This window comes from Chiloscyllium plagiosum, unplaced genomic scaffold (assembly GCF_037043375.1).
Source record: "Chiloscyllium plagiosum isolate Xiang-an unplaced genomic scaffold, Cpla_swu_hap1 HiC_scaffold_7, whole genome shotgun sequence".
Lineage (NCBI taxonomy): Eukaryota > Metazoa > Chordata > Chondrichthyes > Orectolobiformes > Hemiscylliidae > Chiloscyllium > Chiloscyllium plagiosum.
Window position 1 is genome coordinate 9,592,787 of NW_028270145.1, and position 259,852 is coordinate 9,852,638.

Below are 259,852 nucleotides of genomic sequence, written 5' to 3' on the forward strand. Positions count from 1 at the left end.
TAAACAAGTCATGTTGGATTCAAAGTGTTAACTCTGTTTCTCTCTGCACAGATGTTGCCAGACAGGCTGAGTTTTTACAGCACTTTCAGTTTTTATTTATGTCTATTTTGTTACCTTAGTTTCGTCTGTCTTCCATCCACTTTCAACTTTTCTTCTCTCATTTCTGAATCGATGCTCAAGTTTCTATCCCCCCTCACAACAGCAACTTCAAAAAAGCTCCAACTTACTTGTAGAGTCATTAAAATGTTTGTCAAAGAAATGGGCCATTGAGCCTGTGGTGTTATGCTGTTGACCTTGACCTGTTGAACTCTAAATTGTCCAGGGGGATCTTTGCTATGGGGGCAGGAAGGAGGCTGGCAAGGTGTCAGTCATTTTTATCAAGTGGCTCTTTGGAATACGCAGTACCCATGAGCTTCACACAGCCACAACCCTCTCACCAGATTTCAGAGACTGAGACTACTTTTCATTTCCATATTTTTAAATTGAACTTTAAATGTCACAGCTGCCTTGGCAGGATTTGAACCCACTTCCCCATTAGCCTAGTCCTTGGATTGCTCGTCCCGCGACATTACCACTACCTCACTGCCATGATCATGTTTTGGCACACCTGTGTTTAAAAAATACAGGATTTACACAAACAAATATTACAGCCAAGATGACTCACTGCTAGGATGCTAACAGCTTCACATGCATATTTAGATGGAGTGAACACTGACTCTGTGGTGGTATTCCATCTTGGAGTTAAAAGTATTTGGTTCCAACTGCACCCCAGATAGCACAGGGAGAGAAGGCTGAAGCATTGAGTCTCAATCTGAGTTGACATTCAGAAATGACACTTGCACATAATAGATACATGACCCATGCGCTGACCTCCCATCACCATAGGAAATATTTAGTTGTGATCTTTTCCTGTGTTCCTGCCAGGAGGCTAAATGAGTGGCCTGACTATCTGGGAGCAGTAGGATGAATTAATTTGTAACAAGCTTTCAGTCAATTCAAAAACTGTCTTTATTACTCTTGTTCAGTGTCAAATTCAAATCCCAAGCGAAGGGCAGTTAAAGGTTTTGCTCGGTAGAAGATTCTGCAAATGTGCAATTTGCTTTTGATAACAGCATAATTTACAATCCTTAGAAGGGACCATTTTCTTTGAACTGTACTGCAGCAACCACCTTTCATGATGATAATTAAGAAATCAACGGAAACACATTAAGATTGCACTTTTTTTTGGGTGGATCTGGTTTTCTTCAACTTTATACATTTAGCTGCTTGTTATCAACTAACAAAATAATTCAAATGCTCGATGTTTCACTATTTTCATTATATCCATTCAAAAGATAAATAGTTATTCCATTCAGTTTATTGATGAGTTGGGAACTATCTTTGATTTAAATGAAATGTCACTTTATCCATATTTAACATGACCACCTTCGGCTGCTCATGATTACTCTGCCAAGGAAAGAGACTATCAATTATAAAAATGGCAATAAATAACATTACTTCAGTGGTTTGTGATCATACTACTATTTGTATATTTTATGGTTGCTGTAATGTTGAAAGATGAGAATAGTGAAAAACCCTAGACCTGAGGAAGACATACCTTAGTTAGTAAAGTGTGTAACCTGGTGATCTTACATGTTGCACCATCAAAACAACAATGAGTAAAAAGAATAAGTGCAAAATCCTGCAGAGGTCTAAAATAAAAACAGAAAGTGCTGGAGGAACTCAGCAAGTCTTCCAAAGAACTCATATTGGACTTGAAAAGTTAACACTGTTTTTCTCTCTCCACAGACGCTGCCAGATACGCTGCATTTCTCCAGCATTTACTGGTTTTGGTTAATAAAATGAAGTTGCTTTGAGTCACAGACTGGATTTTTAATTACTGCAAAAACTTAACAAATTTCTTGCCATTATTCACTGAGTTAAGGAGAGTTTTGGTCCATCACACAATACCATACCTGTATCAATAATTTGACTTAGTTTTAAAACTGCTACAAACAGATCTTAGTTTCATCGGACAAAAGCTTCTTAATGGAAAACATTAAGGAATTTCATTAGTTAGGGCGTGTGTTTAGGTCCCTGATTTAATAAGCTATGTAATAAGCTATGATAAAAGAAAGCAAGAGGTGTTGATTGATTCAATGACACAGGATAGTTTCAAGTTACATGCTTTCAATGCTGAAAATTATGGTCTAAGTGCATTTGGGTTTTGTTGTTTATTTTAATTAAAACAATAATTTCTCAAGAGTCCTGGTACTTGACTTTGATGTGTTCTTTTGCTCTGAATGTTATATCAGGGAATACAAGGTGCAGGTTTTACCAGAGTCCCATTATGATGATTCCCTTATGTGGACTGTGTTATGAAGTACAAATGATGCTTACTCCCTCTGGGCTGGTGATTTAAATTTTCAGAGGCTGCTCTCATATTACTTCTTGCTGATGAGTATCAGTCACAGATTCCTGCTTCCCAGCCTCTTACCTAAAGAGTGTGTTTAGGGAAGGGAGTTTGGAGAAAATGGAACCTCTCATATACTTGTATGAGGAGGTATTTTCTACTGAGAGAAACAGAAAAGCTTTTACAGAAAGTTTTGGATGTGTGTGATACCAACAAATACTGTCAATTCACCTTTTTTATGGAATTGCTTTCAATAATTAGATGTTGTGGATTGTATCAGTGTTCTTCATTGGTCAACTGGATCACTGGTTGCGAGATAAACATCACTTATTCCCAAATGCTAAAGACGAAACTAGGAGCAAACCTCCCACCAACACTCTCACTAATGTTGGCAATGTAAGGAAAATGTAAACCACTGTACCACCGACAATAATTTTGGGGAAAAATAATTATTCACACTTTTAAACTTAAATGTAGCAAAAGTTCTAAATAAAATCCAACTAACAGAATTTAAATTAAACCAGCTTGCCTGAACAACTTAAAGGAATATTAACACAGGCAGCAGGTTCTGATTATTCCCAGCAAGACTAATATACATTTCAGTCAACAACAGTCATATCAAATGCTAATGCTGCATTGCAGGTAGCTGTCCTCCCCAGTTATCACCCTTCCCTTTTCCTACTTTCCCTGAAGGTGCAGTCTCTCATGGGGACTTAGATCTATCCAAGTCCACAACATCTAGCCTGTGGACTGAGTTGACTGTAATAGAGATTAGCCTAATTAGGGCCCTAACTCTATTTTTATTCCTAAAAATATACTTTGTCCATAAAATTTATAAAAGTACATTACATAAAAGTGCCACTGTTTAAGAAGAGCGGTAAAGACAAGCCAGGGAACTATAGACCAGTGAGCTTGACCTCGGTGGTGGGCAAGTTATTGGAGGGAATCCTGAGGGACAGGATGCACATGTATTTGGAAAGGCAAGGACTGATTCAGGATAGTCAACTTGGCTTTGTGCGTGGGAAATCATGTCTCACAAACTTGATTGAGTTTTTTGAAGAAGTAACAAAGAAAATTGATGAGGGCAGAGCAGTAGATGTGATCTATATAGACTTCAGTAAGGCGTTCGACAAGGTTCCCCATGGGACACTGATTAGCAAGGTTAGATCTCATGGAATACAGGGAGAACGAGCCATTTGGATACAGAACTGGCTCAAAGGTAGAAGACAGAGGGTGGTGGTGGAGGGTTGTTTTTCAGACTGGAGGCCTGTGACCAGTGGAGTGCCACAAGGATCGGTGCTGGGCCCTCTACTTTTTGTCATTTACATAAATGATTTGGATGCGAGCATAAGAGGTACAGTTAGTAAGTTTGCAGATGACACCAAAATTGGAGGTGTAGTGGACAACGAAGAGGGTTACCTCAGATTATAACAGGATCTGGACCAGGTGGGCCAATGGGCTGAGAAGTGGCAGATGGAGTTTAATTCGGATAAATGCGAGGTGCTGCATTTTGGGAAAGCAAATCTTAGTAGGATTTATACACTTAATGGTAAGGTCCTAGGGAGTGTTGCTGAACAAAGAGACCTTGGAGTGCAGGTTTATAGCTCCTTGAAAGTGGAGTCGCAGGTCGATAGGATAGTGAAGAAAGCATTTGGTATGCTTTCCTTTATTGGTCAGAGTATTGAGTACAGGAGTTGGGAGGTCATGTTGCGGCTGTTCAGGACATTGGTTAGGCCACTGTTGGAATATTGCATGCAATTCTGGTCTCCTTCCTATCGGAACGATGTTGTGAAACTTGAAAGGGTTCAGAAAAGATTTACAAGGATAATGCCAGGGTTGGAGGTTCTGAGCTACAGAGAGAGGCTGAACAGGCTGGGGCTGTTTTCCCTGGAGCGTCGGAGGCTGAGGGGTGACCTTAAATAGGTTTACAAAATTATGAGGGGCATAGATAGGGTAAATAGACAAAGTCTTTTCCCTGGGGTCGGGGAGTCCAGAACTAGAGGGCATAGGTTTAGGGTGAGAGGGGAAAGATATAAAAGAGACCTAAGCGGCAACATTTTCACACAGAGGGTGGTACGTGTATGGAATGAGCTGCCAGAGGATGTGGTGGAGGCTGGTACAATTGTAACATTTAAGAGGCATTTGGATGGGTATATGAATAGGAAGGGTTTGGAGGGATATGGACTGGGCGCTGGCAGGTGGGACTAGATTGGGTTGGGATATCTGGTCAGCATGGATGGGTTGGACCGCAGGGTCTGTTTCCATGCTGTACCTCTCTATGACTCTATGACATTACAAAGCATTTGACTTGACAATTACAAAATGCAATAAAATTTAACTTGTTTCCAGGCAGCATGATCCACAATGAGGTGTCTCAATTTGATCTCAATACTCTTCACATTCACTCTGTACACTCAATGTACACTCTATATGAATTGCAGCCCCACTGTGTTTACCTATGCCCACACTCAGCTTTTTCCAAGAGGAGCAACCGAGTGTGGGATCCCAAACTTAGGCAATTTCAACAACTTTACTGCCAAACTGACTGAGATTCCCTAACTCAGCACATGGTACAGGATTCAGACCTGAGAGCTTCCTGGTTTATGTGGCTCCGTAAGCCAACAAAGCATCAGAGTTGAAATTGTAATTTTCTAAGATTTATGATTACATTAACTATTATTTTTAAAGAGGTGAATCGCACAAACAAACAGATGAATAAGAGCTTGAGTGAAACATAGATGCCAACATTGACTAGTTTACCCAAATGGCTTGCTTCTGCCCTGTATAGGATTCTGTAAGTACCCATCTAATAGTCAAATTATGTGGATCAACTTTTCTTATTCATTCTGGATTCAGCTTCTTAATGTTAAATCAAGAATGGTGAGGAAACATTGGACTTTATTGTTGGTTAGGAAATCATTTTGCTGGCACCATGCACAGTTTACAGATGAAAGGCCATTGTTGGGCCAATAAATGTTGGATGATAGCTTGAACATGAGTGTAATTATGTCTGGGAGAAAGTGAGGACTGCAGATGCTGGAGATCAGAGCTGAAAAATGTGTGGCTGGAAAAACGCAGCAGGTAAGGCAGCATCTGGGAATGCTAATATTTCTGATTGCCTTTTGTACTATCTGAGATTTCTCCCTTTTCTAAGTTATAAGGGAATATCAATAATTTATTTACTCAAAGGAACAACTGTTTATCTTTACATGTTTTAAATGTTCTTCAGTCATGATCATGATAGATTTACATGGCTTTACCTTACTACTATGCAACTGTGCTACAAACCATAGTTTCTGCCATGGTTCTATGTGAAGTTCATTTCCCTTTTATTTTACAGTCAACTTAAGTGCCAAGGAAATTAACCATATGAGATCTTTTAAACTTTTTTTAACAGAAAAAAAATGGGCTGAACATGATTCCATAAATGGGAAATGTAACTTCTATTTGTTGACTGGCACACACCTGTGTTAACTTTTCTAAAAGTTAATATCCCACCTCACGCACTACTTTTTGTCATATGGTTGATGTAACATCTGAGTTTGGGTTTGAATCAGACTAGTTGTGGAGAAGGAGAAGTCAAGGACTGTCTTCAGGTTTGAATCTAAAATTAGCAGCACTTAGTATATTTCCATATTAACTACTGTTATCCATGATATCATATTTCAGACTTTCACTTATAGTTGCATCAAGAAATAACTATTTGCTTTGAATGCTCAAGTCCTTCAAGTCCATGTGCTCTCAGCGTATGTTCCAGTAAGTCACATATTCTACTGTCTTGTACTGAGTTTCTTCCAGAGTGTTTTAAGTCCACCCACTCTGTAATATGCATACCAAGTGATGTGCAGTTCTGCAACTTTACCATAAGGTTGATCCAGGCTCCAAATTCCCTTATGTAACATAACATGTTAGATCTTTTAGTGAATAAGATCTATCAGGTGAGTTACACCTGATTAAATGACTTTTGAGTTGAATGGAACAATTATTAACCTCTTTAAACCATTGTGTATCTCGTGTAAGCATTGGACTGTGCCACATACAACTCCTTCATTTCTTTCTTTTTCCCCTTTTTGCTCTGTTTCTTTCTCTTCTTTGTTCTGAGATTTTATTTCATAATTATATAGTTTTGCCTCTCTCTACTTTTTGTTTCTACAATCATAGGTAGGAAAAAGACCCCAACACCATGACATATGTGAGTAGCCAAGTTAGAACTTGATAACTCAATTGGATATGCAACTTAAAGGTTGCAGCATTGGTGACGAATGAATTCAAATCATTTATATAAATTGAGATGAGCTGTGGACCAAGCACTGATGCTTGTGGTACCCTAATAGTAAACAGGCTGCCATTGTGAGAAACATTCTTTATTCCTTTATTCTCTATTTTCTTTCTGTTAAACAAATCTCAATTCATACTAGCATGTTATCCCAAACCTCACACATTCTAATTTTATTTGCTAACCTCCTACATTGGACCTTACCAAAAGCCTTATGAAAATCTAAGTACACCATAACTGATTGTTCTCTTTTGTCTAGACTAGAAGTGACATCCTCAAAAAAACTCCAACAGGTTTATCATGTACGATTTCCTTTCAATAAATCCATGTTGATTCTACCTAATTTCACAATTGTTGGCTAAATGTCCAGTTATCATATGCTTTAGAATAGATTCAAACATTTTCCTGCAACTGACGTCAAATTAACAGGTGTGAAACCTCCGTTCTCCCTTTTCTCCATTATTAAATAGTGCAGTGACATTTCTTATTTTTCAGTCTGCAGGAACCTTTCCAGAATCTATAGAATTTTGAATGATAATCTCCATAACATTTACTATCTCTCTAGCCACTTCCTTCAATATGTTGGGATGAAGTTATTTTGAATTTATCAATCTTCAATCCAGTTTAATTTTCAAGAACAACCTCTGTATTAATACTAATGTGTTTTCATTCCTTGATTTCACAAGTCCCTTCATCCCCAAGTACTTCCTTGAGGTTTTTCTGTATCTTCTTAGTGAAGATAGACATAAAGTAATTGTAAAGAACATCGGAGCAAGAATAGGCTATTCAGCCCTTGATTCTGGATCAGTGGTGCTGGAAGAGCACAGCAATTCAGGCAGCATCCGACGAGCAGCAAAATTGACGTTTCGGGCAAAAGCCCTTCATCAGGAATAAAGGCAGAGAGCCTGAAGCATGGAGAGATAAGCTAGAGGAGGGTGGGGGTGGGGAGAAAGTAGCATAGAGTACAATAGGTGAGTGGGGGAGGAGATGAAGGTGATAGGTCAGGGAGGAGAGGGTGGAGTGGATAGGTGGAAAAGGAGCTAGGCAGGTCAGACAAGTCCGGAGAGGTCAAGGGACAGTGTGGAGCTGGAAGTTTGAAACTAGGGTGAGGTGGGGGAAGGGGAAATGAGGAAGCTGTTGAAGTCCACATTGATGCCCTGGGGTTGAAGTGTTCCGAGGCAGAAGATGAGGCGTTCTTCCTCCAGGCGTCTGGTGGTGGGGGAGCGGCGGTGAAGGAGGCCCAGGACCTCCATGTCCTTGGCAGATTGGGAGGGGGAGTTGAAATGTTGGGCCACGGGGCGGTTTGGTTGATTGGTGCGGGTGTCTCGGAGATGTTCCCTAAAGCGCTCTGCTAGGAGGCGCCCAGTCTCCCCAATGTAGAGGAGACGGCATCGGGAGCAACGGATACAATAAATGATATTAGTGGATGTGCAGATAAAACTTTGATGGATGTGGAAGGCTCCTTTAGGGCCTTGGATAGAGGTGAGGGAGGAGGTGTGGGCACAGGTTATACAGTTCCTGTGGTGGCAGGGGAAAGTGCCAGGATGGGAGGGTGGGTGATAGGGGGGCGTGGACCTGACCAGGTAGTCATGGTCTTTGCGGAAGGCGGAAAGGGGTGGGAAGGGAAATATATCCCTGGTGGTGAGGTCTTTTTGGAGGTGGCGGAAATGTCGGCAGATGATTTGGTTTATGCGGAGGTTTGTAGGGTGGAAGGTGAGCACCAGGGGCGCTCTGTCCTTGTTACGGATGGAGGGGTGGGGTGGGGTCTGAGGGCGGAGGTGCGGGATGTGGACGAGATGCGTTGGAGGGCATCTTTAACCATGTGGGAAGGGAAATTGCAGTCTCTAAAAAAGGAGGCCATCTGGTGTGTTCTATGGTGGAACGGTCCTCCTGGGAGCAGATACGGCGGAGGCGGAGGAATTGGGAATACGGGATGGCATTTTTGCAAGAGATAGGGTGGGAAGAGGTGTAATCCAGGTAGCTGTGGGAGTCGGTGAGTTTGTAAAAAATGTCAGTGTCAAGTCGGTTGTCACTAATAGAGATGGAGAGGTCCAGGAAGGGGAGGGTGGTGTCAGGGATGGTCCAGGTAAATTTAAGGTCAGGGTGGAATGTGTTGGTGAAGTTGATGAATTGCTCAACCTCCTCGCGGGAGCACGAGGTGGCGCCAATGCAGTCATCAATGTAGCGGAGGAAATATGATCCTTCTTTAGGCATCGGGACCAGAAGTGCATGCAATTCTCCAGGTATAGTCTCAACGGTGTTTTATACATTCAGGGCAAGACATCTTTGTTTCTGTGCTCAAACACATTATTTGCCATCCATATCACCTGCTGTATTTGTATGCTAGTTTGAGATTATCAGCAAGGAAATCAATGTCCCTTTAGGCATCAACACTTGTGCACCATTTATGAAATACTCTGCAACTCCAGCCTACCAAAATGATAAAAATCAAACTTATTCACGTTGTATTCCATCTGCTATGACCTCGAGCAACATTCAGCCTGTCCAAATCTGTACAAAGCCTCTTAGCATCATTTTCATCGCTCACATTTCCACCAACCCTTGGGTCATCTGCTAACTTGGAAAAATTGGCTCCTGTCAAGCCATTGATTTGGACTGTGAACTGTTCGGGCTCAAGCACTGTTTGCTGTGGCAACTCACCTTCTCAAGGGTAACTAGGGATGGGCAATAAATGCTGCCCTAGCCAGTGATGCCCATATCTCACAAATGAATTTTTTAAAAATTATGAAAAATCAACTATTCTTGTCTTCTTGACAGCATCATGTAACTGTTGAGAGGAAGTACTGTTGCCATTCTATTGGCTGGTCCATTGTATAGATAGAGAATTCCAGTTTTCCAGGCTGAGAGCTACTGTTAAAGTAGGGGGTAAGGCTGAAGGATTAAATTCTCCAAGCAATATTTTGTAACCCACAGTTTACCTTGTGCACCACCATGCCAAGGCCATGAAGAGATTGATCAATAAAAAAGAATTGATTTATTGGGTACGGCGACCATTCACTTGTCACTAGATGGTGCCCTATGAGAATGGCTCTCCCTTTGGAGTAATTTCAGCAAAGTTTGGTGGAAACGTCATTTAGTGCCTGAACAAGGTGGTCAGCAAACAGCAGTGGAAAAGGAGAAAGACTGAGAAAATCTGTCCAAAACTTTCAACAATTGTTTTTCTATCTCAGAGATAGTAATTTCTATATCTTAGTTACACAAAAAAGAGTAGTTTTATAACTTGTTCCAGATTAAAATTCAAATAGTGAACACAGCTAAATTGCAGAGATCTTTTTCTATTTTCTAATATACTCAAGTTTGTAATTATTACTTTGCTACAAAGCATTGCATAATCAACAAACTTTAATATATGCTTGAGATTTAGGTATATTAACCGCAACATTCAAAACTTAAATCTACATTAGGCCAAAGCAGACTTTACCACCTTTATGTTTTTGCTAAATGTTTTCAGGGTTTTTTCCAGAAAAGTACAGTTGTGTTGACAGTAAACAATGGTAATGAGGTCAACAATTTGGTTAGCCCACAATGGCATTTTGCCAATGGTAAAGGCAGTCTGCAAGTAATACATATTTACTAGGATGATCTTGGGTCAAATGATCTCAGGCAGAGCAGAAATTGAAATGTAAAAGTTGAATTCAGAGCCTCAGAGGAAGTGGAATTCTCCTCCCGATTGCTAGTTACTGACCTCCAATTTAAAAAAACAGCTTTTATTGGATCTCAGGTGAAGGCAAAATGTGGCTTAGCTGGTCGGCTGAGATGCCATTGATAGCAATGCCCAGCTTCATATTTTAAGGATGATGTACTTTAACTCCTGACTGAGCCAGTGAGTCGGGAATTGCTGTGATAGAGATGGCCTACTCTTGTCATTTGTCTGGCAAGGCTGGGTCAAGATCCTGCCTCTTACAAAATTTGTGCGAGAATCCCAGAAACAGCAGAAGACCAGTACAATACTGTCACCACGATTGCCACCACCACTGTCAACACAAGCAACACTGTCACCAAATAATGTCATTACTGTCAACAATGCCATTACAACCCAGCACCACCTTCACCACAGCTGGCACTCACTACCCTAGCCAACATTTCATCAGACACCTGTGGGACTTTTGTGAATTTTCAGAATACTTTAATCTTGGGATGGAAGCAACACTGGAAATTTGGACGTAAGAGTCTAATGTTGACCATGAATCCACTGCCAATTGTCGGAAAAGCCCATTAGGTTCACTCATGTCCTTTAGCGAAGGACATTGCTGTCCTTACTTGGTCTGGTTGATATGTGGCTCCAGACTCACAACAACGTGGTTGATTCTTAATTGCCTACAGGGCAATTAGGGATAGGCAATAAATGCTGGCCGAGCCCTCATCCCATGAATGAATAATAACAAAACTTTTACCTTTATGTAGTCTTCATCATATCAAATACAAAGTGTACAGTGTCAAGGCAATATGCTTGGAGGAAACTCCTAAATGGTTTCAGTGTAATTACTTCAAATATACAGTCCTTCCTGTTAATGTTAATCCAGTGCTTTGCAGATCAATACAAAGAAGCATCTGATATATCCAGGACAGGAGGGAAGCACTGCCAGACTTTTGGAATGTGACTCTTTTAACACCAGGAAAGGATGGTCTCACATTGTGGTCAGCCCTAACATCTATTCCTCTGTGGTCAATGCCAGGAGCTCCTTATGTTTCAAATCAAAACTGACAATGTTGATATTGACACCATGCAGAGACAAAATGAAATTTCTTCAAGTGGGAATCAACCGTAATGCAATATCTTGACTGCAGTTATAATGTTCTGAGTTTGTTGGATAAAGAAGGAATTTAAGGTTTCTTTAACTAATTGATTCCTATTGAAGCACATTTTACTTTGTTTTATTATCATGTTTAAATACTGCTGCTTTTGTGTGACTTGAAACCTGCTGGTTTAACATAATCAACAAAGCATTTTGCAGTTTACTTGTAAAGGCCCCATTGTTTAATGTGAAATAGTGCTGGGAATAAGACAGTCACCAATTTGACTCTTGGTCAATTAAATGTCATGGAAACGTAGAACACAGAAACAGACACTCTGGTCCAACACGCCCATGCCGACAAAATATTCTAACTCAATCTAGTGCCATTTTCCTGCACTTGGCCCATAACCCTCTAAACCCTTCCTATTCATATGCCCATTTGGATGCCTTTTAAATGCTGTAGTTGTACAAACCTCCACCACTTCCTCTGGCAATTCATTTCATACATGCACTACCATCTGTGTGAAAAAGTTGCCCCTTAGGTCCCTTTTATATCTTTCCAGTCTCACCCTAAATCTATGCCCTCGAGTTCTGAACTCCCCCACCCCAGGGAAAACACCTTGTCTATTTATCCTATCCATGCCCCTCATGATTTTATAAACCTCTATAAGGTCACCCCTCAGTCTCCGATGCTCCAGGGAAAACAGTCCCAGCCTATTCAGCCTCATCCTATAATCTTCCAACCCTGGCAACATCCTTGTAATTTTTTTCTGAAACCTTCTTGAACAGAATTGCATGCAATATTCCAAAGGTGGACCAACCAATAGCAGCAACATGACCTCCTGTACTCAATACTCTGACCAATAAAGGAAAGCATACAAAATGCCTTCTTCACTATCCTATCTACCTGTGACTCCATTTTCAAGGAACTATGAACCTGCACTTCAAGGTCTCTTTGTTCAGCAACACTCCCCAGGACCTTACCATGAAGTGTATAAGTCCTGCTCTGATTTGCCTTTCCAAAATGCAGCACCTCACATTTATCTAAATTACACTCCATCTGCCACTCCTCAGCCGATTGGCCAATCTGATCAAGATCCTGTTGTACTCTGAGGTAGCCTTCTTTGCTGTCAACTACACCTCCAATTTTGTTGTCATCTGCAAACTTGCTAACTATACCTCCTATGTTCACATTCAAATCATTTTTATAAAGATGAAATATAGTGGACCCAGCATCGATCCTTGTGGCACACCACAGATCACAGGCCTCCAGTCTGAAAAGCAATCCTCCACCATCACCCTCTGTCTTCTACCTTCGAGCCAGTTCTGTATTCCATGAGATCTAACCTTGCTAACCAGTCTCCCATGGGGAACCTTGGCGAACGCTTTACTGAAGTTTATATAGATCATGTTTACTGCTCTGCCCACATTAATCCTCTGTTACTTCTTCAAAAAACCTCAACCAAGTTTGTGAGACATGATTTTCCATGACCAAAGCCAAGCTGACTATCTCTAATCAGTCCTTGCCTTTCCAAATACATGTAAATCCTGTCCTTCAGGACTCCCCACAACAAATTGTTCACCACCAATGTCAGGCTCACTGGTCTATAGTTCCATAGTTTTTCCTTACCACTTTTCTTAATTAGTGATATCACGTTTGCCAACCTCTGGTCTTCCAGCACTTCACCAGTGACATCGATGATACAATTATCTCAGCAAGGGGCCCAGCAATCACATCCCTAGCTTCCCACAGAGTTCTAGGGTACATCTGATCAGGTCCTGGGGATTTATCCACCTTTATGCATTTCAAGACGTCCAGCACTTCCTCCTCTGTAATATGGACATTTTTCAAGATGTCACTGCCTATTTCCCCACATTCTATATCTTCCATGTCCTTCTCCACAGTAAGCACTAATGCAAAATACTTGTTTCGTATTATCCCCATCTCCTGCAGCTCCACACATAGGCTGCCTTGCTGAACTTTGAGGGGTCCTATTCTCTCCCTAGTTACCCTTTTGTCCTTAATGTATTTATAAAAACCCAATGGATTCTCTTTAACCCTATTTGCCAAAGCTATCTCATGACCCCTATTTGCCCTCCTAATTTCCCTCTTAAGTATACTCCTACTGCCTTTATACTCTTCTAAGGATTCACTCAATTTATCCTGTCTATACCTGATATATACTTCCCTCTTCTTCTTAACCAAAACTTCAATTTCTGTAGTCATCCAGCATTCCCTATACCTACCAGCTTTTCCTTTCACCCTGACAGAAATATACTGTCTCTGGACTCTCGTTATCGCATTTCTGAAGGCTTCCCATTTACCAGCTGTCCCTTTATCAGTGAACATCTGCCCCCAATCAGCTTTTGAAAGTTCTTGCCTCATTCCGTCAAAATTAGCCTTCCTCCAATTTAGAACTTCACCTTTTAGATCTGGTCTATCCTTTTCCATCACTATTTTAAAACTAATAGAATTATGGTCGCTGGCCCCAAAGTGCTCCCCACTGACACCTCAGTCACCTGGGAGAAAGTGAGGACTGCAGATGCTGGAGATTAGAGTCAAAAGTGTGGTGCTGGAAAAGTACAGCAGGTCAGGCAGCATCCGAGGAGCAGGAAAATCGATGTTTCGGGCAAAAACCTTTCATCAGTCACCTGCCCTGCCTTATTTCCCAAGAGTAGGCCGAGTTTTGCACCTTCTCTAGGTAGGTACATTCACATACTGAATCAGAAAATTTTCTTGTACACACTTAACAAATTCCTCTCCATCTAAACCTTTAACAATATGGCAGTCCCAGTCTATGTTTGGAAAGTTAAAATCCCCTACCATAACCACCCTATTATTCTTACAGATAGCTGAGATTCCTTACAAATTTGTTTTTCAATTTCCTGCGGAGTATAAGGGGGTCTAGAATACAATCCCAATAAAGTGATCATCCCTTTCTTATTTCTCAGTTCCACCTAAATAACTTCCCAGGATGTATTCCCAAGAATATCCTCCCTCAGCACAGCTGTAATGCTATCCCTTATCAAAAATGCCACTCCTCCTCCTCTCTTGCCTCCCTTTCTATCCTTCCTGTAGTATTTGTATCCTGGAACATTAAGCTGCTAGTCCTGTCCATCCCTGAGCCATGTTTCTGTAATTGCTGTGATATCCCAGTCCCATATTCATAACCAAGCCCTGAGTTCATCCGTCTCCCCATTAGGCCTCTCACATTGAAATAAATGCAGATTAATTTATCAGTCCTACCTTGTTCTCTGTTTTGTTCCTGCCTGCCCTGGCCATTTGACTTGCTCCCTTTCCCAACTGTACCAGTCTCAGATTGATCTCTTTCCTTACTATTTCCTCCTCACCCCCCCCCCCCTCACCCCCCCCCCCACTCCAACCTTGCTAGGTTAAATCCTCCTGAGCAGCTCTAGCAAATCTCCCTGCCAGTTCGTGAGTTCCCCTCCAATTCAGGTGCAATCTGTCCTTCTTTTACAGGCCTCTTCTACCCCAGAAGAGATTTCAATGATCCAAAAATGTGAACCCTTCTCCCCTGCACCAGCTCCTCAGCCATGCATTCATCTACTCTATTCTCCTATTCCTACCCTCACTAGCTCGTGACACTGGGAGTAATCCAGATATTACTATCCTTGAGAACCTTGATTTTAAATTCCTGCCTAACTTTCTGTATTCTCCCTTCAGAATCTCATCTTTTTTCCCTTCCTATTCCATTATTATCCAATGTATACAATGATTTCCTGCTGGCCCCTCTCCCCCTTGAATACATTCTGCACCCTCCTTGATCCTGGACCCAGGGAGGCAACACACCCTTTTGAGTTTTTGCTGCTGGCCGCAAAAATGTCTGTCTGTGCCTCTGACTCGAGAGTCCCCATCACAATCGATCGTTTAGAATCCAACATACCCCTCATTACATTCAAGCCAGTCTTGATATCAGAACCTTGGCTGTTTGTGCTACATTCCTCTGAGAATCTATCACCTCCTACATTTTCCAAAACAGCATACTTGTTTGAAATGGGGAGAGCCACACAAGACTACCTGCCTAACTTTCCTGGAGTTAACCCATCTACCTGACTGTATCTCCGGCTTTTCTCCCTTGCTATAACTACCATCCATCACACCGCCTAGCTCTTGTAAATTTCTCATTGCCTCTAACTGCCACTCCAACCGATCCATGTGATCTGATAGGATTTGTAACCAAACACACTTCCTGAAGGCATAGTCATCAGTAATGTGGAAACTGTTAGGTGTTTAAATAGTCTTGGTACTGAACCAAATATGGAGGAGAAAATCACCCGAGATTCCTATCTCCTAATTCCCTTGGGAAATACATAGAACATAGATCAGTGCAGCACAGTACAGGCCCTTCGGCTCTTGATATTGTGCTGACCTTTTCTCGTATTCTAAGATCAAACTAACCTACATACTCTTCATTTTACTATCATATGTATCACGTACAGATATCCAGTGAGGAGCATACCAGGATTGGCTGTGATGTTTCCATGGTTGAATAGCCTAGCAATAATCTCTATGTACAAATATGACGAATGGCCACTTGATTGAGACTCCAGGGACTGAGTGGCTTCTGTAAAATTGTGGCAAATGAATGTGTCATTACCTAAAGAAAGAAAGCTTACTGTACCAGGAAATTATAAAGACATCAACAACACCTCCCAATCCTTGGCAGGTCACCACCTAGATTGCAAAGGGCAGGACACGCATGGGAACATAACCCAAGACACCTACAATTTCAACAAGAACATATCTCACATTTGTATTGTCTCTTGGTCAATATCCTTGAACTCCTTCTTAAACAGCGATGGGGGAGATTCACATGGCTGCAGTTTAAGAAGATAGCTGAGCACCTCTTTCTCAGAACAATTGATAAGACAGCAAATACTGTTTCTTCCTAAATCCCTTACTCTTTTCTTAAAACTTGTGGTTTTAAAAGGGGGAAAGAAATATATCTTTACTCAAAATAGGTTTGCGATGCACTTGTATATTGCTGCAGTTTCACTCTTGTTTGCAATTTTCCCAATACATTTGCGTCTGTTCTCATTACATCAGGTCCAAAATAAAACTGGAGAAACAGTAACAAAAGTCCTGAAATGTTAATTTGTTGTAATTGTTACTTCTCAATATATGCAAATCTGTCTTATCAAACACCTAGCAAAATACAACAGATGATGATCCAGGAATTAAGTTATATTTAGGAACTGGTGAGACACAAAAATGGTCAACTCCATACAACACAACCCCATTCCAGCAATCCACATCAACACCACATCTTGCTGACCCTTCTGTTATTGACAGTTTTTGTGCTTTGCATACTGTCGGTCAGGGTAACAGACTGAGACCTGTATTGGATCTGCCATGTGTACTTTTCTTATGTACAGACTTGCGACATTATGTTTGAACAGTTTGTTTCCTGTACCTCTTTACGGCAGACAAGAAAAGCCTATTCAAATACTTCTGGCTTTTCACTGGCATGGTATATGCTGAGTCATTGGTAGTCAGAGACATTCCTGTGAGTCAAAGAAATCCATCAAGTTATTCCACAAGCAATTCCAGAGCAATTCATTGCATGGGAGAGAATAGACACAGAGTCAACTATCCACAAAACATACCCTTTCATTTTTATCAAGGCAGCAGACTTGACAATTTGATTTATTTAATGTAAGTTTAGTTTTGCTGACTGGCTTTTACCGACCTGAAGGAATAGTTTGTCTGGTTCAGATGGAATTCCTGGGTTAGTTCAGTACTGTGCAGATGAATAGTAAATGCTCTACATATTCACTGCACACCATCTTAGGAGGACATAAGCAGTTTCATCATATATTAGACATGTGGATTTTTGATGGAATTTAATGCAGAGAAATGTGAACTGATGCATTTAGAAAATTACAGCAGACACCTAGAAGACCAGAGGGTTCAAGTAAGTGAATGGAAGGGCAATTTTCTAAAGCTGTTAAAAAGAATTATCGAACCTGTGAGTTTTCAAGTAAAAACATGGATTTTATGGATCATGGTAGGATCAGGATGTAAAAGTGGAGAGCTTACCCTCTCCTGCCCAGCTCTGTGTTCCCAGTACAATTTAGCAATGGCTGGCTATTTCACAGCTAACCAGAGGGACTCCTGGTTAGCTGGTGTTCTCAGCTGGGACTGCCTGTGGTGGCACAATTAACTGTATGCTGAAAGAAGACTTCAGTGTTGGATTGAAAGAGACACAATCAGTGCCAAAGGCAACATCGGAGGAACTTTTGGCAATCAGCTGCCTTATAGCTCTGATCAAAGATATGGAAGGAGGTGAGCAAGAGATGGAAGATGCAAGTTGGCATTGGATGCAAAATCTGCAAGGTGTGGCACCCTAGATAAGGTAGAAATAATAATTGTTACTGCAGAGCTCTCACATCTCCTTCCCCAGCATTTCTGAGTGACCCACTCCCATAACACCAGTTGCCAAACTGCAATGGTGAAGGTGAAAAGCTGACCACCAACATGATTGGATGATGACTCCATGCTCCTTCTTCAAGTTGGAACTGCATGATAAGAGATTTTGATATTCCAGGATTGGAAGATAACAGACCCCCTCTCCAGACTGGCAAGCCTGAATGGAGAGCACAGAGGAGATCAGTAGCTATGGGGCCTCCAGAGGACCTCCATGTACCAGGAAGGTGATGGGTCAGAGGAATGGACATACAAGTACATTTAATACAGAGTTGCCAATAGTGACACTTTTTAGCAGAAGTGATAGGGAGTGGCAATGTGAACTTAATGAAATGATTCTAAAGAGTGCACTGAATTCAAGATGATATAAGAATGTCTGAGGGAATTGAAAAAGCAGCAGATCAGAAGCAGATCAGTCCCCTTTAAGGTAAGACAGGGGTGATCATTATTGAACCTAGCAAGCAGATGGAAGATGCAGGAAGATTAGATTAGATTAGATTAGATTACTTACAGTGTGGAAACAGGCCCTTCGGCCCAACAAGTCCACACCGCCCCGCCGAAGCGCAACCCACCCATACCCCTACATTTACCCCTTACCTAACACTACGGGCAATTTAGCATGGCCAATTCACCTGACCTGCACATCTTTGGACTGTGGGAGGAAATCGGAGCACCCAGAGGAAACCCACACAGACACGGGGAGAACGTGCAAACTCCACACAGTCAGTCGCCTGAGGCGGGAATTGAACCCGGGTCTCTGGCGCTGTGAGGCAGCAGTGCTAACCACTGTGCCACCGTGCCGCCCACAAGCGTTTCCTAAAAATGGACACCTCAAGGAGTTCTCATCAGCACTGCAGACACCCCTGTTATGGGATAGATGGACCATGAACTGTTAATAGTAGAGTACAACCAGACTATTGACTATGTCACCAGTAGTAAAGCCCCTGGGCATTTCATCTGAAATCATCAAAGTGGAAAACAGACGCTGCTACAGAAGCTTCATGAATTACTGTCTCCCCATAGGAAGGAAAGATTTGTGCTTGAGGAAACACATAATTCAGGAAAATAATTCTGAAAATAATTCAGGAGTGTGTTCCTGAATTCAAGACCTAATAGGAATCTAGAGATGGGAACAGAATGGAGTGAGATGATGGCAGGCACTATGGCTATATCTTGATGCTTTTTAAATTCATTCACAGGATGAGAGCATCTCTGGCTAGGCCAGCATTTATTGTCATTTCCTAATTGCCCAGAGGGTGGTTGATACACAACCACATTGCTGTAGGTCTGGAGTCACCTGTAGGCCACACCATTTGCATGTCAGATTTCTTTCCCTAAAGGACGTTAGTCAACCAAATGAGTTTTAAATGTGATGGTTAAGTTTGGTCAACTATAACATTAGATGCACTTTGGGTATTGCTTTTGTGTTTCATGATATCATTATTTGTTAGTAGCCATTATAACCAAACATCTGATGCAACTTTCTAGGACTTACTGAAAAAGAGGCAAAGATTTGGAGATATTTTGAAGGGAAAATAGAAAAACAATATCATTGAAAATTGGGATTAAAAATATGGAACACATCTTTGTAAGTTTGGTCATTTCCAGGGAAATAACTGGAACCTATGATGAAGCCAGTTTATGATAAGATTTATCAAGCTTTTCAGACTGTATCTCCTCCAAATAAAGAGCTACCACATTATTATTTATATGATCAAGGTAATCAGTATGAGTGCTAGTCATGTCTGAAAAACTCTAATCTGTATTTAGGTATTTTCACTAGATTAAATCAAAGTCATCGTTTTGTTCATTCAGACATATCTAGAGTTGGGTAGCTAAACAACAATGCTGTAGTAATATTCTGCGGGTCTGGCAGCATCTGTGGAGAAAGAAACAGAGTTAAGGTTTTGCACCCAGTCTGAAGAAGAGTAATCGGACTCACAATGTTAACTGTGTTTCTCTCTCCACATATGCTGCAAGACCTGCTGAGTTTCTCCAACAATTCCTGACTTTGTTTAAGATTTCCAGCAAACACAGTTCTTTTGTTTCATTTCGCTGTCATAATATTGTTTATTAGTGGATTTTAGTTTACTCTCTCATGAAGGCAATAAATGCTCCCAAATCATTGTTTGTGTAACTGTTGATTATTGCTATTCAATTACAGTGTAAGGTGATTTCCTGGAGATTCTCTGTGCTACATGAGAATAAATTGAAATAAACATTTTGTTCAAAATTGTTCTTTTGCTGCATGTTGGCCAGGAACTATGCATATTTTCAAACTATTTCAAAGGTTTTTAAAAAGTGTGGGAAATGTAATGTTCAAACGGTTTTTAATGATCATAGGTCAAAGTATAAGGAAGGTTTGTGTTGTTTTATAATCATATGCCCTGGAAAAGGTGAGAGGAGGCCTGTGCAGGTACCCATTGTCAGACAATTGAAGGCATTTCGAGTAAATAATGGAGTAAAGAAAACCCCCTCAATACAGTTAATGGTGAAGTGAGTTCAAAAATTACAAGCCAAAGTAACAATCTGATCATTTGAACATAGCCAGTTAATGAAAAAAGGAGCTTAAGACACAGGAATGGGCGTTTCACAGATTGCTTATAGTCATGACCTTCAATAAAGAACTTTCACCTGAACCCTGTTTATCTTATGCTTTTTTTTAATAACATTTTTAAACATTTCTCTAGCGGGGCCATTTATTTTCCCTGCGGTTACTGGCAACAAATTTCATTGCATTTTGTTCTGAAAGGAAAACAAAGCGACCCAAAAATAGGACAGCGCTTAGCAACAGTTTAAACAATGTGGGATCCTCTGGAAACACTGCAGTTCACAGTGTTGGACAACGATATTACCCATTTAGTAATGGCATATGTTATCTTTCAAAATTTTATGAAATGGGAAAGAAAATCAGAGCTGGCCAAGCAGAGGCTGAATTCCTGGCTACACTCACAGACATTAAACAGAGAACAATACAGCACAGGAACAGGTCCTTCGGCCTTCCAAGCTGACACCAACACATTGTGTCCTTCCATACTAAACCTGTCTTCATTTACAGCATCCGTATCCCTCTATTCCCTTCTTGAATTATTCTTGAATTATTCCAGGTACTTCTTGAATACTGCAATTGTCTGCTTCCACCACTTCATCTGACAGTGCATTCCAGGCACTCACCACCTTTTGTGTGAAAACCTTACCTTGCACATCTCTTTTAAGCTGTTCCCACCCCCAACACTGCACCTTGAACCTGTGTCCCCTAGTGATTGACTCCTCCCCCCTGGGAAAAGGCCTCATACTTTTCATTCTATCAATGCCATTAACAATCTTCTACCAGATTGCCCCTCAACCTCCTGCGTTCCAGTGAAAACAAACACAGTCTATCCAAACTTTCTTCATAGCCAAAATTCCCCATAGCATGCAACATCTTGGTAAACCTCTCCAAAGCATCCATGTCCCCTGGTGACCAGACTGTATACAATATTCCAAGTGTAGCCTAACTAAAGTTCTATAAAGCTGCAGCATAAATTTGCCTATTCTGAAGAAACAGGGCTAGTTTCTACCAGGCTCTACATCTTTTGGCAGTTGCAAACATATCTCCAATTCTGTTTGAGACTTCTTCTTTTCGTGCAACCCATTCCTGGCCCTGAACCATGGAAGCCAGTTGCCTGGTTTGAGAACAGATCTTTATAAAAAATCTGTCTTGACTATTTCACCCCAGAAGAGAAGTACAGTCCTCCTTAATGATGGCAAAGATTTCCAATGTGTTGATTCCCTTTTCTCATTTTATATCCTTGAATAATATTCTATCTTTCACAAGAATCAACAGCTGAATGAGAAGTCCCTCCCAATCCCTGGATTCATTTTGACAGACCTTCATCTTTTTGGAGGTCTGGTGCCCAAACATCTTTAGCCTGAAGTCCTGAATGGATCATCAACCTCAGCCTCCTCTTGAATGACAGATACCAGTGTTCAACCAGTTTGGTTCTCTCCACATGACATGAAGAAACAGCTGAATGCATTGGATAGTGCAAGGGCTACGAGCCCTGACAAAATTCCAGTGGCTCAGTGGTTAGCACTGCTGCCTCACAGCACCAGGGACTCAGGTTTGATTCCAGCCTCGGGCGACTGTCTGTGTGGAGTTCGCACATTCTTCCTGTGTCTGTATGGGTTTCCTCCAGGTGCTCAGGTTTCCTCTCACAATCCAAAGATGTGCAGGTTAGGTGGATTGGCCATGCTAAATTGCCCATTGTATCCAGGGATGTGCAAATTAGGTGCATTAGTCAGGGGAAATGTAGGGTAACAGGGAAAGGGAGTGGATCTGGGTAGCTTACTCTTCAGAGGGTCGGTGTGTTTCCACAATGTAGGGATTTTATGAAAATTTACCACATTTTGAGCTAAGGTGCTGCAGTATAGACATGGACCTCTGCCCAGTAACACAGAAAAATGCCCAGGTATATCTGATTCACAGAAAATCAATTCTTAATCATCAGCAAAGAGATATAAAGAGTCATTGAATGTGCCACCAGCAATAACCTGGTCACCGGCATTCAGTTTGGGTTGTATTAGGTATACACAGCTCCTGATCACATTACAGTTTTCACCCAAACACTGATGGAAGAGTTGAACTCTGGAGGGCAGCTGAGTCTGACTGCTCTTGACATTTGGGCCACATTTGAGAATGTGGCATCAAAACATCTCGCAAATGAAACTCAAGGGGAGAGGTCTCTGCAGGTTGGAGTCCGAGCTGGCACAAACGAAATAGCTGTGATTGTTTGGAGGTTAATCATTTCAGTCCCAGGATGATTGTAGGAGCTCTTCAGGAGCATGTTCTATTCTAACTAATTTCAGCTACTTCACCAGTCACTTCCACTCTGTCGTAAGATTAGCAGTAGGAATATTCATCAATAAATGCAGAAACATTCAGCACCATTTGCAATTCCTCAGACACCAAAGCCATCTGAGACCACAGGCTATAGGACCTGGAGGACATTTGAGCTTGGACTGAGGAGTAACAGGTGACATTCATACTTCACAACTGCCATGAAATGACATTGTCAACAAAAAATAATCTAACCACCATCTCTTCAGGTCCAGTGGCATCACAATCACTGAATCCCACCTGGGGTTCACAGTTGAGCAGAAACTGAACTGGACTAGCCACATAAATATTGTGACTACAACAGCGGTTCAGTGGCTGGGAATTCTGAGGCAAGCAACTGACCCCCAGTCTCCCAAAAATCTGGATGCGTGCAGGTTTAACAACATCAATGAAAACATATAGGTTCACCTAATAAGCACCCTCTTTCACTAGAATCCATATCTGTCCGGTGAAGTGCTGTGGCTATAGTTACTTACCATCCAAAAATTGTATTAATTGTCCTCTGTCCTCTGTAACCATTCTGTCCTGAACAACATTACTCCTTCATTTTTGCTGGCTCACTATCCTGGAATCGCCTAATGCGGTGACTGAGAGAACTGTTGGGCTGCAGGAGCTCGAGGACTCGTCTCAAAATGGTCTAACGTTGGCAAGTAGGATGTATAATAAATACAGCCTCGCCAATGTCAACCACCTCCTGAGAACACAGAACAGCAAAAAAGCATGATTTATAAACTACTTGCGGAATGGCTAGATGTTACATGAACGTTTCACAAGGAGGACTTTAAAGGAACCAACACCTCATTATTTACCGGTTTCTAAAATTTATGACTCCCCCAATACCCTTTCGGAGCACTGGAAATTTCCTTTCTCTCTGAAGTAATTTCTGCAGCCAGTGAGTAGGCCTTTTGAAATGTCCTCCCAGGTATTCAATCTGACCCCAACAAAAGATTAACTTTACCACTGCCTGTTGAAGCAACTAGAATCAGAATTCCCAGGGCTGCTTGTTCTGCATAGCATGGAGCTGAACCTTATCATTTATTTTAAGGTAAGTCAAGTTCGTCAAGTTTTTGAGCACTTTTTGCCACAAGTTGGAAAATGGAGTGGCACAATGGCTCAGTGGTTAGCACTACAGCCTCAGAACACCAGGGACCCAGGTTCCATTCCAACCTCGAGTGACTGTGTGGAGTTTACATGTTCTCCCCATGTCTGCGTGGGGCTGCTCCAGTTTCTTCCCATAGTCCAAAGATGTGCAGATTATGTGGATTGGCCATGCTAAATTGCCCTGTAGTATTTGGGGATGTGCAGACTAGCTAGGTTAGCTATGGTACATGCAAGAGACTGGAAGAACACAGCAAGCCAAGCAGCATCAGGACGCAGAGAAGACAACATTTTGGGTGTAACCCTTCTTGCAGGCTGCAACGGGGAAATGCATAAAGAATGCAGAATGTTGTTCCCAAATTTGAGAGTAGGCCCCATCAGACAATCGTGTTATAAATCTTGTCATAGTTCACGTCACTCAGGTTCCAATACAATTGCCCCATGGAGCCTGATAAATCCCTAGACTGCACTCATTCACTATGCTAGTACTGAAGAAGGGTTACAACTGAAACATCGACCTGTCCACCGCCAGATGTTGCCTGGCTTGTAGTGTTCTCCCAGCCTCCTGCTTGTCCACCTTGGATTCCAGCATCTGCACTTTGTTTTTTGTCTCTAACCATGGTAAATACAGGGGACAGGTTTTAGGTGGGATGCTGTTTGGAGGGTCAATGCAGACTCAATGGGCCAAATGACTTCTATCTCCATTGCAGAGATTCTATGAAACCTTAATGGGATATCTTTCTGTATCTTACAAAACTTATCTTATTAACTATCACCTGTGCCCATATGGCATCCCTCACACCCAATTGCATCCCCATTTTACCACAGACCATTTCCAGAACAATGACCACTCAACAGATGCTCACCAAAAGACCAGCATCCCTGATGTCCGGACTATACTTAAAAGGCCCATTGAGCACCCAGATAAGTATTAGAATTCTGAAGCTGTCCTGCTTGGTGACAGTCCGAGGATGAGGGACAAAGGGAAGGATGAATCCAGGTTCTCCAAAAGGGACCTGGAGGTCCCAGTGAACCGGGTGGTGCAAAGAAAGGGTGTTGTCTTTTTGGAGGACCAGCAGAGGAGGACTCAGCACCAGACTCTGGCAGCCTGGTCTGAGGATACCATTCTGCATAAAGAATGCAGAATGTTGTTCCCAAAGTTGAGAATAGGTCTCACCAGACTTCTTGCCCGATCGTGATACAAATCTTACCATAGTCTATGTCATTCAGGTTCAGCTGCCATTGCCCCATGGATGTCTGATAAATTCCCATACTGCACTCATTCACTGGGCTACATTTCAATTCCAGTTCTATTTGGCAACTCAATATTCCTGTTGACAGACAGTTCAGAATTCAGAGATGAATGCTCAAGTTTTATTTTTAGTTTTTGTAACAAACCAAGCCTGGTGAATTCAAGTTGAGCTCAGAAATGTTACACATTGAACCACCAAAGGTGAGAAATGTATGTAATTTTCTTTGGTATTGAGTTATGCTATGTCACAGACATCCTCTCAATGTTCAAAGAGCTAGTAGCAACAGTAGCCTCATTCACTTTGGTCCCCTTCGCAATATCTGAATGGAATTTTCACCAGAACCTTGCACTTCATTATTCCAGATGCATATTTTCCTCTTTTATCCTAATGACTTTTCTTCCACTATCATTGGTTTTCCAATAAAATTTCTGTCCTTATTCAGGAAAAGTCATGGAAAGGACAAAGAGAGATATTTATCGTCCCCCTCTCCTTTTGCAGAGCAACGTTATTTTAAATGCAACACGGCAAGTTGGCACTTTTGATTTTTAGTCATTCTTAGAATGTTTCGTTTCAAGGGCCTACTTCTTATAAAGAGTGTTGCTGAGACCTAGAATCGCCATGGAAGAAGTGAGGATGTGCCACTTTGTTACTTTGCCCTGTGAGGTGGTTTAACCTTTATACAGGGCTGCAGTCTGGTGCTGAGAGTTTTGTCACAGCATCAATGCCACCTGCTTCCTCAGGGTGCCTGAGTGGCATGTTGGGACTGTGCCTTTACCATGGCCACATGATATTGTGTGCTTCTTGATCTCAGGTTCCTCAAGGAGTACCACAAGGTTCAACACTGTGGACCCTGCCCTCCCACCTTTGTCAGGTTGCCTGTGCGAATGAGACTTCCTGCAGAGATTCTTGCAAATTATCAGGAAAAGAGTGAGTAGGCTTGCAGTGAAGTTACCCTTCGGTTATATGTGAGCGCCTTCCTTGTCCAATCGATCCACTGCCCCAGCACTGGATTTTAAAGGCTACCCTCTCATTTAATGCACTTTAATACATGAATCCATTTTGCACAGTGTTTACATCAATCACTGCTCCAAAGGACAAGCAAATAACTTGACTCCCTCATATAAATATGTCTCTTAACTACAAATCACTGCAAGAAAATTGACTTCTGTTGTCTATAGTAATAGGCTTTAGAAGTGAGATCAATGTTTCTCCCAGTGCTTAACATTGTTTTACAAATTATGAGATTTATGCACATTGCTTATGTGGTGCTTGACTGATGTCTGTCTACAGGCTTTCTGTAGGTTCTTAATTTTTGCCCACACAGTAAAGGAACAGTACCATCAGACATAGATGCATTGTTGTACACATTGTTAGACAACGATGCTCTGGACATTTTCATCCAGAAACATTGTTCCTTGGATTCAAAGTGTCAGATTGGAAGGTGCAGTCACGTGTTGCAGGTTTCCATTCCTTTTATGTTTCTGGACATTTTCCAAGGGCCAAACTAGTCTCAGTATTCAGACTGTGCTGAGGCATAGGGTCCAAGCTATGGATTCACATCATTTCTTCCTATTTTGGATCACTAGCTCCAGACTGGTTTAATCTGGGATACTCTTATCAAAGAAGCATGTCAAATTGCGCTGAAAGATCCACATTTGTAACATCCATTGTTTCTCTTCCACTGCCCTCTGCTGTCACATCTTACATCGTTAGGACATGACCCACCTTTATAAAACTTCATTGATTCACCCTAATTACTTTGTACTTTTCCATGTGTTCGCTTTCTCTCCCTCACAGAACATTCTTGTAGTTTTCCATTACTGACTCAATCAGCGATGTGGCTGTTCTGGAGATTAAAGCAGTAGGAGGAAATGCCAGAAAGCTGAGGGTTACAGATCAACTTTCCAGTAGACACTAAATTATAATTTCACTCTCCCTGTTCATTCAGCACAACCTTCCTTCTTCCTTAAAATATCACTCCCAATTTGCTTGACTTGGAAGTTATAGCTGGAGATTGGAAGCACCCTGCAGAATCTCTCCCTCTATTGTGAACAGAAAACAGGTCACTTTAGGAAACGTAGTAGAAATCCAACTATAAACAACTTCCAGGATGATTTATGGTTCAAGCACTTCTTTTTTTACCTCTCAGTTTGGACAGTGTTCAGAGCTATTGAAACACAGTTATACGCTGAAGCTTTCTGGGACATCTGCTAATCTCACTGGCTTCATCACATAATGTTTCGCAGATGTGATATTTGATTGAAATAAGATCCATGAAATTCATTGTTTTTAACTGCTAATGGTACCAACCAAGTGAACTGCTTCCAATGTCAGTATATATTTCCTTAGATAAGGAACCCAGAACTGCTCACAGCATTCCAGCTGTAGTCTGACCAGTCTCTTGTGTAGTTTTAGAAAGACCTCCCAGCTTTGAACTCTGTTCAAATGATTGTTTTTTTTTTATCTCTGAACAGATTTCTTAATAAAAATCCCTTTAGTTTGATATTCTGAGAAGAAAAGATAAATATGGGAAAGACCAAGTTGGGTACTTTTAATGAAGACTCAGGAGAGGGGATACATTCAGTGATGATCACAGCCGATTCCCCTGTGGAACATGGGTTCCTTAAGGGACTGGTACCCTGTCAGTCTAGAGGGTCCAAAGTAGCCAGTTAGGAGCCTAGATCATTCCTGTTGGCAGGCATGCACTCAATGATGGCTGTTGTTCTGAATCATTCCCCAGCTGGAGATATCAGATTCCATAGACCTTTCCTTCTTTCTTGAGATGGAATTTGTACTGTTCTGTTAGACCTGGCTGGAGGTCACATGGGTGCAAGGTGAGGTAAACAGAAAAGACTAGTGTCTCACCTCAACCCTACAACAGACTTGGTGGGCCAAAGGGCTTGCTCCTGTGTTGCACTGTTCTATATGCTGGAAATCCCTTCCTGGCCTCAATGGTGTGTGCATCCTGAGTAGTTCCAACCTCCCATCCAGACCTCTTCACTGTTCCCATCTCCCAAGAGCCACCCATCTCTGAATCCTACTTCTCAACATGACACCTCCTTTCTACCCTGACACCCTCCCTTTTTATGGTGTATCAAGGCTGCTGCTTCCTTCCTCATCCCACCTCAGGCAAAACTTCTCAAATTGACCTCTCAGTTGTGTCCTTTTATACCTCCAGGACCCACTTCCAAACTCGACCATCTCCTTTCCTATCCTTTAGATGGTATCTCACACAGGTAATTGATGGTAACTTCTCCAATCCGATCCAGCCCAAGGCTTGCACCCCAACCCGATATCTTCTCCCTCAATGGAGTGGTGAGTGAGAGTAAGAGAGAGTGTGCGAGTGACTGAGATGCAGGAAATGAGACAGAGAGTGAAAGAATGAGTGAGCGAGCCTTCGGATTGGAATGCAATTATGTACAAACATGGATATAAGTTTGCTCACTGAGCTGGAAGGTTCATTTTCAGACATTTCGTCACCATACTAGGTAACATCTTCAGTGAGCCTCTGGATGAAGTACTGCTGATAATTCCTGCTTTCTATACAGACAACAAGCAAAACTAATGTCATTTACAAAATACCATGCACGGACTGTAACAAACATTGGACATACAGGCAGAAGACTAGCCACCAGGATACATGAACAACAGCTAGCTACAAAATAACATGAGCCTCTCTCATTAGTATCCTTACATACAGATAAGGAAGGACACCACTTCGACTAGGACAACACATCCATCCTAGGACAAGCCAAACAGAGTAAAAACAATGACTGCAGATGCTGGAAACCAGATTCTGGATCAATGGTGCTGGAAGAGCACAGCAGTTCAGGCAGCATCCGACGAGCAGCAAAATCGACGTTTCGGGCAAAAGCCCTTCATCAGGAATAAAGGCAGAGAGCCTGAAGTGTGGAGAGATAAGCTAGGGGAGGGTGGGGGTGGGGAGAGAGTAGCATAGAGTACAATGGGTGAGTGGGGGAGGAGATGAAGGTGCTAGGTCAGGGAGGAGAGGGTAGAGTGGATAGGTGGAAAAGTAGCTAGGCAGGTCGGACAAGTCCGGACAAGTCAAGGGGACTGGAAGTTTGAAACTAGGATGAGGTGGGGGAAGGAGAAATGAGGAAGCTGTTGAAGTCCACATTGATGCCCTGGGGTTGAAGTGTTCCGAGGCAGAAGATGAGGGGTTCTTCCTCCAGGCGTCTGGTGGTGAGGGAGCAGCAGTGAAGGAGGCCCAGGACCTCCATGTCCTCGGCAGAGTGGGAGGGGGAGTTGAAATGTTGGGCCACGGGGCGGTTTGGTTGATTGGTGCGGATGTCTCGGAGATGTTCCCTAAAGCCAAACAGAGACATGCACAAGAATTCCTAGAAGCATGGCATTCCAACACGAACTCTATCAACAAACACATTGACTTGGACCTGATTTACCACCCTCTGAGAAAAAGAACAGGAAATGACATCAACATAGGAAATGACATCACCACAGGAAATGACATCACCAACCCAAAGAAATCCAAACATATAAATAGAAAGCAGGAATCATTAGCAGTGCTTTGTCCGGAGGCTCACTGAAGATGCTACCTAGTATGGTGACAAAATGTCTGAAAATGAAACTTACAGCTCAGCGATCAAACCTACATCCAGAACCTCAACCTGAGCTACAAATCTTCTCAAAACATCCCTCCAAGATTAATGATAGCCATGAGAACTCTACTTTTGGGACAAATGCCCTGCAGTTAGACATCATGAACTCACGACAATTAAGACATCACATTGAGCACAGCATTGCATTGTACAGAGCATGAGCCTGGCCTTCTGGAATTCCAGTGACTTTACCACTATGCCAACATCATCTTGACACCCCAGCGATTCCCAGAAACCATTAGAATTTCTCCCAAAAGGATCCTTGCACTTCTCCAGTGCTTCCAGCAGAGTTCAGGTTATTGTCCAGTGGGAAACCAAGCAGGGGCATCACACCAGAGTGTACTGGAAGGAAAGAATAATTATCACATTCCTCGAAACATATTCATCTTTACTAAGGCTGCTGAAATAATAACGATGCAAGGACTACTGTATTATTTATCTGAAAGTATAGCTTGAGAACTGACTTTATAAATAATGGTGCTAATGTCAGATTAGAATTAGAATTAGAATCCCTACAGTGTGGAAACAGGTCCTTTGGCTCAACAAGTCCACACCAAATCTTCCAGATATGTTTTGATTCCATTTGAAAATTTAATCTGAGAATAAGTTGATGGAAAAAATGCAGTCTCAGTCTATTAGCAGTTAAAAACAATGAATTTCATGGATCTTATTTCAATCAAATATCACATCTGTGAAACATTATGCAATGAAGCCAGCGAGATTAGCAAATGTCCCAGGAAGCTTCAGCGTATAACTGTGTTTCAATAGCTCTGAACACTGTCCAAACTGAGAGGTAATAAAAAAGTGCTTGAACCATAAATCATCCTGGAAGTTGTTTATAGTTGAATTTCTACTACATTTCCTAAAGTGACCTGTTTTCTGTTCACAATAGAGGGAGAGATTCTGCAGGGTGTTTCCAATCTCCAGCTATAACTTCCACGGCATACAGTTATGGTGCCACCCAGAATAACTTGAAGTCCTCAGAAATTCCAGTCAGCTCTTGGCTCCAGCACGGGCACCTATTCTGCTGCTGGTATGACATTCATTCACATTCCTATGAAGTCAAGCAAAGGGGGAGCTGTAGGGACTGTCTTATGAGGTTGAGTAGATTGGACCGGTACTCATTGGTGTCAAGACGAATTAGAGGTGACGTTACTGAAAGATACAAAATTCTTAGGTGGCTTGACAGTGTAGATGCAGGGAAGTTGTTTCCCCTTTGTCTATAACCAGAGCATATAATCTTAGAATAAAGGGTCACCTATTTAAGGCACAGATGAGGAGGAATTTGTTCTCTCAGAGGGCAGTGAATGTGTGGAATCCTTTACCAGAGAGTTCTATCAAGGCTGGGTCTGTAAGTAAATTCAAAGCTGAGATAGACTGGAACCGGATGGAAAATGGAGTTGAAGGTTATCAGATCAGCCATTATTTCACTGAATGGTATCGCAGACTTGATGGGCTGAACAGACTACTTCTGCTCCCACATCTTACGGTCTTATAGACCAACAAAGTACTAAAAGTATCACTGAAAAAATACCAAACTCTTAACAGCAGCCCTCAAACGCACTTTTAACAGAGATATATAGGTTCTTGTTTGCAAGGGGATCAAAGGTTATGGGGAAGAAGCATGAAAATGGGGTTGAAAAGCCCATCAGCCATGATTGAATGGCAGAGCAGACTCGATGGGCCGAATAGCCTAATTTCTGCTCCTATGGTCTTATAGTCTTAAAATGACCTCCTCATTGTGGTATGTTTGCTTGGCTGCAATCGGTTATAAAGGTAGTGTCATTGAGGGAGTTTGGGGTAAAGATGGAACAGAATGGGGTGAGAGATTTGTCATGTCTACTCAATTTAATTTATATCCTTAGTGCTATTTTAATGCAACAAGCGTTTGTCAAGTCTAAAGAGAGCTGGCAGATTTTCCGGAAGGAACTGTAAGTGAGGTTTCTTTATGGCAGATTTGAAGTGATCATGTTTAAGTACACACTCTACTCTGCTATTTCCCCTAGAACCAGGCCCAAAAGGGATGGTATTTCAGACGAAAATCCAGGCCCAAACAATACTCATTTCTGTGGAGTTCGTGAGTTCAGTTGGAGCTTTATTTAAGAAATAAATATGCTCCAAAACATTTAATCATTTTGAAACTTTTACATCATAAACAATAGAAAAATTATTGCTGTGATTTAAAAAATATGTGGAACAGACATTGGAGACAAGAGGAAGCCCCAGCGAAAAACCTCAGAGGTTAGAAATGACAAGAGATTGGGACAACTGCTTGGGAAATCCAGCCCAGAACCTAGAAATGTGTAAAAATTAAGATGTTTCAGCTCCTGAGGGTTAAGCAATGAAAGCCAAAAGTCATTGTTGCTTTTCCACGTCCTAAGATTATAACAATAGATTTGACACAGCAACATTGGAATTGCATATGGGATATGACCATCTGAATGCTTATACCACTTAGTCTTATTTACCTTTTCAGATTGCTCCACTTATGAAACTTCCAACATTCAACTGTTCTGGTGAAAATGTTAAAATATCTCAACTGAAGTCTCTGCTATAAAATAGAAGGAGAAACATCAGATGAATACATTGCATACTCGCTGTTAGTGTTTCATTGCTTATTTTCAGGTCCTGTCTGTTCTGATCATGGGTGGTCTGTTGAAATGGGTTTTTCATGCAACAATGTCTGTGCAGGAATTTTTTGATAATCAGTTATATCTCACAACTGCAGGCAATTCTTTTCTTGGATGCCTTTAGAAGACCTCAACACTGTATATCAGATCCCCACCGCAAGTCTCCAGGATTCCCACTGAGGAGTGGCACTTCACATGGCACCGTGGTCCCTGACTGTTGTGGATGACCGATTTACAACGCACAGTGATGACAACAACCACAGGTTCAAATCCCACGTCAGCAGGAGTTACCATGAAGGTTTTGCATTCTCAACCTCTCTCTCTCTCCACACCTGATCTGTAACCCTCACCAGTTGTGTCTTTTTAATGAGATAGCAAACCCTATCATCTTCTGGGACTATAGTGGCTTAACCTAATGTTCACCTCTTTGTCCTGCACAGACGAGGACAGATTATCATTGATTATGTAACAAGAGGTGGGATTTTATCAATCGTCTGTCATTTCAGATATTGTAACTGGAAGTGAATACCTCTTCTGCTTTCTCTCTGTTAGCTTTTTTACCACCCAATTATAATTAACTTTCTAAGGGTCAGGAGAGAGTTTCCAAAACAAGTTGTGATTTGCATTGGGGAAACCCACTGTCAGCTGACAATGCTGCCTCTACAGGCTGCCTGTAGAGTCTCATAGTTAAACAGGGAGGCTCTCGATCACAGCCACAACATTCTGCCCAGATCCATTCCCATTAACATAAGACTTCAGAGCACAATGAGCTAATGTTCTTCACATCTTAAATTTCACTTATAAATATTGCACATTATATTGGTTTCACTTTATTCATGTTAACGGTATTTGTTGAATTTAACTTGGTCAGAAGGCTGAATGTATGGGCATGCTCTCTTGGTTGACACGCATTGATGGTTACAGGAGAATGAGGACTTTGTTCCTTTCTGTGCTTATTCTTTGTTGAATGTCCCTGTTAGTCCCCAGTGTTGTACTCCCTATCTGTAGGACATGGGTATGCATACGAGCTCAGCCAACTGTCCCTTCTGTGCATTGTGAAGGACATTGCCTAATAGCACTCTCGACAGGGATAATTGAAACATTGTAGGTGAACCCAAAGCCCTGTAAGCACACAGTCAACAGCATCCTAACAATGACCCACCCTTTAGGTCCCTTATTTTTAAGTATAATAAGTATATTTACCACACTCCCATCCAGGACATAGACTCTTCCCTCTTCACCGTTCCATGACACTGACCACACTCTCTATCCTCTCTTAGATCACTCAATCTTTCATGTCCCTGAGCTCACTCCATCATCTCCCCTCATCTCTACGTGCTGGTCCTGAGCCTCCATGCAAGAATCCATTCTCTGGCATGTTGACTTGATCTCAACAATAAGTCTTTATTGAAAGCTCTTTCAGGCTAAGGAGCAATCACAGCATGCAAATGTGTTACAAGTTCGAACCTGCCAGACCATTGTGAGGCTCTACACTATTGACTGTAATTACTGCATTTCAAACCATTGCTGGGAAATTGAAATTGTCGCTGTCATCTTATTAATGCGCCACATGTTTCAAGCCACTATGGTCTTCATAAAGAAAAACAGAAATTGCTGGAAAGCATAGCAGGTCTGGCAGCATCTGTGGAGAGAAATCAGAGTTAGCATTTCAGGTTAAGTGACCCTTCCTCAGTACTGGAGTACTATAGTCTCTGTAAATTTCTCCTTAGCTTTGAGAGTGATGTATCTGCTCCAACTGATGGGCTGGAGGTATAAGGGGGCAGCAAGAGGAAGGTGTGATAGCAATGGTAGATGTATGGGGTTGAGATGGGAGAGCAGTTGGACATTATGCATGAGTTCCAAGTGTCAGGGACTGTTGTTGGGTGAGTGAATGTGCATTGAACAATGTTAGGTTAGTGGTGCAATGAGTAAGAGATGTCATGTCAGCAAGCTGTTGACTGACCTTTACCACTTGTGGGAGATCATTAAACTTAGTGTGGTGCCATTGCCAGATCTTCTGGTTGAGATGCCCAGGAATTGACCTCCCAGGTCAGCTGTTCCAATCCCTTCACAGGATGATCCTGGAGGTTTGACTGCCTTTCCCTCCTCCCTTCAGAACTCTCCTCTTGCCCAATTTCAATACACCCAGCACTATATTCATCACCCTGGATCAAAGGGAGCAAAATGTTTTATTACTCTTATTTTGAAAAAGACAAGACAGACTTGTTTTGTACAGAACCATTCAAAACTTCAAGATATTACAAAGCAGGTTACAAACAGGGAAGTGTTTTTCAAATGTACTCACAGTTGTAATTGTGAAAAGATGACAGCTAATTTGCACTCAGCAAGCTCCTACAAGCAGCAATGTGTTAAGGACTAGATAACCTGTTCTGTGATGATGATTGAATGCTGAAAGTCCTAAAAGAACTCTCTTAATCTTGTTTGAACTCATGCCTGAGATTCTTCTCACTCATTCACAACCTCAGTTTAACCATTAATCTTTCATATGAAATCTGGGAAAGCAGTCTTAATGATTGCTGAAAAAACCTGAATGTGAAACCAGAGAAGCAAGAAGGCAACTCCTGACACCACTGTAATGGTCTGTCCTTATTACTGATGCTCACATTCTGCCTCACCGCACTCCCATTACTTCCAGCATCCATGTAATGGTTCCCCTCACCCTCAATCACTCTCCTGAATCACCACACCTCCAGGCTTGGTGACTAGCCCCCAGCCCCAGATTTCATGTTTTGCCGATAATTGATGCCAGACCTTCCAGCCATTCATTACTCCTCCCAGTGTATCTCCCAACTGTCTGTGATCATGCCCCACTCTCTATCCCCACATGGGTGAGGCCACATAGCTATCTGAAACATGAATGAATGCATTAATCATTTGGCAGCATCTCAGAAAAAGTGGGGAGATTTCTGTGATAGGGAGCTCAAAACAGACAGGAGGAGACTTGGCACAAGAATTTCTGGATGGTTTTACAACTCTCCCATCAAGTGAGAATAACCTTACAGGAAGTCTCAGCGTCCTTGGGTCCTAATTGTTTCTTGAAGATTCCTGTTTGCCTCCTAAGGGACAGATCCTTATTAGTAAAGAGACAGTAATGGCACAGGGATCTGTGGCAAAAGCACCATACACTGGGACCATTCATTTAGGACCATGGAAGGCTGCACATTTATGAAACCCACCATTGGAATGCTGGGACAGCAGTGTGGACTCCATGAGAAAAAGAATTGAAAACAAAATTAATTGGTAGACAGACATTTTAGCAAGAAGCCTGGATACACCTACTTTAAGGGTGAGTGCACATCAACATTTCTGAGTGTTTTAGGCAGGTCAGAGTTGTTCACAATTTGATGCTTATCTTGAGTTAATTTGTTACTCGTGATCCCACAAGCCCCAGTGCAGGGGTGTCATCCCAACATAACTGAGAGATTTCAGTCTCACAACTGCTGAAGGTGATGAAAATATATTTCAATACCTCAGTTCAGAATTCTGTATAAAACGCACAATGTTCCGTTATTTTACAATGCAAATTTGGGAGAGGACAGACCACTGAATATGCTAAGCCTATTTAAACAAAAATTGCAATCCTGCTCCTCACACTTCAGTTGCTGTGTGTTTTTTTTTAAAATTCCCTTTTTTGTGCTGCAGTGAATGGAAAGATTGAGCGAGACAGGAAGGAGAATATTGGCAGAGCCTGGGGAAGGGCTGCATTTGGCAGCTGTGTGTTCTGTTTGCACACACACACTGATAAATGTAGGGAAATTCTTTCAAGAGGGCAGAGTCAGTGCCTGTCTTAACTATTTTACCGGTTGATTTGAGGGCTTCATTCACTACAGCCGTTGGATATTTTAGACTGTGGCTCTACCAGCCAATCCAGGTGATCTTTATTATCTACTACAACAAGCGTACCAAAAGGCCTTCCCTTGAGGTAAAGTAAGCATAACTATTAGCACAGACTCACACAGTCTTTTTCATTTGCAAATGTACTTTCAACTAACCTACTCTGAATTTCCACGCAGTCGAACTGTGGACAGGAATTGATTTTAATCTGTGTGCTTTCCCTCGAGTGCCTCTTGTTTGCTGAAGCATCTTCCTTTTTACATGTTTCTGATTCCTGTGCGTACTCTTTGACTTAGAGCTGTTGTCCTTTCCTGTTGTCCAGGGAATAATTTTCTGCGGAGTTGATAGGTAAACCCAGATGTCTAGACTGGCTGGAAATCTGGAAGCAGAGGTTGCTTTAAGCAAGGGTTTGTGCAGGGTTAGCTATAGAAGGGAGAATGATGCAGACTGCAGACAGCTTGCTATTTTACAGCATGATTTGGCATAAACGGTCAGTGAATTTCGATTAATCTCCTTGCTGCTGCTCCAGGTAGAGAACTAAATCCAATCATTATGCTACGTTGCCATTGGTTTTGAATGCTGCACTGGAATTAGAGCACAGTAATACAATCTTTTCAGTATAGTTTGTACAAAATTAATGGGCTGCCAACAGTGATTGGGCTAAAGACCTTTAACAATTCATCAGGCAGTAAATCAAATCCGGATTTTTTTATTTACATAAGAATTGATGCATGTCCTGTTATTAAAAAGTGCTCACTTTGTGTACTTTCATTAAATGTTTTCCAGAACAGCCTTTTGTACTATGTGGTGATTTTGGTCTGTTTGTACAGCTGACCTGATATAAACTGTCCAGACTGAGAAGAGCTGTTCTTGTCGTTCTTAATGGAGCTTGATGTAGGGGTTGAATAAGCATAACTATGAAATGTTCTGGTCTTCAAGTTCAATTTAGCCAAATTCATGTTTAAAATAGGTTTTCTTGTATTACAATTTTTATGATCAGTTTGCCTAACATTACTGAAATATACTTAGAGTAGAACTCTCTTTATCAATGTAACAGTGTATTTCATGAAGTAGAAGACTTGATAGAAGTGATCAAATACTGGTCAAGTATGCAAAATGTCATTATACATCATAACAGAGGTCATGTCAGTTAGGAAAAAATGAAGGAGGAGCAGAGGGAAGACAGTTAATAACTTCAAACTGATTTCAGATGCTGCATTAAGATGAAAACTGTTGGGATACTTCCAGATGTTCCATTATATTATGTGTCCTTAATTCGTAAGCTTGCTTTTCATAGATTCAGATGACATGGATGTTTAGCTTGGCTTTTAACATTTTAAACATGGATTACATTTATAACAGGAATATGCAACTTCATGAGCCAGTATTGCAGCTTTTCTAATTCTGCTTCAAAGACAATGTCAGACAATTCTAAGCACCCGTAATAAAGTAATGTCATTTTGTTTCTCTTGGCACTGATTCTAACGTTGGGAAAGGTTATATTGTTTGCACTCTAATCGTGATGATGGAGCCAAGATGGTAACCACTAATGTGGTCAGGATGTGATTATGAATGAGCCACATATGCAAAGCCTCTGGAACACAAGGATCCACGGACTGAGAGGTGATAAATGACTGCATTGCATCTTGGTGACATTCTGTTATGCCATACAGAGCATAGAGAAAAAAAGATAGATATCCAATTATAACATGTTCATCACAATATCGGGGCACCCCTAGTGCTTAGAAACCAATTAAGCACTTTTCAATTGCGATTAATGTTTTTTATATGTAAAGCAAAGCAAGCTCCCAGAAACAAGAATATCAGATAAATTACTTTTAAGGGCTTTTTGATGGACATCAGAAAGAACTCACTACTTTTCTTTGGAACTTTGGATCTAACATGAACATCTGACAGGGCAGATAGATCCTAAAGCATAGGAACTAGGAACAGGAGTAGGTAAAAACAATGACTGCAGATGCTGGAAACCAGATTCTGGATTAGTGGTGCTGGAAGAGCACAGCAGTTCAGCGCTGCTCCTTGGATGCTGCCTGAACTGCTGTGCTCTTCCAGCACCACTAATCTAGGAACAGGAGTAGAACATTCAGTCCTTTGAGACTGCTCTGCCACTCAGTAGGCTTGGGGCTGATCCCCTACCTCAGTGACATATTCCCGCTTTCTCACCATACCTTTGATGCCTTTATTAACTAAAATATTTATCTATCTCTTTCATGAATAAATTCAGCGACTTGGTCTCCACAGTCTTGTGTGGTAGAGAACTTCACAGGTTCACTACTCATTTAGTGAGGAAATCTTTCATCATCCAAGTCCAAAATAGTCTATTCCATAACCAAAGACTGTATCCCCTAGTTCTAGAATCTCCAACCAGGGAAAACATGCTCCCTGAATCTAGTCTGTCCAGCCCTGTTGGAATTTTATACATTTCAGTCAGATCCGCTTTCAACTTCTAATCTCTAGTGAATACAGGCCGAGTCAACCCAATCTCTCCACATGTATCAGCCCAACCATCTCCAATACCTGCCTCGTAAACCTCCACTGTGCTTCCTCAATGGCAAGGAAATCCTTTTTTATGTAGAGAGATCAAAACTAGACACATTACTCAGATGCAGTCTCACCAATGCCCTGTATAACTGCAGCAAGACATCCTTACTTCTGAACTAAACTCCTCTTACAATGAAGACCAACATGCCATTTGCCTTCCTGATTGCTTGCTGCACTGGCTATTTTCATTGACTGGTATACAAGAACATCCAGATCTATTTGTATATCCACTCTTCCCAATTTATCACCATTTCAATAATGCTGCTCCTTTCTGTTTTTTACACTGAAGCATCTAACTTCACAGTTGACCACATTGTACTGCATCTGTCACATGCTTGTCCACTCACCCAACTGGTCAAGTGGTAAGCACCAAATATTAGAGAAGGGACTGAAAGGAAGCGCAACACTTTTCAAAAGGGAAGGAGGGAAAATAGGATGATTTTTGTAGCTGATAATACAGCAGCATTGGCAGAGTTTTGGGAACAAAACATATGTTTCTTTAATAGATTTGGTGAAAGAAAGAGAAGACAAAAATAATAACATGGAGGCAAAACATATATATATATTTTTTATAAAAGCTAATGAGGCAAAAAGGGCTGGATTATCCTTTTGTGTAGTGACTGTTTTGGATGCAAAACCTACCCCCATGGAAATCTGTCACGCATTAGGAATTTGACAGGATATACTCCGTTAAGCAGAATGAAGACAGATTCTCTGTTCTATTAAGGATGTGGGCACACTTTCAAAATTGAAAGGCTAATAAGAGGCTTTCAGCTTGAAAGGAGCAGTAGGCTGTAAGGGAAACTAATTGTGAGATATATCAGGACAGAAGAGGGAGTCATTATCTGACAGCAGATAGATGCTGTACTGTAAGTTAGATATGTTTTTACAAAAATGAGAACTTATTGTTTTCAATCCTGCAAAGGTAAATTGACAATTACCTTGATCAACATTGTATCTGTGTTGAGGTGCATAAAAACAGTTCTCCCATTGGAAGAAATGCTCTAACGTATTCAAAACAGAGGAAGACATTGCTTATGATTCATGCTGATATGGTCTGAAGTGATTAAAGTGTCCATGGTCCCTACAAAAAAGAACTTGCTCTTGTCACAGTGAGAAAAAAAACCAAATTGCTAGACTGGTGTGATTCACAGGACATCTGGTATAGCTTAGACAAGATAGCTGGAGATTTTTTTTAGTTTTAATAGACTCCATTGTTATAAGGGAGCCCATTGAGCGCTTTGTTCAGTTTCAATCAAACCTACTTATATTAATTCGAGTCTTTGTTCACATCTTGAATGACAGTTTATAAAGTCTAATAAAAGATATCAGTCTTTGCTGGGTTAGTGAAATAAATGTTTGTCTTTACAAGGAATTGGCCACTTGAGAGGATTTAATTTCTGTGGATGGGTTTTATGAATAATAGCTTTTTTCAGGACCAACCATGTTTGAGTAGGAGGTCTATTAGATTGTTATATTTTTTCATCTCCATGGTAAAACTTGGGGCAGAAACTTATAGGGGTCTGAGTAGAATGGACTACACTGAGATTTGTGGCAGAATCAGGCAAGAAGTCCAGCAAGGCCTATCTCAGTTTCTGGAGCATCTCACTGCCTCTTTAAGTATTTTTCAGGTGGCAAGGCACATTTCCTGTTCAGGAAGGGCTTATGCCCGAAACATCGATTCTCCTGTTCCTTGGATGCTGCCTGACCTGCTGCGCTTTTCCAGCAACACATTTTTCAGCTCTGATCTCCAGCATCTGCAGTCCTCACTTTCTCCTATTAAATGCCTCATTCATGCACAACTCATCTCATTAATATGCAACTTCCTATTTTGCCAAACAAACTCGACACTGAGAATTGTCAACATAGAAGTCAGAGTGAGTACCTGGTGGTTTCAACTCGCTGCTGGCTTTGAGGAATCTCCGTGTTGTTCAGCACCAACAGTATCTCTGGGCACTACCCGTGGGTTGCTTGTTGTCATTGGTCAGAAGTCTGAAGCAAAAACCATCCTTGGGGGGTGGGGGTGGTGGTGGCGGTGGGGGTTGTTCTGGATGTTGATTGTTGATGAAATCAAAAGGGGCAGTGGGTGTTCATTACCAAGAAAAGGATGGGGGATTCAAAACTGAGGGCACTGCAGGGACATATTTAGAGGCAGGGAGAAGATAGTAATGAGGGAATCTCAAGGTACCTGGGGTGGTAAGTGGAATGGCATTGGAAGGTAAGGGGAAAAGGAAGGCAGTGGGGTTATTGGCAGTGACCACCACTATGGCAAGGGAACTGAGAGGTGCAGCATGGGAATCATTCAGATGTAATGTCGGGATTCAGGGGCAGGGAGGAGGAGAGTAGGTTCAATGCATTGGGTCACCCCATTGGGTAGAATGGGTGGAAATAGGCTGTCAGGGTGGTGCAAGGGAAAGGGGGCGGGGGTTGTGGAGAGGAGAGTACTGGTGACCAGACTGGGTCTGCTGCTGATGGTGGCTACCGTGACCTGTGTTCCCTGCTAGATGTGGATTGCAACTGGAAAATGGCTAGGCCAATGGCCAGGGTGGGCAAAATCAGTGTCAGTTTGATGGGCAAAAGTGTGGACTCTATGTCTGCTGGACACTAGGGCATTGAAGGGGTAAATACATGAAACAAGTGTTAGCAAAGTACAGCTACGTTTTATTTGCAATTTTTTTTTCCCCATTTGCAATGTAAATGGAGTGAATGTGCTCAAGTTCAAATTCTGGTCATCGGTGAAATGCACCATGTGATTGGTGCTTGCAAATCTGATAGCATTCAATGATGCAGAAGTTAGTGCAACAACTTCAAAAGAGGCAAAATCTGGCCAAGGGCAACCCATCACTTATGAATCATCCAAAGGAGCTATGGCATAAGTGGGACAGCATTGGACGACACGGTAAGCTGCAAGGAATGGGTTATTGGCAGTGACCACCACTGTGGATCCCCAAGGCGAGTATAGAGAATCATTGCCACTTCATTTTGTTTACTTATATGTGGGACATATGCATCACTGGCTGGCCACCATTAAGATTAGATTCCCTACAGTGTGGAAACATGCCATTTGGCCCATCATGTCCCACTGACTCACCCAGACACATTCTTTTGAATTATGCACCTAACACTAGGGGCAATTTAGCATGGCCAATTCACCTGACCTGCACATCTTTGGATCGTGGGAGGAAACTGGAGAACCCAGAGGGTGGCTCATGCAGACACAGGAAGAATGGGCAAACTCCACACAGACAATCGCCCAAGTCGGGAATCAAACATGGGTCCCTGGCACTGTGAGGCAGCAGTGCTAACCACTGAAACACTGTGCCGTGGTGGTGGCAGTGGTGGGTTGGTGGTGGTGAACATTCTTCTTGGACAACTGCAGTCCATGTAAGTATGACAAAGGACTCTACTGAATGGAAATGAAAAGTAGAATTATTCATGGAACTGGGATGGAAAAGGGAGGGTTGAAACGCAGCATTATTGATATAATGTGTTAGTCACTCAGCCAATGCAGCAACATTATCAGATCAATGCACATATTGCATCCAGAGCTGTGGTGGAACAGGCAAGTGGGCTTCTGAAGCTGTGGTTCTCTTGCTGGAATTGATGCTAATGTACCACAGCATCTTGGCTTGTCAACTCAAAAGGCCGCAGTACAACTAAAGTCAGTGGGAGCCCAGGCAACATACTGCACTGTTTAGAGTCACATCTAACACAGAGAAAAATGTTTTTGGTTGTTCGAGGTCAATAATTTCAGTCATAGCATATCACTGAAGGAGTTACTCAGGTTGGATATTTTCTAATCAACCTGTTCAGAGATGTTATCACAAAAACTTAGAGCAGTAGGACTTAGACCTGGGCCTCTTTGTCCAGTGGTAAGGGCGCTACCACTATATCACATCCCTCAGGATCGTGTCTTCAGCTGCTTTATTAATGACCTACTCTCCATCATAAAGTTGGAAGGGGGATGTTTGCTGATGATTGTACAATGTTCAATGGCATTCATGACCTTTCAGATATTGGACCAGTTCATGTTCATATGCAGCAAGATGTGGGCAACATTCAGGCTTGAGCTGTTACATGACACAATATTTGTGCGAAACAAATGCTATGCAATAACTATTTCCAACAGAAACAAATCTAACCATCTCTTCTTAGCATTCAATGTAATTATGAATACTCAATTTTCCAAAATCAACATCCTGGTGGTTTCCAATGACCAGAAAAGCCCTGACAGCATGCCTCTCTTTTCAGCATATTCACATTTAGCACCTCCAAGTGACAAGTTACACCTCCTTGACTCTCCACTTCTTTGTACCTGACCACCCAAGGTTGACAAACCTTGAAGTACTTCCTAAAGACTTGAAAAAAGTTAACCCTGTGTGTGACTATTTACTTTTGAGGTTCCGTACCCCTTCAAATTGTCTCAGCAGTCTCTCCGGAGAGCCCACTCATGCATGTGCTCTGCACAGCAAAGACAATGTGTAAAGGCAGCAAATTCAATTTCATTTAACAAGACGACCTTACAGGTTCAATCTGTCATCCTTATTCATAGAACATTGCTGACGCAGTTGATGTTGCTCTGTGATTGGAATTGTTTGGTTCTTATCTTTGCACTTGATTCGTTCAAGTAAAAGCAGTATACTGTTTCTATTATGATAAGAATACTTAATTACATTATATTAACGTCACAGAAATAAGTCACAGCCCAATTCTTCCCATCTCATTCTCACCTAATCTCGGTACATACTTGAATGAACCCAAGAACATATCAGCAAGGAACAAGAGTAGACCACCTGTCCCTTTGAGCCTGTCTATCAATCAGTAAGATCTTGGCTGATCTGACACTAACCTCAACTTTACATTCCCGCATATCCCCAATAACCTTTCACCCCTTTGTAATCAAGAATCGATCTACCTCTACCTTGAAGATATTTTGTTTCTACATTCATTGCTTTTTGAGGAAGGGGATTCCAAAGAATCTTAACCCATTGTGTTGTTTCCTCCCCACGTGCTAATCTAGCTTTTCTTAAATTCACCTATGTTATTACTTGAAATAATCCAAAAACTACCAAATTCCATATTCTAACTACTAACTGCATCAAGAACTTTCTCCTGAGTTACTCAATTGCCTATTCATCAGTTCCTTTCCCTTCCAGGAAAACTCTGCCAAACCACACACCAATCAGGCAGAGGTGAGGCCACTCACAACACTCAATCGAAACCCCCAGGACAGAGGTTCTGCCCAGCAAGCATTTCTGTTTGGTCAGTGACTACTGTCTCTGCTGCTGAACAGATCCACTGCGGAGGCTGTGGCTGATGGTAGAAGAGCACACTCAAAGTCCAACCATCATTGAGAACCAAGGATAATGGTAAGCCATGTGAAAGGCATGGGCAGGTTCTTGGAGTTAGGGAAAGGGTGAGATGGGGGATCCAGAGGACAACCCCTGCCTAAATGTCCAATGTTTCAATCAGCTTTAGATCAACCCTTAGATCAAGGATTCCCCTGCTCCCTTCCCCATCCCCACCAAATCCTGAGATGACAAGCTGCCTGCAGGGTAACCAGTGTCATAATTATCACATGACAACAGGCTGGAGTTGGGTTGATCCCAGTGGAGCTAGAATGAAGCCCTTAACAGGTCCTTAATTGACCACTTAAGGGTTTCAGTTTGGGGGCAGGACTCAGTGGGAGGGTAACTGTGGACCTTCCCGCTCAGAATTTAATTTCGCCGAAGGTGTGAAGACAGATTTAGATTCACCACCACCCCCCCAATTAATGTGTTTCCTGCCCCCAGGCTCGCCAACATCGGGGGGCAGAATATTCCAACTATCGTGCGTGTCTCACACTGCATCTCACATCAGTCCTGGACCCGGGGGCCTGTGGTCTGCAGGAGCTGCGTGCAGAGTTGTCATTATTCAATGGCGTCTCTGTCTTTCCTCACTGAAAATCACCATCTTGCTGAGACTTGTAGGAATAGCTACACAAAACTCCCTTGCCAGCATTTAACTAATTCAGGATGTGAACTCAGGAGACACCATGTGGATGTTTCTATTTTTAGACTCTAGTTCCCTGCCTGGAGTTGTAATAATTAGCCGTTGTAGAGTTGTGGACAAAGGTTTTGCTATATATTCAAAGTGGCACTTATTTCAACGTTATGTATTAAAATAGATGCTTTGGGTATCCTAATTGATTGTATGAATGAAAATGATTTATTAAAATTCCTTGTCAGACAGACGTTTTTTAATGAGCCTGGTCTATATAACTCTAATAGAGAGGATGCCATAAACAATGAGCGAAATTCAAGCTCCACACTGAAAACTGTCAAGTCAGCTGAAGAAAGAACAAGCATTTGTAGTACATGGGAGAAACCAACTCATTAGAAAGGGATAAACATTGTCCTGCATCAAAGGAAAATGGAACAGCCTGGTTGAAAGCAACTGGATTCTGATTTATTAATTTATTGCAGATAGTGCTGGCTGACTGGAGACTGTAACTGAAAGCAGATGTTGCTGGAAGAAAGTTAGGCCACCTCACATTAATGAGAAAATAAAGAGGCTCCTGCAGTAGAGCTGGGGCAGAAGAAATCCCCTTGCGGTACCATTGGTTAACAATAATATGCCAAGGTTCAGAAAGCAGATACTGTGCCCTTTAATAACAGATGTGGGAGAGCTGTGCTTTATAAACTGTAAGTACTAAGTGAATGATCAAAGTCCAGGCATGGGACACCATTAAACCTGATCAGAAGTATGAGGGCTCATTCTGATGTGCTGCAATACTTGAGAAGATAGCAACATTTGTCACGTGCTGATCAGAGCAGGACTACTGAACATTCTTGGTGGCCGGGTTTCATTATGGTATGAATTGGTGAGATGTGTGTTCACAATGAGCATCAGGGGAACTTGTCTGTTGGGGAGTGTGAAGAATTGGCTGTCTGCTCCAGGAGGTAGCTGAAAGGGTGGAACAGGATTTGGGGGGCAAGGGAGTAACTGTAAGGGGACCAGTGGCGAGCCACAGCATTGTAACAGAATGTGGAACAGCACCCCTATTTCCCCCCAAAAAATTAGGTACTTTCAGTGGTTTCTTTAAGGACCCTTGGTTGGGTGTTCCACACTGGAGCAATGACAGGCTGACCTGCAGGCAAAATCCCTAGTGGGTGAGTTTGTACCCTAAGGTTACTCCTAATTGTTTCTGATGTGGGACCCATTACTTCAGGATACAAACATTGTTTGATTATAATTCTAGTTACAGCCTAAGTTTCATAGTACTATTACTTGTGTCAGTGTGGATGCAGGTTAGGGGACGCAATCTGGGGAGGTGACATCTTAGTGGTAGTATCAGTGGACTGTTAATCCAGGGATTCAGGTGACATTCTGGGGACTTGGGTTCAAATCCCACCTTGGCAGTTGGTGGAATTGGAATTCAACGTTTTTTTAAAACTTGGATTTAAGAGTTTAATGATGACCAGGAATCCATTGTTGGGAAAACTCATCTGGTTCACTAATGCCCTTTAGGGAACACAACTGCCATCTTTACCTGGTCTGGCCTATATGTGACTCCAGACCCACAGCAACTTAGTTAACACTTAACTGCCCTCTGACAATTATGGATGGGTAATAAATGTTGGCCTCGCTGGCAACATCCCATGAATGAATTAGGAAAAAAAAGGTATTTCTCGTCACAAATACTCTCCTGGGAATCAATTTTACTCTCTTCATATCACTTCAACCAATGGTGACAAAACTGAAGGCAACAGTAGATTTAGGAAAGCAGGCATGATATTGCACAATGAGGTACAGGAGGCTGATGCCCTGTGATAAAGAAAATTTCTTTGCATCATGTAGGCACTAAAGTTTGAAGTAGCAATGGGTGGAGTTGATGATCTTACTGGTTAAATGGGAACCATCAGTTCTACCCTTTGTCTTCCAGCTCTGAGTCCACGGTGATTGTCATGGAAACCATTGATCCACTGAATCAGGTTCTATTTCTTCATTGATGCATAGCACTGGACTAAAAGGAACTCCAAACAGATAAAAATTGAGGAACACAATGACCTTGACATCAGTTGGCAAGTTGTGTGAATGTGTCCTAGGATGAGGCACTATAACTCTGTTGCTTCTCAGCTACATTTCATTCACAGGGCACAGTCACCAACAGGTAGCAATGACTTTTAATACGTGTTCTAGAACTGTGAGTTTGAAAGTCATTCCATCTCAAAAAATGCAAAAGAGAATAAAATACCAAACGTAAGCATGACTTTCATTTCTTGGTATTCCTTGTAAAATTACTCAAGGTCCATGTATGAACAGTCTAGTTGCTTAAAGTAAGGGTAAAGTTACCATAGCCCCAGCAGACCACAGACTGCTCTCTCATCAGACAGAGGTGACTGGTGGTGAGTTTAACCTGAGGGTCACCACATCTTGGGCAAGAGGTGAGGTTGAGAAAGCAGGCAACTCTGCCTCACAAACCAACCATGCAGCCAACCAAACTAACTGACCCCCTCTGAAGACTATCCAGTCAGGGAGTGCATGAATATTTTACTTCTTGCCATGAGAAATGGGTAACCTTTGGCTTCATAATGGCTTCCTCCTTGTTAACCTGCAACCCAGTAGTGTCAAGATTGACCTCTTCAAAAAGTGCAGCAGTGTATCTAGTGATTGCTCATTATACCTGCCTTCCCTTTGCTTGACAACGCTTGCATTCCAGCTATGAACAGCTGACCAGCCCTTTCCAGTATAATTGTAGTGCTTTAAATGAATAGTTAGCACAATTCCTCATTATCAATCATGCTGCATTTTTGGATTGTGCACATGACATAGGCCTTACATATAAAGCAACAGAACCGAATTGTTATATCTTAAAACAATGCTTCTCAAACCTTTTCTCTGTATTGACACAATTTTGAGGCTTGAAACTTGAGACCTGGGAAGTGGGGACTTGTGAAAGTGGGGTCCCACTTTCACGAGTGAGGGGCTGGATATTATAACTCAGTCAGATCTCCACAGTGGCTACAGCTGCCTTGGAGCTTGTGAACCCAAAATTTCAACTTGAAATTCCACTTGGTGTCCCAGTCCCACTTTGGGAATATCTATTTTAAAGTCAGGATGATGCATACTGGAATAATAATGGCGATGGAAATCTGGAAGAGTATCTCAAATGCAGGAGAGACAAAGGCTGGAATAAGGAAGCCAGGAGGAAACGTGAAGAAAGGATGGCAGGCTGCGATGAAACAAAGGCAGAGCTACGAAATGAATATTTTGTTTCTGTCTTTACTAAATTAGAAGGTGGCGATAATTGCTAAGATGAAAACATGGGTGTTGAGCAATTGAGCAGTATAGTGGTAGCTAAAGGTGAAGTGACAAAAAGGCTGGCAGAACTCCAGATAGAGAAGTCTCCAGGCCCAGATGGGATGGATCCTAGATTGCTGAGAAAGGTAAGGGAGCAAATCATGAAGCAGTTGAAAGTTGGTTTCCAGGCCTCCCTGAAGTCAGGATTAGTTCCAGGGGACTGGATGATTGAAAATGTGACATTGCTGTTTAGGGACAAAGGTTGACATCAGAAAGCTTGACCCAGAAAGCTTGACATCAATAGTGGGAAAACTGATGGAGGCCATTAAATGGAATAAGATAAATATACACTTAAGAGAAAAATAAATTAATACCAGATCGTCAACATGGCTTTGTCAAAGGCACGTAATGTCTGACAAATTAAATTGATTTCTTTGATATAGACAATGGATGAAGCTAGTACATTGGATATTGTATGTTTGGATTATCAGAAAGCGTTTGATACTGGTTTTGATGGTCCGTGGTGGAATGGATTAGAAGTTGGCTAAAAGATAAGAAATAGAGGGTAGGTATAGATGGGCATTTTCTCAGATCGAAGACATGCTCAAAGTGTTGTTCTCAGGGATCAGTGTTGGGACCCTAGCCTTTTCTGATTTATACAAACAATTTGGACTTGGGTGTTGATGGCAATAGCTCAATGTTTACCATGATACTAGGCTGGGAAGAATACTGAATTGTGACGATGATGCTGAGCAATTTCATAGGGATATCAGCAAGTAGACAAAGGGGCAAACACCTGGCAGATGAATATCAAAGCATAGAAGTGTGAGGTAATGTGAGGTCTTTTTGCATTTTGGCGAAAGAAACATGGAAAGAGAGTACAGGCTCAATGGAAGAGTACAGGAGCTGAGGGACCTTGGAGTTCATGTGCATGATTCTCTGAAGGTGGCCAGGCAGTTTGAAACATTTGTTAAAAAGGCTTATTATAGGACCCTTGAGTTTATAAATAGTGGCATAGAGTATAAAAATCATTGACAAATAGTTCACATGAGCACATCTGGAGTATTGTACTCAGTTCTGGGCACCTTTATTTAAGGAAGGATGTTAAAGTCTTGGAAAGAGTTCAAAGCAGATTTTTTTTAATTGATTCCAGGCCTGAGGGAGTTTAGATACAAGGGAAGATTAGAGAAAGTAGGCTTATTCTCCTTGAAGCAGAGAAGATTAAGAGGTGACCTTTTTGAAGTGTTCAAAATTATGAATGGTTTTGCCATGGTAAGGAAGGATATTTTGTTTCCACCCGCTGGTATGGCAGTAACTAGGGCTCACAACTTCAAGATTATCAGGAAGAGAGCCAGGAATGAGATGGGGAGAAACTTCTTTACTCAGAGAGCTGTTAGGATTTGGAATGCACTGCTGTGAGAGTGGCAGATGCAGATTCCACAGTGGGTTTCAGAAGAGAGCCTGATTATATATTTGAAAGGGATGAATTCAGAGGGCTGCGGAAAAAAGGCTGGAGAATGGGACTAGTTGTGTAGATCTTTTGGGAACTGCTACAGATTCGATGGTCGAATGGCGTCCTACTGTACAATAAAATTTAATGACTATAAGTTATTCATAGATTATTATGCCTGCAGGCATTGTTTGTTACACTTATGTTGTTGGATTGATACATTGGAAGGTAAGGTTACACAAGGAAATATCCTCTTCACTCTTAAAAAATAGAGTATTTGGACAGAATAATTTTGTCTGACATGAATAATTTAACCCAAACACTCCGGTTCAACCATTTAAATCAGTAAACGTAGACAGGTCAAGTCCACGCAAAATGATGTTAGCTTGTAGCAGACTATTCTGTCCATTGATGGGTTAATGACTGAACATCCACAATGTTTTTGTGACATCCTTCTGACAAACCACATAATCATCATTATCACTGTGCCCACTGTCCCAAAGCAATAATAACATTCTTTGAGAGCTGTCCCGCACCCATGGGAGATTCAGTAGTTGAGCAGCATTTTTATGAGGGTAATGAAAATGCCCCATTGTCAGAAGCAGTGGGACGCAACCCCAGGTCTGTTCAGGAAGAATGCCAATTGATGCTAAAATTCATTCCCAGCTGCAGGAACTGCTGTTGAAATTTGCCAGGCACTGTAGTTTCTCGCAGCCACCCCTCTGAGTCAATACCGGCAGAAGCTGTGCTTTCTCATCCTTTAAACCAACCTATCCTGAGGGTATTGTAAGTGGATAAAATCGAACTCCGAACAATGTCATGGCTCACTTGGGATTGACAGAAAGGGCAGAGAATCTCCAAGGAAAGCAATGAGATTCATTTTGGAATGGAAAATTAGCAGAAACAGCTTATCTCCAATTTTACTTCTGAAGTATGTTACTTACCCTGATAATACACTGAAATCCTGTCAAAACTTCATTGAGGTCAACTAATAATAAAACATAGACAGCGAAACCTAAATATAAATAAACATTAGAGACATAGGAAATGGGAGCAGGTGGAGGTCATTTAGCCCATCAAGCCAACTCCATCATTCAACATAATCATGTTTGATCCTCTAACTCAACTCCAGACACCTTCTGGCTCCTTATACCTCTTGACACTGTTAGCTTCCAGAAATCTACTTATTTCTATCTTTGACATATTCAATGATTTCACCTCCTCTTCTGTGGTGGAAGATTCCATATGTTCACTACCTCTCATGGGAAGACATTCTCCTTATCTTGGTCCGAAATTGCCTACTGCATATCCTGAGACCATGACCTTTTCTCCCAGAACCCTTTGGCCATGGGAAACATCATAACTGTGTGTTTAGCCCTGTAAGAGCTTTAGACATTGCAATGAGATCTGCTCTTCCTCTTCTAAACTCCAGTGAATTAAATCTTTCTGTTTCTCCCCAAAATTGTCTTGCCATTGAACAGGAACAAATATCTACTAGTAATTATAATTACATTTTCACAATCCACTCAAAAGATTAAGCCTGAGGAGACTAATCTGCTGACATTTCATTGAGCAATGGAGAAAGTGAGGACTGCAGATGCTGGAGATCAGAGTCAAAAGGTGTGGTGCTGGAAAAGCACAGCTGGTCAGGCAGGAGACTCAACGTTTCGGGCATAGCTCCTTCAACAGGAGTGTGGGGGGAGCAAAGGGCCTGAGAGATAGTGACATACCATATCCTATATTGGTAATAATAGCCTATAGTTAGTCAGAATGCTGAGCTGAAACTGATACATAGTGATCAATTTTCTCAGCCATTTGTAGCCAAACTGGTGATCCTTAAAGGGACTGTCTGCTGGAGGCTCCAACCCGAAGGCAGTGTTTTCAGTTCCTTTCACATTTCTTAATGAGGAGATGGAGAGAGAGTTTGTGGAAGACTGCTCCTTTTGGCTCCATGTCAGACCTGTGGTCCTTTGCCAATTCAACTCCACCTTCTCCCATTTACCACTCTTCTGGCCTATGTATCCAGCAATCCTTGTGCTGAACAAACTGACTCTGACCCCGTCCATGTGCAGTGATCTGGATCGGGCAGTGTGACCGATGGCTGCAGCTCCTTGGATCGAATATTGCGAGCTGGTTCTTTAATTCTTACATACGAATCTTATTACAAATGTGGTGGAAAGATCGCTGTCACCAAATAATTAGCAGGTCTTGAACTTCAACAGAGTAAAGGGGCAGGACTAAAAATGGTTAGCGATGGATTTGCACTCCCTTTGCTTCTTCAATGAGTTTGTGGCATTCTGAAAACAGATGGGAAATTACTTCAGTTTATAATTTCAAGTAAACTTAAAGAATCTACTTACAATATGAGTTCAAGCACAGAAAAGAGTAAACTTATATTGGATGGAGTGGCGTGCTGCACCAAGAAGTGCTGGTGCAGAACTTAATAGAGCCAGAGCCCACCGTATACAGTAGCGGGTGGTGATGGTGGGATGAAAGTTCTTGGATCATAAAAGAAGGATCTCAGTGACAAGTATCAGGAAGCTATTTTGCATTTATTTGCAATCCCAGCATGCTCATTAAGTGGCAAGCTTGCCAAAGTTAGGATCCCCAGAATTACATTCTTCAGGAATGAGCAATAATGATCTTTCAGTTCCCAACTGCAGACAAAAGGCATGCACCAGGACAGCTAATATATTTTCTGAACTTTGGAGTGACTGCTTTGGGCACATCCACCAATGTAATGCGCATGGGTCAAGATGGATGGCCAATGGCAGGGGTCTATCTGGCCAAGAGAGGTCTTTTTGGGGGAAGAATGGAAGGCCTGGAATGTTTAGATGCATTGTCTGACTTTCATGGCTTCCAGATACTGGCTGCCTGTCTGTTACCTCAGTAGGGTAGAGGTGAGGGGGTTGAATTCCTGCCCAGTCACAAGATTCACCAAGTTAGTCATGCTAATGAGCAAAGACCTGGGTAATTGTACAAGAGCAACCGACACACCCTCAAGCACAAAGTGGTGTTCACTTTCACAGGCTGGCATGCTTCACACAGATTTCAGCAGGACCCACTTCTCTGAGGACCTAAACTCAGGGAAATTCAGAATCGAGGCAGGAATTTAAAAGGCTGAACTTGAAGCCATTTTTGAGTGTTTGTTGGTTAGTTGACCACTCCATCGCATATGCCAGTCAAAATGGCAGCCAATGGGAATCAACTGTAAAATTGGAGTTTATGGTCCCTCTATTTCCAGGCACCCTAGGTGAATTTACCCAGCAAAGGAATGGCAAAATCTGACGCTTTGAGTCTGAATACCAAAATAAATTAAAATTCAGAGGAATAACTCAGATATATATATATATATATATATATATTTAATGCCTGAAACGTTGACTGTCCTGCTCCTCCGATGCTGCCTGTTGTGCTTTTCCAGCACCACACTTTTCGACTCTGACTTCTCCAGTAACTGCAGTTCTCACTTTCTCCTTTGTGGACAGAGCCACAAATAACTCCCATTTAAGCTCTGAAATCCTTTTTGTAGATCTTCCAATTTGTAGTCTCTGTGCTTTCTCTCAGCCTTATCATTCTCAGTAATTTACAAGACATTAGTCATGATGTTTGCAGGTGTGAGCTCCAGCAGTAAACTAATCCCCTTCCTATCAAGATTGTGAGGGGGGAGTTAATGACAACACTTTGTGTACTTTCATACTTTGACATCAATCCAAGGAGTAAGGAATTTAATTAACTTTCAACAGCTCTCCTCAGTCAAATCAAATCAGAAAGCAAACAGCTTATATTGAACCTGCAAAGTGGCAATGCTAGATTTCTGCTTGACTTGCAATTTGATTACAATGCAGAATCTAATGAGGAATAAATCGGTGACTGCTATAACAGAATCAATTATTGCTGTCAATTTGTTGACTCCACTGTGTCTCATCTACCCATATTCCTCCTTGCCTGAGATTTTGCTTATGTTTCCAGTTAAATTCTATCGATATTATCCCTTTCAGGGCTACTTGAATTGTGGGTCAGCCAGAAACCAGTATAGATTTGTATAGATGGTATGGATTTGTTCACAAACTGCACCCTGACCCTTCCAAATGTTCAGGAAGAGGTGTGGTATGAGCAAAGCAGTCTAATTAAATCAGATGATCCACATATGGGACAGAGTTGACATACCTGCTGCCTATCAATTCGATATCTTCATATGGGTTAGCAGTGAAATAGTAAATTAAGTCAAAGTGAGTGTGTGAGAAGCAACCCTCAAAAATTGACCAGTTGGTTCTTGAACGTCCTTCTGTTGTACAATTCATTGCTGATCTGCATCAGCATTAATGATAAAATGTTGAAAAGAAACTTCACTTCATTGGAATGCACTTCTCAAGAGGTTTACTTCACAGTTCATGGAAAAATGAATGTTGCAAGAACACAATAAGCAGCTTGTTTTTATTTTACCCAAAAAGTCATCAAGATATTTAGAACAGAACAGTAGTCCAACATTTGGTTATGGAAAACAGAAGATGAACTCCAATACCCAGCCGCTGGAAAATGTCAGGTGTGCTTTGCTTTAATAGAGACAACAACTTTGCTTTAAGGCAAGCGCGTGGTTCGTTGTTTGCTGATGTTTCATCCTTGGTGGTTTTTGACTATTTTTGGCTGATTCCTATTACCCTCCACTCTCAGAGCAGGGTACGAAGTTAGGTCCCAAATATATACCACAGGTAGGATGGGAACTGAACCTTTGCCATTATTTTGAACCATATGCTAACCATCTAACCAAGTGGGCTAATCACTCATCCTCATTCAGAAATACTGTGAGAATGAAATGTTCAGGCAGTGTTCCTTCTTTGGAGAAACTGAAAAGGTCTACCTTTATACAGCCTTGAATATGCACAGCAAGAAAGATAATGAGGAGTGTTTGAAATACCAATTAAGAATTACAGACAATTGTTTTCAGTTCAGACAACAGGATAATCAAGTTGACAGTTGTCAAATATTCAGTCACTGACTTTTTGAGATGTCTTCCTTTGGCAGGGAGCTTATACAAGCTGTTCTTGAACAGTGTAAAATGTTCAGTCATTCGGTCGGTTCTTTGAAGTTCACAGTAAGCTGAATGTTCAGTAATGATGTGAAATGATGCACTTACTGTTCCCCTATGAACACAAACTCAGTTTGAAGTTAAACCAAGACTCTGTCTGCCCTCTCAGGTGTACACTAATAAAGTTTCAAAGCACTATTTGTCAAAGGGAAGGGAAGTTATCTGGCTTTTGGGACAATTCTTACCTTTTAGAGAACATTGTCATTAAAACATCTGGGCATTTACCTCATTGCTGTCTTTGAGACTTCACTATGTCTAAACTGACTGCAGCATTTTCCTACATTACAGTAGTGAATGCACTTCAAAACATCTTGATTTCACTATTTAAGGTAACCCACAGTTGTGAAAGATGCTATATAAATGTAGCTTTTTTCTTTTTTTCAAGTCAGCCTGTCAAATTAAAAGTGAGCATAACTGTTTTTAGCTAAGAATCCTCCCATGCAGGGAATCTCCTGGACAATCTCCTCTCTTCAATCAAAAGTCTTACTTGGTTGATAGATTTGAACTATAGGGAGAGGTTGAATAGGCTGGGGCTGTTTTCCCTGGAGCATCGGAGGCTGAGGGGTGACTTTATAGAGGTTTACAAAATCATGAGATGTATGGATAGGATAAATAGACAAAGTCTTTTCTCTGGGATGATGGAGTCCAGAACTAGAAGGCATAGGTTTGGGTGAGAGGGGAAAGATATAAAAGTGACCTAAGGGGCAACTTTTTCACTCAGAGGATGGTACATGTATAGAATGAGCTGCCAGAGGAAGTGGTGGAGGCTGGTACATTTGCAACATTTAAGAGGCATTTGGATGGGTATATGAATAGGAAGGGTTTGGAGGGATATGGACAGGTGCTGGCAGGTGGGACTTGATTGGGTTGGGATATCTGGTCGGCATGGACGAGTCGGACTGAAGGGTCTGTTTCCGTGCTGTACATCTCTTGACTCTAACATTCCCTGGAATTGTGTAGCATCTTGGATCTTTTGTTTTTGCCCCTACCTTTCTTGCCATTAATTACAGTTTGGAAATAGGTTAATTAAAATGTTTTGGTACAAATAATGCAAGCTGCTGTTATTCAGAGCATCCACTCACTGCTCAATTTTATTGTTTGATATTTGCTCTGGCATCTCTTGATTTAAATCATTTTGCAGCACCGCATTTAAGTATTTCTGAAAAAAATACACTTTCTACAATATGAAAAGAGAGTACTGGTTGATTGATAAGCAAACTTTAACTGGTAGAGGGATTTTCATAAAGAATGCATCAGTTATTGATGACTGAAAGTTTACTGTCAATTTCTGTTAATATTTCAAATTAGGCAATATGACTTTGACTGTTAATATCAACAGAAGAAAGTAAGGACTGCAGATGCTGGAAATCAAAGTCAAGAGTGTGTTGCTGGAAAAGCACAGCAGGTCAGGCAGCATCCAAGGAGCAGGAGAATTGATGTTTTGCCCGAAATGTTAATTCTCTTGCTCCTCAGATGCTCCCTGAACAGCTCTGCTTTTCCAGCACCACACTCTCGACTCTGACTGTTAATGCCTTGCCATGAGAAATGAACCAGAAAATGACTGCCACCTATTTCCTTGAGTTGAAATTGGTACATTGCATGTGCATCTTCTCTCTGTCTGCAAAGAGGGCTCTGTGCGTTGAAATATATTACCTCCAGGAGGTATAAATGTGCCACACTGCAGGCATGACTGACAATCCTAAATTGGCTGTGATCTAACAGATACATTCTTCATGGCAACAACTCTACCAATCAGAGCCCACTCACAAATTAATCAGCACTGTTTTCCCATTCAATATCAAATATCTCTGTCCCTTTCCATTTTCATGATGAGCGCAAGATGAAAAGCTTCAACAAAATGTGTCTTTTTACAGCAATACTCTGTTAATACTATTTAACTGCTTCAGTCACAGGGCATTGTTTAGTAAAAGTTTTAACAACTGCTACCCCTCAGTTTGTTGTTACTTTCTGATAATGACATTGATCTGACGTCAACACAAAACCAGAGTATTTGGTTCTAGTCATTTAACCTTTAATTAGTTTTCTTTTCATTCATCTGGGATAAAACTACTGTTTATATTTATATATCTAACATCTTTGAATGTTTACTTTGTTATTTCCTCTTTGTTAATCTGTTTGCTTGTACAGTACATTACCTTCCTTGCATTCATTTCAACATATCTGTTCTTCCTTTTTGGATACAGCTTATAGCCTTGATAATTGTTTTTCTTCAGTGTTTATTTGTCTTTCAAGTATAATATTAAGTGTGCGAACTGTTTAATTAATATATAATTATGAGGTGGATGGTTGAATTTCTTAAATAACTTGATGAACTGTTGCCTTGTCTTATTGATTAACAGGCTAATGTATTGATAGCCATGTACAGCACTGACTGATTTAACAAACTTGTGTAAATTTGAGGAATGGCCTTAAAAAATTGCATAATTTATCAATGACCTATTGACAGCATTGGGGTAAAGAATGCAATAATTATCTGGTTTTCTTGAATAGTTATTCTTCTACTAACCCATGTATTATTGCTCTTCTATTCTTGATCTTCCTCTCCCATAGATTAAATGTGGTGCCACTGTTCTAGATGTGATCGTGGCTTCTCTCTGGCAATCATTGCTCAACTCCAATTCATTTTCTGGTTTTTGCACCCACCACTCTCTATGACGGGCACTGTCCCCAACTCTTTCCTCTGATTCTGTTTACTCCAATTCTGATATTGGCATTGTCTTTTCCAAAGATATACTATAGTCACTGGAAACTTTGTGGGTCAGATCTCTCCCGCAAGGAATATGTCTGACCCTGTTGGTGAAGACATTAACTGAGTTAAATCTCGAATGGAAAGATATTGGTGTGTTGATAACACACAAGTATTAACATCCAATTCAGACAGCACATTCAGGAGAGCAAGTGATTTACTTTAAGAACTTTGTTCATGATTTGCTACAGACAAACTATACCTCATCATTAGCCTCCCTGCTAGTTTTAAGAATTTGCTGGCTTTACATACTAATTGACCTCTCACCTCATCATGGAAAATTAAGGCTGGACCGTAACAATGTAATTACATTTTCAGAAGATGACAGTTGAGTATCGCTGAAAAATGACACATTTTTCCAAAGCTTTTTGTCTTGCACGCTAAATAACTTTTTTTCTTTCGAAGAGAAAAATTCTAATTGGTTGGCAAGCAAATTCTGATTGGTAGGGGTATTGGCATAGATAATGCATCAGTTAGATGATGACTACCAGTTAACTGTCAAGCTTGTTTTAAGGAAAATCAAGCCAGGTAGGTTGATTCTGACTAGTCAAGACATTGACTGAGGAATGAACTGAGTAACAAATGCTTTGGGTATACAGAGGAACCTCGATCATCCGACAAACACAGCCGGGGAATATTTCATTTGGTTAATCGAATAATTAATGCCGGATAACATAGTTAACCACGCATTGGGATTTTGCGATCTTGTTCGAATAATCCAGAAATTTGCTTACTTGAATGCCAGATAATCGAGGTTCCTCTTACGAGGGCCCTGTTTTTTTTACTGGCAGAAAGAACACATAAACACAACTGTTTCAACTCAAAACAGGTGACTGCCATTCTCGGATCATTTTTCAGGGCAATGCCTTGAGCAATCAGAGTCAACCTTTGACAAAGCCTCAAGTTCAGGACAACCACATGACTATTTAACATGATAATAGTTAATACGATGCCAAACAATCTGGCCTATAAAGACAATAAATTAAAATAATCATTCTTATCCCTGGATACAGTAAACTTTTTATAGAGATTTTGAATGTGTAATATAACTTTCCTTTTCTCATCTTGTCATCCTTTCTTTCTCTCTTTATTCATCTAATTCATCTTTCTTCTCCTTCATTCTGTTTCATTAACAATCCTTAAGCCTCTTCAGCTTAGGAAGAAAACAATTAGTCCTATTTTTAATAGAGGCCCTGTTTGCCATTGGCATGCTCACAAATCCAAGAAATTATAGTGAAAATGTTTTTCAAGCTGAACAAAACAGAAACAATGAGTCAAGATTAGAGTGGTGCTGAAGAGGCACAGCAGGTCAGGCAGCATCCGCAGAGCAGGAAAATCAACGTTTTGGGCAAAAGCCCTTCATCAGGAATGACTGATGAAGGGCTTTTGCCCGAAACATCGATTTTTTCTGCTCCTCGGATGCTGCCTGACCTGCTGTGCTTCTCCAACACCACTCTAATCTTGACTCTGATCCCTAGCATCTGCAATACACACTTCCGTCTACTCAAAACAGAAATAATGGTAAACACAGTGAAACGTGTCATTCCAACAAGACGTAGCCCACTGTTCAGACACTAGAGAGTAAAAATATTAAGAGCTCGTAAGACATTTGATGTCAACCTTGTTAGCACAGGTCTTTGTTTGTTAACATCTCTACTGAAGTAGAAACTAAGTAATGTCCTATGAATCTGTTAACTATTTGTCCCTTGAGGCTATGAGAAATATTAAATAGAAATGGAAAATTTCTAGTTTAGGGGAAAATGTCTTCATTATTCCCTTAGAGAAAATAAATCAGTGAAATAGTTCTGAAGAAGAATTCTGAAGAAATGTCACACTAGATTCCAAACACTTACTCTGTTTCTCTCTCTACAGAAGCTGCCAGATCTGCTAAGTTTCTCCAGTACTTTTTTTTATTACAGCTCTCTAGCATTCACAGTACTTTGCTTTAATTTTACTGAAATTACATCCCTTTCTTAAGTAGTTTGGGGATTTAACAAAAGCAGAAATTGCTGAAAAAGCTCAGTAGGTCTGGTGGCAGCTGTGCAGAGTTACGTTTTGGGTTGAGCGGTCCTTCCTCAGAACTTGAGCCAAATCATTAACTCTGATCTCTCTCCACAGTTGCTGCCAGACCTGCTGAACTTTTCAGCAATTTCTGCTATTGTTTCTGATTTACAGCATCCACAGTTCTTTGCATTTTTAGAGAGGATTTAACAGTTGCTGCGTCATTACAGGTGTTGCCTTAATTTATACTTGGATGATAAGGATTGTAAAACTGTTGAATTTTTATTTTGGAGTTCTTGCATGTAGAATTTCGACTTTCAGTTATTTATTCTATTGCATTAACAAGGATATGGTAGGTTCTGTCTGGTAATGGGGTTAAAGAGACAAAAAAAAATCCAATCTTACCAAACAAAAATGGGTGAGGATATCTGAGTAAATCTCCTCAACAGCAGCCTGGCTTGTCAGTGGTGAGAATGGGGGATGTACTCAGTAAGTTGGTCAAGTAACTGCTTGTGGCTAAAGTGTCTTGATTCCCATTGATTTTACTCCCTTGACAGCCCTCCTTCACGAACATGAAGTGGTACTGAGGTGCAGCAGGTTGCCTCCTCTTGTAAAGTTACATTATCTCCCTTTAGTCAATGTGATGCAGGCATACATCGTTGCTAAATCAGTTATCTCTAATTATGAGCTGATGATGTCACAATGTACTTTGCATCATTCATGAGATGTTATGATAAATTGGCAGCTAATTTGCACATGGATAGATCTTACAAACAACAGCGGTACGGTGGAGGGGTAGCATGGTGGCTCAATGGTTAGCACTGCTGCCTCACAGCACCACGGATCCTGGTTCAATTCCTGCCTCAGGCAACTGTCTGTGTGGAGTTTGCACGCTCTCCCTGTGTTTGCGTGGGTTCCCTCCAGGTGCGCCAGTTTCCTCCCACAGTCCAAAGATGTGCAGTTCAGGTGAATTGGCCATGCTAAATTGCCCATAGTGTTAGATGCATTAGTCAGAGGGAAATGGGTCTGGGTGGGTTACTCTTCGGAGGGTCAGTGTGGACTTGTTTGGCCAAAGGGGCTGTTTCCGCACTGTAGGGAATCTAATCTAAACATGATGATGTTTAGGTCATCCACTGTACAGTTGTTGGAGGGATAATACATATATGTTTTTCTTCAAAACAGTGCCTGAGTGTTTTGCACATCTACTGGTGAGGTCAAACACAGTCGTGGTTTAACATCATCCCTCAAGAAAACACCTACGACAGTGCAGCACTCAGATGTCAGCCTAGATTTTCATGTTGATGTTTTAGGCCAAGGATTTTGGTTTCCATCTTCCTCACATAGAAATAGAGAGGCCTCTTTGAGCCACAGCTGATACTGAGTTATTGACCTGTAAAAACGACAATGCAATGCATTTCTTTTCCAGTGTGCGGATCATTGATTTTTGGATAGTGCTTCAACCTGACCGGGATATGGTACAGCTTATCTAAGCACTTAAGAAGTCTAGTTTATATAGGCATAAAGCACTCAAGTGTTTTGACTCTAAGGTGTTTCCTTTTGTCAAAGTAATAGGTAACATTCAATGATGATAGTCCATAATGAAGTAGGCTTTAAAAGCAAAAGCACAACTTACCGGAAAGTTTGTTGCAAGTGTCTGTAATGAGGTTGCAATTGCGTTAAAGATTAAGCCTCAGAATTACACTATATGAATAAGAATAAGCAAACGCTTAATATTTGCAAAGCAATTCAATTTTTCCATAATATTAAAATAAAGCGATTAATACTTCAGTGGTCAAAAATATATAAAGTAATGGGCATTTTTATGCTAATATTCATAATTTAAAAGGTAAGAGAATTATAAAGACAATTCTGACTCGAAGGATCATATTGCTCTTCTTTTCAACTCTGGAACCCTTGGTTATATTGTACAAGGGAGAGGAGAAAGGGCCCAGAGACTCATGATGCTCAGTTTTCACTCCCTTTAGGTTGGCCAATGGGTTTCTGTGAAGCAGCCTGGAGTGCCTTCATCTATAATAGATACACATGTCACAATATCATGAACAGTGCTTCCTTTATGATAATTCTCAGGAAATGCTGATTACATATCCACTTTGTAGGCTTTCTGAAGAAGGTGCATCTGCCCTACAAATGTCTACAAAGCTAACAGTCATTTTCTCTCCAGAGGGTCACCATAGAGATGAGGTCCCCAGGAAATTACAATTATTGCTACTTCAGGTCACTGTGGAGATTAGATCTTTGGTTTCATTGTCCCTGAAGAGTGCTCCAGCACACAATATTGGAGGAGGTTGGTGGTGCATGTAGTTAACAGGGCTGGCATATTTTAGGCATAAGGAATGGAAAGGTTTGATTCTACATGTAATGTTTGCTGAGTTAACTGATCTCATTTACACTGGACATGAAGCTGTTACAATACAGAAGTGAAGAATTATTTGGAACATCCACATATTGTGGAGCATAGGGTTGTGTTTAATCATAATTCTCCACTCTGTTACCCGAAGGAAATGGCTTGCTAATGCTTACTGTCTGAATTTGTGGAAAATGGCACTTAGGAGGTAAAGGTATCAAAGGGCAATCAGAAGCCTTGGAATCAGAGTTTACTCATGAGCCTTTGAAGAAAAGTAAGAAAAAAGGGAGTCAGAATGGATTATTTTGCAATTGTATTTTAATGGGTAAATAGACTAAAAGCTAAAGTTGTAAATAAACAGTAGGAAACATTTCAAGAAACAATTCAAAATACTTAACAAAAATGCATTCTGTCGGAAACAAAAACATAGCAAGAAGGATCCATCTGGGGCTTAGTCATGGAGTCAAGGCAAATGTTAATTTAAAAGAAGAGAGACATAATGTTGCAAAGGAAAGTAAGGAGTTTGATTATGAGGGACAGAAACTAGCAAAGGTCCACGGGCAACTTGATAAAAAGGATAAAATGTTGAAGATGAGAGCCTACTGGCCTGGAATATTTAAAAAAATTATAAGGTTTTAGAACTATATAACAAGGACTAGAGGAGCAAAAGTAAAATTTGATCCATTTGAAGCAGAGACAGAGGAAATTATTATGGGGAATGAGAAAATGACAGTCATTCAACAAATATTTTATGTCGGTCTTTACAAGAAGACATTGGCTGTGTGCTAGAATCAGAGCAAACTCAAAGTGAAAAAGAGTGAGGAAATTAAGGTGATTAATGTCAGCAGAGGAACTAAAGTCCAACAAATTCCCTTGATCTGATGACTTACATCTTAGGGTACTTGAAGAGTTTGCTGCAGAGGTTGTGGATGCACTGTCTATGATTTTCCAAAACTCAATAGATTCTCGGATGATCCCAGGAATTTGAAAATTAGCAAATGTAATGCTGCTATTTAAAAAGAGGAGTGAGATTAAAAATATAAGAGAAACTATCTATTTAAGCCTGACATCTTGCATCAAGAAAGTGCTGGAGTCTATTATTAAGGAAGTCTTAGAAAATTTGATCAAAGTTAACATTGTTTTATAAAAGGGAAATTGTTTGATAATTTTTTCAAAGGTTTATGAGGATGTGACCACTGTTGTACATAAAGGTGAACCAGTTATGTTGTATACCTGGATTTTCAAAAGAGATTTAATAAGTTGCCACACAAAACGTTAGCAGGAAGATAAAGGCTCCTGAAATTGGAGGTAGGTTTTTTTTGGCATGTATAGATGATTAGTTAATAGTTGGCAGCTAGAAGTAAGCATAAGTGTGGCATTCTTTAAGTTGGTAAGATATAATGAGTGGAATTTCACAAGAATCAGTATTGGGGCTTACCCATTTATAGGAGAAAGTGAGGACTGCAGATGCTGTGCAGCAGGTCAGGCAGCATACAAGGAACAGGAGAATCGACGTTTTGGGCATAAGCCCTTCTTCAGGAATGAGGAAAGTGTGTCCAGCAGGCTAAGATAAAAGGTAGGGAGGAGGGACTTGGGGGAGGGGCTTTGGAAATGCGATAGGTGGAGGGAGGTCAAGGTGAGGGTGATAGGCCGGAGTGGGGTGGGGGCGGAGAGGTCAGGAAGAAGATTGCAGGTTAGGAAGGCGGTGCTGAGTTCGAGGGATTTGACTGAGACAAGGTGAGGGGAGGGGAAATGAGGAAACTGGAGAAATCTGAGTTCATCCCTTGTGGTTGGAGGGTTCCTAGGTGGAAGATGAGGCGCTCTTCCTCCAGCCGTCATGTTGCTATGGTCTGGCAATGGAGGAGTCCAAGGACCTGCATGTCCTTGGTGGAGTGGGAGGGGGAGTTGAAGTGTTGAGCCACGGATGGTTGGGTTGGTTGGGGGTGTGGATCTGACGAGGGAGTCACGGAGGGAGTGGTCTTTCCGGAACACTGATAGGGGTGGGGAGGGAAATATATCCTTGGTGGTTGGGTCTGTTTGGAGGTGGCAGAAATGACGATGGATGATACAATGTATATGGAGGTTGGTGCAGTGGTAGGACATCGTATCATCCGTCGTCATTTCCGCCACCTCAAACGGACCCCACCACCAGAGATATATTTCCCTCCCCTCCCCTATCAGCGTTCCGAAAAGACCACTCCCTCCGTGACTCCCTCGTCAGGTCCACACCCCCCCACCAACCCAACCTCCACTCCCGGCACCTTCCCTGGAACAGCAAGAAATGCAAACACCTCCCCCCTTACTTCCCTCCAAGGCCCCAAGGGATCCTTCCATATCCACCACAAATTCACCTGCACCTCCACACACATCATTTACTGCATCCGCTGCACCTGATGTGGCCTCCTCTATATTGGGGAGACAGGCCGCCTACTTGCGGAACGTTTCAGAGAACACCTCTGGGACACCCGGACCAACCAACCCAACCACCCCATTGCTCAACACTTCAACTCCCCCTCCCACTCCACCAAGGACATGCAGGTCCTTGGACTCCTCCATCGCCAGACCATAGCAACACGACGGCTGGAGGAAGAACACCTCATTGTCCGCCTAGGAACCCTCCAACCACAAGAGATGAACTCAGATTTCTCCAGTTTCCTCATTTCCCCTCCCCCCACCTTGTCTCAGTCAAATCCCTCGAACTCAGCACCGCCTTCCTAACCTGCAATCTTCTTCCTGACCTCTCCGCCCCCACCCCACTCTGGCCTATCACTCTCACCTTGACCTCCTTCCACCTATCGTATTTCCAACCCCCCTCCCCCAAGTCCCTCCTCCCTACCTTTTATCTTAGCCTGCTGGACACACTTTCCTCATTCCTGAAGAAGGGCTTATGCCCGAAACGTCGATTCCCCTGTTCCTTGGATGCTGCCTGACCTGCTGCGCTTTTCCAGCAACACATTTTCAGCTCTTACCCATTTATAATCAATATGAATGAATTTGACAATGTGGCTGAGAGTAAGGTATCTATGTTTGCTGAGACAAAGCTAGAAGGAATTGTAAAGTTGTGAGAAAGAGATAGATGAGTGAGTGGACAACAAGATCATATTGTGCGGGGAAGGTGTGAGGCTTTGGTCATAAGAACAGGTATTTTTTAAAAGGTGCAAAAACATGTTAATATTGATGATCACAGAGACTTCTATATGGAGCTCAGAAAGATGGCATGTAGGCACATCAAATAAATGAATTGTTTCTTTTAACTGCAAGGAGATTGGAGAACAGAAATAAAGACGTCTTTCTGTATATGTATAGGGCTTTTGTGAGACCACGCCTGGAAATTTGGGTATAGTTTTGGTCTCCACGTTTAGGCAAATCTATTCTTGAATATGAAGTAGTGCCATGAAGGTTCAGTAGCTTGGTCCCATGGAACAGGCAGTGTCCCATGATGAATAGTTCAGTAAATTAAGCCTTTATTGTCTGGAGTTTACAAAAATGAGAGGCAATTTCATTGAAATATTCAAGAATAGGGAAAGGCTTTACAGGCTAGATACTGTGAGATTGTTTCCCCTGGCTGAGGATTTAGAGACAGGGAAGACAGTTTCAGAATAAAGGTTAATCATTAAGGACTGAAGTGAGGAGAAATATTTTCACTTGGAGGAATGTGAATTTGTGGAATTCTTATCCTAGCACATTATGGATAATCCATCTATGCATTAAACTATGTTTCAGGTTAGGAAAGGGAAATGTTTGATTCTCAGGGAGTCAAAGGATATTGAGAGAAGGTGGGAAGAGTGGAGTTGAACTTAAGATCAGCCATGTTCATATTGAATGATAGATGCACTCCTGTCTCTATCTGTTTTGTGTTCTGTTAATGACAAGTTAAATCAAGTTCAGTGGCACTAAGAACTCATTGACACCACAGTATTGCTGAAAAGGCTGGGTTTTTAAAAACTATCTATGAAGTTTGAAATTGAAAAGGAATTTATAATTATATTCTGCATAAAGGAACACCAAAAATATTAATTGATAGAAGGTGTCATCAACAGTGCTATGAGGCATCACCTGCTCAGCAATAACTTGCTCAATGATATCCAGTTTGTGTTCCACCAGGGCCACTCAGCTCCTGACCTCATTACAGCTTTGGTTCAAACATGGACAAAAGAGCTGAATTCCAGAGGTGAGGTGAGAGTGACAGCCCTATACACCAAGGTAGATTTAACCAAGTGTGGCATCAAGGTGGCCAAACAAAACTAGAATCAATGGGTATCAAGGGGCAAACTCTGCTGGTTGGAGTCATTCTGGTATATAGGGTGACTGTTGTGTTTGATGGAGGTCAGTCATCTCAGCTCTAGGGTAGTTCTGCAGGAGTTCCTCAGGGTGGTGGCCTGATGGTGTTGTTGGCCCAACCTTCTTCAGTTGCTTCATCAAAGACATTCCCTTCTTCATAAGGTCAGAAATAGGGATGTTCACAGATGATCACACACAATATTCAGCACTCTTAATGACTATTCAGCTACTGAAGCACTCTGTGTCCAAATGTAACAAAACCTGGATGATATCGAGGCTTGGACTGACAAGTGGCAAGTAACATTCATGCCACACTTTCATGCCAATGGCAACAGGAACATAGGAACACAGTCATCTGCAGTTCTCCTCCAAGCCACTCGCCATCCTGACTCGGAAATACATTGCTGTTCCTTCAGCGTTGCTGGGTCAAAATCCTGGAACTCCTTTCCTAACCGTATAGTGGGTCTACCTACACCAGTGGTTCAGGAAAGCAGCCCACCATCACCTTCACCAGGACAAATAGCAATGGGCAATAAATGTTTGCCCAGCCAGCGAATCCCTCCACCCATGCACGAATAAAATAACTTAATTAATAGAAAATACACTTGAATTGCTTGGTCTGCATAATTTATCTAATTTTTGGCTGCATCCCTCACTATATATTCCTCATTGCCATTGGTAATATCCTGATAGAATTTTTATTTAGGAAATCATGAATATGCTCATTTGCTTCAACAATCCGAATTGTCTGTAGTTCCATGTGTTGTCTTTTTGAGGAATTTCATTCAAAGCAATTTTTAAAATGTGAAATAACCATATATTCTGCTCAAGAAGCTAGATGCTGTCAAAAAGAGCACGTCTGACTGTTCAGCAGGTTGTCCTGCCCCTGTGACTCGGCTAAAGCAATGTCAGCAGCAATTAGACATGAGTCATGAGCTATTGTAAACATACCAGCTCTTACCCAGCCACTTCATTCTTTCTATCAGCTATGCATTTCCAAATCTGAGCAATCTTTACTGTCTGTAAGTTGAAATGGTGGATTTAGTAAAGCTGGAAATTAAGTTGTAAATGGAGAGTTCATTTTTAAAGTATGAAGCTGCAGATGCTGTAAGATCTTGATTGTTACTGTGTCAGCCTTCACTGACACACCTTGCCGCCCTAATTCAAACAGAATAGATATGAGTGACAATATGGTAATTAAGCAAATATTCTCCAAACAATACTAGGCCTGTGAACCTGTGAAACCTTGGGGTCCAAAGTAGCCTGCCATGCCTTTGCTCAAAATACTTCATGATCTGGGGGATTTTGAGCTGTTCCTCTAATCAGAGGCTACTTCTGTCCTGCATTAGTTGCCGATTGGTCCACTTGTGAACCTATCAGCAGCAAGTGCAAGGGTGAGGCACTCTGTCATTGGAGTATCAGCAAGCAGAGCAATATAAGTCATTTCATTCAGTCGGAGGCCCAAAGTCAGTCTGGCGAGTCTCTGACTGAATGGGTGTGGAGGTGGGTGTTTGAATGAGTCTTAGCTGGACCCATAATCACTTTTCCTATTCTTCCTGACTGTTCAAAACATGAAGGGAGAGGAGAAGGACTCAGGCTGAAAGATGATCCATATATATGTTTATTTCCACTGAGGTCAGCTTGGACTGTGACCTGCTTGATGCGAACCAAGGCCAGTGCTAGTTTAGTCCAAGACACTAGCTTCACCCCTGTCCCCATTCCCTTCTAGTCATCGGAACTTTTGGGTTTAATGTTTATCTCTCTCTAACTCTGCTTCTTAACCAAAAAGGACAAAAAATGATTTCATTAATTCATTTTGTTACTTGGTCATTTTTATAAATTCATTTTAAATGATCACGATATTATTTTGGCATTTTTTTTTCTGAACTTCCTTCTTGGCCCATTTGGTCCATTGTGCAAGGCATTTGGATGGGTGAATGAATAGGAAGGGCTTGGAGGGATATGGGCCGGGTGTTGGCAGGTGGGACTAAACTGGGTTGGGATATCTGGTCAGCATGGACAGGTTGGACCGAAGGGTCTGTTTCCGTGCTGTACATCTCTATGACTCAATGACTCTATGACTCTACTGTCATGCTAAAGCTTATCTTTCTCATATTTGGCTGCCAGGCCCCTGAATGAAAGGAAATTTGAAGAGCACCCCTTTATCCCATGTCTCACATGATCTAAACCAACATGCAATTCTATTTTGTCCTGTATTAGGTTTGCAAACTATAGTGGAGATTTCAGCATTATTTAACAGATTCAATCAACACAATAGGAAATTAAAGAGATCCATTTAGAGTTGAATTTAATCTAGCTGCTAACATATTGTGCTTGAAGATGCATTATCCCATTGGAGTGATAGGATTTGCATATATAAAATCTGATTAAATAGTAATCTACCAGGTTTATATCACTCAGTCAACAGGTAGGTGTAATTGGATGGTGCAAAATTTGATTTGCCTGATTGATGAAATATAATTTAAATACAGGGTTATGTTTCTGACGGGTCAGCTGCTCAATATTTCATTTGCCAGCCCAATCTTGCAATGTCAATTTTAACACCCATTTATGCAAATTTATGACTAGTTTATGTGGGACCATTATGACAAATTACTAAATCTTGAAATTAAAAAGTAAAATTATTATATCTCAATGGGTCATAAAAACTATGAAATAAGATGTGCTGTGTACACTCTGACATCTTGGCAGTACTTGTCAGGAAATGTACTGCTTACCATAGCAACAGTTCTAATTGCCCGTGACTGAAAGAAAACTGGATAACGATCTTGGTAAATATGTTATATATAATATAAATCTTAGGTTGCGAGGTGGAACATGCCCCAAGATCACAGTAACCATTTTTTTTTGGTGAGCAGAACATTTTGTAATAAACTGGATAATCTTTTGTCCAAAAGCACACATTGTAACTCAAAATATTATCTGCGGCAAAGTCAGACATTCTGTTGTCGTCTGTGCTTTGGACACTTTGACAACTTTATGTGTTAAAAAATCTTGTGGGCGGCATGGTAGCTCAGTGGTTAGCACTGCTGCCTCACTGCGCTAGGGACCTGGGTTTGATTCCAGCCTTGGGTGACTATCTGTGTGATTTTGCACATTCTTCCTGTGTCTGTGTGGGTTTCCTCCAGGTGCTCTGGTTTCCTCCCACAATCCAAAGATGTGCAGGTCAGGTGAATTAGCTATGCTAAGTTACCCATAGTGTTCAGGGATGTGTAGGTTAGGTGCATTAGTCAGGGGTAAACGTAGAGTATTAGGGTAGGGGAATGCGTTTGGGTGGGATACTGTTCAGAGGGGCGGTATGAACTTGTTGGGCTGAAGGGCCTGTTTCCACATTGTAGGGATTCTGTGACCACTTTACCCAAGTTCTTTTGCTGGTGAGGCAGACAAAGGATTATAGAATTTGGTTTGTGGTTCAACTCGATTTGCTTAACAAAATATTCCTTATTTAGATCACGATGTGAGCATTTCCCAAATTCCCACATTCTCTATCTCTATCTCTATCCATCTGAGAAACAATATTATCCACAATGATCATGTGTTTGAGCTGAGCCATTAGAATCTCCTTCCTCTGTGATGTAGAGCTGGCTCTCTTCCACAAAGGTGGGTCTTGCAGGTCAGGATTTTCTCCTTGGTCTTCTTGGGTTGATGCATGGTCTTCGGCTTTGAGTGTTGCTGCGTGTTTTCACTGAGGGGGTGGCTTCCAGGTGTGTGTTTTTCTCCCCCCTTTCCACCAACTTTCCAGAATGTTTTGTGGCCTTTTGCCAATGGGGTCATGAGCAGAGTTCAAAGCATCCAATGGCGTCGCACCAATGCCCTTCATTATTGCCATGCTGTTGAGAGGTAAAAAGTGTTTGTCCTCAGGCACTGGCTGGAAATCAAAATGCCAGGAAATCTGATTGATATGTCGCCAATACACAATCCTCGAGCTGGTTGTAACTGGTTCCCTGAATCTTTGTAGCTTCTTTGACCTTGGTTTCTACTGCTCTCTGTAGCCGATAGCTGCTGGTTGCTGTTTAATTTAGTTCGGCCAATTTTCTGTCAGGTTCGATTTCTTTGGCTGTGGGTCAATGTAGAATGCCAATTTTTGGACCCATGGTCACTTGACCACGTTGTCAACTTGGAAAGTAGACAATTTCATAAATCATTTACTGTATTAGAATGATACTCCCTTGCTTGCCATTGTAGATGAGGCATGCATATAAAGTAATTGAAATGATTATCAATCGCATTGAGGGAGAGACAGAAAGTCTATGCCAACATATTGACCCTGTGCTAAACATAGCACCAAGAACTGCATGTATAAATTGTGAAATGATAAGTAGAAACAAATAAAAGGTAAACCATTTTAATCAAAAATTCAAGTGTTCAAACTATTTTAAAAAACCTGAAATTTTTCTTAATAATATTTACTCAGGCTGTCAATAAATTGCCAGTAAAATCTTATGATGTGACTGTAAAGGTTCAATGTAGCAGTACAGAGTTGTCTTTTGACATACAATCTTCCTTTAGACCACTATGTTTGAACTGTTTTGGAGCACTATACTAAATAAATTGGGACAGTGACACCCTGTCAAATTCACTTGCAAAAGACAATCGAATTGCCCTCTCAATGCCATTCCATTTTAAATTCTAATGGGGCCTTATGCCAATGCATTCAAAAAGATGAGGCAAATTCCCCACCTTTCTCTAATCTCAAGCCTACCTAATGGTCTCATTATTGAAATGCTTCTGCAGTATTGTGAGGAGCACAACTGTGTCATGAAATGAACACAGGATTTGAGGAAGCTATTTGCAGTCCTGGAGTTGTACGTGGGCTGACTTGTTCCAATTTTTATTAGTTTTCTGCTGTAAGGATTGCATTAAGACATGTTGGCTTGTTTACTCAGCTCTGCAGAGAGGACAGTTATCGGTCAGTATCCTGGTTTTCCTAATGGGTAAACAGGCAGACAAGGAGATGGAAGATGTTATTTGAGCCTCTGAAATGATCACAGGCATCAGAGCAGAATCTATACCTGGACACTGAAGCAAAGATGAGAAATCTACAATTCTCCTGAAGGCAATTGGAGAAATGTAATAGCAGTTGGCTGAACAGCAGCAGTCCACTTTCAACAAGAGAATTGAATTATCCGTTCTAGTCAAATGAATCTCTTTCTTTAATAACTTACGTAATTGGAGGTTTCCAAGCAGCATGTATTGACGTTTGCGACATTTGTTACTCAGCGGCTAACCACTGCATAAAGAAGATACTGATGTTATGTTTTGGTGGGTCATGAACTTCATATTGTTCCTTACAGAAATCAAAACAGAGTGCTACATAATTCCAGAAACTGGCATAGTTCCTGCTGTTACAAGGGGGAATTAGCAGGGGAAGGGAAAGTACCTCACAAAGTTCCATTTAAATGGAGCTCCTAGTTAAATGAAGTGATATACTTGATATTTTGATTCTTATGTTCCAAAATTCCCTAAATAAAGGGAAAATTCGATTTGATTGCAAGTTGACAAATATCACTCCTTTATTCAAAAACATAGCAGAATAAGGCAGGAAACTAGACTAACATCCGTCATAGGAGGACATTAGAAGTTAATATCAAAGATCTTTAGAAGGACACGGGCCAAGTGCTGGCAAATATGTCTAGATTAGATTACGGCTGAAAATGTGTTGCTGGAAAAGCGCAGCAGGTCAGGCAGCATCCAAGGAACAGGAGAATCGACGTTTCGGGCATAAGCCCTTCTTCAGGAATCGGCTTGTGCCGATTAGGTTACGATATGGTTGGCATGGATGAGTTGGACTGAAGGGTCTGTTCTGTGCTGTACATCTCTATGACTCTATGTTAGGAGCAGGAACCTGAGACTAAGCTTAGGGGAAATTTAATTTTCTCGTAGGTGGCTGAGAGTCTTTGGAACTCTCTACTCCCAAAAGGTGGTGGAAGAAGATTTTGATTATTTTTTCTGTCAGGGTAGATTGATTGTAGATGAGTAAGAGGGTGAAACGTTACCACGTTGGGTAGAAATGTTGAGTAATCAGATTAGTCATGATTATGTTAAATGGTACATCAGACTCGAGGGGCCAAATGATTTATTCCTGCTGCTTTTTTGCATTGTTGAGGATATTCATGATCTGGTTTTATGACTGTTTGTCTCTTGTTGTAAGTCCTTGGTCCTCAGGCTGGTAGAGGGTATAGTGATTGCAATGAAGTCAGCCAGGAGAACCTCATCGAGCTCCCTGATTGGACCAGCCCCAATCAGGGAGCCTTGGCTCTGAGGAATCTGGATCAGCTGTCCATGTATAAATAAAGCGTGACTTGGTGACTGGATATGGAAAAATATATGGATAAGGGTGAGCCATTGGCAATGTTGTTCTTGCCTTGCTATGCAGCTGTTGATTCAATTAGTAAGGTGGCATGGCTTAGTATCCACTTACTTGGTGAAAGGTAGGCACCTCACACATTGCTCTTCACTGAGGTGGAGGCTGGAGAAGTGCTTCCTGAATATCATTGATAGGTACTGCCCTGTACACAGCCAATTCTCTCTGCACTCTTTGCACTGAGTCCTTGCCATGTTGTGAACCAAGGTTTGGAGCCCATCACTCAGGCAGAGTTTCTATGAACAGAAAATGTACCGATTTCCCTTCAAGATCAAGTGTGCTAGAAAAACTCCCCCAACATCACTGTACATCCACAAATTTTGCAACAGCAAAAGTAACCACTAAGCACCTTGTCTCTAACTTGGGTAGATCACCCTTTAAATTAAGTTTGTAAGAGGAGTCCAATGTGCAAAATGAGAGAATGAACTGGACCTACGTGCTCCAAAATGGAAGGGCATACATCAACATACCATTTAAGGATTTTTAACATCATTTTGCAGGTTTCTGGTACCCCCAGGCTATGGCATGCTAAGCTTTAATCCTGTCAGTCAGAGCACAACACACGGCCACAAATATTTGGGCTTTGTATGGTGCCTGCATCAGCAGCATTACAGAACTCAGCTTCACAATCTAAGTGCGATTTTTAAAAAAACTGATGGGGGAGAAAAAGTGATTGTGGATTTCAATAGGAAAATAAATGATTGTTGAAGGATTACTGCACTCTATAAAAGTAAGTAACCAAATACTCTTTGTAAGAACTAGTTACACAGCTGCTTGTTCAAGAGGTCATGGAAGGTGAGTTCAAAGACAAGCTGGAGCCGGGGGGTGGGGGGTGAAATGGGGTGGTGTGTGTGTGTGTGTGGAGCTTTGGCTGACAACAAGTAGCTGGACACCTGTTTAGTCAGATGGGAAAGGTCTTCTGCCTACCAACAACTCGATGAGTAGCTCCCAGGTAGGTGAACAGCTTGTGGAGATTAATGTCAATTCAGTTAGAAGCCATTGGATCTCTGAAGACGAAGCTGCTTTCACTCTGCAGTGAAAAGCATCTCCCATCTGAAGATAGCCAGTTTATCACCCCTTTCTAGTTGCTGTAAGCTGTGACTTTTAATTGATAAATCAAAGTGGGAACCAGTCACACTGCCTCCTGTAAACAGATAAAAGTATCTGGAGAAAGAAAATTGAGGAACAGCATTGTGATTGGCACAAGGATCATCATTGCAAACCCTATGGAGAGGAACCACTGAACTGCCTTCCCATTCTGTCCCCCCTATCCATAACACCCATGTTTTCTTTTTTCCTGCTTGTGTCTGTATAGGTTTTGAGGTTGGGGGGGGATGGGGGTTAGTCTGTTAAGGGCGGTTAGAGTTTCAACCGATAAGTGTTATATGCTGATGGTTTTTAATTGTCAGTCTGCAGCTAGGATCAGTTTATTTATACTGACATTCTTATTCAGTACAGAATCTGGGTTTGTGCTTCTGTCAACTGGATCTAAAGGAGAGGTAAATTGGGGAATTCCATTTACTTATCAAAATCTGTAACTTATGTGATGACTGTGAAGATAGTTGGTCTTGATTTTCAAAGTGCTCCCCCAGTGAGTGGCAACTGTGATTAGAAGATTGTACAATTGTCAGTGTTTCCCTGATAGCTGTATTTGTTAACCCCATTTCTCGCCTCAATGGCAGGGTCTTTGTTCTGGAAAGGCAGATGCATGCTGGACTTGGGTCAGTTACTCCAGAGGACAGATTGCCAGTGGCGTTTGGAGCAGACATGTGGAAAGATTATTATTTAAAAGGCCTGCCATGGCTCTCTGGGATTTCACCCCAGTTGTTAAATATTCACACATGTAGGCCTCACCCCTCACAACCCATCACTGTTCCCACACTCTCCATGCCCATCTACGCTCTCATACCCCCCATGCCAACCTATGCCATTCCAATGCCACTATGTTAATTCATGTGCCTCACCTGTTCCATTGGCTCTTCATACTCTCCATTCCAACATGTGCCCTTTCACCATCTCATCTTATGGCCCATGGCAACCTAGTGCCAACTCATAACACCCAATCATCCCCATGGTCCCTTATGACCCTGATGCCAATGCATTACCAATGTATATATCCCACTCACCAACCTTTGACCTTACACCCTCCATGGAGAAAGTGAGGACTGCAGATGCTGGAGACCAGAGTTGAAAAATGTAATGCTGGAAAAACACAGCAGGCCAGGCAGCATCTGAGGAGCAGGAGAATCGATGTTTCGGGCATAAGCCCTTCTTCAGGAATGACGTAGGTATGCCAAGCAGGCTAAGATAAAAGGTAGGAGGGAGGGACTTGGGGGAGGGGCGTTGGGAATGCGATAGGTGGAAGGAGGTTAAGGTGAGGGTGATAGGCCAGAGAGGGGGCGGAGAGGTCGGGAAGAAGATTGCAGGTCAAGAGGGCGATGCTGAATCCGGGGGTTGGGACTGAGATAAGGTGGGGGGAGGGGAAATGAGGAAGCTGGAGAAATCGACATTCATCCCGTGTGGTTGGAGGGTTCCTAGGCGGAAGATGAGCACCTCATCTTCCTCCTAAGAACCCTCCAACCACATGGGATGAATGTAGATTTCTCCAGTTTCCTCATTTTTCCAGCATCACATTGTTCAAGTTACACCCTCCATGTCAACTCACCCAGTATCCATTTTGGACAGACCTCAGTAGCCATGCTGACATGAACTATGATCATGTTCTCAGTATCTATTACAGACTTCAATGTATAAAAAAAAAACTTTAATTCATAAAATCTGCTTTTCATACAGTTACATTCTCTTGAGTGCTGAATTTTGTTTTCAAATGCAAAGCATTTTCATTTATACCCCACATCAAAGATAACTAATCCTTTAATAATCTCCTTGAGCTATCAATAAACTGAGAATTTACAGCTCCTCACTATGATGATGGTAGGTTTTAGAAAACAGTAAAGTAGTAATCATGTTATAAATTTAATATTTAGGATTATATCAACAAACATCTATTGAAGTTGCAGGCATGAATTTTATTTCAATTTACAGCCACTAGGCAGTGGCTTTTTCAAAGTGTAAAGGTGAGGAGACTTAAATAATCTGACAGTTTGATAGTTCCACAGAACCCACTTGTGCACATTTATGTCTATTTTAAAATTTGAACTTCATAGGTTGCAGGATAAAGTATTTGGTTCAGCAAAATGGGTTCAAACAACCCTGCTGAGTTCAGGTTTCCCCCTTATGAGAGTCCTGTTATTTTCCCGTACTTGTGAAAGTAAATCTGTTGGAAATGGAGACAAGTCTTTTGGGATTTCTATTCCCAGTGCCATTCTGGGTAAACTGTGGAGTCTCCAAGCCTCTGTGAAATCTTGGAATTTGGCTCACTTGCATATCATTGCTGTTATTTGAAAAACTGGAGCAAGTGAACAATTATAACTGAAAGAGGGCAAAAGGGGAATAATAATTTAATTTTAATCCAATACCTTTGGTTTCAATGCTTAATTTTTAATTTCCCACCGAGCTTTCATGCAAATACGTGACAATTTCCTGGCTTCTGCAAAGAGTCTGCCTAGTGTATATGTCCATCTGTTTCTGGCTTCAGTCTCACTGACAATGTCACCCTGACTGCTCATATTGACCATGAGCCAAAATAACAGCTGGAGGGAAGGATCACTTCGGGTGAGCTGTTAACAGCTGTAGATCATGTTATAAACACTTCAGAAAAATGTTAAAATAGAATCAATTGTAATCAAGAAAGCGCTAACGTTTGATGACTTAAAAAATGAAACTAAATTGGAATAATGCCGCATGCAGAGATTTTGTTTTCCCAGTGTATACAAGGCAAGCTTCAGAAAATGGGGAAGTACTTTGATTAACTTATTCTATGACTTGGTTACTTCTTATCTTCATAGCTTGTGCTATGTGTGCAACTCATTTATCTTGAAGGCCTGCAAAGGATTTCCCCTGTAGTCCCATTGATTTTCGACAATATTGCAGCCTTTATACAGCCAGCCAGATTTTGCTTTCTAATGTCTTCAGGCTGGAGGATACTTGCAGTGACCCTGAAGCTTGTTTTCATGTCATTCCAGCTGATGAATGTTTGAATTGAAAGTTCAACTTTATCTGTATAACGGCATTGTCTAAGTCTTCTGAATTTATTATTCGAAAGGGTGCAGATGATAATCTTCCCTTAAATGAATTGGAATATATTTTCTCATTTCTTAGTTTTTGTCTGAACAGTTTGACTCAACTACAAACAATCTTCCCTCAGAATCAAAAGGCTGTGGAGTTTGCTTAAACATTTGATTATATGGACTGATGCAGCATTCTGGCTATATTATGAGAAGTTACACTTGTCAGACACAAAGTCAAACTGAGGTCTCACCTCGCAGCTGAAGTAAATGTACAATCATGTGGCTCGGTGTCATATTTCATTTTATTATACTGCTGAAGCATCTCAAGACATTTTATTTTAAAGGGGCTGTCTCCATTGAAGTTGCTGTTAGAAAAAAGTGTGTAGTCCAACATTACCCTGACCAATGTTTATGTCTCAAATCTCCTCAATTCCACCATCCAAAGAGTTTAACTGGCAATTCATCTAATTTACTGTTTGTGTGATATTGCTATGCAAAATTAACAATGGTGATGACACTTTAAAAGTCATTTGCTGCCTGTCATATGAAGTTTGGTGTGATAAGGTGCCATATAAATGCAATGGTGTTACAATTGGAGTGTAGTACACTTGGAGACCATTTTATATGGCAGTAACCTGATAGATTTTTCAACTCCAGTATTTCAACAACATACAAAATCATATTGTAAGCACTGAGTGGCTACAAAACACAAATTGCATGATAAGAAAGAGACACTTAGTTGTATGAACTGTAACTTGCTTTAAAATTTGGTTTAATTTGAGGCTTTTTTTTTTGGTGACCACACCTCCATACCTCATCTTAATGTTGCTTAACTTATGAAGCAGCAAAATCCAGAACCATGGGTAAACAGTCATTGATGGGGCAATGCTAAAAGTGTCTTTCTCTGTTTTGCTTAAAAATTGAAAATGCAGCAATTGATGACTGGCAGACACTACAATGTTATCTGATAGCTTGCCATTTCCATTTCAGTCAAGAGAAATAAATTATAAAAATGAATAAAGTTATCATCCCTCAGTCATATTATTAATCTTTCAAACAATTTTTCTCTTAATTTCTTCCTACGTTGAAATAGAACAAAAGGATTCCTTCTTACAGAATCTCTGCTGCCTCTGCTATTAATTAAATTTAAAAACACTTTGGCCTGTTTTATTGTATTCAGGAAACCTAGCAAAGGCAATACACGTGGTACTGTGGACAGAAGATTGCTCTGCACCTTTCCAAGTATTCCTGGGAGTTAAGAAGGTTAATTGGATGCTATCCTTCATTGAAAGAATGAGCTGAACATGAAAGTAAGGATGTTATGCTTCAGTCAAACAGGCATTGATGAGACCACATCTTGAATATTGTTTGCAGTTTTGGTCTCCTTATTTAAAGAAGGATGTGAATACATTGGAAGCAGTTCAAAGGAGGTTTACTAGATTGATACCTGGAATGGACAGCTTATCTTATAAGGATCGGTTTGACAAGCTGGGCTTGTTTCCGCTGGAGATTAGAAGACCAAAGGAGTGACTTGGTTGAAGTGCATAAGATCCTGAATGGGCTTGACAAAGTGGACTGGTAGTCCAGTGAAGAACTGGGAGGCATTGTTCTAAATTTAGGCATCACTCTTTTAGAACAGAGGTGAGAGTTGTGCAACTCTGGAATGTTCTGTTTCCGAAGGCAGTGAAAATGGAGTTATTAAATTGTTTTGAGATCTAGGCATTAGATTCTTGGAGTGATGATTTGCATCAATTGTATGTATTTTGCAAGGAGGATTAAAGGAAAATATTATACATTGCGAGTTATTAATGCATTTTATTCACTTTGTAACGCTAGTACATAATGAGCAATCTCATCAGAACTGTTTTAATTTTAATAACGCTATTTTTTAACAAGAATGCATTTTGACATGTTCTTTGCTTCTTTGTAATTGATTTCCTAGTCCAGACAAAGAAATTGGACAATAAACTGCATTGATAAAAGAGATTAAACACTGAGAATCAGTTCAATACCAGGCAACCTTCAAATTCTAGGTCAAGTAAAATTTGGTAAAGGACCAGAATTAAGCAATGCAGCTGGTAGTTACCAAATATATTGAAGAGATTAGCTACAAACCTCTGAGAAACACTATTAGCATTTCAAATGCATCTAAGCCAACAATTCCTTTCACTGTTAATTGCTGAAATACTTGCATGGCTAAACATTTTCCCCTCACCAAAAATAACCTCTGGTATGAATGACTGTTAACATCAACTGCTATTCTGGATGAATGTTGTGTATAGGCCAAAGGGGCCTTTGTTTTATCAGGTAACGAGCAGCATTGAAATGGTGTCAAAGCCCTTTCAGGTCAGGGTGGCCATGACTTTATCATTAACTATCTGCCCTAAAAAGCAGAGTCAGATTAGATTGCTGTAGTTACAAATTCAAAGGTTAATGTACTGTCAAAAATATTGTTTATTTGTATGTACTGTTTGTTTTGAATTTGTTTGCGTTATAATAAAGCATTTTGAAAATCTTCTGCTTTTGAGCATTACCAATTGATTTGAAAACTGCAAATGTTTTGGTCTTCTTGTTGAATTTCTTTGTCTTATCATTTTCCTATTGTATTTTTAGAATTTGATTAGTATTAAAGAAGAGAAAACCGTATATGTATGTGTCTTTTTTGACATTAGAATTTCTCAAAACAATTTACAACCAATAAATAGATTTGGAATAATGTAAGAAACAGCATCAAATGTACACACAACAAGTTCTTGCAAAAAAATCAATAAGTCAAAACAATGTTGGATTAGGGATAAAAGTTCTTCAGAAAATCAGCAAACTCTCCTACTCTTTAGCTTCCCCCTTCGGTATTTCTAAATTGTCAGATAGCCTGTCTGCATCCTTTACTGAATGAGCAAATATTTCCTCAAACTAAACATTGACCAAGCCGTTGTCTTTAGTATCGGTTAAAAACTCCACTTGCTGGCCACCAAACCTGTTCTTTTCTCTAGAGATTGCCTGAAGTTGAACCAGACTATTTGTAACAGTAGTGTTATATTAACTCTGAGGTCACCATCTGAACACCAATTCTCTCTGTCACTGAGACAACTACAACTCTGTCTTCTAGCTTTATAATATCATCTGAATCTATCCCACCTCAGTTCATCTGTGCCTGAAATCCTCATCCATGATTTTGTTACCTCTAGAATTGATTGCTCTGATGCTTTCCCATTCAGTCTCCCATCTTTCATCCTCCATAATTTTGAGCTCGTCCACAAAGTTCCGGCCAATCCTGAATCCACTGAGACTCTTTTCCCCATATGCCCCTGTGCTGTCTGATCTGTGTTCATTCTTTAGTTAGCAGTACCATGATCTTAAAAGTTTCATTCTCATTTTCACCTCCCTGTGGCCTTGTCCATCATTATCCCTGTAACCTGCTTCAACCCCATAACCATCCAAGAACACTTTGCTCGCCAGTATCCCCACTGAAGTATTGAAGACTTGTGATGTAAAACAAGCCATGCCTCAAGAGATGCTGTTTTATCCAGCTGCTGGTATTCATCTGATGAGTTAAAGAATTGCTGAGGTAAGTCCTCTCTGTAAAAATAAACAGATGTAATCTAATCCAAAAGGTCATTACACTTCCATTAATGATTAGATTAGATTTGATTAGATTACATTACATTACATTACAGTGTGGAAACAAGTCCTTCAGCCCAACAAGTCCACACCGACCCGCCGAAGCGCAACCCACCCATACCCCTACATTTACCCCTTACCTAACACTACGGGCAATTTAGCATGGCCAATTCACCTGGCCTGCACATCTTTGGACTGTGGGAGGAAACCGGAGCACCCAGAGGAAACCCACACAGATACAGGGAGAATGTGCAAACTCCACACAGTCAGTCGCCTGAGGCGGGAATTGAACCCAAGTCTCTGGCGCTATGAGGCAGCAGTGCTAACCACTGTGCCACCGTGCCACCCACAAATGTACTGTTATTATCAGCAAAAAATGAAGATGTCATAGACAATGCAGTTTGCCAGCAACTACTTACCAATCCTGCTCACACACGATTGGTTTAGATACCACTGAAAATATTTGACCCCACATTTCACTGTGGGATTCACTGAATTTCTCGACTGAATTCCAGAGGTCAGATGGGATTGACTGCCTTTGATCTCAAGGCAGCATTTGACCGAATGTGGTATCGAGGAGCCCTCATAAAATTGAAGCCAATTTGAATTTGGTGAAATCTCTCCACTTGTTGGAGTCATATCTTACATAAGTGAAGATATTTGATTGTTCCTTTGATCTCTAACAATCAAACCAGCCAAGTGTACGGTCAGGTTCATGTCAGAAGACATCCCTTTGTTTTGCCTGAAATTTAGATACACCAGTCCAAAACATAACCATTTTTTAAACTTTATTTGCAACAACTTGGAAAACATTCAGGCTTCAAGCTGATTAGTGACAATACCTTTTAATTCCACAAAGGTGACAGATAATGAACATTTCCAACAAAAGTGAATGTAAGAAACCACGACCACCACCCCCATCCCCGACTATTCAATAGCATTAACATCTCTGACTCCCTCACCAACAACAATTGACCAGGAACTGAACTGGACCCGTCACACCCATTTTGTGGCTACAAGAGGCCAGATACTGGGGATCCAGTAACTTACTTCCCAACTCCCTAAAACCTGTTCACCATCTTCATTGCACAACTCAGGATTGCAATGTTATATTCTTCACTTACCTGCATTAGTGCAAATTATTAACTCCCATCACTCAGGATTTCAAGAAGACAATTCATCAACACTTTACCACTTTTTCAAAGACTTTAGGGGGTCCGTCAGCTCACTTGGCTGGATGGGTAGTTTGTGATGCAGAATGATGCCGAGAGGGTGGATTAAATTTCTGCACCAGCTGAGGTTAACATGAAGGACCCTCCTTCTCAATCCTTCACCTTGCACAGTGACACCCCCCCCACCCCTGCCCCCCACCAGGTTAAGTCACCACCAGTCGTCTCTCTCTAATGAGAAAGCAATCGTATTGTCCTCTGCAACTTCTGCAACTTTACCTTATCATGGCTGAGTAAGGACAGATAATGGGACTCGGCAAGATGGCGGCGATTCTGTAGAACTGCTGTCTACAACTCTGCCTAACAGCCAAGGCATACTGGTGTTTTTTGCCATTCCTGGCCAACTTATGTGGAGGAATTATTAGTTTAAAACCTTACAGAACACATATTTATTAATATTTGGGAGTGGGAAGGATGCCAAAGGGAAGAGGAGCGAGCAAACAGTGGCAGGGAGGAGCGAGCAAACAGTGGCACCACAGCATCTAGCACACCAGAGACCACAACAGCAGCAGCCTCTTCTGAACCCCTAGGGAACCTGCCAGACTCACAGGAATTGGCTGCGGCGATGGAGAGACTTACCTCGAAAGTTGGGGCTGCGATTGAGGAGATCTGTGGGGAGATTCGTGCCCAGGTCCAACCTATCGCATCCATGCTGCAGAAGCATGACCAGGAGATCCAAGGCCTCGGGGAGCAGCTGGAGGAGGTGGAGGGTCAAACTAAGGCCTCGGAAGCTGCAATGGAGTCCTCATCAAGTCAGATCCAGGTGCTGGAGCGAGAGATGAGGGCCTTGCGAGACCATATCGACGACCTCAAAAATCGAGATCAGAGGATAAATCTCCGAATTGTCAGGCTCCCTGAAGGTGAGGAAGGTGAGCAGCCAGTCAGCTCCTTTGAAAGCTGGCTGACGAGGTTTTTGGGCCTTCACATCGAGTCCAGCAGGCTGCAGATTGAAGGGGTTTATCAGGTTACAGTGCACAGGTCAGGGCCGGTGGAGCACCCTGCTCGGTTCTAGTGCACTTCCACTCATATAAGGACAAGCAAAAAGTCATTGAAGCTTCCAGATTACTGGGAAATGATCCACAGGCACTGCTGTACAGGAGGTCAAAAATCATGTTTTTCCAGGATTTCTCAGCAGCTTTAATTTGAAAAAGGAAGTCCTTTGATGAAATTAAAGAGAGGCTGAGGAACCTGGGCATCCAGTACGCCATGAGATATCCCGCAGTGCTCCATTTCAGCCACGAGGACTCAGCTTATAGATTTGACTCAGCGGATAAAGCTAAAAACTTTGTAGACACTTTAAAATAGACAGACTGGCCTGAAGAATACGGTTAATGTTTGTTCTCTTTTCCTTCTTTCCCCATGTTTTCCCTTCATTTTTTTTCCCTTTCTTTCTCCCTAATAATTTATTTTTTGGAAAGTGGGGAGAAAACCTTGGAATACGTCGTCCCTTTTTTTTATAACTGGATTTTCTGATGGGAAATTTTGTGGATGTTCTTTGTTGTCTCCCCTTTTTTTTGTTTCCTCTCTTTCTCTTTTAGTCACAAGTAGGGGTGACATGAAGCCAGGGACGGGTGGAGTGTCTTTTTTCTGTTGATTTAAGGATCATCTCCTTGTTTTTTTTTGCCTAACCATGGGGCACAGTCTGGGTTTGAAGGAGCTGTGAAGGTGGGGATGGGTAGGGTGAGTGCCCCCTCTGGGCAAGGGGGAGAGTCTCCTGTTCAAGGTTTTATAGTTGGTTTTCTTTGTAGTTTTTTGGTTGTAATAGTTGTTTGCAGTTATGATAGAGTCGTTATTGTATATATAATTCTTCGACTCTATGAGTCTTTATTTACTTGTGCTCGGTGCTTTGTAAGCAGGGTTCTCCTTCCCAGGGGTTCAAGGGTCTCTGAAAGGGGATACGGCTAAGTGTCTTGTTAAATGGCGCACCTAGACCATCAATGAAAAATGCGCTTTCTAGCCTTAAGAAGGAAAGAGTTGATATCAATTTGTTGCAGGAAACCCATCTTGATGATGGGGAACAGGCTGAAGCTACAATGGTGGGGTTATGACCAGGTATTTTTTTCATCCTTTACTACTAAAAGTAGGGGAGTGGCAATACTTACCCAGAAAAATCTTCCATTCACATTATTAGAGCAGGTGAAAGATGAGCAGGGTTGGTTTGTGATACTTAAAGCCCTGATACATGGGGAAGAATCTGGCATTTTAAATGTCTACTGTCCTCCGGCACACTCCCTCAAGTTTTTGATTCGTGCTTTTTCTAAGCTGAGTGCCTTTAAAACGTGGCACATTATTATTGAGAGGGGATTTTAATTGTCTTTTGGGTCCGACAGTGGACAGGATGCCTTGTGGGCCCCCAACTATTTCTTTGCAGGCCAAGCAGATGGTTGACTTATATGAGGAGTTGGGGCTGGTGGACATTTGGAGATGACTTCACCCTACAGGCAGGGACTTCACCGTTTTTTTCAACTCACATAAATGTCACACGAGGATTGATCTCTTTATAGCTCCCTTGGCCCTTTTGGATTCAATTATGGGTTGTAAAATTGGAAATATTGCTATCTCTGATCACACGGCGATATAGTTGGAGGTTAAGGCCAAGAGTGAGAGGCTAGGTTTCTGGCACTGGCATTTGGACCCTTTTCCCCTTAAGGATTCCAAATTTGTGGAATATTTTTTGAAGGAGTTTCAGGAATTCTTGACTATCAACTCAGGCATGGCTAGTAGTCCGTCTATGCTATGGGAGACTGCTAAGGCCTTTGTCAGGGGGTTAGCTATTTCTTATTCTGCTAGCTTGAGACGCAGTTGAAATCCACCGAGGCGGCACATTTTGCGCGGTCTTCGGTGACTAAGCTACAGCGGATCACGGCCCTCCGGGCTGCCTTGAATTCAATACTGACACAAAACGCAAAGAAAGAACTTGCTTTTGTTCAACAAAGACTGTTCGAGTGTGGGGATAGGCCAGGGAAGTATTTAGCAGATCTGACTAGGAAAGAGTGTGCTCCCCAATCGATTACTGTAACCAGAGACAGCGCCGGGGTCCTTACATATGATGCCAAAAGATTAATGAGGCTTTTCGGAGTTTTTACTCTGAATTGTATCTGTCTGAAGGTTGTGAGGACCGGAGGGCTAAAATGGAGGCCTTTTTTAAGAACCTGGACCTCCCAGGGGTAGCCTTGGAGCAGGCCTCTCTCCTTAATGCCCCCTTGACAGTTCAGGAAATACAGGAGGCAGCTAGGCAACTTCAGAGTGGGAAAGTGCCTGGCCCTGGTGGTCTTCCAGGTGAGTTTAATAAGGAGTTTATAGGGATTCTGTCAGGGCCATGTTTGGAGATGTACAATCACTCCTATATGCAAGAATGCTTCCCACCATCTTTGAGAGAAGCTAATATTTCCTTAATTCTTAAGAAGGGGAAGTTCCTGAGGATTGTGTGTCATTCAGGCCCACCTCTCTATTTAATTCAGATTTCAACATTCTGTCTGAGATTGGAAAAAGTGTTGCCCCATATCATTAAAGAGGACCAGGCAGGCTTTATAAGGGACAGTACATCCTCCAATAATATTAGAAGGTTGTTAAATATGGTCCAAGTTTGTCAGCAACGATAGGTTCAGAAGTTGGTGATTTCCTTAGATGAAGAGAAAGCACTTGACTGGGTGGAGTGGCCATATCATTTTTATGTCTTAGAGCGGTTTGGGTTGGGTGGTGCCTTTGCCAGGTGGGCAGAGGTTTTATATCTGGTCGCGGTCATCACCAATGAGGTGAAGTCTGGGAATTTTTAGGATTGGGAGGGGTAATCGACAAGGCTGCCCCCTCTCACCGTTGTTGTTTTTGTTGATGATAGAAAGTTGGCAGAGGCCATTCGTCAGTACGTCCACGTAACCGCTCCAGAAGCGGGATCGAGGACACACAAGATTACACTGTATGTGGATGATGTCCTTCTGTTTTTATCGAACCTGATGACGCCTGTACCCCATTTGATACAATGTATCAATTCATTTGGGGCTATTTCAGGATATAAGATTAATTTTGCAAAATCGGAGGCTATGCCTTTGGGGAACCTTAAGGATGTGCCAGAAGTTGAAGGAGGCCCCAAGTTCCCTTTTAAATGGTCACAGCCAGGGTTCCGATACCTAGACATTTTTATTACCCCCCCCAAGTTTGATCAGTTATTTCGGACTAACCTTGCTCACACTTACTCGACAAAATTAGGCGGGATCTCCAGAGATGGGAGGCCCTTGCAATTTCATGGTTGGGCCGAATATCTCTCATTGAGATGAATGTTCTTCCTTGTTTGCTTTGTCCCATGCGTATGCTCCCTATAATATTTCCCAGGTCAATGCTGCGGAAGCTTATGGGATGGTTTGGTTCCTTTGTCTGGCATCGTGGGTGGCCCCTCATCAAACTTACTAAATTGCAACTGCCTCAAGGAGGGGGAGGAGTTGATTTCCCAGACATCAAGAGGTATCAATTGAGTTTCCTGCTGTCCTTTGTCTGTGATTGGGTAAGTAACGATCCAAACTCAATATGGCTGGATATCGAGGCCTCCCAGGCAAAGTGCCCTCTTATTAACCTGTTGTTCATGGATAAAGATGAGGACAGTTATGGACACTGCCAGAACCCCGTTGTCATTAGTCCAGGCAAGGCATGGAGTGCGATGCATCAGAGTGAGGGTTGCTTATCCAAGACCTTGTCATTTACGCCTATTGTTGGCATGCCAGGGTTCCGACTAGGGATGATGGACTCAAGGTTCAAACTATGGGCAGCGAGAGGAGTTTCTAGTTTGGGAGACTTGTTTGAGGGGGAGGTTATGATGTCTTTTGAGCACCTGAGCCACAAATATGGGTTGCCCAGCAGAGATCCTTTCCGCTTTTTTCAGGTTAGGGATTTCATCCAGAAGAAAACTATGCTTCTCACTAAGCCCTATAAGCCCGATACAGAGAGGATGTTGCTATGCTCCACAAGCACCCTTTCAGTTAGCTGCTGGGTGGCAGAGCCTGGCAGGATATTAACCAGTTATGTGAGGTCTGGGAGCAAGAGCTAGGAGTGGAGATCTCTTCTGAAACATGGGAAAACATATGGGAGAATGCTTGAAAGATTTCAATCTGTAATAGAACATGCGCTATGCAGTTAAAAGTTCTGCACAGGGTTCTTGTGGCAAAGTTTTAAAAAGGGACATCTTCAGTGTGCCCCAAATGTAAAATAAGTGTAGGTACTCTTACCCATTGCTTCTGGACATGCCAGAGGCTCCATGTTTATTGGAGCGCTGTGGTGGGAGAGATAGAGAGGGAATTGAGGACTGAAGTTAAACTAGACCCGATATCTATCTCTCCTCTTAGGTTTACCGAATTTACCATCTTTAGACGGGCATGGGAAGAAACTATTTAAAATTCTTGCACACTGTGCACGGAAGAATATTCTGATGAACTGGGTGTCTGAGAACCCGTCGGGCTTGCTGGGATGGCAGAAATTAATTATGGAGCACACTCCGTTGGAATTTTTTACAAACATGGTGCACCACACAACAGACAATTTTTATAAGACATGGCAGCCCTACTTGAGTTATTTGGGTATAGATTTGTTGGTTATCTTAAATGGGACGTTTGTTTACCCAGAATGGTTAGGTTTGTCGAGCCCTGGGCCTTGGAGGAGGGGCCTCCTGAGTTAATACAAGTATAAATACAATGCTCCCGTTCTTTTGTTTGGGAGCTTTGCACCGAGCATAGCTGTTTAGTATTTTGTGGGGTTTTTTTGTTTCCTTTTGCTTTTCTTTCTTTTTTTGGAACCATTAGTTATTTACTTATTATTGGTGTTGCTTTATATAGTGTTAGAGTTTGTTTCTGGGTAGGTTAGTAGTGAGTAGACAATAATTGTATTGTAATTTATGTTTCTTTTTTCTCTTTATTATACTGGTATTTGTTACTGATTGTATTTTTCAATAATTTTATATGTTTGTAAAGTTAAAAAAAATTTGCTAATAAATATATTTACAGAAAAAAAGGATGGATAATAAATGCTGGTGTTGACTTATTGGAATATTTACTGATACTACTGATTTGATGATGTATGCAAGTGCTCATCTCTGATTTTATTTCAGTCTGTGCAATAAAAGGGTAATTTATAAAAGTTAAAAAATGAACATTACTGAAACTTTTTTTCTCTAATCTGATATGTACTTCAAATCAATTCTTTTTCCTTTTTATGTTTTTGTTAATTATTTCTCACCTGATTTAAATATTTGTGATATTTAAAATATTTCTTGTTGCCAGTGCCCAGGCGGTATATGCAGGGTGTCAGAAGGTGCAGCCACGATTTATTCACTTCTTTAGTGTCACTCTTATTTTTAAAATAGTTGACCTATGATTTTCCTCTCTGTCACTGGTGCCATTGTTGAAATGAGCTGAGCTCTTCCTGGGTTTGTGAATAGATATGAGCAAAGAGTGGAAATGGGATGTGATGAGAAGATGACAAATGGGCAGATCCAAAAGCTGTGCAAACCACATTAAAACTGACGGAAGGTGGAAAGCAACCGGGATCTCCAGGGCACAGGGATGTCAATGTTTGCACAAAAATTGCTAGCAATGCGAAAGTGTGACTGCATCGCTTGCACTTCTGCACAGCGTTTTCTTTTTGAAAAAATTGGCAATGTTGTTGTCAAGGAAAGATTGACAAATCCTGCTGTAATTTGTTTGCAAAGATAGTGGGCGGTACGGTGGCACAGTGGTTAGCACTGCTGCCTCACAGTGCCAGAGACCCGGGTTCAATTCCCGCCTCAGGCGATTGACTGTGTGGAGTTTGCACGTTCTCCCCGTGTCTGCGTGGGTTTCCTCCGGTTGCTACGGTTTCCTCCCACAGTCCAAAGATGTGCAGGGTCAGGTGAATTGGCCATATTAAATTGCCTGTAGTGTTAGGTAAGGGGTAAATGTAGGGGTATGGGTGGGTTGTGCTTTGGCGGGTCGGTGTGGACTAGTTGGGCCGAAGGGCCTGTTTCCACACTGTAATGTAATGTAAAAAAAAATGTAAATGTAATAGTCAGCAAATGCATCAAAATACCTCATGTCAAATATGTACAAAGTCATTGTAACTCATCATTTCCTAGATAAATGGTTGGCAAATAATTATTTGTGAGAACCGCACTCTTTCTAATATTATTACAACCAGATGATCATTCTCTGTTACTCTTTACTTTTGTTTCTTTACTTTTCTAATCTGCTGCGGTGAGTTGTCATCATTTTTTTTTCTCAGTTTTCCTCCTTACTTTCTCACTTGGTGCTGTCACCCATGTATTACTCAGAGAATGGTCAGGCTCATGTTCTGAGTATACCCTGTGCAAGCTGATGTTAGACAGTGGGGATAGAACCTTCTTTGCAGGTTCCCTCTGGGTCCCTCCGAGCAGACCTCCTACTAAGGTCTCCCACCCCTCCAACGCTTCTCCTGTCCTTGTAAACCAATTTATTCCTCAAGCCAGGACTTGCCTGGCACTTCGGGAGTCTTTTTCAAGGGAAAACAAATTAGAGGGAATGCTGTTCACAGCCCACAGTGCTTTCCTCGAATCCCTGTAACTTTTTCTCCATCAGATGTTTATTGTCCAAAGCTGCTATTGAATCTACCCCATCATGCAATGCATTCCAATTCCAAACACTCAAAATATTTTTAAAAAAGTTTCACCAGTGGTATCCTTGGTACTCAGCCTGTCGCCCCTTGTCAGTGACCTTTCAGGCATTAGAAATAGCTTTTCTAAAACCTTTATTCACTCTTTAAACCATTCATGAGGTAAAGGATTCTATCAAATCTCCTATTAGTTTTCTGTGCACTCAATACTAGCTTTTCCACACTATCTACATAATAATGCTTATTTATCTCTTAAATCAACATCATAAATCTTTTCTGTTGCTCTCTACTAAACATTTTTATCCTTCCTGAAATGTGGTGCCCAGAACTGTACACAATGCTCCAACTGGAGTCCAACTAATATTTTGTAAGGTTTAGCATAACATTTTACATTTTAAATCTGTGGTTTTGTTGATCAAAGCCAGGATTTCTTTATGTTTTATGAATTGCTTTGGTAATCTGTCATGTCACCTGCACAAATTTGACACAAGTTCTCCGAGGTCTTTATGGTATTGACCCTTTTGAAACTGTATCCTAAGAGGTTGAAGTGTTTCTCTTTGTGCTTTTGACCAAAAAAAGTATCACCTCAGAATTTTCTGCCTGTCTCTCTTAATGAATTTAATTGTGAGCAATCAAAGGATTATCTATGAACATTTTTATTAAAAATTAACATTAGAACTGGAGTGGAAGGACAACAAAGGGGATTGTCTTGCATACAACAAGATCTGGACAATGTTTAGTCTTAGGCTGATAAGCAGCAAATAAACACTAATGCCGCATAAAGTATAGGCAATGACCAACCACAATGAGAGAATCTAATCACTTCCCTTTACCATTCAATGAACTTACCATCACACCCTGCCTCACAGCACTGACGTATCCACACTCCATAGACTACATCGTTAAAAGATAATCACTGCCAACTTCTCAAAAACAATTCAGCATTGGTCTTCCCATCAGTGCCCACTTCCAAAGAAATAAAGAAAAGTACAAAATTTCTCCTGTGTTATGCTGGGGCATTATTGTGTTGGGCTGCTCTGAGCTAGCAGTATAGATCTTCTCATGTTGCTTTCAATGAAAACACCAGATCTCGAGGCTGCTGACTATGCAATGAGTTCCCAGCAGCTACATTACAGCTCTTTACAGTTTAGAAATACATTAAGGCCATAAACTGTTGTCAATAAGTCTCTCTGCTTCTCATAATGAAAACTGCATACTCTGAATTGCTTCAGTTAGTCATGAACTGTCTAAGGTTTTATTGATTTGAATGCAGTATTCCAGTTTTTTAAAGCAGATCATAGCAACCTTGATCCTATGCGCTTTGTGTCATTGAACACAGCATAAGCAGGTTTCGCTATTGTGAGAAAGCTGTGTGATTTAGATATATATATAATATGTATTATATGTATTTTGTTATACATTTTCTGCAAGTTGAGCATCTTGGAATTTGAAGTTAAACATATGGGTTTGCCTGTGGGTATGGAGTTAACAATTAGCGTTAAAATAACTATAATAACTACAATTCCAAATGAGATTAGGTTAGCCAGAATTCTCAGCGGACTACCCAGAGGAGTTAAGAGAGAATTTTGCAGACTCTGACTTTCATTTTGTCTCTGTGCATTCAATGGCGAAGCATATAATCAGGTTCTGAAGTGCTGAGAAGTTTTTCAATAAGCTAATGTAAGCCAAGCAGTGTTGTTAAAATAATGAGTTGAAAGTAATGAAATGATCTTAAAATAAGATGCTGACATTGCTGGCAGCTAGAGAGTTGGGCTGCTGTTGGTGGAAGAGAAGTGAAGTTACACTTTTGAAGCTTTTTAAAAGAAGAAGAAAAAGAATTGAAGCTGAACTAGAGGCAGCATATGGAAGGAAGCCAAGTCAAGAGTAGAAGAGTAGTATTTAAGGGAGAGTCATCTCCAGTTTCAATGGATGAAATGTCAATTACTCCAAACCCATCAGCGTTTTTTTAAACGTGTGTTGTCCTTGGGAGTGAGTTGGACTGGGTCATGCCAGAATTACAGCATTAAATGATCTTAGATTTACAACAGTGTCTGTAAGCCTCACCAGGATGTACTAATTCAATACAAAGCTGTTGTTTCTGTGCAATCTATAAATGTGCTTGGGTTATTGCAACTGTGTGTTTACAAATCTTTGAATCAGTGTTATAAGGGAATATAGAGCACTTTTCCCTTGTTTATCTTCATTTCTGTTGTTATCAAACTTTTAATTTGTTTTACTGTTAAAATTAAATTTTATCTATAATGGCCCTGACATCCCTAACCACTGGACCTCAGAACCCCCACATCTATGCCTGAAATCTCACTGCTGGGACCTGACCTCTCCCGATTTCCCACTGTCCCGAGGTACATTCTGTTTGTATCCTCCACTTTATTCTTGTCTTCTTGTCATGATCTAGCCTCTCCTGATGTTTCTTATATGAGTATAGCCTGGCTGACTGCCCCTCACTGTGCAGGGTGTTAAGCAAGCTTTGACACAAGTGTGTAGATGTGCGGCCACAGGCATTTTATGGCCTCAAAACATGATGTTTAAAGCTGGGGCCTTTGTCCAACCCTGGTGAAGGTGGCACATCTCTCTCCTCTTGGTGATCCTTCAGAATGAGGAGGTTACTTGCACTGAGTCCCAGGAAAGAAAGAGTATCTGTAAAAGATAGCAGTGCAATCAGGGAAAAGGAGGCAGAAAAGGGCAAGTGAAAAGATACAGCTTTAAAATAAAACCCAGAGTCCAGCAGCAGTTAGTCAGTCAATCAGTGTGTGGCAGATGAGGGGCTGAGTATTGAATTGCTCTTGGATCTTCAGTCCTTCATCATTCCCCATGGTAGGTGACCAGTGCACTCTCTTCGCAGCTGTCCAGGTCAAAACAAATCTTCTTCAAGTAGTCTCGCAATTGTTATTATATGTCAGTACTTCACAGAAAGATTTAAACAGTGTTAATTGAACATAGACAGCTTCTCACTGCCCTTTTGTTAATGTTTTCTTTATTGTGAAAACAATAGTAATTTATAAAAAAAACTTCAACTTTCAGTAGAAAAAGGGAATTTTGGAGTCTCATTGGCTGGCAGTGCCCAGTGGGGTAGGACATCAACATCGAGGCCTGTGATTCAGTTAGGAGCTTAGCAAACTGATTGATTAAAGATCAAGTGTGGCGTGTTTTCCTATTTGTGGGGCCAGAGGATCAGTTGAAAATGTCTGCCTCATTCTTTGGCTACAAATTGGGAAGTCTCAGCTGGAGTTTCATGACTAATGGTCTGGTATAAAACAGTTGGAGGCTCAAAATGAAATGCAGCGGAGGCTGAGGCAATCATTTGCCTTTGGCTTTGCAATTGCTTGCTGTTCTTGGCTCTCTTTCCACATGTAATCAAGACAAGTAGCTTTCTTTGGCAGCAAAATATAGAAAAAAAAATCATTTAGACTTGCTTTCTGTTCAAAATCAATGGATAGGAAAATTGGTAGGGTGTATGATTGGCCACTTTTGTGCCTGAGGCCAAAGTGAAAATTACTATCATTTTTGTTGACAGAAGGGAACGCAACAGCAACACTATAGCATTAATGGACGAAGCTACTGAATGTTTCATTTGGACCAAACCATGATCTGGTTTTCGGAGGATGCACATTATGTGTTTTTTGGATGTTACTGAAATTGTGGAAGGTGCTGTTAAAAATTTAAAAGAAAAGTATTCTGCTGTGAATTTACTGCACAGAATTGTCCTTTTATAGAGGGCAGACAAATTGGTTATGCTAAATACATCTAACTGAATGAAAAGTCTTATCACAAATCAAAGGAGGAACCAGACCATAACTCTGACTCATGGGTAATATATATTTAGTTACAGGAATCATATTAAAAGAGGCCCAATTCATGTTCATTTTGATAAATGGTCAATGAAAGTGATGAATTTAGGAATAAGGTTCCTTTTCGACATTACCAAAATATAAAAGTGAGATGCCTTGATGATTTGGACATAGATTTAAGAAGTTCTCTTATCATACACTTAAAAACAAAATTGTTTTTGTTGAGTTATAGGAGACGCCTGAATGAAAATTAACAAAAGAATAACGCAGAAAGAAAAAGCACAAGTAGACATTCTGTACTGGTATTAATTATTTGAGATCAATATTTAGAATTGCTGACAATTCAAAAAAGACGTGGGAAGACAAACTTGCAGAAATGGTATTAAAAGGTTGTGTGAGAAATTTCCAACTGAACCAATGATAGTCTTTACCATTGATAAATGTGCAGCTGACTGTAGATAATTACCAGTGACAGTATTGAATTTGGATCCCGCAATTCTTCATGAATATAGCATTCCAGTTGAAAGACATCTCTCAGCCCTCACAACATTTCTCAGACTAACATATGGTGTGACTTTCGCATCAAACTCAAAATATTGAATAGTGGATAGTGCATTCAGTTGACATGGAACTTAAAACGATTGGTTTGTGCTATAGTAATGAAAAGGTTGATTAAATGCAGAATTTTCAGGTAGACAATGAGTCAGATTGTCAGGAAGAGGATGAAACCAGAGATGAAAGTAATAGCTGGTTGACGAATAAATGCTAATTGGACAATATGAGATTCTATCGACACTGGAGTACTATATAAGTGGAAACCCGGAGGTCTGTAAGGAGGTGCTGTCTGATGGCCTAATGCTCAGTTTCTACCTCATACACGATTAACTTAAAATGTCACCCTGTGGCTTTCTTCCAAATACAAGTTGGCTAATGGATTGGCTCCAGCGATGGGCCTCCAGCTCCTGGACCACCATCTGTAGTAGAATGAGAATGGCTATCTCTGGTCTTGGCCCATTCCCTGTCATTGCAAGGAAATGAAAAAGAACACAATGATGTGTTGTAATCAATGCTTTCAAATGTATGGCCAACCCACACTTTGCCAGGGCCAATGTTTCTCAATGCTTCTTGCCATTGCGGCTGTTGCAGTTCAATTCCCTCCTGTCTCCACCTCCCCAAACCCCGTTTGTCATGCAGAGTGGCTCATCTGCATCATGATCTTCTCTGCACTTGGGCAATACAATAGACAGTCCGTGAGCTACATCCCAGCCTTCCATCTAGGTCCATCTACAGAACAGTGAGACATTCGCTCTGCTCGATCTCAGGAGATCATTCAAACTCTTCTAGCACTACTTTCAGGTTCTTTGAATGACCCCATCACTGCTGACAGCCACTGCAACTCTACTGAGACTGGGTTTATCTGGATGGTTTATCTCTTCCATTTCCTTTAATTAATGACTCTCATCTAGGACACACAGTCTACATCCAAAAGAGGGACTGATTGTCAAACCAAGTCTGGACTGGTCAGCAGTCAATACATCAATTCAGATCTCCACCTGTGGAGAGTGACAAAGAGTTACATTTGAATTTTTTCCAGACACTTGATGTTTGCGAGCAGAATGGGTCAGGAGTATTCAAATGTCCTTTCCTCTGTGGCAAGGGTCCTGAATGATTCGCTACAAAAACCATCCACTTGTAAAGCCAAGCTCTCACTAGTTGCAGATCTTCAAAGAATTTTAATGTATTCCGACAAAAAGTGTCAGCCTCCAAGTTATGGTTTTGTGGTCCAGGTGCCATAGTTCTAAATAGGCGGCTATGACCAGGTTCTGGTTCACCACCTGCACCTCGTGCCCCCAGACTTGCTTTGCCAATTAGGCGGCTGTCTACCATTGCTCACTCCTGTCGGTTGCTGTGCCATGATGTGGTGGTTAGTTTGGATGAAAGACACAATATTGAGCATTTTTCAAAGGGGGGGGGGGGAGGGGGGTTGGAGTCAACAATCCATTCATTTGAGGATGGGACTCCCACCCAGCACCAAGCCATCTATAACTCACTTCAAAGGCAGACAGCCTCATGATAATATTTAAATGATTTGCACACATCCTGCAGGTGAATTAGTTGCTCATTCTCCATTCCTCAAGAGCAAAACTCATAAGATTGTCACAGTGTAGAAGAAAGCCATTGCTTCTCCCCTGAATCGGAGAATTTTAATCTCGAGCCACCCACTTCCCTTTTCTCCAAATCCTGCACATTGCTTTTATTTAAAGATTCATTGATACCCTTTTGAATAACTCACATGAGTAGGCCTTCTCCATATTTTGAGTCTGTGCATTGCATTCCCAATCTACTTGCTGTTTTTTCTCACCATGTCCTTGCTTCTTGTACAAAACATTTTAAAATTATGCAGTATATTCCTCAATCTGTTTATTATCTATCCCAACAGACCTCACGTGATTTTTAAACTTCTACCAAATCTCCTCCTAGTCTTCTCCACTCAAAGGAAAACAGTCTCAACTTCTTCGATCATTCTCTGCCTTCATTTGTTGTGGGATCAGGATTAGCTACATATCTGATCAGGCTGCAAACTCAGTGAGGGGAGCGAAAGGAAGTGAAGCAAGGAGACTCCAGAACTTGGCTGAATGAATATCCATCTCTCCTTCCTTTTCTCTGTGAAGTTGCTCCATCAAATTTTCTGTCAAGTGAGAGGGAAAACCACATTTGCTGACACTGACTGGAATAATGCTAAAATCCCCCTCCTCCAAAAAAAATGAGATCCAATTAAACAACATCTGAACTATAGACCGATTGTCGCAGTGCAAGTAACAAAGAAACATGATCAAAGTTTCAAAATGAAAGTGAAACCAAACCATTCAGTTTTGTTATGTGAACTGGAGATACAGAAGTGTTCTTCTGAATGTTATTCCTTTACACTTCCAATCATGGAATTTGTGTTTTGACTTTTTTTTTCTTTTGCATATATGTGGAAATTTAAATGGAGTAAAGTTTAAGATGTATGAATTCTGTTCTTTTGTAAGAGTGTTATCATAATTTTTTTAATTGTTACTGAAGAAACTGGTGTCGTTTTCTTTTGCAGTTAATCAAAGATAAATTGGGATTTGTTGTAGTTTCATTCAATCTTCAGATTTGTGGCCATTTTGCCAATAGTAGAACTTGATTTCCAGCGCACATTGAATCATGACAGTACCGATGTATACGAGTCTCTCTGTTTCCTGTACGCCCTTTAAAATTCTGCACTATCCTCCTCACAATTTACATTTCTTCCAAGTATTGTGCTGTTGACAACCTTTGAAATTGTCCTCTGCACACCAAGGTCTAGATAATTGTATTCATCAGGAAAATCAAGTGTCCCTATATCAGCCCCTGGAGAACTCTGCTACAAATGCTCCACTGAGCTGGCCTGACACACTTTAATTTTAAACTTCTAAATTATTTTAGTTACTTCTACTTATTTTAACTTATCCTAATCTTACTCTTGTGCTATTAACTATAAAGTGAAGACGATTAGAAAGTAAAAGTTCTTCACTTTATTCACCAATCAGTTCCCTTTCCTGTGCTTATAAATTCTCACTTTCCCTGTGCTCATTTGGAATGGAGTTGAAACACAGTCCCTAATAGCAGCAGCTTAGCAATCAATGAATTTGCAACTTTCATCTAATGTCACTCTTGGTCTCTTTGACTAAGTGGCTGGATTCGACACAGGTTGTGTTGCTATTTTAGATTGTATGAATTCCGACCTGAGTCCAACACTGCTGTTCTTGGCAGCTGAGATTCAGCCCAATGATTTTTGCCACAAACTGCAATTCTATTTAATTTTTGTGGCCTACAATGTAACACTTGTGGCCCGAGGAAAATACCTGAGTGATATTTGTTATATAATGAAAGATGACTTGAAGGATGGGCGTAATTAAGGTGCAATGGGAATGATCTTGATAAATAGCAGAGTGGATATTTATGTGAAGCACTGAAATGATTTAGAGGATATGTGCATTGAATAAACAATGTATTTTTCAAGCATTGATACTGCCTGCTTCTCTATGTTGCCTGACTTTCTTTACACAGATAATTTGTATTTTGACAGAATTAAATAACTGCACTTAAAATTAAATAATCACTATTATTGAGAGACTGAAAAAATTTTTGCATGGCATGGTGGCTCAGTGGTTAGCACTGCTACCTCACAGCACCAGGAAACTGGGTTCGATTCTACCCTCAGGTAACTGTCTGTGTGGAGTTTGTGGGTTTTCCCCATGTGTGCGTGGGTGTCCTCTGGGTGCTCCAGATTCCCCCCCCCCCCCCCACCACAGTCCACAGATGCGCAGATTAGGTAGATTGGCCACGTTAAATTGTCCATAGTGTCGAGAGATGTGCAGTTTAGGTGGACTGGCCATGTTGAATTGCCCATAGTGTCCAGGGATGTGCACACTAGATGGATTAGCCATGGGAAATGCAGGGCTACAGGGATGGTGTGGGTGTAGGTGGGATGCTCTTCAAGGGGTTGGTGTGGACTAGATGGACTGAATGACCTGCTTCCACACTGTAGGGATTCTATGATACAGCCCTGATAACCAACAGTAAATTAATTTATTAGATATGGAGTGAAGCAGCAACTATACCAATGTTTGCCTCATAATTCAATCTTAAATATGCTCTAAAAACTGTTCCAATCTTGCAGATTGGTTATTTAAGGCACACAGTTTATTCTTCTTTGTGCTTGGTATGTCCGATAGGTTCGATTGTGTTGGATTTCAGCTCAGCACCAAGGCAGAAATGTCGGAAACCAATATTCAGGAAAAGTTCAAAGAAAAGGTAAGAGTTCAGCACAATATTTATATTTATATTTTTGTGGTCAAAAGAAATGAAAGGGAAAACTAGTTTGGTTATATTTTATTCCTGGAATGAAACATCATACATAAAAACATAAGATTTAGGAACAGGATAAGGTAATTCAATTCATTATTAGATAAGATCTTGGCTGACCTGAAAGTGGTCTCGGCTCCCTACCTGTCTCCATCCCATAATCTGTGATTCCCTTGTCTATCAAATATTGACTCAACTCACTCTTGAATAAAGTTAAAGACACAACATCTAGTAACATCTGAGGAAGAGAATTCCACAATCTAACAACCTCTTGTAAGAAAAACATTCTCCTAATCTCTGTAAAAGGGATTAGTTCATTCTTAATCTGTGTCCCCTAGTTTCAGGCGATTCCTTTAACTTTGCGATCGACTACATTTAGCCCGATGACACTCATTGCAGAAGTGACATTCCAAAGGTCCACGTGAACGTGAGAAGCAATATTTTCCATAGATTACAGGCAGAAATTACAAGACTTTGATACAGGGTCAATAGCGATCTTTATAAACTTCATTTTCATAACTTGATACTTACATATCTCCATTTTAGAATAAGTTAATTAATAGAAATGACAGGTTGAAATGCTTCCACAAGTTAAGGTGTCCCACCACTGAATCCGAAGGTGGGAGCTGACCCCCTCCCCCAGATGGCAGGCAGTGGAACTTACTGGCATTTTATCAGCACCAGTCATTTGAGGAGCCACAGCTTCTAATGTTGTCCAATTGTGGATGCTGGAGCTGTCTGCCTGATCAATGGTGCCTTAGCCATAATGCCACAATGAGTCCTGAAGCAGTCACAAAGAAGGACCCCCTCATTGCAGGTATCTGCGTGATGGCAGTCTAACACAATACCAGTAAAATACTGGCAGAGGTAGGAGGTGTCTGTCAATTGTCCTAACTGGGCAGCCATTTAGCTCCTGCTACTGGGAATTCACCAAAGCAACACAGGGATGTCAAATTCTGCCCCGAGACAGAAATCGCCGGAGAGACTCAGCAGGTCTGGCAGCATCTGTGGCGAGAGAAACAGAGTTAACATTTCGAGTCTGGTCACTGCATCTGAAACGTTAACTCCATTTTCTCTCCAAAGATGCGACCAGAGATGCCGGCTTTCTCAAACAATGTCTGCTCTTATTTCAGACTTCCAGCAGCCGATGTCCTTTCTGGTTTACTTCAATTTACCAGTCCCTGTCTCTACCAGTCAGTCTGAAAAACTCCAGTCCCACACTTTTCTACAACTCCAGTTCCACTTGGGTTGGTGCTGTGTTGCTAGGGCAACAATGTACACTTGAATCTCCAGAGTTACTTAACACTTGTCAGTTCTGTCCTGAAGTCTAGCAGATGTATATCCAGAAGGAAAAACAGTTTACCCAGAATTGTTGAAGCAGTTGCCAAACATGAGGCCAGTTAGAAACAGCTGATTATGGTTCCTGAGCACTTACTCTCCTGTGAGCAGCCAGCTATTGTTCATTGGAAACAGTTGACAGTGGTTGGCTTTGTCCACTCAACAAAGTGAGCAGCCACGCTGTAAGTGGTTAGCTCCTTTCGGGCTGAGATACATACTACCTGCCCTTGCTGAATGCCATTTGCAAAAGTCAATCAGCTCTTCAGGCTCACTGAATGCTGGCCAGTCAGTGTCCAGCAGAGGTGGCACCTCCAGTTTAGAATAGAGGGGCAAAGAACCAGCAGTCATTCAGAATCCCAGATCCAATACCAAGGTAAGGGAATAAATCTCTGTGGCTGGCACCTTCATTAACTTGTCAGCAGCTATCAGTGTCCGAATCCAATATAAAAACAGAACAACTTTAACATGCTTTGCTTTATGGCCCCCTTTCTCTCTCCTTCCCTTGTGCCTCTGTTTTCTTCCCTCTGCTACAGCCCATGGCCTTGCACCCTGTTCCTTTCCAGCCCTGCTCACCTGGATTCACCACTCCCCAGGTACTTTGGGCCTGCTGCCCAGTCTATTTCTGGTCCACTCACCAGCAGTCGATTACAGTTACTATCGTTGAATAGAAATGTGTGCAGATTGATTTCTGATTGGATTTCCCAGCTAATAGTAGTTATTTTAGTTTGAGGCAAGATGTATATCACTGTAGTTTTTAACTAGTCGTACAGTCATAGAGTCATAGAGATGTACAGCATGGAAACAGTCTCGAATGATTTTTTTCCTTCAGGAAGTTAACTGGCCTATAATTTTTTTTGCCTTCTGCCTCCAACCCCTCTTGCTATTATTCAATTTGCTGGAACCCAGCAGATTCTAATGTATTTAGGGAGATTACGAACACTGCTTCTACTGTCTGTACTGTCACTTCTTTTAAGTCCCTGGGGTGCAAATCGTCTGGTTCTGGGAACTTCAGGTCCAACAGTTTTCTTAGACTGTTTTACTGGTGATGGTGATTATCTTACGTTCATTTGCCCTCTCACGTCTTTATTTTCAGTTAACTTTTGAACATTTTCTAAAGCATCCACTGTGAAAACAATCACAAATACCTGTTCAAAGTTCTACTATCAATTTACCTAAGTATGCTGTCTCGCGGCTCAACATTGGCTTTAGTTAATATTTTCCTATTCAAACTCTTTCTAACTACTTTTATATGGGCGGCACGGTGGCACAGTGGTTAGCACTGCTGCCTCACAGCGCCAGAGACCTGGGTTCAATTCCCACCTCAGGCGACTGACTGTGTGGAGTTTGCACGTTCTCCCCATGTCTGCGTGGGTTTCCTCCGGGTGCTCTGGTTTCCTCCCACAGTCCAAAGATGTGCAGGTTAGGTGAATTGTCCATGCTAAATTGCCCGTAGTGTTAGGTAAGGGGTAAATATAGGGGTATGGGTGGCTTGCGCTTCGGCGGGTCGGTGTGGACTTGTTGGGCCGAAGGGCCTGTTTCCACACTGTAATGTAATGTAATCTAATCTAATCTAACAGCTAGCTTTGCTCATATTCTGATTTCTTCCTTCTTTTAATCTGAAAAGTTTTTTTATTTTTTTGACATTTCTTAAAGTCTGCCTAATCCTCTGATTTACTACTAATCTGTGCAGATTCGTACATTTGCGTTGTTCAGTTTAATACTCTCCTACATAATGGAGCTTCCAGCAACAGGTGGCGTGGGTGAAGGAGGGAGAGCATGGGAGCTCAAGTAGTTGTGTCTGGACCTGCTAACAGCAGGTGGCAACAGTGAGTCCATCATGTCTACACCAGTTTTCTGAATGAGCAATTCACTTAGAACCTTTCTCCTGCCTTGTCCCCACTAACTTTGCCCATAACTCCTTTTCAAATACTGCGTCATTCTCTTCTGAATGTCTTGATGGAACCCGCCTCCATAACACTCAGTTCAGAAGGCTGTAAAGAGCCTAACTGAAGAATGAGGTGCTACACTTGAATTTCATTGGAACACTACAGTAGCCATGGACACAGCCATCCATATGACAACAAGGTAGACAATTAAGATGGCAAGGAACTGGAAGTTCAGTGTCATTATTGTGGACTGATCAGTGTGGTCAGCAAATGGTCCACTTACTCTACATTTCATCTCCCTAGAGTAGAAAAAAATCAATCACATCGTTAGCAGTGAATACAGTTTACTAAATTGTAAAAGTACACATAAAGCACTGACACTTGGAGGGGGGTGGGGGGTTTGGAATCTTGGATGGTGAGTAAAGAGGAAATAAAAGGGCAAGTGATAGATTTCCCATGCTGACATGGAGATATATATCCAGAAGGGATTTGGATGCCAGGGGTGATTGTGTACATGTCACAGAGGGAACAGTCAGAAGTGCTTGGCATCAGGCAAAGGAGGTGGAAATGATGAAGGAAGATCTGTTGAAAGGGTGGGGGGGGGGGCATGATTAAAAAGTTTGCAGATTATCTTGAGTCTTCCTTGTCCCAGGCAATGTGAAAATCCAGCGAGTCCTATTAGGGAGGTTAAGTGTGAAGTGATATTTGTCCAATGCAAGTTAACCAACAAACTTTTGAGATTCTAAACTTAGTCCATTTCTCTTATTCTCCTCAACTTGCTGGCTGATTTTTGCCTTCGTAATGCTATTTGTCCACATATTTGCTGTTATTTTCTCAGGAAGATTTACTCATCATATCTTGCAATGGCAAGAACCTATGAAAAGGTGTCAGCAGAGATACAAGCTCCATACACCACTTTGTAGGCCACGTTAAATCTTGCATTCCTGGTAACTGTTGTATAAACATGCCAGCTCATTGCACTGCTGCTCATGCTGAAGGCTGCTACCACCATCTTCTATAGAAACTATACGGTCTAATGTGATGGAGGAAAACCACTTCCTGAGTTGGCTAGATGAATCTATTGTAGTTAACAAAATGTGGTTTCTTGCACTGGCATCTAGTTACAGGTTTACTCTGGTATGATAGGTACTTTAATAAAAACTTTGAGGAGGATCAGATCATGGGTCTCACTCCTTCCAGATCCAAAACTGCTCTGCCCAATAGCCCATTTGACATCACCATAGTAGTTACAGCTGCTTGTATCTCCCCTCACCCAAAGTTTTCTTTCCCATTATTAATATTGTACATTTGTCAATAGAATTGCATCTAATATTACCTCAACTTCCCTCAAGTCTTTGGTTTCATAAATTCAGATGATTCTCCCAGAAGGCATTTCCTTTGAACGTGCAATCCTGGTAGTTTGCTGGGTGGTAGTCAGTTGATTTTGGTTCTTTTTCTGACAGTCTGACATCTATGGGTTTCTTTCATTTTCAAGTTTCCTTTATGGAGTATTCCCATTTCCCATTGCCAAAATGGAGGAGGCGCTCACTTCATGGGTAAAGTGGAGGATTCTGTATTTTTTCGCAGCTTCACTGTATATATCCTGCTGTTCGTGGATTTAATAACAATTCCCACTTTAATCATGATTTCACTGACTGACCGATTCCTCTCCTCATTATTGAAATAAATGATTTCCTATCTTTATCACAGCTCTTATGATGGATCTCCTCTGTTTCTTGCCAGGCTGAGGCTTTACATTTACACAATACTATCGTTTCACTCACTGGCTTTGTAACGTGGATCTGCTCTGTCAGCTGGGATTAATGTTTCTTTCATGATCTGGAGTTTTCCACATCTTAATTCATTTTCCCTATTGTATTTTGTTGTGTGATATTATATTCTCTCTCTGATGATCCTTCCATGGAGAATGGAAGCTGGATCAGGAACTAATCAAAGATTTACAACATGCCAGCATCTCCGTCGAAGGGATGAAAAAGGACAATAAAATCAAATGTGAGCATTATAAAGGAAGAGTAATATCAATCTAATAATGATTCTATTCCATATTCCAGATCACTGCTGTTCGAACTGTGGTTCCAAACAGAAGTAACAATGAAATTATCCTGGTGCTGCAACACTTTGACAACAATGTGAACAAGGCAGTGCAAGCTTTCATGGATGGTAATAGGACTGTTTTTCCCCTTGATGTCATTGTAAATAAGTTTGACAATTCCCTGAAACATTTAGCTCTGTCTCACCATAAAACCCGACCTAAAATACATTGCATAATGATCATATCCACTGCTTCATTCATGGAATAATTTGAGAATATAAAGTTTGCCTGTATCAGCCCAGTAATAACATGTTGCAGATGATTTCAAACCACGTGGCAGATGATTTCAAGCCAGCTTTTCCCTCATATCAAAGGGAATGAAAGTCCGCTTTTTAATAGGCATGTCAGGAATATCACTGTTTCTCTGTTGTTAATCTCCCACTAACAAAACTGATTATTAACAATCACTAACATGCCATTAGTTACAGAGATGAAGAGAATTACTGGAGGCATTTCAGGATCACACAAATCCCATTAACAATGGTGGTTAAAAGGGAAAAGAGTTTTTATCATAGAATTAGTCTCAGTATGACCCCATCAATCAACAAAGAGTTGGTATTCAAACATGTATGAATGACGCGCAGATTTACTTCTCCATTAGTACTCTTGATTCCAAACCTTTCACCATGTTGTCATGATACCTGTCCAACAGACTTTGGATGAGTCACAAGTTATTCACAGTTCAGTGTTAGCAACCTTGAAACTGTTCCATTTGACCCTGAACAGAAACTTGTGCTTTATTCAGACCTCTTCCTCGTGTCCACTCAAGTTCAATCCGATAGAGCTTCTCTTTGCTGTTTAGTGACCCTGATGCCAGAGACCTCACTGAAACTATTGTCTTCTCTCTCTCTCTCTCTTTCTCTCTCACACCATGGAATTGCACCATGAAACACTCCATTAAGTATAAAATGCAATCTTGAACAAATAGCATCAGATCTAGCCAGATTAAATAAAGCAACATTGGGCTGAACTGCTCTTGTCTGTTAAAACTGTTCGTGATTCCTGGATTACCCTAGAATGCAAAGGTTTACCGTGGCATCTTTTCTCAATTGCAAACAATCTTCTTAAAGTCCTCTCCCAAAATTTACTCACTCCTACTTCCAAATATCAGTGCACAAAGCTCAAGACTTACTCATTTTTAAGATTGAGATCACCTGTGTCTGGTATTTCCTTCCTTTTTCCTGACCCATTAGACTAAACCTAATCTGAAGCTTCCGCCCTAGTGATAAACCTAAGTCTAGTTTCTCTCCCATCTCTCACCTTGTCTCCAAGTTCATGTTTTTTTTCCCATTGTGACCAGGTTTTGTTCTCTTGATCCTATTCCCACTGAATTGCTCACCACTCAGCTTCCTTTCATGGTCCCCATCTTAACCTGATGTTAACGGTTATCTCCTTTCAGAGACTGCGCCTCTCCTTTTAAATCCATTATCATCATCATTCTCCTCAAAACAAAAATCAATCTTTTGACTTCATTGTCCTTGTAGACTACTGCCACACCTCTAACCTCCCTTTCCTCACCACAGGCTTTGAACGTGTTGTCATCAATTCCTACCTTTCCCAAGACTTGATGTTTGAATTCTTCCAATTGGGTTTCTGCCCAGTCACAGTGCAGGAACAGCTCCCATTAGTCACAGAAACCATCTTTGTCACTGTGACAAACAAAACTTAATCCCTCCTCAACCTGTCTCCAGGCTTTGGTACAATTGACCAAACTATCCTTCTACAGTACCTCCCACTGTTGTCCAACTATATGTGACTTCACACTTTGCTAACTCTGTGATCTTCTCTTGTACTACATTTGTATACATCTAATTGTTGTAGCTTGGTTGCTCTTCCACCACTAATAGTAATGGCAGAAATGCAGTACAGTAGAGACTCCATTGAGATGTATAAGCAGAATTTCCACTCAACACAGTTATAATAGTGGAGTGGGAATAGCTCCGTGGAAATTCTGGGTCAATACGTTAGAGTGAATACTGCTGAGTAAACACAGACTGTAACACTGTAAAAGCAATGGTTTTTTTCCCCTTAATTTTATTCAATCCTATTCCCCCCACATTCCATTTCTAGAGGAAGTACAATTGTTGATGTTTTCTTCCTGTTCTTTGACAGGCAGTGCAGTGGAAGTTTTGAAAGAGTGGAATGTGCCAGGTAAAAAGAAGGTAAGACTGAGAAGCACAAAAGTGTTGGCTAGATTGTATTTTAATTTTGGTTGACAATCTGAATAATCTAACAATCTGAATCATCTAACACCTAGCACAATAAGAAAAGGAAACGAAAACCAAAACAGCCAAGTGGCCAGGTGAAGGAAGAGCGCAAGAGGCCTGGCGGACTGGAAGACAACGTCGATCTCCCCCTGTCCAAAGCTGGACTGAATGGTTACCATGCCAATGGCTCAGCCAATGATGATTCCTCAGTGGATTCTCTCAGTGAAAGGATGGAGGTTGTTTCCAACGATGAGAAGGCAGCAATGAGCCTGAAGTTGCATCAGCTGCAAGCACCAGAAAAACCAGGTCAGCCCTCAATATTGTACTGTTTGTTCAAGTTATCAAGAGAATACAAGACAAAAATAGAAAGAAGTTGTACAGCATCTGAGAACAAGATTTGTAACAGTTTAAAAACAATGTTAAAAAGAAAACACTTGAGAATGTGTAGTCCATTCAATAAACCAATGGCATACTCTACTATTGTAGTCATGTTTCTAATTCAGTTTGTACATAGTGAGTGTCGGATTGGCTGAACATGTGGGATATCATCAGGGCAAATTTGCATCAAAATCTCCAACAAAGAGACTGAGTAATTTATTTAATTTTTCACACACTGCTCTGGACAGGAAAGTCTGGGGGCAAATTGGTCTTGGTCAGTAGTTTAAAATAAGTGATTATGAATCAGTAGCTGGGTTCGCAGTCTGCCAGACTTTCTTTCTCATTTGAAGTCAGTTCAGAAATGAGTGACATGGCCTGCTATTGTAATATATTTTACCTGTATTTGACACTATTGTCCAAAACTAATTTCATTCCTAGTGCCACTGGCCTGCTTGACCCTGCAAATCTCACTTGTCATAAATTCAATGGTCCCTTACCTCCAATTGTAAATAAGACCTACATGCCAGAAATGTGGAACCCAAGATTCCATGGGATAGACAAATGGAGTTCTGGTAAACTAGACCATTTCGCTAGATTCTGTCATGACTATACAGGAATGGGGTTTTTGTAAACAGGAATTAAAATTCCGCATTTACCTTGGACATGTATAGCACAAATGTCATGGGTTTGATTTGTGGTGATTTCACAAGCCTGGTCCTGAACATCCCAGAATTTGGTCATATCTGGGACAATTAGAGATTATCAAAGGTCCAGACAAGGGCAAGATGTGAGTGGGAAAAGGGGCAGGAAACCTGCAGGCTACCAAGTAACAGCTCTCTAAGCTCTTTCAGAAGCTTTAGGGCCTACCAAGTGTAAAGTGGAAATGTTAATCTTCGGGTCAGTAATTGTGAACAATTTTGTGCACATTAGCACATGTACATCATGGTCACCATTACTGAAATTCACTCACAATTCAAGATTTACTCATCAAACTCAAATTCCATCAGCTACTAGAATCTCAGGCCATGTCCTCAAGCACATTAGCCTGGGCCTCTGGATTACCAGTCCATTTCCACTGCATCACTGTAGTAGGAGGGTGCAAGGATCTGGAAGGGTTCAAGCTGAGACATGTATTCCGCATCCACCCAAGATGATAATGTTTAAGGATATGGTCAGGGGAGCAGCTTTATACCTTGAAAGAGTGAGACCTAACATTCAACTCTCCCTCATAACCTCAGCAACACTGTCTATTGTACCAATTAAAGTGTCTTCATGTTGAAATGGGTTTCTCATTGTTGTACTTAAGCCCAAAGCGAGCATTGGGCTTTCATTTTGCCTGTGTGCTGCCTCATTGCTGTTCAGGTCACTGGGCCTGTAAGGTGTTACCTACTCTCTTGGATAAGGCAGCAGCATCTGCATTTGCTGCTGGTGCTAAGAGGGCAGCTCCAAGTGCTCAACACCTTTAATGGGGTGCTGAACTTGCCTCCTGCCCCAACTTGGACTCATAATTAAAAACAGTGCGGTGAGAACATTGTGACTGCGTTTGCAACCCAGAATGCATCCTGCTTTGAAAATATGTCCTCACATTGTCAAATGTCTGAGTGCATGATGTGTATAGGTAATAGAGTCTGAAACCTTTTCTGGATCTCCAACCTGAAGTAAACTAGTGATCAACCTGAAGTAAACTAGTGATCAACCTCAAATGATCATTTCTCTCACTGTAAAAAAAACACAGAATATGGTGAAATTAAACTTTTCCATCATAGATGGTCAGTTAACAGATTTCAACCAATGAAAGTATTTTGTTTGATTTATTATAAATTAAACTAGATTTTTATAATAATAAGTAGCTTAATGTGTAGTAGCGGTTGCTGTAACCTATGATGCATACTCTAGTATAATCTGCCTGTATTTAGGGAACCAGCACTAAACTTATAACTTTCAATATTTTTCTAGTTGGCCTGACACCCGAAGAGGAAAAGCTGCCTTCAGAGCCAATATCGCAGCCTCTTCATGATGCTCAAAAATGTTTGACCAACAGACCAACTACAACTAAGGCAAAACCAAAAGCTTTGTCTGGTTCCCATTCCACTGCTCCACCATCTCCAACAGTACCAGGAGACCTGGTATCAAACAAGAAGAGAGGTAAAAGGACAAATTCTTGCAATGTGGAGTAGTTACTGCAAGCCAGCACAGATTTGTTTAAAGGGGAAGTGTTTCACATCTTCCCTTGTGGGGAATTGTGATGCAGCACACTTGTGTTGCTGCTGTCCGTCAGAATCCTGTGGAAGCTCTGATACAGGTGCAAGTATGTAATTACCTGGGAAACTTCAACTTCCAAAGAGCAGACACTGTGTGAATATCTCTTACGGTGATTGATCTAAGTGCCAGAGACATGGGCTGGTTGCACATTACTGGAAATTTACCTTAGTCATTTGCATGTTTAATTTCTGATGTTACTCCGTGATTAACAGGGTAACTTACCCCACCACATCTTTCTCAAGCTCCCTGATCCGACTACCCACTCTCCAAACCGGGCCAGAGATCACCCAACTTGGCTACACAATCCCTGAACCAGATACCAAGTTCCTTGCCTGACATGCTAACCCACCCTGCCAACCATACTATTTCCCCATCTCTGTTCCTCTTACCCACTTCCAATGCCCACTTGTTCCCTCATTCACTAAAAGACTCAAGATGTTTAAATCTAGCTGCTGATGCTGTAAAAAAATAAAGAGGGGACTGTCTTCTGTGCTGCTTTACCTTGTCAGCCTTCTTTGTGAATGGATTTGCTGTTCTTTTCTTATTCCAGTTGGGATAGAAAGTCCCAGCTGAGAGCGTGCATGATGGTAAACATGCAATCCTTATTGCAATCTGCTGATCAGAAAATCAGGCCCAGCAACTCTAGCTAACTTGATTGAGTTTTTTTTTGTTTCACGGAAGTAGCAGAGAGGATTAGTAAGGGTAATGTTGATGTGGTGAACACGCTATCATTCCAAAATGTATTTGATAAAGTGCCACATATTAAGCTTGCCTTCAAAGATGAAATCAATGAAAGAAAAAGGGACAGCAGCAGAATTGATATGAGGTTGGCTGAATGAGAGGAATTGGAGGCTTTGATGTTGCCAATTGGTAGATAACTTGGTATTGGCATGAAGTATGTATACCAGCACACATGGGTGGTCAGGGGACTTTCCTCTCCTTTCACTGGAGGCAACCAATTAACTAGGCCTTTGGTTAGCTCACAAATCTGAGCAGGAGATGCATATTCACTGGGTCTGGGATTAATACTCTTGAAATTCATTGTTCTAACCCTGCTGCTACTGTTATCATGCATTTGATGTGGTACAGGCCCATTCAGTAATGCATTCCTGACAGCATTTGTCTAGATGTTCTAGCAATACAGCAACTGACCAGAGTACACTGACCTTTGTTCAAGTATTGCATATTGTTGAGGATGTAATTTGAATGTTTACTCTGATCGGTCTACATTGTGTGCAACCCAATTGTGTATGACCCAACTCTATTTGCATCACAAACATCTACCTGCATTTATAATATTTTATACTTTTGTGGGAGGTGGGCTTTGCTGGCAAGGCCAATATTTGTTGTCCATCCATAACTGACCATGAAAAGGTGATGGTGAAGAGGCCAACTCTTCAAATTGGTGAAAATATACTCACAGTGATATTAAGAAGGGATTTCCCGGAAGTTGATCTGGCTATAATGGGGGAACAATGATATAGTTGGTCAAGATGGTAAAGTTTGCATAAGTCTCTTTTTCTTATTGGCAAGATGGAACAAGAGGAGTCTTGCAAGGAAATGTACAGGGGCCTCAATGTTTTACAATTCATATCAATGACATAACTGAGGAGAGTGAAGGAATGGTAGACAAAACAATGGTACTTAGAAAGTAAAGAAGACACAGAAGGTTTACAGACCAATATAGAATGATTAGTGGGCAAAAATCTGGCAGACGGAGCACAATATATGAAAATGTGAAGTAGTTTGCTTTAGCAGGAAGATATTACTTGAATGAAAATGACTGTAGAATTCTGAGGTGTTGAGGGATCTAGGTGTTTTGGTAAAACAAACAAAATGTTAGTACACAGGTACATCAATATTATATATGATCCCAATATTTTTAGGGCAACGGTAACTGGATTTGTGTCAGAAAAAGGAATCAAAGATTGTTGGGAGATGGGAGATTGGAGTTTGAAATAAATCAGCAATGATCCCTATTGAATGGCAGAACAGGCTTCAGCAGCTAAATGTTTTACTTCTGTTCCTAACTCATTTGTTCCAATATCTGCGTGTGGGAGGCAGGTTTGGAGGATGACATACAGGTAGTGATGTTCCCATGCTTCTGCTGTTGATCCTTCCAGATAGTAGAGCTTGCAAGTTTAGAAAGTGCTGTTGAAGGAGTCTTTGTGACTTGCAACAGCATATCTTTTATAATGTACACACTACTTCCACTGTGCATTGATGTTGGAGTAACAATGGAGGACTATTGAAATGAGGGAATGGGGTGCCAATATGAAGGCTGCTTTATTCTTGATGATGAGCTTCTTGGGTGTCACTGGAGCTGCACCTCTCTAAACTGGTCGTGAATACTCCAACTTATTCCTATACTGTGCCTGGTAGACGGTGAAAATGCTTTGTGAAACCAGGAGCCACATAATTCCCAGACTTTGACCAGTCATTGCAGCCATAGTATACAGGCAATCTGACTCCGTTATTGGCCAATAGTTACACTCAGGACGTTGATAGTGGGGGGGGGGGGGGGGGGGGGGAGGTTCAGTGATGGTAATGACATTGAATGTCAAGAGGAGACATTCTGTATAGTTAGAGGTGATGTTTTCTGGTACTTCTGCAAGATTCTGGCTAATTATTTTTTCTGCTGCCTGCAACTCCATGTGTGGTATGCTTCCAAAACCAGGAGTCAATGCTGGAAATGACATTGGCTCACCAATTGGCACGTGTGGAACCTCAGCACAGCTTGTAGGGAACAGTGCATTTGAATGGCACCTGGCCAGCACAGTGGCTCGGTGGTTAGCACTGCTGCCTCACAGCACCAGTGACCCGCGTTCGATTCCAGCCTCAGGCGACTGTCTGTGTGGAGTCAGGTAAATTGGCCATGTGTCAGGTAAATTGGCTATGCCAAATTGCCCATAGTGAACAAGGATGCATAGGTTAGGTGCATTAGTCAGGTGTGAGTGTGAGGGAATGGATCTGGGTGGGTCACTCTTCAGAGGGTCGGGGTGGACTTGTTGAACTGGAGGGCCTGTTTCCACGCTGTAAGGATTCTATCATATAATTCTCGATCATATCTATCATATGAGTTGTGAGAATTAGCAAGATTTAGGATGCATAGAATGGGGAAGGAAACTGCAAAGGATGAGCTTTATTGAAATGTGGAGCTTATTCAATGAACAACTCCTGAATGTCCTTGATAAGTATGTACCTGTCAGGCAGGGAGAAAGTAGTCAAGTGAGCGAGCCATGGTTTACTAAGGAAGTTGAATCTCTTGTCAACAGGAAGAAGAAGGCTTATGTTAGGATGAGACGTGAAGGCTCAGTTAGGGCGCTTTAGTTACAAACTAGCCAGGAAAGACCAAAAGAAAGAACTAAGAAAAGCCAGGAGGAGACATGAGAAGTCATTGGCAGATACAATCAAGGAAAACCCTAAGGTTTTCTATAGATATATCAAGAATAAAAGAATGACTAGAGAAAGATTAGGGCCAATCAAGGATAATCATGGGAAGTTGTGCGTGGAGTCTGAGGAGATAGGAGAAGCACTAATTGAATATTTTTCCCCAGTATTCCCACTGGAAAAAGACAACATTGTTAAGGAGAATACTGAGATAGAGGCTACTAGACTAGACGGGATTGAAGTTCACAAGGAGGAGGTGTTAACAATTCTGGAAAGTGTGAAAATAGATAAGTTCCCTGAGCCAGCTGGGATTTATCCTAAGATTCTAGGTGAAGCCAGAGAGGAGATTGCAGAAATTTTGTTTTTGACCTTTATGTCGTCATTGTCTACAGGAATAGTGCCAGAAGACTGGGGGATAGCAAATGTTGCCCTCTTGTTAAAGAAGGGGAGTAGGGATACCAGTGAGCCTTACTTCAGTTGTGGGTAAAGTGTTGGAAAAGGTTATAAGAGATAGGATTTATAATCGTCTACTAAGGAATAAGTTGATTAGGGATAGTCAACACGGTTTTGTGAAGGGTAGGTTGTGCCACCAAACCTGATTGAGTTCTTTGAGACGGTGACCAAACAGGTGGATGAGGGTAAAGTGGCTGATGTGGTATAAGGTTCCCCATGGTACATTATTGCAGAAAACACAAAGGCATGGGATTGAGGGTAATTTAGCTGTTTGGATCAGAAATTTACGAGCTGGAAGAAGACAGAGGGTGGTGGTTGATGAGAAATGTTCATCCTGGAATTCAGTTACTAGTGGTGTACCGCAAGGATCTGTTTTGGGTCCATTGCTTTTGTCATTTTTATAAATGACCTGGATGAAGGCGTAGAAGGATGGGTTAGTAAATTTGCAGATGATATTAAGATTGATGGAGTTGTGGACAGTGCCAAAGGATGTTGCAGGTTACAGAGGAACATAGATAAGCTGCAGAGCTGGGCTGAGAAGTGGCAAATGGAGTTTAATGCAGAAAATTGTGAGGTGATTCACTTTGGAAGGAGCAACAGGAATAAAGAGCACTGGACTAATGGTAAGATCTTTGGCAGTGTAGGTGAGCAGAGAGATCTTGGTGTCCATGTACACAGATCACTGAAAGTTGCCACCCAGGTTGATAGGGTTAGTGAAAAAGCATACAGTGTGTTAGCTTTTATTGGTAGAGGGCTTGAGTATCAGAGCCATGAGGTCAAGCTGCAGCTGTACAAAACTCTGGTGCGGCTGCACTTGGAGTCTGTACAGTTCTGGTGGCCACATTATAGGAAGGATGTGGAAGCTTTTGGAAAAGTTCAGAGGCGATTTACTAGGATGTTCCCTGGTATGGAGGGAAGGTCTTATGAAGAAGGCTGAGGGACTTGAGGCTGCTTTCATGAGAGAGAAGAAGGTTGAGAGGTGACTTAATAGTGACATATAAGATAATCAGAGGGTTAGAATAGGGTGGATGATGGGAACCTTTTTCCTCAGATCGTGATGGCTAGCATGAGGGGGCATAGCATTAAATTGAGGGATGATTGATATAGGACAGATGTCAGAGGTAGTTTCCTTACTCAGAGAGTAGTAAGGGTGTGGAACACCCTGCCTGCAACAGTAGTAGACTTGCTAATTTTAAGGGCATTTAAATGGTGATTGGATAAATATATGGACGAAAATGGAATAGTGTAGGATAGATAGGCTTCGGATTGATTCCACAGGTTGGCGCAACATCGAGGGCCGAAGGGCCTGTACTTTGCTGTAATGTTCTGTGTTCTATGTTCTATGAATGTTATTTGCCCCTTTGCCAACCCACGCCTGGATGTTGTCCTGGATGTTGTCTTGCGAGATATTGATAATATCTACTTCAGCATCTGAGGAGTTGCCAATGATACTGAACATTTTGCAAACACCAGTGAGCATCCCACTTCAATCACAAATATATTTCTTTGTGGGAATTATAATTTTAACCAGTGGTGAGTATTTCTGTAATCTCATTGACTCCAGTTTTGACTGCTCTCATTGATGCCACACTTGGTTGAATGCTGGCTTGACCTAAACATTAGTGTCTCTCACCTCATCACTGGAGTTCAGCTCGCCTATCTATATTTGAATCAAAGCTATAATAAGGTCAGAAGCAAAGTGGCCAAGGAAGAGACCAAATGGAATATAAGGGAGCAGCTCATTGCTGAATTTGATATGACTGTTGATGAACTTCCCATTACTTTGCTGATTAGACTGATGGGGCAGTAATTGCTTGAATTGGATTTGGCGTCCTTTTTGTGGATAGCACGTGCCTGAGCAATTTCCTACAATGTCGGGTAGATGCCAGTCTTGTGGCTGTATTGGAAATGTTTGGGTAGGAGCGCTACTAATTCTGGAGCAGCAATCTTCAACAGTCTTTGCATGATTTATTATCTTCAGCCATTTCTTGATGTCATGTGGTACATATCACAGTGGCATAAAAGTGATATCTGTGATGTTTGGCTTCTCAGGAGAAGGCCAAGATGGATCACCCATCTGACACTTCTGGCTGAAAATGTTTGCAACCGTTTCAGCTTTGTCTTTCACACAGTTGTGCTCGGCTCCCCAGTCATTGAGATTGGGGTACTATATGTGAATGCTCCTCCTCCTGTTAGCTGTTTAGTTGTCAGCCACCATTCCGGGCTGGATGTGGCAGGACTGCAGATCTTAGATTTGATCCATTGGTTGTGGGATCCGTTAGCTGTGTATGTTTCCTTTTGCTGTTTGGCATGCAAGTCATCCTGGGTTGTAGCTTCACCAGGCTGACAACTTTCATTTATGGTTTCCAAATAAAAATAACTCTTTATAGGAGGATGGAGAGAAACGAAGGGAATAAATGGATACAGCGACAGGTTTTGCCTTATTAAAATCCAAGTGAACTGTGTTTACCTATTTGTCAGTTATCAATGTAGTAGAGGGAAATCCCTGTTTAAATCACTAAAAAATACTGGAAGTATTGTTTGACTGAACATCTGGTTAACAAATTAATAATTTTAATTGTTTCCAAAAAAGATGTGGAGTTCCTTTGGGAAGTATAAAATCACATTATACATCCTGAGAGCAATAAGAGGTGCTCCAGCTTGCACTGAGCAGCTGTTAACTTTTGGAAGTTGTTGTCTTTCCTTCAAACTTTGCATGATTTGTAATGCACATCTACTGCATTTTGAAGATGCATTTATTTCCAGTTCAGCTCTTCTTCTGCTTCATTGTCTCACCAAGACGTACCTAAACTGAATAAGAATTTTCATATGTACTAAAATTAACAAACTTACTGCAGGGATCTTGAGGTAAAACAGCCAACTCTTTGTAACCATTTAAAAGTAATGGTGAAAAGTTGGGAAGCTGTCAATTAAACCTCCAGGGTACATTTAACATTTTTCACTTCACACCCTGCTGAAGACTTAGCTGTGCTCCCCTGGGAGGGACCAGATTTTTAACTGCACTGAGCTCTGTACTGTCAGCCAGGGTAGGAAGCAAAGCCAGAAATGTCTTCACTGGTGCTGTATTGAGGTATATAAAGTTGGCAAATGTTCCCACTCATTATTGACTGACGCCCAGCATAAGTCTTGGTGTGTGAATGGTAGGGGAACACAGCATCCGGCTGTGATGTTTTCTAAGATTGAGTAGCGTGTCAACTCTCAAATAGATTTGGATAACGTGTTCAGTGTCAGATTGTAAAGTTATTCTGGCTTTGCAGCTGGCGCTACACTTGTGGAGAATAAATTGGGTGCCTATTTGTTGAAGTGAAAGTGGACAGAACCTGCCCTCCCCAAGAATTGTGTGTGAGGCTCACAGATCCAGAAGAAAGGGAGAGACTGAGGCAAGGAGTCCCACGAGAGGGAGCATTTAGGTACAAAAAGTGTGGAGACTGGGGAAAAGGTGGCTCAGGGAAGATGGAGTCTCATGAGTGAGGGAGTCAGGAGAATGGGAAACTTGAAGATAAATGTTACTATTCCTGATTGAACTTGTACCCAGGAAGTTGGTTGGAAATATTGATGCTGGGGAAGTTTATAATAGTTAAGCCTCTGATGATGTTCCCAAGAACTGAGTCCATGTATGATTTCTTGGTTCGGTTCAGGTTGACCTGTATTCCCCAGATTTCATGCATAATGAATAACTACTGGTCAACTCTGAGATTGCCACATTTGCACAAAACATGAGCTCAAACCAGAATCAATGCAGATCGAGAGACAGAGAGATGCATCCTGCTAAAAGTGGCACAGACTTGGAAACTTGATTATACTTTGAGCAGTGCATTGAGATTCTGATTATGAATTTAAGGTAAATATCAGCATATCGTAAAATTACTACTGGTTATTGTTTGGTTAAGTGTCTGAAGAAAGTGTGCTTGTAGTATTACAAGGACAGAATGAAGAACTATGATTAGTTGAGTTATTCAAACGAAGCCAAATCGCTCCCCTCTATGCTGTAACCACTCTATGATTCTATACTGGGACAGCATGACTATGGCACCCCATTACCTATGCACAATGAGTGCACTTTTGTCTTATTGTAAGTTCTGAAGAAAATCTGTTGTCAAGCAATGACAACCTCCAACAAAAGGGAATCTAACCTTGCCTTGATGTTCAAAGGCTTTATTTTTCAACCAAATCTGCTCACATCCTGGGGTTTACCAATGACTAGAAGCAGAACTGGACCAACTATAGAAATATTGTAGAGTAGGTCAGAGGCTGGGATTTCTGTGGTGTACAAGTGAATCTCCTAACTCCCCAAAGCCTGGCCAGCATCTACAAGGCACAAATCAGGAGTGCAGTGGAATATTCCCTAACTATTTGGATAAGTCCAGCTCTAAGAAATTCAACACATCCAGAGCAAAGCCAGTGAACTGCAACCATCCATCATCTGAACCATTTACTCTCTCCATCACTCTGGCTGCAGTGTGTGCCATCTGCAAGGTGCACCTCAAAAACTCAACAAGCTTCCTCAGAATAAAAGTGAATTATTGTAGATATTTGATCTCTGAAATAAAAACAGAACATGTTGGAGAAACTCTGCAGTTCTGGTAGTAGCTGTGGAGAAAGATTCAGAGTTAGCAGAAGGAGAGTTATGTCAGAATCAAAATGTTAACTCTGTTTCTCTCTCCACAGATGCTGCCAGATTTGCTGATTTTCCATAGCACTTTAATAATGGATGAAATGTAAGAGCTAAAAGCCCAAAGGACACAGGATGTCTTGAAATATTCAGGACTCGTTATAAAGGGAAAAGAGATGTGTACGACAAGTACAAAGGGAGCAAATCAATAGACGTGCCAGGGAAATAAACAAAATGCAGGAGGGAACATAAGAAAACAATAAGGAGAGCAAAGAAAGGGGCATGAAAAACACTGGTGGGTGAGATTAAGAAGAATCCCAAGATACGCTACAAGTACTTCAAGGGGAAGAGGATAGCCAAGGAAAGAGTGGTGCCCAGTAGTGTCCAAGGCTTTGAAGGGGAAATCTGTGTGTGGAGCCAGAGGACTTGTGTAGGTTGTCAATCAAGTATTTTACATTTGGTCTTTAATTAGGAGGACAGTGTTCGGACAGAATTCAGGAAGAAAGACTGTGAGGTTCTTGAGCAGTTTGGCACCGGGAGTAAGGAGTGAGGAAATTTGGAGGTCTTGGCTGAAAAAAGTGAACCGATCCCCAGATCTGGATGAGCTGTATTCCAGGCTGTTGTGGGAGAGGAGGGAGGAAGTTACAGAGACTTGGATCCAAATTCCTCAATTCTCTCTGGCCACAGGGGAGGTAGCAGAGGACAGCTACCGTGGTTCCACTTTTTTAGAAAGATGGTAGAGATAAAGCAGGGAATTATAGAACAGTGAATCTCACATCAGAGGTAGGGAAAGAAGTGGAGATAGTTCTGAAAGAGAGAATAAACCTCCACTTGGAGAGGCGAGGTTTGATCGGGGAAAGTCAGCATAGCTCTGTCAGAGGGAGGTCATGCCGAACAAATTTAATTGAATTTTACAAGGAGTTGTTCAGGTGTATAGATAGGGTATCACAGTTTGTGCAATTTATATGGATTTCAGCAAAGTACATGGGAGATTAACATAGAAGATAAAATCATATGGGATCCAGGGTCACTTGGCAAGTCGGATCCAAAAGTGAGAGGAGAGTGGTTGGAGAAGGCTGTTTGTGTGACTGGAGGCTGGGGTCCAGTGAGGTACCACAAGAATCAATGCTGGGTCCCTTATTGTTTGATGTGTGTATATATATATATATAAATGATAGAGAAAAAAGAATGTGTGGGAGTGGTGGGGAATGATAGAGTCATAGAGTCATAGAGATGTACAGCATGGAGACAGACCCTTCGGTCCAACCCGTCCATGCTGACCAGATATCCCAATCTAGTCCCACCTGCCAGCACCTGGCCCATATCCTTCCAAACCCTTCCTATTCATATACCCATCCAAATGCCTCTTAAATGTTGCAATTGTACCAGCTTCCACCACATCCTCTGGCAGCTCATTCCATACACGTACCACCCTCTGCGTGAAAAAGTTGCCCCTTAGATCACTTTTATATCTTTCCCCTCTCACCCTAAACCTATGCACTCTAGTTCTGGACTCCCCAACGCCAGGGAAAAGTCTTTGTCTATTTATCCTATCCATGCCCCTCATAATTTTGTAAACCTCAATAAGGTCACCCCTCAGCCTCCGACACTCCAGGGAAAACAGCCCCAGCCTGTTCAGCCTCGCCCTGTAGCTCAGATCCTCCAACCCTGGCAACATCCTTGTAAATCTCTTCTGAACCCTTTCAAGTTTCACAACATCTTTCCGATAGGAAGGAGACCAGAATTGCACGCAATATTCCAACAGTGGCCAAACCAATGTCCTGTACAGCCACAACATGACCTCCCAACTCCTGTACTCAATACTCTGACCAATAAAGGAAAGCATACCAAACGCCTTCTTCACTATCCTATCTACCTGCGACTCCACTTTCAAGGAGCTATGAACCTGCACTCCAAGGTCTCTTTGTTCAGCAACACTCCCTAGGACCTTACCATTAAGTGTATAAATCCTGCTAAGATTTATTTTCCCAAAATGCAGCTCCTCGCATTTGTCTGAATTAAACTCCATCTGCCACTTCTCAGCCCATTGGCCCATCTGATCATGATCCTGTTGTAATCTGAGATAACCCTCTTCGCTATCCACTACACCTCCAATTTTGGTGTCATCTGCAAACTTACTAACTGTACCTCTTATGCTTGCATCCAAATCATTTATGTAAATGACAAAAAGTAGAGGACCCAGCACCGATCCCAGTGGCACTCCACTGGTCACAGGCCTCCAGTCTGAAAAACAACCCTCCACCACCACCCTCTCTCTTCTACCTTTGAGTCAGTTCTGTATCCAAATGGCTAGTTCTCCCTGTATTCCATGAGATCTAACCCTGCTAATCAGTGTCCCATGGGGAACCTTGTCGAACGACTTACTGAAGTCCATATAGATCACATCTACTGCTCTGCCCTCATCAATCTTCTTTGTTACTTCTTCAAAAAATTCAATCAAGTTTGTGAGACATGATTTCCCACCCACAAAGCCATGTTGACTATCCTGAATCAGCCCTTGCCTTTCCAAATACATATACAACCTGTCCCTCAGGATTCCCTCCAACAACTTGCCCACCACCGAGGTCAGGCTCATCGGTCTATAGTTCCCTGGCTTGTCTTTACTGCCCTTCTTAAACAGTGCCACCACGTTTGCCAACTTCCAGTCTTCTGGCACCTCACCTATGACTATCGATGATACAAATATCTCAGCAAGAGGCCCAGCAATCACTTCTCTAGCTTTCCACAGAGTTCTTGGGTACACCTGAACAGGTCCTGGGGATTTATCCACTTTTAACCGTTTCAAGACATCCAGCACTTCATCCTCTGTAATCTGGACATGTTGCAAGATGTCACCATCTATTTCCCTACAGTCTATATCTTCCATATCCTTTTCCACCGTAAAAACTGATGCAAAATATTCATTTAGTATCTCCCCCATTTTCTGTGGCTCCACACAAAGGCCGCCTTGCTGACCTTTGAGGGTCCCTATTCTCTCTCTAGTTACACTTTTGTCCTTAATATATTTGTAAAAACCCTTTGGATTCTCCTTAATTCTATTTGCCAAAGCTATCTCATGTCCCCGTTTTGCCCTCCAGATTTCCCTCTTAAGTATACTCCTACTTCCTTTATACTCTTCTAAGAATTCACTCGATCTATCCTGTCTATACCTGACATATGCTTCCTTCTTTTTCTTAACCAAACCCTCAATTTCTTTAGTCATCCAGCATTCCCTATACCAACCAGCCTTCCCTTTCATCCTGACAGGAATATACTTTCTCTGGATTCTTGTTATCTCATTTCTGAAGGCTTCCCATTTCCCAGCTGTCCCTTTACCTGCGAACATCTGCCTCCAATCAGCTTCCGAAAGTTCTTGCCTAATACCATCAAAATTGGCCTTTCTCCAATTTAGGACTTCAACTTTTAGATCTGGTCTATCCTTTTCCATCGCTATTTTAAAATGAATAGAATTATGTTCGCTGGCCCCAAAGGGCTCCCCCACTGACACCTCAGTCACCTGCCCTGCCTTATTTCCCAAGAGTAGGTCAAGTTTTGTACCATCTCTAGTAGGTACATCCACATACTGAATCAGAAAATTGTCTTGTGCACACTTAAGAAATTCCTCTCCATCTAAACCTGTAACACTATGGCAGTCCCAGTCAATGTTTGTAAAGTTAAAATCCCCTACCATAACTACCCTATTATTCTCACAGATAGCTGAGATCTCTTTACAAGTTTGTTTCTCAATTTCCCTCTGACTATTGGGGGTCTATAATACAATCCCAATAAGGTGATCATCCCTTTCTTATTTCTCAGTTCCACCCAAATAACTTCCCTGGATGTATTTCCGGGAATATCGTCCCTCAGCACAGCTGTAATGCTATCCCTTATCAAAGCTGCCACTCCCCCTCCTCTCTTGCCTCCCTTTCTATCCGTCCTGTAGCATTTGTATCCTGGAACATTAAGCTGCCAGTCCCACCCAGCCCTGAGCCAAGTTTCCGTAATTGCTATGATATCCCAGTCCCATGTTCCTAACCATGCCCTGAGTTCATCTGCCTTCCCTGTTAGGCCCCTTGCATTGAAATAAGTGCAGTTTAATTTATTAATCCTACCTTGTCCCTGCCTGCCCTGACTGTTTGACTCACTTCTGTTCTCAGCTGTACCTGTCTCAGATCGATCTCTTTCCTCACTATCTCCCTGGGTCCCAACCCCCCACCTTACTAGTTTAAATCCTCCCAAGCAGTTCTAGCAAATTTCCCTGCCAGTATATTAGTCCCCTTCCAATTTAGGTGCAATCCGTCCTTTTTGTACAGGTCACTTCTCCCCCAAAAGACTTTCCAATGATCCAAAAGTGTGAATCCTTCTCCCATACACCAGCTCCTCAGCCATGCATTCCTCTGTTTTATCCTCCTATTCCTGCCCTCACTGGCTTATAGCACTGGGAGTAATCCAGATATTACTACCCTTGAGGACCTCCTTTTTAAATTTCTGCCAACTCTCTGTGATCTCCCTTCAGAGTCTCTTGCAGATAGAGTGAAGATTTGCCAGGTGATTGACAATGAGGAAGAAGGTCTTAGGTTACAGGAAGGTATAAACAGAATGCTCAGATGGGTAGATCAGTGGCAGATGAAATTTAACCCAGATAAACTTTGGAAGAAGTAACAGGCAAAGGAGTACTCAATGAAGGCAGGACACTAGAAAGCTCCGAGGAGCAGAGTGGATAGAAAGTCACTGTTTCCCTTAGTTGAAGGGTCAATAACAAGGTGGCCTAATTTTAAGATGAGGACAGGAGGTTTGGAGGGTTTGAGGAAAATTGTTTTCACACAAAGAATGCTGGGAATCTGAAATTCACTGTCTGGGAGGATAGGTGAAGCGGGATACCTCACAACTTTTACAGGCACTTGAATGAGCACTTAAAATGTCATAACATCCAAGGCTATGGGTCAAGTGTAGAGGAAGAGTAGTTTTTGTGGGTACAAACATGATGGGCTGAAGGCTTTTTCTTTATTGTGTGATTCTATTACTCTAAATGAAGACAAAGGAGCCTTCCAAATCTCCTTTCAGAAACACAAGGGCAGCAGTTACATGGGAATGCTGCTCCCTCTGTGTTCCCCTCACCATCTTGACTTGGAAATGCATCATTGTTCCTTCAGTGACACTGGCTCCAAATCCTGGAACTTTCTTCTTAACTGTGGGCGTACCTATCACCCATCGGCTGCAGCTGTTCAGGTGTGCAGCTCACCACCACTTAATAAAGGCCAAAGAAAGAGAGAAGTAAGTTCTGGCCCGGCTCGTGACACACTCATTCCATGAAAAAAGTTTTTAAAATTGCTAATCATCACATTTGTTTCGGGTGGAATGAAAGTTTTCCCTTTAGTGAACTGCTCCCTGACCTGTGGATTCTCTGTCTTTGGTTTTCTCATTTCTCTGATCAGCCCATTTCCCTTCTGTCTCAGCCAACCCTTGAGTCCCTTCTTCCTTGCTTTAAAGTTTCAGGCTTAAAATTTCCCATCTTGGTATGTTCTCTGTGGCTGCTAGCATGAAACCACAGGCATAAATAGGTAGCCTTAACATTATAAGTGTCATGAGCTGGACCAGAACTTGATTCTCTCTCTCCTTGGTCTATATTAGGTGGTGGCGAGCTATGTACCTGCACAGCTGCAGTTCATGTGTAATAGGTATACCCGCACTTAGGTAACATTATAACTTATTTTGCAAGTCATGTCATTAGGCATTGCTCGATAAGAGGTCATATGATCAGAATGTCATGCAGTCAACCGTCCAGGAGATACCCCCAGCCAGTTGGACAATGCCAGTTATTTCCTTTACTAATGTCCTTTAGGGAAGGAAACTGCCATACTTACTTGGTCTGGCCTACATGTGACTCCAGTTCCAAAGCAGTGTGGAACCCTCTGGGCAATAAATGCTGGCTTAGTCATCGATGCCCACATCCCATGAACGAATGAAAAGAATAGAGGCTTATGTGGGGCAATACCATTGAAGTGAGCGAGTTGAACAAAATGGGGTGTTCCTGTACTGCACACTCTTTGCGATTCTACGTCAGTGGTTGAGTGGGGAAGAAAGGGTTGTTGAGGAAAAAAAATAACGCGTGAATGGGATTTTGTGTGGACCTGTTGGGCAGAAGGGTCTGTTTCCACCCTGTAGGGATTTTATTCACTGGTGCTCAGTGGCAATGGTTATATACTATCTTTGTAGTGAGAATAAAACTTTGTACTTATTGGGGAGTAATAGCGCTGTCCCAGCCTGGCCCCAACAGTCGATGACTGCTGGAAAAATGAACCCAATGAACTCCGTACCGATTGCCAACATTTTACAGCGCAATCACTTCCAGGCGGCTTTCAGTTTTTATGGAGCCAATTAGACAAAGCTGTTCACAACACAAGGTCCTCATAAGGGATCACTGTCATAAATAACATGAAATGTGGAGTGCAGCTGCAGGATCTGGAAACAAGTATTCTGTGAAATACGAAAAGGGCAACAAAACCAGGAGATTGTCTGCTAGTTTTCTATCCCAGCATGCAGCCTAGATATATCCTTCTGTGCCCACTTTCCTTTACCTTTGTCTAAAGGAACATTATGGAGGGAAATGTTGAGCCTAAGTCTAGAATACAAATGGAGTCTAATTTGGACAAGGTGCCAAAGTGCTTTTTGGGGTAAAAAGAACAAAGAAAAGCAAACCAAAATAGAGTGGAATTGCATAGTGGGTACAGGATTGAAGGGGTCTAGGGGTATATTGTGCACATCATTGAAGGCAGTAGGGGAGGTACATAAAGCATGCAGGATCCTGAGCTTTGTAAAAAGGGCAAGCGCAAGGGATTTTTATGATAAATCTATATTACACATTGGATGGAAAGCAACTGGATTACCTTTCTCACTAGCTGGGTCAAAATACAAGAACTCCCTCCCTAACAGCATTGTGGATCCACCTACACCAAATGGACTGCCGCTGTTCTGAAGACAGCTCACCATCACTTCTCAAGAGCAACTCAGGATGGAAAAAACGATTTGGATCTGAACATAGGAGATACAGTTAATAAGTTTGCAGATGATACCAAAATTGGAGATGTCAAGGGACATCAGATTACAAGGGATCTTGATCAGATGGGTTAATGGGCTGAGGACTGGCAGATGGAGTTTAATTTAAATAAATATGAGATGTTACATTTTGGAAAAGCACATCAGAGCAGGACTTATACACTTAATGGTAAGGTCCTAGGGAGTGTTGCTGAACAAAGAGACCTTGGAGTGCAGGTTCATAGCTCCTTGAAAGTGGAGTCACAGGTAGATAGGATAGTGAAGAAGGCATTTGGTATTCTTTCCTTTATTGGTCAGAGTATTGAGTGCAGGAGTTGGGAGCTAATGTTGCGGCTGTACAAGACATTGGTTAGGCCACCTTTGGAATATTGCATGCACTTGTGGTCTCTTCTTATCAGAAGGATGTTGTGAAACTTGAAAGGATTCAGAAAAGATTTACAAGACTGTGCCAGAGTTGGAGGATTTAAGCTATAGGGAGAGGTTGAACAGGCTGGGGCTGTTTTCCCTGGAGCGTCGGAGGCTGAGGGGTGACTTAAAATCATGAGGGACATAGATAGGATAAATAGAGCAAATATTTTCCCTGGGGTTGGGGAGTCTAGAACTAGAAAGCATAGATTTAGGTGAGAAGGGAAAGATATAATAGAGACCTAAGGGGCAATGTTTTCATGCAGAAGGTGGTGCGTGTATGATATGAGCTGCCAGAAGAAGTGGTAGGAGGCTGGTACTTAAAAGGCATCTGGATGGGCATATGGATAGGAAAGGATTAGTGGGATATGGGCCAAGTGCTGGTAAATGGGACGAGAGTAGAATATCTGGTTAGTATGAATGAGTTGGACTGAAGGGTCTGTTTCTGTGCTGTCCATCTCTATGACTCTATGACTGTATAAATGCCGGCATCATACATATTCTATCAATGTTGAAATCTGGCAGTTGCTATGAGTTGGTGGGCTCCTCATTGATGGTCCAATGTGCTTATTCTTAAAATTCGGTATCCGTTACTTCAAAACTTTGCTGGTTTGTCCTCAACTTCGAGACTTCTCTGTGTAAAGTTGATGATGATCACAGGCATTACTCAAGAAGTCCGCCCTCTACTCGCTTATTTCCTCATCCACAAAATCAACAAATGGTTACTAATTGTGAATAATGTTTTTGATATTTCCTCTCATACCTTTGGCTTTTCTAGCCTGTTGCTGCCCTGGCTTCAGTCCTGCCTCCCTTTCCCACTTCAGACTCCCAGGGTGAGATTGGAGTTGTTGTAAAGAGACAAGCTGTGCTTTCATGAATGTCATGTGGATCATTTGCTTCAAAGTGGATATCTAACAAAGGGAGAGCAGGCGAAAGTTCTTGCAGATCCAATCCCTTCTACGTACCGGAGTGAAAGTCAGAAAGAAAGTGAAGGTTGTTAACAAACTGAAAGTTTGGGATCGCAAAGTGGCTCGGGGTCTTTGATTGAGACAAAACACTCCCTGTTCTCAGTCCCAACCATTAATTAGAGTTGGTAGTCATAGTTAAAGTTTCAATGTGACACACAGCAATGTTGAGAGAGTAGCATAAAAATTGAAGGAAATAGCAAGACAGAAAGAGGAAGAAACCAAATTGTTGAATTACAATTCTTAAAAGAAGCAAGAAAATACATTTCTATTTTTTTTACTTCTGTCAAATGACTTTTAAAAAAAACATATTGGTATTAAGGGAAAACATTTTCTCCACACAAATTACTTTGCCAGATCTGTTATATACAGTTAGGTTGTGGGTACAGTAAAAGTTAGTGTGCAACCCAAATTGTTAGAAGTTTAGGTTTTATGTTGATTTAGTTGTGGGTTTCCTCTGGGTGCTGCAGTTTCCTCCCACAGTCCAAAGGCATGCAAGTTAGGTGGATTGGCCATGTGAAATTGCCCATAGTGTCCAGGGATGTGGAAGCTAGGTGGGAAATACAGGGTTATATAAGGTAGGAGAGGTGGGTCTGGATGGGATGGTCTTAAGAGGGGCAATGTGGACTTGATGGGCCAAATGGCCTGCTTCCACACTATAGGGATTCTATGAGAGTCATATTGTATTGAAGCAATTTACACACAAGTACTATTTCACATTTTAGTGTACAAATATTTTTGAGTAGGGAGGACATGTTGCAAATTGCAAGATCTGAACAATCTATGTTTTTTTTATTTCAAAAATATACTTTATTCATAAAATAATTTGATGGTCTGTACGTTGGTCATGCCATACATATGTAAACATGTACATACAGAGATCAGAATTTATCATTTTTATACAGGTCAATACATTTTTCAATCATATGCCCATATAATTAGCTGAGGCGTCAGCGGAGCCCAAATGACTGTGCGGGCCCCCTGTTCTTCTTTAGGCAGGCAGACTTTACACAGTGGTCTTTCCCCACCGCGCCTTGGCGGCAGCTGCCCCAAGCTTCAGCGCATCCCTCAACACGTAGTCCTGGACCTTGGAATGTGCCAGTCTGCAACACTCAGTCGGGGTCAACTCCTTCAGCTGGAAGATCAACAGGTTTCGGACCACCCAGAGAGCGTCCTTCACCGAGTTGATGATCCTCCAGGACAGTTGATGTTCGTCTCGGTGTGCGTCCCGGGGAACAGGCCGTAGAGCACGGAGTCCCGCGTCACGGCGCTGCTCGGGACGAACCTCGACAAACACCACTGCATTCCTCTCCAGACTTCTTCTGCGTAGGCACATTCCAGAAGGAGGTGTGTGACAGTCTCGTCCCCACCCGCAGCCACTTCGAGGGCAGCGTGCGGTGCGGCTGAGAGTCCGGGCGTGCATAAAAGATCTCACAAGCAGAGACCTTCTCACCACCAGCCAAGCCATGTCTTGGTGCTTGTTGGAAAGTTCTGGCGATGAGGCATTCTGCCAAATGGCTTTGACAGTCTGCTCAGGGAACCACTCAATAGGATCCACCCTCTCCTTTTTCCGGGTCTCAAGGACACCACGTGCTGACCACTTCCTGATGGACTTGTGGGTCAAAGGTGTTTTTCTTCATAAACTTCTCCACGAAGGACAGGTGATATGGAACGGTCCAACTACTCGGAGCGTTCCGCGGCAGCGAGGCCGGGCCCATCCTTCGCAACACCGGGGACAGGTAGAACCTCAGTACATAGTGACACTTGGTGTTTGCGTACCGGGAATCCATGCACAGCTTGATGCAGCCACACACAAAGGTGGCCATCAGGGTGAGGGTGGCATTGGGTGTATTTTTTCCCCCGTTGCCCAGATCTTTGTACACCAATCCCTTCGGACCCGGTCCATCTTTGACCTCCATATAAACTGGAAGATGGCCCGGGTGACTGCAGCGGCACAGGTTCTGGGAATAGGCCAGACCTGTGCCACGTATAATAGCAATGACAGTGCCTCACACCTGATGACCAGGTTTTTTCCCGCGATGGAGAGCAACCGTAGCTTCAATCTGCCCAGTTTCTGCCTCACTTTGCTGATACGCTTCTCCCAAGACTTGGCGCACTCCCCAGCCCCTCCGAACCAAATACCCAGCACCTTCAGGTGGTCGGTCCTGACGGTGAAGGGGATCGAGGATTGGTCGGTCCAGTTCCCGAAGAGCATGGCCTCGCTCTTGCCTCGGTTTACCTTGGCCCCTGAGGCCCGTTCGAACTGGTCACATATGCACATGAGTCTGCGCACGGACAGCGGATCCGAGCAGAAAATGGCGACGTCATCCATGTACAGGGAGGCCTTAACCTGCAGGCCCCCGCTGCCAGGAATAGTCACCCCTCTCAGGCTCGCATCCTTCCTGATGGACTCGGCAAATGGCTCTATGCAGCACACAAACAAGGCAGGAGAGAGGGGGCAGCCCTGCCTGACTCCAGATCTGACTGGGAAGCTATCTGATTCCCACCCATTGATTGAGACTGCACTGACAATGTTGGTGTAGAGCAGTCTGATCCAATTGCAGATTCCCTCCCCAAAGCCCATTTTGGAGAGAACATCTCTCATATACCTGTGTGATATCCTGTCAAAGGCTTTCTCCTGGTCCAGGCTGATCAGGCAGGTGTCCAACCCTCTGTCCTGCACGTAGGCGATCGTATCCCTGAGGAGTGCGAGACTCTCAGCGATCTTCCTGCCCGGCACAGCACAGGTTTGGTCAGGGTGAATCACCGACCCCAGAGCAGACCTGACCCGGTTGGCGATTACCTTTGACAGAATTTTGTAATCCGTGTTCAACAGTGAGATTGGTCTCCAATTTTTGAGTTCCTCCCTCTCCCCCTTCCGCTTGTAGATGAGGGTGATGATGCCTTTCCTCATGGATTCACTCATGGTACCTGCCCGAAGCATACTGACATACACCTCCAGCAGGTCCTGGCCAATCAAGTCCCACAGAGTGGAATAGAGCTCGACCGGTAAGACATCGCTTCCGGGAGTTTTATTCTTTTTGAAGGACTCGAGGGCCTTGGTCAGCTCGTCCAGAGATAGCGGCTGGTCCAACCTCTCTCGTGTTCTGTCGTCTAGGACCTCCGTGATAGAGGACAGGAACGACTGGGAGGCCGTGCTGTTGGTCGGCTTCACGTCATACAGACTGGCATAGAAGGATTTACTGATCCTCATGACGTCAGCCTGAGATGACGTTATCGAGCCATCTTCTTCCTTCAGGCTGCTGAGCACGGAGCTCTCTTTGTGCACCTTCTGGAAGAAGAAATGTGAGCACGTCTCGTCCTGCTCCACCGAGCGGACCCTGGACCGGATGATTATCGGAGGCCTCCAAAGCAAAGAGCTAGGCTTGCTGGCCCTTCTGAACAATCTATGTTATTATCCTCTCTGCTACACTCTCTGGGGTTATGTTGGTTCAGTGATCGCTGCCTGCAATGGAACATATCTTATTCAATGCAATACCCAGCTTGGTCAGTGGTGAAAGTGCAGCTTCACTGCTCTGAAGAAAATCCAGACTAATGCATCTCATCTGAGCAGACTTTGGGAAGGAAGCAAATAGAGAGGGCGCAGAAAAGATTCATGTGAATGGTTTCAAAGTTAAGATCAGTTGCAGACAGGAAAAGTTGGGCTGTTCTGCTTAGCCAATAGGAGGTTGAGAGAAATTGTATAGAGGAATTCTACATCAGGAGGAGGCTGAATTAAAAACAGATAGGGAAAAAATACCCCATTGGTGGAAGGTTCAAACTTGAAAGGCACTATTTTTAGGGTGATGTTTCAATTATTTGTTCATGGGATGTGGGTTACACCGTCTGGGCCTCATGTGTTGCCAATCCCTAATAGCCCTTGAGAAGGTAGTGGTGAGCTGCCTTCTGAAAATGCTACATTCAAGTGGTGTATGTCAACCCACAGTGCTATTAGGAAATGAATCTCAGGTTTTTGACACAGGGACACTAAAGGAATGGTGTCCTTTAGTCCGGATGGTGTGTGGCTTGGAGGGGAACGTAAAGGCATTCTCACATATCAGCTCTTCTGTCTGTCTAGGTGGTAGAAGTAGTGGGTTTGGAAGGTGTTGTTGAAAGAGCTCGGTTAGTTATGGCAGTGTGTCTTATAGATAGTATATAACTATTGCCACTGAGCACCAGTGAATAGAATCCCTACAGGGCGGAAATAGGCCCTTCTGCCCAACAGGTCAACACTGACCCTCCGAAGACTAACATATCCAGACCCAATCCCCTATACCTACCCCTGACTAATGTACCTAACCTAGGCATCTCTGAACATTATGGCCAATTTATGGCCAATTTACCTAATCTGTGGGAGGAAACCAGAGCATCCAAAGGAAACCCATACAGACACGAGGTGAATGTGCGAACACCACACAGACAGCCGCCCGAGTCTGGAATCGAACGCGGATGCCTGCCGCTGTGAGGCAGCCGTGCTAACCACTGAGTCACCTTGCCACCCTAAGCCTCCGGGCCGTCCTATGTGAATGTTGAAGGTATTAGATAAGATGCCAATAACCGGGCGGCTTTGTCCTGGATAGTGTCAAGCTTCTTGAGCAGTGTTGAAATATTCAAGCAGTGGAAAATACTCCACCATACTTGTCTATCGTAATTAGGAGACTTTGAGGAGTCAGGAAAATGATTTCTCACCCAGAATTCCTAGCCTCTGACATTCTCCTGTAACTACTGTGTGTTAAATGTTCAGTGTGTGTTGAATGTTAAACATGAAGGATGTTGATGGGGATTTCAGGGATGGTGCTACTATTGATTGGCAAAAGAATTAACAGCTGCATGAATAAAAGTGGGTTTTTTAAACAGTGATTGCTATGATCTGGAATGCACTGCCTAAAAATATAATAAAGGAATATTCATTTAAGGCCTTCAAAAGAGAATAGAGTCATAATTCGGAGAGAAACATTTAAAGGAACATGGGCAAAGGTGAGAGGGTAGAAATTTTTGACCATTTTTGCAGAGAGCCAACATGGATTCAGTGGACCCCATGGCTGTCTTCTGTATGGTAATCATTCAATGAGTACATGTGGGGTCTGTTAAATAATTCCCATTATTGTCTTTTTGAACAGCGTTGTTCATAATTGCAGAAATGTTTTGCTTTAAAAAGTCTCTGGCAGCAATGTCTGTTTGTAGAGCATATTCAATGGGCTATGGTACTGTTCTTAGGATTTAACTCCTACATTGGGTTTGGAGCACTAAGAGACCTATACAGTGGAGTCGTGTATTTAAGGTATCTTGCATGGTACCCTAAAAGAGAAGTCTAGCTTTCTACATAAGACAACTGTCTACTTTTGTGAACCCGCTCCCAGTAGATAGTAGAATGATGCTGGTAAAGGAAAGCCCTTGGATATCACAAAGATGAGGGAGTGAAACAATGAATTAATTTAAACTAATCAGAGATTCAGTGAAGACTGGGTTTGTTTTTAAATTTTGAAGACCTGTTGAAGCTAGGGAAAGCTGCTGAGGTAGCTCTGTCTTTTAAGGATAACATTGGTATTGTTGCGAGAGGTGACCTTTGTTCAGAAAAACATATGCAGAACCATTCGGGTAGTAAAGGTAGGAAATCACTTGTGGGAGTAGTTTACAGGCCTGCTAACAGAGGCTGCACTGTAGGACACACTATACAGGAAGAATGTTTGCAGTTGACATCAAAATTGGAGGTGTAGTGGACAGCGAAGAAGGTTACCTCTGTACAACAGGATCCTGATCAAATGGGCCAATGGACTAAGGAGTAGCAGATGGAGTTTAATTTAGGCAAATGTGAGGTGCTGCAATTTGGAACGGCAAATCAGGACAGGACTTATACACTTAATGGTAAGGTCCTGGGAGTGTTGCTGAACAAAGAAACTTGGAGTGCAGGTTCATAGCTCCTTGAAAGTGGGGTCACAGGTTGATAGGATGGTGAAGAAGGTGTTTGGTATGCTTTCCTTTATTGGTCAGAGTATTGAGTACAGAAGTTGGGAGTTCATGTTGCTGCTACAGGACATAGGTTAGGCCAATTTTAGAATATGGCATTCAATTCTGGTGTCCATGCTATAGGGTATCTGGATGGGCATATGAATAGGAAGGATTTAAAGGGATATGGGCCAAGTGCTGACAAATAGGATTAGATTTGGTTGGGATATCTGGTCGGCATGGGGGAGTTGGACCGAAGCTGTACATCTCTTTAACTCTAAATAGTGGAGGATTATAAAAATGATACAGCAATACCATTGATGATTTTAGTCTGCATTGGATGAACCAAATTGGAAAAGATAGCATGGAAGATGAGTTCATAGAATATGTTAAGATTAACTTCTTAAAGCAATCCTTTCTAATGATAACTAGAACAGACCTTTTTAGACTTAGTAATGTGCCTTAAGACAGGAAAATATCTGTGACTGGTAGTGTCGTTTTTTTTCAAAATGTTCCTCCCGTCACAGTTGTAAGAATTTTGTTTAGAAGTATAGAAAAAAAAACATTATATGAATGGAATGAGATTGCAGAACTCTCTGGGATAAAGGGATTCGGGTGTTCTAGTACTTCAATCACACATAAATAAACTACAGATGTAGCAAGCAATTAGGAGGAGAAATCAAATTTTTTTTATTGCACTGAGAGTTGAATGTAAATTTGCAGAATTTGTGTTACAATTGTACAGGCTGTTAGTGAAATTACTTCTGAAGTACAGTGTTCAGTTTTAGTCTCCTTGCTAATGAAAGAATGTAGCTATGTGAAGAACAGTTCAGAGAAGGATCACTTGACTGATCCCTGAGACGAGGAGGTTATCTTCTGAGATAGAGTTGAGTGAGTTGGGCCTTTCCTATTGGAGTTTAGAAAAATGAGAGGTGAACTCATTGAAACATATTTAATCCAGATGGCACTTGACAGTCTGCATGTGAAAGGATTTTTCCTTTTGTTAGGGGGATCTAGAACTAAGGGACAGAGTTGAAGAATAAGTCTCCTTATAATATAGAGATGGGGAGAATGTCTTCTGTCAGATGATCTTCGGTCTGTTGAATTCTTGTTGCATTTTTACTCGGCCCCTATACAGGACAGACTCTGATGTCCTTATTAACCAAATTTCATCCTATTAACAAAATGGGACAAACTTTGGTCAATAAGACCTAGGCAAACTGATTTATTTATTTTTTTTAAAAAGTAGTCCATCTATAGAAATACTCAACTTGCAAAAAATTTCTTCACTTTATCGGAAGGTCATCAATACATTTAATTTCAGGGAGGCCATAACTTGGACATTTGAGAAAGTTGGTTGATAAATGGTCTGAGAAAACTATTCCCTCACCTCTGAAACCAGGCCAAACTTGTAATATAAATCTCTTGTTAATGGTAGTTAGAAAGACAGTTGTTGAAAATTGTTCAGTTTTATAAAAAAAATTCATTTGCATCTATGTACTTTCCCTGTATTGTTAAAGGACAGTCTGTGTCGGCTTCGAATGATAGTTAATGATAGTGTGGAGAGTAATGTTCACTGTATTCTGACAGACATATTGGCTGATTATGAATACAATGAATACTTAGCCTACAGAAAAGGGAAGATATTATTAACGTATCTAATGATGACAGAGTTCTGTGTCTCTCATACTAGGTACAAGCATTGAAAAATCAGTGAAAGACTTGCAGCGATGCACTGTCTCATTGGCCAGATACCAGCTTCTGATCAAAGAGGAAATGGATGCTTCTGTGAAGAAAGTCAAGGCAACGTTTGCGGAGTTGCAGGCCTGGTAAGTGTATCTAAAGTTAATAAATGGAAAAGGAAAAACATTTTAATATAATTTTTAAAAAGAACTTTTGTCAAAAATTTGCTTAATTAAATGCTACAATATTCTGCCATTACTGCAATATTGTAGCCAGAAATTTAGAATTTGGTGAACATTAAATATATATCTTAGTCACATTAGACCATCGATTTAGGGGTTGCAGTACCTAATCATGTTATTGTATTCTATGAGCTTGCACTGAAATCCCGCAATGGCTCAGCAAATTGATCCAGTTAAATTGTTGAGAGTATGCAGTACCCTAACTGAACGTAACAGAAGTACAACAGCTTTGCTGTTCCTGTTGATTTAAAAGGAGGCATTTTGATATGGATGGCTACTGTTGATTTTTCAATGAGCTGTAGTGTGTGCTCACATTAGGATTGGACAAGCTGGTGTTTGGTCTTCTCTAGTGCTGAATAACCCATTGACATTCACTGCCAAGGCCATTTGAGAATCACTGGCAACTGTAGAGTGGCATCCATGCCAGAAGTTACATGCTCATGAGAGGAGGGTAAGGAAGAAAACCAAGCAATTAACAAAACATTAGTTGGGTTGTTATTTGCACCTCAGGATGTAATAAATATTATCTTACTACAGGGAGCTGTTCTATAACATGATGGTTATGTTCTTGGGCGACACGGTCCTGTCCCCATTAGTCCAAGAACTCCCCACCTACGTTCGTGACACCACCCACGCCCTCCACCTCCTCCAGGATTTCCGCTTCCCCGGTCCCCAACGCCTCATCTTCACCATGGACATCCAGTCCCTGTACACCTCCATCCCCCATCACGAAGGACTCAAAGCACTCCGCTTCTTCCTTTCCCGCCGTACCACCCAGTACCCTTCCACCGACACCCTCCTTCGACTGACCGAACTGGTCCTCACCCTGAACAACTTTTCTTTCCAATCCTCCCACTTTCTCCAAACAAAAGGAGTAGCCATGGGCACCCGCATGGGCCCCAGCTATGCCTGCCTCTTCGTAGGGTATGTGGAACAATCCATCTTCGGCAACTACACCGGCCCCACCCCCCATCTTTTCCTTCGCTACATTGATGACTGTATCGGCGCTACCTCGTGCTCCCACGAGGAGGTTGAACAGTTCATCCACTACACTAACACCTTCCACCCCAACCTCAAATTCACCTGGACAGTCTCGGACTCCTCCCTCCCCTTCCTAGACCTTTCTGTTTCTATGTCAGGTGACCGAATCAACACGGACATCTACTACAAACCAACCGACTCCCACAGCTACCTGGACTACACCTCCTCCCATCCTGCCCCCTGTAAAAACGCCATCCCATTCTCCCAATTCCTTCGTCTCCGCCGCATCTGCTCCCAGGAGGACCAGTTCAAAATACGTACAACACAGATGGCCTCCTTCTTCAAGGACCGCAATTTCCCCCCCGACGTGGTCGACGGTGCCCTCCACCGCATCTCCTCCACTTCCCGCTCCTCCGCCCTTGAGCCCCGCCCCTCCAACCGCCACCAGGACAGAACCCCACTGGTCCTCACCTACCACCCCACCAATCTCCATGTACAGCGCATCATCCGCCGTCACTTCCGCCACCTCCAAACAGACCCCAGCACCAAGGATATATTTCCCTCCCCTCCCCTATCAGCTTTCCGTAGAGACCACTCCCTCCGCGACTCCCTTGTCAGATCCACACCCCCCAGCGACCCAACCTCCACTCCCGGCACCTTCCCTTGCAACCGCAGGAGGTGCAACACTTGCGCCCACACCTCCCCCCTCACTTCTCTCCAAGGCCCCAAAGGAAACTTCCATATCCGCCACAGATTCACCTGCACCTCCACCCACATCATCTACTGCATCCGCTGCAGCCGGTGTGGCCTCCTCTATATTGGGGAGACAGGCCGCCTACTTGCGGAGCGATTCAGAGAGCACCTCTGGGCCACCCGGACGAACCAACCCAACCAACCTGTAGCACAGCATTTCAACTCCCCCTCCCACTCCACCGAGGATATGCAGGTCATTGGACTCATCCACCGCCAAACCACAACAACCCGACGGTCGGAGGAGGAGCGTCTTATCTTCCGACTGGGAACCCTCCAACCGCAGGGGATGAACTTGGACTTCACCTGTTTCTTCATCCCCCCTCCCCCCACCTTGTCTCAGCCGGATCCCTCCAGCCCGGCACCGCCTTCCTGACCTGCAGTCTTCTTCTTGACCTCTCCGCCTCCATCCTACTCCGACCTATCACCCTCACCTTGACCTCTTTCCACCTATCACATTTCCAACGCCCCTCCTCCAAGTCCCTCCTCCCTACCTTTTATCTTCTCCTGCTGAATACTCTCTGCTCATTCCTGAAGAAGGGCCTGTGCCCGAAACGTCGAATCTCCTGTTCCCTGGATGCTGCCTGACCTGCTGTGCTGTTCCAGCAATAAAGTTTCAACTATGTTCTTGGGCAACCCTGTGTTCTAGAAAAATTGTGCTTTAGAAACAGCTTAAGGTGTTGGCGATGTAATTGCGTTACAGCCAACACACGTTTTAAATGTTCATGCTTTAGAAACAGAGTCCCCAATTTGTCAATCTCGTTACAGAGAATTTGTGTTAACGAAACATATGTTAAAAGCAGAATGATCTGTACAATGTGTGACATTGAATTAATCAATAATCTAAGATATTGACCCAGATTGGACCTGAGGAAGACAAATTAGAATATTTGCTTAGTGCTGTTTTATGAGCCAAGACCAGACCACAAATCTTTTGTTACAATCTGACCAGAGATGAGTAACTCTCTTTTTAAAAAGCAGACAACATCAGACTAAGAAAATAAAGCATAAAAATTCCATGGTTTTGAACAAACGGCGATAACCTAATTGTACAATGTCAGAACAGTAACACAATCTACAATGTATGTACAACTATATTATAAGTACATGGAATTAACATGGCGAGTAGATAATAGTCTATGAATGAACACCCCACAATGCACATCAAATAACAAATGCACCCAAGACAGATCCCACAGATTTCTGCTACAAGACATTAATGGCTGGTTGTTGTGTGGAGTTTGCATGTTCTCCCCATGAATGTATGGGTTTTTCATTGGGTGTTCTGGTTTCCTTCCACAGTCCAAAGATGTGTGGGTTAGATGGATTGGCCATGTTAAGTTGCCCCATTGATGTCCAGGGATATGCAGGCTAGATTGATTGGCCATGTACTTGTGAGGCTATAGTGATTTGGGGTAGGGGGGGTGCTGGCTCTGCGTGAGATGTTGTTTGGATGTTCGATGTAGACTTGATGGGCAGAATCCCTGCTGTGCAGATTTAGACCATTCTATGATTCTATGATTAATGACACAGCAGGTCCTTAAATGTTACTAAACTTCACAAGGCAGTATATATCTCTACCTTAACTGATCTGGCAATGTATTTCCTCTCAAGAGTCGTTCACTTGCTTGGCCTGCCTCAACAACTGCTCCCATTCCTAGGTCTCCAGTCCCCTGGGTTCTCAAGCTGCACTCCAGTACTTACACTCTCAGGTGAGCTGACAGCTCAGTGGTATTATCGCTATACTGTTAATCCAGATACTCATGCAATGTTCTGGGGACTCAGGTTCAAATCTTATCACAGCAGATGGTGAAATCTGGAATTGAGGATCTAATGATGACCATGAATCTGAGTTTTCGTCATTGCCAGAACTCGTTTCCTCAGCCCCGTCTCATTCCTCAGTGAACTGCCTCTGGGCTCAGACTCACCCCTCATGGATTCAGACTGAAATTTCTCCTTCATGTTTTGAATTCACCCAGGAACACAGGCATCTTCGCAAAGTACAATACTCCATGGACACATCCTGAGATCCACACTCAGTGTTCTGTGCTGCCATGTACACATTCTTGACCTCTCTCTCCATCAGCATCACTTCACGCAGTCTTAAAGCTGTACTGCCTCCCAAGTTCCACTTCATTCTGGCTCATTAACATATCGCCTTATTTACCTACCCCCTTCACATCTCTTACTCTCTGGGCTCTGTCTCTTTCTAATCGCTCACCTCTACCCCTCCTCAACTTCAGCTTTAGCAGAAATACCAGCTTTACCTGGTTACTAACAGTTCTGATGAAGAGTCACTAGATTTGAAATGTTAAGTCTGCTTTCTTCCCACGAATAGAGTCTTAGAGTCATAGAGGTCTACAGCATGGAAATAGGCCCTTCGGCCCAACTTGTCCATGCGCCCCACCCAGTTTTCACAATTTAAATTGGTCCCATCTGCCTCTGTTTGGTCCATATCCCTCCATACCTATCCCATCCATGTACCTGGCTAAATGTTTCTTAAATGATGAAATTGTACTCGTTACCTCTGAGAGCCGTTTCCAGACACTTGCCACCCTCTGTGTGAAAAAGTTGCCCCTCAGGACCCTTCTGTATGTCCCACACCATCCCCCCCCCCCCCCACCAACCTTAAACCTATGCTCTTCGGTTTTAAACTCCCCCACCATGGGAATAGCTGTCAGCTATCTCCCTAATCTATGCCTCTCATGATTTTAAAGACCTGCATAAGGTTACCTATGCTCCAGGGAAACAAGTCCCAGCCTATTCTCCTTCTAACTCACCTTCCAGTCCAGGTAGCATCCTAGTAAATATTTTCTACACTCTTTCTGGTTTAATCAAATCCTTTCTGTAATCAGGTGACCAGAACTGCATGTAGTACTCCAAATGTGGCTTCAGCAACATCTTGTCCAGCTGTAACAGGACATCCCATATCCTATACTCAATGCTCTGACTGATGAAAGCAAGCATGCTGAAAGCCTTCTTCTCCACTCGGTCTACCTGCTACTGTATTTTCAAGGAGCCCTGGATCTCTTTGTTCTATAACACTCCCCAGGGTCCTACCATTGACAGTGTAAGTCTTGCCCTGGTTTGCCTTGCCAAAATGAACACCTTGCATTTATCTAAATTAAATTCCATCTGCCATTCCTCAGCGTTGATCAAGATCTTGCTGTATTTCCCCCGATAAACTTCCTCACTGTCCATTATACCACCAATCTTGGTGTTATGCACAAACTTACTAAATTCCTAAATTCTCAAACAAATTCCTAAATTCTCAAACAAATCATTTTGGAATGATGAATGACAGTGAACCCAGCACCGATCCCTGTGGCACACTGCTGATCACAGGTCTCCAGCTTGAAAAACAATCATCTACCACTACCTTCTGTCTTCTACCTTCCAGTCAATTTTGTATCCAGTTGGCCAGTTCTTGCTGGATCCTGTGAGATATAACCATACTCAACAATCCACCATGCAGTACCTATTCAAAGGTACTAAAATCCACGTGGACAATGTCTACCACACTGCCCTTATCTACTTTCTTGGTCACACCTTCCTAAAAACTCAATCAAATTCATGAGACATGATTTCCCAAGTGCAAAGCCATGCTGACTATCCCAAATGCCTGTAGATCCTGTCTCTCAGAATCCCCTCAAGCAACGGACCCACCACTGACGTTAGGCTCACTGGTCTGTAGTTCCCAGGCATTTCCCTGCAGCCTTTCTTCACTAATAGTATATTAGCCACCCTGTAATCTTCAATGTTGCCAGACCTGTTGAGTTTCTCTGGCAATTTGATTTTGTTCCATGAATTGTTGTCGATTGTTAGAAAATTCCATCTGGTTTACTAATGTCCTTTAGGGAACACCATGTGGGAGAGATTCTGGAGGCTGGAGCAGTGAGGGGAGTACTGATCAGGGTAGGCTAGGGAGAAAGCAGGTTCTGGCTAGTTGACTGGGGGCGGAGGTGGTGGTGTGGAGGTTCCTGACAACAGTATCCTAGAGTCAGCCTAGAAATGGGGAGCAGAGTGCTAGGTCTGAGGTTTGGCTCTTATAGGTCCTGCACTCTTTTACACACTATGTAATTCCATCCATCACTGACCAAGTTTATTGGACATTATAATCATCAATATCCAAAGATGCCAATTGAAGAGGACAGGAAACAGTACACTTTTTATGATGCACACAAGAAAACCCTCTGTAAAGAGACGTAATAAGGCTAGCTGATGCCTTAAATAGCTTTTAGGCATTGAGACAAAGAGTGCAAGCAGTTGGATAATCTATGAATTGTTCACCTAGATAATAGTCAGCAGCTTGCATTCCAATTTAATGAAGCTGTTCAAGACGCTATTTACAAACTGTTGTTTCCTTAGTTTACAGAAATAATTCCTGGAAAATCAACATATATTGCTTCATTTTTACAGAATGTTTACATTTAATTATATTTAATTTGGTGAATGCAGTAAAAAGACCATGGGAGATTTTACATACAGTAAATTAACAAAAACAAATCCTAGACTAAATGCTTTTTGGAATCTATAAATATGCGACTGTACAATGAAAAGATCAGGAATGCTGAATTCTACCAAATAGCACATAGTTACCCCAGAGCCAAGCATCAGTATATAGGGTGACAGGTCAAAGTGGTTGATCTGCTGGTGATTAGCAGCTCCAATGCTACTACAGCCATTTTGGATTTTCGGTTTAGTAGAATATTTTGCAACATCTCTTTTCAGCAGGACGTAAGAAATAAGGCGCAGAAGTGGGCCATTTGTCCTCTCAAGCCTGCCCTGCTATTTGACAAGAGTATGATTGATTTGCCCCAGCCCTAACTCCACTTGTGTGCCAGCTCATCGGACCCTCAAATCTCCAGTATTTTAAAAATCTACCCACCTCTTCTTTAAATACTTTCAGTCATCTAGCATTCGCATCTCTCTGGGGCGCAGAATTCCAGACATTCTGTGAGAAGAAATTCCTCCATGTCTCAGTTTTAAATGAATATTCCCTTATTCTGGAACTCTCTCCCTTGGTTCAATATTCCTCCACTCAGGGAAATACTTTGTCAACAACTACCCTATCAAGCCCCCTCAGTATCTTGAATGCTTCAACAAGAGTGCCCACCATGCTTCTAAACTCTAATGAATAAAGTCAAACTCACTTAGACAGTCTTAACAAGTCAACCTCTTCATCCCAGGAAATAGTCGAGTGAATCTCTTTTTGAATTGCCTTCAATGCCAGTAAACCTTTTCTTAAATACGGGAATCTAAGCTGTATTCAGCACTCCAGGTGAGGCCTCACAGCACCCTGCATAGTTGTAAGAAGACTGCACTATTTTTAAACTCCTACCCCCGAGGAAAAAAAAAAGGACATGATTTAGAAAAGCAGAAAACTGGATGCATTTCACAGTTATATCACGTGGAAAAACACTTAATATTCCAAAATCCATGGAGCTCGGTATAGGGTTTCAGAGCTTCTTTCATGCAGTTTGGTCACAGTACAGTCCATTTAATAGATCTGCGTGGCTTCTGCTATTCAATGTGTTTGCACACAAATCTCAGGAGACAGTGCCTGAACTGACCTCTTACGCTGGAGTAGTATTGGTTTTTAAAATTCATTCACAGATTGTGAATGTCGATGACTGGGCCAGCATTCGTTACCATGCCCAGTTGCCCTTCAGATGGGAATACTAAGCCATCTTCCTGAACTTCTACAGTTTATGTTATGTAGGTACATACACCTACAATGTTGTCACTTTGGGCTTAGAAGGGGCAACTTCTGTACCAGCGGCAGCAGCGCTGTAAAGGGACTTGTGCCTAGTCACCGGGCCCATGGCCCGTGGTGGAGCACTTAACAAGAAGGACTGTAATGTTGATCACTTTTTCATTTTTTTAAATTTCTGCCTTTATGTTCAATGTATTAGTTTATTTTTCTGTACTTTAAGGTGGCACTGGAGAGTGGCAACACTGTACAACACTTTTCACTGTATTTTGTAACAAAATGCATGTGACAATAAATAAATCAAATCAATTACAATTACTGGTTTATAGACTGTGGTTACAGTGAATAGTTTGTCACTTGACAAGACCTATGTTGTCATTGTGTGTTTTCAACTTAGTGGTAGGACTCCAGCTGCAAGTCTAATAGTTGTGGATTTAAATTTCAATCCAGGGCCCAAAATATATTAAGGACTGGTCGATGAATGGAGTCTCCTTTATTGGAGGAACCATCTTTCATATGGGGATTAAACCATTCAGGTACATTTAAAAGGTTCCACACTGATAGTTGAAGAGGATAAGGAGTTTTTATCAAGTATTCCAGTCAACATCTATTCCTCAGCCATCTGAATAAATCTGGTTGTTCTTGGTCCTCTGTGAGCCCTTGCAGAATGCAAATTGACTGTCTGTGTTCATATCAAAAATTATTTTTGAAATATAGTCACTAATATTACCTACGAAGCACTTTTGGATATCCTAAATTTGCACTGTGATGCTACGAAGAAAAATGTATGCATATCTGCTGAAAACACTATTAGTATCAGTAAAGTGTGAATATATTTAAATACAGGTTGTTGTAGCCACAGTCTCAAAATACACAAAAGGGCTAAAGTTGCAACGTGCCCAGAAGGTCAAGTTGACCCAGCCCCAAATAAATCTTTTAAAACCTGGTCTGTCACCATTCGGGGGTCAGACTGTAGGTGGCAACAAATTGAGGAAATATGAGGAATGTCTCTCTGAGGTTCTCGAACACCCCTTACATCCCAGAATGAGACTGGGAACTGATTTTAAAATTGTATTCTCACTCATTATTATTCTTCACCTATTTGATAATATTTCATCTGGCCACTTCTTAAAGTTTTAATATTTCTACAAAAGCTGTTTCCGAGCTAATTCTAGCATACGTTGCTCCATTTTAACAGTGCTGCCTTCAGTCAAGCAGCTATATAGGGACTTTTTATACTATGAAAGCTTCTTGCAGGAATGTGATTCACACTCAATCCCACAAGCGAGCAATGTTTGTTCTTTGAACAAATTCAGGTCAGTCACTTGCAATAGATTTGTATTGTCTCTTGTACGTGCACTCAGTGACTTTCAGAAACCAACACTAGCCAACAAGTTCAGAATCTGAGACACTCAATTGCCTGCCTTTGAAATATCTGCAATCAAGGTCAGCATAAGCAGGATACCACAGTATAGAATACTTCACACATTTTTGCGCTGGTCATTTTTCAACACTACCAAGTTATTTTATTAGATCCACAGAATGAGTGGTGTTTTGACTTGCAATTCAATTCATTGATCTCGGCTGTCTTTAGTGACTGATGTTAAGGGAAATGCTGAATCTACTGAATATCAGAAACTATCTGCAAAAACTGAACTCATTGTCATTCTTTAGAAATGGGTACAAAATTATTTGACCAGAAGCAGAAACAGGGAAAAAAAAAACCCATCCAGCCTGGCCCATCATTCAATTAGATTATGATTGAGTTGTACTTCAATTCCCTTTACTAACTTTGGTTCCATATTCTTTAAGACCCCTACTGAACAACAACGTATCAATCTCAGTTGTGAAATCTTTAAATGACCTAATATCAATTTTTTTTCGTGTGTGATGCTACTCCTAAACCCCCTACTTCTAAATCTAAACTTATCCTCCAGCCTGCTAACAACTTGTTCTGGACCAATCAGGAAAAGCACACCCTCATACCTGGGTCAGACAAAACCTGTGAGGGGATGCTATGTCAACCAGAGATTCTGTCTCTCTCATGTTGCAACTCCAGCTCATCCAATCATAGGTTCACTCTCTCCTGCTCAAGCTGCTTTTCCAGGGACATGAACAGTGATTGGAGAAGCAGCAAGGGCAAGCAAGAGGGAATTTTTGATTGGATGAGCCTGAGAAGCTCTGACTGGTTACTGGGTAACCTTTGTGAGTGTTTCAGGAGGGTGGAGTAGTGGGGGATTTCCCCATTAGGCCTGGGCCTGAGTAGGCACCAGCAGAGTCCAAGTGTAGGCTGGGAAAGAACAGAAGCTCAGTGTTGGCTGGAGGTGAGGTTGGAGTGTTGTCCCCACGTTGCTGCGTGAGCAGAGCCCAAGTTAACCTGGGGAAGGGGAGTTGAGGCTGAATGTCAGCACGGGGGAGGCGTTGTTGGTCTAGTTGACCCACATATCCTGCAGTTGCTTGTTGCTCCTCCAATCACACTTGATTTCTACTCTTCTAGAGCCTGAAACAACAGTAGAGAGAGAACCTGTGACAGGATGAACTGGAGCAACAGCATGACAGAAATAGAATCTCTGATTTGAGGACCAGCTCCTCAAAGGATCTAGGCTGATTCTTAGATTTTATTGGCTAATTTGTAGTTGTGTTGCATTTCTTGGAGGCCTAGCAAATTCTCTCACCATATGTTACCAAACACACTTAATATTTTAGTAACCCACCCCCAATGGCATCTCTCACATCTGGTTTCCACTTCACCTTAATGACATATCATTCTTGGAATGACTTACCACTGCTGTGATATCCCAGAATTCACTGGCATCCCTTGCACTACTCAGTCTGCAGTGCAGGCCATGACACCACACCATGTTTATAGACAAAAAAATTGCAGATGCTGGAATCCAAAGTAGACAAGCAGGAAACTGGTAGTACACAGCAAGCCAAAGCAGCATTAGATTAGATTAAATTACAGTGTGGAAACAGGCCCTTCGGCCCAACAAGTCCACACCGACCCGCCGAAGCGAAACCCACCCATACCCCTACATTTACCCCTTACCTAACACTAGGGACAATTTAGTATGGCCAATTCACCTGACCCTGCACATCTTTGGACTGTGGGAGGAAACCGGAGCACCCGGAGGAAACCCACGCAGACATTAGGAGGTGGAGAAGTCAATGTTTTGAGTGTAACCCTTCTTCAAGACCCTGGACACCTGACCATGTCAACCTGATTTAAGGTTAAAGCAGTCTCAGCCACCTGTAGAAATGTCTAGAAATGTAGGAAGCAGGTCTGCAACCTTCATCATTCCACCAGTGTTATGCACCACCATTTTCTCTCCAATATGTCTAACTAGCTCTATTTCTGCCTTTGTGCACGCCTTCCACCAAGGTTCATGCTCCTCCATTCTCACTAACGCCTGCAATATCTAACTCACTGTCACCCAACGTGGTCATTTTCTTACTAACTTTGGACACCTCCCCACCTGCACCAACAGTAATAACTGTGGCAATCTTTTTCAACTTGCGTAATTTTTTCATTCTTCAAGGACAGGGTCAGGACAGATGGTCTGTTGCCTGTCATTTAGCTCTATATTTCTTATGAAGAAATGATTCTGACTCTGACCACTCTAGGCAGGTCCTGGGCTAGTATTGGGGGTTGCCTTTGACTTACAGTGCAGGGGCACCCCAAGTGAAGGCTATTCTCCTTGACTTGACTGATGCTGGCTGGCACCCTGGCAAGCTTCCTGCCTTTATTTCTTCAATGAATGGCACAACAAGATAATAGGAACTTGAGCCTGGTATCTCTGGCTGAGGAGGCAAACTGCAGAAGGGGAAGGCAGTGCAAGACGAGGATGCTGCAAGAATCCAGGTGAGCTCAGTATGAATGAACACGATGACAGCAGACGTAGCCTGATCTGGTCCGTGAGCTAGGTGCGTGCTCCTAAGCGCAGAATGTCCTTGCTGTAGCATCACAACAATAGTTGCTGTTGCAGCCCATGGTGTGGTATTGAAGTGCAGAAACAGCAGGAGATGTGTTATGAGGGTTCTTGGAGTCCGACCCACGTTGTGTGCAAATGTTAATGAATGTGTGGTGTGTGCCCATGGAGCAAGGCCTGAGGCGTTGGCGCCTTGTTTCCAACATGGGCAGAGCAAGTGATGAGCTGAATCTGCCAGGGCCCTCACTTTGGTTTCCTAACCTCCAGCTCATTTAGTGAGTTGGAGAAGATGGGACTCTGAAATGTTGACGAGGCGAGTTGTGACATTGACAAGGCATTTCCTAATCAAAAATGACAATTATTGGCATTTTACCACTGCAAGAAATTTGAACGTTGATGCATGGGTGAATTTCCTGAGTTGTCCTCTAGCACCAGTTGGAAAATCCGAAGTACTTTCTGACATGTTCTGCTTGGGACTCATTCCTTATCCAATCTTGCTTGGAGTGAGTACGTACAAGATTCAGTAAAACCTGTGCAAAATGCAGACCCAGACATTATATATTGGAATAACCATGGGAAAAATGTGTTGTGACATTTTCCATGGATTACTTCCAATGAAAGATATTTCTTCTCCACGTTAACTCTGTATTGCCATGTATTTTAAGGAATCCCTTCAGTATTGCAAAAGGCATGAATTTTACATGGCTCCCTTTCCACCTTTGCTTTTTGAAAAGCAGGCAATTAATCTTGGTGTACATACAGAGTAGTTTGCGAAGAGAAAGGGCACAGGCTTTGTGATAATGAGTACTTTGGGAGGGGGAGGCACCTAAACTTTTATTTTCCTGCAGTTGGTGAATTCTTTGAGAAAAAAGGAATACAGAGACATTTCCGCCTGTCTCTGATTTTCCAACTGACGTTCCAACTAACACATTCACAGTGACTTAAAAACCTTTTTCTTGGTCTTCGACAATGAAAAAGTTTGCCATCTTCAAAATATCTTTTCATTCAATCATAACAAGCAGTGCGGGATCTCACTTGTTAGAGCCAATCCCCAGGTGAGGATCCCCAGTTTAAAATTCCAGAAAGGATGGATCGAATAGTTTAGCTCCTGCAGGGAAACAAAATAGAGGGCATGCTCTGAAGTTGTTGAAATCAATGTTGAGTCTGGAAGGCTGTAATATGCCAAAACAGAAAAAGGAGGTGCTATTCTCCAGCTTGCATTGAGTTTCACTGGAGCCTTGCAGCAGCCCTTGGACAGAGTTGATAGCATTAGAGCCAGACAATGGATTGAAATGACAAACATTTGGTAAGTTGGGATCATGCTAGTCGACTGAGAGGAGGGTTGCTGCAAAGCATTTGCTCGGCCCATGTTGAGGAGACTGCATTTTGGGTGAACAATGCAGTAGACCAAGTTGAAAGAAATACAAGTAAAACGCTGCTGGAAGGAGTGTTTGAGGCCTCGGACAGTGAGGAGTAAGGAGGTAACATGACAAGTGTTACACTTCTTGCAATTGCATGAGAAGGTGCTATGGGAGGGGCAGTGAAATGTTGCAGACGATAGAGGAGTGGGATTGGTTTTCACAAAGGGAATGGTCCCTTTGGTGTCCTAAATGGAGTGGGAGGGAGCGGGGTCGATGTTGATATCACGTTGAGGGACTCAAATAGGATTGAATAAGTAATATTCCACGAACAACTTTTTTAAAAAATGGGCACATTTACATGATGGAAATGAGATAAATGAAAGGAACATTAATTCAAAGTTAATAAAAGCTCAATCAACTGGAGGAGGTTATTTGTGGATTGATTATTGAAGCATTGATGAAATACACAGGATACTTAGTTCTTAATTGGAGTTGCATTTGTTCCAAAGTTGAGATCTTTCATACAAATAAACATGTTATCAGTGTCCCTTTCTAATTGGCCCACTCTGATATTATACAGCACTGCTGAGAAAAGGCCATCAGTCTCCCAACTCATTTGCTTGTCTCAAACAAAAACAGGTTTCTGTTCCAAACACCAAGTCAAATTTCCCCACACTGTCGGTTATGGTTTCTGTACGTACTGACACTGCAGCTCTGTTCTTCAGGAGTGAATAACTCAAAAGCTGATCCTTCTTTAATAACACATTGGACTCCTTTCACTAACACACACATTGCAAACTGTATCATCCCATTGAATAAAATTGAATCAAAATTCAGAACTTATCCCCTCCCAAGGATGAACCTGGTGGTTTGAAGCCAAAATCCTCTTGCTTTCTCCATCCTATTCCCTTTCTCTCTATTGAAACTAAGATTAAAACTTTCATTAAATTTCCTATTTGAATTTCCGATTCCTAATCTTAACTATTTGCAAATGCAGTATTTTGTGTAATTCTCAAATGATGCTAAACTGAAGTTTGGTCATGCACATTGTGCCTATGATATTAAAAAAATGTACTTCAAGTATTCAGTTCAAGTATTCAGTTTAAAAATCTTTTAAATTCTTAAGTGTTTTAATTTTTGAATTTATGTGTATCTTGTCCTGCTTCTTTCACCCCAAAAGGCCAGTTGAACAGTGAGATTAATTTTAAAGTGTTCTTTGTATCACTTTCCTATATTTTAATTGGACTTGTTAACCAACTGTTTGCCATATAGACTGCAAAGTTCCCAAAGGTTATGATTTCATGTCTGTCTGAGATGGTACACTTATACAAGAATGAGATAATTAGCTTCAGCTACTTTGAATAAAAGAGGGGAGAATTGTTCCTTGTTTTTGCCTGGAACATAATCCAAGAGCTCTTGTTCAGTTCGTCAGCATTCATGTATCTCATTTTACTGAATTTCTGACCATCACATTGACATTAGGGACCGGAGGTGTTGGTGCAATATTGGTCGAACTGCCAAACAAAAATTGAATGAGAATGATATCAGGTTTTGACATGATGCACCATAGAAATCAGATACAGTCGGTTCTGCAATAATGCGTGATTCTTTCACGTGAATTGGCTTTAATGTGATTGAAGAATTTGGAATGTTATTTGTGGACCATGAACTTTCCTTACCTGTATTGGCTATAACGCGATTTCGACCCCATTATTTTAAATGGCGTGACTATTGCGTGATTTTCTTATAACGTGAGATTGCACAAGAAGGGAACTATCATGTTCTATCAGAATTGACTGTATTGTGGCTGCACTCATTGCTGTTCCCAATATGAAAATATTGACATCTTTACTGTGTTAGGGCCACATGGGTATAGGTTCAGAGAGCACTTGGCTGCAGGAAACAGAAAATCCCCACAGCAAACCTAGGTAGAGAAAAAGTCAGAGGAGAAGAATCGACTAGCAAATTTGTCAGTTATATCCTTGACTGAGTAATTAGAAGTTTTGGTCATATCTTCCATTTTCATTTGCCATTTTTGATCTCTTGATGTGCTCTGTGGTGTTTTAGAAACAACCAAACCAAGTTTAAAGCAGTTTGCTGATGCGAACTGATAATTTGTGGAATGATTTCATTTACTGATTGACTTGCTGTGCATTTCCAGTTTGTCTTTTTTGTTTTTGTGGTTGATTTTAGAATTTGCACATTTTGGGTGTCTGAAAGCTTTTCCTTCAGTATTTTTCAAATTAGCTGGTGTCCACATTATAAACAATTGTTGTACAAAAGCTCAATTGATTTTGCGAGTGGCTATATGTGGATTCCAGCGACAGCAATCTCTGGTATCTGCAGAATGCAAAGGACTTATTCAGGGCAGCCAAGGTTTAGAAAAATCAACAGCAGAGATAATGTTTACATAGCTTCTCGAACATCGAAGTATAGTTAATCTGTTTCTCCAGCCTTCCCTCTCTCTCCTTCTGTCTGTATTACTCTCTCTCTTGCATCTCTCTTTGCCCTCCAATGCTCAATATTCATTTGGACCATAAGTGTAGAATCCCTATAATGCGGGAGCAGGTCACTTTACCCATCGAGTCTGCACCAACTCTCTGAAGAACCTCCCACCCACACCCACCCCGATCTTATCCCCATAACCCTACCATTCCCATGGTCAATCCACCTAGCCTGCATATCCATGGACATTATGGGCAGTTTAGCATGACTAATCCATCTAAACCTGCACATCTCTGGACTGTGGGAGGTAACCAGAGCATCCGGAGGAAACTCCACACAGACAGATGCCTGAGGCTGGAATTGAACCAAAGTCCCTAGCACTGTGAGGCAGCAGTGCTAACCACTGAGCCACCGTGCTGCCCTGTGACTAGCTTGATATCCTGAGTTTTAAATTTGACTCTGAATGCTATCAAAATCTCATGCTGTGAAGTCCCATAACTAGGACGAGGAGTAGAATTGAAGGAGTAGAGTCCTAGAGAAGTGAAATTGTAATATCGGTGTGGTAAAGAGTTTCATCTGAAGCTGGGCTTGAGATCAAGAGGGCCACACTGCACCATATATCATATTTAAATTTGTACATAAGTCCTAACTCTCTTGGGGAGGTAAATGTTGAGATCCACTGCCTGGTGATGCCTGTCTGTTGAAAGACTGCCAACTCTCCAGGTTTGTTTGCCCTCTGTGGAGATGAAATTTCCAACAATATGTCCGGCTCCAGTGGGTCCCCCTATTCCAATGTGATGCTGAACCACACAGACAAATAAATTCTGAATCTTTGGGTTGCACTGAGCCAAATGATTGGGGGCTTGCAGTGTCATTGGGTCAGTTCGCTGATTCCTTACCACTAAGGAGTTTTCCCAAGGATCAGTAGAGACCTGGATTGGTTCCTGCTGAACAGAGGTGAGCAGCCAATTTAAGGCCCCAAATAGGGGCAATCTTAAAGGGCCCCCAAAGGCTATCACCTTGACTGGGAGCCGAGGAAACCAGAAGAACCATGTCCAGTACAGCAAACCACTGTCAGAAAGGGCAGCCCTGAGATGCAAAAGTTGCCACCAGAGTTCCCCTCTACTCTGAGCACCTGCGACTGAGCACCACCCCAATTAAATTAAATTTAACTGTGTGCTCTCTGTGTGTGCCCTTCCATGTTGGAGTTGTCCACACATGCTCAGAGCTGCCTCAGCAGTGTCCATCCTTATGTGTAGGATTACCGAGATTCGAGAGATACTGGCCCTCTGTTTGGACAAGGGACAATAGGAGCAGGTCCAATTGGATGGAGTGAACAAAGACAGCCAGTAAAGAGATTACCTCCAGGAAACAGTGGAACCTGGCAACTAGTGGTTTGCATTTGGTCTCAACATTGGAGTTCATGGCAAACTCCTGCTCAATGCTGATTTAATTGTCAACTGAGCACTTATCTGGGCAATGGTGCAAATTTCACAGGGGCAAAGATGCTGGGAGCAGGTATTCTACCTGTGGGAGCTGCCAGCCAATCCAAGGACAATAGGAGTACATTGCCTGACAGCGTCACCAGGAAGGGACCAACTGCTGCTTCTTTCATGGGATGAGAGTAATCGAGGGCAAGGGCAGCCCTTTATTTTCCATCCCTGATTGCCTTCGATTAAATGTAGCCACCCAAGGGTATAGGTAAGTAACGGCAGGGAGGGGGATCAAGGGTGAGTCAGACACAGGGACACATGTGCCACTCAGTGACCCTTCTTCCCAATATTCAGCCCTTTGGTCACATGCTGACCAACTGTGTCAGATTTTACAGGAGTGTCCCATATTTGTTTGTCCTCTATTCCAAGCCTCCTTGTTGCTGGGATAGGCCATCTCCCTGTAATGATGGACCTCTGATTCTAGCCATGCCGAAAATGCACATGCACATTTGCAAACTGTGCTTTGCTTCTTGAGGCCAGCTTCTGCAATTTTTCCAGCAACCCCTGATCTTTCAACACCCGCTATTCTCTCTCAGATTCGTTAGTAACTTCCCTTCCCCTTCCACTCCTGCAGATGTCTCATGCCAAAGAGTCCCTTACTGTTTTTTGGACCCGGAGAGTTGGTTACCCTGCTTGATCAGGCACCTATTGCAATAGGTGCCCACGATAGGACCTCATTCCACGATCCTCCCTGGCAGGTGTGCTTAGGAGGCAGAATCCCCAGCCTCCATCTTTCCATCTGATTAAAAACCCTCTGACATCAAATTCACCTCTCTGGAGGATATTAAACTTCACCTTCACTTCTATTTATAGACCCTAGGTCTGTCCCTGTGACTGGGGGAAACATTTTCTCTGTGTTTTCCCTAACAAACTCTGTTAATAATCTGCAAAATATTATACCAGGGCATCCCTTATTCTTTCCTTTATTTGAGGTAAAACAATTCCAGACTTTTAAATCTTACTTGTTCGTTACAAATGATGAGTTATGTTATCAGTCTGGTAAATCTATGTTGCAGTTTTTTCCCCAGTGCTCCTGTAATCTTTTTATAACATGAAGATGAAGAAGGTTCACAATACTCCCAAGTGTGGTAAAAAAAAAAATGGTGCTATGCAGATTTAACACTATTCTTTTTATCCACAGGAGCTTACTCCAGCAGTTTTTTTGGGATTGGTTTGACCAATTATCTTGCAGTTTTTTTTCAGTGAGACCGCTGCACTGCAGGAGAGACAGTGGTGTTTATTGGGTTGGAAGGCTGGTTATTACCTGGTAAGAGACCAACACAAAGTGGTTCTTTTATGTGACAAAGTCTGTCCTAGCATTACAAATAATGAAAGTGTAGTTGGTGCCTGAGGTAAAATTGGTCTGGATTTTTGGAAGAACCATGAAGAGAATCCATCTGGATTTGAACTAAAAATTACACTTGCTGAGCAAGTTATTAAACTGTGGCCTCAATAAATCATTATTTGGGGCCAAAGAATTATCTTGAACAATAGATTCATTCCAGGAGAGAGTCTGAAGCTATTAGTTAAAGGTTGAGACAAAAACAGAAATTGCTGAAAAGGTTCAGCAGGTCTGGCAGCATCTGTGGAGAGAAATCAGAGTTAACGTTTTGGGTCAGGTGACCCTTCTTCAGAACAATTTCAATTTCTACTTTTGTCTCTGATTGACAGCCTCCACAATTTTTTTTTTGTAGTTAAGTGTTGAAGTTTTGATGTTTAGGCTGTGCCGGAACTGGAGTCAACAGCAGATGGAAGCTCAAAACAGTACCGCCAGTTCCCAGATTCATGCAGAACTTGGCCATTTCTACAGAGATGGAGGAGTGGGGTGCTGTGGCAAGGGGCCACCTACTTGTATTTGTACCTACCAGTATAATCTGAGATGCCTTAGATTCACTGCCACTAATCCTTCTTATTCGTAATTGTCAGGATTACTGATACTAAATGGGGAAGGATGCCCAAACATGCATTTGGCAGAAAAGAACATCAATATTTTTAATAGAGTAGGTTTATCACACAGCATTTAACAGCTCATTACATCACATCTGAGTTACAGGATATTGTCTTACGAGACCAGAGGCTAGACCAATGAATCAGCACACGTTAATGTATAGCTACATAGGGCTTAGCAAAAACAACTGGTTAGTTTATCCCAGGAATATATCCACATGGGAGGCGATGATCTCATGATATCTGTTTGCACTTTGAGATACTGACTGTCTCATACGATAGATAGATAACACAGCAGCCAGATGAAACAGCTCATTGAGAACCACTTAGTGCCAATGAGTTGAGGCTGACTGGGAATTGTGAGGCATAAAAGATGGCTACAGGAGCAGCCACAGAGCCTGTTATAATGGGGTATCCTGGACATGGGATTCATGTGCCCTGCCCCTTGGATGATGTCGCTGCAATGCAAATGTCTTGGTTTAAACCTTAAAGAGCATTGTCTCCATTTTGAAGTTTCCTTTCATTTCTTAGTTTCCACCACAACTTGCTGATCCTTTCCAGCTGTAAGGCCATGAGTTGATCCTCCAGATCCCTCATTGTTCACAGGCTTAGGTGCAGAAGTAAGCAATTCAGCACCTCAGATCTGCTCTGCCACTCAGAGATCATGGCTGATCTGATAATCTTCAACTCCACTCTCTTGTCTTTTCCCACTAACTCTTGACTCACTTAGTGATTAAAAATCTGTTCTATCTCCACCTTGAATATACTGAAAGACCCAGTCTCAACAACCTGATTGGTAAAGTATTCCACACACTCACTACCCTCTGAGAGAAGAAATTTCTCTTCATCTCTCTCTTAAATGAGTGATCCCTTATTCTGAAGTTATGCCCTCTGGTCCTCCCACAAAGGGAAGCAACCTCTTCACACCCACGCTGTCAAGTCCCTGAAGAATCTTGTACATTTCAATGAAGTCACGGGATGGAGAGGATGCCCTTTGGCTATTAATTCATAACCACAGGGAAGATCTCAATGAGTGACTGCTTGCCCAGACAGTGCAGCTTTTTGTTCCACATTTGAGCCCAATCTTTTAGGATTTAGAATTCCGCAGGGATAATCCTACGGATTCCGGGTGACAGCGACTCCTTCCTTGCCTTGTTTTCCTTTTGTCTGGCTGCTAGCAAGGATATAGAGTCTTTGGGGGTTTTACAATCCTCGGGAAATGAGGGAATAGTTCTTTGATTTTAACCTTCACAATCAGGGAACACTTTAATCTATCTTAAGACTCATGAAAGAGTTAATTCCCACTAGTATGATCCACTGGAGTTTAAAATGAATGTTTAATCTCTCTCCTTGTATTTTCTTCAAAGGGAGAAACACAAAATGTGTCTGTAGTTTGGGACATAATTCACAGGAGGTAATTGGCTATCGAGCAGGCTGTTACTATGCATTGTTGTCTTTGTAATCAATGAAAATCCAGTCTAGTCTGCTTTGAATTGCTTCTTCTTTCCTTATGAAAGATCTGAAATTTGAAGTTCCTTTGCATCCATTACCGTACCATTTTGTGAGTGTCTCTCTCTCTCTCGGCAGCTTCTTCCTTTGCATCTACAGCCTTTCTTTTGGCTGTAGCAGCCCTCTTCTAAAAACATATTTTCCGATGACAACTTATAAATACCCATTGTACTTTGGGGTTCTGACCCATGGTCATAAGACAGTGCCTGTTAGCTTCCATTATTGTGCTTGTCTCCCACCTGTAGAGCTAAACCAGATTAAGTGAAAGACCAAAATATCAATAACATTAAATATTCATCCATTACCATTTCTGCTCAGGGAGATTCCCTGTTATGGCAGGATGTTCTACTGAGTGTCATCACCAGTGAGTTATATCCAATTCCATCAAATGTTTGTTTCCATGTTTTCAACTATTCCTGTAAAGTTTGAATGTGTTCTAAGCATCAATACAGTCCAACTGCCAGACTCTTGCTGTTGAGTAGAATATAACATTTATTCTGTTTGGAGAATTTGATTTGTAAGCTAATAAATCATGGAATTATAAATATTTACAACCGAGAATGAAACACATCAGAAAGTGTAAACATTGTACTCCTTGGGACATTTAACTGTATTAACAGCCCTATATAACTACAAGTTGTTCTTGTTATTGTGTGCAGACAGAGTTTGGGACGTGCGGCAGAAGTTGGTTCTTTTGCCTTCAGCATTTTCGAACCATAAATGTTGACAGACCAGAGGGAGGCCATTCAGACATCATGTCTGTGTTGGTGCTTTACAAGAGCAATGCAAAATTAGTTTTCTGACTCCATTCCTTCTTTCCTTCATATCTTCTTGAGACTTTACATTCTGTGTATCTGTTACTGCTATTTAGTTCTTTACTACAGTGATGCAACCAAGTGTTCATTTATTTTTGCTTGTTCTGTTTCTTCATACAATCTTAGCAACTTCAGGACTTCCACCCAATTTTATTCCTGTATTTTCTGATACTATCATAATGAAAATCCTCTGGTGAAAAATTCTAGCACTCCATTAACAATAAGATGTGTTTTGCCAAAATGTACTGCCTTATCCAGCTAGCAAGTATTCTTTGATCCATGAAATATCCTGTTCGCATTCCTCACAGAGAAAAAAAATCAACAGAAAAGGCAATGTAATGCCATAAAGTTCAGAAATCTTATACAAAAAGCAAATTAAATATTCTGATGAAGAGAGACTTAGGTAATAGTCTGCTATATTTCTGGCTCTAAAACTAATTTCTGAAAAATAAGGCCTACGGTAAGTTTAAGCACCACTGAGGATTATTGCGTGCATTTTTACAACGTGTGACCAAGAAACTTCGGTGTCATTGACATATTTTAGGAAACTTAGTCTGTAATTGGAATTGGACTAACTCCCAGGATTTGTAACAACCGTAATCTGTAAGGGTAGTCCTGCAGCCTACAACATACTACTTAACATTTCTCAATGATGTGGGACACTGATAGAAATCCTGGCCTATTGACACATAATTGAAAAGTCTCACAATCACTCACATTACACATTGTGGATTTGGTTAAAAATCACACAACACCAGGTTATAGTCCAACAAGTTTATTTGGAAGCAGTGGCTTTCAGAGCACTTTCATTAAGACTTAACAATAATCTAGATTTGTTCAATATATCAATTCAGTTGCATGACACTAATCTTTTTGCGATAAATCATGTGTCTTACGGTCCTGCTCCACAACTATCTGATGAAGGAACAGTGCTCCGAAAGCTAGTGCTTCCAAATAAACATGGGCTATAACCTGGTATTGTGTGATTTTTCACTTTGTCCACTCCAGTCCAACACTGGCTCCTCCAAATTATGGATCCCGATTAAGGAACTGAGGGCATTGTTGCTACATTTGCAGATGACACAAAGATAGATGGAGGGACAGGTAATGTTGAGGAAGCAGAGGTGCTGCAGAATGACTTGGACAGGCTAGGCAAAGAAGTGGCAGATGGAAAACAATGTGGGAGAGTCTGAGGTTATGCATTTTGTTAGGAAGAATACAGGACTAGACTATTTGCTGAATGGGGAAGGTTTCAGAAATCTGAAAAAACAAAGGGACATGGCAGTTTTAGTTCAGGATTCTCTGAAGATTAACATGCAAGTTCAGTTGGCAGTTAGGAAGGCAAATGTAATGTGAACATTCATTTCAAGAGGGCTAGAATATGTGAGCAAAGTTGTACTGCTGAGGCTGTATAAGGCTCTAGTCAGACTACATTTGAAGTATTCAGAGCAGATTTAAGCCCTGTATTTAATGAAGGATGTGCTGAATTGGAGGAGGTCCAGAGGAGGTTTACAAGAATGATCCCAGAGATGGAGGGCTTGTCATATGAGGTATGATTGAGGACTCTGGGTCTGCACTCAGTGGAGTTTAGAATGATTGGGTGGGGAGAGTATCTGATTGAAACTTACAGAATACTGAGAGACCTGAATAGAATGGACATGGTGAAGATGTTTTCAGTGTTAGGACCCAAGGGTAGACTTAGAGTGAAGGGATGACCCTTTAGAAGTGAGATGAGAAGTAATTTCTTCATCAGCAAGTGGTTAATCTGTGGAACTCAATGCCACAGAGAGCTGTGGAGGCCAAGTCACTGAGGGTATTTAAGACAGAGATAAATAGGTTTTTGATTGGAAGAGCTATAGCTCAAGTTCGTTAGATGGGTCAGTGTTTGTTCAATGTGTGCAGGAGAGTTTCCTGACACAATATGTAGACAGGCCAACAAGAGGTGAGGCCATACTGGATTTGGTTCTGGGTAACGAACCAGGCCAGGTGTTAGAATTAGAGGTAGGTGAGCACTTTGGGGATAGTGACCATAATTCGGTGATTTTTACTCTCGTGATGGAGAGGGATAAGTGTGTACTACAGGGCAAGAGTTATAGCTGGGGTCAGGGAAATTATGATGCGGTGAGGCATGACTTAGGATGTGTGGCTTGGAAAAGTAGACTCCAAGGCAAGAGTGTAAATGATATGTGGAGCTTGTTCAAGGAGCAACTATTGAGTGTCCTTGATAATTATGTACCTGTCAGGCAGGGAGGAAAGGGTCGTGCGAGGGAGCCGTGGTTTAATAAGGAATTGGAATCCCTTGTTAAATGGAAGAGGGCGGCCTATCTCAAGATGAGACGTGAAGGTTCAATTGGGGCGATTGAGAGTTATAGGGTAGCCAGGAAGGACCTGAAGAGAGAGCTAAGAGCAGCAAGGAGGGGACATGAAAGGTCCTTAGTCGGTAGGATTAGGGAAAACCCTAAGGCTTTCTATAGGTATGTTAGGAATAAAAGAATGACTAGGGTAGGAATAGGTCCAGTCAAGGATAGTAGTGGGAAGTTGCGTGTGGAGGCGGAAGAGATTGGGGAGACACTGAATGAATACTTTTCTTCAGTATTTACTCAGGAACAGGGCATTGTCGTCGATGTGAATACTGAGTCACAAATAAGTAGAATGGATGGCTTTGAGGTATGTAGAGAAGAGGTGTTGGAAATCCTGGAAAAGGTGAAAATAGATAAGTCCCCTGGGCCTGATGGCATTTATCCTAGGATCCTCTGGGAAGCAAGGGAGGAGATTGCAGAGCCATTGGCCTTGATTTTTATGTCCTCTTTGTCTACTGGAGTAGTGCCAGAAGACTGGAGGATAGCAAATGTGGTTCCCTTGTTCAAAAAGGGGAGTAGGGATAACCCTAGTAACTATAGGCCGGTGAATCTCACTTCTGTTGTGGGCAAAGTCTTAGAGAGAATTGTAAGGGATAGGATTTATGCACATCTGGATAGGAATAATGTGATCAAGGATAGTCAGCATGGTTTTGTGAAGGGCAGGTCGTGCCTCACAAACCTTATTGAATTCTTTGAAAAGGTGACGAAGGAGGTTGATGAGGGGAAAGCGGTAGATGTGGTATATATGGATTTTAGTAAGGCGTTTGATAAGGTTCCCCATGGTAGGCTACTGCAGAAAATACGGAGATATGGCATTGAGGGTGAGTTGGAGGTTTGGATTAGGAATTGGCTGGATGGAAGAAGACAGAGGGTAGTAGTTGATGGCAGAGTTTCTTCATGGAGTGCCGTCACTAGCGGTGTTCCGCAAGGATCTGTTTTGGGACCATTGCTGTTTGTCATTTTTATAAATGACCTGGAAGAGGGGTTAGAAGGTTGGGTGAGCAAGTTTGCGGATGATACGAAAGTCGGAGGAGTTGTTGACAGTGAGGAAGGATGTGGCAGGTTACAGCAGGATATAGAGAAACTGCAGAGCTGGGCAGAAAGGTGGCAAATGGAATTCAATGTAGCTAAGTGTGAGGTGATTCACTTTGGGAAGAATAACAAAAAGATGGGGTACTGGGCTAATGGTCGGATACTTGGTAGTGTGGATGAGCAGAGGGATCTTGGTGTCCATGTACACAGATCTCTGAAAGTTGCCACCCAGGTAAATAGTGCGGTGAGGAAGGCATATGGCGTACTGGCTTTTATTGGTAGAGGAATTGAGTTCCAGAATCCTGAGGTCATGATGCAGTTGTATAAGACTCTGGTGCGGCCGCATCTGGAATATTGTGTGCAGTTTTGGTCGCCATACTATAGGAAGGATGTGGAGGCACTGGAACGGGTGCAGAGGAGGTTTACCAGGATGTTGCCTGGTATGGAAGGAAGATCGTATGAGGAAAGACTGAGACACTTGGGGCTGTTTTCATTAGAGAAAAGAAGGTTTAGGGGTGACTTGATTGAGGTGTACAAGATGATTAGGGGGTTAGATAGGGTTGACAGTGTGAACCTTTTCCTGCGTATGGAGTCGGGTATTACAAGGGGGCATAGCTTTAAATTAAGGGGGGTAGATATAGGACTGAAGTTAGGGGTAGGTTCTTCACTCAGCGAGTCGTAAGTTCATGGAATGCCCTGCCAGTAGCAGTGGTGGACTCTCCCTCTTTATGGGCATTTAAGCGGGCATTGGATAGGTATATGGAGGATAGTGGGTTAGTATAGGTTAGGTGGGCTTGGATCGGCGCAACATCGAGGGCCAAAGGGCCTGTACTGCGCTGTATTCTTCTATGTTCTATGTTCTATGTTCTATAATAGGATCAAGGGTTAAAGAGAGAACACAGGAGAATGGGGTTGAGAGACATATCAGCCATGATACATTGAATGGTTTGACAGACACTTGAATGGATCAATTGGCCTAATTCTGCTTCCATATCTTACGGTGTCCAGCAGTAATCCCCCTTTTTTTCCATCCATGTCTTGAATGAATTTTGTTAAGTGCACCAATATCAAGCCAATGAGTGGATATACATCATCAGTAGAAATAAAAACAAAATACAGAATATGTATTTTTAAAAGGTTACTGTAGACATGAAATAAGTCCCTGTTTTAATATTTAGTTGCAAAAATGAAAATAAATGCTGATAAGTGTGTGAGACTCTCTCTTGACTTACTTATTGAATTCTTTAGTTTTGTTTTTCTGTTACTATACAATCAATGTTAGTATCTCTCAGCAGGTCATATTCGAGGTTAATTTCATGTATCTTAAATGTTAAAATGATCTGTATTTCATGGTGGAAAAATGGCCTCATCACTCACCATCTCGTATGCTATCTATTTCACTTTAGTGCTGGCTAGCAGTGCTGTTGGCAAAGAGCTCTCACTATTTTACTCTGCAAATTTTTAACAATAAAGGAAATATTTTCCCTTTCTAAGCAGGAGGATGACGATGTGTGTTTACGGTGGCATGAAAACGGAGCACTTGTGGAGATAACAAGTTACAGCTACAATAATATTGAATCATTTTGTTGATTAGTTTAGAAATTAAATGAAGATGAAGAGCAAAGCTAGCAAATAGAAACCAATCACATAAAACATTTCCAGGCAGACAAATTGCACATCTAGGTGTACAGTAAGCAAATACTCTCAATCCAATGGGACAAGCTGAAGCAGTTCCTACCACATACATATAGAATATTAAAACAGAGAATTTTCACTAGGTCTGTGCAGAGAGAAGCTGAATTACCATTTCAAATTTTTAACCTTTCATTAAAATTCAATACTATTGTATCCATCACACATGTACAACTTTACCCTATGCATATGCTGATCTAATGAACAGAACTTTGATTCCTTAAAAGTAGTAGTATACTTATTTCACACATTTCTTTAGGAATGAATAACGCTTTTGAGATATATTTTGGCAGCTTGCGTTCATTACTACAAAAAAATGATTGTAAAGAGGATGTTTTTATGTGAACTCTGCCACATTTGCAAAGTCCAAAATCAGATGGGGTACCGTTAGGGATGGAGAGCAAGTGAAAATTCAGCTCTAGTACTGTCATATGCTTCAAAATAATGTTGATTTATTTACAAAACATAGTATTGTCTTATCAGAAGTAATGGGTGTTCTGTTTGAAAAAAGGTTCATCTTTGGGATTTTCAGTATTTTTAGAAATAGACAATGTTTCAATTCTACATTGAGCAGCACATATACACCAAATGCTGTTTGCAGACAATTCTAATTGCCTTCATTTTAACATTCCAGCATCATGGATCGAGAAGTTGCTTTAATGTCAGAAATGGATAAAGTCAAAAAGGAAGCAAGTAAGTAATAAGCAGTTTTCTTTGATAGAGCTAGAGGATCATGTCAAAAGATTCTATTTTCCCTGTGCTCGTTCTATAATTTCAATATTCACATTTCATGATATTCAGCATGTATTAAGAAGATGGTTTTCACACCATTATAACAATCCAAAGCACTCTCCAGCTCATGACATCTAATGAAGACAATACTTTAATAGTAAGATATGAAATAAACACTATTTAAATGTGACTTGCCATTTCCAATTCAGTATCAGCTTGACAGTTTCAATATTCAAATGTTGGTCTGAGTAATAGCTGAATTATTCCAATATGTATTCAATGCATAATGTGTACCAGAATTTTGAAGTGACTGAAACCTCACCTGTTCATGTTGGTGAAACCTTCAGCCTAATCCTTCAATTTGCATCAGACATTAAAATGCTGGCCAGTGTATAGATCACTGGTAAGAGACAGCGAATGGAATGTTACTTACAAAGCAAAAATAGAAGATCCTTTTCCATAGCTAATTGGTATAAATTTACAAAGCTGGAATCAATAAACAACTACTCAAAATACTGTGGTGCTGAAAATCTGAAATACAGCAGAAAATGCTGGAAACCACTCTAGTGCAGTCAGTATCTATGGAGAGAGAAATGGTTAACATTTCGGGTAAGTGATATTTCATCAGAAATGCTTGATAGTTTATAAACCTTATAAAGAGAAGGTATGGTTTTGTTCAAAGGCTTCCTTTGAATCAATCAGTTCTGTGAAATAAATACTGTTAAAGATATTGCATTCTGCAAGTACAGGTAAACTAATGCGGTTTACCTCATTTGTAACAAAAGCTTTGGGTTCTGTAAGATGTCAAAGCTTTCTCATCTCTCACTGGCTGCCACAGACTGCCAGTAATGTGTCACAATAAGAGAATCACAAAATTGTTATGGTGCAGAAAGCACTACAAATGAGCATTATGATTTAATGTCATTCTTCTGCCTTTTCCCCTGTAACCTTGAACATCTTTTCTATTCAAATAATAATCCAATACCATTTGAATGCATCAATTGAATCTACCTCTGCCACACTGTCAGGTTTTACATCCCAGGCCCTAACAACTCAGTGTGTGGAAATTATTTTGTGTCGCATTTGATTTGCTTCTTTTGCTAATAAATTTGATTCATTTTACAAGTGGGAACAGATTCTCCATATCGAATCTATCCAGACCCCAAATTATTTTGAAAATTTCAATCAAATATTTTTTAGTCATTTCCACTCCAAGAAGAGGAACCCCAACATCTCCAAACAATCTTCATAATTGGTTCCAGGGATAAGAAACTTTATTCTTGTAAGCATCTTCTGCACTCTTTTCAGTGTGTTCAGACCTTTCCTGAGGTGTGGTTCCCTGAACGTATGTTAGATAAGGTCTAACTAGTGTCTAATACAAATTCAGCATAAGCTCCTTGTTCTTTTACTCCTTTTACTCCTTTCCTTTTAATAAAGCTGAAGATGTTGTGTTAACTACTCTCATCATTTATCCTATACCTGCAGTGACTTACACACGTGCATCCTTAGGTCACTCTCTGAAGTACACTTCATTTTGTACAGTCTCTCCATGTTTTTTCTACTAAACATAATCAACTCACATTCCTCTGCATTGAATTTCAACAGTCACCTCTCTGGTCATTCCAGCAACTTGTAAATGTCATTTTGAAGTTCAACACTGTCCTCTTTATAGTTTACAGTTATTCAAAGGTTTGTATCATCTGCAAAATTTGAAATTCCCATTTACCCCAAACATATGTCATTGGAAATGTCAGGAAGTGCAAGGGTGCCCAATACTACCATTGGGAAACTCCACTACAGATGTTCTTCCAGTCCAAAAACACCTAGTAATCACACATTCTGTTTCTTGTCACACAGGCAATTTTATTCAATCACCTTCAAAGTTGCTCACAAGTCTGTTATTGGCATGGTATCAACAACTTTCCAGAGCAACAATTTTCCTGATCAATTCTCTCTGCTTCTTTCTCAAAAACCCAGCACTTTGGTCAAACATGATTTCTCCCTTAAGAAATCCAAGCTGGTTCTGCTTCACTCACCCACATTTGCTCATGTTGGCAGATCAAGTTATTGATTCTAGAAATTTTCCCACCACCAAAGTTCAAGCTGGTCTGTCATTGCTGGACCTATCCTTACACCATTTATTGAACCAAGATGTAATGTTTGCAATTCTCCAGGCCTCTGGCACCACTCTGGAATCTAAGGGAGAGTGAAAATTTATGGCCATTGCCTCCACAATGTCTACACTCACTTCCTTCAGCATTCTTGGAAATATTCCATACAGTTCCAGTGCCTTGTCGGTACCAACAGTCTATCCAATATTGCCTAATTATTAATTTTGAGCCCTTTTAGTGATTGAATTTCATTGTCTGTCACTATGATCTAGGTCATGATGTGGACGAGCTGGTGTTTGGGTGGACAAAGTTAAAAATCACACAACACCAGGTTATAGTCCAACAGGTTTATTTAGAAACACTAGCTTTCAGAGTGCCGCTCCATCATCAGTTACCTGAACAGGTACCTGATGAAGGAGCAGTACACCGAAAGCTAGTGATTTTTATTTATGCCCTAGGTCATACTGCATCCTTTATAAAGACAGAGGCAAAGTATTTATTTAATACCGTCTGTGTCACTGTTTCCATGTGAAAATCCCATTTTGGACCTAATCAGACATATTTCTCCTTGCACTCCCCTTTCACTATGTCTGAGCATACAGAAGATTTTAGGATTCCCTTTTCTGTTCGCTGCCAGCATCTTCTCATCATCCCATTTTGTGACTCTTGTTTGCCTTACAACTCCTTTCTGAACTTTCTACTTTCTAGCTTGATTCTTGATTTCATTTTCTACCTGATACCTGTCAAAAACAAAACCTTTTTCTTCTTTGCCTTAAAGTCTGACTCTATGTTTTTCATCCAGGGAGGTCTGGATTTACTTGTCTTACCTTTCTATTTTGAGGGAATATATATTCACCGCACCTGACCTATCTTCTTTGAAGGTAACCTATTGTTCAGTTACAGTTTCTCCCAACTAACTGTTGGCTCCAGTTTAACTGGCCCAGCTCTAGTCTCACCCATTGAAATAGTCTCTCCCCCAGTTAATTACTTTTACTCTGGATTCTTTGTTGTAAATTTCCACCATCATTCTAAACCTTGTGATACAATAATCACTGTCTCCCAAATGTGGCGCCATTATCACTTGGTCTACTTGGCCCACCTCATTCCCAAGACTCAACTGGACCGAACACTTTCCTGTTGGACTCGAAGCATACTGCTTGTCTACATGCTTCCACTCGTTGGTTGTCTATAGACTGAACTATGTAATTGCACTTTTTTATTCCTCAGTTCTAGCTAAATTGATTCTATTAAACTGTCTAGAATCTTTTCTCCTGCACAGATCTTAATCAGCACTGTCATCCCTCCACCTTTTTCTACCTTTCTTATTTTTACTGAGTACCTTGCATCCAGGAATGTTTAACACCCATTCCTGCCCTTCCATGAGCCATGTCTCTGTTATAGCCATCACATCATAATTCCACATGGCAGCCTGCACTGTAACTCACCCATCTGTTTACTGTCCTCCATGCATGCACAAACATGCACTGTACCTCTGATTTAGAATATTTTAATTTCACCATTATGTTTGTTTCTATGTATTAGCCAATTATTCTAGCACTGTCTCTCCCTGTATTTTACATGTTCTGTCATTCCTTTCTGATATTCTCTCCCAGATCCCAAGAAGGAGAAAAAACTGTTTTTTTTTCAATATTACATACACCACCCCTGTATGAAAAGAAAACAGAAAATTTAAAAATACCTGTTCATGCTAAAGTAAACTGCAGCGAAAACTGAAAACAATATGAGTAAGCCAACATTTCCAGTCTAAGTTAATCTGCCTCCAACACCGGTCCAGGAGCCATTATTCAATTATTCAATTTCAACAGCAGTTGCCCCATTAATAGATGCCTGCTCAATAATGCATACTCTAACATATGGTCTAACTTACTATCTTTTGATGCTTTACCGAAAGGGATAGTTAAATTCCCATTCATTTGAGTACATCAATTCAAAGCAATTGGGCAGAATCAGTTAAAGCAGCAAATCAATAAAGTACAGTTAAAAGCACTTGCTTTTGTGGTTTGTTTTCCCCGACTTAAAATTCAGCTTTGCCTGAACTGGGCCCCTTACCTTCCCCTCCACAAAACCATCTGTGCAATCGAGTCAACATTGCAAAATTCCACTGATGGCACTGATTCTGGAAGGTTGTCAAACTGGGTTTATTTTCTTGGTTGCACGGGTTTTATATATTTAAAGTAATTTTCTCCTCCAGTATCAGTCGTGGTAAAATTACAGGGCAAAGTTGTCAGCACCAAAATTCACTCCCACTGGAAGAAGCATAGGTTTACATAGGGCACCCAGCACTCAACTGAGCTGGATTAACCTAATTCAGTTCTTTGACAAAATAATTAAGGATTGTTAGAGGTTATGGTTAGGTGTTGAGGATGAGCATTTTTAAAAAGATGTTGGAGAAAGAATCACTTGCCTGTTTTCATGGGAGAATAGTAGTACATGGTATTGATTGAATTGTGATGAATTGAGTAAGTACTAGCTAAGGAATACGAGGCACAGGGTAGAGGTGAATGGATGTTTTTCTGACTGGACAGAAGTACACAATGGAGTCTCCCAGGAACATCTCATTATGTTTGTGCCTTGGACTTGGTATGGGGAGTACAGTTTCAAAGTTTACAGATGGTATGAGATTTGGCAATGCAGTAAATAGTGGGCATGATTATAGCAAAACTCAGGAGGGGATCGATAGATAGACTGAGGTAGTGCATAGACACATGAGAGTTGCTATTTAATTTGAATAAGTATGAAGTCATGCAACAACGTAAGTGTTAAAGAGTCATAGAGCTGTACAGCATGGAAACCGACCCTTCGGTCCAACTCGTCTATGCTGACCAGATATCCTAAATTAATCTAGTCCCATTTGTAGCACTTGGCCCATTTCCCTCCAAACCCTTCCTATTCATCTCCCCATCCAGAAGCTGTTTAAATGTTGTAATTATACCAGCCTCCACTTCTTTCTCTGGCAGCTCACCCTCTGCATGAAAAAGTTGCCCCTTAAGTCACTTTTAAATTTTTCCCTCTCACCTTAAACCTATGCCCTCTAGTTCTGGACTCCCCTACTCTGGGGAAAAGATCTCGGCTATTCATCCTATCCATGCCCTCATGATTTGTTAAGCCTCCGACGCTCCATAGAAAATAGTCCCAGACAATTCAGCCTGTCCCTATAACTCAAACCCTCCTACCCTGGTAACATCCTTATAAATCTTTTCTGAACCCTTTCAAGTTTCACAGCATCCTTCCAATAGCAGTTAAACATAGTATTCCAACAGGAGCCTAACCAATGTCCTGTAGCCACAACATGACCTCCCAACTCCTATACTCAATGCTCTGACCAATAAAATCAAGCATACCAAACACCTTCTTTGCTATCCTGTATACCTGTGACTCCACTTTCAAGTAATTATGAACCTGCACTCCAAGATCTCTTTGTTCAGCAACACGCCCCAGGTCCTTACCATTACGTGTATAAGTCCTGCCCTGATTTGCCTTTCCAAAATGTACCCTACATTTATCTAGATTAAAATCCATCTACCACTCCTTGGCCCACCAAGGTTCTGTTGCACTCTGAGGTAATCTTCTTCACTGTTCACTACACCACCAACTTTGATGTCATCTGCAAACTTACTGACCATGCTCCTATGTTCACATCCAAATCATTTATGATGAAAACCAGTGGACGCAGCACTAATCCTTGTGGCACACCACTGGTCACCGGCCTCCAGCCTGAAAAGCAACCCTCCACCGCCACCCTCTGTCTCCTACTTTTGAGCCAGTTCTATATCCTGGTATTTCATGTGACCTAACCTTGCTAACCAGTCTACCACATGGAACCTTGATGAAGGCCTTATTGATGTACATATAGATTAATGTCCACTGCTCAATTTTCATCAATCCTTAATGACAGTGTAAAGTCAAGGGAGTATATTTCTCACTGGCTCACTAATTAAGTTCTGGACAAGAAATCCATTGGGACTTCCTAGAACCACCATCCAATGAAAGCCTTTAGATTGTTAAATCATGGCCACTTAAAGGGCCTGAACCACCAAGTCTCTAATTACTTGTTTTCCCAGCATGTGGAAAACATGGCAGTTTTCCCATCTAAAAAACCAGAGTGACCTACCTGCTAAGTTTGGAGGGGTAGTACAATCTGAGGCCACCATGGATGAGGGACAAATGGGGGGAGGGTGGGTGGAGGGAGGTTCCCTCTGAAAGTCACATCCCTGTCCCTGCCTCTGGCTCCCCAATACCCCTTCATAGAAGATCGAGAGTGTTTATCTTCTTGCTGCTGGATCTTTCAAGACGCAGGTTTGGATCAAAGGGTTTTAGAATCCAGGAACTGCTATATTCTGATTGGCTGGTGGCTTCTGGTGATTTTCCAAATCAGCTGATTAACAATCATTGGACAAAGCTACCTCCATGATAAGGGTGGCATATTAGTTGCCACCAAATATGTCTGCTTCTACGCTTAGAATAAATAGGGGAAAATTGCACCTTGCAATTCTACTGTGAGTGCCATCAGTTGTTTTATAGGTGGAAGACCTGTTAAAGATATGTATTTCTGTTGAGAATCACATTCTTAGATGTATTAATAAACCTATACCAGGTTATCATTCTGAAATACAATAGTGTTTAATGGAACAAGCAAAAAGGAACAATTACTTACCTATCTTCTGCCCAATTGCACTAGTTCATTATGTTAGTCGTTATGCACATGAATTTTCACAGAAACTAAAACCTAACCAGTACAATTCTAACCCCATTTCCCAGCTGCACATAAATAAAAAACTGTACTCCTTTTATGCAAATGCATTTGATACAAGTTCGTCAATGCCAGATTTTCAGGAATCCTAAGACTGGCTTATACTTGGCCCTCAGTCTTAATTTATATTGGCCATTATTCATTGATGAACTGTCCTGCCTCCACAGAATCTTGATGACAAGTCCTGGGACAGAGCTTGTGGACCTGCTGCACAATTCAATATGCTGTTTGCAGAGACAATTCTGCTCTCCCTGCGACACAACACTGAACGTCTTTGTCTTTATTTAAAAAAAACAATTGGAGAGTCATAAAGATGTACAGCATGGAAACAGACCCTTTGGTCCAACTCATCTATGCCGACCAGGTATCCCAACCCAATGTGGTCCCACCTGCCAGCACGTGGCCCATATCCCTCCAAACCCTTCCTATTCATATACCCATCCAGATGCCTTTTAAATGTTGCAATCATACTCGCCAATTCCTCTGGCAGCTCATTCCATACAGACATCACCCTCTGCATGAAAACAGTTGCCCCTTAGGTCTCTTTTATATCTTTCCCCTCTCACCCTAAATCTGCGCCCTCTAGTTCTGGTCTTCCTAATCCCAGGGAAAATACTTTGTCTATTTATCCTATCCATGCCTCTCATGATTTTATAAAAATTATAAGGTCACCCATCAGCCTTTGACCTTCCAGGGAAAACAGCCTATTGAACCTCTTCCTATAGCTCAAATCCTCCAACCCTGGCAACATCCTTGTAAATCTTTACTGAACCCTTTCAAGTTTCACAACATCTTTCCAATAGGAAGGAGACCTAAATTGCATGCAATATTCCAAAAGTGGCCTAACCAATGTCTGTACAGCCGCAACACGACCTCCTAACTCCTGTACTCAATACTCCGACCAATAAAAGAAAGCATATCAAACACCTTCTTCACTATCCTATCTACCTGCAACTCCACTTTCAAGGAGCTATGAACCTGCACTCCAAGATCTGATAAGGAGACCAGAATTGTGCGCGATATTCCAAAATTGGCCTAGCCACAGCCGCAACATGACCTCCCAACTCCTGTACTCAGTACTCTGACCAATAAAGGAAAGCATACTAAATGCCTTCTTCACTATCCTATCTACCTGTAACTCCACTTTCGAGGTGCTATGCACCCCAAGTTCTCTTTGGTCAGCAACACTCCTTAGGACCTTACCATTAAGTGTATAAGTCCTGCTAAGATTTGCTTTCCCAAAATGCAGCACCTCACATTTCTCTAAATTAAACTCCATCTGCCACTTCTCAGTCCATTGGCCCATCTGATCATGATCCCATTGTAATTTGAGGTAATCTTCATCACTATCCACTACACCTCCAATTTTGGTGTCATCTGCAAACTTACTAATTATACCTCTTTTGCTCACATCCAAACCATCTATATAAATGACAAAAAGTAGTAGACACAGCACCGATCCTTGTGGCACTCCACTGGTCACAGACCTCCTGTCTGAAAAGTAACCATCCAACACCACCCTCTGTCTTCTACCTTTGAGCCAGTTCTGTATCCAAATAGCTAGTTTTGCTTGTATTCCATGAGATCTAACCTTGCTAATTAGTCTCCCATGGGGAACCTTGTCGAACGCCTCACTGAAGTCCTTCTCAATCACGCCTACCGCTCTGCCCTCATCAATTCTCTTTGTTACTTCCTCAAAAAACTAAATCAAGTTTGTGAGACATGATTAGAAATTAGAACATTAGAAATGTGAAGCATATTCAAGGAAAATTTCCTGTGTGTCCTAGATAAGTATGTACCTGTCAGGCAGGGAGGAAGCTGTAGAGCGCAGGAGCCGTGGTTTACAAAGGAAGTGGAATCTCTGGTCAAGAGGAAGAAGCAGGCTTATGTTAGGATGAGATGTGAAGGCTCAGTTAGGGTGCTTGAGGGTTACAAGGTAGCCAGGAAAGACCTACAGAGAGAGCTCAGAAGAGCCAGGAGGAGACATGAGAAGTTGTTTGTGGATAGGATCAGGGTAAACTCTAAGGTTTTCTATAGGTATCTAAGGAATAAAAGAATGACGAGAGTAAAATTAGGGCCAATCAAGGACAGTAGTGGGAAGTTGTGTGTGGAGTCGGAGGAGATAGGGGAAGCACTAAATGAATATGTTTCGACAATATTCACTCTAGAAAACGACAATATTGTCGAGGAGAATACTGAGATACAGGCTACTAGGCTAGGTGGGATTGAGGTTCACAAGGAAGAGGTATTAGAAATCCAGCAGAGTGTGAAAATAGATAAGTCCCCTGGCCCAGATGGGATTTATCCTAGGATCCTCTGGGAAGCCAGGGAGGAGATTGCCGAGCCTTTGGCATTGATCTTTAAATCGTCATTGACTACAGGAATAGTACCAGAAGACTGGAGGATAGCAAAGGTGGTTCCCCTGTTCAAAAAGGGGAGTAGAGACAATCCTTATTTCAGTTGTTGGTAGAGTGTTGGAAAAGGTTATAAGAGATAGATTTATAATCATCTAGAAAAGAGTAATTTGATGAGGGATAGTCAGCAAGGTTTTGTGAAGGGTAGGTCGTGCCTCACAAACCTTATTGAGAAGGTGACTGAACAGGTAGATGAGAGTAAACCGGTTGATGTGGTGCATATGGATTTCAGCAAGGCATTCGATAAGGTTCCCCACAGTAGGCTATTGTACAAAATGTGGAGGAATGGGATTGTGGGAGATATAGCAGTTTGGATCAGTAATTGACTTGCTGAAAGAAGACAGAGAGTGGTGGTTGATGGGAAATGTTCATCGTGGAGTCCAGTTACTGGTGGTGTACCGCAAGGGTTGGTGTTGGGTCCACTGCTGTTCATCATTTTTATAAATGACCTGGATGAGGGCGTAGAAGGGTGGGTTAGTAAATTTGCAAACGACACTAAGGTCGGTGGAGTTGTGGATTGTGACGAAGGATGTAGTAGGTTACAGAGATACATAGGTAAGCTGCAGAGTTGGGCTGAGAGGTGGCAAATGGAGTTTAATGTGGACAAGTGTGAGATGATTCACTTTGGTCGGAGTAACCGGAATGCAAAGTACTGGGCTAATGGTAAGATTCTTGGTAGTGTAGATGAGCAGAAAGATCTCGGTGTCCAGGTACACAAATCCTTGAAAGTTGCCACCCAGGTTGACAGGGTTGTTAAGAAGGTATACAGTGTTTTAGCTTTTATTAATAGAGGGATTGAGTTCCGGAACCATGAGGTTATGCTGCAGCTGTACAAAACTCTGGTGCGGCCGCACTTGGAGTATTGTGTACAGTTCTGGTCACCGCATTATAAGAAGGATGTGGAAGCTTTGGAAAGGGTGCAAAAGAGATTTACTAGGATGTTGCCTGGTATGGAGGGAAGGTTTTACGAGGAAAGGCTGAGGGACTTGAGGTTGTTTTTGTTAGAGAGAAGAAGGTTGAGAGGTGACTTAATAGAGACATATAAGATAAGCAGAGGGTTAGATAGGGTGGACAGGGAGAGCCTTTTTCCAAGTATGGTGACAGCGAGCACAAGGGGACATAGCTTTAAATTGAGGGATGACAGATATAGGACAGATGTCAGAGGTAGTTTCTTTACTCAGAAAGTAGTAAGGGAACGGAATGCTTTGCCTGCAATGGTAGTAGATTCACCAACTTTAAGTATATTTAAGTCGACATTGGACAAGCATATGGACGTACATGGAATAGTATAGGTTAGATGGGCTTCAGATTGGTATGACAGGTCGCTGCAACATCGAGGGCCAAAGGGCCTGTACTGCACTGTAATGTAATGTTCTATGATTTCCCAGTCTCAGATTGATCTATTTCCTCACTATCTCCCTGGATCCAACCCCCGCCCCCCTACTAGTTTAAATCCTCCCGAGCAGCTCTAGCAAATCTCCCTGCCAAAATATTAGTCCCCTTCCAATTCAGGTGCAATCCATCCTTCTTGTACAGGTCACTTCTATTCCCGAAGAGATTCCAGTGATCCAAAAACGTGAATCCTTCTCCCATACACTAGCTCCTTGGCCGTGCATTCATTTGCTCTATCCTCCTACTCCTAGTTCGTAGCTCCAGGAGGGGGGGATAATGTGGGCATTAATTCTTATCAGGAAGCAATGAAAACCTGAATATTAGATCTTTCAGGTGTCTTTTAGAGTAATACACTAGCCTCTGAAATTAGTTCTTGCTGTGTTGCAAGACAAATGCATCTATGTGCTATCCCTATCCCTTTGTGTGTACATTTTGGCATTAGTGTACATTAGAAATTTGTAAGAGAGACTACCACATCACCAGAATGTTAAACTGCAGTGAATATGGTGCAGGAATGGATTTGTTGAAACATTTTGAACTTCAGCACGTTTACCCATATCGGCTACTTGTCAAATGTTTTCAAGAGTTTGATTATTTAGGACGTATGAATCCCTCTTTCATTAGCTTTGCTTTCTTAACTGAGTGGACACATAGTCATTCCTGTTGCTTGATGAGGTGCTGCTTCAGAAACACACTGGCGCCACCCTGCTGTGTCCTTAGTTGATCTGACTCCATTTCTACAGTTCTTTGGCACCACAAGCCCCATTTTTCTCAACCCTTCATGCCTTCTGGCACACTAAATTTTATTTTCCTTAAATAGATTTTGATCAAGTCTTATTATCAAGTCATATTTGTCTCATTTGCCCAGTTTAGTTTACTCTTCTGAACATAAAAAAAGAGTTGTTTCTTAAACATGAGATCTGCTTATTAGCAGTTCACATATACATGTGCTGTTAGATAGTAAGGTATTTCATAAAAGAAGACTAAATAACTCAAATCTACCAGAGTCATAGAGATGTACAGCATGGAAACAGACCCTTCGGTCCAACTCATCCATGCCGACCATTTATCCCAACCCAATCTAGTCCCACCTGCCAGCACCCGTCCCATATCCCTCCAAACCCTTCCTATTCATATACCCATCCAAAATATTTTATTATAATGTATCATATTCCCATTTGCCTCTGTGCAAGCTTCGTACATAGGTACTCTGGAAAGAGTTGGTTTTATATATTACTTAACATAACCACGGTTTAACTCAAGGAATGTTTAACAGCCGATAAAGCACTATTGAAATGTAGTTTCCTGTTTTATTGCAGTAAGTCTAGCAGCAAGCTCTTCCAAACAAAAATGTGATCATCTGGTTTGGTGATGTTGATTAAGGAAAAAATATTGGTCAGGACGCAAAGGTGCTTCCTTGAGGTAACTCCTTTGCCTTCCCCAGATGCCGGGTCCCGTCACCATGTCACCCTTTTGTCCACTAGTGCACAGTACACTGGCTATGGCCAGCCAGCTTAGAGTTTGTTCTCAACTAAGATTCTAATCTCCTGGTTATATTGGCCGGCCAATGCTTTTCTGACTGGGGATGATAACCTGGGCCAATCAAGAACCTTGTAGTTAACGAGGTCCACTTGGTCCCAGTCACTATCCCCCCACCCCCCCACCCCCCCCCCCCCCCCCCCCAATGCCTCCCCACCCACCCACCCCAGCTTGGGGATGTAGGCCTGGCCTTTCGTTTGTAGCTTCTGTTGTGACACTTTTGCCCCAGATTCGGTTCCTATGACTTGGACTCAGACACAGGCAGTATGTACTGGACCGTGGCTATTCTCTTGTGGGACCTGACCTTGCAACCTTGCATTGACCTTGCCTAGTATCCATACGGGATCGTTCCCATGATTCCAGCACCAAACTTCATCCCCTGAATTAAATTGTACCCCTTGCTTAGAGGAAGCGTGTGGCCAGCATTGGCATTTCTGCTGCCATTTATTCCCTCCCCCCGCCAAACCCGGTCTGGAAATATCAGGTTTAACCTGGTTCAGAGTCTTCTCCCCATCAGCAACTCTGCTGAAGCTATCCCTGTAGGTGTGTGTGGGGCTGTTCTATAATTGAACAGGAACCAGGACCATCTGGTCTCAGTTGATGCTGTAGGCTGCTTCTTTAAGCCTACTTTCAGTTTTTGGACTGCTGGAGCATAGGTGGTATGGAGCTGTCCTTATGTGCTGAATGCCATTGGACTTTAGGAAATATTTGAATTCCTTGCTGATAAATGATATCCCATTGTCTGACCAATATTTCCAGGAATCTGTGTATCACAAATGATACTGGCAGCTTCTCCAATATCATCTCTGAGTTTGCTGAATGAACTTTATTAAGGTCCAAATACTTTGAATGGGCATCCACAATGACCATGGCCATTGAGCCCATGAAAGGACCAGCATAGTCAACACTATGACTAACTTCAGGCTTTACCTGGCCAATCCCATGAATGTGGGGTTGTTGCTGGTGGCAATCTTTGTCCTTGTTGACACTCTGCACACTGCCCCACCAAGCTATGTCAGCCTCCAACCCTGGCCACCAGACATAGCTTGTTGCTAGCATCTTCACCTTGGAAACCCCTGGAAGACTCTGGAGGAGTTCATTCAGTATCTGACAGTGACCTTTACTCAGGATAATCACCATGCTCCCCACAGGAATGTGCCGTTCTCTACAGTGACCTGGTCTTGCTAGGTCCAGAAAGGTTTCAGTCTGGGTTGCGATGACCCTTCTGTTTCCCCCATTACCACCAGCTGTTTCAGTTTCACTTGGACCGGATCTTTTTGTGCCCACAGTTGGATATTGTCAGTGATGACTGGAAGAGTGTCCAAGAACTTTAAACCAAAAATGGACTCTTCCAGGAGAGACACCACCGGTGGAGTATCTGCTAGTGGGAGGCAGCTCAAAGCATCGCATTAGCATTGGATGGTGTTCTCACCTGTACTTATATGCGATGAGAATAAGGGCCTAATGCTCAATTCTGGAAGCTATGGGCAGCACTGCCTTGTCTTCCTTCAGTAGCCCCAGCAGGGATTTGTGATCTGTCACTATGAAAATTTCCCATCCATAAAAGGTACTGGTGGAACTTTCTTAAGCCAAAGATTGTCACCAAACCTTCCTCCTTTATCTGGGCATATTTAGTTCGGCATCAGCAAAGCTCCAGGAGGCAGACACTATCGGATGTTCCTCTCCATTGGGCCACTGGTGAGCCAACACTACCTTGATACTGTATGGGAAAGCATTGCATGTCTGCACTACCTCTCACTTTGGATCCCAGTGGGCCAACACCTTAAATGATGATAGCTGTTTTTCACTTCCCTAGAGGCTACATCTTGGCTACTTGACCATTTCCAAGGCTGACCCTTTTTCAGAAGCTGGTGTAAGGGTGCCAAGACGGAGGCCAGGTTATGGATGAATTTTCCATAATAATTCACTAAGCTCCGGTACCACTAAGCCAGGGCTCCTTTGACCGCACTCACTTTCTCTTCCAACGGGTGTGACCTGGTTTCATCGACTCAAATAGATCACTTGGGATGCCTGGAACACATATTTTTCCCATCTAAGGTGTACACCTGCCTGGGAGAAACATTTAACACTATGCCCAAGTTCTCTAAATGCTCTTTATTGGCCTTCCTGGTTATTAATATGTCATCCAGATAAATAGCAACCTGGGGTTGCCCATGTAAAATATTCTCCATGGTCTGCTGGAAAAGGGCATAGACTGATGGTACCCCAAATGGCAGTCTTGTATGTTGATATAAACTCTTATGGGTGTTAATTGTGGTGTATTTCTGGGACTCCTCGTTCAGTCGCAATTGCAGGTAGGGGTGGTTCGTGCCCAGCTTCATAAAGGACAGCACACCCGGCCAACATTGCGTACGAGTCCTCTATGTGAGGGATTGGGTATTATCCAGCGGTGAGAAGTGGTTTACCGTTTGTTTAAAATCCCCACAAAGGCAAACCGAGCCGTCAGGCTTCACAATCGCTCCGACTGTTGCTGCCCATTCCTCAAACTGCGCTGGTTTGATGATTCCTTCGCTCACCAGCCTCCTGATTTCTGCCTCGACCACAAGGCAAATGGCACCGGGCGGGCCATGTGAAATCTCGGAATTGCGTCCTGGTCAATGTTTAAAGTGGGTTTGGTCTCTTTGATAGTCCCAAGCCCTTCTTGAAAAACTCCTGGGTATTTCACTAGGATTTCATTGAGGCAGGCATTTTCCAATCAAAAAATGTTGAGCCAATCCAAGTGAATCTTTCTCAACCAATTCCACCCCAATAGGCTTAGGCCTGCGTATTTTACTGCCACCGTGGTAACTGCACCAACTGCTTCTCATAGGAGATTGGAACCAAAATCGTACCCTTAATTTGCAACGGTTCCCCAGTGTATGCTCTCAGTCTGGCTGAGGTCTCGTGCAAGTTCAAAGGTTGGAGTCCCAAGTGAACCTTGTTATAGACCGATTCTGCAACCACAGATACAGCTGTGCTGATATCGACTTCCATGGGAACCGGGTGATCTCCTAACCAAACATTAATTTTAATTGACTCCAATTTGAGTGTCTCTAAGCAATTTATTTGTTTCAACCCACATGTAAAGGAAATTTCCAGGGTGTGCGCTCTCCTGGGTACTGGCCTCCAATTTATCCTACTCCTGTCGCCACTGAAATCACTGCACAGAGGCTGGGTCCCATCACCAAGTCACACTTAGTTCACTACTGCACAGTACACTGGCTGTAGTCAGCCATCTCAGAGTCAGTCCCCAACTGAGGAGATTCTAATCTCCTGGTTATATTTTTTTAAATTCAACGTAATACAAATTGACAAACACATGATATACTAACAATTAACAATCAAAGTAAAACCCACAAAGAAATGGGGTGCCAAAAACAAACGCCTCAAGTCCCCTATACCCAACAGAAAAAGCAATATACAAAACAACCACATTGTAATCCTCCAAATAAAAACACACAGTGAACAGCCAAAACAGTTCATAAAAGGAAACCCACACACCGGCAGCCACAGCAAAGTTAACTCTCCTCAGAGATACACAGAATGCAATACACATATGGAAACACAATTCAATCACAACATACATGATAAGGAACAGTGCAAACACAATATACACATAAGGGTACAGTGCAAACCGTGAGGGGCAGAGTCCATTTTAAGGCATGTTCTGGTTTGGAAAGGGGATTCTGGGTCTGACAGCAAACTCTGGGAGCAGGTGAAAGTGGGTACTGCAGATGCTGGAGATTAGAGCAAGATTAGAGTAGTACTGGAAAAGCACAGCAGGTCAGGCAGCATCCGAGGAGCAGGAAAATCGATGTTTTGGGCCTGATGAAGGGCTTTTGCCTTGGATGCTACCTTGGATGCACCTGTCTGCTGTGCTTTTGCAGCACTATTCTAATTTTGGCTCTAATATCTAGCATCTGCAGTACCCACTTTTGCCTGCTCCCAGAGTTTGCCGTCTGACCCAGAAATCCCTTCTCAAACCAGAACCTGCCTCCAACAGCAGGGTTCGCTCCCAATGGCACGTCCTCCTCTTGTCAGCAAGGTGCACACATTGCACACAAAGGCCCCGGCTCCCCTATGGGGTCCGATCCACTTAACCACCACAATCTGCTCCTGGAAGCCTCGCCCCCAATCCCCCCCCCCCCCACCCCCACCCCATACGTTGAACCGGCCTACTCAATGAGATCCCTGGATGGAGCCCTTGTTTAAGTACTTTTGGTAATCCATAGAAATGTGTTGGATCCTTCTGGTTTAATTCTTTGGAGGTCTGTCTTGTTAATTTCATCTATCTTGCGAAGTTTTTTCAGGGATGCTGTAATATGGTTTTCTAGCTGTGGAGTTGGGTCCATCACCACCTATTGGTAAGGTGCTGGTATCAGCGAGTAGTGTGTTTGTTTTTTCAAAGTATTGTGCTTTGTTCAGGATGACGGTCATGGGCCCTTTTGCTGCCCGTAGGGATTATTATATTTCCGTCTTTTCAGAGTCCTTGCCAGGGCTTTCCCTTCCAGTATGTCAAGGGTGTTTTCTTCTTTCTTCCTGCTTAGTGTTGGTGCTGCTGTCTGTCTAATGGCCTGCTGGGTTTCTTCTGTAAGTCTGTTTTCTTTCAGGGCGGACTTCAGTGCTACTTGGAAGTCATTTTTATCCACATCCCTGTGGTTGAAGTTCATCCCTCATACTAGGATCACTTTTTCTGTGTTTGGGAATGGTCATCCGACAGGTTTTTTATCCAAGTCTCTGAGTTGTCCATGTTATTGCTGTGGACAATTTTTCTTGTAGAGCCAATCTTCTCTTTTTCTTGGTCTGCTATTGTCTTGCCGGAGGCTCAGTGATGATGTTACCTAGCATGGGTGATGAAATGTCTGAGAACAAACCTACCTGATCCACAACCTAAGCTACAAATCTTCTCCAAAATCTTGTACACGTAAGAGTGCAGTGCAAACTCTGAGAGACAGAGTCCATTCCAAGGCAGAGTCTGCTCATAAAACCTGAGCCATCACCGACACAGGGACTACTCCCACAGTTTACCATCTGACCCAGAATCCCCTTCCCAAACCAGACCCTGCCTCCAACAGCAGGGTTCACTCCCGATGGCAGGTCCTCTTCCCATCGGCAGGGTGTACACATTGCACACGATGGCTGGCTCCCCCATGAGGTCCGATCCACTCACACCACCACAATCTGCTCCTGGAGGCCTAGCCCCCCCACACAACAAACTGGCCTGCTCAATGAGGTTGGGCCCACCAAGGAGGTTTAGTCCATGCACTGGAGTAGAGGCAGGACAGGTAAGAAATTCAGTTCAAACAGCTGACAGTGGAACAAAGAATAAGTCCCACCACCAAATTGCCTCTTCCACTCCCACGTTTTCTCCAAAGTAACAATACCGCTGGTTGCAACTAGCCAGCTGAAAAGCCAGCTCCCTGAGGAAAGGGAATAAACCCAGCCAGCTTAAAGTTAGTTCCTCATGAAGGACAAAAATACAGCTCCGTTAAAAGAAAGGAAAACCCCACAACACCATTGGCTATGGCCAGTCAGCCCATTGGCCAGCCAGATCAAGATCCAGTACCTCCTCAAAACACTCACTGTGGCCAACTAGCTCAAGAGATAGTTCCCCAGGAGAAAGTACACAAAACAAAATAGTACTGAGCAATTTCTACAGGCCATTTTTAATGATAAATAAGGCCTTCAGTTGATATTACCCCTGAAAATCAGCATTTACGTGATTCTCTCAGTCTTGAACTGGAGTGTAAGCCTTTTTTTTGTGCTGAAGTCCTGGACTGTGACTTAAAATTTTGCAACTCAGAGGCAAGAGTCCTCCCAGCTAAGCCACAGCTGGTGTTCTGAAAGATACTGCCCCGACAGGCAGTTGTGGGACTCAGATTATCAGAGAATTATGCTTCCTCCGTTAAATTTCTTGAAGACCATTAATTCTGGAAAGAATTTCAGATAAATCTATTCAGGCACACCTGGTTGTTCAAACTGTACTTGAATGAGTAGATTCTTAGAGAACACACCAAGTCAAGCACAACTGTTAAGTTTTGCCAACTGCATCAAAGAAAATTTGAGCTTATAGCGGTTTCATACCTTTAAGGTCATGAAATATCCCAAGGAACTCCACATTAATATTCTTGACATAAAGAGATTCTGGGATAGATGAATAGAAACTTGATCAAAGAGTTCAGTTTCAAGGAGTGTCTGAAGGGATCAAGAGAGGTAAGGAGTTGGAGAAGTTTAAGGAGCGGACTTCAGAGCTGAAATTGGTCACTGATGGCACAGCCACCAATGGCAGAGCAGTTAATATTGAGGATGCTTAAAAGACCAGAACTGGGGTAATGCAAGTACCTTAAGGGCTAAATAAACTGAGAGATGGGGACAGGCAGGAGAATGGAGGGATTGAGAAATTAGGATGAGAATTTCAAAATCTCTGTCATAGAATGATTGAAACAAAGGATGCTAATGTAAGTGTGAATTACCAGCATTCTAACATTTTTAGTTTATTATAATTTTACAAATATTTATATCACAGTGAATGATGTCACTAAATAATAGCTTGAATAATGCAGTAAAGTATTTGCACCAGAAATGTGGGGATTTTAAAGATCTCTCTCCTGTGGCCCTTTTAGATTGCTGTCAGATTCTGGATGCATTAATGTTTAAAGATGTTCTGAAAGCTGTTTTATTCCTATCGTGTGATTAATGATTAGCAGGCTCACATTATAACATTTTTCTCATATTAGTTAATAAAATGGATGCAGATGTGAAGTTGTGTTCATTGTACAAAACAGCTGCCAACCTACAGTAAGGTCAATCAGTTCTTAGATTCTCCATTAAGAAGTCTGCAAAAGCTTAAACTTAAACAGGGATTTGCAGTATCGCAGGTGAAACCTGTTTGAGTGCACTCCCAAGGTAAATAATACATTGGTAAAATATTGAAAAGCTGTTTACTTCAAAATGTCTACTACAATAGCTTCTCTAACTATTCACTGTGATAACATTGTTTTACAATTGGACTCAATTTCCATTATTTCCTGGAGATTTCCTGGTTACTTTGGCTGGGACTCCAGCCACTAGCTTGTTAATGTGGGCTGACCATTAAATTTTACTGGATCTCCCACTGTTGCTCCTGGATGGATCAACTACCTTCTCACTTGGGTTTTAGAGCTTACAAAAATACGTTTACATAATAAAGTAAATGATAGATTTATACATGGGACTGGTTAGGTCACAGTTAGATTGCTGGATATTCCATTAAATTAGTACCAGAAGGGGTGAACAATGTAAATTTACCAGGGATGGGAAAGAGAAGTTTTTAGGAACATTCTGTATGATATATTTAAATACTTATTGGCATTCTTTTGGATTGATTAAGCAATTTCTTAAATTGCGTGTTGCATTGTGGTAACTTAAAGGGGAAAGCTTGTGCTGGAATTCACGAAACAGAAATCGCTGGAGGAACTCTCAGCAGCATCAGTGGAGAGAAAGCAGAGTTACTGTTTTGAGTCCAGTGACGCTTCTTCAGAACTATCTTGTGCAGCAGGTCTCTGGTTCATAAGCCCTTTCCCATGCCAGCCCATGCCTGCCCCTATCATCAGTGACCGCTCATAACCTCTGCCAATTCATGGTACTTCCATTCACCTATGTGCTCTCTGTATAGGTCAGATAACATGTGTAACAGAGGCGTTGTGCCTCATTATACATGGTTAACAGACGGCTGATAAAAAATTTACTTTATTGACATAGCTTAATGGTATTATAATAACATAAATATTATTCTGTTTTGTTAATGGCTGAGTGTTTATTTGTACAGAATAAAGACAGTCTAGTGCCTAAAGCTTTAATTATTGATGCTTTAAAGATACGGTTGATTGCCACTTCGAGAATTATAATATCAGTAGTTTCTTAAAGAAAATTGTGAACTGATGTTTTTAAGCATTTCAGTGCACAAGAGCAGTATAATGCCACTGTCAGGCCCATTGGTTTGGTACAGACCTTAGGCTGAATGAATGGGCATGGACGTTCAATATACTGGCATGGAGAATGGCAACCTTTTCAGCAGGTTACCTTCACTGTCCCTGCAGTTATCTTTGACATGATTCTGGAAGATGGTAGACTTGATTCCATCGGTTCCCTATTCTGCTGCTGTGAAATTTGACTTCTACTGAAGTACAAAATTTCCATGCTTCAGTTATCTATGTCAAAGATAAAAATCAGGCTGTAAGAGGTTTTACAATGAAGCAAATATTAAAACAACAGAAATTGATTTTTTTTAAATGAAGGAGAATTTTGGTAGACTATTTGTCTGCTTTGGAAGTCAGCGAAGTGGGTGTGATCTGTTTAAAATTGGCCATGAGAACATAGGAGAAACTCCTCTGTGTTAAAATAAATAACTCACATTTCTACACTATTATTCAGAATAAGAAAGTACTTCACCGCCAATATAATATTTCTAAACTATATTCATTGCTACACTTGCTTTGCCACAGATGGTGTTTGAAGCATATTTTAAGGGAACTGTAAGGAAGATAATGGGCTGTTGGGAGGCGAAAGATTCTAGGAATTTGATTTGGAGCAAATAATTAGTACAGATAGAATGAAACAAATTTTCTTTCTCTAGTTCTATGGAACAAGATTGTTTGTGTGAAATAGAGAACATATGGAACATCTTTAACTAAGTACCAAAATATTATGTACCAAATACAGAACCATAGCATTGAAACAGTTATTCTGATTGTAACACAGGCTGTTTCATAATCACATAAGGGGCTTAACTCCAGATGAGAGATGACTTTGCCATGGTTATGAGCGTAGATTAATGAGGTGGAACAGCATATGCCACTTGGCGGTATTATTGGGAATTTTTTTTTAATGAGGTAGAGATTTGGCAGTTGTGATATTTTGTGGTATCACATAGCAGAAAGTTTGGATGACTACTCTTGAATTTTTTTTTCACTTCCTCTCAGTATTACACTATTTTACAGATTGTTGGGAACATGCTAGTTTCACGATCTACTGGGATTTCCCTTAAGGCAGAGAATCGTGTAATTTAATACGCAAACATACGTTGGCAGAAAACAAAGTAATATTACATTCTGTGAATTCAACTTCAGATAGTTCCAAGAAAGTAGGACCACAAGACATGAATGGTTATTTCTGAAATGTACATTAGGAACAGATAGCATAAATATTTTTACCGAAAATGACTGATGTTCACAATAGATTAATGATAATAAAACATTGAACAATTCGAACTAAAATGAGACATCACAATGAAGAATTAAAGAACTGGGAGATGAGGGAAGTGGTAACTTCCAATGGGGTCAAATGGCTTCTTCTCAACTTTTGACTTTTCATATATGTTATGTTGCAGTTATACAGGATGTGTGAAGCTGGACTTGGAATATTATGTTCTGTTTTTGTTACCTTGCTATAGGAAGGATGTTATTAAACTGGAAAGAGTGCAGAAGAAATTTACAAGAATGTTGCCAGAACTCAAAGAACTGCTTTATCAGGAAAGGTTGGACAAGCTAGGACTTTTTTCTTTAGAGCATAGGAGACTGAGGTGGGATCTTAAAGAAGTTATAACATCATGATCTTGTAACGACATGAGAAGCACGGAGAGAGTGAATGCATTCAGTCTTTTTTCCCTGGGTTGGGGAATCAAGGAGTGGAGGACATCAGTTTATTTAAGAGGGGAAAGAATAAAAGGGAACCTGAGGGGCAACGTTTTTACAAAGAAGGTAATACGCATACAAAATGAGCTGCCAGCGGGAATGGTTGAGGCAGATCTATTAACAACATTTAAATGGCAGTTGGACAACAACATGGATAGGAAAGGTTTAGAAGGATATGGGCCAAGTGCAGGGAAATAGGGTTAGAGTTGATGGACATTTTGATCAATATGGACCAGTTTGGGCCGAAGGGCCTGTTTCAGTGCTATAGGACTCTACGACTCTATATCCTCCCATATGAACCGAGTTTGGGTGAATTCAGAATGCAACTGATTTATGCTTTGTAAGTATGTCTCAGATGTAATAGTTCAAGAGCTAATGCATGACACATCTGGTCCTTATAAACGTTTGAACGGATGCCACAAAAATGCAGTTATTTCTGCTGTAGATTTAAACAAGTTATGAAAGGATGCAGCTGATAAAATGGGGCTGAATTTTCCTAAATTTTGGCTAAGTTTCAATGAGATTGCTGGAGGGTTTATCTCTGAGCTCTAGTGAGCTTTCTCATGCAATTTTGTGCTTCTGACTTTGTTCATTGTACAGCAGGCCCCTCTCTCACACTATCTGGTGCTCACCGCCCGCAAGGACCTTCCAGTGTTCCTGCCACCAGCATCATATTTCAACCTCAGCTGTGCACCAGATCAGATGCTGTCAGCCAGGGTTCCAGTGCCTGAGAAAGTACGCTGTGTGAGACAGTGAGTAGAGGAGCATTGACAGCCTGTTTTGCAGACAGGGACCTGGAGGCTTTGGTGGACACAGTGGTGGAGGGGAGGGCTGTCCTCTTTGCTCAGGACAGCCAGAGGAGACACTGGACCCTGTCAGCCAGCTCTGAAGTTGCCAGCAGAGGTCAGTGTGTTGTCCGTGGTCAGGAGGAATGCCTAGCAGTGCAGGCAGGAAGTTAATGACCTTCTGCATTCTACAAGGATAAGTGCTGTCACCTCTTCTCTAATCCTGACACTTATTCTCACGCTGACACTGCAGCCAATTCCCAACAAGGCTCGTGGTCTGCCACTCTCACTACTGCATGCAACATCTTCCTTCAATGCTGCTCACTCAGCCCATTCTACCAGAACACTAACCCTTACTGCCCTCTGTGCTTTCTACACCCTCACTCAGGAAACCGCCCACCTATCTGTCACCTGCAGCAACACTAATCGCTGTGCCAACCACTTCCACCTCATTCATCCCTGTCCTTGTCTCATTCCAGCAGCAAACAGCCCAAAAAGCATAGAGGGAGTCAAGATGGGTGGTGGGATGGCCAACGTTCATCTGCTTATCCTCAATGAGGAGAGAACACTTTCCCTAGTGGAAAAGGATTGAGACCCACTCATTGTCAAGTGCTGTACTGCCTTCCTATTGCAAACACTATAATTGTGCTCTTAGCATGCCCAACCTTTCACCACTATTTTGCAACTTATTCCCTCTCTTGTCTTGTGTAGTCACAAACAGCACCCACAGAGCCTCCACCATGAAGACACCATCCTCCTCCAGACATTACCTCTTTCTCCACCCAAACATGATTACAGTGTTGCGACAATTGAAGAGCCTGTCCAGCTCAGTGAAGAGATTGCACATTATTCTGGTGAGACCGCTCCACTTAACACCCTCACCTACCAGTCGAACAGGTCTAAGCAGCTTATTGCTGAGAATTTCTAACACTTACTTCAAGCCTTGCTCAACAATCACTTTTTACTTACTGCTGGAGGCGGACTGTATTCGAAAATAGCCTTGGGAACCTTTCAGGGTTCTTTTTTTCAAGACTTCACTCCATCAACACTCCCAGGAAATTATCATCTAAACAGGGTGCAGTCCGAGTGGCAGACTTTGTAGGTGCTGTCAGGGGAAAGGTTTGGTTACGGAGGTCGTGGAGGGAAGAGAGGGACAGATCGAGAGAGGAAATCCTCCAGTGGGAGTGTGCGCAAGGTTTCCTGACTCTTGTTTGATCCTGTAACCACTAACTACTTGCTCATAGACATGATTCGGAGATGCCGGTGTTGGACTGGTGTGTACAAAGTTAAAAATCACACAACACCAGGTTATAGTCCAACAGGTTTAATTGGAAGCACACTAGCTTTCAGAGCGATACTCCTTCATCAGGTGATTGTCATAGACAGGCTTTGAACAGTCAGGGAGTGAGTTACTCGCCATTAGATTTACAGACTTTGACCTACGCTTATAGTCACTGCTGCTAGATTTTCACCATTCATTGGTTATTAAGAGATTTGAACCCCACTCAAACTCCTCTTAATGATCAACTTCCTTTGCGAATGTCACTAAACAACAAAAATGTCACTGAGTGAAATGCACGCACCTTTTTGTAACAATAATGGGGCAGAAGGTGGAAGGTTCGCCCCAATAATTGCTGTGGCAAAACATCTTAGAGTTTTTGGCATTTGGTCCTGCATGATTCAGCTTAAAATAATTTGTGGACACAACATAGCTGAAAGTGCCCATAATGATGTAATGTCAGAAACAAGGCATCTGGATCCTCACTGAACAGAAAAACACCATCTGAGGAACAGATTCCATACATGAAATAGCTAACTTTCAGTGCCAGGGCAATTCATTGCCAATAATGAAGAAGTATCACACTGTTTAAAAAGATGCTTCTCCTGAAATATCTGACAGGGTTTTGTTTATATCCAGTGCCACGATTACAGTCATGTGTAAAGTAAAACTACAAATGGAGTGGCACCAACATGGACAGAAACACTTGCACATTGACACTTGACTGAACATCAGCTCCTTGTCTGCAGAGGCTGTGGGACTTATACATAAATGATAGTGAGGGCCGATAGCCTTGTCATTCTAGTCGAATGATAAAATCAAAGAGTTAAGACCATTTTTGAGAGATTTATTTGTCATCCTTGATTTCTATTTCAGGCATTTTGGCCTGCTTTAGAAAAGAATGGGGATTTGAAGTTTAGATTTATTGTGTCACTGAAGATGATCTGACAGAAGTTGAACACCCACTTAGTAAGACATACTGTGCCTCCAGCCACTTGTGGCATGGCCTCTGTAGTCCTGTGCATGGACAAAAGGTACAGGAGATTTTGAAAGTGTTGTGCTGAGTTCTTGGATTTGGTAAAGAGTGTTGCTGCATCCTCATGGGAAGAGGAGCGGATTCAATGAGCACACAAGCTAGAATTGGTATTGGGGATTTCATTTTTGCACAGCCGTGTCCTCCAGGAGAGAGGTCAGAGGTAACTGATTGTGTCGCACTTAATGTGCATGCTGATCCTCCCACAGTTGAATGGCAGGAGGTATGTTAAAGCTAAAGGATCTGCAAAGGAAGCTGGCAATATCAGAATGTGTGTGATGATGATGTAGAATATCTTTTAGTTGTGAGTTCTGAGTGCCGGAACTGCTGATAGGTGAGTGATAAGGATATACTGGACAAGGACTGTGAGGGAGCAGTGGATAGAAGACACTTGTGGATGACTTTAACCGCCTGTGTGAGATCAATAAACTATGAGTGGCATTTGTGTCAGGTCTTAAGTTCCACATATTGTGAGCAGAACTCCCTAGCCGCCTTCTTCAAATCTGTCCTGAGGATGGTCTTTCAGATACTCCTGGGTCTTTTGCAGAACTGTGGCACCTCTTAAATCTCTCCCCTTCCATTTAAACCTGACAATATTATATCTGTGGCTGTGGAGTCCTTTCTCTACTCTGGGATACCATTTCCTTTGCTTAAAACTGTAGTACTGGCATTCAGCAATAGCATCCTGCCCATCACTACAGGTTCCCTTTAAGGGGGACAGACTGTCTTCAGAAACAGAAAGCTTTCCACATCACAAATGGTTAGCACACGCTGCTCACCTCCTACCGAATGCTGGATACTCCTTTGCTGTTAAAGGCTTTTAACTGGGTGCCCAACAATCATACAGAAAACAAACATGAGGTTGTTGAAATTTAAAAGTCATGAACCTCTGTTGGAAGTGTGGAACCTATTCGATCCAATCCTGCAATCAGGCAGTGAGGTGACTGACCAAATTTTCCTGCTTCCTACTTGCACCATCCCAACCAAAGGCAGAATATGAATTCTGACCAAGTAAGAGCATAGACTCAATTGAAATCCCGGTAGAATACAGTGACTTGCTGGCTGCCTATTGTAGAGACAGAGTGTAAATCATGATCCCCAAGTTAAAAGCTGCTGAAAGTTCAAGCTCTTTGCTGATTTGAGTTAATTTTGTGTTGTGTTTCTCAGTGGAGATCCTGGATGCAAGACAGAGGAGAGCTGAGGAGCTGAAGAGATTGACAGATATGGCTATCCAGATGTCAGAATCCCAGCTTGCTGAACTTAGAGCAGAGATTAAGGTGAGTGACAGAAGGGACTGTTTACATCTTTAACTTTCCCCTTTACCTGGTAAACTAGCAGCCCCTTTCCCACCCACTTGCATTCGCATCTTACTCCCACTCCTCAACTACCAGCTTGATTGTGTAAAGATATAGCCATGTTTCAGTATCAAAAATAAGTGAACTGCAGTGGAGAACCTTTCTACCAGCCATGGCTTGAGCAGTTCGATTGAAAACCAGGCCTTAAGCTAAGAACAGGCTCCATGGATCACCACCCATTTCGCACCCATCCTAGAAATAAATTGAAACATTACTCCCGCGATTTCAACTGGAGTTTTACATTTGTTTTAAGTTCTGGTTCCCCACAGATCATGTGTTCCAGCTTGAATTCTTACACAGATGCTGAATACTCAGTCCTTATTTGAAAATCTTTTTGCTGATACATAGTCACAACCAATTTTGAGCCAATTTATCTCCTGCCAAATGAGCTTTCTTGTCAAGGCTATAAGAAGCAATGGCTTCAGATTATTTGCATATTTTCAAATTCTGTCTCTGTTGCATATATTCAGCGAAAGGAGGACTTTGATGTAATATAAGCAAAGATTACTGTAAAACATTATAAACCATCACTGAAAACCTTTAAGTGCTTTACATAGGCATAAATAACTCGAGTGCTGGAAGATTAGACACAACTTGTTGAGTTGGCCATGTCCTGAAAAATATGATGAGAGAACTAGCATGAGGGGAAAAAAATGTACCTGATCTTGTCTTCACCAATCTATCTGTCACAAGTGTGTTTCTTTTTATCTGTGAGAGTATTGAAGGGAGTATTGAAGCACTGTAAAGGGGCAGCTGTCAAAACTTTAGCAGATGCTCCCTACTGTTTAGAAGAAGGACTTAGCATGGTCAACAAGTTGCATTCACCATTGCTATTTCCAGTGTCTTGGTTGAAACTGAGTGTCTGTCCAGTTTCATTCCTTCCTTTAGACATTGTAGCAGTTTGATAGGACTGAGTGTGGTCGATGATTTCAGAAGGGCAGTTAAGAATTAACCACATTGACACGGGTTTCAGAATCACTTGTAGGCCAGATCAGGTGTCAGATTCCCATCCCTAAAGGACATTAGTGAACCAGATGGGATTTTACAAAAATCAACAATGGTTACATGGTCATTATTATGCTAGCACTTAAATCCAGATTATGCTGAATTTGCATTTCTTCATTTGTTATTCAAACTTATGAGACACTGCGGCAGCACATTTGAAGGCTTCTTCAACAGTACTTTCCAAACTTCAATATCTACTGTTTGAAAGACGAGAGCAATGGACTCAGGGGAATACCACCATTTCAAATTTTTACTACAATTTACACTCCATTGGAGTGTTATGGCATTATTATGTCATTGTTGATGTATCAAAATCATAGAATTTGCTTCTGAACAGTACTAAGGGTGTGCCTTCTCAACACGAGCTGCGTTGGATCAACAAAGCAGCTCATCACCACAGTCTCAAGAGCAAATAATGTTGGGCAATAAATGCTGGTCTTTCCAATGACCTCGCATCCCATGTAAGAATAAAAATAATTTACTGTATAGTGTAGTGTAGTCACAAGAAACTGTCCAAAACAATGTACAGACATTATTGAAACAAGGTAATTTAGCACAATTCAGCTTTTGAACACAGTTCTTTCTGCTGTACCGCTCTGTTATATATGGCACTTTGAATTCGTTTTTAATTATTGGGACAAAGGTGTTGCTGGCTCGGATGGAATTTATCAATCCCTAGTTGCCCTGTCTTTGACAAAATTGAGTGGATTGTAATATTTTTACAAGCACTTTTAAGAGTCAGCCACGTTGGTTTGGAACTGATATTATACATAATTTAGGATGTCATGCTTGCTTTGGGAAACACAGAATGCTCCAGGGGAGCAAAAGATGCTGTCATGTTTGTTTGAAAGATAACGTCTAGGTGTTTTGAGCACTGCAAATGACAATGCCTTGACTTTAACTGAAGTTTTATCTGTTCCAAACAGCAATTTGTAAGTGAACGCAAATATGACGAAGACCTGGGGAGATCAGCCCGATTCACTGGTAACATTGATAGTCTGCAAGCCCAGATTCAACGGTTTGGAGAAGGCAAGGAAATGGTCTATGGTTAGATAAAATGAGTTGAATACAAGAATTACGGAAAGTGACATATTTCCTGTGAATGAGTCAGTTAGACCATTGTCATCAACACAGTTATGAAACAGTGGAGAGATTTTGTGGGTATAGCTTTATAGAGCATTAGCAAAAGTACCTTGGATTAACTTGACCATACACGCAGACAGAATTCTAGATTTTATCACAAGAATTATAATCTGCTGTTGAGGTTAGCATGAAGGTCCTTCCTTCTCAACCTCATCCCTCTACTGAGGTCGAGTGATCCTTATGCTAAATCACCTCCAGAGGTCTCTCTCTCTAATGAGAGAGCAGTGCTAAATTCCTCTGGGACTATGGTGACTTCACTTTTACTAAGGGATGGATTATGTGGCTTAGAACTAGTAAAATTCACTCAGATGTTGCCTATTATGAGAAAGCACATATCTCAATGCCAAGTGAGATAACTGAAGTATTTAACATATTGAAGGGATAGTTTGGAGGAAATAGCTGACAGATTCCATCAGTTGAACAATGCAGCATTGGAGTGATAGATACAAGGTTATGAACTGATTTTTATGGAATCTCATTGACTCGGAGGCCTTTTTGAAAATGCGTGCAACACAATTCCAAGACTTCTGTGCTGGAGTTTTCACCTGTATAGGTGAGGATTTCAGGCTGCATTCCCCTGATCAGCTTTGCTCAGACAGGGGTTGGCTTCTGGTACACCCACTGCACCTTTTATGGAGTCGCACCAGCTTCAGAGGATTTGTGAACTATGACCTTGGTTTCGGAATTTTTTGAGAAGTATGTTCAAAAAGTTATGTCTCTTCTGCCCCCTCCATTAATCTTCTGCATAGTACATGCCCACTCATGCAAATACACTTTAGAACCAATAAAACTACATCAAGTATTGAACTGCACTGCAAAAACACTAATGTGGGCGGCACGATGGCACAGTGGTTAGCACTGCTGCCTCACAGCGCCAGAGACCCAGGTTCAATTCCCGCCTCAGGCGACTGACTATGTGAAGTTTGCACATGCTCCCCGTGTCTGCGTGAGTTCCTCCGGGTGCTCCAATTTCCTCCCACAGTCCAAAAATGTGCAGGTTAGATGAATTGGCCATGCTAAATTGCCCGTAGTGTTAGGTGCAGGGGTAAATGTAGGGGAATGGGTCTGGGTGGGTGTGCTTCGGCGGGTCGGTGTGGACTTGTTGGGCCGAAGGGCCTGTTTCCATGCTGTAAGTAATCTAATCTAATTCACAAATCTATTCTGGAAAGAAATGTCTGCACTTACAATCCTATAAAAGGGTTAATCAAACAGAGCTATCAAAAGATCAATAACAAAAGATATCCTCATTGTGCACATCTTAATCTGCAGTGCGAAAGTAAGTACATGGATATTGAAAGAAAGAGTTCAAAGAAAGAATAACTTAGTATAACTTAATGAAAATGTCAATCTATCAAGGCAAAGACTCCACTTCAGTCTGTTTAAGTGGATACCTTGCTGAACTAATCCATTACTGAGTCTTGGAGTTTATCCCAGCTTTTATAATAAGGCTCTTCTGAGTAAGGATGTTGATGCATTCATGAAGTCCCATTAAACTGAGGCAGGCCTTCTAACCAGCCCACCGTGACTCTCGCCTGCCTCAGTGGTTACCTCTGAGCACCCTCTACAAGCACCTGCCTTCACTGAATGTCCCTTTTAAAAGAGACATATCTCACAAGGTGGGAAATTACTGATGCTCGCTGGAATGGCGAAAATCCAGGCTTAAAAAATTTGGAACAGGAAATAAGAAGAAGTGCTTCATATGAAGTTGAGAAGATTTGAAGTTCACTTCTAAGGTCAATGGTTGAGGTAGAAACTTTACTAACATTCAAGGTTGGGTTAGATAGGGAACGTAAGGCAACAGACATGAAGGGAGTTGGGGTAAAAGGTGGAAAAATATGATAAAATCCGTTTGTTTGACAAAGGGGCAAAACTGATTTAGGTTGGTTTGATCAATTAGGCTATTTTCTGCCTTGGAAGCTATGTATAGTCCTGCAGCACTTTAATTAGTATGTAATAATGGAGATGTGTGTTATTTCAGATCAATTGCAGGAAAATGACAATCTGTTCTTATTTAGCACCTTCAAACTATTAAAGTCAACGTAGAGAAAAAGATAGGAACAGAAGTAGGCCATTTGGTCTGTCATTTTGCCTCTAGGATTCAACACTAAACTCCTAACTCTTTAAGTTATTTCCCGCTTCTCTTAATTCTTCGGGGGCTCTGTCTGTCTTCAATTTCCTAAACCCTACTCATGCCTCCTTTTTCTTTTTGACCAAGCTCACAATTTCTCTTATAGGCGAAAGTTCCTGAGTCTTATTATCCTTATCCATTTTTTTCACAGCAAAATGCTCACCCTGAACTCTAATCAATTGGCCTTTAAAAGATTCCTACATGCCAGATGTGGATTTACCCTCAAACAGCCACTCTTAATCTACATTTCCCAGTTCCTGTGTAATATTCTGGTAGTTAGCCGTTCCCCCAGTTTAATACTTTCACCTGAGGACCACTCTTCTCTTTATCCATAAGAAATTAAAACTTACGGAATCATGGTTATTGTTCCTGAAACGCTCTCCCACTAAAATGTCAATCACCGGACCAAGCCTATTCCCCAACAACAGGTTTCGTATGACCCCTTCCCTAGTTGGACTTTTTACATATTACTTCACAAAGCAGTCCTGGACACGTCTTACAGACATTTCCTTCATCCAAGCCCCTGGCACTAATCGAGTCTCAGTCAACATCGGGGAAGTTAGAATCGCCCACCACAACACCCTGTAACATAACTGTAATTTATTTTACACTAATATCAATCTTCTACTTAACAAGCTAGTTTTAAGCGAGAAAACACTTTAGAAACTAGAAATACTCGCTAATCCTATTCACAAGTGCTTTCCCTGCAATTGCATCACTAAATAGTTTGTGACATCACTCCACTCCAGGTATCACTGAAGATCTGGAGAGTTTACATCTCAATGGAAACTTTAGTCACAAGACCTCTTTCTGCTCAGCATTGAGTTCCCACTTTGAATAAAATTGCCAGATATGCTTACTTTCCTTTGTCTCACTCAAGTGAAGTCTGCTTCACACTGACAATGCTCCTTACTAACCATGCAGTTTAAAAATTCCTTTCTTATATTGAGCTGCTGTGAGTCACTTTTTAGCATCAGGTTGTGAATTGCACGTTCAGGCAAGGGATTTCAGTTATTTGATAGAAACCTGCACCATCTGGCCTATTATTCAGTCTCTCTTCCCTCTGTCTATCCATCTACCTGTCTGTCATGTGTATTTTGTTTCAAAATAGTGAAAAGTGTTGTATAGTGTCACCACTCACCTACAAAATAAACAAAAACATAGAACACAAAGGCAGAAAAGTAAAGAACTTTACAGTCCTTCTTGTTAAATGCTCCACCATGGACTATCAGCCTGGCAGTCAGCCACCTGACCCCTGTGCTGCACACTGGAACATGAATTGCCATTGTTTAGCACCAACTTGCCTCCATTGTGCCCCCACCACTATGAGTCCTCACTACACCTTGCCAATGCAGCTGCCACCAATCCTGCCAGGTACTGCACCGGCCCAAACTGGACTCCAACTTCCTCAAAGGCTAAATCTGGCTTTTACTTCAAAGTTGGACTTGGAAAATATCTACAAGTTGAATTTCCACTTTGAACAAAGTTACCAATTTCCAACCTTTGAAAAACCAAATGGTAATTCTTTGAAGTGATTTAAGAGAAAAGTCATTCATGCTCTAAAACTAGATGTTTAAAGCATTTTTTTGAAAACATCTTTTTTCTGTGCAGTATCACATCCAAAGAATAACTACTCTACAAGACTGCAGTGCTCCTTCTCATTGAGTCCAATACATCTGAATCCTCAAGGCAGTTCTAATAATGTTCCTTCAGGGCCATCTTCACTTGCTGCATTATCATCAGTTAGTTCTAAAGCAGTGAATTCCAGGGACAATTCTAGCATTCAGAAGGTACCTGCAGACAGACCGGTAAGATTGTCACATTAACATTGTTATTGCTATCTTTCTTTTCTACCAGATTTTGAAATACTATTATAGCCCGTACAAAATGATGGTGATTTGGTATGTTAGTCTTTATTGTTAAAACTCCAAAGAGCTTGTTGATAAAGGATTGAAACAGAGCCCATCTTTACACTTTCACATTTATTTGCAGTGTTATACAATACAAGTATATACACCTCATAACTCAACAACTAGTTTTCATCTGTTTCGACCTAGAGTGGCTGAGTGCCCAGTTCATACCCAACACCTGCGTACTATTAAGCACAAATAATATGCAAATAACATTTAGAATTTGAATTTGATTCCAGCCCATGATAATGAGACAAAAGCTTTCTGTAAGAACACTGAAAGGATATCTTGTGACTGATTTGAATAATTTAAATATTGTTCCTCGGACTACAGCTTCTTCCCAAACGTGGCTTGATATTAAATCAGCCATTTCAATTACTGGCAGATTAATACTTGGACATTATGGAAGTAATCTTAGTCATTACCATATTTATATGAGGTAGAAGTGCCTTGTTGGATCAGAGAGCACCTATTATTACTAGCAATGGCACTAGGGTCTGATAGTTTGGGCACACACATTGTTGAAGGGATCTATCACTACACCTGAATTGTGACCAAGATCCCTTGATCTTGGGTCTCACTTTCCTGACTCACACAGCACCTGAGCATAGTGGGCACATTCCAAAAATGGCACAATGGAAGATCAGGTAGCGGCTAGTGCCTCCGAGAACTTCAGGTAAATGAAAAGGAACCTATGATCAGGAAACAAGGCCAAACAGGAAGACAAAACAGGCCAGGCAGGAAATGAAAACTAAGTCAGAAAGTCACAACAATAATTGCTGTAGGGGAGAACATCAGCAATCCTGCTCTGGGTTTAAATAAGTATCTTTTTATAAAGTCCTCATGTCTAGTCGCAGCAGAAGGGCTGCATGTTAGGCTGCATGGAGATTGGTTTTTCCTGATTGCAATCCAAGACCAAATCAATAATGCAGTTGAGCATCAAAGAGAGTCCAAAGTTGGGCCAGTCATTTACTAACACAAGGAGGCAATTATTTATCTCAAGTGGGAGCACTCTTACACTTCTGAATTTATAGGCCTTTCTATCTTGAGGACCATGAGAGAAAAATAATTTAATGCCATCCAGACAACGTGATAGGTTCACATTTAAAGGTCCTTCAACTCATTTGGTCTTGCCTTCCCAAAATACTAAGTTTTTACCTTTCTTTCATACTAACTAGTTTTATTTTATCTAAGTAAAAGTTATAATAATACAGATTCTATAATTGCTGTACAGCACTGAGCAGTAAACCTAAATAATAGATTCTACAATCATCAACTCCCGTCATTATATTAGTTAGAAAAGAATAATACAAAAGTTCTGCCAATAGTCCTGACATCCAAATAAAATAAAGGACTATGGACACTGGAAATCTGAAACAAAATCAGAAAGCGCTGGAGAAACTTAGCAGCTCTGGCAGCATCTGTAGAGAGAGGAACAGAGTTAGTGTTGTGGTGAAGGCTCACTGGACTTGAAACATCAACTCCTTTTCTCCATATACAGGTGCTGCTCGTCCTGCTGAATTTCTCCAGCACTTTTTGTATTTGGGCCTGGCCAAATTCTGGTCCCTCGTTCACTAACATTTAAACCACGACCTTTCACATGCAGGATCCAGCCACAGGGGAAGAAATGGAGGGCCTGATGGTTTAGGAAAGAGGAGAGGTTATTTTAAAACTCTAGTTTTTCAGATTATGCATACTTGAGAAAAAATCCACAATGACAAGTGATAGCCTATTTGCATGTTAAAAGGAAAGGTGACATAACTTTACATTGCACACTTTGCAGTGTTTTAGAAACCAAATGCTCCTACTCCTTCCTCTTTGCCATGTGAATTAGAACCCTGCTTTTACTTTAAATCAAGTGTAATACTTGGTCTTGTTTTATGACAAATGACACGGAATTTCCGAGATGTACAATTGTATTCTTTGCTGCTGATAAATACTTGTTTTTCCTTTCTCATCCTTTCATGTAGAATTATCAACGTAATGGCCCATCTGGTCAAAGACGAGGATTGAATTCCCGAGCGCAAGGCCTCCGGCTCAATGAAAATCACCTTCCTGGAAGATCAGATGAGTGTAGGAACAGGAGCCGAAAGGGACGTGCCCAAGATGGCTTTAAGAACCAGAATCAACATAGCAAGTCTAAGCATCAGAGTTCATCTCATGATGTAGACAAACTGCTCCCAACAGATTCTACTTCTAGCAGTACTGTACTGCCAGTTCAAATGAACACCAACTCAGCAACCCCTGAACTAGCTACCACTATATCTGTAGTTCTCAGTGACCGAGCTTCCCAGTATAGATCATGTCCCATAAAGCCAGAAACATCTGTAGATACTAAAGTGTTGTCTTTACCTAATAGAATGACTGCGGTAGCTTAATTTATTTGCAGTAGCATTCATAATTTACATTTATGCAATTTCTGCCAATTTAAGACTTGAAAAAAATGATTATTTTCTTAACTTGGATTAAAAAAAGAATGTAGGCCTTTTATTGCTGAAAATTGCATTTATTGAGTGAAGAATTTTAAGTAGGTAATACAGAAAGTTTTAATTATAATTTTGGGAGGAGGAAGTGAATGAAAAGCCTTGAAAGGGCATTAAACCTATAAATTCAATTATTGAAGTTGCAATGATTTAATACATAGACCATTCATGAAAAACTTTGGGATGCAACTTTATCTTTTGAAAATTATGCCCTCACATCATGTTCACCAAACAGCCAATAACAATGATCAAGCATTGTTTTGTTGAGGACTGCCCCTTTAACAAAAAGTCACCTTGATGACATTATTCATTCTTAGTAACACTGCCAAGGCATTTTAGCAAAGCTAGTTAGTAACATTCTACAGCAATGAATGATTTAAAATCTGATAGAAAATGTCAAAATTCCAGTGAAGATTCAAATCATTTCAGTGATTACATTTTTTTTTTAAAAGTCCCTTTGATTTCTGGCACCCTTATGACTTTTCTAGTTCACTTTGTCCTAGACATGGTTTCAGAGATCAGACGATCACTTTTATTTCTTGATTCAGGTCACTAATTCTGTAAAGAGAGCTCTGAGGAGTGAATAGAGTGTCTACATTATACCTTCCAACTTCTCAAACCCAGTGGTCAACTAGGAACATGTTGACTAAAATTATGGTGACTTGTGTGAGGCATTCACCTTCAGTGTTAGGAAAAAAAATTACATTTCCTATCAGAAAATGTATATTTTTGTTCAAAGAAGATAAACCTGCATTCCTTCTCCAAATTGACACATGATACAACAAATATTATGAGATTATTTTAAGACTTCTGTAAGGAAATAGACAAGGAAATCATTGTATTGTATAAGTGCCACATACATGGAAAGCATATACATATTATATATGAGGACAGGTGCAATCCCATGGACATTCTGTTCGTATCAAGCAATTTTTAAAAATCATTATTTGGCTCTACTATAGAAACGCAGTTCGAAACTGTGACTTACAAGTCATAATCAAACTTTCTATAACTCTGTTTGTAACTTCTGGTGCTAGCAGATGTTAAAGCTCCCATTTTGTTTGTATCATAGGAAGAAACTGGTATGATAATTTTGAATGTTAAAGGACCATCCTTCCTCCTCACGGTTTACTGTTAAATCTAACCTTTCCTTAAACGGTTTTACGTAAATCAATGGAAAACCATACAACTTTAAATGTTTCAAGTTATTTTACACTAAATATTACTATATATTCAATTTATGAATTGTGAACATCCTCTATTGAACTTGGAAATATAGCAGTTATGTAAAGATTCCACTTGAGATTCCATAGTTGGTACAATAGCAAAACATCAGGCCTTAGTGCTGACTCTGAACGTTAATTTCAATATTTCCAAAACATAAAGAAAAATCAGCAGAAGCATACTCAGGAATCATTGATCATGGATCATGGACCACAGTGATAATTTTGTTTGGTTTATTACTTCCCAGGTTAAAAAGCTAAAATATTTTTGTTCCCCAGTGTTTCAATTAATTAATAATTATAAATCTGCCAAGATATTTTAAGATTTCTGTGAATAATTAAAATTTGCACATAAAAACAGGAATTGTTTCTGCATTCACCAATTGTTGATTTGGATGATTAAAATATAATCATGTTCTCACTTAGGAAAAGTGCCTTGAATAATATAGAGTCATTAAGTGAATGTTCCAAACAAATGGACCAAACATTAATTAGAAGATCCTAATTTGAACTAAGTAGTAATTGAAATATGTCATGTAATAGGATTTCAATTCAGTTAAGTCTCTTGGCCTATCTTTGTAGCTGCGCCTAGTGAATGCAAGAATGAGTTATGATGCATACTGCTGCTTCATATTCCACCCATCATGTTTACCAAGTGTGCATCTTAAACTTAGGGCGCCTCTAGAACATGGCATGACTGTCAAACTTGATGTTGGTTGTCCAACATGTCTTGCATTCACTGGCATGAATTGTTTATCTTGTATCTTATGTTGAATCTAAAATTTAAGTAGACAAACAGGGTACAATGTTAGCCCACTTAAGGTCTTATATGTGCTTCTTTTTAATTAGTGAGGCGACTCGAAGAACGAATTCAGTCTTAAACTGAGTTGAGCCATGAAACCTTAATCTCATTTAAAAATAAATCTCATGTTTGATTTCAAAAAAGCTTGTTTCATCCCTGGAAAGCTGCTAATAACTAATGAGCTCTATGGGCCTCGTCAGAGTTAATTATCTGAAGCTGTAAATGCAATACAGGTGAATTCCTTAAAGAACGAGGATGGTTATCAATCTTTTGTATATTCTCAGCTTTAAATATACAATTTACACTGCTTAAAATTGTTTTCTTTTAATCTGCTTTCCAATCAGTTTATGATGTTTTTGTTAGTATGATGGTTGAAGACTAATGGACGTAAATGTTCACTTAATGGTCCATTTAAGGATAACCATGAACCTGAACATGGAAATGGTACCATCTTTCCAGTTTCAGTCAAAAAGAAAAGAGAATCTTGTGTTTCATCAATCTGACTGCATTTGTCTAATTTTTAAAATATCCGTCTCAGAGGGAAGCCATTGCTGGGTCTTAGTGCTGCCTATTCTGGGAAAATTGACATTGTGGAATGTGGCTTACACAATGTAGAAGCTTAACTTAATGTAGAGACTTTTACTTCATGAAGCAAATGGGACATAACTTTTTGCACCAAAACTACCATATGAAAAACAAATTGCAAAACCCAACAGGATCAGACAGCAATCATCATACACCAGCACTAGACAACACTCACACCATTAACTGGTTGATAACTAAAATTTCCTTGAGCAACTGCAGCAAGAACTGAAGAAATTACAATATGGCAAGTGTACTGCTCACATTGACTATTTATCCAGGCAGGAGTACATTGGGCTGGAATAAACCCAATTTTTGTCGTTCCCAACACTTACAGTACTACTTGAGTCATAAGCTAGCTGTTCCCATTTGAAGTATTGGAGACTTTCAATCTCAGAAACAATTTGCTGTGATATACTGATGTGTGTTTGCTGATAAAGTCTTATTGTTTGTACTCCTGTGTTAAGTTACAAACTTAGCTTTGCACAATAATGATGAAAAGTGACTCTTTAATTTCATCATACAAGTCACAACAACATTGTCATTTTAGTAAGGAGATGATGAATGCCAAAAATAATATTGTATCTGTCAATATTGCTGCTTCAAGAATTAATTTCAGTAATACATCCAGTGTGAGAGAACTATCCCAAACAGGTTGAAGAATTACAGCACAGGTTAAATGATTTTACTCATTTGCAGTCCAGAATCAGTAGGCCTCTGCTACAATCTCTGAGATTTGCAAGTATAGTTTTGATTAGGTCAACTGAAATGATCTATCCAACTGTTGTACTAAAAGCCATGAACATCTGCCAACATAATCAAATGATTTTATATACAAAAATATTTTTACTATTTCTCAAATACTAAATTATTATCCAGTCTACTATTCCTAGCTTGGCTACAGCATTTGTAGTTGTTGCTTTGCGGAATAATCTTGCACCCTTAGCAAGGATTACAAACAAACTGTCTTGAGGTCTGCCTGTAACCTGTCTGCAAATGTGTTCACATTAATTTTAGTTCAAAAGAAAACTTAAATAAATGTTCATGTATCATTCATTCTGAAACCGGTGTCGGTGTTTTTCTGTGGTGTTTCGGTTTATGATATAATAACTGAAAAGGTTTTAAAGTTTTAAATGGGTAGGCATTCAAACTTCTTATCTCTGAGAAAACTAAGGGTTATCTTGATGAAAGCTTCTAAAAATTGTCTTTTAATGCAAATACTGGAATGGTTTTCAGGGAGACCAGTTGAGGCAACAGTTCAAAAAGATGGGGATGTGTGTTTCTGTAGATGCATGTCCAAGTTAAGAGAGAATTTTTATTTATTTAGCAAATTGCCCAATCTCAGGTTGTCCCAAGTCCTTCACAGTTAATGGACTACTTTTAAATCACTGTTAACTAAACAAAGATAACAACCAGTTTGTTCACAGCAAAAACAGCTTTTGGTGGTGTTGGTTGAGGGACTATTGACCAGGATTGCAGAAAAGGTCTTGATTGTATTAAGAGAGCTTCAGCTTAAGATGTCAGACAAAGACTGTTTAATGTGCTGCAGAGGAAATCACTCCCAAGTTCTGGTTAGAGCAGAGTGCTGTCAGAATTTCCATTTTTCTATTGAGTCTCAGGACCTATTTGGTTAACAGTGGAAGAGATCGAACCATTTGACAAGAGTCAAAAATAGACTTCTCTTGTGGATTCATTGTATGATTGCAATAGGTACAAGTTACATAGTCTAATTTTTTCCTTACTTCCTAAGCAATCTGTTCATTTAAGCTATCACATAACACTGGAGTAGGTGGGACTTGAACCCAGACCTCCCAGTCCAAAAGCAGGGACACTACCACAGTGCCACAAAATGACTAAGTAGCCAATTAAGAGCCACTAGTGACACATCTACCTGCATTGGGAACTTGACTGAGACTGCCCTTTTCCCCACACAAAACTGTACGACATCATTGGATTGAGAGGAGCTTACTGCACCCTCCAACTTAATCCTTTCAGAAATATTAACTCTTCCAGAAACAATAGCTCCAAGCATCTACCTCCAAGTTTTATTTCTCCCCATTGTTAACATATGTACCTTTGATATTTAACTGCATTTGCATTTCTCACAACTCCAAGTGTCCCAAGCCTTTGACTTCAGAAATTCAGACAGTCTCAAAGTTTAACAATTCTGCTAGACGGCATTCTCTTCATACTTAATCACTGATCAAGTTTCATTGATCTTTTAAGGACTGTAGATTGCTTAAGGAATGTAGATTTTGATTTTGATTTTGATTTTGACTGCTCTGTAAATCATTGCTGTGCTGGAGAATCTTGTGTCTGCAAGAAGGCATTTGTGGAGAATATTGTTCTTTGGAAACCGAGCAATTGATCCATTACTTTATCTGGAGGACTCTTAATTTTTCGAATTTCCTTTACAGAGGAATTCTTCTTGCTGTCTCAAGTGGTTGTCTAATAACATTATATGGGGGACATTTAGTCTTTTGGATTTCCATTGTGGAAGAAAACTGCTTGTGGGAACAATACTTTCAGTTTTGTAGTTTCCTGACCATAAAAGGCCTAATGGTATTCTCAGTTATGTACGTAATCGGGGTAACCAGTTGTTTATGATTTTGTCCCATATTTGAGGCACTTGTCCTGTGTCCACTGACTTTACGTAGCTGGGCCCTTGCTTGTTCCATACTTTCACTCTTTTTTTAATTAATGCATGAGAAACACGACCCTCGCTGTTCACATCCTGCTCTCTCAGAACAACCACAGGCTCTCGCTTTCACAGGATTGGTAGTATTGCCTGATCCCCGAAACCCCCTCCATGTGTCAAAGAGTAACTTTGTTTATTTACTGTAAGTCTGTCACACTCCTCACGGAAGGAAATTTAATATAGATGCAAGGAAATGACACAAATTTTATTAAAATATTAGAGTGGTGCTGGAAAAGCACAGCAAGTCAGGCAGCATCCAAGGAACAGGAAAATCGACGTTTTGGGCAAAAGCCCTTCATCAGGAATCATGATCGAGGGCTTTTGAATGAAATGTTGATTTTCCTGCTCCTTGGATTCTGCCTGACCTGCTGTGCATTTCCAGCACCACTCTAATCTTGAATCAGTCCTCACTTTCACCTACAGATTTTATACAGCCTTATTTTAGACTCCCAGTGAAATGCCAGATGTAGTCCATGTCCTCATTCTTCCCTGCAAAAACTGGGAGGAAATCAACAGATGGAAAAGGTATGCTGAACATTTGCTGGGAGGTTGCTCAGGATACTAAGAGCCACTTCACTCATCAGTAGATCAAGGTGGCTCAGTGGTTAGCACTGCTGGCTCACAGTGCCAGGGACCCGGGCTTGTTTCCTGCCTCAGGCGACTGTTTGTGTGGAGTTTACATGTTCTCCCCGTGTCTGAGTGGGTTTCCTCCCACAATTCAAAAATGTGCAAGTCAGGTGAATTGACCATGTTAAATTGCCTCCAGTGATAGGTGCATTAGTCATGGGTAAATGTAGGTAAATGGGTCTGGGTGGGTTACTCTTCGGAGGGTCAGTGTGGACTTGTTGGGCTGAAGAGTCTGTTTCCATACTGTAAGTAATCTATTCTAATGGCAGCAGAGGGATGTGGGTGAAGGGAGAATACCAAGGTCGCAGTCAGCAGCACCTAATGGAGTGGGCACCAAAATACAAGCAAAAATGAAATAAACTCATGATTCCATTATTTATCTTATTCTTAAGTGATAAAATCTATTGGAGTCTAACATTTAACATAGTGCAATAAGTAGTAGTGAGAAGATACATTAATTTATTTCCTAAGGTTTATTGCTTTATGATTTAAAAGGCACTGGATTGAAACATGAATAGGAAAGGTTTAGCGGCATATGGGCCTAATAGTAGCAAATTGTAATAGGTCAGTTGAGGATATCTTGTTGGCATGGATGAGTTGGACCAAAGGCTCTGTTTCCGTGCTGTATAACTCAACGACTTTATGACTCTCTGACTGGGAAAAAGGATGAAACCTCCTGTTTGTCATTCGAGACATATCCAATTAATCCATAGTCTTACTCCATTTAAATTAGTTTACAGGTATTACAGACATGATCCCCCCAAAATATATTAAGAAGATAGCCTAAACCAGAACTTTATTCTTATTTTAAAGGTAAATGTCAGGTGCTGTATTTGAGATGCAAATCAATTGGTCAAACTAAAGAACAAAGAACATCACAACACAGGAACACGCCCTTTGACCCTTGAAGCCTGCGCTGATCCATATCCTCTATCTAAATTTTCTGCCTACTTTCTAAGGATCTGTATTCCTTTGCTCCCTGCCCATTCATGTATCTGTCTAGATACATCTTAAATGACGCTATCATTCCCGGCCCTACCACCTCCGCTGGTGACGCATTCCAGGCACCCCCCCCCCCCCCCCCCCCCCGCATAAAGAACTTTCCATGTATATCTCCCCTCAACCTTTCCCCTGTCACTTTGAACTCGTGACTCCTAATAACTAAGTCCTCCACTCTGGGAAAACGTTTCTTGCCATCCACACTGCCTACATCTTTCATGATTTTGTCAGCCTCAGTCAGGTCCCCCCTCAACCACCTTCGTTCCAATGAAAATAATCCTAATCTACTCAACCTCTCCTCATAGCTAGCACCCGCAATACCAAGCAACATCCTGGTGAACCTCCTCTGCACCCTCTCCACATCCTTTGGGTAATGCGGCGACCAGAACTGTATGCAGTATTCCAAATGTGGCTGAACTAAAAGCTTATACAATCGTAACATGACCTGCCAACTCTTGTACTCAATACCCTGTCTGATGAAGGAAAGCATGCCATATACCTTCTTGACCACTCTACTGACCTGCCTTGCCACCTTCAGGGAACAATGGACCTCAACATCCAGATTTCTCTGTACATCAATTTTCCCCAGGACTTTTCCATTTACTGTATAGTTCACTCTGGAATTGCATCTTCCAAAATGCATCATCTCGCATTTGTCCAGATTGAACTCCATCTGCTATTTCTCTGCCCAACTCTCCAATCTATCTATATTCTGCTGTATTCTCTGACAGTCCCCTTCACTGTCTGCCACTCCACTAATCTTAGCGTCATCTGCAAACTTGCTAATAAGGCAACCTACACCTTCCTCCAAATCATTTATGTATATCATAAACAACAGTGGTCCCAGCACGGATCCCTGGGGGACACTATTGGTCAGAGGTCTCCATTTTGAGAAGCTCCCTTCCACTACTACTCTCTGTCTCCTGTTGTCCAACCAATTCTCTATCCATCAAGCTAGAACACCTGGACCCCATGTGACTTCACCTTCTTCATCAGCCTACCATAGGAAACCTGATCAAATGCCTTACTAAAGTCCATGTATATGACATCCGTATCCCTTTCCTCATCAATCCACTTTGTCACTTCTTCAAAGAATTCAATTAGGTTTGAAAGACATGACCTTACCTGCACAAAACCATGCTGCCTATCACTGATAAGCCCATTTTCTTCCAAACGGGTATATATTCTATCTTTAGTATCTTCTCCAGTAGCTTCCCTACCAGTAACGTTAGGATCACAAGTCTGTAATTACCTGAATTATCCCTGCTACCCTTCTTAAATAAGGGGACAACATTAGCAATTCTCAAGTTTTCTGGGACCTCCGCCATTTTCAAGGATGCTGCAAAGATATCTGTTAAAGTCCCAGCTATTTCCCTCTTTCTTCCCTCAGTAAGTTGGGATAGATCCCATCAGGCCTGGGGACTTGTCTAATGCCTTTTCAAATACACAGCCCTTCCTCCCTCCTTATGCCGACTTGACCTAGAGTAATCAATGATCTATCCTGAACCTCAACATCCGCCATGTCCCTCTCGTCAGTGAATACCGATGCAAAGTACTCATAAAGAATCTCCACCCATTTTCACTGACTCCACACATTTGTCCTTGAGTGTGCCAATCCTTTCCCTCATTACTCTCTTGCTCCTTATATATGTATAAAAGTCTTTGGGGTTTTCCTTAACCCTGCTAGATAAGGATATCTCATGACATTTAGGGTGCTATGGTGGCTTAGCAGTTAGCATTACCACCTCAAGGTGCCAAGGACCCGGGTTCGATTCCAGCCTCAGGTGACTGTCTGTATGGAGTTTGCACATTCTCCCTGTGTCTGCGCGGGTGTGCTCTGATTTCCTCCCACAATCCAAATGTGTGCAGATCAGATGAATTGGCCATGCTAAACTGCCTGTGGTGTTAGGTGCATAAGTCAGGGGTAAATATAGGGTTGGGGTGGGTTACTCTTCATAGGTCGGTGTGGGGCCTGCTTCCATACTTTTGGGAATCTAATCTCTTTTACCCCTCTTAATTCCTCATTTCAAATTGGTCCTACATTCCCGATATTCTTCCAAAGGTTCTTTTGACCTGAGTTGCTTAGACCTTGTGTAGGCATCCTTTTTCCTCTTAGCTAGTCTCACAATTTCACTTGTCATCCATGGTTCCCTAATCTTGCCATTTCTACCCCTCATTTTCACAGGAACGTATCTCTCCTGAACTCTAATCAACCTCTCTTTAAAAGCCTCCCACATATCGAATGTCTTTTTCCCTTCAAATAGCTACTCCCCATCTACACTCCCCAGCTCCTGCTGAATTTTGGTATAATTGGCCTTTCCCCAACTTAGCACTCTTTCTTTAGGACCACTCTCATCTTTGTCCATGCGTATCCTAAAACTTATGAAATTGTGATCACTATTCCCAAAGTAATCCCCCATTGAAACTTCAAACACCTGACCTGGCTCATTTCCTAACACCAGGTCCAGTATGGCCCCTTCATGAGTTGGACTACTTGCATACTACTCTAGAAAATCCTCCTGGATGCTCCTTACAAACTCTGCTCCATCCAATCCTCTAACACTAAGTGAATCCCAGTCAATGTTGGGAATATTAAAATCTCCTATCACCACCACCCTGTTGCTCCTAGATCTTTCTATTATCTCTCTACATATTTGTATCTCTATCTCACATTCATTGTTGGGAGGCCTGTAGTACAATCCCAACATTGTTACCGCACCCTTCCTATTTCTGAGCTCTGCCCATAATTGCCTCACTGCTTGAGTCATCCATCATGCCCTCCTTCAGCACAGCTGTGATATCTTCTTTGACAGTAATGCAACTCCTCCACCCCTTTTACCTTCCTCTCTATCTCGCCTGAAGCATTGATATCCTGGGACATCTAGTTGCCAATCATGCCTTTCCCTCAGCCAAGTCTCAGTAATAGCAATAACATCATACTCCCAGGTGCTAATCCAAGTCCCAAGTCCATTTGCCTAACCTACTATACTTCTTGCATTAAAACAAATACACCTCAGACCACCAGTCCCTCTGCGTTCATCTGTCGCTTCCTGCCTACTCTTCCCCTTAGTCACGCTGACTTCATGATCTAGTTCCTTACAGGCTTTAGTTACTACCTCCCTACTGTCCACTAACCTCCTCATTTGGTTCCCATCCCCTTGCTACATTAGTTTAAACCCTCCCTAACAGCGTTAGCAAAAGTACCCCTGAGAACTTTGGTTCCAGTCCAGCCCAGGTGTAGGCCATCGAATTTGTAGTAACCCCACCGCCCGCAAAACCGGACCCAATGTCCCAAAAACCTGAACCACTCCCTCCTGCATCATCTCTCAAGCCATGTATTTATCCTGAATATTCTATCATTCCTACTCTGACTCACACATGTCACTGGTAGCAATCTTGAGATTACTAACTCTGAGGTCCTACATTTTAACTTGTTTCCTAACTCCTTAAATTCTTCATTTGGACCTGATTCCATTTTTTTACCTATATCATTGGTGCCTGCATGCACCATGTCAGCTGGCTGTTCACCCTCCCCTTTGATAATTTTCTGCAGTCAATCCGAGACATCCCTGACCCTTCTGTACAGCAGAGCCAGCCACGGTGCCGTGAACCTGGCTTTTGCTACCTTCCCCTGGTGAGCCATCTCCCCCAACAGTATCCAAAATGGTATACCTGTTTTGGAAGGAGATGACTGCAGGGGACACCTGCACTGCCTTCCTGCTCAATCTCTGCCTTTTAGTCACCCATTCCTTTTCTCCCTCAGCAATCCTAATCTATGGTGTGACCAATTCACTAAATGTGTCATCCATGACCCCTTCAGCATCGCATTTGCTCCATAATGAGTCCATCCCCAGTATCACAGCCGTCATGCAGTCTAACAAGGGCTGCAACTGGACACACTTCCTGCACATGAAGGAGCCAGAGACATCAGCTATGTCCCTGAGCTCCCACATTAAGCATCAAAAGAGGAAAAGCCAAGTTTAAACGGACTGAACTGTGATTCTTGTGCCTACAAAGGTAAGCTGATAAAGAGCTGCCAAAACCTTGCTCAACAGCAAGCCTTCCCCTCTGGATTACATTCCAAACTGCAGATATTTTGGGGCTTTTTTTGTCCCTAAAAAGAACATACAAAAACAAGGGTTAAAAAGCCAGACACAGTGCTACCGCAAGGTGCTAGTGGGCTAAGTTACAGGTGGGTACTAACCTGGGTTTGGGTGTTAATGTTCTGTCAATGCCACAGTCAACCAAACAACAAAAGGACTCTTTTACATCCTGAATGCTGGAATTCAATTCTGGTTGAAAGGAATTAGAACAACAGAATATCAACCAGTTTCCAAAATTAAAAATTAGGAAGTCCCAATGTCAATGTTCCTAGTAACCTCAATGCAACAACCACAACATTTAATTATCCACATTTGTGAACAAACTACAGGTTGATACGCTGTTTTTCTTAAATAAACATTTATCTGTTTGGACTCACCTCTTATTTTTTAACCTGTGTGAATGTGTGTTGATTATCAATTTTTCTTGTGTTTAGTAGTGAGCAAATTCATATTTTGAAGGAAACCTAGTTCAATTGGCTCCTTTAAAAGTTGAGTCCATTTGGAATTGGAGAAAGGTACCCACAAGAGAAGAGATTCATTTTGAAAGTAAATTTTCTGTGAACAATTGACGGGGTACGGGTTGGGGGCAGGGTATGGTGAACAAAGAGGGGGAACCAAGTCAACCTGCCTCATTGGGAGCTTAACGATTTGGAACAGTGACAAATTGGGCAACCTCACCCCTAGTCCGCATGTAACTAGGATCAGAAACACTTTGGAATGTGTGTCCACAGGTCCTTGAAGTAGAAGGACAGGTCAGTTCATTAAGTAAGTGTATAGGATGCTTTCCTTTATGAGATGAGGAACAGATTATAAGAGTAGGGAGGTTAAACCCAACTGTTTAAAACATGAGTTCCTTCAACTCATTTAGAGTACAGCTGACAGTTCTGGTCACTTTGTTATGTGGAGGGTGCAACATTTTCACTATGAGGATCTATTACATATGCTGGCTTTCTTCTTGTTTTTGGAACAGTGAAGCAAGAAGAGATTTGATTCAGGTTTACAAAGTAATGAAGGGTAAGCACCAGGGTGACGAGTTTGACATCTTGGTTATGCTGCGTTTTCCTTTTTACTCTTGACAAAGACTGGCACAAGCATAATGGGCTGAATGGCTTCTTTCTATGCTATTCTTTTTCTATTATTCTGAAGACTGATTATGGCAATTGGAAGTGGCAGAATTAAGTAGCTTTTTCATTGTTTTCTTCGAGTCAGATGTTGAAAGGGAAGACAATAGATGATAAATTCATTAAAGACACCGCTGCCGTGGCAGGACAGGAAGGTGGCAAAGTCAGTCTGAGGTTTAAAGGTGTAGAATCCCTCTCAAAAGGAGTCTTCAATTCAGGGTGGTAAGTGTCTTTCCCAGTGGCAAAGAGAGGTGATCTTGTTGAAACAAATAAGATATTAAAAGGACATGATGGTACACACCAACTGCAAAATGCTACTTTCTTAAGTGCAGGCCAGCATTCCCTGGTCCCACTTTCACTTCCAACTAAACCACCTCCTTGTCATCTTCCTTCTCCTCTTTTTCCAGATCCTGAGCTTGACCCTCTGGCACAGTTGCTGATGGTAAAGGCTCGTCTCCCACAGTTGCCACTGGCTGAAGAATGCAGCGTCTCAATGAATCTGGAGTTCCAGAAAAAATGACCATACGGTGTTGATAAAGTCTTAACAAAGTGTTCCAGAAAGTCTCCAGCATGTGCCAAATGTCTTCTTCAATCAAGAATGGCCAATTGTCCAGTTTTGTACTGGACAGTCTGGATTTCTGCTGATCTGTCCCTTGTCCATTATTAGATTGCCTATATATTGTATATATGTTATATATTTGTATGCCTGGTAATTTTGGGATCATTAAAATACAAATCGTTCTGCCCAAAGTAAGTTTGCCTCACTTTAACCACTTTGATCCAGTGAATCACTTGCAGGGGCCTGTATGTCTTTTTTTACTTTCTTGATTTGTGTATTTTTAAAATTATTTCAGGTTCTGAATAGGGAACCTTTGATAAAGTCATGTCTATATGTAGTTATGGCCTGTGCTGCAGCAATGATGGTCAATTGCCTGGTATTTGTGAGCTTCGCTAGTGGTCACTATTTCAAAAATACCTGACGGGCAATCTTTTCACACAGTATGTGGAATGAATTGACAGAAGAAGTGGTAGCTGCAAGTAGAATTGCAACATTTAAAAGACCTTCGGACAGCTACCTGAATAGGAAAGATTTAGAGGGATATCGGCCAATTGCAAGCAAACGGGATTAGTTTAGTTTGGGATATCGGGTTTGCATAGATACATTGGACTAAATGGTCTGTTTCCATGCTATATGACATTATGAGCCTATAACCCTCAAAACCTTGTGACTTCTCTACTGCTCAGCTGAACGTCGTTAAGAGGGTCTGCCAATTGTGGCACTGGCCACCAAAATAAGAAGGAGCCTCTTGGGATTTGAGGTTTTTCATTTCCCTGAAAACTGGTTGAACGGTAGGGCTTGGGACCTGGCTTTGCTGCTCCTCTCCCTTGTAAAATTGCTGTTTCTCTGAAGACAGCTGCTAATGTTAATTGTTTTGTAAACTCTGAATTGTTTAATAAAAAACATAAACAGGAAAAAAAGGAGCCTCTTTAATGTGTATTAGAAGTTAATTTGATTAATAATCAAAGGTTTAGTCCATTCCTAGCACTTTTTCATTTATTTACCAAGGTGACCCTCTGTGTTAAGGCAGGAAATAACCAGTAAATTACAGTTCCCCACTCTATCTTGACTAACTTCGAGACAAACAGAAGAAATATAGTCCCCCAAAAATTGCAGGGTGGCTATTGGTTTTGATGTCACATACACAAAAGGCAAAATCACTGAAATGCATGGCAAAAGTTGACATGCAACTCATTCAATCCTGTGCCACAAACATTGGACTTGACTTCTTGAGTCTTAAGTCGATTGTGCTGAAGGTAAATAGAGTGTGATTACTCCTTCGGAAAGAGTTCTCTCTGTGGCCACCAGGGGGACATACGAGGAAGAAGAGCTCACCTCTTGCGGATCCATCTCCTTCTCCATCCCGAAGAGGCGTGGCAATGGGGCGATTGCAGTACTCCCGCCGCTAGGGGGGGGTGCGGGCGAGCAAGCGGTGGTTCGGGCTTGAGAGGCACTGCGGCTGCGCCGTGTTTTGGTCACGTCATCAGCGTGCGCCAGTCCGGGAGGAAGGGAGAGCGGATGTGAGGAGCTGGAAGCTGTGTGTCCTCCTGAGACAGAGATTAACAGGAGGGGATTCCCCAACCCCCCCACCTCACCTCCCAACCCCCCCACCTCACCTCCCAACCCCCCCACCTCACCTCCCCACCTTCACCCCCCCACTTCACCTCCCCACCCCCCCCACTTCACCTCCCCACCCCCCCCACTTCACCTCCCCACCCCCCCCCAACTTCACCTCCCCACCCCCCCCAACTTCACCTCCCCACCCCCCTCCCAACCCCCCCACCTTCACCTCCCAACCCCCCCACCCCCCACTTCACCCCCCAGTGAATGGAAATAGCCTGAAGCTTACTGAAAGTAACTAGGTTTTGACATTTCTTGGTCAACACAAAGTGATTTTGTTTAAAAGAAACCCCATACAGTCCGCTTAATGCCAACTCTGTTTATTATTCTGACTTCTTCATACCCCATTAGTCCCTGGTAATGGGTTACAGCAGGTATTGCAACATGCCACAAAAATCTCCTGGACTTTGTTACCTTTCGTCACTGTTCACTAAGTGGCATTTTCTTTTTGTGTATTAATGGCACAATCCAATTAGCTTTTGTAAGACTCTTAACATTTAAAAAGATATCCACAGGTCTCCGCCAATGTGTAATCAAAATAATACTGTTGGATGTTCTTAACTTTAAATCATTTACTTTTTAAAAGAAAAACTAAATGTGTTCTGGCTATTGTGTGATTATTAGGACAAACAACATTTGCGTTGTCATTTTACCAACAAACTGTTTTTGAATTTTTGTTTTGCTTTCTGCACCTAGAATTTCAGCGATGGAGTGATTGGATATTGCACACCATGGCGTCTTGTGATGGGGAAGCTATTTCCGATATTCTCAGATTGAATGTGGGAGGTTGTTTGTACACAGCCAGACGAAATTCCCTCTGTCGTTTTAAAGACTCAATGCTTAGTGCAATGTTTAGTGGACGATTTCCTTTGAAACTAGATGAATCAGGTAATGAAAGGAATGCAATTGTCAATCATATAATCTTATGTGGCATGCTTACAGATTTGCAGGAGCTGTTTTTGTTTTTGTTTACAAGTGAATCACATTTCTTGGGCAAAATTCAAGAAGTGTTGAAGTCTGGCCTCTGATTAATTATCTAAAAATAGTCAGAGGCACAATGAGATAGATTGTCAGAACATTTACTAATGGTAAAGGAAGTTTAATTATGGCAAGATATATTTACTTTGCTTTAATGCTGCTTGATTTTGATCCAGCCTAGTTTTTATATAGTTATGTGAAACAACAATAACTTGAATTTATTTAATACGTTGAGCACAATATAAGTTCCCATGGCATTTCACAGGAGCCATGGGTGTTGGACTGGGGTGGACAAAGTCAGAAATCTCAACACCAATTTATAATCCAACAGGTTTATTCAAAATCACAAGCTTTCAGAGCGCTGCCCCTTCGTCAGGTGAAATGAGCTTCACCTGACAAAGGGACTGCGCTCTGAAAGATTGTGATTTCAAATAAACCCTTTGGACTATAACCTGGTGTTGTGTGATTTCTGACTTTTTCCAGTAGAGCATCAGCAAACAAAATTTGACACCAAGTCAAGTAACGTGGTAATTGGACAGTTAACCAAAAAGTTGGGTCATGTTGGAGGAGTGAGATATGTATATGTCAAGAATTATGGAAGGAATTTCAGATGATTAGGGCCTTGGCTGCTAGTGGCTTGATTGCCAGCGTGGAGTGAGAAAGCAGGGAGATCAAGAAGTCAAAAATAGTGGAATGCAGAAATTGCGGGTTATGAAATAGGAATGGCAAGGCCATGAAGGAAATTGAAAATGACAATAACTCTGAAATCAAAGCATTGGATTTGACATCCGCAGCACTAAGAAAACATTTGTAATTATTCTTAACTAATGGATTTTAGCCCCCATAATAAGTTGGCCTTTGTTTTATTTGAAATTCCTAAACTTTGTTGAGATATATGGAACAGTGCTTGGCACTTCGAAGAATCCTATTTCACACATCAGAATCAAGTTGTTTCCTTTTCACATGCATATGCTCAAAGTGGAATTTGGGTAATAACAGATGTAATGTATTGACATGATCACTTTCAGAAGCTGGAAAGTTTGTGAGGTTTCCATATATAACTTCAATTTTTTTTATTTCTGGACAGAATGTGTGGGTGGTGTGTAAAAGTTGACCTTGATCAGTTTGGTGATCCACAATTGTAATCATGTGTTTAATCTTCGTGATGGGTTTGTACCTACTGGGATCAAAATTAAAATGAAAGTTATAGCAGTAAGAAACTGAATAATTGTGGAGTGGCAAATTAGCTAAGTAGTTCTTCAATGGTTTCAAGATTAGGAGAGTCTGAGGGCTTCATGGAAAGAATTTCAGAGCTGGAAACACCATTGACAATAAGGGAGTGATTAACTCCAAAGATTTGCCAGAGGCCAGAGTTAGAAGAATGCAAGGGTTGTAGGATCAGAGGAAGATATAGAGCTATGGAGGGATTTGAAATCAAGAATGAGAATTTTAAAATTGAGGTGTTTAACTAGAATCCATTACATGTCGATGAGTACAGACATGGTGTGAATTGTGACACAAGCAATAGAGCTCTGGATGAGCTCAAGTTTTTGGAGGTTGGTCGAGTGGCTATCAACCTTATCTGGAGTTAACAAAGGCAGAGGTGAGGCTTTCAGCAGCATGTGTGCTGAGGCAGCTGGCAGAGTTCGGTGATGTCACAGAGCTGGAAGTCAACATTCTTGGTGGTGGAGTAGATATGGAGTCAGAAGTTTGTCTTGGATGAAATGAAATACAATGCACTAACATTCTGGTTCACCCTCAGACAGTCATTGGGGAGAGGGATGGAGTTGATGCTGACAGAATGAGTATGCGGAAGGGACTAAAGGCAACATTTCAGTCTTCCTAATATTTAGTTGGAGGCAATATGTGTTTATCCGTTACTCAAACAGTCCTAACAGTTTAAAGACAGTGGATGGGCCAAAAAAGTTGGTTGACATCAACATTCATATGGAACTCATGTTTTTGAGTTGTGTTGTCAAGGGGCAGCGTGTAGATGAGAAATCATGAGAGAAGGCCATATGCATGAGCAGCATTAGTGAGATCGGAGTGAGATCAGGGAGACAAGTGGTTAGGAAGCAAAATGTAAAAGCTTTTAAGGTGTTCAATAATATTCAAAACATTTGTCAGATTCATAAATGGTTTTGAGGCAGCTGTCTCACTTAGAACTCCAAAGAAGTTGGATTGAACTACGTAGAAATGATATTTTGGGAGCACTCCCTTTCATAATACTACTTATATCAGAGACATCTCTGTCATTTTACTGCATTGAATATTTTTTGCTGCTGGTGAGAAAACAATAGTAATGTATTGTTACTAATTTCCGATTTATAAAGCACATAACTGGATTACCATTCTCTTTAGATTTGCTTTCCGTTTCTTTTGGATTTCCCCCCCCCCACCCTTCCTTTCAATCTGAGCTGTAATGTTCTCTTTGAGAAAGCCACTACATTGTATTTCAGGTGGAAGAGCAGTAGACATGGTCTTTATTCAATTTGGATGGGCCACCGGTAAAGCCAATGTTTAGAACTTAGAATTGCTACAGTGTCGAAGCAGACCCTCCAAAGAGTAACCCATCCAGACCCATTCCCTTATTTCTCTACATTTCCCCTGATTTATGCATCTAACACTATGCTAATCCACCTAACCGCACATCTTTGGACTGTGGGAGGAAACCGGAGCACCCAGAGGAAACCCACGCAGACATGGGGAGAATGTGCAAACTCCACACAGACAATTGCCTGAGGCTGGAATCAAACCGGGTCACTGGTGCTGTAAGGCAGCAGTGCTAACCACTGAGCCACTGTGCTGCCCACCTCATGTATTGGTAACTTCACGTTACTCTTGAAATGACGTTGATTTGGCACTTTCTTGAATGCGCCCAAGTGACTTGTTGGTCCATTTCAGAAGGCAGTTGAGAGACCACATTGCTGTTGTTGTGGAGTCACATATAGGACAAACGAGGTAAGGAGTTGAACGGCTGCATGCCGACTCATCCAGTCCTGCATGCTTATTTGCTTGCTTTCTTTTTCTTCTTTTGATTTTTTTTTCTTTGGGGCCTTTTGTGGTGGGTTAGTTGGCAAAATTGGTGTGGCAGCTAGAGTGAGCCATGCGCAGAATAGCAGCTGCTCCCAGTGGTCAGAGGTGGTGGAGGACACAGCACTTTACGGTGAATGGAAGTGGCAGTAGAGAGCGGTTAGGGCTGGCAGCGGCAGCAAACTTCCTTCCAGTGATTGGAGGCGTCGGCAGCAGCAGACATTTCAATATGGTGACCCCAGGGGGGGGGAGGGTGGGGAGGGTGGCCAGAGCGTGATTCTTGGCTTGCTGAACCAGGGACTCTTGTTTGCAGTTGGCACAGAGTGAGTACTCCTGGCATTGGCGAGCCGGCAGCTGCAGTGATGGCAGCGAGGTATGACTAGAGCTGGGGCTCCTAGTATCATCAAGGCAGCAATGGAGCCAGGCACTCCTGGTTGCGGGCAAGTGTGGGTTCAGCACAGGACCTGGCAGCGGCGAGGTGGGCCCAGTGGTGATGAGTTGGCACCTGAAGAGTGGCAACTGCTGCATTAGTGATTATGGCCCAGGCGGCGGCGGTGGCAAGGAGGTGGAGGAGGGCTGCTGGTGGCGCAGGTATTGCTGGTGAGCTACCTAAGGGCTCTCTTTCAGTTAAAGCATCAAACCTTTTTGTTTTTAAATGGATAAAAATGATGCTGGATGGCGACTGTTGAAGCTTTTCACTGTATTTTACTGAATTATTCACTGTTAAGTGCAAGTGACAATAAATCATATAGGTTTGCAGATTTCTTTCCCTCAAGGGTATTCACAAGCCAATTTGGTTTTGTACAACAATTTTATAGTATCTTGATTGTCATTACTGAATATTGATTTTTTAATCCAGGCTATGTTCAATTGAATTTGTGGTGTGGTTTGAATTCCTTCCTCTGTATCAATAGTCCAGGCCTCTGACTTAGTAGTCCGGTAACATAACAAATATTCTACTGTACTCTGCTATCTCTTCTTGCTTAAGAAGCCATGTTTCATTTAACTGAGTTGGATCACCTTGTTTGAGTTACTGTGCAGTCGTCTACTGGAGATTAAGGCAATCTACTTGACTGAGCCATGGGGAGAACCAGGGGCTTACTACTTGGAAGATAAACCACTTGAGCTATCAATGCATCATTTTGAATTTGAGATGTGTAATGCTGAAGTTTAAAGGCTAACATCTTTTTATTAAAGGAGCTTGTCTGATTGAACGGGATGGCAAACTTTTCAAGTATCTCTTGGACTACCTGCACGGTGAACTCTGTATCCCTGAGGAAACGAGAACTCGTGTAGCATTACAAGAAGAGGCAGATTACTTTGGCATTCCCTACCCCTACAGTTTGACTGACTACTTGTCAAGTGAGATGGAGAGACATTGCTCGAGATCTAATTCTGAAATTAAAAAGGTTTGTAATGTTCATCTCAAAAGTGATTTTACAGTGACACGGTGTTTTTACTCAGAATTTTGTAAGTTGTTTTAATGTTACTTGAAAGAGATATGGCAATTTGTTTTCAAAAAATGACACCTAGTGAAAATAGAGCAATGTTGAATAATTTTCACAATTGACCGTAACCGCATTGTCCATGAAAAAGACTTGCTGGATCAACTATGCTTGAGAATATTTTTATTCCTGAAAAGCAATGGTGTTGAAAAAGTTAAATTGTAATTAATACATAATAATTGAACAATGTCAGACTAAACAATGTTTTCCAGTAACCTGCAATATCCTTAGATTTTTCTGTCTTTCTTGGCAGCTCTGTAAGTTATTGCTATTGGTTTAGGTGCAGTGGTAGTTGTTCTGTTTGATTGAAAAGGTCAGGAGTTCAAGACCTCTCATAATGTAGATTAATATTTTAATACAATGTTCAGGGAGTGTGGTACTATCAGGAGTGCTTTCTTTTGGATGAGGCATTATTTGAATAAGATGAACATCAAGTGGTGTTGTGGCATGTTTTTTTAAGAAAAGCATGGAAAACTTACACAAATGTCCTGGCTAATGCTTTTCCCTGGTCATCATCTTACTACTGTTTATAAACCTTTGTTGCATACAAAATTGGTTACTATGTTTCTTACAGTACAGTTTTATTACTAAAACAAATTTATTGACTGTAAAGTACTTTTGGACATTCTGAGGATGTGAAAGGCACTATTAACTGCAGATTGTTAATTCCTCCGCTGTAACACAGACCGAGAGAATCTAGGTTTGATTGTGTGATGTCTCCTGATATCACTGATTTCAGCTCTCCCTGGACTATGGACATTAGGTTTTGAAGGGAAAAGTTGGTGAGAATTCAATTAGATTATTGTTATTCAGAAACTTTGAGCATGTGTGTGACATCTGATGAAAGCAAGGTTAATGAGTCGAGGCTTTGATATTTCTACATGGTGATAGAGAACTGTGGTACTTGGCCCTCAAAGGCTAATAGCATGTGGTCATCAGAGATTATCTGGTGCTCTCAGAACTCTGGCTTGAATCTTCCTTGTGCTTGTAAATTCCCCTGAATCAGCACTGCTGTATATTCCCTCTGGAATCTTTCAATCCTGGCTTTCACAGAATAATGCAGTGCTGCTTTTCTTAGTAAACTCCATTACAGCGGAGTAGATTTCAATAATTATATATTTTATAATTATAATAATCTTGGGTGGGACAAAATCCTGCCACTGTCTGCTAGATGGTGAGAGGGTCAATCCTTGAAAGTTAGTGAATGGGTGTGTGAACAAATGGACTGGTGAGTCAATGGATAGTTGGGATAGTAAGGTCAGTATCTAGTCAGTTTGGGGGGGCTGTAGTTGGGTTGAGTCTGGTCAAGTAGTCAGCAGGTATTCTGGGTATTGAGATGTAGCTGGTTGTTTGGAGCAAGTGATCCTTCTCAAAGGAGGTGAGTGGAAAGTTGGCTGTGTCAGACGAGATTCTGTCTGTCTAACATTCCCTGGGTGACTCCTGAGTAACTTATAGGTTTCTGCCTTGGTAGCTGTAATTGAAAACAGGGAAATTGACCATCGAAAATTTAACCCGACTAGTTTCCATGTTGATCCATGAGTCAGGAATTCCACATGATCTCAAACATTTGTTTTCTAGCAATCCAGATACTAGAACATTTGACTCTATATTGGGAGGGAGGGAGTACTTTGGGAAAAAAAATGCATCTTTCCTTCTGACTTGAGTTGTCCAGATTGGAATCTGATTGTGTTGGTAAAGCATCCTGTTGCATTTCACTCATCACTCTGATATCATTTGCAACAATGAGTTATCACTGGGTGAAATTCTGTCCTACGACACACTGTCCTGTTCACTTCAGAATTGGCGTGCCAACTGGAGTTAATTAGATTTGGTTCCATAATCATTCCAACACACCTCTTGCAAACAATCTGGCTCCTGCTTTTATGACCAGTTCAATAAAGGATATTTTTAAGAATATAAACTTTGGTATATTTAACCTGAAGTTGAGTCTACCCAGTCAGAAACAGGGGAGCCCACTAGTGACTATCAGTAAACTTCATTATGTAGTGATTTAAAGCTGCAGGTGGTGTCATCTTAGAGCCCCTCTTCTGTTCCTTTCACTTTGATTTAATTGGTGTTTTTCTGACTCAATTTCTTGAAATTGAACAACTGTAACTTAGTCCCTTGTGCGCAAATTTATCACAGCAAGGATAGTACTTTCTGCTGGTTGCTTTAATAGTTGGGCATTGGGGTACTGGAGTAGAGTTTCTGCTTGTTTTCGCATGTTTTGTAGTGTAAGTAACCAAATCAATGCAAAGGATTGAGAATTTTAAGTATAAGTGGATTATGCGCAAATCATTTGTATTATGTTAACATTTGTGCTGATTAGAGGTTCAATTTATCCACTACCAGTGCTTAGACACATAAAGAGTTGCTAGTCAAGCGAAAAAGACAAATAAAGGAATGATTATATTGGTTACCTTGATTGCTCTGATGCATGCTCTGGTCTATGATTATGCAAAAACCCAACTATAACCTCACCAGCACAATTTCAAGCACACTTTGGTACATTTTCATTTTAGTACAAAGTGGAAAGTCTACTCAAATATTTGCAACACTGTAAACAAGTATTCGTCTGGACTGTTGTGTTACCAGAAGGCACAATTCAAACAAGAAGAATAGAAATATAATATATCCAGTCCCATTTTTACATTGGAATATGTTGAATTTATACTTAAAGTCCGCTTAGTGTGCTGTTTTCAAAAGCCACTACTGACTTGTAGATCACATGCCTGTTTGTTTGACAATATAATGACATTTTGTTGTGGGATTAGGAAAATTGCCAACAATAGCCTAATTTAAAGAACTCTTGTAATTCATGGATCTCTCAGTATATGTTCAGTTGAAGATAGGGTATAAGTAAAGCATTTCTGTCAATTATTTCAAATAATCAATGACTTATTTATTGTTGTTCTAATTGTTAAATATAGACATTGACAGACATCTGTGCCTCCTATGGTTTAATCTGCACAAGACCTATGGTGTGGATTCTGCACTATCTCAACACTTGTGGTGCTAGTTGTGAGAGCAAGATCCTAGGAGTGTTTACATCAAAGGCAGAAGGGATTGGAGCCATTGAAAAACAGCTGGGAGGCAGGATGAAAAGTAGAAGTATTTACAAAAGGTAAAAGTGGGTGATTTGACAGTAACCTATTATAAATAAGATGTAAAATTTGCTGCTTTGCACTGCATGTGTTGTTTTAATCTGTTTGTTTTGTATAAAGGACATTGAGATTGGTAACTTAATCACCTGAAGAGCCCCATCTCTTTAATTCCTTGCCAATAAACCCTTATGGATTTATGAATGTCTAGGAACTACCACTTAATGAGCTATTGAGCTCAGTAATCTTATTAAAAATTATTTTCACGTTGCCAAATGTTTATCTTAATGGATTAAGTTTCTTGTTTTATTCGAGGATGACACAGTTGTGTGGGACAGGGTCGATGAACCAGTAGACCTTACCGGTCTGTCACTTTTTGTATGTCTGTCTATTAAGATTTACTTAATCTACCACTGAATTAATTCCTTTTTGTCTGTGTTCAAAGAATGCATTTTTGTTTGTTCCTTCATGTGGGTGTTGCTGTCTAGTTATTTTCCCATCGTTGATTGTCCTAGAGAATGTGGTTGTGAGTGGTATCTTCGAGCTGCTGCATCTTCTCTGGTGTAGGTGTACCAAGAGTATTATTAAGAAGGGAGTTCCAAGATTTTGTCCCAGTGATGGAGAAGGAACAGTGAAACATATTAATATGGTGTGTGACTTGAAAGGAATCTTAACAGGATGTGATAATTTCTTGTATCTGCTGCCCTTGCCCATGCCGCCTTAGGTGCAAGAGTTAGCAAGTTTGGGAGATACTGTGGGCAGAGGCTTCTTGAGTTGTTGCGTTGCATTTTGTAGATGCAGTGTGGTGTGTGAATTAAATATCGAGGTGGTTGGTGGGGTGCCCTGCAAACGTGCTGCTTTGTCCTGAATATTTGCAGCACAGAAGGAAACCATTCAGTATATCATTTCCTCATCAGTCAAGAGAGATCTGACTTCACTAATCCTATTTTCCAGCTTTTGACCCCCATGCAAGTGAATATTTAAATACTGATTAGATGTTGTAAGAGTTTCTGAATCAACCATTCTTTGACGCTGTAAACTGCACGCACCCATTACTGAACAGTTGAAATAATTTCTCCTCAATCTCCTTTTAGCTTTCTAACTCATAAATCTTTGACCCCTGGTTATTGACTCCACTACCGATAGAAAAAGTGCCTTTCTATCCATCCTATATTCCTCTATCAGGTCCCCATATAAGCTTTGCTGTCCGAAGGCATACAACCCCAGGCTTTCTAATCTTTGCTCGTAGCTCAGACCCTCCTGCTCAAGCTGCATCCTGGAAAATCATCTCTGCACCCCTTTGAGTGTAATCACTTCCTTCCTATATTGTGGTGACCAGAACTCAGTATACACAGTTCTTCAGTTGCTGCCTAATAGTGTTTTTTACACTTCTGCGTAACCTCCCTGCTTTAATATTCTGTGCCTTGGTTATTAAAGGTTTATACTCATAACCACCTTATTTGCTTGCCCTGCTGCATTCCAAGATCTGTGCATTTGCGCATAAAGGTCCCTCTGATCTTCAGTAATTTCCAGGGTTCTCCCACTTGTTGTGTAATCCCTCACCTTGTTAGCCCTTTCCAAGTGCATTACCTCACGCCTTGCAAGTTTGATTGCCCTTTGTCATTACTCTGCCCAGTTGACCAGTCAGTTGAGCTTCTTAAGTGTTGTTGAAACTGCAATCATCAGAGCATCCTGTACATTCCTAGCTTGTGCAGTGCAGGTTTTGAAGAGTTGAGAGGGTGAATTACTTGCAGCAAAATTCCAAACATCTGACCTGCTCTTGTAGTCACAGTATTTATATGGCCAGTCAATTGTAACCACCAGGATGTTGACAGTAGGGGATTCAATAATTCCATGGCTATTCAGTGTTAATGGGGAAATGGTTAGATTCTCGCTTGTTAGAGGTGGTCATTGTTAGCACTTATGTGGTGCAAATATTGCTTGCAGCTTAACAACCCAAGCATGAACGATGTCCAGGTCAGCCGCATGTGACAGTACCTGCTTCCATGTCTGAGAAGTTGCCAGTGGTACTAAACATTGTGCAACCAACTCCACTCTGTCCGTGTGATGGAGGAGCATCATGGATGAAGCAGATGAAGGTGGTTGGGAGGAACTCTTGCAGTGATGTCCTGCCATTGAGGTGATTGACGACCAACAACCATGACCATCTTCCTGTGTTCTATCTATAACTCCAACTAGTGAAGAGATTTCCCTTGATTTCCGTTTAGCTTGGGTTCTTTGATGCCATAGTTGATCAAAGCTGTTTGTTGTCAGGGCCAGTAACTCTCAGCTCTTTTGTCCATATTTAGACCAAGGATGATGAGCTCAGATGTTGAGTTGACTTGGTGGAATCCAAACTGAGCATCAGTGAGCAAGTTCTTGCTGTGTAGTTGCCACTTGACTGCAATGCCAATGAACACTGTCCATTAGTTTGCTGATGATTGAGATTAGGATGATAATTGGCTGGGTTGGATTTTTCCTGCTTTTTGTGGACAGTACATATCTGAGCTGTTTTCCATATTGTCAGGTAGGTAACAGTGCTAAAGCTGAATTGGAATAACTGGAGCATGTTCTTCAGTAACTGTTGGAATGTTGTCAAGGCTCATAGCTTTTGCAGTATCGGTGCTTCATCCAATAGTTTCTTGATATCATATGAAATGCACTGATTTGACCAAAAATTGACTTCTATGATGCTGCGGACCTCAAAAGGAGGCTGAGATGAAACATCTATTTGGGGCACTTCTGGCTGAAGGTGGTTGTAAGTGCTTTCGCTTTGTCTTGTGTACTGATGTGCTGGGCTGCTCCATAGTTGAGGATGGGGATATTTGTGTAGCCTTCTTCTCCAGTTAGTTGGTTATTGGCTCATCATCCTTCACAACTGAACGTGGTAGGACTGCTGAACTTAGATCTGATCCGTTGTTTGTGGGATTGCTTCATCCTTCCTCTCTCACGCTGCCTCCACTACTTGGCATGTGAGTAGTTCTGTTTGTAGCTTCACCAGGATGACACCTTTTTTTAGATTAGGTTAGATTAGATTCCCTACAGTGTGGAAACAGGCCCTTCAGTCCAACAAGTCCACACCAACCCTCCAAAGAGCAACTCACCCCGTCCCATTCCCCTACATTTACCCCTGACTAATACACCTAACACTACGGGCAATTTAGTATGGCCAGTTCACCTAATCTGCACATCTTTGGACTGTGGGAGGAAACCGGAGCACGGGGAGAATGTGCAAACTCCACACAGATAGTTGCCCGAGGCAGGAATTGAACCCAGGTCCCTGGCAGTGTGAGGCAGCAGTGCTAACCACTGAGCCACCGTGCTGCCTCTCGGTATGCTGGGTGCTGTTCCTGGCATGACTACCAGCCCTCTTCATTGAACAAGGGTTTTTCACTGATTAAGTTTGATAATGGTGGAGGGAAGGAGTGAGAGCACTTCAAGGATATGTACTTTGGGTTGTTGGATCTGTTTGAACTTAAGAGCAGAAGTAGACTATTCAGCCCATCAAGTTTACTCCACCATTCTGAGAGATCATGGCTGATTTAATAATCCTCAACTCCACTTGAAACCTGTCCCATTTGCTTGGTGGTAATGCCACAGTGTGATGTTAGGTATCCTCAATATAAAGACAGAACTTTGTTTCCTTAACTGTGTGCTGTCCCATCTACTAATACTGACATGGGCAAATGCATCCATGCAGGCAAGTTGATGAAAACAAAATTAAGGAGGTTTTCCCACTCAACCTGCTGCAACGCTATAAAGATATAAAAAATGAAATTTCCTTAACAATGCTGACACAATTTGTAACATTTAAGTGTTATAGGATGCAAATTATTCAGGAGAATAACCAGAATTAATAAGTAAGGTTTCAGAAAGAAACCATCACAGTAACTTGATACCCAACAGACTTCACTGGTAACAAATTAAAATGTGACTGAACTTTGTGTCCTCCTCAACAGACACTGCCTGACCTACAAATTTATTCCAGCATTTTGTCTTTATTTCAGATTTCCATCCATGGTGTTCTGCCCTTATGCATGATTAATGTATTGTTAAATTTCCTATGTAGCTGACCAGATCACAATCTTATGTAGCATTTATTTAGTTCAACTTATTGCTGCTACTGAAAAATCTTTAACCATGATTCTAGGAGCTTGTATGTTCTCATCACTAAATTGGGATTGTTGAGTTGATTGCATGATGCTCCACCTGGATGCTTATATTGACTTTCTGGAATGTCAGAATGCTGGACATCCACCTGCGTTTGTGTTATCTCTTTGTCCAGGTAGATCCATTCTGGTAAATATATTTGAATGGGTGTTGTTTATCCCTTGTTCTCTCTTTTTTTTTCCTACCTCTTGTTCCAATCATATGCCTGTTGCTATAACCTCTAGCTTATTGTCCTCATGTTGTAATCAATTGCTTTCTCAGTGTAAACCCTTGCCCTCTCATCCTTTTGCTCTGACCTCTCACCTTGATCTCTTGCTCCAGCCTCACTGTGCATATTACTTATTCTGACCCCATTCTTCCTGCAGCCCGCATTCCCGCTCACACCTTCACACCCTGTACTCCTAGTCTGTCCATCCCCTACATTTTGTCCTTCTGGCACTGGGTCCTGGCTTACCATCTCCCGCTCACACCTTCACACCCTGTACTCCTAGTCTGTCCATCCCCTACATTTTGTCCTTCTGGCACTGGGTCCTGGCTTACCCTCTTCTCTTCCTCTCCCTTTCCCACTCATGCTCCCCAGTTCATTTGCTATTTTAATACTCCTTAAGATCACCTTTGCTTTGTCAGTGCAAACACCCTGTACTGTCTATGGTATTTCCTCATTGTAATGCTGTGTTACAAATATAACAGTCCAAATGACCCATTTAATTGATGATCGTAATCACTTCAAAACCACGTTGCTTTTATCTGCTGCTATGAAGGGTAAATAGAAAATGGTTTCTAAATAAGGAGAGTTAAATGCTGAGTGCTTTATTTTAGACTACCTGGTACACAAATCTTAAAACAGAACATTACCGCACTTGCTCTGGAGGCAGATGGCTTTGATTTGTCCAATCAAAAGTTAAAGAAGTTACTGACTAAAAAGTTGTGAATTTCAAGAAGTCTTTTTCATCCTTACAGTAGAAAATGAAGGGAGTACTTGAAATAAAAATGGCTCCTTTTTAGATTGTAAGTTTGCATTTTATTATTTCAGCTTGAGTCCTTTTAATGTTTTTTGTTTTGTTGGATCTTCATAGATTCCACATGAAACAAAAAGAGGGAACATTTGCATGAGCAAATTTTCTAATTTTCCATTCTCTTTATGTCCTGTACCAAACATTGTATAGTATCTCCTCCAAACTTATCAAACAGTTCGAGTCACTCTGGGCTCGGTCTGTAAGAGCAGTCAGTGCATTAAATGCTCTTCTTAGACTCTGCTGTGCATTTCTATTTATCTCACCACTTTGACAATCTTTTTGCCTGTAAGGATACACCAGCAAAAGTGAAATATGTTAACTGCAGAAATGGTTATAACATCAAAACTGTTGTGACTATAATGACTGACATTGAATGTCTAATTAAACTCCTGTATTCATGTTGTTGTTTGATCTTTCTGTTTTTTTATCGCATTTCTAGGGAAGCTGGAAATAATCTACAATACATATGGAGCTATTACTCAGCTGGTGAGCTGAAGAAAATGATGGATGCCTTTGACTCCTGGGAGGGAAGAGGTATTTAACTGTTCATGTCAGCATAAAAACATTTAAGACTTTCATATAAGCTGTACAGCTCATTGTTACAGCTCATTTCCAACATTGGGGCCGCAATGTTTGTAATCGCTGATACGTCCAGTAGTACCTCAAGAGAAGATGTGTCTTTTTGAATGTCTCTTCTCATGTTGGATACTTATGATAATGTAGTATTCTTGCTGGACATGTGTAATAAGGCTGATCACTCAGAAACTCTAAACGGAGGGAGATCTCACCAACAACGACCAGACCCATTCCACTTTTTGACAGTGAGAGCTTTTTGATCAAGTGTAGCAGTTTCATAAACATGTCACATGTACTGTTGCATATGAAACTACTACTTTGGATCAGTTTTTCACTCTTTAGTTTACACTTCACGCCCCTTCTTCACAGACTGCACAGGGCATGTTTTCAAAAATTAAAGCCACATCTTCTTTTGAAAGTCCAATTCTAAACTAATCCGTTGAGCAATTGAATGGAACTGTTGCAACTAAACTGGCAAGAAGGCAAGCAGAATATTTCATTATTGTTGCTTTGGGCCAGTTGGACTAAATGCAGTCTATTCAGTGTATTCAACTTTTCCTTCCGAAAGACCTTGTTTGCACAGTGTGCTACACAATGAATTTTGCAAACCATCTACATTTCTAAAGAAGAGTTAACTAACTACCTTCTCTTCCCCACCCCCACCCTCTCCCAAACCCTGTAAATCAAGTAAAAATCCACACAGTCTCTCTTACCTTCTATCTGTTGCATTTTTACTACATTTTCCATCAGCTTTCATTGTTCAACATTCAATCATTTCTGTCTGAATTTATTTTTACTCGCTGTAGTCTCACATCTAACTGGATCTTCATCGTGTTTTTAAAATTCCGAACTGACAGAGTCACAGGTGTTTGAGCTTAGAGTCGATTTAAACAGAACTAGTTCAATTTTCTGCTTTAGAAATGTGGGGTTTTTTTAAAAACCTCAGAAAAGAAGTAACTGCACAAAGTACTCAGTTCAGTCAAAAGCACAATACAATATGGTTGTCTTAGCATTGACTGTTTTCAGAAGAGAGCTGAGCTGTTAACAATAAATGATTGAATCCTGCTGTGACACAGTGTTTGATTTTCTCGCTGTGATACATTGTGACAGCCCTGAGTTGAGACATAGCGTATTTCAGTTGACAGGAAGAACTGTTCTGTTTCATATGAGAGGAATATGATGCTTTATTGATCATTTGCCAAATGTAAGCATTGATCACACACTTGTATCAGAGTGCAGCTGTGGTATTGCATTCCTCTCAGACTACAGTATACTTCAAAATAAGTAATCTTCCTTAGATAGTTCTATAATTCAAAATTCAAATAAAGGTTTTATTTCCTTGAGCTGGATTTCATTGTTTATGCTAAATTCTCAAATGTGAACCAATGTGAGAGAAATACCCACATGGAATGAAAGGTGTTCATATCCAGCAATCACCTATCTTGACTACTTTTCATACTTCCAAAGATAGTGAAATTAAAGTCAAATGGCACTTATCACAAACAGTTTGCAGTCATGTCACTGAAATTAATCTACGAGTGATATAATTTGGGCATTTCTATTTAACTCAACTTTGAATCCTCTGCAAAACACTCACTGAAGGAAGATTGTTTCATATTCCTTGCATTTGGTTATATTTAATTGGGGCTGAAAACGTGTTGCTGGAACAGCGCAGCAGGTCAGGCAGCATCCAGGGAACAGGAGAATCGACGTTTCGGGCATAAGCCCTTTTTCATGAATCTGAAGAAGGGCTTATGCCCGAAACGTCGATTCTCCTGTTCCCTGGATGCTGCCTGACCTGCTGCGCTGTTCCAGCAACACATTTTCAGCTCTGATCTCCAGCATCTGCAGACCTCACTTTCTCCTCATATATTTAATTGGGACTTGGTGATAGTCTTCATCCTGTTTGAGACATACTGCCTTATTTTACCGACAGGTGTGAGTTATTGGCGAGTGCCGCAGGAGTTGATAGAATGTTGGACTCTTGAAGGTCGACCTGTACAAGGCACACAAGAAACAGTGACACCAATTCAGAAGCGGTAGGTGCTTCGTTTCATCATGTGTTATGACTCTTTAAAAATTCCTGTGTTACTCAGCTATTATACATCATAGAACATAGGTTTTCAAACTGGGGAGTCTTTAGAGAGCCCTACTATTACACTTTTTCTTCAAGATGGAAGCCGAAAGTTGATGCTATCTTTCAGGAATTAATGCTAAAGGGCCCTGGTACATTCAGGATAATTTACATGAACAGGAATGTTTAACAAGCATTCATATGGAAAAACTGTCTCCTCTTGAATTAATCTCTGATTCTTTGTTTAACTATCAGAAAAATCCATGAGCGGTCCGCATTGGGGGTAAAAAAAAAAATACTGAATGATAATTTTTTGTTTTCTGCATGTTTTGCTTGGTAAATGCATAGAATTCACTTAAGATATATTTTACATTAGAAGTTTAATTTTCCATCACCAGTTGTTTCCCAGCCAGGATTATGGCCAGCTTTCAACATTTATCATTGCATTCACTGGTGACTCTGCTTATACATTTTTGCTGTCTTTTGTTATTTTTTGGTGTTTGGGAAATAGTTTTTGACCTGGAGGAATAAATTAGATGCTAGCCATATGGGAATACATGGTCGCAACTTGGGGTTTTGCACTCCTAATGCCAGAAAATTTGTTCTGACCTGAAGGCCAATGATCTAATTCTCTGTTGTTGACTTGTTAAGAAAAGGATTAAATTCATCACTGATTCCATAAAGCAGACTCACTGCAGGAGGTGAACGCCCATTTCGACAGAAATCGTACTTATTTTTGTGATATTCTGTCTTGTTTTGTTCCCGTTCCGTGAATGATTTTGTGAGGACTATTTTCTTTTCTAAAGTTTACAGTTGCAAATGCTAATCTTGTAGCAATTAGATCCCAAAATGTTTAATTAAAAAGTAACTACAAAAATGTCAGTACTCAAAAGAATTAGCTTCAACTTTATGGATTACCAGTGGATCAGAGTTGCTGCTAGTTTTTCTGTTTTGTTAAGTCTTTGCATTAGTCTGTTTTGTATTTATCTTCCAGACTCATTGATCTCAATGAAGCAGAAACTGAAACTCCTAAAAAGAATCTGAAACCTGTAGAGTTCTCTGGCCCATCAACAAGCACCCGCATTAAAGTGAAGAATTCTGGTTTGGTCAAACTGTCAGTACCAGGTGATACTACAAAGACATTGCCAAATGCTTTGGTTCATCTCAAATCTCCAGCAGTAAAAAGACTAAACACTGGGGAGTTTGTAAACCACAGAACACTCGCTTCCAGTGACACAGGCTCTACTTCAGGATCTGCTATCCAAATGTCCCCAGCCATTAGATCCCAGAATGCTGCAGCTGTCAAATTGCCAGAAAAGAAGGTAATAGTGAATCGAGTGATCAAACTGAAAAGGAATCCACCTCCTGCAGCACTTGTAATGCCAGTAGATCCTACCAAGCGTGAAAGAGACGTACATACAATTACTTCAGATGTACAACCAAGTACGTCAGCAAACACCTTCACTTCCAGGACTGTGAATTTAATGGCAGATTCTCCAGAGAACACATATGGAAATAGTGAAAAGGAGGATGACAATGGTTAAACAGCCAGAATTTTGGAGAGAAGGAAATGGGACTGTTGAAGTGGTGTGGTAGTACTGAACATTTGAATTGTTGATGCAAGAATATTAACCTTAGATCAGGATTTCAATAGAGTTGCTTAGGTAAAAATATGAAACTTGTTCTTTCACAGGTAGTTCAATGGGATTTTTCATTGACCGAGGAGGTCCCAGTTTTGATCTCTACCTGTGTTTGGTTGACCTTCTGTTTGGGTAGTGGTATCTGTGCTACATTTGAAAATGATGTCTTTGGACTACGGAAAGGGGGCGGCACGGTGGTTTAGTGGTTAGCACTGCTACCTCACAGCGCAAGGCATCTGGATTCAATTCCAGCCTCAGGCAACTGTCTGTGTGTAGTTTGCACATTCTTCCCGTGTTGGCGTGGGTTTCCTCCCACAGTCCAAAGATGTGTAGGGATTGGCCATGCTAAATTGCCCATAGTGTTTCATGGATGTGTAAATTATGTGGATTAGCCATGGGAAGTGCAGAGTTACAAGAAGAGGGTAGGCGATGTCTGGGTGGGATGCTTTTTGGAGAGAGTATGTAGACTTGTTGAGTCAAATGGCCTGTTTCCACACTTTAGGGATTCTGTGGAAAGGAAAGTTTTACCAAGGCTGTCACACCTGGTTAATTCTGCATGTACACTTGCATGCATGTGGATGTGAACATGGACACTCGCACTCGGCTTGGTTATGATTCTTTATTTCTCTCATCTATACTCAAGTTGCCTACTCATATTCCAAGAGCTAAGCAATAATGGTTACTTGAGCAAGGTACCATAGAATGGCTCTTGTCTGTGGAGTAAACAATTTCAGAAGAATAAGGACAGAAGAGATGTTTTATTTTCAAATAACTGTAAAGTGTAACTTCACACATTGAGTTACTTATGTTACAGTTGAATTCAGATGCAGATATGGTCCTTTGATGTGTACTGGCAATCACAACTACCAAAATATTCCACTTTTAATTAGTTTGTGGACTGCCTACTTCAAGCTCATTGAGTATATCTTAAATTTGAAAACTGCAAAGCAAAGAACAGAATGACACTAAATAGGCAGTCTCATTTTTGAATAATTGCAGTTGAATATCTAGTTACAGTCTCCTCGTGCACGTCAGACCAGCCAACAGACTGATAGCCACCTTACCGTGGAACATGCAACTGAATCAGGCAATATATGTGAACTGTCCTGTGAAGAGAAGGGTGCTGTCAGACACCAGCAATGAAATTAACTTTACAACACAGTGGCTATCATCAGATTGTAATAATGGGCATCTATTACTGTACTGGAAAATAGAGGACAGGGCTGATTGACAAACTCCACTTTCGCAGTTCCCACCCCACTGTAGTTCCTGATCTTGTGCAAGCATCTTGCATTTTTTATGATATCATCTTGTGTTTTGTATGATGTTTTACATTAGGCGTTTGTTTGCATAGGAGAAAAATGGCCAGTATTTTGGACAAGTGGCATTCAGATCTTGAGGTTATAAGTTTAATTATTTAATTCTAAGGGCTGAATTAGGGATTCAGTTTTAAGGGATAGTTTTCCCATTTGATTTACTTTGCGCACTCACATAATCCTTTCTAATCTTGAACAAACCATCTAATATGGCACAAGATGGGAATGAAATCTTCTCAGGCTAAGGTACTGTGTTCATTCCTGATGAAGCGTTTATGCTCAAAATGTCGACTGTCCTGCTCCTCAGATGCTGCCTGACCAGCTGTGCTTTTGCAGCACCACACTTTTCGACACTGATCTCCAGCATCTGCAGTGCTCCCTTTCTCCTAGTTGTGAAAGACCAGTTCAAGTTTGGGCTTGCCTACAGTCTTAAAATAGATGGTCTGCCTGTTTTCCCATTTGGCGAGATATGTTGGTGAGATGCAGATTTTGGAACAGAACCTTGTTATGAAGATAAAAAAAAGCAATGAGATTGAAATAGAGAAAAACAAAACAAATTTGGGCATTTTTCTTCAAATTGTAGAAAGAAAACTTTTATTACTTATTGGTAAGCCAGCAGCAACTTTATTCAACTTTTCTTTTTGTATTTGGTTTGTTAAGTTTTGCTCTGCTGCTTGAGTTGAGTGAAAATTCAAACGTGACTGCTGCATGTGTGTTGACAGCCTGTAAAGTATTCCACTCACTGCAGAATAAACTTCTGCCTATTCAGGTTTTGTCCATAAATTTGCTTCTATTTGAAAGTTGATTTTGTTGATTGGGTGAAGGGCATAAATCTTAATGTTCCAACAGTGGTCAGTATTAACTGTCAGTATTAGACTGGGAAGCATCTTACTCTGGATCAAAATCCTACTTTTGGAGACCAAATCTGAAACAGAGAATCTGCACGATTAAGACTAGTGGTATGTTAGTGCTTAAACTGACATTGTCAGTCCTTCCTGGGGTTTCTGCAAAATCTCAGACGCTGGATGGCAAATCACTTTAAATGTGCAGTGTTGAAGTTCGCGGGTTGCTCTGTGACAAATCACTTGCCCTAATTATAATGGCAGTGATTGAGAAATTATTCAGTATTCTTGGGTTTTGTGCTTGAATCAGACCCATGTTTATTTGGAGCAACCTTTACCTTTGACAGATGTGTAGGTTTTTAAAATAAGACATGTCTTGGCTCCAGTTTTTATATTTAAAATTTATATGCCCTACAGCTGAAAAGTTAACTGTTTGTTTTAACTTGAAAATAAAACATGAATTGCTTGTGATTAATGTTCTATGGTTTTTCTCACATTGCATTTGTATAACCCCTATTCCAATGATCTGTATTATTCTGAGGTTGGATGTAATGTAAGATTATATGTAAGGTAATTCAAGTTTAAGAAAATACACTTAATGTTGGGAGATAAACTTCTACGATGTTCATATTTCATCCGAACCTTTAGTAGTTCCTTCCCAATAGTTGTACCTAGCAATCCAGACAATTGGCAATGCAACCAAAACTATCTTTCTTGGGAAAAGTTAATTTTAAAACCAAAACAAACACAAATGTGCGTAGAAACCGATCAAATTGAGTGAGGTAATAAGTGACAACCTTAATAAAATAAATTTGATAACTAAGCTCCTTGTCATATTCGCATACTCTGAACACAATTTACATTCATTTTGGATCAACTAAAACTTTACATTTAGCTCAGATGTATGGTGTTTATCAGTGATCTAAAATTCTGCTTCAGAACCTTACAAATGAAATAGTGACCTGCATTTGCTATGTGCCTTTGCAAAAAAGTGTTTGTTTAAAAGAACTGCATATCATAGGATTGCTGTCTGTCTATTCCTAATCTTTGAATTTACTTCTGAGTAATTGACTTCCTGGAGGAGTGCTTCCACAAGTGCTTTCTGGAACATGACCCAAGTGATCCTACCGTCATATTTGAGCCTGGATGTTTGAGAGTGAGCAGGCTATTTGAGTGAATGGTTTTACTGGTGATTTAACAATTTTATATCGCGGTCGAGAGAGGCGGTGGAAGCTGATTGTAGCAACAGCTGCAAAAGAGATGGGTATGTATGTTTGGTAAAGTAGTGGAACATGATACTTCATTCGCACTGGTATCAGAGATTGCAGTGAGTGATCTGTTTTGGTCCTACTTTTCTGCATAAGCTGAGATCCATGTTTTTAACAGGAATCATTAGATAGGAATAATAATTGTGCTGAATTTACTTTTTCTTCATCTCCTGACACTTAACAGGTTGTTAACAGATCAAACTGATTGTACAGGCTGAGATAATTTAAGACTACAGATTGAAACTGGATCCTGCCGATCTGTGTAGCTCAGCATCACCGTCCAAGATGCATTGAGCTATCACATGCATCAACATTGATTTTCTTCTGGCTGTCTAAGTTATTGATCTTTTTCTCTGAATCAATTTGAAATTCTGACTTTTTCATCAAATTTTTATTCACTTTCTCTTTCTGTATTTTGTTCTTTTAAGCTTGACTTTTCTACACTTTTCGTTTAAAAGTGGTGTTCTTTTACAGTTTAGAATTGATGTGATCATGTAGTTGGGAAAGAAAATTAAAAATTTAAAAATGGGCTGCCTGCCCCCTCTCATGTATAGTTCTGATAACCGAGACACAAACTATGGAATAGTTCAAAGAAGACCTAGTATCAGGGAACTGAGGGGACCCAACAGCAGGTAAACTAAACAAAGCAGTTCAGAGCTTAAAAGGTGTGTAAATTAGTATATCACACATGGCCAATACATACAAAGTTCTATTTCGGGTTACAGTCATCAAGTTCTTCACATGCTGGATGCTGAACACTTGGAATAAAATTATGTTAAGATCAGAGGTTAGAACCCAAGGAATTCATTTAGATTAATTGAGTATAGTGCTTGAAGGGTTTGTCTCTCAACGTTTATGTTGGTTACAGCCTTGATATTAAGTTGTACCACATAACATGTGATTCTAGTTGCAGTGTATCATAGAATCAAAACAGTAATTTCGTGAGGATGCAGAGCTATATGTTCCCATCTTTGACTGTTAACTATAAACCATCTCATTTTGATACAAAAGACATATAATACCTCCACATTGCACATCTCAGTGTGTCCAGGGGAATGATAACTCATATTTTAACTTCCATTATTATAATTGGCTCCTTATTTTGCAGCATTGTAAGAGTGCAGAGTGAATAAACAGTAGACTTGGATCAATTGATCCTGCAGTAGTAGGAGAAATTACAATGCCTGAAACAGCTAAACTCAGATCTGATGTACTCCCCCTCCAGTAACTGTAGAGCTGGCATGGTCTTGCAATCTGCAGATGCACCCTCTTGCACGAGTCTCGGACCTTATCAGGTCTTACCTGGACAAACGATATCGCAGGCTGCGAATAATGCTGCTAAGGCTCTGCCTCTGCAGATACAGCTGTAATACGTGATAGTGTAATAGTCAGGTACTGTAGATAATCGTAGTATTGTTTCTGCTGTTGTCATTGATTTACATCGCAAATTCCTTGGCGTGCACACAGTTTGAGGGAGAGGATTGGATATATCTTTTCATAATCCACTTGTTTCTTTCAAATGGTTGGTTCTTTCAGTCAGCTGTCTGATTTTGGAATTCCCATGATTTTGGATGCGGAATGGCTTTTGGGGAGGTAGGAGATGGGTGTGAGGTGGCAGCTTGGGGGAGGTGGTTACTTGCATGTGGCACTGTATACAAGTATTCTACCCTTGTCCTTCCAAGTGATAGTGATTCTGGGTTTGAAAGGTGCCGTTGAAGGAACCTTGGTGATTTTCTGCAATGCACCTTGTTACCCCTGAGCTCAGTGTTGGAAGGAGTGAATGTTTGTGGGTGTCATGCCAATTAAACAGGCCGCTTTGTCTATCGTGGTGTCAAGTTTTTTGTGTGTTGTTAGAGCTACATTCATGGGAAGCATTACAGTACACTCCTGACTTGTGCCTTGTAGATGGGAGTCAGGAGATGACTGACCGTCAATAGGATTCTGAGTTTTTGGCTGGCTCCTGTAATTACTGCATTTGTATAGCTAATCATGTTCAGTTTCTGGTCCGTGGCAACTCCCAGGATGTTGATAGTGGGGCATTCGAAAATGGTAATACCTTTGAATGTGAAGGGATGATGGCTAGTTTTTGTCGTCTTTGAAATGATTATTACCTGCAATGTCACTTGCTGTTTGTTGATACAAACCTGAATACAAAACCACTAGGTGTTGGTGTAATAGGATATGGACTGCATCAAGATATGAGGAGTTCTGATTGGTGCTCATCACTGAACAGCAAACATCCTCTCAAACCTTATAATGAAGGGAAGGTCATTGATGAAGCAGCTGAAGATAGTTGGGCCTAAGACACTAACCTGAGACACACCTGCAGCGATATCCTGGAACTGAGATGACTGACCTCCTATGACCACAGCCATCGTCCTTCCTGTCAGGTATGACTCTTAACCAGCAGAGAGTTGTCCCCCTATTACCATTGACTCAAGTTTTATGATGGCTGCTAATGCCACGTTAAGTCTAATTTGGCTTTGATGTCAAAGGCAATCGTTCTCATCTGACCTCTGGAATTCAGCCGTTTTGTTCATGTTTGAACTGAGGCTGTAAAAAGATTAGAAGCTGAGTGGCCCTGATGAAACCCAAACTAGGTGTCACTAAGCAGGTCATTGCTGAGCATGTGTTGTTTGATAGCGCTGTTGATGACATCTTCAATTACTTTATTGATGATTGAGTGTTAATTGGCTTGGTTGGATTTGTTTTACTGTTTGTGTCCAGGATGTACCTTGGTAATTTTCCACAGTGTTGGGTAGATTCCAGTGTTCTAGCTATACCAAAACAGCTTGGCAAGTGCAATTGGTTGTAGAGCATAAATCTTCAAGGCTGTTGCTGGCCTGGAGTGCCCCAAGCTGTTCCTTGGTATCATGTGAGGCGTACTGAATTTACTAAAGACAGGCATTTCAAATGCTGGGGACCACTGAAGGAGGCTGAGATGGATCATCCACTCAACACTTCTGGCTGAAGATTGTTGCAAATATTTCAGTCTTATATTTTGCCCTGATGTGCTGGGTTCCCCCATTATTGAGGATGGGGATAGTTGTGGAGTCACTTCCTTGAGTGAGTTGATTGATTGATTGTCCACCACCATTGATGATTGGATGTGGCAGGACTGTAGAGCTGAGACCCAGTTGTTGATTGTGCAATCGATTATCTCTCTCAATCATTCACAAACACTTTATGCTGTTTCGAGTTGAGAGTGTGGCACTGGAAAGGCACAGCAGGTCAGGCTGCATTCGAGGAGCTGGGAAATCGATGTTTCGGGCAAAAGCCCTTCACCAGGAATTCTGATAAAGGGCTCCTCAGATGCCGTCTAACGTGCTGTCTTTTCCCGCACCACACTCTGGACTCTACTCTCCACCATCTGCAGTCTTCACTTTCACCTTTTGCTGTTTGGCATGCATTTTGTCCTCTTTTGTAATTTCAATGGGTTGACATCTCATTTTTAGGTATGTCTGGTGCTGCACCTGTACTCTTCATTTGGTAAAATCTGAATTTCATCCCTAAAGTAAAAAGAGACTTAAATTTTCCATTTCATTCCTTAACAAAATGTGGGACTGATCTTGCTGCCACATCATTTCTGTGACATCAGCATGTACATTGTATTCTATATGCCCCGCTGATATCTTAATTCTGTCTTCATATGTGTATTCTTGGCATAGCTGACATTTTGTTAGCCACCTGACGATTGTATACATTTTTTTTAGATTAGATTAGATTACATTAGAGTGTGGAAACAGGGCCTTCGGCCCAACAAGTCCACACCGCCCCGCCGAAGCGCAACCCACCCATTCCCCTACATTTACCCCTTACCTAACAGTATGGGCAATTTAGTATGGCCAATTCACCTAACCTGCACATCTTTGGACTGTGGGAGGAAACCAGAGGACCCAGGGGAAACCCACGCAGACACGGGGAGAACGTGCAAACTCCACACAGTCAGTCGCCTGAGGCGGGAATTGAACCCGGGTCTCTGGCACTGTGAGGCAGCAGTGCTAACCACTGTGCCACCGTGCCCCCCATCATTGTAAATGAACTGGCATTTTAATACATTGTGTGCCTTGCAAGACTACTCCTGATATACTTGAGAGTCACCCACATTAGTGCAATATGGGAGTCATATAGGCCAGACTTTGTAAGGGCAGCAAATTTCTTTCCTGAAAAAAAAGTGAAACTAGCATTTTTTTCCCCACACTTACTAAATTGCAGCAAGTGTCCTATGTATTAATCAATTATTTGAATTATGAGCCTGGTGTCAGGTAAGTGACTAGAAGTGAAACTGTGATGTAAAGTGGTAAATAATTAATGGCTGTTAGTTAATTTTGATGTTTTAGAGGTTGAAAGTCTGCAGTGAGTGGCAGAAGCATATCATTGTTCTCTGGCAAACAAGAAGGTTAGTGATTGTCTGAGGGGGCTCAGAACTAGAGGGTGTGAAGGCATGAAAGAGGAATGAGTCCACATGTAGGGAAATAATCTGGAGGGAAGGGTGAAGAGGAGAGATTCTGTGGGCAGAGAGTTTGGTAAATTGCATCATGAGTCAGCGAGCACTTCTGCAGCACTAGAAAACCACCTTCCCACTAGCTGCTCATTTCTTTGTTCAGATGCTGACTTACGCCTTGAGAAATATATTCCGCTGCCCTTACACTAAACAAGCTGCCAGGATCTGAGGCACAGAGCTTCATACAAATGTTGAAATCACTGGCACACCTCTTACAGAACCCCTCAAGTGTGGTAGCAGGCTATTCAGTCCATTAAGTCCACGCTGACCCTTCAAAGAGCATCCCACCCATTCCTGTCACTCTGCACTTTACATGGTTAACCCGCCTAGCCTGCACATCCCTGGACACTGTTGGTAATTTAGCATGGCCAATCCACCTAACCTGCACATCTTTGTGATGTGAGAGGAAACCGGAGCTCCCGGAGGAAACCCACAAAGACACAGGGAGAACGTGCAAATTCAACACAGTCACTCAAGGCTGGAATTGAATCAGAGTGCCTGGCCCTGTGCTAACAACTGAGCCTGTGTGGTTTACTCGACCAATCACAAATATACCAGAGTTCAACTGCAGGTTAACATGATCATGGCAGTTTTGAGTTGTCTTTCACATTTTCAACTCTTTAAATCCCACCCTTATTTCTGTAGTGTGGTTAAAATTATGCTGAATGTCAATTTCAGCAAATTGGAAACCATCTTTTTGAATGGACTCATTAAGCTCACAGTATTATCTCCCGAGAACTTTTCCTAGAAAAACTGTCTTAATAATATTGAGTAGTAACTATTGTGAATAACAGACTCTTGGCACTAAGTAGGGGAAATAATTTTTTTTGTGTGTCCTTTTTACAGCAAAAATAAAATAATGTCAGCCTTACAAGAAATGTACTGAAATGAGTCCAAGCTTTAAGTTGAGATGCCATTAATGCTTTTCAGAAATCTCTTTAAAACACTGCAATAAATCTATCACTCTGTAGAAAAGTGCTCTGTAGGATAATGACAGGCTAATTATTCTCTTACAGGTAGCAAGCACAGCAAAAAAAAAACAAATGGAGCATCATTTTTTAATTATTGCATGCAGTTCAGATTATTTTGGATCTTTAAAAGCAGTTGTAATTTCTTTTATCTGATCATCTTTGTCAATTCTGCTGTGTGAGATATGGAGTTAACATCATGCCAGCGAAGCTTTACTGAATATATCTGAAGAGGTTTAACGTTGAGTTTGTAATCATGTTTTGATTTTTTTTTCCCCTGAGTGACTACGCATAAATTGTACTGTCTTTGTCCATGTAGACTGTTTATAAAAGCATAATAATGTGAAACAATAGACAAGGTACATTGGGATTGGGTTTTTATGCTCTATATCACTTTGTTTAACCTACTTTCCCTAGTTATATATTTAAGCAATGCATGTAGAATATCTTTATAGAATAGAATGCCATCTCTACAACAATTCTGAAAGCAATAATATTAATTTATTCAATATTAGTCATAATAGAGACCCTTTAATGAGGTGAGAAGTGTCAAAACAGCATTATATATTCATATTTATATTCATAATGTTCATGTCACAGGTACAAGATTGATCTGTGGTTCCTGCTTCAATCCAATGTATGCAAATTCTGCATTCTAGATTTATTTTACTTCTGTCATTGGGTGAAGTTTGCTTAAGGAAGCATAAACACGTTTTATTTGTTTAATAACCTTCATACTCTGCAGAGTGAAATTGTCTTCAAATTTGCTGCCTTTGACTAATACAATATTTAAGAAGATCAAGAAAGTCCTTGTGATTTTTCTGTATTTGTTCTTTGAAGATTATTATTTTGATGAAAATGTTTAGCCCAGTCCATGGTAATATTGCTTTTACAACAATTATATTTTTAATGCAGTAATTGTACCCAGACCCTTGATAAACATAGGAAGAGATATTGAACAATAGGACGATAAGGGTTGGAAGAGACAGCTGAAGATCTGTATTAGAGACAGGTTTGAGGTTCCTGAAGGTGGCAAGTTAGGTATTAAGGTTTTAGAAAGAGAGGTCCAGACTGTGAGGGTGGAATCAAAGAATCATTGAAGCTTACATTACAGAATGAAGCCTCTTTTCCTCTCTTTATAGGTAAATCCATTAGTTCCTCATCCTCTAGTATCTGCCTTTATTCCTGTTACGTTTGTTCATGGCATTGGCTTTTTCCACCTTTACAGTTGGTGTGTTCCAACTCCAAGCAATTAGAGTCATACAGGTTTACAGCATGGAAACAGACCCTTCAGCCTGACTTGTCCATGATGCCCACTTTTCACAGTTTGTCCCATTTGAATGCATTTAGTCTGTATCCCTTCATACATATCCCATCCATGTACCTGTCCAAATGTTTCTCAAGTAATGAAATTGTATATGCATCCACCATTACCTCTGGCAGCCCGTTCCAGACACTCACCACCTTCTGTGTGAAAAAATTGTATCTTCCCTCTGCGTATTTTACCAATGATTTTGAACCCACAACTTGTAGTTACTGATTCACTTGACAGATGGAAGATATGTTTGTTCTCTATTTATTCTGTTCCAACCTCTTATCACCACAAAAACCTCTAATGTGACCCCCTCTTCCCCTCACCTGTTCCAATTTGACTTCATAACTGAAGTTCCTGATCTCCAGTAACATCCCTGTACATTTTGTCTATACTCTTTCTAATGCCTTTATATCTTTTCTGCAGTGAAGTGGCCATAATTGTCCATAGCATTCCAACTGAAACTTGACCACTGAATTATAAAGTTTTAGCATGATTTTACTTTTGCATTGTATTTTGTTTCTTACTTGGATATCGAAGTACTCAAAATAATTTTTTTTCAGTCATATCAGCATGTCCTGCCATATTTAAGAACTTGAGTATATGATTATTAAGTGTACTGTGCTCAAAATTATGCCATTTGTGGTAAACTGATTTTTAATTTTGGTACCCCAAAAGTGCGTCTCTTAATACCACCCAACATTGAAGTCCATGTCCATGCTTTTGCTGATTTCACCATCCGGTTTGTGTCATTCTGAAGCCAATGGCTTTCTTCATCATGATCACATGCCAAGTTTTGGATTTGTAAGTTTCATTATATGGCTCCCTGCATCTACAAAGGATTCAAGGAAATGATGTGCAGCAGGAAAATGGAGTTAAGGTATGATTTGATTAGATTAGATTACATTACACTACAGTGTGGAAACAGGCCCTTCGGCCCAACAAGTCCACACCGACCCGCCGAAGCGCAATCCACCCATACCCCTACATTTACCCCTTACCTAACACTGCGGGCAATTTAGCATGGCCAATTCACCTGACCTGCACATCTTTGGACTGTGGGAGGATACCGGAGCACCCGGAGGAAACCCACGCAGACACGGGGAGAATGTGCAAACTCCACACAGTCAGTAACCTGAGGCGGGAATTGAACCCGGGTCTCCGGCGCTGTGAGGCAGCAGTGCTAACCACCGTGCTGCCCACAGACGATCATGATTTTGTTGAATGGCAAAGCAGTTTTCCATCTAAGTGACATTTCTCCTGTTCAGAGTTCTTGGTTTAAGTCAAACTCATTTAAATAAATGACAAAAATTAATGAACCTAAAGTGATACTTGGGGAACATTGTTACAAACCAATTCCCAGTCTGAAAACATCATCCACCAGGGCAGTTTCTTTCCTGGATTTTGAAACTAGTGGTATGAGTTTGATCTGTTTCTGTGGAAGTGTTTAATAGTTTTTCTGTAGCCATGGTGATTTCTTTTAAAATGGTGAGAGAGATAATTCCTGGAGAGTTATGAGGTTATATTTATACATAGGAGAGCTCTCAGAGAGTACAAAATAAACATGGGATATGAGGAAATGGCTGAGGCATTGAAGAGGTATTTTGTGTCGGTCTTCACAGTGGAGGACACAAATAACGTGCCAGTAATTGACAAGGAGACAAAGGTAGGTGAGGACCTCGAAGCAATCATTATCACAAACAGGGCAGTGTTAGTCAAGTTAATGGAACTAAAGATAGACAAGTCTCCTGGCCCTGATGGAATGCATCCCAGGGTACTAAAAGAAATGGCAGGAGAAATAGCAAGTGCACTTGTAGTAATTTTCCAAAATTCACTGGACTCTGGGGCAGTTCCAGCAGATTGGAAAACAGCAAATGTGACATACTGTTTTAAAAATGGAGGTAGACAAAAGATGGGAAATTATAGACTGGTTAGCTTAACTTCTATAGTGGGGAAAATGCATAAATCTATTATCACAGAAGGAATAACAAGACATCTAGATAGAAATTGTCCCATTGGGCAGACACCGCATGGGTTCATGAAAGGTTGGTCATGCTTAACTAATCTACTGGAATTCTGTGAAGACATTACAAGTACGGTGGTGTGGTGTATCTAGAATTCCAAATGGTATTCAACAGGGTGCCACACAATAGGCTGCTGCATAAGATAAAGATGAATGGTGTTACAGGTAATATATGAGCATGGATAGAGGATTGGTTAACTAACAGGAAGCAAATAATGGGGATAAATGAGTGTTTTTCTGATTGGCGATCAGTGACTAGCAGTGTGCCTCAGGAATCAGTGTTGAGACTGCAATTATTGCAATTTACATGGATGATTTGGAGTTGAGGACCACGTGTGGTGTGTCAAAGTTGGGGATTGACATGCTGCTGTGCAGAGGGACCTGGGTGGCCTTGTGCTTGAGTCACAGAAGATTGGTCTGCTGTTACAACAGATAAGAAGGCAAATGCAATTTTGGCCTTCATTGCTACAGGGATTGGGTTTAAAAGCAGGGGGATTACGTTGCAGCTGGAGAGGATGCTGGTGAGGCCACACATGGTGTACTGCATGCAGTTTTGGTCGTCTTACTTCGGAAAGGATGTTCTGGCTCCAGAGGGGATGCAGACGAAATGTTTATGAGGTTAATTCCAGAGTTGAGGCAGTTGGTTTATGAGAGACTGAATAGACTAGGATTATATTCACTGGGATTTAGAGGAATGATGGGGGATTTTAGAGTCATAGAGATGTACAGCATGGGAACAGATCCTTCGGTCCAACCTGCCCATGCCGACCTTTTATGGAAACATTATGATACAAATAGATAAGATAGAAGTAGAAAGGATCTTTCCACTGGCTGGTGAATTAGGACAAGAGGGCATAGTCTCAAAATTAGGGGGAGCAGATTTAGAACCAAACTGAGAAGGAACCCTCTTCATCCAGAGGGTTGCAAATCTGTGGAATTCTATGCCCAGTGCAGTAGTTGAGGCTTCCTCATTGAATGTTTTTAAAGCTAAGATAGATCATTTTTTTGCACAGTAAAGGAATTAAGGGTTATGGTGAGATGGCGGATAAGTGGAGCTGAGGCCACGGAATGATCAGCCATGATCTTATTGAATGGTGGAGCAGGCTCGAAGAGCCAGATGGCCTACTCCTGCTCCTATTACTTATGTACAAATGACAAATGATGGCATTGCCATGAAAAATCACATGCTCCTCTTCAAATTGTGCTTAGTGATCTTTTATGCTCAATTGAAGTTGACACCTTGATTGAACATTTCATCCAAAACCTAAGTTCTCCATCAGTGTGGAATTCCCTCAACACTGCAATGAACACTAGTCACTGATCGCCAATCAGAAAAACACTAATTTATCCCCACTCTTTGCTTCCGGTTAGTTAACCAATTCTCTATCCATGCTAAACCTCGAGCTAGCATTGGGCCCAGATCCGCCTGATAGAGAGTCAAAATTGTTACATCTAAGTAAAGGCTAGCCAGATGTTCAACAGAGATTGTAAAAGAATAATAGCATTGAGATGGCAAATACTTTTTTCAAGCTCATGACCTTAATGCATCTGTTTTTGTTTCTTTAAACTGTTAATGCCAGAATAAGCTTAAATAGCAACATTGATATTTTGATTCTTATTTCCTTCTTTAGTAAAACTAAAGGCTTTGTGAATGAAGATATAGTTACTAGAATTCTTATTGTATGTAGTATTTTGTCGTCTCTTCGTAGACAGGCCTGGATAGCTTTCATATCAGCAGATGCACTCATTGTCACATCTCAATTTGTACAGCTGACTGTGCCTTCCATAAACTTTGGCCTGGCAAGTATTCAAATGACAGTTGCTAGGTTAAAAATGATTACAGATTATTTTAGTCTTCAATATTGATTGATACTTAGCAAATATTGACAGACACGTGTTCTTCATTTGTTCATGGGATGTGAGTTTTGTTGGCCAACCAGTATTTCTTGCCCATCTCTAAGTTCTCTCTCATTTCCTAAAGCATGGTATATAATTGACACTGCCATTTGTGATTCAGAAATAGTAGTTTAATTTGAAGGAAAAATTAAAGTTAATTTGTGTTTTTTCTTCATTTGACTGTTGTCCTAATTAGGATTTTACAAATTGTAATTTATATTATAACAGGTTACTCCTTAGCTGGCTCACTTTCCTATTACCATTTCTAATGAGATCATTGCAATCAGGAGGTTGCTGTATCATGCAGGTGATTTCTGCACTTACTGTTATTTTAAATGGTCATTGCCACCATGTTGGGGAACCTTCCAGGTGGGTTTGGCCCCAGCAACAATGAAAGACAGGTCTTTGTAACAATGGCTAAAAGAAACAAAAATCAAGCACATAGCTTATACTTTTCATTTTTCTTAAAATAAATTCAAACCTTTACTATTCATCCACTTTTTTTGGTGAATACAAAGATTGTGCAACCTGTGTGACTGAGCTGACAATGCAGCTTCTAAAATAATACTGATTTAAGTTGGTATAAAATTAGTTGGAATGTGACAGTGATAAATTTTGCATTTGAGTTTAAATGTAACATCGTCAGAGTCACCAAATCAGAATGATTGTAAATGAGTTTTGTTTGTTCTGCCATGCATGTCCAATTCAGTTTTTCAATAGTGGGGCAAATGGAAATGATTCTAAGTTGTTGCCTTTCTCCATCAAGACTGTCTTTTATTGGTTGAAGTATACTAATGATAATTCTAGAGAAAGGAGTGATTACGCTGTGCCGCCCTTCCTGAAGCATCAAAGGACAAATTCCAAACTACAGCACAAGTAGCTTTTACTCATTCTCTAACACAACCTCAATTTAGTGTGAAACGAATGCATTGGTGAGAAAGTGCATACCTAGGAATTGTTAAGGCTTTCAGTCTATTGAGCTTCTCTGCCATTTGCCAAGATTTTGGTTGATCTGATTGTGGCTTCAACTCTGTGTTCCTGTGTCCCTTTGACTCCATTCTCAATTGAGAATATATTTAACTTCACCTTAAAGATCTTCTTTGACCATCATAGGAGCCTAAAAGAAGTAGCAACAGAGATAGTGGATGTATAGCAAGTCCAGACTCCAATTGAGCCACAGACAGCAATCAGTAAGAATAAGCAACAATGTCTCCTCCATAATAATCATCAACCCTGGTATCCCACAAGGCAGCAGTACTCAGACCCATACTATCCTCCTGATACAATCATGACTGTGTGGCCAAATTCAACTCCAACTCCATTTACAAATTTGCAGATGACACCACTAATGGGTTAGATCTCGAAACAATGACAAGACAGAAAACAGGATAGGAGAGCTTAGTGGCATGGTATAAAAGCAACAATCTCTCTCTCAATATCAGCAAAATGAAGGAGCTGGTCATCACTTTAGGAAACGGAGTGGAGGACATGCCCCAGTCTGTATCAATGGTGCTTAAGTGGAAGTGGTCAAGAGCTTCAAGTTCCTAAATATTACCATTAATCTGTCCTGGTCCATCCACATTCACACTACAGTGAAGAAAGCACCCCCACGCCTCTACTTCCTCAGATGGCAAAAGAAATTCACTTTCTCCACAATAATTCTTACCAATTTTTATTGATGCATCATGGAAAGCATCCTATCCAGATGTATCACAGCTTGGTATTGACAACTGCTCTGTCCAAGACTACAGGAAATTACAGAATTGTGAATCCATTTTTGTCCCTCAACCTGAACACTAATCAGTCATGTTGTGATCACTGTTACCTGAAGGCTGCATTACTATGAGGTAATCAATTAATCTTCTCATTGCCCAAGGGAGAAAATAAATTTTAAAAAGGCTCTTAATTACCTTTTTAATTGGCCCAATTGCTTTCCAAACAGACCAAAGGTGTTTCTTGCTCGACTCTGAAGCCACCCTTTGGAAAGCTGGATGGTGAGTTAATGTTGGGATGCTGATCCAACGTCAATTTCAAGGAACTAGTTTCCTACATCACTGAAAGCTGCTTTCACCTAGCTGTGAAAACTCCAACCTGGAGGGTTGTTCTCTTCTAGTCACTAAATTTAGCAAACAGATCCTTAAAACTAGCAAACTATGGAAGTTTGATCTGGGAGTTAATCTTAGAATATATAGATTCAGCATCTTGAGAGATTGATAAATTCACTCAATATTTAATGAAGCAATAACAATGATGTTTCTTTTCTCTACACAAATATAAAATCACTATACCTTAATTGAAGTTTTCTACTGTCATTACTTTCATGCAGCAGCACTGTGTGGGAAATTGTCTTGTTAGATTAACATTGCAGAACAGTAGCTTCTGCTTGTTTATTCAAGTCATGTTTTTTGGTATGCAAGTTCCTTGTTCAGTGCAAATTTCAAATAATTGTGTGCAAATTTCATCTAAGCTAGAAACATTACACTAATTGAAATGTAATGAAATGTATTATATTGTCATATGCAAAGCGCACATCAGTATATTAATTGAGTATTCTTCAGGCTGTAGTAGGTTTTCAAGTTTGTATTTTGCATACATGTTTCACCTTCTTTCTCTCTTCTCCTCAGAAAGTAATGACTCAGTATTTATGTTCCTTAATTTTCAGAGACTGATAGAGCACAGAACAAAATCCCCTTGGCCTAATTGAATTATTTAATAACAGTGTTATTTATGTTATTTAGTAACACTTCTGTGTTATACCATATAGCCTTGCAATTTTTTTCATGAAAATATTTAGTCAATTCTCTTTTGATTGTTATTATTGAATCTGCTTCCATTACCCTTTCAAGTAGTGCACAACTACTGTTAGTATAGCAAGAGATTGGGATTGATTGATAGTAATATAGGAGCAGGAGAAGGCCTTTCACCCAGTTGAGCCTGCCCCACTATTTATTGCGATCATAGCTGATTAAACACTTCAGTGCCTTTCACACACACTATCGTCATAACCCTTTGATGCCATTGTTAATCTGAAATCTATCAATCTCTACTTCAGATATACTCAAAGATTGAGCTTCCACAACCCTTTGCTGTACAGAATTCCAAAGATTAAACACGATTCTCCTCATCTTTGACCTAAGTGACCCCTTGTTTGTAAATTGTGCCCCCTTCTAAACTTCCCAACCAGGGAAGCAGCTAGCCTGCATCTATCATGTCTATCCTTTAAGTATTTTGTAGGTTTCAATGAGATCAGCTCTCATTCTTTGAAACTCTAGAGAATACAGGCCCAGATTGCCCAATCTCTTTTCATAGGACAGTCCTGTCATTCTGGGAACAACTTAAGTGAGCCTTCATTGCACTTCCCCAATCGCAATAATTTATTTCATAAGTGGAGATGACAACTGCACACAGTACTCCAGTTGTGGTCTAACCAACCTCCTTTACAATTGAAGCAAGACTTCGCTCCTCCCTTACTCAAACCTTCTTGTGATAATGGGCTGACATTCCATTATCCCTTGAAATAATGTGTTGTACCTGCACATTAGCCTTCATTGACACATTGACAGGGGCACCCAAGTCCATTTGCAAATTTACATTTGTCAATTTCTCAACAGTTAAGAAATACTCTGCAGATCTGATCTTCCTACCAAAGTAGATAACATCAAATTCTTCCATATTATGTTCCATCTGCCGTGTTCTTGCCCAATTGCAAAGCCTGTCCAAATCCTGCAGGAAGAGTATACTTTTACTTGTATTAAGCTCTAGCTTAATTTTGTATCATCTTCAAATTTAGAAATATTACATTTGATTCATGCTTTCAAGCTATTGATACATACTGTGAACACGTAAGACCAAACCACCAATAGTTGAAGTACCCCGCTAGCCACAGTCTGCCAATGAAAGAATGACTCATTTATTCTTACTCCTGTCTGTTAGCCAATTCTTAATCTATGCCAGTACATTCCCTCCTATACCATGTGCTTTAATTTGGCTAACCCACCTCCTGTGTGGGACCTTAACAGATGCCTACTGAAAATCCAAACATGCTACATCCATAGGCTACCCTTTGTCAATATTTTTAGTGAAATCCTCTAAAACTCCCATCAATTTTCTTAAACATGGTTTTCCATTCACAAAATGATGTTGTTTATGCACAATTAGGTAATTTTTATACAAGTGCCCATTTTTCATATCCTTTCTAATAAATGCTGGCTTTTTTCCTCCCTATTGCTGATGTAACGCGAATGGATCTGTGGTTCCCTATTTTTCCCTTGTTCCTTTCTTCAATAGGGTGACATTTGCAAGCTTCAAATTTTCAGAAATCATTCCAAGATATGTGGAATTTTTGAAGATGATTACAAATGCAGAGACTTTTTCTGTCGCTACCTCCTTCAATTCTTTGGAATGTAGGCTATCAAGTCCCTGTACCTTTACCAGCTTTCAGCCTGATAAATTTCTCCAATACAGATAGTTCTTCTATAACGTGATTGTCGTGTTCCTGTGCAACACCACATTATGAAAAAGTCGCGCTTTAGAAATGGTGCTTAAAGTGTTGGCAATGTAATCGTGTCACAGCCAACACGAATTTTAAGAGTTCACACTTTTGAAACAGTGTCCCCAGTTCATTAATTGCATTACAGGTAATTCATGTTAACAAAACACACATTATAGCAGAACGACCTGCACAGACTTACTAATACTGCTTTACTTCAGCTCCTCATTCACCCTAGTCAATTAAATCTCTAGTTCTGGGCAATTTCTTATACCTTAATGATTTTAACCAATTCTCCTTTTAACTTTAATTGTCCAAAGAAAGATCCAAATCACATAACTGAAGCCCCTCATCTCTGGATTCATTCTCTCTAAGGCCTTGACATCCTTCCTGAAATGAGATGCCTGGACTTGAACACAATACCTCAGCTAAGTTCTTTCAAGTGATTTGTAAAGTTTTAGCATAGCTTCCTTGCTTTTATACTATATTCCTCTATTGATAATAGAGCAATGTACAACTTTGTTGTGTATTTTTTGTGTTATGAAAGAGACATGTTTTTAGTTCATTGTTTTTGCACTGTTCTTGTGAGCTTGATGTTTTTTTTCAAAATTCATCTGTGGGACTTGGGCGAAACTGGCTGGGCCAACATTGATAGTCCATCCCTAGTTGCCCTTGAGAAGGTGGTGGTGAGCTGCCTTCTTGAATCACTGCAGTCCACCTGCTGTGGGTAGACCCACAATACTGGTAGGGAGGGAATTCCAGGATTTTGACCCAACGACTGTGAAGGAATGGTGGTATATTTCCAAGTCAGGGTGGTAAGTGGCTTGGAGAGGAACTTGCAGGTGGTGGTGTTCCTAAGTACCTGCTGTCCTCGTCCTTCTAGTTAGAAGTGGTTGTGGGTTTGGAAGGTCTTTCGTGAATTTCTTCAGTGCATCTTGTAGGTAGTACACACTGCTGTTACTGAATGCTGGTAGTGGAGGGATTGGATGTTTGTAGATGTGGTGCAAATCAAGCAGGTTGCTTTGTCCTGAATGGTGTCAAGCTTCTTGAATGTTGTTGGAGGGATGTAGATGCCTTTTTGTATGCATGTCTTTTTCAAGAGTTTTTGAAGTGAATAGATGGGGATTTGTACTTAATGCATTAACTTTTTGTAAAAATCTGTGCTGTTGCCTAGTGACAGCAGTGCAAGGATACATGAAGATCCAAAAATGTGGGGCAGGGTGCAAATGTCAGAGAATGGAGACAGGAATGTTAAACTCTTTCAAAATAAATCCCGCAAGATCACTGGAAACAGATTTCAGGGAAATTGTGTTGAATTTGAAGTTTGTTTTATATGCCTCAGGGAAAGATGCTAGCTGAAGATACAGCATTGAGAGAATACATAAGATTTTGCCAGAAGAGAACCATCTGCAGCTGTGCTAGCAACATGAATGAGAAGCTTTGGTGTGGAGATAATGTTAAACCTTCATTGGAGTTTTAATCTTTCTAAAGATGTTCCAGGGATAAAAAGAATAGTGTGAGTTTGAATCCTTTTCTGGTGCTTGTAATGACATTTTCCAACCTATTTGCCTTGTGTAATATATTCAAATTTCTTTCTTGTTTAATAAGCATATTATTTTTTGTTAAAGGTACTCAAAACAGACTTTTGTGAATGTGTTCAGAGCTGAAGGCCATTTAAAAAAACAGTTCAAGTCTGTCGGAGTATGTTTCACTTTGGGATCTGACTTGTCCAGTACTAACTTCAGCTGGGATCATAATGACAAAGTCAGCATTTTCATAGTATTCTCAATTTGTCTTGCTACCTTCAAAGAGCCAAAAATTTATATATGTACATCTCCAGATTTCATTTGTCATCATTTTTTCTACTCAACGTGTATCTCTTCACACTTCTCTGCATTAAGTCTCATCAACTACATATAAGCCCATTTCACCAGTCTGTTTGAGTCTTGCTGAAATCTGTTTTTAACCTTCTCATTGTTTACTTCCTTCCTAAGTTTTGTATAATAACGTAGAAACTAGGAGCAGGAGTAAACCATTCAATCCTTTGAGCCTGCTGTCCCATTCAGTATAATCATGGCTGAGCTTCTATCTCAATGCCATATTCCTACTTTCTCCCCATACCACTTGATGCCTTTAAAATCTAGAAATGTATTCACCTCATCCTTGAATATGTTCAGTAATGTGACCTCCACATTCTTCTATGGTGGAGGAATCCGCAGGTTCACTTGCTTTTGTATGAAGACATTTTTTCCTTCCGTCAGTCCGAAATGATCGATCCTGTATTCTGAGACTGTGCCCCCCACTCCCGACCCTGCTGATTCTAGACTCTCCAACCAGGGAAAACATCCTCCCTGCATCCAGTCTGCTCAACTCTATTCGAATTTCAATCAGATTCCCTCTCATCCTATTGAACTCTCGTGAATACAGGCCTAGTCAACCCAATATTTCTTATTAGGATAGTCTTGCCAACCCTGCTTTCAGCCTAATGAACCTCCACTGCCATTCTCTATGGCCTTTATATGTGAAGAGCTAGGATGGAGGATGTGGTGGTTTTACTAAAGCAGCACAAAGTTCTGGTTTGACCACACCTGGATTAGTACTTTAAGCATTTCTGGGAATAACATATTGGGAAGGAATCTTTAAAAATATGTTCTTTGGTGTGATCATCAGCAAGGCACACATTTGTTACTTGTCACTAATAGCCCATGCGAAGATGATGATGAGTGTTTGAACTACTTTCCATCTGATGTATCTACATTACAGTGATGTTGATCAGAGAGTTCCAGAAGTTTTACTGTGCTTGAAGAAGAGTGCTGTTCAAGGAGCATTGGCAAGCTGCTGCTGAATACCTTGCAAATATCCTGGCATTCTCACCAGCTTTGCATCATCGACAAACATGCAAACATTACAAACAATCTTATTGTCTAAGTCATTAATATAAAGTGTAAATAACTGAGACACTAGCATTGATTCTTGTGGAACTCCATTAGTTACAACTTCACAATATATTAATGTCTTACACTCTGCTTCCAGTCCATTAGGATATCCTCTATCCCAACTTTCAGTCTTTATCTCACATAGTATTTCCTTGTTTGGCATTGTAGCAATTATGTTATGGAAATCCCACATACATACATTTTGGTTCCGCTTCAGTCAGGTAAAGTTGTCAGAATTCCAGAGGACCACTGTCTGATTGGAGAGAGACAACTCGTGGTAGTTTAATCTGAGGTTCAGGTGAGGGGAGAGGTTGAGAAGCACAGACCTTTCTGGTAACCTCCGCCACTGCAGGAATTGAATCCATGCTGCTGACCTTGCTGTGCATCACAAACCAGCTGACCAGCTAAATGAGTTAACTGGCCCCAGATTCCTCTTCAGCATCCCTACTTGTTACATCCTCAAAAAAACTTTAATTAATTTGTCAAAAACAGTTTCTCTTTCATTGATTGATTGTATCTGATCATCTTGTGATTTTCCATATGGATTCATAACATTTCCTTAATAGATTCCAGCATTTCACAATGACTGATGTCATACTTACTGGTCTATGATTCCTGCTTTTCTCTCTCCCTCCTTCCTTGAATAGTAGTGTTTCATTTGCTAACTTCCAATCCACTGGAACATTTAGAATTTAGCAAATTTGAACATTTTTTGGAAAAATTATAACCTTTGCACCCACATCTCTGAAGTTTCCTCAGATACTGAAGCAGTCCCCATGGGAGGACCACATAGAGTCGCCAAGAGCAGAAGTCACTGTGTTGTGCAGAGCATTGATTAGTTAACTGGGCTTTGCCTCGTCTGTAAATGTGCACGCTTTCTTCTTCAACACTGGAAATATAGATAGTTGAAGCCAAGCGTGTGAGCCGTAACCAAAAATTCTTTAATGGTGAGCCAGAAAAAGGTAAAGTAAAGCAAAGGTCCTTAAGCAGGGTTGTGAAACCTCTGGACCAATCAGCATCTTTCATTAGCAGTAAGAATGTCTCTATTCCAGGCTGTTTTTAAAGCAAGTGTTCTCACTGGCAGCTGAAAGAAAATTCCAGACCTTCCGGACCCTCCTGTATGACAAGGACTCAGCTGAAATTTGGATTGATCAGTTGATCTCTGATGCTGATGGCATCCTGACAAAACCCTTGAGTCCTCCACGAATCATGGCCTCCTTGCTGTGCAGCTGGAGCACCTCTGTGATCTGCAGCTTCTTGCTACTCCTCATCTTCCAAATCCTGTTCTCAGCCCTGCTCCACCTCTTCCTCTGATAACCTCTGTCCATCTGCAGGCACACCCAGTCTTTCCTTCTGGGTTATGTTGTGGAGAACATAACAACCCAGCACAAAGGATAGCATACTTGCAGTGTTGTATTGCAATGGGCCCTGTAACCAATGCAGCTACTTCAGCGGTCTGATGGATTGTATGATCAAATAACTTTGGTCGCAATGCCCTTGTGGTTTTGTCTCAGGGTCACATAAATGCATGTGTAGCCATTAAGGGCAGGAGTGGAGAGGCAAGCAAGGGGTGAGATGAACAACTGCAGCACTCTATATTTTTAGTAAATGAATGATTCAGGGCAGTTTGCCAGGGAGTACTTATGGTCACAGAGTAGTTGATTACAGAGAGTGGGGAAATCCTTTCTGCTTTTGAATCTCAATGACTGTGAAATAGCTTAGTAGCTTGCTGGCCCCATGGGTGTAATCAGTTAAGCTGTCAATACCAGTGTTGGCCTTTCTTGCACTCACCTGGGCTCCATTAACATCTGGAATCCTTGCCCTCTCCTCTTCTACCCGTAAAGTGCCAGCAGGGTGATGACACAAAGTGACCACTCTCCCCGCAATCTGTTTGCATTTGCATGCCACTGTCTCAGTGCCCCTCTCACCAGTTCTTCCTGGCTGCCCACTGTGTTTCTGTGTGCCCCATATGCAGCATGCACCCAGTATGTCTCACCAAGAGGTCAGGCTGGCTGTCTTATCGAGCAAAGTTGGCCTTATTGCAGGCTGGGATTCCTCCGTGCTGAGGAAGCTCAGAGATGGCAGGAGTAGAGCTGAAGACCAGCATGCCTGCCAGCATTGTTATTTTCACTGCATGCAGCCTCTGTTCCTGTTCTCAGCAGGACCTAATTCCTGCTACACGGCTCCCAGTGATTATTAGATCACTCGATGATTAGATCTAAGATATTTATCTCCATGTCTGCCTGTAATTCATCTCTTTTTATGAATGTTGTACACGTTTAGTAAAAAGAACCTTTTCTTTATTTTTTGCATGGATCTTACTTGCTGATGCACTCTGTCACCTCTTGCCCCATTCTCCTCGTCTTTATTCAAATTGTTACACTGTTCCATTGCTTTGACTTTTCAGATTTATAAATCTTTCTCCCCCACCAGCCTGTGGGTTTTCATTTAAAATGGTGAACACAGGACCAAGTTATTCAATTCACCAGGGTGTTGATTCCAGGGCAATTTAAATGGTATCCATCCCAATAGGTCAGGTTTCTTTCTAACCAGTACTGATACCAGAATTGAATCACCTTCTTCATACACATTTCATCTAATCCGTCCTGGGTTCCAAGCGCAAACTACTTTTAAGCCTATTATCCTTTTGTAATCAATTCCTTGTCACTCTGCAAAACAAGGCCTTATTTTTTTCTTGAGATTATTTCTGATTGCATTCATGAAAAGATCCAAGCACATATTTCATTTGCATGCTGAGCTTTTGTTAGTTGCGAGTTTCGGTGCTTGTCATCAGCAACCTTGCACCTACCTGTGAGAATTATGGCATGAATTACCAATAAATGGCTGGATCAGCAACCAGCAATTACATGCAAAATCAATGTAAAATGTTTAAAGGAGAAGAGCTTGGAACAGCATGATGTCAAATGATTGAAATTGTCTACTTTAAGGTACCAGTAATTGTTTCAGCAAAGTCCTACAACTCCAGTCTGAGCAAAACCGTTTTGTAACAATTGCTTTATTTTAGGAAGCATTCATACTGTTGATTATATTCATGATCTGAGCATTAAATTTGAATGCATCAGATATTTACATTAAATTTCACAACAAAATTGAATGTAAATTTTTCTGTTGTTCTTCAGAAATAGACTGGATTCTGTTTATAATCAGTAAGAATTCCTCAGATTGTCTGCAGAGGCACAGTAAACAAAGCTGATTGCCTTTTTAGTGCAAAAATGAAATATGTCACATTTTTGACCCAAAATAAGTGCCCATTGGTCCTAACAGGGAAGATGTGCTAAGTCGACAGTGATAAGGAATCTCTGCAACATCTATAATATTTCAATGCTGTATCCTCACATTTAAGAAGTTCTGCAATGAATGTTTTATTAATGTACAGCAGGTCAAACTGTGCCATGAATCTGTCAACTCAACATTTAAAAAAGTGTGACTGCTAAGGTTTTCTGGTTTGCTGGATATTTGAAGAATTGTGGTAATTTTGGCCAAAGATTGCTAATTTTTATCTGCACTTTATGGATAGTTTGATCCATGTGTTTCATTAGTTCATGATTTTATTATTCCTTCATTGGGACTTGACTACATAATTCCAAATGGCAACCCATTTATTCATGGTCTTGTCTGAAATGACAAGATAACAAGGAAAAGATAAAAGATCAGCTCAGAAAGAGTAGCAAATTTCAATTATAAAATATACACAGCCACATTTGGTTTTGGCTCTGCCAATATGTACTACTTGCTCTCATTAGACCATGTTAAATATTTACACATCTGGCAAACTCCTCTATGCAATGAGTAGCAGAATTTAAAACTCATTGAAAAAGAACAAGTCCAATATGTCATAGACTGATAGTGACAGGCCTAACACCCATCGCACCAATATTTGTACCTGTCTGCAATGCTTTCCAAAAGGTTGAGTGGAATTTCCAGGGCTTGCCAGGTTTTTTTAGAGAGGTAGATGGCGTCCATTAATTGAGTAGGAGGCAAAATATCTGATACAACAGAAGGTCAAGCTTTTGATATTACATTAGCAGAACCCTTCAGGAATGATAAGATGAGAAAATTAATAGCTATTTACTGCATTGCACATTATTTTGAGCAAAATAAATAAACTAACAGCACATGTAGAAGTTAATGGGTATGATTTTACAGCCATTTTGGAGACATGGTTAACGAGGAGACTAAAGTTTGGAACTAAATATTCAGAAATATAACATTTTTGAAAGGATAAACAGGAAAAGAAAGGTGATGAGGTAGCTTTGTTAGAATGGGGTGGAATAACTGCGATAGCAAGAAACGATCTTGGATTTGAAGATGTAGAATCCATATGAATGGAGGTGAGAAATAGCAAGAGGAAAGAGACACTGATAGGAGTAGTGCATAGGTCCTCTGACAGTAATTATATAATAGGACAAAGAATAAAATAAGAGACTATGAGGGCATGTTAAAAAAAAGGCTGTGCATCAATCATGTCTTATTTTAATCTTCATTAGATTAAGATAGTTTGACTGGCAGGGATGACAATGAAGAAGAATTCATGGAGTGTGTTGGGGACAGTTTCCCAGAACAGTATGTTGTAAATCCAACAAGGGCTCAGGCTAGTTTGGATATGGTAATGAGGAAAATTTAATAAATGATCTTGGAGTAAAAAAGTCTCAAGGTAAAGTGACCAGAACATTGTAGAATATAGCATTCAGTTTGAGAGGGAGAAACTTGGTATGGAAACAATTGTGTTAAACTTAAATAAGGCGACTTACAAAGAAGTGAGAGTAGAGCTAGCTGGAATAAACTGGAAAAGGAAATAAACAGCAAAGATTGCTCAGGAACAATAGCAGAAAATCGTTCGTGACTCACAACAAAGACACATTCCAGTGAGAAATAAGGATTCAAGGAAGCGGATAAGCCAATTATGGTTAGCCAGGGAATTTAAGAATAGTATCAAATTGAAAGAAAAAAATACAATGTAACAAAGATAAGTGGTAAGTTTTACATAAGGATGTAATGGCAGAATCTTTAGCAATGCACAATGTGATCAAGCAGAATCAGCATGGCTTCATGAAGGGGAAATCATGTCTGACAAATTTATTGCAGTTATTTGAGGATATAACAAGTAAGAGAGAGGGGAAGTGGTGGATATAATATCTTTAGATTTTCAGTAGGGGGATTGATAAAGTGCAGTATGTTAGAATATAAAGAGGTCATGGTGTTGAAGACAACATGGATAGGGGATTAGGTTAGAATGCTGCTGGAAAAGCACAGCAGGTCAGGCAGCATCCGAGGAGCAGGAAAATCGATGTTTCGGGCAAAAGCCCTTCATCAGGAATAGAGGCAGGGTGCCGGCAGAGTGGAGAGATAAATGAGAGGGGGGGTGGGGGTGGGGAGAAAGTAGCATAGAGTACAATAGATAAATGGGGGTGGGGATGGAGGTGATAGGTCAGAGAGGAGGGTGGGGGAAAGTAGCAAAGAGTACACTGGGTGAATGGGGGTGGGGATGAAAGTGATAGGTCAGAGAGGTGGGTGGAGTGGATAGGTGGAAAGGAAGATAGGCAGGTAGGACAGGTCATGAGGGCAGTGCTGAGCTGGAAGGCTGGAGCTGGGGTGAGGTGGGGAAAGGGGAAATGAGGAAACTGGTGAAATCCACATTGATGCCATGGGGTTGAAGTGTTCCAAGGCGGAAGATGAGGCGTTCTTCCTCCAGGCATCTGGTGGTGAGGGAGTGGCGGTGGAGGCGGCCCAGGACCTACATGTCCTCGGCAAGGTGGGAGGGGGGTGTTGAAATGTTGGGCCACAGGGCGGTGTGGTTGACCTGACTATCTTCCTTTCCACATATCCACTCCACCATCCTCTCTGACCAATCACCTCCATCTCCACCCCCATTCACCTATTGTACTCTATGCTACTTTCTCCCCACCCTCACCCTCCTCTCATTTATCTCTCCACATTGTAGGCACCCTGCCTCTATTCCTGATGAAGGGCTTTTGCCCAAAACGTTGATTTTCCTGCTCCTGGGATGCTACCTGACCTGCTGTGCTTTTCCAGCACCACTCTAATCTAGACTCTGGTTTCCAGCATCTGCAGTCCTTGTTTTTACCTATGGATAGGGGATTAACCAATGAATAGAAGAGAAAGAGTTGGAATAAAGGAGGCATTTTCAGGATGGGAATCTATAACCAGTGGAGGGCCACAGGGATCAGTGTTAGGGCCATAATTGTTTACAATATAAATAATGACTTAGATGAGGATGGCGAATGTACTATAGCGAATTTGCAGATGACATGAAAATAGGTGGAATGGGAAATAGTGTGGTACAATGAGTCTGCAGATGGATATAGACAAGGTTAAGTGAGTGGGCAGAAACTTAGCATATGGAATATAGTCTGGGAAAATGTGAGGTTATACTGTTTGTTGGGAAGAATTAAGAAACCAAATATTATTTAAATAGAGAATGACTGCATAAAACTACAGCACGGAGAGATTTGGGAATCCTTGTGCAGATGTTGGCTTACACGTTTAATAGGTAAAAGCGAAGGGAATGGTATGTTGCCTTTATTTCAAAGGGAATGGGATCTAAATATAGGGGATCTTGCTAAAACCATACAAGCCACACCTGGAATATTGTAAGTACTTTTGGTCACCTTACCGAAGGAACGACATCCTGATATTGGAGGCAGTCCAGAGAAGGCTCGCATGAATGTATCTGTGGCCACAGCGATGGAGTGAAGGTCCCCATGTGTACTTGCAGATTCTGAGTGTTCTGCTAGACTTGACTCTCCCTGGCAGCTGCCATATGGATCGAGTCCAGAGACTCATTATCTGGACTAGCCTCAGCAGAAGCCGGCTCTCCAGCAGTCCTCTGTCAGAGATTTTGACCAGTTCTTCCTCCTCTTGCTGTGGGCCCATGTCAGTGCTGTGTTCATCAGTATCTGGCCCGACCCTGAACTTGATGGATTGCATCCTGAGATGTATGTCTCTGTGCTGTGGAGGGTGGGATGGAGTACCTTGCTGGTGCATCCTCCAAGGGATCATGTTATCTCTGCTCAGAGATGTTTGCTGTAAAACTGGAAGAGAGAGATTTCAGGGTGAGGCTCTTCCTGTTCTGACACTTGCTTGTCTCTGTGTTCCGGAAGCTGCAGAGATAAAAGGTTATGGTGTAATGATCACTATCCTTACTCAAAGTTTCATTAACCCGGGCAGCTGGCAGAGGCTTAACATATGAGGAGTGTTTGAGGACTCTGCCTCAATACTCTGGAATTTAGAAAGATGAGAGTGGATCCAATTGAAATTTACAGAATACTGAATGGCCTAGACAGAGTGGACAGTGGGAAGATGTTTCCATTAGCACGTGAGACTAGGACCCAAGGGCACAAGGTAAAGGGAAGACCTTTTAGAACAGAGATGAGAAGAAACTTCTTCAGCCAGAGAGTGGGGAATTGATGGAATTCATTGCCACAGAAGGCTATGGAGGCCAGGTCATTGAGTATGTTTAAGACTGAGATAGATGGGTTCTTGATTATCAAGGGGTTACAGAGAGAAAGCAGCAGTATGGAGTTGAGAAGCTTATCACCATGATTGAATGGTGGAGCAGACTCGATTGGCCTAATTTCTGCCCCTGTGTCTTATGGCTGCTCAGAGGTCTACTCACTCGATGGCTGGACAAATCCAATTTCACCTCCAGCACAAGCCTATTCCCTTCATTTGTCTGCCAGCTCAATTGCCTGTTCCTCACGGGTTAAGCAGACTTACATCAGATGACCCCCTGTCTATGCATGCTCATGCTGGTTCTGCATGTTCTTCTCCTGTTGAAGGAAAGCATGATGAAAATACATGATCATGGGTATAACCTCTCTCTGCCTGGATTGATGGATACAGAGAGAAATGTGAATCCTCGGTGCTTTGATCTTCCATATGCACATGTAAGATGAATGTAGTATGGGGGGAAGTTAAGAGTTGAAGGGTTCTGAATGAACAGTGGTTTAGTCTGTTCACAGAGCTCGACTAGATTGAAATCGATAAAAAGACAAAAAAAATCCAGTGTGTTCTTGTCACATGGCAGAGTTTAAGTGAATGGGAATAAGTTTGGTAAATGGAGTATGATGGTGCATTCAAGGCTATAGGCCAGGTGCTAAAAAATAGGATTAAACTAGTTAGGTGCAAGATTTGGACTGCCACAGATTCAATGGGCCGAAAGACCCTTTTTCTGTGCTGTTGACCTCTCTGACTCTAGAGCTTCACATGACGCCTGATATCTGTGAGGGGTATTCATTTTGAAGCTATGTTTCACGGTGTCCTTGCCCATGCCAGGCTTTGATGAGAAGCTGTGAGATTTGTATGTTCTCCTCTCCTGCTTCTGATGAAAGGTTAACAAACTGATGGTGTGGGAATACTGAAGTTCCTTTTGTGTTTGAACTATGAGCCTTGGCAGATGGTAGAGAGGCAACAGTGTGGAGTAGGCCATTCAACCCATCGAGTCCACATCAGCCCTCTGAAGAGCATACCATACCTGTCCCTCACCCTATCCCTGTAACCCTGCATTTCCCATGACTAATCCACCTAGCCTATACATCCTTGGGCAATTGAGCATGACCAGTTCACTTAACCTGTACATCTTTGGACTGTGGGAGGAAACCGGAGCACCCAGAGGAAATGTACGCAGACATGGGGAGAATGTACAAACTCCACACTGACGGTCACCCGAAGCTGGGGGTGATGGGGGTGCCTAGCACCTAACTTGGTGTATTACAGTGGTGTACAACAACAAACTTAACAATAATAAATCAAATTGATAGGGAGATGGAGCATTGGGTAGACAGTGACTGTTTTCACTCACACTGTCTTCACTGTACTACTTCAAAACACTCAAGGGTGCATTGCTGAGCCTTGGTCTTCAGTCAGATATCCCCAACAGGGCTTGGTATGAGTCAAAATGTGAGGTCCGTGGATAGTCCCTGAGATTGAAATGCTGCCAAGTGCCTTTTCTACATGGCCCCCAGAGGTTGGAGACTGGAAATCCTGCTCGGGAGGAGCAGAGCTTCCTGACTGTCTGTCACCACAATGTAGTGTTTTACCGGCATGTGAATATGTAATGAATGTAAAAGATATAACTGCATGGGATAACCAACCCTGATCAAAGCTTCCTCCCATCTTTTGGACCTGCCTTCATATGTAGACTTTGAAATTAATATTTTACTTGCAAATTTGTCATCAAGGCAGGCATAAAAGTTAGAGAGGGAAATCCACTGACAGGTATCCTTGTGAGCTCCTTGTAGCTGCCATCTACATTTTTTGATTAGCCAAATGTTTGTGAGTTAGTCATGCTTTTAATTGCTTTATGTTTAAGATAGATACTGACTGTCTTTAATGACCTTCTCCTCTACATAGTTCTTTAAATATTTATACTGGCTAAATGCTGAGAGGATTACTCTGATGACAGTGATGCTAAAATTGATTAATTTTAAAAGGTTTATTTCTTCTGGGCGTCTTCATTTCATAAAATCTCAGGACATCATAAAAAATATATTGGCCAAAAGTCTCCACTAACTGCTCCCACTTTGAAAACTGTACCTTTCCATATTCTTGCAGCAGAGCAGGAGCAGTCCTGAGGATATTCCTAACCAATATATTCTTTTGATGTGAATCAAATGTACGTATCCAATTGACAGCAAAGCAGAATAAGATTCCCTTCTTGTGTTGATCCTAATGCAGTCAGAGAGTTATCATGATTAAACCATTTTGGCATATTTTGGTTTTTTTCAAAATGACATGTTAGCTACTGCTTTTCTTCTACTAATTTAAATACTGTGTCGAGGAAATTAATGCTTCCCCTGTGTGTCATTTCTTTAAGTTTTATGGAGTGTTGATAATTATTGAGGCTATTAATGAATTATTATAATTCTGTTTGTGCAAGCATGAATACCCTATATGTCAACAGAAGTACAGAACGTGTGATTTCTACATGATGGCATCACTTAATAAATGGGTTTGTGAGAATAAATAAAAAGTCTTCCCTGAAACCAAAAAGTCACCACTAAAAATCAAAAAGTAGTCCTTGAGAAAATCTCAAGTGGAGTCCTTGAAGAAAAGCGCTATTTTCATTCTTGTCACCCTGACAACTGCTGCCTTACTCACCCCACCCATTTCATTGTTTTTACCTCGTTGGTTTTAACCTTAACCACTTCGCTCACTCACCCTATCAACCTACCCATCAATACAGTCATCTATTCATATACACACTTGTTTACTAATACACAGAAAAACTGTTTGGATGCCCCAAAATTGTTCAGTATATTAATGAATGAACTTGCCAGAAACAACTGGTGCCATTAAAAGGTGTGGCTAGGCTTCCCTTGAATGATCCAGAGGCAAGAAGGTAGACTCTGATTTCCAGTACACTCTGCATTTTTGAAGAGGCTGGGATTGGGCATCACAGCTAGAAACGTGGAGTTCCGCTTGGGCGGCAAAAGTAGGAGCAGGAGTAGCAACGCAATATGATTACCGTTCTTGGAAGAGTCAGAGCAGTAGGCTTGGTGAGTAGAAGCTTTGCAACACTTGTACATTTTGTGGATCATCTTGGAGTAGAAAAGAAAAGCAAAGAAATGGAAAGCCTTAGAGAGAAAAATTTCAAAGTCTAGGGTCTAGGCAGCTGAGGACATGGTTAGCAATGGTGAAATGATGATAGTCAGGGATGCATGTGAAGCCAGAATTGGAGAACCACAGACCATACAGAACAGGAAGCTTTGTGATAGAGATGGACAAAACTCTGGATGAGTTGGAAAACAAGCATAGGAATTGCCAGAATGGAAACCATTATAATTCAGTGTCATCTTTTCCAGACCCATCCCAACTTCCTAACTTCCTTTCACCTGTACTTTGAAATGGCATTTTTCCCTGTTTCCGGCCCACGATATTTCATAGCAGATATTCACATACTGGCTTCAATAAATCAACTCAGTGAAATTAAGTTTATATATTTAACAAAACTCCATTATTATTGCAAAATGTTTTTTCTTTAATTCACATATTTCATAGGAATTAGAATAACAAAGAAATGTTCAACATAGTAATTGAAGATCAGTAGCAATAAACAAAAGCTCTTTGGGCTAGAGAATGTAGCATTTCCACCTCTTTTCAATACTTTCTTTGTTTTGGGCTTTACGAGTGAATGAGCAGAAGCATCAAGAATCAATAACACAAGAAGAAAAGATCCAGCTGGAGAGGTTGCCCAAAGAGAATGGGCTAGAAACAAAGGAGGAGTGTTTCAATTTGAATAGAGTGATTCTGGTTATCCCTTTGAGACTGAAATAAAATTGAGAGAGAAAAATAGGAAACATTCTGGAAGGAATCAAAATTGATTTAACATACTTGTATATTTAGTTTAATTTTATTACACTGGAATTAATATTGTCTATTTTGTATTCACCCTCCAGATTGAGACAAGTAAAAGAATGT

General features: G+C 41.4%; 2 protein-coding genes across 3 annotated transcripts; both read left to right on the plus strand.

Annotated features, from left to right (window-relative positions):
- The first annotated feature begins 36,170 nt into the window (after positions 1 to 36,170).
- Positions 36,171 to 198,076, plus strand: LOC122551286 (spermatogenesis-associated serine-rich protein 2-like). Its single transcript, XM_043692962.2, has 12 exons — positions 36,171 to 36,313; positions 97,547 to 97,625; positions 102,973 to 103,081; positions 105,126 to 105,175; positions 105,271 to 105,526; positions 107,555 to 107,743; positions 132,402 to 132,537; positions 159,295 to 159,353; positions 185,555 to 185,664; positions 187,674 to 187,776; positions 191,630 to 191,826; positions 193,899 to 198,076. The coding sequence occupies exons 2-12, from the start codon at positions 97,587 to 97,589 to the stop codon at positions 194,304 to 194,306; spliced, it is 1,656 nt and encodes a 551-aa protein (XP_043548897.2). The 5' UTR covers positions 36,171 to 36,313; positions 97,547 to 97,586; the 3' UTR covers positions 194,307 to 198,076.
- Positions 198,077 to 208,930: 10,854 nt separating this feature from the next.
- On the plus strand, positions 208,931 to 229,467 carry LOC122551288 (BTB/POZ domain-containing protein KCTD18-like). Of its 2 annotated transcripts, none has more exons than XM_043692964.2 (7): positions 208,931 to 208,979; positions 209,442 to 209,633; positions 213,954 to 214,165; positions 217,192 to 217,385; positions 222,988 to 223,082; positions 225,061 to 225,163; positions 226,193 to 229,467. In XM_043692964.2, exons 2-7 carry the CDS (start codon positions 209,477 to 209,479, stop codon positions 226,740 to 226,742), a joined length of 1,311 nt encoding a protein of 436 aa, XP_043548899.2. In that variant the 5' UTR covers positions 208,931 to 208,979; positions 209,442 to 209,476; the 3' UTR covers positions 226,743 to 229,467. The 2 variants fall into 2 exon arrangements, with proteins under 2 accessions (XP_043548899.2, XP_043548898.2); XM_043692963.2 differs by having other exon boundaries at positions 208,932 to 209,119.
- The last annotated feature ends 30,385 nt before the right edge of the window (positions 229,468 to 259,852 follow it).

Excerpts from the sequence above, each read along its gene's own strand:
- LOC122551288 (XM_043692964.2), top strand. The coding sequence starts at position 209,477 with ATGGCGTCTTGTGATGGGGAAGCTATTTCCGATATTCTCAGATTGAAT. Across the intron at positions 209,634-213,953 it reads TTTGAAACTAGATGAATCAG|GAGCTTGTCTGATTGAACGG; the intron begins GTAATGAAAGGA and ends TTTTTATTAAAG. Across the intron at positions 217,386-222,987 it reads AGTAGAAGTATTTACAAAAG|GGAAGCTGGAAATAATCTAC; the intron begins GTAAAAGTGGGT and ends TCGCATTTCTAG.
- LOC122551286 (XM_043692962.2), top strand. The coding sequence starts at position 97,587 with ATGTCGGAAACCAATATTCAGGAAAAGTTCAAAGAAAAG. Across the intron at positions 105,527-107,554 it reads GCAAGCACCAGAAAAACCAG|TTGGCCTGACACCCGAAGAG; the intron begins GTCAGCCCTCAA and ends ATATTTTTCTAG. Across the intron at positions 191,827-193,898 it reads AGGTACCTGCAGACAGACCG|AATTATCAACGTAATGGCCC; the intron begins GTAAGATTGTCA and ends CCTTTCATGTAG.